The sequence below is a fragment of the Gallinula chloropus genome (assembly GCF_964237585.1).
Source record: "Gallinula chloropus genome assembly, chromosome: 14".
NCBI classification, from domain to species: domain Eukaryota; kingdom Metazoa; phylum Chordata; class Aves; order Gruiformes; family Rallidae; genus Gallinula; species Gallinula chloropus.
In genome coordinates, this window is record NC_140099.1 from 15,745,007 (window position 1) to 15,995,956 (window position 250,950).

General features: G+C 40.4%; 2 protein-coding genes across 2 annotated transcripts; both read left to right on the forward strand.

Annotated features, from left to right (window-relative positions):
- Positions 1 to 92,417: 92,417 nt before the first annotated feature.
- TDP1 (tyrosyl-DNA phosphodiesterase 1) lies at positions 92,418 to 137,665 on the forward strand (the record flags this gene model as incomplete). Its single annotated transcript, XM_084270505.1, has 15 exons — positions 92,418 to 92,961; positions 94,361 to 94,404; positions 94,995 to 95,050; positions 96,065 to 96,161; positions 98,087 to 98,121; positions 98,847 to 98,939; positions 100,219 to 100,389; positions 101,879 to 101,957; positions 103,606 to 103,788; positions 104,554 to 104,602; positions 107,246 to 107,312; positions 112,016 to 112,123; positions 115,339 to 115,441; positions 125,996 to 126,110; positions 137,247 to 137,665. 15 exons carry the CDS (start codon positions 92,418 to 92,420, stop codon positions 137,318 to 137,320), a joined length of 1,818 nt encoding a protein of 605 aa, XP_084126631.1. The 3' UTR covers positions 137,321 to 137,665.
- A 6,334-nt stretch (positions 137,666 to 143,999) lies between these two features.
- Positions 144,000 to 203,166, forward strand: KCNK13 (potassium two pore domain channel subfamily K member 13; the record flags this gene model as incomplete). Its single annotated transcript, XM_084270560.1, has 2 exons — positions 144,000 to 144,336; positions 202,274 to 203,166. The coding sequence occupies 2 exons, from the start codon at positions 144,000 to 144,002 to the stop codon at positions 203,164 to 203,166; spliced, it is 1,230 nt and encodes a 409-aa protein (XP_084126686.1).
- Between the last annotated feature and the right edge of the window lie 47,784 nt (positions 203,167 to 250,950).

Consider the following 250,950-nt stretch of genomic DNA (forward strand, 5'->3'; position numbering starts at 1 on the left):
TTACACCAAGGCTGGACATAATTCACTGCTTCCAGAATGTCACCTGGCTCATCTCTGAGCTGAAAACCTTCTCCTAAAAAGTAAATTAATCCACATTCAGCCCTGGATGCTTATAGTTGTTTACTCCAAAACAACTGTCAGCTCAAGAGCGCATGAGAAACTGGAAACAACATTTGGTGAAAGGAAAAACCAAAACTGGTGAAGAATTAGTTGAGGCTGCTTTCTGATTTTTTCAGCTGATTTTCTTGCTTAGCCAACAGAACAGACATTGCAGGGTTTAAGGGAACTCTTCAGGGCATTTGCTGAATTGGGACTTCAGGCAGAAGTTTTCCAATCTTCTCTGGAAAGGAGACTAATGCATAAGCATAAGGTTTCGTAATTTTCTCCAGCTAAAAGTCTCTTGGCCATCTAGTTCTGGACTAAACAAGCCATGCTGCACTGATATCAATTGAAAACTGGATGCTCCAGCATTTTTTACAAAATTTAAAAACACCAACCCAATCTTCCTGCTATTAATAACCAGCTACACAAACATCTTCATAATAAAAGGGAATAGCAGTAGCTACAGAAGACAGATGACCACTCACTCTGGCTTATTGTTTATTTCACAAAGGGACTACCATGTGCTCTCTCAGCCAAAATGACCCAGATAAGGCAAATCTGCATTTTGTAACCATAACTGACTGAGACGCAAAGCTAGAAATCCCAGCAGGGCTCTTTCAGCTACAGCAGCATTCCTCTTGCTGTTTCTGGTTTTTATCCCTATGCCATTCACATCTTTTCAGCTCCAAAATGCTCCCTATTTTTAGTACACAATTTGAATTAAAAATTGAACAAAATGGGGGAAACAGCAGACTGGAAATCACTGTCCCAGAGCACTATGTGGGACGTGACACCACACATCTCAGCCCCGTTTCTCTTTCCACAGCCCAGTTGAATGCAAGTTAAACAGATCTTCCCCCTCGCTCCTATTCTTGTCTGTTGTGCTTGTTTTGTTCAACGTATACTTGATTCCTTCCTTTGCTTTTGTCTTCTCTTAGTTTCCTATTATGGCCTTTCTCAGGACACACATGCTCTTGGACTAACTCCTAATGTGCTTGCACCAATGAAACTCCCACTGACTAAAATGTTAAGGAGCAGCTGGGGGCAGGAGAGGACTAGGAAGGACTGGAGGGGGACAATGACTTCATATCAATGAAAAATTTAAGTGGCATAAATAAAAAGTAAATCCAAAGCATAAAGCTTTTATCCATCCAGAACTGCTTACAACTGAGTAGAAAATAGTCCTTGTAAGAGGGCATGAGGATAAAAGTCACTGTCTGTTGCTCAATCTTATTTATAAAGCACAGTCGTGTTGCCTGGTGATGCACAGGTGAATAAAAGGAGAAGAGTTTAAAAGGTGGAAATGCACAGTAACTTCCTGGAGCAAGCAGTTATTCCATCAGTATAAATACCTTCAAAACTGGGTCCCTATTCTAAGAGATTAATAGTATTGCAGCCTGCTTCAGAGACCTCTGAAATCAGCAGAGATCTTTCAGTCTATTTTATCTCACTTGATTAGCCTCTTAGCATAGGCTAAAAACATGACAAGGTACAATAGAGCTGAGAAACAAGGAACAGGGAAGGAAAGGTTTGCCAGAATATTACAGACAACCCTCATTAATTCAAGAGAATTATGATGTCAAGTCCCAAATAGCTGCAAAATGTTTGAACTAATATGCTCTTTCTAATCCATACTTTATTTTTAAAGTGGAATAATTATGCAAGTGTCACCTGAAAGATCTTCACTGCTTGAATTTGTTACATTAGCCTTAAAGTTACTGCACTATTAGAATCCACGATTACCCAGACTAATCTGTTAATAGCTCTACCCAGAAACACCACAGGTTACATCCCTCCTGGCTATTAAAATAATCAAAGTTCACACTCAGGTTCACTGGACCACAGGACCCAAGCCAACCACAGCCACAAACTCTGGCAGCTGGTGGGTGTGGTATTTTGGCACATTGGCTCCTATCTCCCTTACTTCAGGGACCATGGTGGACACGAAGCCAGCATGTCTCATGCCCTGAATATCCAGCATGGCCTGACAAGCATCCTGTCCACTTTGGACTCTTAGTATATAGATTGTCCTTTCTGCACAAGCAGGTACCATGTTGCACAGAGATGCCCAACTGAGAGGTCAGCTTAGAGCAACTTTTCTGAATAAGGTTCCGAGGACAAGCCATTCCTGTGCATCAGGACTCTACAGTTGCCCTAGATAACACAGCTACCCTGAACGTGGCAAAATCCAGCCTGGAGAGAAGCAGCCCATCACAACTGCAACAGAGACATTTGAATGTCTGGGATAAATCATTCCACTCTAGGTTTCCAATTGCCAAGCACACAGTGCTTTCACTTAAATGCCTTTGCAGACTACACTAACAGCAATGTACACATACTAGTGACCTGTTGTTACAGTCTACCCAGAGGGGCCAAGTGCTGTGTGCATACAAAAAGAAAGATAAACAAAAAAAATCCTGCTTTGCCCCAGCTCAAAGGGCCTGGGGAACATCCAGGGCACATCACATTCTCTCATACAATCAAGACATTGTGTAACCAACCATACCTCCTAGCCTCTTTGCTGCAAGCCAGCACCTATTCTTGCTACAGATAGCACCATAAACAGGATTCAAGTACCAGACCACAAAGGTACCCACTGTCACCTTAACCAGAGCTCAACCCTGTGTGCCCTACTCCAGCAGCAGTAGATCAGCAGGAACCTTACACCTTCAACACTCACAAACAGGACAAGTGTTCCTAGTTGCCTCTGAAAACACATTTGAAGGTGTGAATGAGCTGAGTCACGGCAGCTGGGTGCTGCGGACACCTGTATCACTCATAGGGCTGGACTTATGCACTGGGCAGCTTTTCCACAGCAGCACAGGTTTAGCTCTTTGCAAACATACTGCAATGAGCCACCAAGCATCCAGAAATGACAAATGCAAGTTGGCTGTGGGGTAAGGGCGGCTTCAACTCCAAGCTCATAAGAAAGTGTAAAGGTAGCCAGAGAAACCGTTCATCTGCTTATCCTTTTCAAGATAAAGCACTTAGTCCACAAATTCCTGCTGGGTTTGGTAATAGTGTGTGAAGATCTTTTTTACTGCTGTTACCATGTGCATATCACTGCATGCACAAAGTGTATGGAATGACCTACTTTGCATGCTCAGTGGTTGTTTTCCAACCCTGAGAATCTTGGCCACATGAATAAAGTCAAGCTATAACAACCTGAGCAAGGTGTTTTGGCTGTGTACTGAGGCTGTGTTTCTTCCCTGCACCTTTCCCTACACTGCACAATCCACAAGTGGGGTTGGAAAGAGGAGCTCATTAAAAGCCTTCCTGGGTCAAGGAGGAGGACCTTTCCTGGAATGCTGGGGAGTTTTTGTGGGGCTCCCAGGCTATGCATCATGCCCTGCTGCTCAGTCCCTACACATGGTTTTCTCCAGGGATGAAATGTGCTCAATGTACCAAGTATCAACCTTGCCCCCAAGGCAAAGACAGGCACAGGACCAAGGGAAAGCAAAAGCACAGGATGCTATGGCCTTGATGAGTGCTGCTTCCCCACAGCATCTTCTGCAGTGCTGGCTGAATTTTAGTGCTGAGCTTTCAAAGGGGTGTAAGTACCAAATCCACTTCTGGCTGTTTAGGTTAAACTGGTCTGGTCTGATTTTCCTGAGTGGAAAGGATCTGGGACTCCCACTGCAACTCAACACATGGGACCATTATTTATAAAAAGATAAATTCTGCGTTTCTGTGCTTTTCAAGATATTCACTACCTCTTCACCTTTTGTTTTATGCTTGAGATGTCATTTGAATAATAAGAGACTACAGCAGCCATTTCTCTATTCTTTAACCCTCTTTAAATAGCGTTCTTTCCTGTTCTTGTAAAAGCAATGTTAAAGGGACAACTCTGGCATACAATTGAGGTAAGAGATGTTTTGTATAACCAAAGATCAACAGGCATGTTTTTAAGGGCTTTGGTTTTTAATTCTTTGCAGTGAAATGTGTTTAAACACAAATAAGTATGCCCTGACAGTAATTCCTAATTAAACACAGAAATATTATTGCATTGAAACATCAAAGCCTAGCAGGAACATTGACAGGAAACATACAGACTGAGGTGCAATGTTACTAAATGTGAAAATGTAAAACGTAAGCAAACTGGTTAAGTAAAAGGGAACTAAGACCTGCTCTCAGCTTTCTGAGCTGCACTGTCACAGGGAAAGGGAGAATAGAAACTCTAAACCGTATTGTCCAAGATGATTATTTCTCATAGCACAGGAATACAGAGAAGCCTCTATTTTAGAATTCATTAGGACAGCAACCCATTTTCGTCCTTTTTTTAATAAATACTTTATCTAGTACCATTGCATAAACTTTAAGGATTTTTTCTTTAAATGTGTTTTATGACAAAATGTTAGAAGTTATTTTTGATACTCACCTGCATGAGCAGTGGCCACATGGCAGGAGCATGCCTTCTCATTAGCCTGATTGGGGGCATGGTCACACATCACTCATTTGAGTTCATCGTCCATATTCAGTTTATGCAGAGAATTACTGTCTGAGGTTCTTTGGCCATTGGTAAAGGCCTTCCTGACATTGTCAGAAGAATAGCCAAGAGAAATAATGTAGCAGAAGTAAGCAGTTTGTCTGCACCAAGGACATATTTGCATGTCTGCAGGTGAAATTACCCGCATGGCTTTTCAGGAGGGTAGAGGGAATCACATCTATTCACTGGCTTGCACTCAGTTCAGAAATAAGAAATATGCCTGCTGGGCTCTCCTAACATACCTTAGCAGAGGTATAATAAAGTGTTATGTGATCAGAGGCTGTTACTGACTGACCTGGAGCACAAGTGCTGTTGAGTTAAGGGAAGCTGGGCCTGCGTGTGCTGAAGGAACTTTTGAAATTCCCACCTATATTTTCTCAGTTGTGCCTAAATCTTGTAATTTGCCCCTGGAATTGAATCAAACCACAGAGAGCAATTTGGGCTCATTGTGGTAATGGACAAATTGACGTTGCCTGAGGACAGCAAATGCTCTAACTGCCCAGAAATTTAGGCAGCATTTCTCACTTGCTGTGAGAAGCTGAAGTGAGGATTTTTAAGCTGTAGAGCTTGGCAAACTTTGAAGAGGCTTGAAAATTAGATTGATTGAGCATCTTACACAAGGCCATTATTCTTATACAGCTCTTTCACTGTTCCCAATAAAAAGATTGTTGTAAGAGCAGAAATGTAAAGTGCTTTGACAAGAAAAAGCAACAGCAAGAAGTAGACACTGGCTGACTTCTGTAAACCTGAAAAGAATTAATCTTTTGAAAATAGGAGTCAGATCCTCAGCTGTGGGATAAAAAAGACTCAATTCCACTGTCTTCAACATAATCGTGCTGTCAGAGCCATCTACCACTGTGTCATAGTCACAAGACATTCTTGTACTATTATCATGGATTCTTCCTCTTTTGGGCAAGGAGACTGCAGCACTATATGTGGTGGGGAGAGAAGTACAAAACAGAGAGGGAAGAACAAACCCCACAGGGAAAGCAATAAATGCAATGAAAGAGCCCAAGCAACTGCAGCGTTAGCCACTGTCTAGATGCAATTGCTTTGGGTACATTGGGTTGTCATGAATTTGAGAGGAGCTACACTGCATACTGAAAGGTCTATCCTCAAATCAGCTTTCTCCAGGGCACCAGGCACATGAAACCATTCTTCCCAGAAACTCATCTAGCACCCCAATGTCAAGTTACACAGAAGGAAGCCAGATAAGCAGAAGACCAGAGATTCCAAGGAAGAGAGAGATGGATGCAGTGTTGCTTGTTTCATGGGGACTATTGGGGATACCAGGCTTGATTCATATCACAATGTAGCAGTCCAGGCTCAAACAGCAGCTGAGCACCACACACCCTGAAGAGAAACTGACAGTCTCCATGGGTTGGGATAAGGACAGTTTGCTGGCAAAAATCACTATGAAAGGGGAACTATAACAGTCCATGGCAAATAACACCCACACCCAGTGATAACACAGAGTACCATACCAACCTGACAATAACAGAGTACTGCAGAACACCCCAGCCACACTCAGACTGCCCTGGAAGGACCAACAGGCACCCCTACCCGACCAGCCCCTTTTATGGGGAGTGATGTCAGGTGGTGAGGAAAACAGCTCAGGATAACTCAGCTCACCTGTGCTGGCTGTTTGAGGGGGTTAACTCTGACCTGGCCAGAACCAGGACACACAAGTGGAAGTTCAGGAATGAATTAGAGGAAAAGAGCTTGACCAAGTGGGGTTTGGGGACTTTCTGCACGAACGGCCAAAGCAAGGGCATAGCATCAGATGGAAGGGCACAAAAGGGGCCCAACTGGATCCTGGCCCTATGCTCAGGTCTGGGACCTCATCAGGACCCTGGGACCCCAGTGGGTTTGTGTGGCATGTTGAGACATCAGCAGAGAGCACCAGGACCAGTTGCAGTCACCACAGTAGAGGCCTTCTCTGTGCTCAGATGTCCCCCACTCAGAATGGACATTTTTCTCCTTCCCCTTTCTTCTCTTCAGCTTGTTCCCTCCCTGACACCAGCAGTCCATATTCAGAGTCTCATCACAGTGCCCATGCCCCCCTCATCCCCAGCCCTGCCTTTCTCTTTGCTGCTTCTTCTCCCATGTCTTTTCCTTTCTAGGCACCCTCATTTAACCACATGCATTAAAGGGAAGATGCCTGGGGCACCCACCTTGACCATGCCATGGGCTTGTCCTGCCAGTTTTGACCGTGGGCTTCTTTGGAGTAGGTGCTATCATCAGCTGGAGTCCCAGGACATTAGCCTAATGACCCATGTTTTGTACAGAGGGCCAGCACCTGGAAGCTGTGATGGGTGTATGGGGGAAAGGATTTTTCACAGTTTCTGTGTGGGAGGAGGAAGAGGAGAAGGCGGCCATGAGATTTGCCACAAGCTTGAAATGGGCAGCAGAGAATTTGTTTGAGAGGCACTGCAGTGTTGTCAGCCCAAGGAAACCAGAGGACCTGTGCTTCGGAGCAAAGCAGTGCTCTCACTGGCTCCTGAGGATCCAACAGATGAACTGATGTGGTTGTTCACCCAAGGAAGACTGGGGACTGCAGCTTGTCGGCCATCTGTGCAGCCAGGCTCCAGCCAAAAGAGCTCCCTGCAGGAACCTGTGCTGATGCTCACTCTCATTTTGCCAGGGGAGGAGGGGGAGAGGAGAGAGGAGTGATACAAAGTTCTATCTTAAGAAGGATTATTAGTGTCAACGAATTTCTGTTTTCCTGTAAGAGCTGTGACTGATTGCACCGAACTCCTCTTGCAGACAAAATCTGAAGAGCTGAAGAGTACAATATAAAAAATGCATGTGTTATGCAGAGCCATACCTGCCTTATCGCTCTCCTACCTGCGGCACATCCTGTGTGCCACTGACTTCATTTAAGCTATATTAGATTGAGGACTTATTTTAAAGAAACACCCACTATCTAACTGAGAAGCATCAATTCATATGGATACCTACACTCAGCATCAAATATTGAACCCCTCATCTACAGAATTCAATGTCTGTGTAAAGGCAAATTTGGATCTGAATAAAAGCCTCTTGCATATTTATCCGAGTCTAACAATCCTCTATGAAATATTAATGTTCCTGTCTAACTATCTACTTGCACATTAAAACTTCACACTAGCTTTCCTAACACATATGGCTGGACTTTAGGAGCAGCAACTTGTGAGAAGTTCTCGGTGCAGCAAGTCATCAAGTGCCTGTGAGCATTTTTACTCCTTGTGTGTAGCATCCTACACTTCTCACAGCCTACATATTGTTATTCACATGCTCCCTTCCCTCTGCCTTAGCCATCTGAGACAAAATGAAGGTGAACAAAGGGGCCTGGGTGAGGGGCATCCAGAAGCACTCTGACTCTCGGCTGTGAAATGCTGCATGTGCTGTGGGTTGTATTTTTGCCAAGACTTCAGATACAGGGAATTTCTCCCATGCTGTGAAGAGTGAAGCCTGATTGCAGGCACTTCTTTCATTCAGGGAAACCCCCTGGCCATTTCAGTGGGAATTTGAGGCTTCCCCAGCTGCAGGTTGTAGTGCCATAGCCATGTGGCATTGCTTGCAGCCATATTTGCCATTTCTGAGTCAGACCAGATGACGTAGTCAGAAGATCACTTTGAATTTGTAGATAATTTTAAAATGAAATTGCATTGAACGGAGCATTAGCTTCATAAAAAGCCAAACTATGCTGTAGTTATCAAACATCACTCAGCTACGAACAAAAACTCTGTTATTCCTTCTCTGTGCTTATTTGCTCTTTTCATGTCCTCTGCTTTAATTTCCCTTGGGTTTCCTACCCCTAAGTACTGTCTGATGAGGAGAATCTTGCATTTGGCCCCTGTTACACGATTTTCCAACTGCTTGGTGACAACAGACATAATTAGCCCGAACAGGAGGGAACAGCAAAGGATAATCCTGCAAAATGACAGCTGCAAACATCCCATTTGATGGTCTTCAGTGTGTGTTAATGACTGTTTTCAACACATGCCAATGAAACACAGTGCAAACATGACTGCAGAGTGGGCACGCATAAGAGCTGAAGAAAGTAATGCAAAATCTTCTACGAAATGATAAATGGACAAAGAATCATTATAGATAATTCCTTGCTGACATATACAAGCAGACAGATCTTGGTCCATTTCTGCCCTCAATTACATGGTGCAGTGACCAGGCAATTTAAGGGGGATGGCACCTATGTTAGTGACGGCACCTTGGATACACCATATATTACAATTACATGAAGCAGGGCAAGTTTTCAAACATGCCTAAGCACAGCTTAGCCAATTAAAACATAGCCTATTAAGCATGCTCCTATTTCATTATTCTAGTTTTAAATTTAATATTTATATCGAATAAAATCAATCTAATAATTATGCTATTATTACTAATAAAGGAAAAACCACTTAGCATTTTGGCACAGAGACGTGTAATTTTTTTGAGTTTCCCATTCCTTAGAGCACTTAGCCTAGTGATTCATGTCATTCATCTCCTCAACCTTTCAGAGGACGTATCAGAATAGAAGAAGCTGTAACTTTTCTTTACTATGGAACCATTGAAGTGACTTGGGCTTCTTTGAGGATCAGTTTGTTCTGCTACTTGTACTAGCCTTGAGAAAGGGAACAGACTTCGGGAACCAGGATGTTCTGCATCTTGGAATACACTTATACACACAGGTATTTAAAAGGTATGCCTTCACTGTCAGATAGGACAGTGTAAGTGAGTGTTAAGTGAAAGCCTGTTGATGATGTTTTCTGCTTGCTATTTTTAATAATACAAAATCAAACTAATTCTAAAAGCCAAAACCAGGTGGAGTGGGAAGATTTGCTGGATTTAATGTGGACGACAAGCAATGAACAAGTTGGACTGTTTGGGAGGGCAGCTCAAGTCAGAGGTCTTGCTATGTGCTGAGGAAAAGGGAATTTGTTATTTGACATGGCAGTGCTTTTATGTTTGTTATGTATATTGACCTACAAAATTTACTGTGAGGCTTGCACAGTCTTTAAGTATTCACTTCCTGGCTTTTAAGTCTTGTTTCGTAAATGCTGTGGTACATAATTATCTATAGTTACTTTACAAAAGTGGCTTTTGTAAATATGTCTATTTTCTGCATTTTCTGTTTCCTAGGATGCATTTTTCAGATTTTACTTTTCTGATAGATAGCTAGACAAAATAACAAAATAAATGGAGTCACCAAGGTCACCAGATAATTAAAAAAGAACGAAGGTAGCTGTGGCTGGAACTGGATATTGATGTCCCATTGTAATTATATCTGGAAAGCATCAAAGAGCAAAAGTGCACTGTCTGCCCAGAAGAAGAGTTGTCAACGTAGTTGCAAAGGTGTGGGGCACTGCAGCTGCTGGGTAGCACACTGGGTACCAGTAGCACCCCTGTCAGGCTCTGTGTCTCATGGACAGTGTGAGCAGCAAGGACACGGCGCCGTGCAGTGCACGCTCTGCTTTGCTTTCAGCTCTGCTATGGAGATGTGCTCCTGTTCTCAACCACAGGCAATTCCTTTCCCATTGTAGTGTTTCTCACCTTGAATACTGTGTGATTCAGTATCAAAAGCCTATCTAACTATTGGCATCTCTAAAGCACTTATCTCCATGGTGTGACACGTTGGAGTTATACATGGAGTAAAATAATTACAGCAAGACTGCCTATGATGGCAATTATTTTCATTTATGCTGCTATTCCTACAGGTAGTTTTAAAATAAACAATGTGTACTTACTTAGCTTCTTATGAAAATGTTTGCTAGATTTTTCCCATTTCCATCTCTGTTTCGCTTGAGTTTCTTCCTTTTTCTCCTCCTGCACTTGAATTTTCTTACTTCCTTCCTTCTTTCACATTGCCCCTAAAAAAGATGAGAACAAAAAAGACAGAACCTTCTATAAGAATGCTCCCAAAATGTCTCCTAAAGAATTTTTTGTGCCATCTAAAAGAATGTCAATTGCATCTCCTGTTGCTTAACTCACCAATTAAACTTGTCTATTTTAATTTGTAGAAACCATAGGACTGGATGATACTAAATATATATGTGAGCTCTTCTGTTGTCTGAGCCCATGTTGTCTAAGGCTTAGTCCCCTCAGCTAAGAAAGAGACCTGGTTTTACTATGTCACTATTTCTGGTGACAAGACCAAACAAACACACGAATACAACTGTGTCTATTTAAAACAATGATTGGAAGATAGACACAGTTACAGTTTCATCCTGAGATGAAATACTAGAGGCCCTGTTGACTGTCCTCAGCTTGGGGGCACCAGACAGAGCGCTGTGGAAGACATCAAGGGGTCGGCAGCAGGGACCAGACCCAGGGAGCAGCACGTTTCCCCAGAAATCTGGGAGAGCTTTCATGGGCTTGGTCAGCCTAAAAAGCCACTGAAAATTATGGGATGAGAAAGCCAAGCATGAGGGAAGGATGTAGCCTGCAGGGAGATGGGGCAGGAGGAAGGCTTGTTTCCAAACCTTGTGCTCCATTTTTGGGATAGAAAGCTGAATTTGAAGCAGGTTATCCTGCTTCACATTAATTACAGCATATGGATAAGACAAGGCTCTAAGGGCTGGACAGCGTTGGTGTCTTTTCATGTGCTCACTTTGAAGAAGGGAGGGACATACCTGGTGCAGGGTTGCATTACAGGTAAGCTCTGGGTCCTAAAATGCTGCTCAGCACAAAGAGGAGCAACTCCGGGTTGTGGTGGAGGAAGAACAGAAATGCAAAGCAGAGACAAATGGAAAAATTTTACTTTTCTTATTTTTTTCTTTATCCTTCACTTTGCTACATTCTTAATGCGTTCAGCATTCTGAAACAAAATTTAAACAGAGGGATATTTCAGATTCTCAGCCATTTATATAAACTAAGGACTTTGATACATTACACAGCAAGCATCATTCTTTTTGTAATCATGACAGATGGTAAAGGATTTCCAGGGATCCAGGGATCAGCTCAGTCTATCAAAGTTCTGCCCTACAAATGAGATAATGCACCATGTGCCACTTCCCAGAGCCCAATAGCTACATACGCTTGTTGCTGGCAGCATCTTGGCAAATTCTGCTCAATGTCTGAGGTGAAAAGGGGGTTGAAGAAAGTTTCTGAATAGAAGGTGCCAAGCTGTGCTTTCGGAAAGCTGGTGGAACAGAGGAGAGCAGTCCATGGGATTCCATCAGGTCAGCAGAGCAGCAAAAAAGAGAAGCATCACTTCCCCCTCACTGCCATTCAGTTTCAGGGAGCATTCGAGCACTATCAAGGCAGTCAGACATCTATCTCCTGCTCTAAGCACCTCACTTGAAATAGTGAGATTGTAAAAATGTTGAGCAGCCACAGCTCCCACTGAGATCATTGAGGGTTGTAGCAACTTAGCATGTGAGAAAGATTGGAGGATTTTAATTTCCACATTTAAATATCAACTTTGGTGTCTAACTTCAGGTGTCCAACACAATGGGAGCCAAAGCAAATAAGCATAACTGCTCCTGACTAATACTTCTTGAAAAGCTGAGCACATCAGAAAATAATCCTGGGAATGAAGGCCTCTTTCAGTAAAATTGCTTTTACATAAAGGTTACCAGAACAAAGCAATATTTTTCTTTATTTAAATATTTCTTAACGTATTTACTCATACAAAATAACAGTCATTTCTAATATAGGACCATATGTGTAGAACAAATAATGGAGTGAACTGGAGTTTTCTCCAAAGCATCTTTTCATATCCTCACTTCTGCTTCTGATTAGGTTGGAAGCACAGTGCTGGAATGGAGTAATGAACAACTACCCAGTAATTTATGTGACAGGAAATTGAACAACCAGCTCCTCAGCCATTATTTCTGTGAATTTCTCAAGCTGTATGTGCATCAAAAAGTAGCAGAAAACCAAAAATTCTGTTAAGCAAAAAGTCACATTTTTCTAGGTGTGTCTAGAGGCTTTATGGGGGAAAAAACATCCCTAGAATTAACCTGTTGTTAAAAAAAACCTATAAGACCAAATGTTTACTCACTTGCTAGTGAATTACCACAGTGGCCTAAATTGTGTGAAAGTTTTAATGAATTTAGATGCCCCTAAAACCTATAAAAACTATGTTGGTTTCAGAAAAAAAAACATGCATTTGCTACCCAAACTTTTACCAAATGATTTAACCTGGGACTCCAAACATCCAAATTAGCTCAGTATTTTTATCCAAATGCTGGCTCTTAGACTAGGAAACATAGAAATGGGGGGTCACCTTGAGGAATATTATTCTGACAAGTCCACAACCAGATGCTAATGTAGCATCTTCCACATGTGCTACAAATACAGGACTTGGTTTTACTTATCCAAAATTAGTACCACTAAGAGCTTATAGAATTAGTTTTGAAAAACTGGAGAGAATGACTAACTTTTTGAACCTGCCAGCCATAAATTTATAATCTGATAAAATATATTTGAACAAGAAAAACTCTGTAGTTCCTTAGCAACCAAAACTTCAGTGAAGTTTAATGCTTAGGTGTGTTTAAATTGTCTGAAATATACTACATCAAAACCCTCAGCAGTAGCAAAGAGCAAGGTGCCTATGTCCACTGAGTAATACATGTATAAAATTCAATTCTATTTTTTCACTTTGACTTCCAATTTTATGGCACTTCATTTAAGCCTGAATCTCCAAAGAATCAATTCAAATTAGCTTTATAATTTTCCCCAAAGAATCTGCTTTAAAATAAATTGAATTGGAACATAAGACTTAGTAAATGAGTATAAAATTCAAGTGAACTTCTCTGAAGGAAAACCTCTTTTAATCAGAAGACAAATAAAGCTCAGGTGCAATAATATATGACAGCTCTAAAAATAGTTTGTCCTTGCTGGTGGTTTAACATCGGACAAACCATACTTTGTATAGTTATGATATCTAAGGGTTGGTTTCAAGGCATGTTACTGGGAATATTATATAAGATTATGTTTTAAGGCAGACATAAGAATCGTTTTTTTTTTTCCCCCAAGAACTGTCATTTCATCAGATCTTAGTGCTGGTGCAGTTGTGGTTCAGAGTGATATTTTATGCTGTTTTCCACCACTGATAGTGGCAATATTTGTTACAACTTTGGGTGTTTTCTGGCATAGGTGTTTATTCTCCTTACACAGCTGATAGCAACTCAGGGGACTACGTAGCTGTGACCAGGTACCTTGTCCATTGGCAGTGGGCACAGAGTACCGGGAACACAGCAAAGAGGTGGAAGAGTTGCAGCAACCATCTACAGCAGCTCAGTTGAGTTGCAGCTCAGCCTTCTCCCGGAGAAGGAGGAGTAGAGCATGTCTGACACCAGGCTGGAAATGAAGGTACAAAAGCATACTTAGCAGCCTGTGGAGTTTTCAGGGAAAAGTTGAGGATGCTCACCTAAGATGATATTAACAGATTTTAACTGGTGATGGGGTGTTCAGCAGAGCACTTTGCCCCGATGTCAACAGCTCTTCTGAGTCCTATCCCCATCATTAATTGCCACTATATCTCCTTGGCAATTCATTTAGTTTTCCTTTACAATTCTGAATAGCAAAAGCTGAGAAAGTGCTAAGTTTAATTATCATATCACATATACATAAAAATCACTTTGCATTCTACTTAAAGGCAGCTATGTTCAAGGTGGAAACTAAAACTGAGATAATTTTAATTCCAGCTGCAGCTTCGTGCTGCAGTGGTGTCAGGCATCCTCAGTAATTTACCTAAAGAATGGTCAGGAGAATGGGATATTCTGTGGATTCCTGTGGCTCTTGCCCCATTGCAGTCTTCAGAAACTTCACCTGAAATCCGGCTGAGGGAGGTGTCTCCTGTAGCCTCAGCACAGCAGCTTGCTCAGTGCTAATCACAAACATGTTAATAAAGTGTTCTAAGGAAAAAAAATAATGTCTTCACTTTGATGCTACAGTTTACAGAGTTACCAAATAGTCATGTTGTCACCTTTTTTCTGTAAAAGCAAATCAAATCAGCAAATCAGATTACTTCAAATATATATGTATTTTTTGAATGCAAGGAACAGATAAACAATTTTTCAGCAATGGCTGAGGCAGGTCTGTGGCCAAACCTGCCCCTTTCTCTGTCTTTTGCTGCTGCATGGACTGTCAGAAGAGATGCCCTTTGTGCCACCAATGTACCAGTGATTTGAACATTTCCTATCACCATCCATTGCAAACTCATCACGTATGGAAGATCGTGTCTACATCCAACATGCTGCAAAGCCTTGGTGTCTCGGGAGGAGCTGATGAGCTGATGATAATGGCAGCATTACCTCAGGAGTCTTAAAAAAGTGAAGAAGGAGGTTTGAGTTTTTCTGCCCCAGAGGAGGCCTGGCATTGTTCCAAGTGGCACAGTGGGACTGTGGGACTGCCCAGCACTGCACATGGTGACCCAGAGAGGAGACCATCTGCATCCGGGAAGTAAACAAAAGCTTGGGGCTGTCCCTGCAGCAACAAAACAAAAATACCCCAAGAATTCACAGAACTCTGTTTTGTGTCAGGACAGACTTTACACAACCTCCAGTGTAGCTTTTCTATGTCTTCTGAGCCTAAAAGAAACCGCCTCACAGCCCGGTGAGGCAGCACGCGCTGGTGGCTCCCTGTGGGCTATGGGAGCTTCGGGGGTCTCAGGCAAGTGCCTGGCAGCCATGGCCTGTGCCCAACAGCAGGCCAGGCTGGGATAGCCTCAGCCCCAGGTTTTGGGCACTTCCCTGTGAGCCAGGACTGGCCGAGACCAGCCGGGACATGGGCCTGTGGGTGATCCCAATGTAGTGGGGCCCATGGCCGGGCAGGGCTGTGGGGAACTGGAGACCAACCCTGCCGCAGCATGACTGGGGCAGAGGCTGATGGCTCCACGGGGCTGATATGGGTCCTGGGCTGTGGGCAGAGTGAGGAAGCCCTGGGGAAGCTCGTCAGGGGCAGTCAGCTGTCAGTGTCCTCAGGGCCCTGACAGAAAGTCTACTATTCTTATGTTTTACCCTCCATAATAGACAGATACAGTTCTGAAGAGCGAAAGTCCCTCTGCTGTATCTGACAACCTTCATTAATATTATTTCTGACTTTTGCTTGAAAAAATATATTGCTAATAAGCATATGGGCAATGAGATGCCCAAGATGCCCAACAGAGAACAAACAACAGGAATACAAACACTCCATAGATACAGTCAGAGAAGTCTTCATTCAGGACACCTCATTATTCACTTAATTATTCATTTTGTTTATTTACAGTAGAGATATTACACATAATATGGTGTAAATCCCTAGCAACCTCAAACACCAGATGCTGGTTTTTCTCTCCATTCCCAAAAGCAAAAACCAAAGCATCACTGTGAGAATTAACAAAAAAGCCCAATTAAATTCCTTGCCAGAATGTTAATTTCCCAAAGATAAAAGCAGCAAACTAATAATAAGCTTCTAGTCACCTCCCTTATCACTTTTGCACACATTTGAAATGACAATAATCTGTGTTTAAAATGGACATCATCAGGTAGACAAGCAAATTTTAAAACTGATTAGAAAAGACCCAAATATATAATGCATCATCATGTTCTTGTCTCAAATACAGGTCATAGGGAAGAACTGCTAAGGGCATTACTCCATTGAATGACAAGTTATGCACAAATGTTGGTATAAAGGCATGGGAGATGAGAAGTCTTCATACAGAATACAGAAGACCACAGCAGGGGCTGGAAGGATCTCAGAGGTCGTTCTTTCATCTCTGTGCCCCATGGCAGGATGGACTATACCTAAGCTTTTCTTGGCAGGTACATGTTCAGCCTGTTCTTAGAGTCCCCCTGTTAATGGGCATTTGACAGCTGCTGCAGGCAATAGATCCTTGCCAGTCACTCCCTGATCATTAAAGAGTTTTTCCTGCTTTAAAGTAAATCTCACTTGCCACAGTTTAATCACATTACTTTTTGTGCTATTAATGGATGTGAAGAAAAGGATGTATTTTTTTTATCATATCTGCAAGTCTTCTGAGCATTTGAATAATGTTACCACGTCCTTTCTCTGTTTTCACTTCTTCCTGGGATTTTTCCCAATAGTTCTGACACCACCCCCTGGGGTGGTCATGTCATACACACTTGTGTCAAAGGGAGTTTTGCCATTTACTGCAGAAGAAACAGGCCTGAGCCCCAGACACCTTTGAACCCTGCTCTTGCCAGCAATTTCCCCTGTGCCAGGGAAACCCTAGCAGTGTGTGATAAAGTGGGCTGAAGGCTTCACACTGCCACTCCACAATCAGAGTTAAAATCAATTTTTTCAAGCCCTAAACAGTCAGGTATCTTTCAGCCACATTTTAATTAAATTCAGAAGAAATTATTATTAAATGCACATTTCTTAAAAGATTTTGACAAGGCATTGCTCAATTTTGTGTCAGGGTCCTACAAAATAACAAAGCCTCACATTAAACACGCTTCTATTTCATGTGTGGGACCAAATCAGCACTTTCATTACCAAAGAGCAACACATCTTAAGATGCAACCAGACGGCACTTGAGCAATTATGCACATATATTATCTGGCTCAGGGAGGAGAAACATCAGACATAGCTTGCCAACCTACTGTTGCCCATGTGATTTTTTATGATAATACCAGAGACTATTTCACAGAGGTGAAATATTTAGGGTTTTCTGTAGATTGATTCAGAAAGGGGCATTAACAGGTTTTGCAAACCATGCAAAAAAATGCAGTATTCACATAGCTGGAGATACGTAAAATTGGTCAGAAGACAGTGGAGTAAGGACATTATCTCAGCAGGTAGAAAGATGAACTGAGTATGTACCCTGCTCTTACTAGCAGATACCCTTTTCTACATGTTTGGGGAGTACTTTTCCCACTGGGATCCTGTGCAAGGACAGATGCTGCTGCAGTAAATATTCCTGAAACAGTAATCAGAGTATTTAAAGGGAAAAAAAGGTGTTACACTAGATTACATGTGGTTTCCAGCATGAGGGCTTTAACAAGTCATAAAAATAAAAAGCTTAAGATAAACCTAGTCCTATATATCAGGTAAGTGAACATCACATGTATTTTGTAATATATAGTAACAGTCTAACTGCAGAGTTAGATTAACTGCTATGCTCTGGAAAGTGACTATAAAACGATATTGTGGTGTTTCTTGTTTATTGGCCACCAATGATTTTTTGAATCAAATAGAAGTTGTAAGTATAAAGATGCTTCGCATAGTTGCAAATCTTCCAATAAAACTTCCAACACAAGTTGACATGTCACTAAATTACTGATTTCATGCACTATCATCAGAATTAAAGATTCTGCCAACAAAATAAAATCTTTACTGACACCTCTGATTCCACTGATGATGTATGGCATATTAAAAAATATCCAGGGGTATTTCTCTGCTGTGGAGCACAATACAGAGACAGCCACAGTTAGCAACAGATGAATCAGCTCACATATTAAAATCACCTTATTTTCAACTACTTTTGTTGACATAAATTAGCTCCTGTGCATCTTTATGTCCCAAGTCAAGCCCTAAACTCACAGAATCACAGAATCACAAGGTTGGAAAAGACCTTTGAAGATCATCAAGTCCAACCATTCCCATCCTATGCTAAACCATATCCCTAAGTACCTCATCTACCCTTTTTTTGAACACATCCAGTATCTGAGATACTCTGTACCAGCTCTCAGAGAAGCCCACAACTTTAAACACGTACGAAGTTCCATAAAAATACACATGCCTATGATTTTCATTTGTTTGTTTTACACCATTTTTGGAATATAAATTTATGTTCAAAACAGTATAAGCTACCTTTACACTCACAGTAACATCCCTTCTCAGTGTGAGAAGGACAAAAAAAGGCTTAAATAAAGAACTGCAGATAATGTCCAATATAACACAATACCAGATCATTAAGAAATAAGAGGATGGTTTTGTTCTTAGGCCAATCAACACATTTAAAAAAATAATATCTTGATAAATAAACTTGATGTGATTTTCCTATGAAATTACAAGTCTGTTTATGATAGGACAGCCCGTGAGGGATTTGACACACTATTAAGAACATTTGAATTTTGAAATTGCTGTATAAAAGCAACACAGCATACACTAGAGGGATTCCAGTATCTGCAAATACTCAGTTTATGAGGTATCTTTTCTGAGTTATTTTCCAGAAGACACATTTTGTCACCTTTCTTTATTAATATGTTATTCTTTAATGATTGTGTTAGTTTGTAGATTAACGAAGACTTGTAAATAGTTAAGCAGACAGCTCATTTTTACCACATGTAAATACTTGATGCAATACACAAACCACAATGGGCACATCTTTGTGAAATACAGGGATATGTCATTGAGAATTTTTTTTTCTAGTCTATGTAGAGATTTTGAAGTAAAATATAACTGAAGGATTCCCCACATCTTCTGCATGCAAGTCTATCTTTGGTTCTTTCTGTCTTTGATACCAAGGTCCCTGTTAAGGGCTATAGCTTTTCTGAAATCACAATAAAAGTAATTTAAAAGAAGGTAGGTGTAAGGGAGAGCAAAGCTGCCACTGAAGAATTTTCTCTGTTGTCAGAAGGCTGTGGAGCACCATTAATTAGCAGTTAAAATCTAATCTCATTTGCATGCTTCTTAGAAAAAAGGAGCGTGCCGTAAAAGAACAGTGAATGCCATATCTATATAAAAGATCATAAATATACTTTGAAAACCTTTGACTATGTACATTTTCTAATGACAGAGTCTAGGCTTTGGTTTTTCAGTGATGATTGGAAGGGGCCAGGCCATTTCAAGTTTAGCTTAGACTGTGTTTAGTGGTTCTTGAAAAGCCTCATAGGTCCTTAAGATTATCAGTGCCCTCCGACTTTCTTAATCCAGTGATTTAAGGATGCTGGGGCGGTATGAGGGGACTGTACCACAGGTACCATCTCAGCTTGTGTGCTCTTCCTAGACAGCGTTCCCCATGGGTACAGTTGGAGATAGGCTATTGAACTAGATGGGCCATGAACCCGACCTTCTGGGGCATTTCTAAAGTTCTTGTGATTTCAGTAGGACAAAGGTGCCTGAACTTCTTTATGTCCCTTGGCCTATCATATACACCATTTCTAAATTTTTTGTTCCATACTATAGTTAGAAAACTGACATAGAGAACAGCAAACTGCAATGATGAATCACTGCAATGAAGAACTGGCACAAATCAGAGCACTACAAATATTTTCTTTATGTTCCCACTGATCTTTTTGCCATGACCAGCTCTCAGCTAGAGATTCAACATGATTTCTCACCCTTGACTCAGAGTCCTCAGTTCTATATGCCTAAGAATTGTTTTTTTCCTGATCTGAATTTTAATACATTGTGCCAACTTGTAGATTGTCACAGTTTTCACAATTAGGAGCAAAATATTATAACCATGGCAACATTGTCAACATCGTTGCTGACCGGTCCTTGTCAAAGGCACCTGGTAAGTTTCATTATTAAATGACTTGTTAAGAAATCTGGATGACTCACTTTTCTTAAGCTCTAGTAAAATTTAGGTGATTTGCTAAGTTTAGAAATCCACAGCTGTTCTGATGGATCACTGTGAGCAGAGAAAATCTCCCTATGAAGCAGTCTCTGTCTGATCATAATACACCTAGGTTGTGGCATGGCATAAAGGTTTGAACACTACTTGCCTAATAAAGCAGATCAAGCACAAGAGAGCATTGCAGAGGGTTCCCAGGAGATGCTGAGGAGGACTGCTCCACCACTCAGAGCAGCACAGCTGGGTCAGCACAGCAGAGCACAGGGCTCAGACCTTCCATCTAGACAGTGTTTTGCATGATACTTCCCTGCAGTGCATAATACAGCAGTGGTCAAGTACTGCTCTGAGGATCAACCTCATGTTCTCCGTGAACTCTGGGATTAGGTGTCTATTACATGTGTCTGATTTTTAAAATTCTTCTTTTCCCTGTATATTAATATGAAGTGTCTTATGTTACAAACCTAAAAATGTAGACTGAATTCTGCAGGATTTTCAAAACGATGTACATAGTGCATGAACTCTAGATTCCATTTAGCTGCCTCAACCATTTTGCTGATGATAAATAGGAAGGGCTATCTTCCTATTTATTTAGGTGCTTAAATATTGAAAAGCATCTGATTTCTAATTTTTATTTCTTATTTATGACAGATGTGTATTTCTGATACTAAGGTTATATAATGCATGAAGAACATGGGAAAAAAAAAAAGAGAAATCAAACTGCTTCCTAACATAATTTCTGAATTAACTGTACATCTATTTCATTACTGAATCTTCAAATTATTATTATGGAAGCTATAGAACATAAAATGGGAAACATTATTTTGCTGTTATATAAAGCTTTGGTTATTTCCACAACTTCTGTAGTTAGCACAGTTATGATCAGCTGAAAAAGCACCGAGAAAGAAGCAAGTGTGATTCAAGACCAAATCACTTGTATAATACGAGATATAATATAAGGGAGTTGTAAACCTCTGGCTGCTGGACACAGTGTGCAAGGGAAGCATCAGTCTTCTACACCCCTACGGCTACATGGTTAATCACTGCTACTGCCAACTGCCAGAGACGGGACATCGGAATATGTGGATCTTAGGTCTTCCCTGCACAAGTTACACTTTTCTGGCATTTAGCTGAATTTTCAGGACACTGCTTTTCATCTTTTATGTGATGAAGCTCTGTCTCTGTCCAGACAGGGCTTTTGAGCTCTATCATCTGGAATTGTCCCCATAGGTGCATCTTCAGGGCAGTATTAAAATCTCCAGAAAAATGTGTTTATTTTATAAAGCTAACTGTGGAATAAACAATCAGGGGAAAAAAAACAACCCCAAAACATATAATTAATCATATCAATTCAGATCAAGAGCAACTATGTTGCTAATATATTTGCTAGCTTACCAGGCAGTCACCTGTCTTCCAAGTGGGGATAAAGTTGGGGTCCTTCTTCAGGGCTGCTCTCTTTGGGCACAGCTTATCAGGTCTAGAACAGGGCTTCCTTCTTCCAGAACAATTCTCCTAGAAGTCAGAATTTAATGTAATTCATCTTCTGAGGCATTTTGAGACAATTACATGTGTCTGTGTGGTGGACCCTCAACAGCGTGTAAGTAGAGCTTCAAATGAGAATCACTAGAATTTCCTTTTACAAACTCTCAACATTGCCCTTAGCCAGTAATAGGACAGCTAACAAATATATGACACAAAATATTTGACTATGACAGGATTCCATAGCATCTGCTACATCTCAGTATGTCACTGAATTATTTCACAATTATTTAACATCTGTAACAGCTTTCTTCCCCAAGAATGATGAAGCATTTCAAAGGGCTTTCCTTTCTAATGTACATACTACTAGGGCTTTCCCAGTAGACCTATCTCAGGTTTTTTAATGCAGCAACTCATCCTAAGATGAGTTTAGTGTCTTATTTTTCATAGGTAGTTTGTAAGCCCTCTTTATTTACATTTTTTAACATTTTGCTGTATTTAGTAAAGTCAGTGTTAAAGGAACAAAAAATTCACCTTGCATATTAAACGTATTTAAATTAGAATGACTCAAATGGAAATATATAACTAAATACCAACTTGACTGAGGTGCACATGCTTCTCCTTGGTGTCAGTGAGATGTTTCATCTGATTAAGGCTGAAATTTTCACCACAGCACAGGTATCAAAGCAATTTTAGAAAAAAGACTCCCTGGCTAATTCTACGTTAGCAAATACTTCAGTGCAAGAGCAGTTTAGTATTATGAGGCCATTGGTGCTGAGTCACTAGATGAAATGTTCTCACCACCCCTTTTCTTCCAAGTTGTCTGAATAGAAACTATGCCACAGACTGCTTTTTTCTTGTTCTCCTCCACCCTAGGAACCTCCATGCCATCCTTTGGTCTGCCTCATGCAGAAGACAGTAGCATGTCATTGCCCTGTTTCTTTAGTGTCAGACAAGCTTTATTTCTGTTCCTACTCATTTCTGGTTGAAACCATAATGCTGGTTGCTGAACTCTGCCCCACTCTAAGGTTGATCAACATCTAAAGGTCTGATTGAAAGGACTAAGAAAGGCCTGGAGCCATGGATATAAATTCAAGAGGACACTGATGGCAGTGACACTGGCTTTTCTTTCAAATGAAAAATCAGCAGCAAGGGATGTCTGACTGCTGTGACGGTTTCACTGATCGTCAGCTGGACTTGGAGAACTTTATGGTGGCACAAATTAGTTATCATTCAGACTCATGTCTCCATTACATATGGAATCACATTCTCTGTGTGCCCAGAGTGGTCTTCTAGCTTACTTTCTTCAAAAATTAATCTTGATTTACACACACCATAATGACTCCGAGAACTGAACCAATACACAGAAAGTGGGGAAAAATCAGGGGATTCACTTTAGAACCACAGTGTTTCGAGCCAAATTCTTAATGCATGTGCAACCTCTGGGTTCTCTTAAAATTCATCACTAATTTTTTATTTCTTGCAAATAAGAGGCTCAGATAAGGATCCTTAAATAATAACTATGATTTAAACCCCCACTTGTTATTCCTGTTTCTTATGGACAGTGGTGCAATGTGTTTTCTCAAACTGCTACTGGCAATCTCTACGCAAAGGGTTGTACGAAGAGGCCTGACTCTTTTTTAAATTTGGGCAATCTTCCCAAAGAACAGTGTTAAGGAATCAAAGCAGGGATGCAGCTGTAATTCATCCTAATTTTAAGACTGCATTTCCTTGCCAGAGAAGTGTAAAGCTGATATGTTATAGTACATGAGAGTCATGCCAAAGCTTTTCTTTGAACTGTGACATTTTGTGTGTCAGCTAGTTACTGGATTTGACTTGTCAGCCACCACCCACCCAACTGATTAAAGATAGAAGACACACTTACACTGCCACAAACCTAATGTACTATCTTTATACTAAGTTTTATTTTAGGATCCTTATAGGGACAAACTGCATCTTCCATGATGTACTGCATGTATTTATTTTTTTATTTTTCTGATTACTGAATTAATGTTTGAAATACTCATTTGATGCACCAGGAATAAAGTAAAGCAAATATTTCATCCAGGACAATCTTGATGTAGGGCTTAATTACCTGAATTCTTCTTCAGTCAAAGCTTTCCCAGATTCCAGTGTGCAGGCTCCTGTGAATGTCATGTTTCCCAAAGACCATAGTTTGATAACTGCTCATTCAATCAATAAAATATTAGACTCATAGAATGGTTTAGTCTCAAAAAGACCTTTAAAAGTTATCTATTGCAATCCCCCTGCCATGGGCAGGGACACCATTCGCTAGACCAGGTTGCCCAAAGCCCCATCCAACCTGGCCTTTAACTCTTCCAATGATGGGGCATCCACAGATTCTTAGTGCTGGAGATTCAGACACAAATCAGTTTCCAGGGGTGTGCCAAAGATGGTAGCCACCAAACAAAAGAGAACTTCTTATCTTGGCTCGTGTCATTCATACCATTGACGTCCTTACACACATGGGAACATTTCAGATAAGAATGTAACCTGCTAACGAGTTTATAGTGCCATTTCATTTCAGTCTGGAGCTGACATGAGCTGTCAGTTTCAGCTTGTAAGCCTAAGCTGATCACAGCTCTTAGCTCTGAGGAGTTTCATGCTGACCTTTCATGTTGAGGTGTTACATCAGCAATAGAAAACATACAAAAATGAAGAGCATTTGGCCTTTTTCATCCAATAGCTTGGTAGCTATTGCTTTTGCTGTTTTCCAAACTGTTACTGAGAATAGGACACCACCTAACCCCACCTAATAAACATCATTCCTAACTTTATCAATTTGTCCTGAGAGCTGAAGTGTTTCTGCACTTCATTAGCCAAAATCCAGATAAACACTAACTAGTGATTAATTTTTATTCAACTGTTTGGTATGAAGAGTGTCACCAAGGCCTACTCAGTTCCACTCAGCTGTGGTCATCTGCAGTTTCTTTCTGTCAGGCCCCATGGGAGGAAAAATGAGAACACTTATGATCCTTTAATACATTTCTGTTCTCTCCTAAAAAAATTTCCAACATGGTAAAATAATCTCATTGGCCTCTTCTAGAGTTTGTGTCCTCAGTAATTCAAGTTCATAACAACTCTTCAAGTCCTTGAGAAAACCAAGATTGAGAGCATATGGAAATAAAGGAGACAGAGAGCACTTTCCTCTCTGCAGTTCTTTGCCATATATACAAGACATACATATTTCTTAAAATGAAAAGCATACAAAGACCTTTCTGTCTGTTCTAATATTTAACAAAAGACTATAATTGTACAATATGACAGATATATTGTCAAATATTTAGACAACAAACCACAGCTGGACTAGAAATATAAACAAGATGCAATAGAATTTTTAACTGATCTTTATGAACTAAATAGTTAATTTTAAAATAAGTAAAATCATGCATAATAATAGTATAATATAATAAAATAATACTACATCAATTCAGTGTTTATGAAGTGCACAGGGTCTGGGCACCATAAAACTGAGGTTTGCTTACTAAAAAAAAAATACAATATAGGTATCACAGCAAACCATCATACATTTTTTCATGAATGTTTCTAGAACTGTAGTGGCTATCCATGTGGGATAATAATTCAATCTCCTACACCTCTGAAGAGGCTGTGATAATATTGCTAATTAACATCCTTGGTGATGTTTCTCTCATGAAAACACTCATCTGTAGGGAAATGGCATTTCTAAGGCAAAACCTCCACTCTATTAACATGTCTTGCTATCACCTTTCAAAGGTAACACCAGTTCGCTCCCACTGATTTGCACATAAACCATGTTATTTGAGTTACAGCTCACTTCATCTAGTAGACACCTGATTCTTATGTACAGAATCACATATATCTGCTGATATGTTCAGTGTTTCCAACTCCCTTCCATAATTTATTTATTATCTGCCCTGGAATTAAAAGAAAGATTTCACTTTGCCTGTACCTAGTGAGATATATACATGGAATAGGAACAGAAACCAGACATAATTTATAAATACTTCACCTATAAATTGTACTCTGCAATGCCTCATTAAAATTTGAAAGAAATTGGAGACTCTCTTGACTTAAACATAGAGTTGATACTTTCTTCCTTTTACTGATCACTATTACTTCTTATTTTCTAGTTATTTGCAGCAGTATTAAGTAGGTGGTACAGTCTGTAAGATCACTTGAGAAGCCAATTGCTTTTGGGCAGTTGAAAAAGAAATCTCTAATCCAACCAATTTAACAACTGAGGTAAACAGAAATGAAGCAATAGAGTGGACCATATGATCAAAGACAGAGCCCATAATGAAATCTCTATTATCTGTAACTATTAATATGAACACACAAAGACAGTGGGAAGTAAGTGATAACAGATAAGATAAATTGAATAAGAAAGATTTATCTCACTATAGCACAGCTTGGATGGATGTATATAAAGTTACAGCAGACAAGAACATCTCCCAGTTACTGGATAAGAGAGAGAGAGAGGAAGATAGCTTTGTAGAGAATGACAGATTCTACCTTATGCTTCCCTTCAACTCTTGGGAAATTCTCTGATCTTGCCAAAGTGTGTATATATATCTCCAAATTCTCCCGTAACGGTCAGCTGAAGGTTTGAATACACAGAATTTTCAGCCTGTGACACTGAGGTCCATAATGGGCAAATTAAGATTTAGTCTTATCTCCATTTAAAAATTTGTTTTAAAAATAAAGTATTAATTCTTACTTTATTTTTTACATACACAGTTCTTGATAATTGTTCAGAACAATATCTGTAAGTGAAACAATAAAGAAAAATATACTACTGATTTTAAAGAGCAGGCATTATCTACCATAAATTTAATCAGTTTCAATAGGTGTGAAATATCTTGGTCTGTCAACAAAGGACTGTTGAAAAAATGAACAAATAAATTTCACAGTAACTGGAAATCAGAGTTGCTCCTTTTTCATCTGTTAAACCAAATAAAAAAAAAAAAGACAGAAAAAAACCAGAGTTGCAGTTCTTAACTAGAGTGATTGGGAATCAATTGAGATCTCAAATATTTTAAGTATTCTACACACACATACACATGTAAATTAATATACCCAACTTGTCAACAGTAAATCTTCAAAGGCTGTTCTTCAGAGCTACACTTACAGTCAAAGTTCTTAAAATGCTGCGGAAACAAATGAAGTTTCATTGATTTTTAAATATCTTGAGATCTGAAGTTTTCACTTTGTCTTTTCACCAGAGAATATTCTTTAGGCAAAGTGCACTGGTGATATTTCATCTTGTCCGTATTTCACTGCGGATTGAAACTCTTTGAAGCTGATGTGGCCATCAGAATTCTGATCGACTTCTTTGTAAGAGAAAAGAGATTTGGTATGTAAAACCCAAAAGACATTATGTAAAACGGATATTCTACTTCGCTGTAGATATACAACAGCAATATTGTTTTTGAAGAGCTCAAGAGTCCTACATCTTGAATTCTATACAAGGAATTAATGAACTAAAAAATGCTTTTTGTGTTGTACGTCTCACATGAGGATCTCAAAGCCTTTTAAAAAGGAGAACAAGTATCATTGTGTATTCAACAGGAGGTAAAAGTTAATTACAAAATTATTTGTGTAAATCTAGCAGTTGTAGCACAAATTTAGTTCTTACACCTCATTCCCAGGTTCACAAATTCAATCCTCCGTAACATGTTCCATAACACAACATGCAGCCCAAGACCTCTAGGTCTTAAGATACTGCACCCCTATATTTAAAATTTACCAAACTGTCCCAATGACCTTCCACATGCTGCAAGCAGCTTATTCTGAAACAAAGATTATGTTAACAGAAGAGCTATTCCTTGTGGCTATAAGGAAAAAAAGCTAATTTCTATGTCTGTATACACTAAAGTGGATATTCCAATAGTCAAAAAAGTCTCTGAAAAGAAAAAGCTGTTTTTATTTCCAGAATATAAGCTGATAGGAAATGGCAATTCAATTAATGCCATTAATATACAGGGGAAAGCTTTATCATACACACTTTGTAAATTATTTGATGCAGTTATAAATTAGGCTGACAATATTCTGTAAAGCATTTATCTTAGGTCTGTCTGGCTTTCTCACTCAAAATATGAGATTTATACAAAAGTTAAAATTAAATAATTAGAAAATCTGATTCACTGATGGTTCAGCATATAGGAACATATCTGATTGGTTTATACCAATGCACAATCCATAATTTTATTCATAGTCTGGAATAAAAGTTGATGTTATTATTACTACTGATAAAATCTACTGATGACACAAAGATTGCTAGAATTATAGTGCTGCAAGCTTTGCCATCACCATTAGTGCTCCATGGTAGTATTCCTACCGTCTTGCAGTATGCAAAATGAGATGTATCTTCTACATAGACAAAATTGAAAATTCCAAACTAATCCATGTTGTTTGTCCTGGACACGTTTTATTATCCTTTCAATGCCCTGGAAATATCAAAGAGATTCTATACCCTGAAAAAGTAGTGCAGTAATTCAGTTTTAAAGAAAGCCTTACACAAAGGAATAGCATGTCCTGTTTGACACTTATTCTAAACACACTCTTGAAAAAAGCAAAAGAAAATTTATTTACCACAGCTTCAAATATGGAAACACAGTTACAAAGGTTACAAAGACTGATAAAAGAAAACAGAAGACTGCTTACATCTAACTGTCCCTACCTCAGTTGCAAGCAGCTTCTCTAGATTATCCAGCTATCAAGACATCAATGACTAGCAAATCATGGGACTAAAGAAAGATTTCTTCTGAAAAAAAATACTACATCTTAAAGTGTGTCTTCACAGAAGAGGGTCTCAGTTTGGAATATGTGCTTCTCCCTTCCCTGAAGGGGTACTATTTGGTTTTAAATGCTATTATTTTCCCTTTCAACAAAAATTATTAATTGTTTTCAAGAACCCTTCAGACTACCGATTTCCCACCTCTTTGGAATTTCTAATGTCATTTAGTAAGATTCCTCTCATCTCTAGGCAATAAAATTATCTGTACCCATGCTTAACTTTACTATACATGAGCTATTCACCTCTTCTGAAGTAGACTTGTTCAGACAAAATTCAAGCCTCATGGTGCAATGATGAATCTTACATGGCCATAGAGATATGAAATGACACCCTCTCATTGTGAAATTATAAGAATGAAATTAATTCCTTCAGCTCCTTGTTGGCTCTAGATGAGAACTGAAGCATGATACTTGCTTTTCAAGTAAGGACAGATTTGAGATGATGATCAGCTCTAAACAAGTCCTCAAGGACAACATGAAAGCTGGAGGTGGACCAGTCAGTTTCTTGGTGAAAGGGATCCTTTCAAACACCATTTATAACAGAAAAAAATGCAAACTTAGGCACCAGTGCAGGTTGAATGCAGGTCATAATACAAAATAGAGATTCTGTCCTGGAAAGCAGTGGCTGAAAACAGCTGAGGATTCATAGAATATAATCAAATTATTATCTCCTACTGTGTTGCTTTACATAAGAGGGTGAATATAATCCTTGAATGTATAAGCAGGATAATATCTAAAACAAATACAGAACTGACTTTTTTCTGGAATATAGGGTTAGGAAAATTAGGAAGAATACACCGTCTCTACTTTCTTGCGGCCCACACTTCAAAAAGGATGCTGCAAATCTTAAAAGAATAGAGAAAATAACTGCAGTAATTGTGTGTGAGTTCTGGAAAACATGCATTATAACAAGACATTAAAATATGCTGTTCAGAAAAAGATTGGAGAACTGATCAAATCAAATCAAATCAAGAACATGAGTATCTCTCTAGGGAAAATATTGTAGATAGCAAAAATATTTTCAGGCTTACAAGAGAAGACATGATAACATGCATTAGTTGAAGCTAAGACTAGAAAAATATGTAACTTAAATAAGGTGCTTTAGTTTCTTTTGGTTTTGTATTTTTTGGGGGGTGTGGGGTGGGTGGGCTTTTTTGGTTTGGTTTTTAAATGAGGTTGATGAGCTATGAGGTAATTTACCCAAACTTACCCAGGGATATGAGAAACAATAATTCCTCAATCTGCCCACCCTCAGTGTACTCTCTGTACGTTCAGGAGTTTCCTAAACCACACCTATATGTCTGCATGTAGTTATTCCTGATGTATGTCTATTGCACGGATTTGTCTAACAGCTTTTGGAATCTCTCTGAAGCCCATGGCTTGAACACCTGCTCTATGATTAAGTACCACCTCTTATTTGTTTTGAACCTGCCAGTCATTTCATGCTCCTCATAATTTAAGTACCCTTCTCAGTGACGATCTGTATCAAAGGGTGCATAAAAGGGATCTGCTTTAAAGATCAACCATTGAAGTATTTTTTAACAAAAAGACTATTTAATGACACTAATTATTATTATAACCTGTGCTATTTGCGGGTAAATTAGTTCACTCAAAGAAAAATTACAGATTTAAATACCTGAGAGATTGTAGAATAATCGAATAGCAAAGTCTATTTTTTTAATAATCTGATGCATTCTCGGAATTTAATTCTGGATGATCACTACATGAGGGGGTTTTAGAAGTTAGTGCTGACAATCTGCCTAAACTGAAGTTAATGAAGTTAACTGAAGTTTTGCCACTAATTTTCAGGAGGCAAGGATTTCACTCAAAAGATCTGAGTTATGGGCATAAATCACATCTTCAATGTTTATATTCACTTGTGTGTCTGCTTGGAAGCTGCTCTTGAAAAATGGACTTCAGCTTTACATGGTGTCTGTTCAACACCCTGAAAGCCACTAAGTGACTCCTTGAATAAGTTCATTTTTCTGAAGAAATTTTTCGCAGAGATTATCAAGATATTTTAGGTGATAAATAAATAACAAAAACTGGTAAGTAGCTAGCTGTGGTAATCTAAAGAAACACTACACTTATTTAAATGCTATGGATTATTGGTACCTTGCCAAAAGTAATTTGCCAGCAAGAATGGCCTTGGAGTGTTAGATTTTCATCTAGCTGAAGCAAATGATATGTTCATCCTTGTGATTATGAAAATACTAAGTCACAGCATATTGATCTTTATTTCACAGGTCACTATTCATTTAACACTCTTAGTAAAATATATATGGAGATTTCAAGGTATGTAGTGCCTGGGGTAGATTGTCTGATCTTGCACTGAAAATTGAGTAATAATCAGCATCACAAGTTACTGACTGTGAGATATAAATTATTCTCTTATACAATTAGGTAATTGAAGACTCCCAAAATCACCTAAGTGTATTTTTATAGGAAACTGGATTAGATAAATGGTACTCTCCTTCTGACAGGAATATTTTAACTGTACATCTGAGTGAATGAATAACTTAAAAAGACTAATGTTTAATATAAGTTGCCTCTTGAAGTTTCATGTTTATTAATTCACTGAAATGAGTGCTTATCAGAAAGGTATCCACATACAAATGCAGCCTAGCATTTTATTTTAGAAATGGCTGTATATATTAATCAGTCATTTCAGCTTTTTTCCCAACTAACCACACAACAATTTACATACAGTTAGATCTTGTAGTTACTGAGATAAAAACACAAATACAGAATTTGGCCATAATAGTTCTTCTTTTTGTATGGAAAGACACTCACATAAGCACTACTTCTTAGATACAGTATATTTCAAATTGTTTGCATACTTTAATTGATGTATAGATCTTTTTTTTTTTCATTAACCCATCATGTCTGACCCAAACATACAAACATAAATACCAAAGATTTTAAGTCTACCCTGTGTTTCTGTAGATAATTCAGTACCTGTCCTAAGTGGTAAATCAGAGAATTAAGCAATCATTTCTGTTACCAAGCAATCATTTGTTACCTAGAAAAAAAGGGAGTAGTGAATGTACTGTAGTGCCATCAAAGACTGCCGTTGAGTTTGCTTTCCACCGGTTAGCTCAGTAGGACAACCCCCATAAGTCAAATAAGAGCCAGGATAAATTAAACTCTGCTCAGATCTCTGATGCCATGGCTATACATCAGATGATATATGCAAGTGAAGAAGGTGGCTTAAAACTAGCTTAAATTCCTCCACTATGTAAATATCCTTAGAGATCACCAATTATACTACCAGAGATGGATGACCCTCACTTTGACTTTGAAAGAACTGAAGTTAACTCTTGGGAAGGAAGTTCTGAGTGAGGAGGAAACACAAGACATACTGCGTAAATGAAATACAAGAAGAGAAATATGGCATATGGGATATACCACTGACAGTGAAGACTTCACAGTTCCCTCTCACAGCATTCTACATGAATACAGGTTCACTTTGGTTGTTGCTCAAGAAAAAAAGAAAAAAGCCTATTTCTTTAAAAGCAATTTTACTTGATGGTTACTTGACTTTCCAAAATAGTTTATTGTCTAATGTGTGAGTTTAAAGCATTGATACATTTAGATTTGGGTAAAACAGCATTAATGTTTACCATGGCTAAATATAAAAGGACTACTTTCTCTTTACAAATAAATATTAATATAGAAATTTGAGGAATTTTAAATACTTGTTTCCAAACACTTTTAGTTTCCAGTTAACTGAGGTATTATAAGAAACAAGTTCAAGAGGCCTCTACTTTCCATACACAGTTGCAATTTATCAAATGCTGACACGTGGAAGCATAATACACGACCTTTCATGCTTTGCTACATAGCAACCATTTTTTCCGAACACATGAAGATATAATGAGATATACCATATGTATAAGTAACTTATTTCTATAACAGTCCACGAACCAGAGTGATTTTCTTAATTCTCCATATTTTTTCTTCCACACAGAAACACTTAGCAATATTATATAGTCATTTTCCTGAATTAGAGCCAAAAGCATGGTAGGCACACAAGGTTGGGTCTTCAAATCCCAATTTCTCTGTGATTTACATTTCATTGGTTTTAAGACATACCGAGGAAAGGGTTTCCCCCTATTTATTGTAGCCATACAAAGGAGATTAGGCATTCATACACATTTCTATCATAAGTCTCCAAAGTCTGTATAAATCCCATTCCCTGCTAACTCATTATCTAGATGCACACTGTGAGTAAAGAAATGTAAAGAAAAGGCACAACTTCATTTCAGAGAAGTGCTAAGGAGTGCAGTTTCCATGCTAGATTACCATCTGAACTGCTTTTAAGTACTGTAACCTCTTCAAGAGTACTGCTTTGCAACTCTCACATATATTGCCTCATTAAATATTTTCTGCATTTCAAATGCTGTATCTGACTTCGACACCAGAGGCCAGCAGGGTTGCCAGCTATGAATGATTTAGGCCTGGCGGCCTTTTTGCAAGTATTTCTCACCATAGTTCTTCTATGCTTAAATTCCTGGCATCATTCAGGTCTAACAATGTCTGCCTTACCTATTAAATATTATTAAAATAATTTTTCTCATGTTATTCTTTCTGAAAATCTAATACAAACTTCATAGGAAGCCAGCCAACCCTGGAAGCCCATGGTGATTTCATAAGGAGAAGGCACCTAAAAACCACGCCGCCTATTTCACTAATATCAAACGATGTCAAATTTTAACCTAGCTAGTATTCTCAAGGAAGCAGAGGTATGGAAAAGATGCAACTTACCTTGTGACCCAGGGATTTTCCTTACTGTCTCTCTACTATTTCTGACACTATCCTTCCCCTGCCTTGGCCAGAATATCTGCATTCTTTCCCAGTAAAACATTGCATGCATCCCAGTGATGAAGTTTTCCATCTTTTGTTTGCCTACTGTATGCAAATGCTATTTTACTCTACTACTGACATCCTTTTCTTCCATGTTCATTTGCTCTGAGGCGCTTGTTACAATGTTCTCCCAATCTTCCTTGATGCACTGAGCTGCAAAGCAGCATGGGTATATGATAGGTGGCTCCCATCCTGTTGGTCCTTGTTTTAGCTTATTCCTTGTGACTTGAACAATGGCAAAAGATCTGCAGGATAACATGTTAACTGACTGCCCTGAGATGGAGAGGGCTACTGCCTTTTTCCTCAGATTAACTGCTAAGGATACGGGGCTCAGAATTTTCTTTTATGTCTTCACAGTCTCACTGAGAACATCAACCCTGACTTCTTTCTTTGGGAATTACAATACCAATAATAATTTTAAAATCCTAAAAATAAGACAATTTTTATCACAGCTTTTTCAATTACTATTGGCTCCAACAGGCAACTATCATAAGCTGAAAAATAAGCCTTTTTTTTTCCCCTATGCAAGTTCCTTACGGAAACACAGATGAAAAGAATAGAACATTTTCTTAGACTTTCCAAAGTACCAGCCTGTGAAACACACAGATTCATAGAAATAAAGAGTAAGCAGAAATATCATTTGAATATGCATTAGACCATACAACAACCGTACAGACCTGTGGGCCTGTAACAGCTGAAATCTTGTATTTCACAGTGTGAATTGCTCCAAGTAGGAAACTCACTACTTGATGATTGTTCAGAAAAAAACTACCCCCTCCAAATAACCTGAAAACAATTGCTAGAAACTGCAGAAATTGGTCACATATATATATATAATCTCAATGGTTATAAGAATAAAGTTTTCACATCCAGAGTTTAAAGTTGATTATATCTTTTACATCCAAATTCTATTGCTATTACACTTATTTTATATTTAAAAATAAAACATCAGGGAATAATTTAAATCAGAGCCAAGACTTTCACTGCATTTAGAATCAAAGCTGTCATACTGATTGAGCGGTGGGAGTAAAAATTACACTTCATGCAAGGAGTCCCTGCTGAGGACAAAATGACCCACCAATTGAAGATTCAAGGATGACAGCTTCTTCAACAAGCTGCCTTCTCTTCTGATTAACCAGCTGGTTCTTTCTACTCATCCTGCTTGCTTCCTTGTTGATGGGATTCCTGCAGAGTTCCACAGCTGTTTTGTTACTAATGTGTGTATTAATTTCACTTCTTTAAAAACCTAAGTGTTGAGAAAAAACATTTGGCTCTTTAGTAAACACAGAAGAATTATGAAGATACCCCTGGTTTTGCTTCCTGAAACAGCACGTGCTATTGGAGCACTGGCAGTCAGACATTAGGTGGGAAAACTGAAGGAAGCAATTAAATTGTCATAGAATTGTAGTAATATTAAGGTAGAAAAGCACTTTACTTTCAGTGCTGTTCAGTTTTTTCAAACTATTTTTAAAAGTAGAGAACAAATGTATTACTGAGGGGAGAACTGCACCAACCATATACTACATTCAGTTGTTTCTTCTCAGGGATAAATACTGCCCATTTTTTTCCTGAGTGCAGTGCCTGACTGCTGCTCTCAAGAACTGTGATGTGTTTTCTTCTTCTTCGTGCCCAGTTTTCTACCTGTAGTATTCCTTATCCACTGATTTATGCTTCCCCTGATTTTCTTCTCTCTGAACAAGAAATAATCTTGGACACCTAGTCCTGCCAGATTTTGTCCCTTCTTTCTTAACCATTTCTGTTTTCTGAAGTCTTTATCATTCATGCCACGCTTGATCCCATTGGGCTGGTAGCAGTACTTGGGTAGAGCAACTCATCATTTCTTAGTGAATAAACTACCCCAGACCCTCTTCTCTCAGTCACTTCTGCCACCTTTTGCTGTCGAGCAGAACCCCACAGAAGAACCTTCGAGCCTCTGTTTCTCTGAGTATGTTTCCTAGCTCATCTTGAATTTTGGGGCATGTGGTTGCCTGCTGTAGCTTGTCTTCTCACATCTCCTCACTCTCTTTCACTTAGGAAAAATAATTTGAGTATAAGTGACCATTTCTCATGTCAATCTTTTTTACTGCTTTTTCAAGTCCCTTGGTGTGTTCAGCCTGGAGAAAAAGAGACTGAGGGGACACCTCATTGTAGTCTATGGCTTCTTGATGGGGGGGACCGAAGGGGCAGGCACGATCTCCTCTTTGGTGACCAGTGATAGAACCAGAGAGAACGGTAGGAAGCTGAGATAGGGAGGTTTAGGCTGGATATTAGGAACAGGTTCTTCATTGAGATGGTGGTCAGGCACTGGAACAGCTCCCCAGGGAAGTGGTCACAGCTTGACTGAGTTCAAGAGCATCTGGACAACGCACTCACAGCTTCACACTTGGCTGGCCCTGTGTGGAGCCAGGAGTGGGACGTGATGATCCTTATGCATCCTTTCCAACTCAGGATATTCTATGATTTCTATTCTTAAGCTTCTGGCCCTTAGAAAAGATCTACTGAAACCTACAAGGGTCTTCAGGTTTTATAATGAATTAAGAAATGCCTTGCAGAGCTCAGGAAAGACCTGACATTTAAAATCACTACAAGACATGCATGCCTCTGGTGCATTAACTTAATGAGCAGTTGTAGGAACAACAACATTAATAAATATTTTCATCCCTGATTTGTGATTAAGTAGTATTTATAATATATGATATGTATTAGAATATCTAATAATCACATATATCACATAATACGTGATGTATAGTACTTAATGGGTATTCTTAATGTGTAATGCAGAACATAAACTCTATATAATGATACACTGTTATATATTTTAATTATAAATAATATATAGTTTATGGATGAATCAGAGAATGATGCAACAGGATGTAATGTGGAAGACATGGTAGTTGGATACAACAGTGTGAATTGTGCATTAAGCTTGCTTGTTCAAACAAAATCACTTTTTGCAGAGTCAAACCCAGAAGCCTAGGAAAAAGAAATGCAGATTGTATCCTCAATGGGAGGTTCATAGAAAGATGATCATAAAGAGCTCTGGAATCTTGGTGGAAAAGCAACCCAGTGTGAGCTTTTAAGGAGCAGTCAAGACATAAAGAGCGGACTCATTTTTAGTTACACCAAAAGGGAGAAGTGTTATTTATGCTGCAGATATGAAATGACATGGCTAACAGCCATACTGGAATACTGTATTCAAGTCTGGTGTCTGGTTTTTGATAAAAACACTTAAAACATCAGTTGATGCAGAAACCTAACCTGACAAAAAGTCATTTGGAAACAGAAATTGCCCAAAGGAGTTAAGTTCCTCCATTCCCATCAGACGCTGTTGATTTGACCATGGTGTACCTCCGTAGAGATAACACAATATCAGAGGGCTAGTGAACAAGAACAAAGGCTAAGAAGCAGCAAAAGGAAAATGAAGCAAAAAATGTTTAGAAAAAATAGTCATATTATATAGCTTGTAATGTACAAATATTCAAGTTAGTATATTTAAAATCACTACTCCTATATAAAAAATTTGGATATCACACACATCTTCCCACTGTAGTAAGTCTATCTGCTTTAAAACCATCATTCTTGCTGAGGTCTAGACACCTAAGTTTAGAGCTACTAATCCTCTCTTTAATTACTCTGTAAAAGCAATGAGGTTGATTCAGAGGTTAACTATTGTCTCCATAGTAAAAAAACTCATCAGCAAAGAAAAAAAGAAGTTTAAAAGATAAATTTTTAGATATATCTCCTGTATTTAATGTTTTCATCCTTTATCTCCTCTGAATAGACTTATTTGAAAACATGAAATACTTACTTCATGGCTAACATATTTAACTATTTTTATCATTAATATTCATCTTCTGCTATTGCCTAAAAGTCCCAATGAGGCTTAAGGTCTTGTTCAGCAAGAAGCTATAAAATACAGAAGACAAAAACTGGACAAAAGAAGAACTTACACCTAAAAATGAAGGTATAAAACCCCTAGTCAAAGTAGATGTGTACTAGTCCATCCAAGCGCTGCTTAATTTGGAATTTAGGCTAAAGCTTCCTTGACCCCTGGGTGGCAAATAGTCACCCTGCTTTCCAGAGCTGCTAAAGCTCTGGGATGGCTAATGAGGCATCACCCTACTTAGCTGAGGATTCTCTGTGGGACAATTGTTTACCTTCAGTCATCTAAGTTTGATAGAAGCAGAGGGGGGCATGTACCCACCTAAAGCTCCAAGTTGAACAGATGCTGACCTGTACTCTGCCCATGTTCCCGGAGAAGTGTGAATAGTTAAACATCATCAAGCAGCCAATGTGACTAGATAATGCTCAATTGCTTTTTCCTTCATATCTTAACATTTTCACTGAACACTGAAAAGAATAGTAGTCTCTAGATAACTTGTAGACTGCGGGAAAAACAAACACACGTATGTATATTTGATGTTTTTTCATATTATTTAAAGCTGCACTCTCAGATCTTGAAAGCCAGGTAGGATCAGATCTGAAAAGTTTCCAGCAAAATGCCTACCAGTGTTCCAGTGCTCATTCCTCAAAGTCATTCTTGAAACAACGTTCTAGTACAGACAAAGTAGGTACTCCGTGACATAGGATGCTTTCTTTCTAAAAAGATTAAAAACTGAGTATTGAACGTCGTGGGTACAAGACTAGGCTGAGAGGTGGTGAGTTAAGCCCTTCTATTTGTCCAAAGCTGCAAACCCATGATGCAGACTTTGAAAAAAGTGGCAAACGTCTGCCTTGATGAACGATGCAATTTTCCTCACTCTCTTAAATGTTTATCTTTCATGACCAGCCTGTTCTTTTTCCTCATGCTTTCATCAAGTGCACATCTGTTCATCTGTGTCCAGCTGCAATGCTGCAGCAAAAGTTCTTCCTTTGAGCTTCACAAGTTAAGACCACAACCTGGCATGGTAGTACCATCAGCATATGTCTGAATCCAGTGTCACATCCAAAAGATATCCTTGATAAATCTTGATTACTGAGTCTACACTTTCCGCTGGGTACTACCACTTGTCATAATCTGAATGTATTGTTGAACATGGGGTAGAAAGAGCATCACTGTCTCTGTCAGAAAATCCACACTATGAACACTGTAGTCATCCCTGCTCCTTTTTTTTTTCCAACCTCTCTACAGCATTTGCCACAGCTAATGAACTATGAACTGTATGTAAAAGAGGCTGACTGCTTTGAAACAGTTTATTTCAAGAGAAACATAACCAGAGAGGAGCAGTAGAAAGATGTACCTCGCAGTTCCATTTTTCTTCAACCTTATTTAAAATACAGACACAGAGGCTGTAAGAGCTGGAAAGGTGTCATGAACTCCAGTGCAAATACTATGTCAGTGTTGCAAAATTCCACCCTTTTATCATATTGTATTGAACACGGTAACAATGTCAGGAAACTGCCTCAGTACTTGAGCTCATGGATAAAAAGCAGAAGGTGGAAGCAGTTACAATCGATGGCAGGAAGAAATGCTTTAAGGAAATGCTTTAAGGAGCTTGTGGCACAGTGAAGTACCTCCTGGCTGACGTTACACAACCTCATTTGGGGACGTCGGTCTATAATTTAGAACTGGACTTCTCTCTCTGAAGGTAACTCTAAAACAGGTACAAGAATTCGTCCTGTCTTTACTGTTGATGATTTAGCCTCTGTAATACATGCCTTTGCCACCTTTCAGCTGGACTACAGCAATGCAATATCCTGGGCACAAAGCCATTAGCCCTCAGGAAACTCAAAATAGTACAGAGCACAGCAGCACATTTCCACTGCAACCCTGGGTACTATAAGCACATCAGATCTGCTTTCATCTTCTACACTATAGCTCCTGTGAAATACTACCCAAGTTGTATGTCTTTTTCATTATCTTTAAGGTGTCCAATAGACTAGGAACAGAATACCTAAAGGCTCAGCTGAGAACCTGCAGCTCTGTCCAGTTAAGGACAAAGCTTATTTTGTGCTGCAGATAGAGCTTTGACAGAGAACAGGCTAAAGCAGTTGAACAAATGCTCATAACATCTAAAGCATCATCACTTGCTATGGACTACAAGATGTACTTTTTGGATCTCCATCTCAATAACCATCTCTATTTTAATAATAATAATACAGTAGTTTGAAATAAATCCACAAAAATCAAACAATTTGTTGCTTGCTGTAATAGGAGACAACAAAGGAAAATGGAATCACACTTAAGTGCAACCCCTATTCTTTCTGGAAATTACTCAGCTAAGAAGATAATAAAGTGCATCAGAATATCTCAGTGGAAGAGCATTTGCCATTTCTTCCAAATGTAGCAGCACCGCGTGTCTTACATGAACCAGGATAGTCCATGTCAGTGATAATTAATCAAATTCTTAAAAAAAACTCAACACTTTGGAACTAAGTGTTTTAGAAACCTCTGGGGAAAACAGCAAAATATTAAGAGGCAATAGAAATATTTCCAAAACACTTAAAAAGTTCGAGGAGTTCAGTGTAATATATTCTCAGTGAGATGGAACTTCAAATGCCTAACGGGCCCAGAAAGTAATGTGTGTGTTAGAGACTTTTAATAATTTCATTTAAATTTTATTAGATGGTAATATATTTAAGGTGATATAAAAACTGAATTTCTCATGCCACATCTCAAATGCAAAGATTTAATTTAAAAAGAGGACTGAAAATCCAGAAATACTCTATTCAGCAAAGGACAAATAGAAATGAAATTTCTTCAGGGACATATTAATTTTAGTGTCTCTGAACAACTTATCAGAATGGATGCCATATAATATTAACTAAATTATTGTTTTTATCAACAAGAACTGTTCTGTAATCAATTTGCCTTAGGAATGCTAACAACTATATAATCACGTAACAAAAGCTTTTGAAAAACTGATGATTATTCAAGTGAAAGATCCTGCCTCCCTTTAAGCCTTCTCTGAGGTATTAAATTCCCAATCTCTACACCTAATTCAGGTACAGAAATATTTCTCAATTGTATTAATTATCATCAATGCAAATAAAAGTGTTTGAAATCTAGCCTATCAGTTCCTATTAGATTTGTACTCTAAATGCCACTCAAGTCTTCAAGTAAGGGCACAGTTGCAAGGAACCATAAATATATTAACATTAACAGAAATAAAACCATCTGTCTTAAACACTGTGATACCGAACAGGAGATCAAATAATTTCTGTTTCAAATATGTAATCACTTCAACTGAGCTATCCAATACCATCTTGAAGTTGATTATAAGATGAAAAAAAATGGGACAGTGATGATAATCATTTAATCCCTTTAGAACAGCTATTCTGAAGGGCTTTTCACTTTGTGCTCAGTCTTCTAGTATGTTATGATCCAGCTAGGAAGGAAGTACAATGATGAAGAAAATTATGTTTCCGGTAACAGAGAGTTTTTGCACTTACAGGAAACCCTACAAAAGAAACAATACAGCAAAACTGACCACTTGAACTGATGGTGACACAGATGAGTGCATTGGTGCAGCCTAAAACAGAGACAAGTTCGTATCATCAGACGTGATGAGGATTTGTAACTTCAGAGCTAATGGAGCTGAGAAATACCTATTTGCCAGTCCTGGATGCTGAGGATATAAGCACATGGGACTAGATGGGGTGAGAGACACCACAGTTCTAACAGAACATTCACTGATATATTTGATTCCCCAAACTGAAGGTGGAGATGGATGACCCAAGCAGCTTCAGAGTGGACTGTGGGAAAAGGAAGTACAGCTGGTTGCTCAAGAAGGAGTATCAAGTACCCCTTGAGGTGGTTTGACCAAGTACAACCTGTCTGACAACATGCTGGAGTTTTTTGCTGCTAACAGAGCCCAGTATAAAGTCATGTCTGGGATGCCCTGAGGTCTGTGGTAACTGTTAAAGTGTTCTTCCCAAGGAGCACTAGCACCACCTTCCTTCAGGGTGAGCAGCAGAACATCACTGCAAAATTAACTCGCTGCAGAGGTGCCTTACTCGGTGCGTTTGAAAGAGCATGAAAATGAGTGTTTAACCTTCCTATCAAGTAATTTTTGCTGAGTCTCCTTTACGTTTCCAACTTCAACTTTGAAGTTGAATTTTGGAGCAGCTTGTCTATTACTAAGAAATGTTTAAAAATGTTTTAACCAGATGCTCCTTAGTGGATGAGTAAACACAGAACTGACATTGAGTTGGGATGTAAATCAAACATGCACGCAGTCTAAAAGAGTAGTTTGAAGAAGAAAACTAGCAAACATATCAGTACAGTGAATAGCACTGCAACGTTTGGTTAAACTTGATTTGTAAGATCTGTTTTGCATACAGGTTACCAAATACTTAGAACTAATATTATTTCTTTTTTATAATATTGTATGGGGTCTAAGGAAGACAACATTCAACATTTGTCATCCTTTTCAAAGCACAACACAATTTTCTTAACGAACAAAATAAAAAATTTGCCCACAATGGAAAATAAAAACTAAGATCAGATATTGTGATACATAAAGGGAACAGTATATGTCATAGAGCTCTGGTTCTTAAAATTGCCATGTGTTAACAGCAACAGGGATTAGTACACACCTCTTGACTTACTGAAGCACAGAGACACAGATATAACAGATTTCTATCAGAACTTCACTTGGAAGACCTATCACACTGCATCTTCTGTCTTCAGATCACTGTAAATGATTTCTTACAAGGTGTTTGAAGTGTAGCATTATTTTAAGGATTCAGCTTTTGAGGTCAGCTTCAGATACACGACTTTTCCATAATGTGTTACAGAAAAAGGAAGAATGTGGCTGTTTTGTTACATGTGCTACTGGAAAAAAGTAAAACGTTAACGAGATGTCTTTCTAAAACATTGGTGTTCACATGATATTTCATAATCCTATGTATTTGGCTTTTAATAACAATGTTTTCTAAAACATTTCTACACTTAGTGAAAAATTAATATCTCTCTATTAATTTTGTTTGCATCAGAAAGTCTCTTTGTGATCACCTTTGATACTACTAATTAACCGTAAGAGACTTCTTGATCTCCTGTGTGCTTTAATAAATATAAGCACTATGGTTTCTCTGACTAGCATTACATGAAAGATAAGTCCCCCGTGAGATAAATAAGAATTACTGAAGCACGCAGCCAACCTTATACCTTTGATTATTACATTCTGCCGACCTAAACAACTCTCTGTAATTGCATACGGTAGGCGGTTCGTATTGATTCCAGCTTGATTCTTGCATTACCATTCCTTGCTGCCACATTTCTCCTCAGAGGTGCCTTTATTCCAGTGATGAATTAATGAGTTTGTATATGTGATTGCAAAATATGGAGTGATGCAAAAACACAAGTTTCTCACTGTATTTGTATTCTGCCCTGCGTACCGTAAATTTTCTTCCTCTACCAATGGGCTAGATTGTGTTGTTTGTTTTGAGGCATAAATCTCAAGGTGCATCAATCAGGAGGGAATACTAAATTCTGAAAATGGTATCAGGAATGTACACATTTCACTGATGCTATCTGCACTCGAGTTAGAATTTGTCACATGATGGACACCTTAAAATAAATACTTTAATTCAAAGACTTGATATTTTAGTGTTCTCTCTTCTCCCACATTTTTCCTATGCACTTTCAATTTGAGAACACAGCAAATCATTTTTTCTAGGTATTAAGTTAGGGCTTAAGAAATTGTTTTAAAAACAAATGAACCTGAAAAAAAGCATTAGCTACAATGAATCTGACATCACTTCTGTGCTTCCTTTTCTCCATCTACTCAACATTGTATAAGAGGTAAAAATAGTATTAAGTCTGTGTCAAACATTTTTCACTTTCAGGTTTTCAGATATTTATGACTTCCGATTAATTCTTCTCATTTTTCTCCCTGCTTAGCAACTGGATTCACCATCTGTTTCAGTATAAAGCATCACATAAGGGTTGCATAGAGCTGGATAACATAAACCGCCTCAAAAGCTGCCTTGGTAAAAACAGATGGAATCATACAAACATAATCTTTAAATATGCAGTTGCCAAAGTGATACATTTTCTTTATAAGAGGAAACTGTTAGTATTTGTTTAAAGAAAAACAGGCCACCTATCTAGACTAAAATATATGTTACTATATACTTCAAACACTGAACTAAACTATCATTAAATTTGCATGCTTCATTAGGTATGCTCCTATACAGCAGTATTGTATTCAACAAGAAGTAAAGGTATGCATCAAAGCGTAAAAACACAAATACATACTAAAAACAGGTTTAAGAAGAAACAGTAGAATAAATCTCTTTTCAGATTTACAGAAGTCCTAGTAATTTACTAAAAACTTATTAATAAATATATATTTTGAATATTCTACACTGGTCAAATAATATTTTCATTAAACCAGATTTATGTTTTAAAAGATTTTATAGATGTATTAAAGAAGAATAACCTGGTTATATCATTATAATATTAAAGTTATTTCAAGATGTGCACAATACTAGTACATACTATGCCTCAGAAAGAGAAGCAACACATTTGTCTTCCAAATTCTTAAAGGAAAAGACGACTATTTACCAGTCTGTGGGGCTGGAGTATTCTGTTTACAAATCCCCATTGCTGGGGATTACAAATCCCCACACTTTCACCATTGAAGGAAGAGGCCGGTGTATATATACACTACAGGAGGGTGGATACAACATGGTGAAAACAGTAGTCTGTACTGAATTTCATTAAAAGCTGTGTGCCTTGCTGTCATAGGGGACATCCACAGAAGAATTCATTTTTTAAAAATCCATAAAGAGGTAAGAGAATCAGAGAATTTACACTGAAATTGTACCACCCACTGGTAAAACTTCTTTCAGGAATCAGTTCTATAGATTCCATAGTTCTATAGCTTTCTCTCTGCTGTTGAGATATGACTGCAATCGATAAGAAAAAATTCCAAAATTTATACTTTTCTACAGCATTCTGTAGGAATCTACTTCACATTTAATGGATAAATGTTCTGTTACAACTGCACCCTCTAACACCATAAGAGGATTTAATGCAAAACCTAATCCATTTGTACAGCATCTGAAATGAACTAGCTTTCCCTGTAGCCTCATGTTTTCATATTAGAAATAAAGAATATAAAGGGAAAAATTGCCACACTACATCAAATCATTTGCTATATCTGGTACTCAGCCTTTGACAGTTATCAATAGGAGATACTTCAGGAAAAAATACTACTGCTTGCCAATAGTCCTGAGTGTTGAAACAGGCATTCGAAGAGGAACGTTGTTCCCACTGCTCAATGATATGTAGCTGCCTAATAATCTAACTGCTCCTATTTTCTCACCTGACAAAAGTCTACTTAATATGACTTTCTGTATTTTTACTCCTCATAGGAGCAAAAGGGTTAAGTGTTCCCTGAATACCAGGATTTCTATAACGTGACCTGCGTTAGTACAAGCTTCATGGCACTTTTTTTTAACTCGGTGTTTGTACTTTTATTGTAATAAAATATAAGTACTAGTTTGGAATTCCTTGTCTTTTTTACCATCCCCTTTTTTGTTTCTTTCAATCACACATGTTCTTGTTCATCTCTTATCCAAGCTAACTGATCCATATCTTTCCAATTTCTTCTCACATGCAAGTTTACCTTTATCCGTAATAATTTGTGCCCATTGCTGGAATTTTTTCATTAGAAACAAAGCCCTTCTGAGTCAGGAGGTAGAATTTATGTGGCCTAACTTGTCATCAAAAAATTCTGTCTAGTTGACACTAGTTATCTTGGTTTCATCTAGACACTGGAGGGAAAGAGCGAGAGAGGAAGGGGTACTTCCTGAGAGGAAGGCATCCCATCCTACCCCAGGTATCTAAGATAGATGGGATGAATCATCTCCTGTAAGTAATCTTTAAAGTAAGAATAGAGATGAGACTATCAGTCATATGGAAAAGAATAACAGCCGTTTACACCATATTACAAATATTCCAATATTGATTATTTTCTTGGTTTTTTTTTTACTTCCCCATGCTGTCCCCATATGCTTTTGGTATGGCTGAATACAGGCAGGGATATAAATTGTCATGGCAATGACAGCATGCAGGTCATCTGCTTGAGTAGCTGCTTGGTTAATTTAGAACTGAGAATGCACATGACACCTGTGAAACATTCCTTCGGCAATCTATAACCTTAATTCTATAGGTAATGGTGTTCATATACTGGGCTACCAATTTACGTGGCATTGATGCTTCCATTAGACATCTTGATCAGCTCACAGAATCTCCACTAACATAATATCTGACAACAGCAAAGAATCTGTCATTCTTTATTAACCAGTACTTTTGTTATTCACCCTCTTTTAGTTAATAAAAAGGTAAGCTGCCATCCCACTACTCGTCTTCTGTTTGTAGTTTACTCTTTATTTTATGCATGCATTTTTTGCTGGTTTTCAGACATAATCCTAATCCTGAAAGTGCCTCAAGCTCTAATCAGCAAGGAAGCTTATATAGAACAAAAGGTAAAATGTCCACAGAGGATCTATTGTGTCTGTGTGGAAATAAACATATTTTTCCCCACCCTAAACTCTCTTTCTTAAAGTCAGAGGTTTTTTTCTCCTGTCAGTGCTACTTAAAACCCAATATAAATTAAATATGTAAAAGCAGTTAGGTACACTGGATCCCCAATGCCAAAGAAATTAATGAGATCCCATTAATTAGCAGTGTAGATTATGTTAAAAGATCATGTAAAGAAGAGGACAGCCAACCTTCAATGCTGAATGTTTTAGAAAATTTACTAAAGCTTCTACCATATGATATTATTAAATTACATCTAAATTTACTTACAATTATCTTTATTTATTAGGATTTGCTTTTCTCAATGACAAAAAATCTCTGTCATCAATGCAACTGTTTATTTTATGCTAAAATACTGCAAACAAGCTGTCAACAGCTCTATAAGCAACATAGAAAAACAAATGAAAGCAGAGTAGCGAGTAATATCTGGTTTACTATTTAGATATAAATACTATATTCTTTCCCATGACAGCTTTTAGTTGCTTTGTAAATAAGCTACATTTCTGTTTCTCAAAGGAAATCGTATCCAATTGTGAAGGCGCTGCATAAACAGTGGAATATGTCATTCCACTTAAAAAACTGATATATGAATTTAATAACCAATCATAGACAGAATCATAAAGGAGACGTGGCTGGCAGACAGATGGCCCAGTCTAGAACTGGAGGCCTGTGTTCAGTTACCGCTGCTTCTATCTGTTCCATGCATGACACCAGCCAAGCCCTTTCATCTCCTCTCAGCTTTAACTTGCCTGTTTACATCACTCAGAGAATGCAATCCTTCACTCCTCCAAAACCTCTTGTTAAACACTTTAAAATGGGCTATAAGATACTAGGTCCTGGTTTGAGGACTCGAAAGTTCCCAAGAATTTTACTACACTCTACTAGGGTAATTCATAACTTTATCATGATATCCAACACGAGACAACCTTTTTCCCCCCAGTTTGTCCAATATATTAGATAAAAACACAGCTGTTCAGTAGTTCAATGGTGAGCTAACCACAGTTAAGGGGTTACTATAGCATATGGTATTGGCATTTTAGTCCTGGAGACAAGAAGACAAGGTCAACTTTCTCTCTTCTGGTAAGAGCTTTAAAGCTTCTTCCCTTGTATTGAGGAAACATCTTTGTAGTTTGAGTTTCAACATGTAAGAGTTGAAAAGTCATTGCTTAAATTTAGGAAGTGCTACCAATACCAATAAGAGTCTTTAACATGAACACTAAACCATCATAACAGAGAACTTTATTGCTGTATAGGAAACATCAACCTGATGGTCTTAAACAGCTCACCTGAGCACATGGACTGCTACAGCAAAGATTAACAGGTTGGAATTGCAGGGAATATCTTCATGAGTTCATGAAGACAGGGATCACTGTCACACAGCCCACATCTTGTAAGACAGCCCACATGTTGCAGCTTTCTATTCACTTGCATATGCCAGCACACACACAAAAACAAAGTGTGGTTTTGCATATTTCTGGCTCACCCAGTAATTCTGTGGATCCTAAAAGAGTATCAATAGCAGTCTGAAAAGGTGACTTGGCAGCTTGAATTACAAGTTCCTCTAATCCACTCTTGAAGGGGAACAAATATTACCAAGTTAAATTACTTCTTCCTATTCATACTACTTGTGTACTCTCTCTTTTTTTTTCCAGAGGTGTTTCAGCCAGATTTAGTTTCATCCCAGCAGATGAAGAATTGGCAGGCAGCACAATCTGTGACAAGTGTAGAGGAGATGTGGAGCTGGATGATGACTGCATAGAGCTTAAGGACCTTTGTATCTCTGTAGCCTATAATAACCTAATTTTAGGTTAACAGAAGAAAAACCTTTTGAATTCCATAAGCAAGTTGTTTGTGATCACAGGAGAAACTGCTCATCATTATTTTCAATGACAATAGGAAAGATATTTATAGAATCAGTTAGTGCAGCATTCATGTATTTTATTTTATTTTTTCTTCATAGTTGATCAATGGCTAAAAAGGTAGAAAATGTAAGCATGGCATGGCCAGACTTCTTAATCCTCTTACTTTGGAAGGTAAAATACATGTTAGGAAGGGAATTTCAGGTTTCTGAATAAGAATACTTCCTCATGAATCTCCAAGTGATTGGGTAGTTCTTTAGTCCGGAAATACAATACCCAGTTTCTGTCAGACAAGTAACTTTTTAAGTTCAGAATATCAGTTATTATAAAATCAGTGTAATGATATCACAACTGAGATAGTCCAAGAATTAAAAAATTTATGGGAAGAGGTAGTATATTTCAATAGACAGATGGATAATTTGAGCAACATTTCAAGCATACAGGTTCTTCAAATCTTGTTTCTTTTAAACTGATTTTTTGAAATACATACATAAACCACTATATTAAATGCAGTATTATAATTTACATGGAAGTAAGATAAAGGGACTTTTACCAAAACCAAGCATTTTTAAAACTAAAACCAGCACAAGCTATTTTAGCACATTTGGGGCCCACCACTGAAAGTTCTTATATGTATGGCATCTAATCAGCTATGGTACACAAAGATCTCAGCTGCAGTGAAAAACCATGAAAAATAATGGTCTAAAGTTAAAAGCTTGACTGTATCTGACTTAACTCTTGCTAGAGCTAGTGAAGATATTAATTCACCGTTTCTTTGAATAAATTACATTGAATTTTTTTCAATATCTGACAACAGTGGTGGGAATTTGGAAGGAAAATGCTTGCTGACCATCAGTCTCCAAACGTCATTTTCTTCATTGCATCTGACCAGCTTTATCCTTTTGCTCAGAACATAGTGCATTTAGTGTCTTAAATTACACTTTCAATCATCATCAGTCCAAAAGAACAAAATATTGACATTAAATGCTGTAAAGTGTATAGCTGTCTCTGAATTCTGGAGGGTAATTATGCAAGATAAACATTATACATTTGTAGTAAGTGCTATTTACCTTCCTTCCATCATTCTCTTGTAGAGGAGAGTCATGCTTTTAATTTTTAGTTCTTCACATACCAATGAAGCAATAAATTTGTTTGTGACGAAGGAATATTTCTGTGTATTGAAATTTTAATGATAGTGGCATCACAATACAGATTTTACTTCATAACTGTGAAAGAGAACAATAAAACCGAACTCCTATACACACTAACATACCTGCAAAGAAAACACAGTTCTGAAAGGTACAAAATAACCCTTAATCCTTACTATAACCTTACCAATTAGTATATTGGTCATAGGTCATAAGTACACCATATTTTCCAATAGATTGCTTATTTAATATTTCTATGCAGATAGAAATTATTCTGTCAATAATCATTTTTGTGTTTGTCTTTTTCATATGAATGGTTTTAGAAAAAGAAAACCGGTGCCAATGAGCCAGAAAGCAGACATGCAGGGTAATAAAAAAGAAATACATTAAATATCTCAACACAGTTTGAATCTATATTCTACCTGCTTCTCCACTAGTAACACAGAGGCATTTACAGCCTAATTCGCCTGTTAATATTCCTGATTTTTCCCTTATCTAAACTGATATCTTGAATATTCATCTTCCCAACCTACCTCACCTTTCCTCCTATTGCTTAAATCTTAAGTGCTATTCAAGAAAACATCCATTCTTCCTTCCTTCCAAGGATTCTATTCAGGAACAGTAGCACCTCTACGTACTTCTCCTTGTCTTACTCCAGTTGAAAACAGATTATAAAAATGATGATATCATTGAATTAGTAACGTGCTGGTTGGAAAATAATTATAGTTAAATGGCCTAAGTCAAATTATGAACATTTTGGACCTAAAGCAACAGTTTTCTTTATCAGATGAAAAATTGCCAAAGTTTGGGTGGATGGTAAGAACACTACTGCAAGTGCTATAGGAGCCAAACAAACTGAGTATTTCCACATGAGAAGATTCTGATGAAGCATATTTTAATAAAGATTTTAATACTGGGAAAATTAGCAGTTTGTAGAAATCATTAAAACACACTGAACACTCACTACACAGTATTATAGGTAGGGCTCAGCAAGAACTGGGGTAGTGCTGTAGTATTTCAGAGTAGGACACAATCTATGCCAGAACCAAGGGCCGTAACGCTCAGAGAGGATTGTCAGACAGATGAAAGGGAAACTAGCAGCAGAACCGTGACTTGCAACCAGAAGGGGTAAGGAATCGTGTATTTAAAAGCTTCATATTGGAAGCTGAGAAGTCATCCAGCCTCTGTACCAAAAGAAATTCCCTAAATTCTAACAGATTCAATATTGAGCCTTTCAGCAAGTGATTTGGTTTCTTTATCTGTCAGCTGTTGCCCTGCCTGCTTACTCTTGTGGATGGGTCGTTTAGGATGTTCATATTAAAACAAACATGTCATTTTGATACAGTGAAATATTCAAGAGAGAAAGAGTGAGAGAGGGTGCAAAGTGATTAATACTTATTATTAAATAATAAAATTCTTCACGTACTTATTGTCTCTCAAAGTAGGATCCACTTCTCGACAGTTCCACTAGTTCGATTACCAGGTATTTAAACACATTTTCACAAGATAATTAAGAGCATTATTTCATACAAGTACAACGATTTACAGGCAGCAAAAGCCTTTTTCTTACTTTATCAAAGTCTTATCTAGTGAAAAGAAAAATATGACTTTTTTTCAAAATACAGAGATTATTCTCCATCTGACAGCAGTGAAATTGTTATTTTACTTTGTGGTGGCTTAAAAAAAGTAAAAATCTAAAATTCAACTGATTGCAGACAGATGATTAATAAATTCATGAGATTAAAACCAAAATGGGTTTCTATAACCATCTAGTCTTCCTTGATGCATAACAGGCTCCAAAATTTCCAACCAATATTGCCTCTAATGAAGTAAATTACTCAGTTCAACTTTACAGCTAGTTAATGTAGGTTTTTAACTTAGATATAGATACAACTTCTTTATTTTCAGCAACCTTTGAAGAAGTAAGAGCTACTTTCTATGGGATAGGTATCTCTACATTCATTAAATGTTTTAATGAGCTGATTTAGATAAATGGATGAAAGGCAACAGCTTTGATCATAAAATACTGTTTTACTCTTGGAAACCATCTCCTTCACTATAACCTTGAATTACATAGCTAAAGAATATCACTTCACAACATTTTATACTGTTAAGTTATAACAGCATCATTTTACACAGTTGATGTCTGAAATATTTACACAACATCAAAATATTGTATGAAATTAAACATTTTAAGAACTAAATTGTGGTTTAGTAGGCTCATTCATTAGAATGCTTTGTGAAAGAGATAAAACATTAGCTTAATGTACAAAAAACCACTCCTGGCACATGTAGTGTGATGTGCAGCATTACCATTCTGTGGGAGAGCCTAAATGACATGTCTCCTATCTCGTGGGATCTCAGTTCTACCAAGGTTTAATTTTTACCTCTCTGAAGATATAAAAACTCTGGTGCTCCTGTCCATGCACTTCAACTATATCATTTAGGAAAGCTTTAATTTTTATGAATATTAGGCCTCCTTGAGACAATGGAAAAACCTCTGATTTTTACCAGAGTCTGAACAAATCATAAAGCAGAATATATTATGTTAGCAAGGGACTTAAACATATAATGAATGCTTTCCATCACTCACAGACCCTGCTATTTGGAGAAAAGCTAGAAGGAATCAGACTAAATTCCGGTTGTATAGAAAACATTGCATATGAAATGAAATGTTTTATTTGACACGTCCCCTCACCAACCTTACATGCCTATAATCACGGAGGCAAAGTCTATGATGGAAAGATGCAAATTTAGTTACTGATTTCATTCAGCATGAAGTGATGCTTCTCACATTTTGTTTCTCATATGGTAAATTGAAGTAAAAGTTCTTTTGCCTGATGAACAAAGAAAATTGAATAAACTACAAATAGAAAAAAGTTCTAAAAAACTGTATCACCAAGATTATCAAAGATTTGGCACAGTCTCATATCATCCTAAGAATGGAACTAAATGTGTACAAAGCCTACACATACAAAGCAAATGATTCCTAGAATAGCAGAAACTCACTAATCAAAAGATTTGCATAATAATCATCCATCTGTATGAAGCACCATATGGCAAACAAGACTGTAATTTCACTAAATATGTTTTCTAGGAGAAACATGTTGCTTGCATTTTCAACTAAGTAAAAAAAACCCAAACCTAGTCATAAATGGTTGATACACCCAAGTGAGGGGAAACTTTTGAAGTAAATATGATGAAGGCATGGAAAGCAGCATGCCACAACGATCACACATCTTATAAAGAGATTTCATGTGTGTAATAGAATATGTAAAAAAAAAAACAAACCAGTTTTAAGAAATACATTTATTCAAGATATTCATGAGTGATCTGGATGAGGGGACAGAGTTGTATCCTCAGCAAATTTCCGATGATCCAAAACTGGGAGGGGCAGCTGATATGCCAGAAGGCTGCACTGTCCATCCAGTGAGATCTGGACAGGCTAGAGAATTGGATGGAGAGGAAACAACTTAAATTCAGTAAGGGAAGTGTAGGGTCCTGCACCTAGGGTGAAATAACCCCAGGTACCAGTATAGGTTAAGGGTTTGCCTGCTGGGAAGCCGCTCTATGGAGAAGACCTGGGAGTCCTGACCAACAAACTCCCCATGAGCCAGCAGTTTGCCCTCTTCTGCCCTCATGGCAAAGAAGGCCAACGGTATCCTGGGGTGCATTAAAAAGACTGAGGCCATCAGGTTCAAGGAAGGTTCTCCTGTCTGTCTACTCTGCCCTGGTGAGGCCTCATCTGGAGTACTGTGTTCAAGTACTGTGTTCTCCAGTTCAAGACAGACACAGAATTACTGGAGACAGCCCAAGGGAGGGTTACAAAGATGGTCAGGGGACTGGAGCATCTCTGGTATGAGAAAAAGCTGAGAGAGCTGGGGCTCTTTAGCCTGGAGAGGACTGAGAGTGTATCCAATTAATGCTTATAAGTAACTGAAAGGTGGGTTTCAAGACGAAGGGGTCAGACTCTTCTCAGTGGTGCCCAGTGACAGGATAAGGTGCAACGGGTGCAAACACACACAGGAAGCTCTGCCTGAATACAAGGAAAAGCTTCTTTACTCTGAAGGTGACAGAGCACAGGAACAGGCTGCCCAGAAAGGTTGGGGAGTCTCCTCCTCTGGAGATATTCAAACCCTGCACAGACCTGTTCCTGCGCGTTGTGCTCTAGGTGGTCCTGCTTTAGCAGACAGGTTGGACTAGGTGATCTCCAGGGGTCCCTTCCAACCCCTACCCTTCTGTGAGGCTGTGAATCTGTGATTCTGCAAAAAGCAGTGGGCTACTGGCAATGAATTACACGTTCTCATCTCTGTCAGATTTTTAACATAAATAACCTAATAAGTTATTATCATATCAAAAACTGAATTCCAGCTCAGCCTTTAAGATTTACATCTGTACAAATAAAATGAACACTTCAATATTATTTTCTCATACATATTTGAAAGAACGGAAAAGATAAGGGAGATTACACGTGCAGGGATGAGATCCAGGACTCTTGTATCTGTTCATGGAGATTCTGCGGAAATTGATGCTGACAGCTTCTTCAGGAGCAGCACCGAATCGTAGCACATCTACATACCCCACGTACCACTCTATCTGCACTGAGATAGCTGTGCTTCTCCACAAGGCTTTTTTCCCCCCATTCTTCATACTAGTAAGTACTTCGAATCCCTGAATATTTGGGGGAACAGGGGTTACTTGGAGGAAATTTATAATTGGCAAGAGGACTCCACCTTCCGTTTACCAGATTGTATCTGACACAAGGTCTTTAAAATTCTTAAAATCATTAAAACCAATGACTACCCAGTGATACCATTTGTCTAATTCCCTACAAACTAGTTCCTCTGCCAAAAACCTACCACTTACAGCAACTTCATTGGCAGTCTCAGCACAGAAGCTGGGGGTTGAAAGCTAGGAAAACACAGCAATCAAGTGGTAAAAGTGGCATGATATAGAATGGTTTCCTCACTGTTACAGTGGGCTCCTCCAGCCAAGGCTTGAAGCACAAGGAGTGGGCAGAACAACATGCAGTGGAACCATGCCTGTAGTGCTGCATTCAGTTAAATCAAACATGATTTAATGTTTTACAATTTTAAATACAATTTGTCTCTGTGTTCATAAAAGCATGGTCTCTATATTTGTTTACACAAAATCTTGAATATCTCAGATAAGGAGATCCCTTGATTTGGATAAAAAATAATTCCATAATCTCAAGTTAATTTAATCACAAAAAAGTAGACCCCGTGAATTATTTTTCCTTAATTTGGAGGACACATTCCTATAATAAAATATTATCCAAGTTAAACTATTATCCAGTAAACTTTTGCATGTTACTACCGTCTAAGGGAAATTATACTACCATAGTGGCTTTGAAACACTGACATTCTTTGGATCATTAATAATATTATGTTTTTAATTTTCAAACCCAGAGATTTTAAAGTCAGTATCAGGGCCCACAGCTTTCATAGAAAATCTTCTTTAACCATTTAAAGATTTCAAATGTAATGCTTCAGGGGAACCTTAACATTCATAGTATTTATTCTACAGAAAAAAAAACCAACCCACAACCATAAATGTAAGTATTAACGGGCTTATGTGGACTACAGACTTCAGATATTAAACTTCAGATCCTTAGTCATATCCAGTAAAGACCTGTTTCAGACCCCATGTCTTTCTTTGGCATCATGCAGAACTGTTACCAGTGTTTACATCTTTTTATTTTTCTTTTCTTTAAGAGAAGTAGGTAAGATAATTAGTATTGGTTGGTAATCATAAAAAATACACATATAGGGCAGGTAGGGGCTCCTATTTAAATAAAGTCTCTTTACTGATGGAGTCTTCCAAACTTCTATGTAGTTGCACATAGCCATTACGCTCTTTTTAATGAGCTCAATGAAAAGGTCACATTTTTGACCTCTGGAGCTCAAAGATCAAGTTATCATGGTTTTATTTCTTGTTAAAAAACTCTGCAATCTATTCATATCGTGGGCATTATAGGAACAGTTGTTTTAAACTTCACTATTTGCCCAATTTTCATTAAGTCAGAGTGATGTGTTGCCTACAGCCCCAGTGTCCGTAATTGATTCATCTTTAAATAATTACCATATCACCTATAACCCTGCAAAAGCATGTTTTAAGGCTTGGGACTCCCTGGAGAGAACTGTGTTTTATTACTAATTGCTGTTGAGAAGAGAAGATGGAAGGAGAGAGAAGCTACCTTCAAGTCTGCTTCTTCAGTGTGAGCACAGTGAGCAGGTAATTATTTCCTTCTGTGCTGGTCTTGGGTGTTTCTATGTTTGGTGCTCACCTATATGTAACTGGGTAGCAGGACAACCAGGCCTCCACTGACAAGAGTGCAAACTTTGCCTAATTTCAGCAGTTATGGTGCAGCAATTTCAGTTTGCACTCTGCTTTCTGAGCAGCATTAATGAAGGTGAGGCACACACAGAACCTGAGGCAATATAAAAATACAGGTAATTATTTCAGAGAGATGGCAGTAGCCATGGAGTACCTCTGAGTTCGTTTTCTTATGCTAAAGCACAGACCATGCACGTTCAGGAACAGAACTATGATACTCAGTGTCTTCTTCACAACATTAGAAAATTGAAGTTAAAAGTGTTGGTAAAACAGTTGCAACATAAATGGGTGAGGGGAAAAAGGAAAAATTCTCCAAGGAAAGGAGAATGACTTTGGGGTCTCTATACTTGCCTATACTCACAAACTCAGTGTTGGGTTTCTGTTTCACCTACAGATTTGGTGTGTTACCTCCTGTACGTCTCACTTCTGTGATTCAGTTTTCGATCCCTCAAATGAGAATTAAACCCTCTATTAATTTCACTTCCCATTTCCCTCAGCTCTGGCATAATTCCATTTGAGAATACAGCAATGTGAAGAGCCTGGATCTATTGTCAGATAGTTCAGACTGCCTCTAAATGGTAGCTGTAAAAAGCGTGGTTGTTACTGTAACTTACAAAGAAATCCTAATAGTACTTGGTAATGGTTTAGAAAGCTCAAGTTGGAGCCAAACAAGAATACCAGACACTTCAGAAACTCGTTAACTAAGCAGCATTATTAAAACTATAATTAAATTTCACTCCTTTTGTCCAAGCTAGATGAGATGTGAACTCTCAGTGGCAATTATGCCTCATTGTTGGTACAGGACCCTGAATTTAAAGCAGATGGTTGGTTTTAACCCAGATCTAGAAATGATACATTTTGCATCTCACTGGACTGACTCACTAGCGTCATTTGCAGTGCTGCTGCTGCTGGTAGAGGTCTTGCCTGTGTGGTCCTGTGAGCCTGCAACGACAGCCTTAGGACTAGCCTGAAGACATTCTCTGAGAATGGTGAGCCATGCATATGGATGTGCTCAGTAGCTGGGTACCTTATTACGCATGCCCACACAGGCTGTCTGAGGCTATCAAAGATTAGTATGCTTATCCAACTCATCACAGCTGTTCCTAAGGCCAGCACAAACAGAATTATTTGTCTTCTGCTACTCTAACAAGCAACATGACAACTGGATATTGAGAGAGTGTTTCACAGATTAGCAACGTTTAATGTTAAAAGTCATCATTGGCAAATCAAGTGCGACTCCTGGTACTGCAATGACTCAATTTTTTGTTAATTGGCTGCTTTTAACCAAATAACTTCTATGTAGTTAAAGTAAACACTATTTATATTAAAGCAGCAGGTAGTCCACTATTTCTTTTGATAATTTCTTCCAGTGGTCACTCTGCCTTTTCGCTATCGCTCTTTGTTATTTTGTCCATCTTAATCTCATTGATACATTCTACCAGTACTGAAAAAAAAAATAAATCACAAAAATATGTAATAAAATGAAGTCTCATATTAATAACCACAAAACCCAAAAGGAAACATATCAACTCATTATCCAATGACTTTCTGAAATTTATCATTTAGGTTGGAAAGCACCCTTAAGATCACTGAGTCCAACTGTTAACCTTAGCACTACCAAGTCCACCACCAAGTCCCTAAGTGCCATATCTACACTTCTAAATCCCTCCAGGGATGGTGACTCAACCACTTCCCTGGGCAGCCTGTTGCAATGCTGGACAGCCCTTTCTACATGAAGAAATTCATTCTGTTATCTGATCTAAACCTCCCCTGGTGCAACTTGAAGTAATTTCCTCCTGTCCTATTGCTTGTTATTTAGGAAAAGAGACCAACACCCAGTTCACTACAACCTCTTTCCAGGTAGAGAATGACCATGCTATCTTTTAAATCAGAAAGTAACATACAACCATCTTTATTACCAAACCTTCTATCTCACAGAAGGAAATCAGGCATTGTCCAAATTCCGCCTTGCTGGTGGCAATAAGGGAAAACTAATGAAGCGTGTGTCATACCTACTCATTTATACTGTCACATGGCACCCTACAAGGCACAGGGAACTCACATAGCTTAGGAAATCACTGCTAACAAAAGTTCTTGAGCTTGTCTGCATGAGCTGTATGAACATTACAGTGAAAGGCGCATTTAATTCTCCCTTAAAAGCAGTATTTCTTACAGATATTGGAATAAAAGACTATTTGATATAAAATACTCAAAAACAGTAGATTCACATATGACAGCATGACTTTCAACATAATAGTATTTTCATAAAGATAATTACAGTAGATCTAGTAACTCTCTGGGACCTTATATAATTCTAAATTCTTTTTTTAGTTACATGTTTTATTAGGAATGAAAGCTACCAGGTCATTTTTCTATTATATTTATGGGATATTATTGAACACTAGGCTTATAAAGACATTTTCCCATTTATACTGTGCATTTTCAACTGCCATCCTTCCACTTCTAAATAATACAGGCACAACATAATTTTAGAAACCAGGAGAGAAAAATACTATTCTGGGTATATTTAAAAAAAAAACAGAGATCTTTTATTCCTTTCTAGAATCCATTCTGCGTGTAGTGGAGGCAGAAAAAGAGACACAGACCACTCAACACTAATGCAAAAAAGTGCTATCGTGAGAAGAGCAATAATGGTAAGCAAGAGAATGATATAAACAGTAAAAAGGCTAGAAATAGTAGTGTAACTGTAAAGCACACCATTGATTTTTGGGGTAGCAAGGGAGATCAGTTAAAACTGGAAGTAATTTCAATGGTAATATTATATTACTGAAGAAGTAATGTGAAATAGTGTGTGAGGATTTGGAAAGTGCTTTAAGTCTAATTTCTTCTCATCTACTCTGTAGCATTAATATCTTACAGAACTTTTACATTAAATCTAAGTGAAAGCATCAGATATTTTATTGTGCACCAGTCTCATGTATGTTTCTTATCTTCCAGTTCAGGGTGGTATTTGTTAACCCATCCATTCTTGTGTATTCACTGAAGTACCAGTATAGATAGCCATTAGAGCCAGCGGAACTCAGTCAGGTCTAAGTGCATCACTGATTTCTCTTTATAAATTCCTATATTTGGAATATGTATTTCTAGAAGATTTAGAGAAATACTGAAGAGTCAAGATCAAAGACCAAACCCAACTCAGACATTCACTGTGGTAGAACAGTTTTCTGCTTGCTATTTTCTCTAGCCAGCAATGTGAGAGTGAGGTGACAAAGGTTTGACTCCTCAGCCCAAACAACTAGATATGCATGTACAACTGCTGAATTCTGGTGTAAATCCAGATAAAAAATTAATTTATACTCGGGACTGATAAAGAAAGGCTTGGCTTTCTGACCTCAATAAAAGCTGGTACATCTGAAAACTTCTTGGTTTTCTAACTGCACCAACTGGTCTCCACAAAATATTACTTTACAGCCTTGTCTCATCTTTGTGAGTGCTGTCATTTGTCCATTACACTACTACCTCCATGGAAGCTGGAAGCCAGGTCCCAACTCAGAAACCTATCACGGCCCTTAAATAATGATCCTGCATAACAATCCATAAGTTAGAAAATTATCTGTCAAATTGACAGGATAGTTACTTTATCTTTCTACAGGTATTAATCTGAGAGAGAAACTTTATTTCAACAGGGAGAGTGTAACTTTTTATACATACCAAAAACTGTAAACAAGCAACCAAGAGAAAAAAAGCAAAGCAAACCAAAAGAGATGTTTTTCATCTAAAGAATATGTAAGAAACTGTACCTTATTCTACCTTGTTTGATTAAAAAAATGCTCTATCTTCAGCCAACGTTCAAAAGCCTTCTGGCCAGTACAAGTGCAGGTATGACAAACATCACCTTACTTTCTATTCATGCTATTTTTTCTTTATGCACATCTCTATCCTTTTTCTTTAATTTCAGTTTTGCTGCTGGTTTTCTCAAAAAAACATCCTCTTCAAAGTCTGGGGGAAATAGTACATGACAGAAGCAGCTTCACAGCCACCAAGTAAGAATTGGAAAAAAAGCAGTTTGAAAAAAAACTTCTAAACTTTAAAAATTTATTCTTTATAACTACATGCAGGATCATTTTCAGCATGAAAGAGGATTTTCAGCCTGCCAAGATGCCTTTTTCTCTATTTCAGCTTCCTGTTTGTAACATGGTGGCTGTAAGAGTCAGCTGTTTTCCAGGAGAACTTGTGTGGTGGTCTTGAATTACGAGTCTTGGCTGAACACTGGTTTAATTTGGTTTCTGTTCCCTTGCAACAGTTATTCCTAGACCATTCAGAGAAAGGTACCAGAAACTGGATTGTAGTAAACCATTAAACAGATAGTTCACAGGTAAATTTCCTTCTTAATCTAATCCATCTGCAGGTGGACACTGACTGTAATGTAACTCTCAACCTAATATAATTAAAAACTCAATTTAACTGCCAATGTAACTGCAAATATCATTATTTATATACCTGTCTCAACTTCTTGAGTACAGCTAAGCTTTAGACTTCATGTTGTATGTCATGGAATGCATTCTTTAGAAAATTATTCTCTGGTCAAGGCCAAAACAAAAGAATATTCTTTCAGCAAAATGAACTTCTCTCATTCTGTTCTATCACTATCCCTTTGCTTTATCACCTTCATCAGCTGAAAAACAGAATTTTATACTTATATCTGGCAACCAGAATAAAATCTGGTACTATGTATCCTAATACTTATCCTCTTTCTAAAGTCCCCAACTTTGCCATGTCCTCTCATGCAGAAGTCTAATAAGGTTTGCTCCTGTTTCCTTAGGTTGCTTTTAAGCTGGAGAAACCTACTCTTCAAAGGCGGAACATACCTTTGATTCACATAATTCCATACTTGTTCATAGTATTTTTCTATCCCAGCCTTACTGGATAGTTTAATTTCACATTCCCAGTGAAAACTCAACATTAGCAATTAATTCGTATTGCTACTTGATTGTTCATGTCCTTTAAAACTGGACTTATATTGGACTCAGTCATTTACTTACAAGTCTTTTGAAAATTAAAAATTGCCTAATTCTTCATACTCCTTCATTTGCACTGACCATTATACAGAAATAAATTTGAACTGATAGCTGACACTGTTGAAGTTGCTCCAAAAGGTTCTTCTAAAAAACCTTCCAAAATCTTGGAATCTTGACTTCAGTTAATATTTATAGAGTACTTTGGCACCATCACCTTTCTTGAAAATAGGTGCACCTATCTTTTCATTCAATGCCACCACAGCATTTTAAGGTTAGAGAGGACCTCTTGAGATCATCTAGTGCAACCCCCATGCCAGCTAGGTTTTCCAGGACTATCTCAAGTTGGTTCTTGAGTATCTCCACAAATGGACACTCCACAAATTCTCTGGATAACCTGTTCCAGTGTTTAACTGCCCTTACAGTAATAAAAGTGTTTTCTTGTCTTTTCACTAACAGTTAAATAACATTTTCACTAAAGGCAAGTTGAATATTGAAAATAATTTTTTAATAAAAAAGAAAAACATGGAGATGTACAAGCTAAGATTAATCTCAGTGTTATCTTGATACAGAATTCAACAAATCTTTGGATTGAAGGTTTTTTGGAACCTACTGGATCTAATTCTTAGATTTTCTAATCATTCTCATCCAGTTATTCTACAATCCTGAGCTGTTTCCTCTGGGAGGCTTACTGTCACTATGCTTGTGTGCAGAGTTCATTGTTTCAAGTGCTCTGCAAGTCAGATTAAAGTATCCGTTTTATTTGTTGCACTGTTGCTGAATCAAGGCAGATCTACATCTTGTAAGAGTACAAGTACTTCACACTTCTACTTTTAGAGCACATTCCACACAAAGTAGTTGATTTTCCTCATAGGGACCAATTATAAAGCATGATGGAAAACAACGCTTATTCACTGATACTGCACCTTTAAAAGGGCCAGCAGAAACAGTATCAGAGGAAACATACTTACTGCTTATTTTTGGCTCTTTGCCTAAGTTGATAATGATAAACATATTCATAATGTTTTTGTTAGAACACTGATAAACATTGGAAAACCTCAGTAAGTCTTAAACATTCATTTAAATCTGTTTCTTTTCTCCCTGTGAACTAGCAGTGAATCATGAGCAGAGAGTATGAAACATTCTTTGGCTTGGTTTTCCATTCTTTTTTGGTTTTGTGGCTCAGAAGAGGAATGATAGCTTTGCTGTTACTGAATTACTCCTGTTCCTGGCAGGCCTAGAAACGGTGCAAAGAGGTAGCAGCAATACCTGCCATAGGATTGCAGGAACTGCCTTTCATCACAGAACTGGAGTCACCAGTGGATATGCAAACACTATCAACACTGAGGAAGGAAAACAAATACTATTACAACTGACAGAGCAGTTTCTTTTGGATTTAGGTAACTTTGTGTTCCAGATAACAGGAATAATTGGGTTTTTTCTTTGATATTTTAGGGACATTCCACCTTACATGGGGTACTTAAAGACCAGTGGTCAACTTCGTTTGCCATAATATTACACAGTTTATCCCTGACTTCAGTGAAAACAGATTTTTGTTGCAGTATTAGTAACACAGCACATTAAGTTATAGATAATAAAATAATAATATAACTACTTAAATAAATGCCATCTTCCCATTTAAATCTGGGACATCCCAACAGGCCTGAGAGCACCTCATATATTGGTACTCTGGAAAACAGCATATACGGCTGCTCACTGTGACCCAGCAATACAGAAGACAGTCAACAAGGCAAAGGCTAGAACACAGAAACCACTGGAACAGCCACCAGAAGCTATCAAATAAATACACTTCACATGCAACCTGGGACTAAGCTTTTAAACAGCCTATTAAAGAACAGAACCATCTTACAAATTTAGACATGAATATTCTTCTATTACACACCTTGAAAGATAAATATAAACCCACCTACCTTTTGTTGTCACAAAGAAGGTTCACCCATGTAGCTGTTTTATCAGTTTTTCTTAAAAAAAGTAAGTTCTCTTCAAGAACCACAGACTGTGACTCTGAAACTCTCCATACTCACTGGTGGTGCAGTACCAGAGGATAAAGTAACATGAAAATGGCTTTACAGCTTGATTAACCACACCTGAATTAACTTTGCAGTGTTTGAATGGCATGCATTAAATTAGGCACAAGGCCATGCACTCAGCAGTAATACTGAGCAGATGCTCATTAGTTGATCTATTTCACCTGATGGTTCTAAATGAAACAATGAAATGGGAATTCTTTCTTTAAAACAGAAAAGAAAACAACATGTAGTCATATAACCACAGATCCTTACAAAATGCATAATCTCCAGGTGGCTCAAATAAAGCCATGCAGCGAGTGCACCTCTGATTGATCCTGCAACCTCAATGTTCTTTTAAAAGACTTTGTAAACAGAGTTTTTCCAGATTTAAAAGGAAACAATAATCAAGCAAAGATATAAGAGTATTCCAATAGCTTATGATTAGCGTTGGAATCTACCCTACAATTGAGATAACTATACATATATATGTGTAGATATATTTTTCTATATTAACTATTATCCCTGTGTGTGGAATTGGAGCACTGCAATGATTTCACTAATTCCTCCTGAGTGCAGTAAAATGGAATCTGAAGAGTGTTGGGATTCCAATTTATCCTATATTTTTTGGGTGCAAATTTTCAAAAGTCTCCTGCAGAGTCCTTCCTAGTGATTTTAGGTTTCAGCTCCTTATTACAACATGGTGTTATTCAAGTCATCAGGCAAATTACTATAGCTATAATGAATATAAAAACCTACAGCTGAACAACAGACTAGAACTTAATTTAGATTGATCTCTATTGTTAAGTAGCCTGGTTTTCAATAATTCTTAGTGATTAGGTAGGTTATGAGAATAAGTTTCATGTAATAGCAGGTATACGTTACAGCAATATTTTGCAGTCCCCTATTACACTGTGATCACAATACAAACAGTGAAACTTTGTTAGAACATTTCTGATTACGATATTAATGTGCTCAGTGTGACTAGTGAGAAATGCCATTTTACAATGAGGAAACAAACAGTACAGCAGTTGGCAGAAGAGTATGCAATAACCTCTGGCAGGTTACACAAACAACCTCTCACTCCTCGAGCAAGACAATCATTTTACACACCTTCAGTGGTCTGTGTAGGTCAGACACACTTAGCACAACTTTATAATTCACTGGCACAGAGAAGAAAGAGCCTAATGCTTATTTATAATACATTTTTATTAAAATTCTCAGATATTCCAACCCATATTTGAAGACAGTTAAGTGGAAAACTGTAAGGAATTTTATCTGAACATTAGCAAATGAATCTTTAAAAGCAGCCACATGAACACACTCTCTCCAGAAGTGATCCAGAGGCAGAAACTGTGGTCAAATTGGATTCTTGCTAAAAGATTACTGTTTACTTCAAATACTTATTTCCCAAGTAATGGAAATAATTTAAAATCTGTGTTAATTATACATTGCAAAATAAATTTGTATTGTATTATGAATGAATTATTGGGGGGGGAGGGGTTACATTTTTCTTTATATCCACATTTTAAAATTTATACTTCCTTAGGGTAAGATCTATTTTATTAAGGCATTATTACAGAGGAAGTTGCAGCCTATTTTTTTCTAGATAAGGTTACAGGGAAAAACATATCAGTTTATACAGAATAAAACTATCAGTATTTCTCTTCACGTTCTTAACCCTCATTTTCCTCCATCTTTGTTTTTCTCTTCTTTTTTGCATTGCTGGTTATTATACCATACCATGCTATGCACATGCCTCTTTCCTTTAATTACTTTTTGTACTTCCTTGTTCATCCACACTTTTACTGCCTGTTGCTAAGCAACATGCATAACATTAGGACATACATTCATTTACCGTCAAACACGTTCCACTTCCTATTTGTGCCATTCTTTTTCAATACTTACCCCATTCCCTGTTGCTGTTGATTTTCACATTGTTTCAAACCTTGTTTAGAGTAACTCACTTATCTACACAAATTTTAAAATAATTCCAAACCAGCCAATATAGTTTTAATATTCAATGTGGACACATTTCTTTCATTTTCATCTCTATTCATTTAAAAGGTCAGTGACACAGAAAATATTCTGTATGAAGAAATGTATCTGTTACCTTGGGCAGAGGTATGAAGTCAAGAAAAGAAGAGAGAAAAATGCTACCAAAAATGGACTTGCAAAAGATTACATGAGTCAGCATCTGAGATAGACAAAATTTCATAAATACAGTGGAGTCTTGGAGGAGGAGAAAAATGTATATTTGGTGTAGTTAAGACACAGGAGCAAATGTAGGATTTAAAATGCAGAATGTCTTGGATGAAGCAATTAGGAAATGGAAGGGTTTGGTCCTTTATGTTTCTTGGGAGCTACAGAGAATAGCAAACCTGTTAACTTTAATATACTTTCCTTGAAACATTTTTAAGACTTAGACATCACAGGAGTCTAATTTTAAAGGTTCATATGAACACTAAAAATTGAAAAAGCTTGGGTATAAACTACTATAGAATATGAAAGAAATTCAACCAACTGCCAACCTTCAGCCTCCCCTAATTCGATTCAGTTTTATTCTACACTCTTTCAGAGTCACAGAATCTTTTAATAAATCCACTTCAAAAATCCAGACAGGGTTATGGCAGGGTAGAAAGGGGTTAATAATGTTCTAAGGAATTAGCCTTGCCAAATAACAGATGCTGTCAGCACCAATCCAATTTTCTCTTTTAGAAAAAAAATTACTTAGAGGAGCAGAAACAAGATGTTTAATGAGTAGAGAAATAATGAATCTAGACTGCTATAGATTTGCTTCATCTACCTACCACAATAACCTGATTCCTCAGTGACTTCTCATTTTACAATACTCTTCATGTACCTCACCCTTTTCCTTTGCTTGTTGTTTGGCTAAGAGCCAGCATATGCCCCAAATGACTCACACTTTATGCATGTTTAAGAGCTACATATATGTACAAAAATGAGTAAATGCAAGCTTAACAGGTAACCTGCTTCTATTTCACAGATTGAATAAATAGCATGTTTTCTGCCTCAGCTGGAAAACCACACATGGTGATAAAACCTTAAGTTCTAGGAAGTTAGGGTGGTTTAGATTTCTGCTTGTCTCCAATTTGGTTGAAATTGGCCAATGTATTGAAACTAATTAAGGCAGGACAGGCATAGTGTATGAATGCATCACTTACTTGCCTAGAAAACCAGAATGGTTTCCAAAAGTTTGTTATGCATGTCTTCACAGGACTTAGAAATATTGAAAGGTGTGAGGAGGAAGGGAGGAGAAATCAACAGTTCCATTTTCTTTAATATGTGAAATCATTCATGCACAAGCATGATGTAGATCCTGTCCATGTTCTACTGATTGCTCTCCTTTCCCCAAAATTTCAATGAATCTCTAGTGTCAACAAACTTTAAATAGAGCATTCTATTTTCCCCATCTTAAATGTTACGCCTCTAGCATGTACTAAAACCCCACAGATGTACCAGGGGCTTTTTACTTCTCTGCAATCTGTTTAAATAGGGATAACTTTGTTCACACTCTTTTTCTTTTTTTTTCCTTTTTTTTTCCTTTTCTCCTTTTTTTCCAATTTGGCTTTTGCTAGTTTCTCTCTTCAGCTGTATTTGAGGATGTCACCTCAAACCAACATAAATGAATACTTTTCTTTATTGTTATTCCCTGCAAAGCAGGCCCTGCATATACTGGCCAACAAACCCGTTCTTGACCATCAGGAAACAATGGCAACACCAGCTCCAGCAATCAAGCTAACCAGATCAGAGACCCCGCATCTTTACCTTACCAAAGGTAAATCACTGTTGTTCCTGGTTGTAGCTGGACATCTGCCACCATGCTGGCTTTTCCTGAATTTGCAGAAGGTTAAACCAGTTTAACCTGAAGGACCCTGAAGACCATCAAAAATGCTTCATTACAGTTGCCGTAGTGGATAATAGCAACTTTAATGTCTGAAAGGTCTCCTACTATCAAGACACAAGACTATGAAAGAATTCACCTTTCCAGTTGATATGGTATCTCCCTACACTGTAAGGTCATGCAGATTTTAAAATGGAACAACTTTCTATGAACTAAATAAGCAGCAAATGTATTTATGTGGCTCTGTAGGTTTCATTATACATTCAGTTCAGAGAGATTGAATCATTTCAATTCACACCTGTGAAAAAAATCTTAATCATGTTTCATAAACAGATTTAAAATTTTCTCTAAATTTTTATGAGATTTTCACCATATTTTTTAATATTATTAATTGGGCTCTGGACTTAAATTAGCCTTTGCTGCTACCAACTGAAGACAGGGAAGACCTTATCTCCAACTTCTGTGTAGGTCCTCAGGTTTTCCACACCTAGAAGTGAAAGGATAAAACAATATAAAAGACAAAATTACCCATACAACTACAAGCCATTACTATGATGAACAGTTAAATGAACAGTGTTTCCAACCCCATTAGATTCTAACTACTGACAATGCTTGGGGGAAATCAATGGTCTCTGAACACAAATATTAATTACTTGACTTCGGAAGCTATAGTTGCTAAAACTCTAATCCTTCTCAGTTATCTTTAGGCATATATGTGAGGTATGATGGCTGTTTACTTTCTTCTAGATGAAGGAGATCAGCAAATGCAAAAGGAAATTCACTGCCAGAAGAGGCCAACTGTGAAAAGCTGCTAGTCCTGAAAAGTCAGGACATAAAAAGTACAAAAAACCAGAGGAATGAATCTGTAAAACAGGATGGCTGTGCTATATACTTACATGCAAATAAGGATAACACACATTTACCAAAATCAAAAATAACAGCATGAAAGTGAGGGCCAAAGAACAAATTAGCTAATTACAGTCTTGTTAATTAAATGCATCTGTGACTCCTAACTGACCTTTTATATTAGATGACTCCAGACAAGGCTCCATTGAAGTGTTTATGAAGCAGTTTGTCAGCATGAAAAAGTTAGGCTGAAGAATTTATTAACCTAACACAAGAAGCCAGAAGGAAAAGAGTAAAAATACAATTATTTCAAATAAAACTTGACATGACTTTTAAAATTGCACAAAAACCTTTTCTTTTTTTCCCAAATTATTATTTTTCACTGTAGAATTAATATAAAGAAAAAAACATATTAAGTCCTTAAATCGGAATAACACTCATGCTCAAAAATTATGACAGCATCTTATGTATGTTTAAGCATAAGCAGAGGACAATGCCACTATTTGTTTATAGTCAGTAACTCAGGTAAAGAATTAACATTGCATTTGGCTTTGTAGTGCATATACACTTTATTAATGTTCTTCCTGGGGGGAAAAAAAGCAGATAAAGAGCAATAAGAGGAAGAGGAGAATTTGCTGCCATGTTTATGATACAGATGTGTAAGACAAACCAGCTTATTATTTACTAGATGAAGCAAGGGACACTGTCAGTTACAGTCCAGAAAACAATGATTGTTCATTCACTCATTTCCTAGTATTAACTGATTCCTAAAGAGATAAACAGTGCTAGAAGGCACAAAGGCACACATAAAACATAGTATACAGACTGACTAGGAGCATGCTAAAAAAGGAAACAAATAATAAATAAATAATACAGGATAGTTATAAAAGAAGCATCATTTTTGCTTTGCTAAATGCACTTACCAGTCAAATTACAGAGATTATTGATCAAGTTCTCAACAGTAAACTGCATTCTAAGTATGGAATTTGGCTTACTTTCAATAACGACTCACAACTAGCTTGGAGAATAACACTTTGAGTCATGGAGAACTTAAATAATTACTTTTCCTCTTTCTGCGAGCTATTTGTTAATACAGAGTGATGGGTTACCTTGATAGGAAGATCCGAATTTGTTTCCCTGTGCTTTTTTGAGTGTTAGAAATATGACCTCAGCACTCTGAGCAAACCCAGATTTGTGCTCTACGGCTTGTAAAGTGAACACCTATTCTGATGCCTTCTACTGACATAACTCTGACAAGAGGTTTTCGATTGAAACATCATAACCCAGAAAAACTTTGGTTATGTTCAAATTGGTTTGCAGTTCCCAACCCAATTCTTTGATAATTCTGGTAAGGTTCAAACTCTGAAAGCACCACAGCCCTATCTAGCTAGTAAGTCTTGGGGAATTCTAGACTGTTAGCAGAAATTTGGAATTGGGGAAGGAAAAAAGGAGGGAAATCTCTGCTTCTGAGCTAACCAACAGTCTGGACTGTGTTTTAAAGCTCTAAAGCCCATTGGTACTTTATTATTAACCTGGAGGAAAAATCATGAAAGAGAAACAACCATGATCCAGTTTGTTGAGTGGATTTCTCAGACATTTAGTTAAACAGCTTTAAGGATTGAGAGTAGATTGAATACACCTACAGTACTTGTACAGCATATACATGGCATTCCCCATATCAAGATAGGAAGATTATGTCATGCCAAGCAGTCCTAACAGAGAACATAGAGCATTGGTGGCACATTGGATTTTGACAAAAGGCTCTTTAACTCACCTTCCTTATTAATATCTGTCTGGAAATAGAAATAATACTTAGAACAGGTTACTTGGATCTCAAATCATGTGATGATAGAATTGCAAAATTAAACCTTCAACAGCCTTGCCTAGGCTGTGAATACACATAAATAAATTATTTAGAAGAGTCAATGTTCAATGCAGAGAATGCAATTACATCTGTTGTACAAGTCTAGGATACAGAACCTGGACATAGTTCCTGGTTGAAATGGAACTATTTTGGAAACTAATAGTTTGAATTATTGAAAAGTTTCCAAAAAGTATGACATGATTCCTAGGAAAAAGAATGTTGCTTTACAGAAATACGGGAATAACAGCATATCTGACAAACAAAAAATTTCCTCCCCCATTATCCCCATTATTATTCCCCCCATTATTATTATTTCCTCCCCCATGATGTCAACTACCATGGTTGAGATGCTCCAAACAAGAATAATTACAGAATATTTTAATCACTAACAAGTTTTTTTTTTTCCTATTCCTAGTTAATAACCAACATAGACAAAGAAAGAAAAACAGGAAAAAAACCAAGGTGTGAATTAATAGGGATGGGGCGGAATGGGATGAAAGAATTAGAAATTAGATTTTAAGAATCTAGAAACCAAAGACCAATGGGGTGAGAAATTGCCATGAAAGATCTTTTTCACAAAGGAAAAGAGAATTTAGTGTGAATCAGTTGCTACAGTACACAACACAGAGCAAAGCCACAATTTCTGGTCATGTCTGAGAAAAGTAAGTCTAGAGTGGGGCAATTAAGGCCTTTTCACAGAAAGCTCTTTTCAAACAAAATAATAACACAAGAGGGAATGTTGCTCTGGAGTATGTGGCAGGTAAGTACTGCAAGCGCTCAAGGATGATATTAACAAAGGACCCTAAATGGCCAGCATTTTATTTGGAATATCTAAAAATTGTTCACAATGACAGGAAATGGAATCCTCTTGACTCCCCTGAATCAATGGATTGAATAGAGCTCTCTCTGTACCAGCTCCCCGGGAATTACACTGAAGTTCTGTGTGAAAGCCACATATCTTCATTCTTACGCTTCGAAGTGCTGTATCTGTGAGGGAAAACGCAAGGCAAGGCGTACAGACCACAAATCCACATAAAGAGCTCATTAGAAGCTTTGTTATGAAGTTAACAAAGTCTGTTGATTCAAATTACCAACAATTCAACACTTTGAAATTTTATCCAGAGCACACCAGTGAAGCACTCTCTTTAGCTGTATTGTTTCATCACCAAAGAGTCACAGCAGACAATCTTTGTGGGAAGAAAAAGAACATCATTTACTGCTATCTTTTTGGCACAGGACACAGTCTTACCTAACACAGCCTCAGGCCTGATGTGGACTACTGACCCACATAATGATAGTAATTCAGCTGTATCTAATGCAGAGCAATCTTTAGCTTTGGCACACTGACTTCTTTTTTACCATTCCAGTTTGTGTTCTATGGCAGATACATTCGTTTCGGAGTCTTAAGATCATTCTTCAAAAACATGTAAGATAGCCAGTTCCACGCCTTTAACTGAGATATATGCCACAGGTCTTAAAGCCTTGGGGGTGTTACACTCTCAAAATATGCCCAGCACCCACAGAAACGTAGCTTATTTCTCTAAGGTGAAGAGAAAAACTCCTGTTCATCTTCTGGTACCGCCTCCTGTAACTGCTGTTATTTGCTCAGTGGAAACTCACAAGATCTTTGGGAAAGAAAGAGTATTTTCCGAAGTATTTGTGTATCACCTGGTACTATGTGTGACCTTAGGTTTCTCAAGTGCTACTGAACATGCTGTGACTTCTGAGTTTCTTGTGCTGCAACAGAAATCACAGCAGCAGAGAATCATCCAGAACTCTGGGTTATATGGAACCTCTGGAGATCATCCAGGATACATAGAAAGTATGGCCTTGCATTGGGTTACCCAGGACACTGTCAAGCTGAGCATTGAATCTTTCCAGGGAGATTCCACCAGTCACTGGGTAACCTATTCCAATGTTAATTCTCAGCAATGAAGAAGTTTTTTCCATATCAAGACAGAACTTCTCCTGACCCTGCACATGCCTAAAGAGATCTGGAAAATGCTTTGCTTTTTTAGAATTCCATGATTAAAAGGGAACCTTACTTTGTCATCAAACATATTTTAAAAGACTTTGCACAATGTGCAAAAGATTTAGTGGAAAAATTCAGTGGATACATTGTAAAAATTCAGAAACCATCTTAGATTATGAAACCTTTCAGGACGTATGGCATTCTGCTTTTCAAACTTCTGAGGGAAATATTGCAAGTAAAGAATACAACCATCAGAAAGCATATTAAACAAATAATTACATGACTAGTTGAGCTAACAATTCCTGATCTGCTGCAGATTTGTCTCTTACGATTGACAACTTTGGAGTTTATGATGAAGTCTGAAGCTTTTCCACAGTTGGGCCTTTATAAGGTCTGGCTTCTGTTTAGACTCTGCGGATGCCTGTTAAGATTCATTAACTCATATAACAGCCCTTTACTCTGTTGGGAGCACTTACAGAATCTTTTCTTTGTTAACCTATTTTTAGGAAATTAGCAGAGATCCAATTATTTATTTGACCTGAGCTCTTTGTGGTATTTTGCTGAACCCAGTCCATAAGTTCCAGAGGTATCGGTGAGAGGAGACCCCTTATCCTACAGCCTTGTAAGAAATCAGTTAAAAAAAACATGGAAATTCTTGTAAAGGTGAAACACAAACACTTTTATAATCCTTGTCCTATTCAGGAATTTAAGGATTGCTAAGATCACATACACCATTTAAATGCTATTAATGTTTTATCCCTAATTTAAACAAGATACTAAAGCTGAAGTAAAGGGACACTGTGAAGCTATGTCACAAACAGGACATGCTGCCAATTAACTTGAGAGCATTTATTAAATAAAGGAATAACCTTGTCATGTTAAAAACAAGTGCTGTGATCAGGTATTTCTTTAAAGTAGCTTTTAATTTAAGGGTTTTTAGCATGTAAGATTACGACATACCCTTTCCAATTGTGTCACTGTTCTGATGCTGATTAGTTTTCTCAAAATGCAGCAGAGATTGTAAGAAAAAAGAATAAAATCTAAACCCAAAGAAAACTGGCTAACAATTTGACAGAAGGCTGTTCCTTTATCATGCCATAGACCTCCTCATTTTTATTTTTGTCAGGTTTTTTTCTCCTATAAAGGGACCCTTGACTGTGCAAACGCTTCTTTGCTACTGCAAAGAGTTATTGCTATTTACGCTATCTGCTACTCATACTATGTTATTCTTCTGTGTTCAGTGCATTTTCTCTCCCTCAGTCTTTAATAATACTGATAGACCTTGGGCTGCCCATTCCCCTGTGTCAGAGGACCATGAGTGTGGGAACAGTGACTTTACATTTGTGGACACTGGAACTGTAGGGAACCAGATGCATCAGCAGAATGTTCACAAGTCCTTGGGGCCTGAGGGGGTTCGTCCCAGAGTTCTGAAGGAGCTCGCAGATTTTATCCCTCTCAATCTGTAGTTTCCAGACGTATTCTAACCTCCATTCCTGAGAAAATTGTGGAGAAGATTATACTGAATACTGTTGAAAAGTGTTTAAAGAATAACAATAGCATCAGGCTCAGTCAACATGGGTTCACAAAAGGAAAGTCTTTTTAACCAATTTGATATCCTTCTGTGATAAGGTCACCCACCTAGTGTGTGAAGGCAAGGCAGTGGATGTAGTTTTTCTGGATTTTAGTAAGACTTTTGATACTGTCCATCATACCAGCTTTCTGGACAAGCTGTCCAGTTATGGGATAAGTGGGTTCATGGTGCACTGGGTGAGGAACTGGCTGAAGGGCAGAGCTCAAAGGGTTGCAGTGAATGGAAAACATGTGGCTGATGACTAGTCATCAGCAGTGTTCCTAAGGGTTGAATTCTAGGGCCAGATTTGTTCAATGTATTTATCAATGATCTGGATCAGGAGTTGAATGCAAGTTTGCTGATGATACCAAACTATGCTGTTGACTCTCTTGAGGGACAAGAGGCCTTGCAGAGGGATCCAAACAGATTGAAGTGTTGGGATATGATTATTGGGATGAAATGTTGAATTCTGCACCTAGGACAAAACAATGCCAGTCACAAGTATAAATTGGAAAAGGAGTCGTTGGAGAATAGCCATGCAGAAAGGGATCTGGGGGTAATGGTTGACTGCAGACCTAATATGAGTCAGCTGCACCAAGGGAGGTTTAGACTGGACATTAGGAAGCATTTCTTTACTGAAAGGGTGATCAGACAGGCTTCCTAGGGAGGTGGTTGTTGCCCCAAGCCTGTCAGTGTTTAAGAGTCATTTGGATAATGCCCTTCACAACATGCTTTCACTTTTGGTCAGCCCTGAATTGGTCCTGCAGTTTGACTAGATGATCATTGCAGGTCCCTTCCAACTGAAATTTTCTGGTTTATTCTGTTCTACTTTATTGATTAAAGTAAAAAAAAGATCCAAACCAATAGACTGGTTTTCAGTCCACCCACATACATCACCAACTACACTTCAAGTGAAAGATGCACCTTATTTTGCAAAAATTATTTTATTCTTAACACTTGATGAAAATATAATTTTAACAGAAAGCATGTTCTGCAAGAGCTTAAGGAACATTTTCCCCTCCAGGGTAGAAGTTCAGCTTTGGATAAAAGTGAACAAGAATTGTTGTCATCTAATGGCTGTTTAATAGTTTGTTTTAAATGGGTTTGGTGGGGTCAGTCTTTTTTCCCAGTTTCTATCATCCAATGCAATTAAAGAATAATCAGCATCTGTGTAGGTAGTCCCTATAAAGAGACACCAAATTGAATAAATATAAGCTACTGCTGCAATTTGAGGCATGTTGGCAGGTAAGAAAAAAAGAGATCTGTGCTGCTATTATCCCCAATGTTATTTGGAATAATAAAAAAAAAAATCTTTGATGTTGTGAATTTGATCTATTTTATAGCTGTCACATTCTAATATTTTTAATTATATGTCACAGTTTTATCCCATCTGAAAGGAACTGTCTTTAAAAGAGAGCCCCGAGGATGTGACCAGCCCAGCACTTATTGTGGTGTTAACATATTTTAATAAGTGGTATTACCATGGCTGCATTATGGTAACTGACCATGTGCATATCCCTGCTCCATGGCAATGCAAAATAAAATGGATTCATGTGAACTGAGAATGGTTTATGCTAAAACACCTTACTCTGCACTGCAGGGACCCATGAAAAATAGTCCTTGTGAACCTCAGGACTGATAACCAAGAGGCATGAGCCAGTGACTGATTTAAATTTGCTGACATAATTGTAAATATTTGTTTGAAAATACCCCCCAAAATAGAAAAAGCACACATTTTTAATTTAAATACAAATTATATTTAAATTACTAACTTAAAAAAAATTAATATTTATTTCATGTAGTCTTTTTTTCCCAAATTAGAAAAAAAGAATGTTGGACTGTTTAGTAGGAATGAGCATGTAAACGTGCAGCATGTTGTATAACACTTGTGTGCTAGGCTCTGCCCTCAAACCTGCAAAAACTTCATGTGTGCACTTATGTCATTTATCAATTCAGATACACAGATACACTAAAAAGTCCAAATTTTTAAATTCATTTTCTGTATGATTGGGAAAATAGACCCAGCTTGAAGAAGAGAAGATCCCGGGGACACCTTTTTTTTGCAGTCTTGCAATATATAAACGGTGCTTATAAGATGGAGAGAGTTTTTTCACTAAAATCTGTAGTGCAAGACAGGGGCAATAGCTTTAAAATGAAAGGGGCTAGATTTAGATTGGCTATAAGAAAGACATTTTCTAAAGTGAGGGCAGTGAGGCCCTGGCACAGGCTGCCCAGTGAAGCTGTGGCTGCCCCCTCCCTGGCAGTGTTCAAGGCCAGGTTGGACGGGGCTTTGGGCAACCTGGGCTTGTGGAGGGTGTCCCTGCCCATGGCAGGGGGTTGAACTAGACAAATTATAAATGTCCCTTCCAAGCCAAAACATTTTATGATTCTATGACATTATGCTCAGCAATAAAAGCTTTGGGAAAGGATGAGGAAGGAGAGGATGCTTGAGATTGTGGTATTTATCTTCCCAAGTAACCATTAGCTGTGCTGCTTTTCAGGAAGCGGCTAAACATCTGCCTGCTGATGAGAGTGGTGAATAAATTCCATATTCTGCTTTGCCTTGCTTGCATGCACAGATTTTCTTCACTCATTAAAGTGTCCTTATCTCAACCAATGAGTTTTTTCACTCTTGCTCTTCTGATTCTCTCCCCTATCCCACTGTGGGGCAGCTCAGCAAGTGACTGGATAGATGTTCAAGCACTGGCCAGAATCAGCCCACCACAAATAGCAAATCATGTTATGTAATTGGATTACAAAAATCGGTGAAAGATTTATAGATAGGAAAACCAAACTAAACCTCATTATTATTACTGCTCAAAAAGATAGCTGTGTCTTTAGGCACTAACTCGGGATTCTCTACAAAATGTTTTTAACCATACATGTTTTCTCACAAACCATACCTGTTTTCTCACAAAGCATCACCCCACTTTGGCAGAACCTGGGACATGTACAGCCTTGTATATAGGTTTGCTGGGGAATGAATCATGAAAGAGGTACTGCTTAGAAAAGGAAGACTTTGTGTTAGAGCACAGATTCCCAATATAAAAATCAATGTTTGATTCCCATCCCTGAATATCCTTGGTAATTTTTAAGATTAATTATGCTTTTTTTTTCCCCAATTCCTCTCATTTCTCATCTCACAAGGGTGAAACAGAGTGGGTATTGTAAGACAGTTGTTAGATTTTTATTCACCTCAGAAATGCCAACTAAGGACAGGTAGAGGGATCTGTTGGATTATTTTTACCTTCTGTCTTCCTGAAGTGAGATGCTGGTTACAAAAAAACACTCTTAATCCAATCCCTGATAGGAGACAGTAAATAAGGATGCTGAGCCAGGTCCTTTTCACTTTGATGTTCAGACTGGTTTACCATACTCTTTTACCAGTTTTAGGGCAATGGTATATTTTTTTGTGGGCATGGAACAAGCTTTTAACCCATGATTCGGGGGGAAAAAAAGTACATACACTGATATGTAAGGGTAGACAAAAATTGGATCTTTTCTATTAGAGATGGGTCTCAAGAGATAAGGAAAAAGACTTGTATAGGTGATGAAGTGTGATAATATGAAAGGCTGCAAGACAGTTGCTTAAGAAACAAGAACAACAAAGGAATAAACTACTGCGGGCATCACCAGAGCTGGAATGACATTGTACTGTGTACTATGTTTCCATGGCAACTAGCCATAGGGAGATGAATGTCTCATATTCACTGTGCTCTGCAGTACATGTCTATAAATCAAACTTGCATAAAAGAGCATAAGATTTCTTCCATGGTGTGGCTCTGAAAACCAGGTTATTTTCTCATTACTAGATAATTACATGAAAGAAATACGAGACAATTAGGTCATTTTTCGTATGGAAAGTACCAATACATACAAAAGTACTGATATACCTCTACTGGGTGATCCTATCAATCTACAGCCACAGCAGCATAAAATGCAGCTCATGAATGCCTTCTTTTCTTCCTTAAGATCTGATTTGTGCTTGCTAGCTTTAAAAACTATGAGACTTTTCTGTCCACTCTTGGTTTGTAAGACATTTTTCATCATTTATAAGTTCACTCACATTCACATGTGATCGGTTCCCAGCTTCCTTCCGTTACTGTTTCCATTATCATGGTCTAAGGATTCAGCATACAAATAACCTATTTTTTCTATAACAAATGGCATGGCTGAGACAAGTATTTTCTCAGCAACAGTAATTAATAATATTGTGTAATTCAAATATGACATATTCACAACAAAAAAGGAGAACAGCACTTCTCAAGAATTTGACCCCCCCCTTGAAAAGACGACATGTTCACTTACAGACAGTCGTGTATCACAGATTATTATCATAGAATCACAGAATCACAGGGGTTGGAAGGGTCCTCCAGAGATCATCAGGTCCAACCCCCCTGCCAAAGCAGCTCCCCAGCTCATATTTCACAGGTCGGTGTCCAGACGGGGCTGGAATCTCTCCAGAGAAGGAGACTCCACACCCCCTGGGCAGCCTGTCCCAGGGCTCCCTCACCCTCACTGTGAAAAAGTTCTTATGGCAAAGGACTCATTGCATTCCATACCCATGTAGCAACATGCAGAACAGCAGCATTATTATAAACAAATTCTTATGTGTGCTACCCATTAAAAAGACCCCCATGATGAAAGCACATCTCATCACATCATTTGCCTTACCAGGTACTTCTACAACTCCCGTGTGAAGCATGTGGAGTTCTCGCGGTAGAACGGCATTCCAACCAGGGGCACGCCAGGTGCAGGATAAGCACTTGAGCGTTTTGTTCAATATAACCACAATATTAGCTCAGAAGCAATAAATGTTGCACTACTGTTCAGGCAAGATGATAGTTGGGGGTTGGACCCGATGATCTCTCGAGGTCCCTTCCAACCCCTATAATTCCACGATTCTATGATAGTTAATACAATCAGACATAAACTGAAAATTCACCCACAATTTGCAAACTTTAGCAATGGCTAAATGCAGTATATTACTGACATTTGTTAGAAAATAATAAGTCAGGAGAAAAAATGCCTAAATTAAATATTATCAGCATGAAATGAAAATATATTGATTTATGATCTTGTTCCCATTGGAATTAAGGAAAAACCTCAAATGCCGACTTACTATACTTAGAAACACTGCTGAATGAGGTGTCTTTTTTCTTTCATAGAACAGAGCACTTAACACCATCTCATCCTGAAGCCCTGCTACCCTGTGGCGGAAGGGTTGGAGCTCTATGATCCTTGGGGTCCCTTCCAACCCATGCCATTCTATGATTCCATGATACTGCCCTGGTTTCAGCTGGGATAGAGTTAATTCTCTTCCAAGCAGCTGGTGCAGTGCTGTGCTTTGGATTTAGGATGAGTACAGTGTCAGTAACACACAATGTTGATATTTTAGTTGTTGCCAAGCAGTCAAGGACTTTTCAGCTTCTCATACTGCCCCACCCATGAGAAGGCAGTGGGTGTCCAAGGAGCTGGGAGGGACAAGCCAGGACAGGTGGCCCAAACCGGCCACAGAGATGTCCTATATCGTATGGTGTCATGCTGAGTGCATAACCGAGGGAGCTGGCTAGGAGGCAGCCCAGCTCAGGACTGACCTGAGCATCAGCTCTGGGTGGTAAGCAATTGTGCTGTGGATCACCTGTATATTTTTTATCATTATTATTATTGTTATTGTCCCCATAAGCATCATCAATATATCTTTTTTGATTCTCTCCCCCACCCCACAGAAGGGGGAGGAGTGACCGATTGGCTGTGTTCTACTTAGTTGCCAGCTAGGGTTAAGCTGTGGCAAATACCAATTCAAATTCATTCACTACATCTTCATACATTTATAAAAGAATAGTCAGTGCTAAAGTAAAGCAGGAATATTAACTATATGGTTTATAGCTCTGTATTCCAGGAAACACAGAACAGCCGTTGCTAGTGACAGGCCACAAACTCTGTGATGAGTTTCTAAGGTCTGAGGCTTGCCAGACTTCATCTGAATTTGCTTGGCCAGCCTGGAGCTTTTACTTGCTTTATCTGTAACAGGAGTTCTTTTAATGACCAGGTGATTATGCCTAGTTTGTATCTTTATACAGTATAAGTAGAGGTTTACACAGACAGTAGTGACAAGAATTTCTTCCGTGTAAAATCTTTCTTCTTCGGAGTTCAAGATAATGATTTAGAGAGACACAGAAGTGGCAGGACAGCAGGTGCCTTCGGGTGGAAAGACATAGCATACAGAATGGAGGAGGACAGACATGGGATGTTAAGATACAGACCACAGGCTGATCCTGGGGGACCACTCACCAGTGGTCAGTTAAAGTAATCAGACACAGGAGGTGGACAGAAGTGGGTTTACAGATAGCAGAGCAATGAACACATATCTGAAATATGTAATAGGTGCTCTCTGTAGTAAATATGGGTGCAACGTGGGCTTGCAGATCAGTGAAGAAAGAGGAAGGTGTAAAGTATGTTGAGAAACATGTAGGAATGACTCAGAGTGGATGCCAGAGGAAGAGAGAAGAAAGCATCAATATGAATATCATACTCCTCCTGGTGAAGAGGTCAGGATAGTGGCAACTCACTGTACCATGACTGCCTTGAACCTGGCAACCTCAGGACCAAGAGGAACTGAGAATAACAGCAAAAAAGGGACAGATGTTAGGAGGCATATAACATTTAACTGCATTGAGACTTTTTGTAGCATGGTTATTTTATTTTGGTTTTTTGTTTTTGTAATTATTAAATCTGTACTACTGATAATTCTTTGACTAGACTATTAATATTTGCAATAAATTTGGGCTTTATGTATCAGATGTGTCTCCTTTGTAGCCACAACAAAATTTTCATCATAAAAGTTGTATAGGTAGGTTAGAAAAATAATCCATTAATCTTTAGCTTTCTACTATGTTAAACATGTAAAGACTATTTTATTATGAATAAAACATATGAATGACAAATACAATCATTCCATTTTCAAGCCTCACAGTTGTTAAAATGAATTCAACGTGTACAGATGCCTCACTTTGAGTATTTTGCACATCTACAAATCAAATCTACTTGGTTTGAAAGATAAATAATTGCAGTGGGCTCCTTCATTCTTAATGTAAATCAATTACTGATATTCTCCCTTCCCTGCATTCTTCATAGCTTTAATATCGGTGGGTTTATTTTTGTGTCTAAGAATATGTTGAGAATTACACTCTACAGCAGAAAATATTTCCCTGCCATCCTCTATGGTAAGCAGAGAAGCTCAATATTACGTATTTTTTTCCTACTTCCCTTTCCTTTCAGCCCTTGTGACATTAACCACAAACTCAGCTTATTCTGCAACATTTTACTTCATTTAAAGTGAAAAAAAAACCAAAAAGAAAACATGCAACCTTCCAAATTAAAGGAGCCCACCAGTACCTGCCCTGGTTTGGAGACAGCATTTCCACCAAAGTGAAAACTTTATAAACGAACATAGAACTTATTTTCATACAACAATTTCACAAAGCTCTGAAATGTACCAATTAAGGTTTCTCCCCCCTTCACACACACACACACACACACACACACACCCCGCCTCAGTATATTGCAATGTTTTACTTGTGATTTGTAATGCTCTTTTGAGCTCAATGTCCCAGTCTTCCCCACTGATTGTGCTGTGGTTGACATCAGAATGATCACAGCTCTGTCAAGATGAAGGAACCTCTGTATTCCTTCCAGATGAAATGAAACTGAAAGCTGTGCTCCCGGCACCCACCCAAATACTCCAACTTCCAACAATCATTCAATATGTTGAACAGAAAAGAATTATTCCCACTAAGTCCCTCGATCAATGCCACACAGATACTGGGTCTCCAGCATCAACTTTTTGCTCTGCAGACCCTGTGAGCTGTATTAATTGCTAATACAGGTATAGTTTTAGAATCAGAGTCATCACACCTGAAGATGCTAAACATCTTATATGTGTATGTACTGTAAACTATTCTAAATAACACAAAAGACATAAGTTAAAACTATGTTCAGTCCCAAAACTTCATTCTGATCTCTGTACTGTAGAGGAAAGAACAAGAAACATATCTACAAATATAAAATTATATACGCTCTGTTTGTTTAGCAATCCATTGTGCTATGGATTTTGTGCCACAAACACATCGAAGCTTCTGACAAATATCTATGTCAGAAATATTCCCTCTGGCTTTATTTTGATACAGTTTTAATCTAATTGTACAGCTCACTTTAGGAAATAAGGCTTATCTATGTTTCTCTTCAAGTTCCACGCTCCGTTCATAAATATGCAATCACAAGTTTCATTTGCAGGACTATGATAATGCATGAGAGCTACTGTTCATCGTGACATATCTTCTTTACTAGATACAGAGTATACCATAATATTTGTTTGAACTTTCCTTAATTTATTAATTCATCATGACTATAAATTCAGAATTAGCAGTTTCACTAACAGAAAGATGGGCCAAAAGTTTTCAGAACTATTTTACAAGATGAAGCTAAGTCTGAATTTGTATGGCTACTTTTTTTTTAAGTGAGAAATATAATGAAAAAAAAATCTGTAAAAATACAAAATAAACCAGTATGAACAGCAACAATATATGTTCTTCTGACCTGTAAAGCATCAATATTGAGGGAAACATTTTTCATCACTGGATGCAAAAATTGGACATTGGGCCTTGTAGAAGCCCTTAAAAGAAAATCTTTTAAATGGATGATACCTCAAGCTATTTTACCTACATTTTCCTCTTTGTTTCTTGGCAATGGACCAAAAAGTGGCTGTAAAAATCACTTGAATATCCAGAAAAATATAGCGCATAAATTTTGAAACCTTCTTAAAATAGTCGTTCACCTCAAAATATATTACAGCTTTGGTGCAAAAACACAAGAGTAACATCTAAGACATTAGGCACTCTGCACTTGAATGCCAATGGCTAAAAAGACATACAGACCAATTCCTGTTCTGCTACACTGCTTTGTACCATGAATCCAGACAGGTGCAACAAAGAAAAACAACCCAAAATCCAACCTCACTTTTTAAAGGTGCTGAACAAGTCATCTGGTGCCATGTCTTCAAAAGTGAAGGACTTCTCTCAGTGACTGAGTTACTTCTAAACAAACCACTCACATCACAAAAAAAGTAGTTTTACACTTTGCAATGCAATGCTTTCCAAAACATTTTAAAAATAATGTTTACTGACATCCCCAGAGATCAGGTTTTTATGATCTGCAAGTTACTCTGGAAATTTCATCCCTTCATGTCTGAGACAGTCTCACCTTCCAAGAAATCCCACCACTACTGCCTTGCAATATGCACTACAGTTTAACTGAATCTTTCAAGAGACAGCTCTTGAATGCAGATTTCCTGATTACAGGAGGAAAATGTAAAAGTAAGTCATTTTAGGCTTCTTAGGAAACAGTGCAGGCAACAAATTAATTTCTGTATCTGGCAATATTTATTATTTTAATTATAGTTATTATTTTAATTATATCTTTACAATTTATATTAGTTATTATATTATTTACACATATTATTTATTTTTAGAATATTTATTATTAAAGGCACTGAAACAGTAATGTGCTGAAGCCTGTATCTTCAGTTGCATGATAGAATTTAATAATTTTGCTTAACTGAAATATATACAACAAAAGACTGTGATCTAGGAATAAGGATCACTTCGTTAATATTACCTGTAGGCTTCAACTATGATTCTTTCAGACAACTTAGGAGAAGCAGAATTGATGGCTTTCTTGAAGTTTTGAAAAGTCAAAATTCCTCTATCATCTTTTAAATCAAGGTTAGGGAAGAGAATAATAGTATCATTTTCTTGGGTTTTTTGTTTTAAAGTTCTTAATATAATTATGTTTGCAGACGAGCTACTCAAACATTTCTGAAACAATTACACACTCTTTAAGTGGACCGTATTTGCAAAATATTTTATGATGGCTACACCACACAGCCAAACAGTCTGAGAAAGTTTTTATACTGACAATTCCTTTTTGCTGCTGTGAACATTGTACTGTGCTCACATCATCTGCAACTCTTATTTAAGTTTTTATTTTAAAAGCAGACATTTTGAAATTATAATTATAAATTTGTAAAACTTTGAAATTATACTCAAGAATGTGCAAAATTACATTTCAAATCTATAATTTTCATTGACAGTTACTCTGAGCATCGTGTTTAAAAAATTTTCTTTCATAAAAAGTTTCTCCTTCAATATGATCCTGCTGCAGATTTAAGATTCTGAATACATTATATCAGCATAATATCAACTAATCAGTCACTTAGGATGTGAATTCACTTCCAGATCCAACTGGAAAATCAAGCATCTCAAACAGGACTATTGCAGATTCTGTGCGTCAGATAGCAAGACAAACAAAAGCACAGTGCAGGAAACAGTCATATCTTTTTAACTCACTAAAAATAACACTTCAAAAGCTACTTTTAGTTCATGGCAAAAAGCTGAGTGGATGCTTATCTGATCATCGCAACATCTGATGTGCCATATGTTTCGCTTTCCCTCTTTTCAAGGACCATAGTCCTATCTCAGGCCAGGAAGAAGAGGGCAAAGGATCATCTGAATGTCCATCAGCTCAGAGGCTCCTCACAAAGTTTTCAGTTTGCGAGTTTGGTGGTGGCAGATCCTCTGCTGTCTAGCAGGAACAAAAAAGAATCACTGCAGCTACTTCCAAGCAAGAGCAAGAAAAAAAATATCCTTGTTGCTAGGGTTGGAAGGGACCTTGAGAGCTCATTGGGTCCAACCCTCCTGCCAAAGCAGCTCCCCAGCTCATATTGCACAGGTCGGCATCCAGACGGGGCTGGAATCTCTCCAGAGATGGAGACTCCACACCCCCTGGGCAGCCTGTCCCAGGGCTCCCTCACTGGGGAAAAGTTCTTCCCCATGTTGGTGCGGAACTTCCTGTGCTCCAACTTGCAGCCATTGCCCCTTGTTCTGTCCCCACAGACACTAAAAAGGGGCTGCCCATTACCCTTTGTCTCCCACACTTCAAATATTTATAAACATTAATTAAATCCCCATCTTCCTCGGTCTGAGAAGTTAAAAAAAAGGTCTACAGCCATTACTAGAGACAGAAACCATATAATATGTGGCATAAATGAGTAGAGATACACGAGTGTGAGTAACAGAAACAATGAGAGGTAGTAACAACAAGTAGGTAGAATGAATGGCTAGAGATTTCTTTTTTCAGATTGGAGGAGCTCAGAGTGCAACAGACAGCTCAAAGCCACCACCTAGAACAATGCAGCCTACTGACCCTGACTTCATCTGCAGCAATATCATCATCTTTGTTACTCTGGTACTGTTTTACTTAACTTGGCAGCATCCAGGACATCCCATCTTACAGTCTTTATTTTTTCATCAGGTATTTTGCTTACTTGCTTTTGAGTTAAATTAATTCTCAAAGTATTTAGGAGAAAAAAATTACCTTGCACATCAAAAGTTGTAAATATTTGCATCAATTTATTACAACTGTGCAGCCTTTCTTGCACTCATGAGATTTTAAAAGTTTTCAAACAATAGATCTAGAAAAAATATAAAATATGAATCTTTCTGCAAAAAATGCAAGTTGTGTTTCTTTCTCATTAGAAATATGTATGTCTGTGAAAATGATGAATAATTCTAATTATATAAACAGTAAAATCAACCTGAAATAATAGTCTTCAAAGTTAGACCACAATCATGTGAACATATCAGTATAGTTTAAAATTTCTCAAAGATTTTATATACTCAAGTATGATGCTTCTGTTTGCTTGTATTTTTTTCCTCTTGTCACCTGCCATGTCATGGCTCTTTGCACTGGAGAGAAACATGGGCTCTTCTAAGTCAATAGCACTTGCACGCTATGGATAAAGATCCATGCTGCATAAACAACCCATCTGGCATCATACCCAGCATCAAGAGAACACTGAAATCATCTATGACCTCAGGTATATATTCCTATGAAATTAATTATAACATTGAATGTAAAACTGGATTGGTTATTCCTCCAGTATACTATATCAAAGTCCTTTCTTGCACACTTATCTTACTCTCTTAATGAATTGAAAATGAAAGAAATTGAAATGCAAACCTAGTTTGTAAGTACTTAATTGACCATTTCTTCTGAAATCAAAGTAAAACATAAAAATTAAGAAACAAACGTGTACCACTCAAAACTTCAGGCCTCCCCATGAAACATGGAAAAATCTGAATATAAAAAAAATTTAGATACATATTTTTCAGTTAAAAAAAATATCAGCTCAATATTTAAATAGGAATATTCCTTTCTCATAACTCTCTGATATATTCTTTATGCTCATTTTAAATAATTTAATTTTCTTTAGAAGGCAACACGGCTGTATCCTGCAGGAATTTTTCTTTATCAAATAACATAACAAAAGCTCTGCCTTTTTCTTTTGATTCATTCATATCCTATTCTTTCTGCAGTGGTTCAAAAGCATAACTCCTTCAGCTCCACCTGCTGTCTCAATTGAGATCTTCAACTCCACACTTACCAGTGTGTCTTTCCTTATTTCTTCTTGAAAAATCCTGTATTATGAGCTGTTAGAGTCTCGGTTTCGGGATTACAAAGACTTGCTGCTTTCAACTGCTAGGTTCTGTACACGCACAATTTCTTTAATAACAGAGGTTGCCTAAACATGCTGAACTTGCCTGCGTGAACAGCTTTCCATTCAATTGGATAACTATGGAAGTGAAACCATAAAAAGCAATATAAGCTTTCCATCCATTTATTTTTTCTCTTTCAGTGTAACATATGAGCCCAGAAAATTATAGTATACAATTTTCCTCTTATAGAATGACTCCTGTAATAGAACGCCACCTATTCATTGATCTTGAGAGTTGGCAATTTGTATGTACTAGAACAGGCTGTAAAGTTATGTCAACCACAAAAAGGTCGTTTTAAAAAATATTCAAGCTAATTAGGTACTAACAAATCCATAATCTATATACTAGTTCACTATTTTTGCTTCACGCATTCACATGTGATGGTTGTCCTGGAAAAAAAAATATCCAAATAAAAGCTTTATTCTCTATTTATAAGTAAGATTAAAGATTCACAAGTAAGGGTGTGGTTTAATGAATGTGGGTTTTGGCATCAATGCCAGAATAAACAAAACCAGCCTCCATAATGCCCTTCAAATGTATTGATACAAATACTTGTGGGGCAGGGTGGTACAAGGGATGAGGGAAGTTATAGAGAAAAGCGAACAAATTTTTTCATCATTTCAGATTTTATATGAATAATTTCTCCAATAAGACTTGTCACATGACCTCACAAATAGACAAATGGGTATAACTGATAAGGTCAAGGATAAGAAAAATAACAAGCAGAACTATACGAATGGAAGGGCTTTTAGAGAAAGAGATATGGTGTTAGACTCCAGTAATTGTGCAGGTAAACAGTGGAACAGCAGCAAAAAACCTGACAGAACCTTTTTCATCACTTACCAACTTGAACACTAAAAAAATTACTAATTACTTTTCTATATCATGAATCTATAAATGTTGCTATTAATAAATGCCACTTTAAGAACCAAGAGTAAGTTCAAGCTAAATCTAACCTACAAGCACTAAAAATGTTACAAAACTGTATTAAATAATATGATCCTGTTAATGGTCATGGTCAGCTCATTTACAGAATCACAGAACTATTCAGGTTGGAAAAAACCTTTAAGATCATCAAGTCCGACCATTAACCTAGCACTGCCAAGTCCACCACTAAACCATGTTCCACAAGCACCACACCTACATCTCTTTTACATACCCCCAGGGATGGTGATGAATCCCTTCCCTGGGCAGCCTGTTGCAATGCCTGACAACCCTTTCAGTGAATAAATTGTTCCTAATATCCCATTTAAACCTCCCAAGGCACAACTTGAGGCCACTTCCTCTTATCACTTGAGAGAAGGGACTAACCCCCACCTCACTACAACCTCCTTTCAGGTAGCTGTAAGAGAACGATAAGGTCTCCCCTTAGCCTCCTCTTCTCCAAGCCAAAGAGTCCCTCAGCTGCTCCTCATAAGACTTGTGGTTTAGACCCTTCACCAGCTCTTTTCTATCCTTCTTTGGATGCTCTCCAGCACCCCATTATCCTTCTTGTAGTGATGGGCCCAAAACTGAACACAGTATTCAAGGTGTGGCCTCACCACTGCAGGGACACAATCATTTCCCTAGTCTTGCTGGCCACACTGTTCTTAATATAAGACAAGATGCTTTTGGCCTTCTTGGCCACCTGGGCACACTGCTGGCTGATATTTAGCTGGCTATTGATCAGATCCTTTTCCACTGGGCAGCTTTCCAGCCACTCCTCTCCAAGCCCGTAGTGTTGCATGGGGTAGTCATGACCCACATGCTGGACCCTGCACTGAGCCTTGTTGAATTTCACACAGTTGCATACGTTATCACTAATCTACATGGGGTTCTTCAAAACTCTTGAGTGTAAGCTTCAGATTTTTAAAACTTATGAATGAAAAGGAGTAGAAATAATTTAATAGGGGTTTGTGGTCTCACAGAAGATGTTTCCTGGAACACAGAAGATATGCCACAGTACTTTTCTGCAGAAGTGATAAATCTGAACTCCTGTATGATGTCCATTTTATATCAATAGTATGTGATTTCAGGAAGTAATGATCTCATAATAATAGCTATTACACAACAGTATCATCTATGGCATTTAAGAAAATACTTTGTTCTGATTAAAATAAAGCCGCCTCTTTTTCATCCAGTAAACTAAGCATATACATAGTCCTAATAGAATAAACAGCCACATCTTAAACTAAGTGTACTTAAACTGTATACAGAGTGGATTTCAACTACACACAAAGGAACTTTACTATTCAAAACATTTTGCATCATCCAGCTTCTACAACTACCCTGAAACCAACCCACTACTGCCTTACTTTATCTATTATGTATCTCCTCTACTGCTTTTCAATAGGATGTTACCTCACAATTTTATCTGTCAGGAACCCAGGAGCAACACCTGTTGATTAGAGCGTTACCAAGATTCACTATTACTCACTAGCATTAGTACATTACCAAGATTCATCAATAGTACAAAAGCAAAAAGCAAAACATGATGAAAACAAAAGAAAATTACTTTTCAGAACTGAATCTGAAGAGATCACTGGAAAAGATCTTTAATCAATGTAAGGAATGAAAAGGGGTGTATATCCAAGAAAGCAGAGAGGTCTATTTTGGGTTATATTTATGTTGCTTTTTAGCATAACTGAGTGCTCACAAGTCCAAACTCTCACATCTGTGTTATTACAATGCAAGACTGCACATAGCTGCAACACTGAGAAAACTCATGTGGGAGGAGATGAGGCATTAGCAGCTTCCAGTGCAACTTAACTTCCATTCTGGAGAACAGACAAGCCAACACACATCATGACCACTTCACCTAAGTCTATATATTCCACCTCACCGGCCACACTTTCCACACAGGCTGTGTTAGGCAAACAAATAGACCCAGGAGTCCTTTTCAGAAAGCTGCCCCCCCCCAGGCACAGTGTAGGGAGTGCTTTTGTTTGGATCTCAATGTCACAGCACCAGAAATGAAACTTCAGCTGGGAAAAAGACAGATTTTTACAGCTACTATTCTTGCAGTGCCCTTTGCATTGGAAACAACACCTGAATGTGCAGTTAGCTAGTTGAATGGTTGTTGAAATATGGCAGCACTTTAGATCAGTTCAAATCATTTTTGGGAAAAGAGGATGACTGAACCAAACTTTCAGAGAAACAAAAGCATAAGTCACACATTATTTTCACAATGCTGCTCAGTCCCACAAATCGTTATTTTTATATGCTAATAAATACATCAAATATACATACAGTATCAGACCAACAATCAGATTAATCTCTATTTTCTTGGTTTTCCCAGTTACTTGTCTCAAAAGGCTTAATTTTAAACAGTGTAAGTTCATAATCTCTATGAATGACCACACGACAATAATATTTTTTTAAAAAATAATATAGAATTACGGAATTATTTCTTACCAAGCTGGGGTAGGAATGCGATTCGAATTCTTAGAGCCCACCTTCTCCAGTAAAGGGTTCGTTCCTGACATCTAGCGGGTAAAATGAGTATTACTATTAATTTATAGATTAAAGGAAAACGTGACCAAAAATGACATCTAACAACAATTTAGCAAAAATGCAGTTGCTTGATTGCAGTTGATGACGCTAAGTAATTGCTATTTCTACTGAAAAAAAAAGTTATTATGCTATGTAGTTGAAGAAATAGTTTCACTTCAAGAAATACCGTGGGTGCACCATTCTGTTTCTTGTAAATGCTTTTAAAAGTACTCTCCTTGCCAGGGCTGTTCTTAATGACTCCCAAAGCAACATAGGGACTGTTGCTGTAGTCTCTGATTTTAATAATTTTTTGGGAAAAAAGGTAAAATTCCCAATTGCATGCTCAAGAACTGGATCCTAACAATAAATGTAATAGGATTGTAACTTCTGTGCTTGGTTCGTATCCAGTACAGAAGGTTGTATTTCTCAGAGCTAGATTTAAAAGTACCAAAATGTTGAAAGAAACACATAAAAGACTTAACCTTTTAAGGTTAAGCAAAACACGTGGCTGTGCCATAAAACATAGTTAATGCACATCAGCAAAAGCCACAAAGAGAAGCACCTGTCCACCCAGGTATCTCTAGAATTTCACAACGAGCAGTCCTTGGGTAAAGAGAAACAGGTGATGGCATTGGACCCACTCAAGGAGCCAGCAAAGCCACTAGACCACAGAAGCACCCCTGTTTTTAATTAATTTTTGTGCAGCTGCACAGAGAACACTGACTACAGCCAGGTGGTCGCAGCACTGCCTAGAGATACGGCAGGTGTGACTTGGCACCTTGTCAGGAAGGAATAACTAAACCTGCACCTCCTTTCTTCCCCAGAGTCCTCCACTTCTATGCTGTTTCCAAGAAGGAGCCATCAGGGACTTATGCACAGAACCTGTTTGAATGCCTTAAGCATGTTTTGAGTACTACTGCACTGGAAGAAACATTCAGAGAATTTAACAGAACAGCTAATTTTTACAGGGAGGTAAAAATAGACAGAGGATAAAGGGAAGCCGAGCATTTTCAGATTCATAATTCAGCAGTTAAGTCTCTAGAAGCCTAACTTATTTTTAGATTTGGCCCTAGCTCATTGAGAAAATGTTTACCCACAGCTGAAATATGTCAGAGATGACTACTTTCACAGCTTAATAAAACATTTCTGTGGTTTTCACTTTGAAGTATCATAGACAAAATTTTGTTTGTGACCTTGTTAAGACTACTTTCCTAAAATACGTATTTAAGTAAAAAAAAATCAGTCACAAGTGGTCCTTGGGGAAGAAGACTGCTCAAACTGGAGAAGAAATATGAATCATAATTTCTATGCTAAATATAATTTACAGTATATTGGTCAAGCTTGTACTGGCATGCTGTGAGAAAGACAAACTCAAAGGATGCACGTATTCACTTTGAAATTTTGCATGTGTTCTTCTTCTGTGACCAATTGCAGTACTAAAGCAGAAACAAAACTTCCAAAACTGGACCAAGCCATACAATTTAGCCTCTATCTTCCTGTAAGTATGCAACACATGGTTTCTCTCAATAAACCTTTCTCTTGTTAAGATTTTCATACACTTATAGATTTATATTAGACAAATCAAGAATAAAAATGCCCGAGTGTTACTTGAAGCCAAAAATAGCTTCATTTCTGAGAATACACATTTATTATTAGGACACGTGGTAGTTTCACATCTACTGAAACCACTGTGTAAAGAAATGGAGTGTAGCACTAATAAAATCCAATAACTGATCAATAACAAGCTGCCACTTCATACATCTTGTATGCATATGAAATACAGTGCATCCTTCTGCTTACCACAGTCTGCAGCAAGAAAGGTAAAGATTTAATTATTTTCTTTTGATATAAATACTCACAGATAAGAAAATTCTGCTTACCAAACCTGCAGTAAACCACTACAATTAGTGAGGACCAGTCAGAGTTCTCAATATTGAGACAACTATATAAGCTGAAACTTCAAAACATAAATGATATATATATATTTATTTGAGGATTTATAACCAAGCAGCATTACTACAGTAACTTTAAAGTCCTGACTGCTTAAGTAGCCTTTGTTATTTTATCACATGCTTCAAAAAAAAAAAAAAAGTACAGAAAGTTATTTACATTAAAAAAAAAAACCTGTTCTTATGTTGGTCACTTATAATAACTGTTACAGGAAGAATAAAATATGAACTTGCTACATAAACCATGTTATACAACAAAAATCAGAACTCTGTTCATCTAGTCTGTTGCAGGAAGTGAAAATGGACTGATTTCTTTTAAGTTTTTGTTTTGTTAAAATAAATTTTCCTGCTTCTACATTTTATGTAGTTATTTCAAAAAAGCTTCTTCCAAACTTAGATTTTATGGTACAGGCTTCTTAGAAACAAAATTACATTGAATTTGTCTCTGCAAGTTCTTCATTTTTTCCTTGAAAAAGGACAAGCACTTTTAATTCTCAGTTAGGCCATCATATGGAAGGGAACAATGAGGAGACTGGAATGCAAGTACGCCAGAAGTAACCAATTTTTCTAAAGTTCTCTAGAAAGCACATACAGCTCTCACAGTCTGTGCATTTAGACAAGAGGCTATGCACCAACCACACAAAACTCCCAAGAGCCTTTCCAAAGGCCTTCAAGCAAGGTTTGATAACAAACCACTTGGTCTGGTAGCGCCGAGGAGTGTATACACATCCACAGCAGGTGGCAGGAGGAAGTGCTCCGTGCGAGCCTGCAGAAAAGCACTAATAAAATCGTGTAAACAAGATAAAATGTCCTTCCCCCTTTCCCCGGGGTGGCCTGCTGATCCCATTGCGAGCTGGCAGAAGACACGCTACCTGCTAACGGCAGCGGCAGGCGTGCAATAACGAGAGCCCCGAGCTGGGAGAGCCGCTTTGGCGGGTAGAGGAAGCTTTGGCGGGTAGAGGAAGCTTTGGTGTGGTCCGTGCTCTCACTGGGATTAATTTTACACCTGTTTTCCTCCCACGCCCTGCGTGAAGCCACCGCGCGGCTCTCTCATTAGCAGGGCACTTCAGCCACAGTAATTAACGCCGAGCCGAACGAATGGTTATGCAAATGCTGCACCTGCCCTAGGCTAACGCTAGGGTCACACGAAGACTTATTAGGTTAATTGGGGCCGTTAAGACGCGACTGTTTTGCCGGTTTAGCCGCTTTGAGAACGGTGCCGGAACCGCTGCGGCGCCCCTCCAGCCGCCACCGGGCACCGAGGGAACGGAGCCGGGGCCGCACAGCTGCGGAAGGGGAAACTCCCCTCAGCGCGCCGGGTGCCGGCGGCGGCAGGCCCCGCGTTGCCTAGCAACCTGCGTGCCGCCGCCGACTCCCGTGGGGCAAGCGTAGCGCCGGCGTCGATTGGCTGAAGTCAGGCGCGCGCCATTGGCTGACGAGGAGGGAGGGGTGGGGCTTGGCCTTCTCTGCGGTGCAGGCGTGCCGGTTGTGCCTAGAGGTAGGTTATAGCTCTTTGGGAGCGGGGAGGGCTGCGCTTTGGCGCCTGGCGTGAGCAGCGGGGCTTGTGAGGAGCCGACGCGGGTGGCAGCCGCTCGGCTGCCCGCAGGGAGCGGCCGCCGGAGCTCTTGGCGCCGCGGAGCAGCGGGGATGCCGCCGCGGTTGCGGGGGCCGCGCGCTGCCCCTGGCCCCGCCCCCGTAGCGTGTCCCGCGGCCGCAGGCGCTGGTCCCGTCCGCGCGGGTTTCGGCGGCAGCGCCCGGGCTTCCCGCTGCCCTCGGCTCCGAGGAGGGGAGCGGGTCAGAGCCGCGGCGGCGGTGGGTGGCGGCTGTGGTTCTGCAGAGGCCTCTGGAAAGAGCGGCCTTGGCTCTGCCCCGCGCCCGCTCGGCAGAGCGCTAGGCCCCGGTGTGAGGGACGCCTGGGGGGTCGCAGCCGGCTCTCGGCTAAGGATGTGCTGTGCTGCGCGCGTCCCCAGCCCCTTTGCTGCGTGCAGGTTTCCGCGTTAGCCGCTCCGCGCTTGGTGGCTGCTCCCGCTGCACGTGGTTCTTTGTGTCCTGGGCGCAGGAACAAGCCTTGTGCGCTGCGAGCCTTCCCCGGGGGGTGGCTCGCGTGGGGATGCTGCTAAGCGCGGAAAGCAGAGCTCCCCAGTAGCGCGCAGGTGGAAGCCAGGAAGGAAAGCCGACTGGAGCACAGCAAGTACGTGCTTTTCTCTTTTTAATCCCTAGGAACATGCTCCAGGAAGGTGCACATGGAAAGTGGACGGTCTCTAGCAGTGATGAAAGTGCTGAGGAAACTTCTGATAGTGAGAAACCATCTACGTCTTCGCTGCTGGGTGCTGTGCGTGGCGGAGCAAGCGGCCCACAGTACCCGTGCTCAGAAGCTAGGAAAGCTGCTCTCAAGAGAAAAGCTTCTCCCTTGAAATTTGATGATAAAAAGTCTTCTGTGGAATTACCTCCGGCAGAAAAACAGAGAACTAGCCAAGAAGGTTCAGGCTGGTCCGTTTCTAGTAGCGATGAGGAGCCTGAGGATCAGGAAAAGCAAGTTCATAAAGAAACAGTAAAAGAAGAAAAGCCTGATGAACCCAAAGTGCAGCCTCTGAATCTTTGCAGGGATGATGAACTCTCAGAGAATCAGAAAAAGGAGGATGATGAAACACCCAGTGAAGCCCAGGATACCTGGGATTTGTTGAATGGAGGAAACCCTTTCAGGTTTTTTCTCACTAAAGTCAAAGGAATTGAACCGAGCCATAATTCTGGAGCCCTGCACATAAAAGGTGAATCAGTGGCTTCTACAGAAGTGGGTTTATAGGACACTTATCTGCAGTAAACTACATATTTTGAGTTTGGGTATTTTTAAACGCATATGTTCTTTGACATAGCTGAGGCTTCATATTCTAAATGTGCAAGTTTAGAAATTGGCTCTGGTGCCATTGTGGTTTGTTTTTTTAGAGGTATAGTTTTTAAAGCTATACTGGTAGCTGGTACTGATTCTGTTGTAACTTCTCAATTGTGCTGCACAAATCTGATGGACGTTTAGCCAAGGCAAATCATATGGTGCTGCTTATTGCTGCTTGCTATGTGAGTTAGTCTGGGGAAAACTGCTTGCCTTCGTGGCTCTTGGAAGGGATCTTTTTCTTGCATGCCTAACCACGTTCCCTGGGTAGTTGTTAGAGCTTGTCTTTATGCTACTGGTTGGTTTGTACCTACGCATTTGCTGTTATTTGATGCAGTACAGGATAGCACTTGTCAAGTGCTGTGGCTGGGGTTTGTGAGCCCGTGTCAGTTCAGTTAGAAGTGAGTGTGTAAGTCAGGATGGAGTGAAGTCTTTGGTGTACAATACTGATTCTTCAGGAATGCTGTGTTGTAGTGTGATGCAAGGGGGAACAGCTCTGTGCATGCATCTGTAAACATTCCCTCACAAAGAAATGAAATCTCTTACATCATAAGGCAAAATCAGGAGCAGGTGTGAGTAAGACATGCATGGAAATACTGTAACATGAGGTACCGCTTTGAGGGAGAACAAATAATCAAAGGCAGTGAATTGGTTGTAAACATTTCCTCAACCTCATGCTCCTCCTAGGAGCATTGATTCCTGGTGGCAGCCTGGTGTCAAGAGACCTTGCTTGCTTTACTGCTGTGTGTCTTTATCTCTTTTGTGAATTCACTGTGACTTTTGGCCTGTCTTCTCAGAAAACTACTTCTTGCTAGGTGATGAGTTGAGCTGATGGAAGGTCTGAGGTTTTTTGTTTCATTAACCTGCAAAACCAGGTTTCTGTGGAGGTAGAGCATACCCTACAACCAGCCTGCAACAGATAACTCTGTATGCATTAACTATGCCCTTATTGCTGCTTCTCTGCCACAGTTCTTCAAGCCCTGTCTGTTGGGGAGAGTGTAGCTTCTTCCTCCATATGATCTTGGTCTTCCTCCTGATGAGCTTTTAAAATCGATTTCCTACTTTCAGAGGATAAATGTTTTTTATAAACACAAGACCATAAGGTTTTCACAGGGGAATGGGTGACTTGAACATTCAAAACAGTAAACTTAACTGTGAATGTCTCTGTTACACCAAGTCTGTAAGCAGTCTGGCACTTGTCATAGTTATCAAACTGTTCAAGATGTGAAATGTCTACTTGAACCTTTTTTTACTCAATTGTGCTTTAATGTTTTTAATAGATATTTTGTCTCCTCTTTTTGGGACTCTCATATCTTCAGCCCAGGTGAGTTTCCTGTTTTCCAAATTGATTTCACTTGCTTATTTCATTTTATTAAACTTGATAATTTATGTTTTGTCATATAGCTGGTTTTAGCAGGGAGGGAACTCTACATACTTTCACCTCCACAACAATTTATTATAACATAAAAATCTTCCTATGTTCTGCTTAGCATTCAGGCAACTGTAAGTCTACTTTCTCACCCCTGTTTTGGGGAAATATGGAGCTCAAAAATGCTGTTACTTTGCATGTCAGTGTTTGTGGTTTTTTAGAAAGAGAAAAGCCCTGCCATCTAGGAAAATCTCTCTTTCTTGCTATCATCCATGGTATATGCACATAGCAAATAGATGGTTCTTGAACCAAACCTTTATCTATGTGTGATTCTTTTTTTTTTTTGCATGTTGAATTGTGTGACCATGCTTTTGAACAACTTAAATTTATTTCCAAGTGACATGAAAGGAAGAATGTAAAATTAGAAAAGTAAGCAAAACTTGCTATAAGTGGTATTGAGTGATTTTTATATATAAAGCTTTTTTGTAGATCATTGTTCTGACAGACTGTGCTTTTTAATGTCTTTTATTTTTCTTATGTGCAAGTTCAACTACTGTATAGATGTGGGATGGCTTGTAAGTCAGTATCCACAGGAATTCAGGTATGTTTACCTTATGAAGATGAAATGATACAGTTTCCAAATGATTCAGTTAGTGCAAACTGCACTTGTAACTGAATGATAAACGCTTGTTTGAAGTCACAGATTATTACCATTTACATATGTGTAGATTCCTGTTTTGCCTTGTACAGGTTTTCCAGCTGTAGTTCTCTTGATTCCCTACCTCTTTTCGAGACTTAAATGGTCAGAATTTGGTATGTCTGGTTTCTGATTTTTGTTAATGCTGAGGAGGTGCAATTGTGACCCATGATGACAATGAAAAAGATGGAACAGGATGTTCCTATAAAGATGGAATGAACAAGAAGCTCTTTGCCATACTGAGCCAAGAACAAGACAATACAAGAGAAGGGAGGAGATGTAGGAAAAGCACAAGACTTGTAAAAATAACCAGGATGATATGTCTTGGGTATGATATGGTTGGAGATGCTGGATATTGTCATGAAAGCAGGTCTTATGTTTGAATGAAATTCTGTTTTGATAGTTCCAGTCTTCTGCAGATATTGTCAATATATTATATATAGTTTTCTCTGGAAATGTGGTAGAACACAGTACTAGGAAGTAAACAGGAAACTATTGCAAGAGTAGACCTAACCCTCTTATTCTCCCTCATTCTACCCATCTTCTCCATGATAAATTCTTAGATTCATAATATGTATGTATGTGGATCAATACTTTTGTGAGCTTTTTATCTGCCTGTTTCCATACAGGCAAGAATCCTTACAAGATCTTGTACTATCAGTTTCTATTTTTGTGTTTGATTTACTTCATGCTTCCTGTTTCCTTTTTTATTAAAGTTTTCTAACATCTTTCTCTTAGAGATTTTACTGTAGTTGCTGCTTTTTTTGAGTTGGTTAATAAAGCATATAGTGTTTAGTGCTACCTTCCTGCTTAGGCTACTGGATTTAGGGGCCAGAAATTTTACCTACGTGAAGTGGTTTACTGATTAGTGCTTACTAATATGTTTGATATTTTAATAGCAATTTCCTTTTCTTTAAGGAAGAAGCCATTGCTGATAGTTCATGGTGAAAAGAGAGAATCCAAAGCTGAACTGCTTGCACAAGGGCGCCCTTATGAGAACATCAGTTTTTGTCAGGTAATTAACATTTGTATCACTTTGGCTGAAATTAAACCACCTGTTGCACTCGTGTCTCTTCACCTGTAAGAAGATCTGAGCTTTACATGGGAAGTCAGGAATTTTTTGTTATGCTTTAAGGAATATATTTACCAGGACCATAGGAACATAGTAACTATACCCTTAGTGTGCTGTGACTAGGGTAGACTGTCAACCACAAGCTGTTCTGGTTTCACAGAACAGCTGCCCATGAAAATGTCATGGGGTTCACTGAAGACCTGCACACCTTCTCTAACATAATTCTTGCAATAACGAAAAGGAAGCATTTTTTCTGTAAAGTACAGAACTCTCATCAAAGAGTTATCATTTGTCTCTGTTTTACACAAGAAAACTCTGTTACAAATAGTCTGTGTAATAGTGTTAAAAGCACACTTCCTGGCACATGCCATTTTCTCATGTTATGCTTGCTCTTTTCCTGCCCCAAAGTCATGAAGCTGTTGGCTTCAGCCTGGGGGAGGGATGTTGTTATGGCAGTTTCTCATTTTTCTTGGGCAGCCTGTTAACCCTGAGCTTCCTGAGATTGTTGTATAGATACCAAACAGATTGAGTTCTCAAAGCCAGGATTTCAGGGCTGTGGTGTGCTGTACTGGTCAGGTGTTTGCACTAAGCTGTGGGGTAGCAGCAATTTCACATTAAAATGTCATGTATGCTAACAAGAAATCAATGGTTCTGCAAATGCTTCCTTTGTACACATAACTAGAATTTGAATGTAATGTCCCATGTGATAAACTTGTTAGAGTGGTTAATAGTAACTAGTAGGGGAAAGTGGTACTCCTGATGATTTTCTTGTTTGGGTATACTGCTTCAGATTCTTCTGGTAGTCTTCATACATAACATTATGTTAGTGCCCCAAAGTGGAAATCTTACCTTTCTATTCCACACCCATGTTAACTAGGATAGATGTTGGAGCCAGCACTGGCTAGAAGTATTCTTAACACCTGTAACTCCTGCTTCATTCTTGCCCTGGAAATTGTTTTGTAAATACTCTTTAACAGCAGAAGCTGATCAAGTGCTTCTGTCCTTTTCCTTGCAAGGTTAGCCATTAAGCTACTTGTAACAGTTGCCATATGCTTCAGAATCACAGAATGTTTGAGGTGGGCAGGATCTCTGGAAACCATGTGGACTGACTCCCCTACTCAAGCAGGGCTGGTTATCCAGCACAGTGTCCAGATAGATTTTGGGCATCTACAAGGATGAAGGCTCCATAACCTCTCTAGGCAACTTGAGAAAAAAAGTGTTTCCTGATGTTCAGAGGGAACCTCCTGTGTTTCAGTCTGTGCCCGTTGCCTCTGGTCCTGTCACTGCTGAAAAGAGCCTGGCTCGCTCACTTTTGCACCCTCCCTTCAGGTGTTTGTACGGTGACCAGATCCCCCCCTGAGCCTTTTCTTCTCCAGGCTAATAGTCCCAGCTCTCAGCCTTTCCTCTTAGGAGACATGTTCCAGTTCCTTGATCATTTCAGTGGCCCTTCATTGTACTCTTGCCAGCAGGTCTGTATTTCCTGTGTGGGGGAGCCCAGAAGTTGACCCAGTGTTGCAGGTGTGGCCTCACCAATGCTGACTAGAGCATTGGAAGGATCATCTCCCTCTGATGCAGCCCAGGACACTTAGGCATCCTTTTGGCAAGGGTGACTGTTTTTGAGAATATTTCTGGTCTCTTACCAGCAATTCTGCTAGAGTGATTTCAGCAGAGTTGCATTGCCATTTAAAGTCTAAATTCTAGAAATCAGTACTTCTAAAGCTGTTGAGGGGAGAACTCATGTATTTTGTGGTGTGACCACTAGAGAGCGGTGACATGAAACAAAATGAAGCAGCACCTCTCCTCCTTTCATGTTGTATATAGGAATGCACAATAGGAGTTTTTAATGATCAACTCTTTAATTTTTACAGGCTAAACTGGATATTGCCTTTGGAACTCACCATACGTAAGTAACATCTATCAAGCAGAAAGATCAGCTTCTAAAGATGACCACAGAGTTGGTACCTGTAGTTGCCATAATTGGACGAGTAACTAGTGTCATAAAGTATTTGTGGGATAGGAAGAGAGATTATGATGTCTTTACCCAACTACTCAACAATTGCATATGAAAGTTTGAGCATTTGTTACTAAAAATCCAGACATTTATTTTTAGCTCAGTTGTAAAAATTCTTTGTCCTGTAGCTTCAGTTTAGATTTATGGTAGACAATTAGCTTTTTTCCATCTGAATAGTTACCTACATCTCTTTTATTGAATGTAAAAGTTATCAGCCTAATAGAAAAGAACTAGGTTTTAATAAAATCAGCTATAAACAAAGGCTTTTTAGTCTTCCTTAAGTGTTTGGGGGTTTTTTGCCTATCTGAAAAGAGTAATTTTCTGAAGAACATGGCAAATACAGAAAGTGTTCTGCAAGTATTCACCTTTTCTTTGGAAAATCAGTTGTGTAAGATGTTAATGTGTACTTGGGAATATATTGTGTGATGCTGCCCGCAAAGTATATGGGGATAGTCTAATGACTGCCATGGGACTTTGGCATGTGTGTGGATTGAAGTTGAAGTGCTTGTACTATGTAGAGCAGATCTTTAGAAGATAATTATTTTGGAGCATTTAAAATTGTTATTTACCTCTTACTCTCATTGTACTTGAAACAGATTATTATTTTTATTTTTAAGGAAAATGATGATACTGCTATATGAAGAAGGTCTTCGAGTTGTGATACACACATCCAACCTTATTGCTGAGGATTGGCATCAGAAAACTCAGGGGTGAGCAGAAATCTCTAGCAGATGAACATTTACTTTATTTTCCTGCTAGGAGCAGAATACTAGGTCAGATGATCCAGTGCTACAAGTCTTACACTAAGGTGGAGCTATCCTGGGGGAAGGAGGAAAACACTGCAAAACCAACCACACTAGAATAGTGGTGGCTGTTTAAACGTGTTGCCTTAATACAGCAGATGACCCAGTATCCAACTAATGTCCTTTTCTTGGAAGGACTTTTTTGTAGAAACTTTTTAACTTGAACAGCTGACAGGACATAGTTTTAGTTAGAGCACAACAAATAGGACTAAGCCCCATAGCCTCTTGTTTTCTTGGGTATTTTAAGATCTCTACAGTAAGTCAAAGTATAAGGTTTCTCCTCAAGCTAATTGAAAATGGCATTTCAGAAGTTGCTGTCATCTTGATGTCTGTTTTGCTGCTATTAAATATGGCAAGGCTTTTGAAGCTGTTCACTTGTCTGAGGCAAGCTCTCATAAGGGTTTTTGAGTGGCAGAAATATAGCTACTGGTTTCTTGCCTTTAAATCTTAGTGGTGGCTTTAGTATCTTGGTGATGAACTCTTCAGAAAGCCAAGAAGGCATGAAAAATCTACTTGGGATGCTTAGCAAGTTGCTGTGCTTGTCAAACATGAAAAACAGTTTTCTCTTTCCTTTTTGTACGCTGCAGTAATACCCAGTATCACCAATATGATGGTTCACTGGCTTCTCTCTTTTATAGGCTACTGAATTAAAAAGGATAGCATCAACATGCTGTAAAGCTGATAATGCAGAACATCTGGTTTCTATGGCAATAATGTGTGACTGGAAAGAAATACTGGATGTCTTCCCTGCATAGTGCCCATCGTATTTTATTCTGATAGAAGTTATGGATAGAGAAGTTGTCATTATGGGCTACTCTTCAAACTCTGCAGAACTTTAAGATGCCCAAACTGATGCTGTTTGATGCTGAACTGATCAGTAGCTTAGCATTGCAGTGTTCAATTCATACAAAAGATCTTGATGAAGGGACTGCTGGTTGGTATGTCTGAGTCTGGCCTGTGTAACAGTGATGAAAGCTGTCAACATATGCATCAATAAATGTGGCTGTCAGTTTTGTGGTATTAATCAGACTTGACAATTCTGTAATTGTATAGTAAAGGCAAGTCACTTTATAGTTGGTGCCACAATATGTGTTTTGTATTCATTTGGGACCTTCAGATGTGCTCTAATCACTAAAACCATATGTTAATGTGTAATGTCCTTTTTTTATGGCTGCTTTGTTTTTAGGATGTGGCTAAGCCCTTTATATCCAAGGCTACCTCAGGGAACAACTGGTTCTGCTGGTGAATCTGAAACTCACTTTAAATCTGACCTAATAAGTTACTTGATGGCTTACAACTCTCCCATGCTTAAGGAGTGGATAGATGCAATTCAGGAGCATGACTTATCAGAGACAAGGTATACGTTATCTTGTATGTGTACAGTAACTTGATGTTCTATTTTTTTGTTGTTTTTTTTAATAAGTATCTCTGTTAACATCTATTAAATCATGGGTTTGTTTAAGTTTACCTTCTTTCAGACTGAAGTTTTCAAACATGAGTGTGACTTTAGGCAATTTTTTAAAGCTATCTTATGCAGTTTATGTTGCATTGACCAACTTCTAGTTTTCCTTCCTTTAAAATCTCTGTTACTAAAGAAGGCACATCAGCAGTAGTCTGACAGAAGGAAAATGGACTCAATGTCATTTAAGTCAGTCTGGTTTAAATATTTGTCATAATGTCTGTGGAAAAAACAGTTCTGTTTGGTTTGTTATGTAACAGGGATCATATCAGGCAAAGTAGAACACAATTTTATTAGGAATAGTCTTCTGTACTTTTAAGGCAAAGTTCAACCCTTATCTATGTGTGGTATGGATTTTGCTTGCTACAGGCATGGATTGTGTCTGGTAGGCAGTGTGATGTTAAGCAACAATATACTTTGTCTTGAAACAGTCTTCTCTAATACTACTTTGCTGATACTTAGAATCAGGCATCCTGAATTATTTTAACTGATACGTCCCTCGTTTCATATGGTATCCAGAAAGTAAATCTCCCTGGCTGCTTAATAGCAGTTTAATGAGCTGGCAAAAAATTGTTGAGGAAAAAAAAGCTGGAAAAATTGTGGTGGAAATAAGACTGAAGCCTTATCTAGTTTAATGTGCTTTTCTTTTTACATGGGGTCTTACTTTTTTCCTCTACAATCCTGTATGTACCTTATAGTCAGGTTGGCTGAGCTGATGTGACTTTATGTGTAGAGAAGGGAAGAGTCACTTCTTAGGGTGAGGATCGGTTCCTTGCTGTATAAAATAACGTAGGGGACATTCATTCATGGATGAAGCTAGGCATGAGATGCAGGATGGAACAGCTGCCTAAACCATCTGTTGTGATTCTGGGCAGGCCTCTTCTCTGTATTCAGGTCTGAAGTCAGCAGGTTACTAAACCAGTGTTAGGAAGGCAGTGGAAAAAGCTGTACTTGGCATCTGAGCTTTTAGGCGCCCAGGTGAAATTTTGTATCTGAATCTGCTGATTTGGATGTAGTAATAGACTGACTGGCTTTACTTAAAATGACATGCCCAATTCTGTGCCATAAAAAGAGCTATTTGCATTTATTGCTAACATCACTTATCTTCTGTGTTCTTGTACACAGAAATAGATGTGGTTTGTCTACACTATAGAGCAGCCCAGTAGTGCATGACAGCCATACAGGATGCTAACAATAAATTATACAGCTGAAAATCCACTTTTATTTGTACTGTAAATCCTCTGTGTGAAAGATTAAGTATTTCTGGTTGCACTTCTGTGGGCAACCTTGCTGCTAGGTTTTATGTAAATACCTTAATACTTTCCAAACCAAAACATTCCAGTACTGTAAATAACTTGATGCTGTGTTGGGTTTTTTCTTTCTGTAGAGTGTATCTTCTTGGTTCTACCCCTGGACGTTACCAAGGTAGTGATAAAGAAAAGTGGGGTCATCTTAGGCTCAGAAAGGTACTAAAACTGTAACTGTTTTTGTTGTTAACCTTTTAAGTGCAAATATAACTTTGGAAAGTGTTCTTTAGCTCCTTTCACTGTTTCCAGCTGTGATCAACAATTTTTTGAATGTATTGTTACAACTTAACAATGATGTAACCTTGTGACTTTAGACAGCCTAGGCTTTGCACACAATGTTCCTGTGCCTTATTACCACAGTCAGGTTGTGGTTTGGGTTGGTATGTGGTTGTGGATTTCTGAGGAGCTGCCATCACTTAAATGACTTCCTGTCTGATGTTGGTGTTTCTAAGAAGTGTGGCAGTAGCAGAATCCATTCTCCTGTGACTGAGAACCAAATACAGCCTTTCTCAAGGTACTGGCTGAGGAAACGTGGTGATACAGACTTGTCTGCACAAAGGAAACAGCCAATTTGATTTACTTAAGGATTATTGCAGGTTTTCCCCCCAATGACCTGGCAAAAAATCAAATTTAAAACCCAGCTTGCACGTAGCTGATGTCATCAATTCAGTCAGCTTTTTAGTTTTGTCCTACTACATTTCTAAGATTTATTTTTTTAATTATTGTTTTAACCAACTGAATAATGAGGAATATGTATTTTATCCCCACTCCCTCCCACATTGTTTAGGTAATCCATGGTGATAAATCTTCATATAAGTTTGCGTATCAAGTCCCGTTCTTTTTCAGTATTTAGAATCAAGTAAGATATTACATGTTAAATGTCTCAGAATTGGGGAATCTTCAACCTGCATCTCCTGCTGAAGTGGCATAACTTCATATTCCATTGTGCATTTTTCACAGAATTCTAATGCTCTCTGTGGCAAGCTCCGGTGGCACACAATGTTTATCACACTGCTTTTCAACACAGTTTACTCTGTTAGACCTCCTCTTGCTTGTAGAGAGCTTGCCCTTTCTGATGTACGTTGTTTATGTGGGTGTTTTGCCTAGTAAGACACTGAGTGAAAACAAAGTAAAAAGGACAAGTCCTGTAAAAGATCAGGATGGCCTCATGGCAAGTGATGTTTTTAGTGACAGTGCAGATAGACCTGGTGACACTACACTGATGACTGAAGCCATTTAGTTGCATGCTCTCTCTAGAGGGGAGAAAGATAGCCACTACAATTTGGTATGTGCCTATATCCATCTGGTTTTAATGTGACTTTAAATTCCATTCACAGCTACAAACTCTAAAAGGATTATTTCCATTTTCTCTTCAATTGTTCTTTTTCCCCCTCTTATTCTGGGCTTCTATTGTAGCTAGGGCTTTAGGGATATGTGTGGAATGTTATGGCCAACAACCACCAAATATAAAAAGATTTAGTTGTTTAATTTATTGTGACTTGTGAAGCTAATGTTTTATGTTTTGAGGAAGAGCTGCTAGCATTCTTTTTACCCACTATTTAATGGTTGGCTTCAATGCTTTTGGATAAAAACTTCTTTTGATCTTCTCTTGAAGGAGCAGTGGCTTTGTTTTTGGAGAGCCTGATGACTTCTTTATCACAAAATTGCATAGATAGTGTGAGTGTTAATCTCTTTGGTTGTCAGAAGTTATTATAGAGGATTTATTATATAAGGAGTGATAGGAAATTGCTAATTAAGGTTTTCTTTGCCTGTTGAAGTCTAACAATGTCTTAATTTTCCTCACTAGCTTTTGAAAAAGCATGCTTCATCAAGACCAGCACAGGAATCTTGGCCTGTTGTTGGACAGTTCTCAAGCATTGGCTCAATGGGAGCTGATGGCTCCAAATGGCTGTGCTCAGAGTTCCAGGACAGCCTGGTGGCTGCAGGCAGCAGTGTGACAAACCTTAAAAGTGATGTTCCAATGCATTTGGTATGTGTTTTAGATGCCAGTGACATTTATTTAACACTTAGTCATTTGTTGTTTAAATCTTAGTCATTGGTTTGCTTTTAACCTTTGGAACCTGTAAATGTTGTTTTCATCCTGAAATCATAAGGATGCCACTTAGTGATGCTTACTTGTGCATGGTATGCTATAAAATGTGCTGTAATTTCCATCTGCATGACACTGGAGTGCATATAACTTAAACAAAATGATGTTCTTCTATAGCGTATCTTCCACTGAGTTTCACAGGTGCAGCTGTTTCTGCTACAGAGATGTAGCAGAACTCTGAGCGAGTATTAAGTAAACCAAAGTATTTTCTAGCCTGTATGTTTTGGTCAGGTTATTAGCACAAATAAGGGGAGGAGCAGTAATAAGTTTGTGTCAGGAGCTTGTTAAATCAAGGGCAAAATGTCAAACCATGTCCTTAACATGTGCTAATTGCCCTTGGATACTTGTCTATGAGATCGGAGTCTAAAATGTTATTAGGTAATGTTAAGAGCTTACTTTGACCACCGTGGAAGTGACTGGAGCAGGTTTGAGTCTTGCTTAATCTTGGGAAATTCTGCAAGAGAGGTAAAAATACCTTTGTTACTGGCACATGACTATTTAAAGCTGCAGTGTGCCTTTATTCATTCGGAAAAATTAAACTTTTAATGTGTTTTTTCAAGTAAGTTTTCTTTAAGGTGATTTTTGCTTGAATGCTTAGAGCTGTGTTACTAAAGTTACTTTGTTTTCCCCCCCTGCTGCATGAAGGTTTATCCTACTGTGAACAATGTGAGGCAGAGCCTAGAAGGTTATCCCGGTAAGTGGGTGAACCCCTGTTTATTTGCTTTTTGTGGTCATAATGTCCTGAAAAATCACTTCAGTGGTTCATGTTGGATGAACCTGAAGTTCTCATCTTGCTGAGAACTTGGTAGAACAGGTGGTGATAGAATCCTTTTGTTACGGTTACTGGAGCTCTGACTCTAGTTACTAAATTGTCCTTGAATAGAAGCAGCCCTGTTGGTATTCATATAAAATGTCTTAAGTCTGTATAGCCATGTTGTTTTGTCCTGTACAGCGACATATCAGCTCTTCTGCACTGTTCTAACTCTACTCATGCTTTAGTTTTGGCAGAAAATTCAGGTTTGAGTGTGCAAGGTTCTCCTTGATTTTTTTATTCAGGTTTCATACTGCACATGAGATACAATGGAGAATGAGATGTTTCTCTACTCAATCATTTAATACTCAGTGTGCAGTTGCTCAGTCTTCCCATGTTTGTATTCACATTATTTGTACAGAAAGCATATGTGTGGCCAACCTGAAAGATAGAGGCACTGTAGTATTCAGATGCAGTGAAACTTGTTTCTCAAAAGCAAGCACGTAGTGGGTTACACCTATACATGCTAAAGAAACTAGCTGATAACTGTGAGGCAGCTGTTAGACTTCAGAAGGTCGAGGCAATTGGAAGAGATTCCTGAGGACTGAAAGAAAGGAATTCTTGTCTTCAGGAAGAGTAAGATCTGGGTAACTATAGGCCTGTCACTCTTGGAAATGTCAAAGAGTTCTGGAAACTATTTCAAACCTATAATCCATAAGAATACAATTGGGAGTAATCAGCATGGATTTATAAAGGAGAAATTATGCTTAACTAACGTGATGTCCTCCTGTGACTGGATGAGTGGCTTGATATGTGAGGAATGCACTGGGTGTTGTTCATCTTTGATAAACCTTTTGACATTGTCTCCTGAAACGTCAGTACAGACAGCTTGATGAAGTCCAGGCTGGATTAGTGGACAGTGAGACAGATTGAAAACTGGCTGAACTGCCACACCTCAGTGATTGTGATCAGTGGCACAGAGGCCAGCTGGAGGCCAGCCACTGGTAGTGGTGTGTGCCAACTGTTGGTTCTGGGGCCATACATCTAGTATTGTCCACAGGCTGAGTGGGGTGACCTGTCCCCTGTAATGCTGGTAGGACCACATCTGGAGCACTGTGCCCAGCACTGGCTTCCTAGTACGAGACAGATATGGACATACTGAGCTAAGTCCCGCAAAGGGCCACGAAGATGAGTAAGGGATCAGAGCCTGTGTCATACAAGGAAAGGCTGGACAAATAATTCTTCAACCTGGAGAAGAGAACTTTTCTGAGAGACTTCATCAATGTGCATAAATATCTGATAGGAGGATGCAAAGTAGGAACAGATTCTTCATGTGATGACCAGTATAGAACAAGAGGCAATATACCTAAATTGGGATACAGGAGGTTCCAGTGTACACTTACAGCAGAAATGTTTTCTGGTTTGTTTGGGTTTTTTTTATATGAAACAGGTTGCTCAGAGAGGTTGTAGAGTCTCGTTTCATGAGGGTACTTGAAATCTCATAGGATGCTGTACTGAGTGATGCTTTGTTACTGCAGATGATCTTCAGAGGGTGCTTCCAATTTTGATTCTGTGATTCTTTGTCCTGTGCACTCGTCCATAAATGTGTACCTGTTCAGAGCTGGATACCTATGCTCCTGTGCAATACAGAGTAGCTTTTGAGCTCTTCTCACAGTTGGTGGAATTTGAACACAGGGCTAGCAGGGCTGCCTTTCCTCCAAACTGACCAGTGTCTACATGTAGGTAGACATGCAGCTAGTGAGTTTATAGGTATCTATGGTTCCCACAAGTAAGTTAGTTCTGAAATGCATCTGTTTGTCTGCAGCATCTGTTTAGCAAAGTTGATACTCTTGAAAGTTGAAGATTCAACCTGCTCAGTGACTCCTGATTGTCTTTTCTTTCACATTGTGAAATAACTTGGTGAAATACATAACTTTGTGCAAATGAACCGCTCTGGACTCCTGCAGTTAGTGCATCCCAAAGAGTATAAAGCTTTTGTAACAGAACCTTATAGTGCCTTCTAGGACAGGTTGAAAGCAGTAGGCTTTGTATCATGTTTTTAATACACAGCAGCAATATAACTCAGTATGCCATGGCTGATTCTCTTTGTTAAATTAATTTCAAGAAATCACAACATGCATTAGCCAAAGACCAAATCAATACAAATACAATTTCATCAGATAATTTTTTGCTCTTTAAAGTAATGTTGTTTGGTCGTTTGTTTTGGCTTTTTTTTCCTCAAAGTTGCTTCTCTTGTTCCCTCTAGCTTGTATAGCTTCTAATCTGATACTGAGTGATATCATGACAAAAACATTATCTCTTAAGAGGACTGAATTCTGTAGCCTGTATACTGTTTCTCTTTTTCCCAGTGTAAATCTGCTATGTAGTGTTAAGGAACTTGCTAAATTAGAAGAATGAGAGAAAAACAAAACAAGCAAACCCCCACCTATATACCACTTCATATTACTGGAGCATCACTGTTTCATGCAGTTATAGGATAGTACAGATAACTTGTTCACCAAAATGCTGCTTTTAGAATATCTTTCTGAAAATAAGTACACTTTCTCTTTTTTTTTCCCCCTTAAGCTGGTGGCTCACTTCCATACAGTATACAGACAGCACAGAAACAGCTGTGGCTGCATTCCTATTTTCAGTAAGTACAACTCAATTCTTTGGGTGTTTTTGTCCTTAGACTGTGTGTTTAAGCTTTTAATTGCTGTCATATTTGAGTGTTAAAAGTAAGTTAAGGGGAAATGGTTACAAGTATGATATTCTTAAACTCCTTAAAATAAAAACCTTTTCTTTATCTGCTGGTCTTATCCCTAAAACATAGGAAAATATGGGTTTTACCTGTAAAAGTTACATGGGATATTGTTGCTGGTGGAGGACACTACCAGATTTTGGATTCTGTAAACTTCTACTTAAGCTTTACTCCTTTGAACTGGAATAGTGTTCCTTCTTTGAGTTGGTGTGGGTTGGTTTTAATTTTTTACAGTTTTATTTCACTTTCACACTTGAAATCTTGTTAATACCAAGGTACAACTGAACCACAGCAGAGTTAGGAAGGCTCTTGGCTTTTTGAGTGCAGCAGTCCTGCTTCCAAAAATTCAGTTCCTTATGGTAAATATCCTTTGTTTAGAGGTGCCTGATGTTTTCCATTAAGAACTTCTATTTTCACGTGCTACTAATGTTGCCAGATTCTAACAGCGTAACACGTTCCATGCCAGATGTCTCCCTCAGGCTGAATCTTAAACTCAGGCATGTTTTGAGAACAATGGGAAAAGTTGTTTTGTGCAGATGAGGAAAAAATAAATCTGGGAACTTCTTACAAGACCACAGGTCCCTGTTCCTTTCACCAGAAACTCTTGCAGGTGGAAGTTGCTTGGGCAAGATAGTTGACTCATATCTACGTGTCAGTTTAGAGTTGTGTATATATTCAGAGGGCTGAGAATACAGCTGCTGATTGTAGGGAGCACCCTCCATTCTGAAGTGAGCATGACTGCTGCTGTGAGCCTTGCTGGTTAATGTCCAAGAATGGAACTGGAACAGAAAGCATGTGAGGCCTTGTCTCTCCTGCTTTTGAAATGTGCCCTCTGAGCACATTCAGCAAAGGAAGAAAGCTACAGACACCTTCAGGAGTGTTCCAGTCATGCTTCAAAAAGTGAGATCATAAAACTGGGGGTGTTTGTGCAGCCTTAATTCAACTTGTATAAGAATATCCTTCATGAGAATCTTATTGGAAGAAAAATACAACATTTGATAATGAGACCATTCCTGGGTTTTATTCATGTTTAATGAAAAAACACTCACATACCTGTCTCATTGGACGTATTATGGTCCTGCTCTGGCAGTGAAAGGGCTGTTGCAAACCCATCTGTCAAATTCATTGCAGATGACAACTGGCCCTATATAATTGCTCTGTAGCTACCTTTGATACCATATCCTTTATGTTTTGTGCAGTTACCTTGTCAAACTTTTTTTTTCAAAGAATGAAGAGACAGCTTTGACAAGAGCTTGCTTGACTTTTGTTAGGTCCATAATCATAGTTGTATTAGAGCTTTGTGTTCTTTAGGCTGGTAGAGTTTTGAAGAATAATCATTTTTCTTCAAAGAACTGCACTGTTGTTTCCCCCAACATCATAAATGGTGAGAGATGGAGCATTTACACAGAGGGCTTACTTTTGTCTTAGGGTTGAGACTAATGGTGTGTGTTCTTTAAATATACTCAAGCTTTGTTGCCAGTATCCTGGGATGGAAAGTCCATTCACTATTTGAAGTAAGAACTAAAGTATGAAAGAGGTGGTGGTGTAGAAAATGAGTTATTCCTGGCTCTGCTCATGGGTTGAGCACATCTGCACAGTTTAATTTTCAGGATGTTAAGATTATCTGGCTTCTCTGTTGCTCCACTTGTAAAGGGGCCTGAGTCTGCTCCTTTACCTCACTTGTGCCAGAAATATCAGACACTGGTGGCAGTTGATACTTGCTGTATGTCTTCCAGCTAAGTGAACTGCAACTGTTGAGTAGTCTCCTTTTCAAGCATTCAGAAGTTCATTGCAGAGTAAAACAAGTATTTATCAAACACTCTAAACCCCAGACTTCTGAAGTGTTACAAGTGGTTAGGTACATAAAAAAACAACAACTAATATGTACTGATGCCTGTAGTGCAGTGCAAGTGAGTGTGAAGTGTTTTCTGTCTTGCAAAAGTTACCTTATTCATTGTGAAGAACACTTTTCCCCCCCTCCTCCTTGCCTCCCCCCCCCCCCCCCCCAAAAAAAAACCCAAACCAAATCACATGAAACTCAGAAAAATAGCTCTTGGAAAAATTGAGAAGTAGACGGGGCAAAAGCTATTGTGTTTTAAGAGTTGAAAAGTAGATTACTACTTTAGTTCAGTGCGCCTCATCATGGCATTAGATGCATTGTCATGAAAAGTAAAAAAGCTGCTGACTGAAATGCCACAAAAGACTGGGAGGGGAGAAGTAGCAGTGAGCTACTAGTAAAAATGTCAGGATTAGTAGTTGAAAGTTAGAGTTAAGTTGTGTTAATGATAAGGAGCTCTAGTCGTAGGAGTGTAAGAGAGTAAAAAGACCTAACAAGAAGGCTTTAATGTATTGCTGTTGAAATTCTGATAGAACTTGTATTACTCCTTTTCCTCACCCCATGCTTGAGCTTTTAGTTTATGTGGTACCACGATCTGTAACTGTCAAATAACTACTCCAAGCTGTGGTTTTGGTCCATAAAGCTTTTCAAAGCTACTTTTAACTTGCTGTATTTATTTCTAATGAAACTAAATATGACAGAAGGGTACTGCAACAGTACACCATCAGTCCTGGGTCCATCCTCTGCCAGATGTATGCTGATGAAAAGTTTACAGCTTAAAATATTTTAAGCCAATTTGACTAGAAATAGCCTGAAGTTGTTAAACTAACATATGCTCTAATTCTTGCAAAACAACTGCGCTTGTATTTTACTTAAAGATTTTTGAAATGCTTTGGCTTTTTTGCCCCCCTAAATATATGCCAGGAAAGTTCTATGGTGAAGTTGAAATTTAACTGTATTAAGAATAGATTCAGTGCCATACTGCTAACAATGCTGATGGTCTTGAGGTCCCTTCCAACCCCTACAATTCTGTGATTCTGTACTAAAGCATCTGAGTGTTTCAGTGAGGCAATTACTGAAAAACAACTAACTGAAGAATATAATCACTTTGTCCTTTTTCTCCTTATGTGTTTGTGCTGTCCTATTAAAGAAAATGCAGCCAAAATGTATGCTCCCCTTTCTGAGTTCAACTTTCTGGAATACCAGTTTCAATCACTTGTAATTGAAGCATACAGCAATTAGATTACTGTACAATTTAAAGTGAAGTGGTAGTACTCTTGCTAAAACACAGTACTTAAATGTATCTGTCAAAGATAAGGAGGCAAAAAGGAGTAGACTGAGATAGTATCTCAAAATTATTGCAGTTAATAGCCGGGGGAGAAATTTGGCCTTGGCTAAGGCAGTGAGATGTAAAGAAAATCTGTGTTCAGTTCTCAACTCTACTGTTTTTCTTGTCTTTAATTTCTACAGAGTTACTGGAGTTACCTAATTATTTTTTTGTCTTCAACTTAATGTTTGCCTAAACTGTCAGTTGTGAGAGAAAAGCTATTAACTAGAATTGCTGAGTTATGATCCATAGCCTTACAATCCTTATCTATGTGAAATGTAGAGTTCTGTAGGTGGACAGAAGTATTAGCTAGTTGTTTCTGTACCATATATATCTGTAGTCAGTTCTTCAAAACCAGACTTCAACATGGCTTGCATCAAGATAAATGTTTAGCTTGCCCCAACCATGCACATGGTGTTTCAGCTCTTGCCCTTCAGGAGTACAGGACTGGTTCTCAGAACAGCTTTTCCTCCTTTGGAGGATAGGGATTGTTAAAGTAGATCCAGGCCACTGAACTGCAAAGCCTTTTGACTTAGCTCTTGTGAAAGCTAGTCCTGAAAGTCAACTAAGGGAGGTAATTCCAGCCCTTCTGCTTCAGTCTCCTCAGTCTTTTAACTGCATACAGCTCACTTGAGAGGATTTTGGAGCTGATCGGTGCTTTTTGATGTGCCTTTTAGAAGAGGATGCTAAACTAAGGAAACAAGGTTGTTTCTGGACTGAGGAAATGAATGTTTCTGAGTGGAGGAAGGTGTATCTGGAAGCCTCCTTCCTCACTGAGTGAGGGCCAACAGCTGTGAATGGAAAGTGCTTCTAAATACCATGATTTCATACCTTCAATTGTGTAGGTATATTTACTACCTGCTTTTCAACTGATGCTGAATTACCCCAGCAATAGTCTGTTGTTTTAAACTACCTTTCCTATTTTTAAGCCCTGAAATTTCTCAGTGTCGTAGTGGCATAGAGGAGGGAAGTAGAAGGGTAATGTCAACAATATCAGTTGCTCTCTGTCCCTACTTTCTCCATAATAAATTGGAATGAGCTTGGGGAATTTTCTGCTGTTTAATTTGGTGCCAAGCTCCTTTGCTTGAAGGCATAACTGTTGATAGTATTCAAAGAATATTGGCTGAAAGTTTGGACTTGAGTTTCTTGAGCTAGTTGCAGTGGAGGAATTGAGCTAGTTATTCTCCTCAGTTTATCAGGCTCTATCTGTCTGGTTTGTTGGTAAAGAACAAAAAATCCTCCCTTTCTGAGTTTAAGATTGGACTTCAGGATCAAAAATTCAGTGAAAGTATGTTCAGTCTGTCAGGGTTAGAGTTTTAAATGTGACAAATGGAGTGGTGTTACTGAAACCACAGCACTATAGTATGATGAGTATGTCTTAAACCTCAAAATAAAATTGTATGTTTAAAGAACTCCTTTTCTTTTTTTTAGCAAATGGTCAGCAGAAATCTCTGGTCGAAGTCAGGCTATACCTCACATCAAGACATACATGAGACCTTCTCCCGACTTCCGGAAGATTGCGTGGTTCTTAGTTACAAGGTAAACAACTAACCATACATCTCTCTAAAAATCAAGTCATATATAAAGCTCTTGTCAGTGGCAGGCCCAGGTGAGTTACTGCTGTAATTCTCACAGTAAGTAGTGATACGAATTTTTGTCCTTTTTTAATATTTCTTCATTGCATTGACCCTTTTGGAGCTGCAAGTTGAAATGGTTGTCAGGAACTGCTGGCAATCACACCAGGATCTTGCCTAGAGCTAATAGCTGCAAATTTCAGGGTTCAGGATCAGCTGAAGTATTTTTAAACCTGCATTGGATTTAACACATGCTGTATGTGAATGTACTGTTTTGTGCAAAATAGATATGTGTTTAAGCCCAAGTGCATTGTTGAACTGAGTTATTGTTACAAAAAATGTAGCTACCTAATCTTTGGAATCTGATCTTTTGTCAGCATGAGTTGTTCAGTCTTCCAGTCCAACTGGAAGTCTAGCCTTCTATTTCAATTCTTTTGGTCTTTAAAGAGTCAAAAGAGGGAGGAAGAAACTTCTTACTATAAGGGGGGCACGTCTTATCTGTATCTTTTATTCACAGTATGTTTCAGTTCTGCCAAGACTGATTTTTGTGCAACCCTATATGCTGTAGATCATGGTATTCCTATCCTTACTCTTAAATACTAAGTTATTTTAATCTTTTTTCCTCTTTAATCAGTTGTCCTGTTGCCTGCAATGTAGTAGTGATGAAGGGCTGCTTCAACTACATTGCAGACAAAAATAATGCTAGAGGCAACGTAGGCCCTGGTAAATGAGGTGGGTGCCCTGGTGACTGAGGATAATAAGAAGGCAGTTACTGAATGCCACCTTTGCCTCTGTCTACACTGCTGGAGACTGTTTGCAGGAGCCCCAGATGGCTGAAGCCCCGGAGGAAGTCAGGATAAATGAGTCTGCCTCTGTTGATGACTGAGTCAGGAATGAATTAAGCCATCTGGACATCTACAAATCTGTGGGTCCTGATAGGATGCACCTGAGGGTGCTGAGGGAGCTGGTGAAAGTCATTGCTAGGCCACTATTCATCATCTTTGCCAAATCCTGGGAAACAAGAGAGGTGCCTGAGGACCAGAGGAGAGCAAATGTTGCTTCAGTCTTCAGAAAGGGCAAGAAGGAGGACCCAGGTAACTACAGACCAGTCAGCCTCACTTCCATCCCTGGAAAGGTGATGGAATGACTTATCCTTGGTGTTGTCTCTAGGCACATCAAGGATAAGAGGGTTGTTAGGAGCATGGTTTTACCAAGGGTTTCATGTTTGACTAACATGATATCCTTTTATGAGGATACAACCAGGTGGATAGATGATGGTAGGGGGCAGTAGGCGTGGTCTACCTCGACCTCAGTAAAGCATTTGACATTGTCTCCTACAGCATCCTCATGGCTGAACTGAGAAAGTGTGGTGTGGAAGGTCGAGTAGCGAGGTAGATTCAGAGCTGGTTGAAGGGAAGAAGCCAGGGAGCTCTGATCAATGGGACAGAGTCTTGCTGGAGGCCTGTATCTAGTGGAGTCCCTCAGGGGTTGGTACCTGGACCTATACTAGTCAATATATTCATTGATGACCTGAATAGAGTGTACAGTCAGCAAGTTTGACAACACAGAACTGGGAGGGGTGACTGACATGCCAGAGGGTGGTGCTGCCATTCAGAGAGACTTAGGCTGGAGAGCTGGGCAGGGAGGGGTTTAATGAGATTTAACAAGGGCAAGTGTAGAGCCTTGCATCTAGGGAAGAACAACCCCAGGTACCAGTGTGGTTTGGGGGCTGGCCTGTTGGAGAACAGTGGAGGTGAGAGTGACTTGGAGGTCCTGGTGGACAGCAGGATAACCACAAGCCAGCAATGTGCCCATGTGGCTAAGAAGGCCAGTGGCATCCTGGGGTGTATTAGAAGGGGTGTGGTTAGTAGGTCAAAAGAGGTCCTTCACCTCTACTCTGCCCTGGTGAGACCACACCTGGAATATTGTGTCAAATTCTGGGCCCCTCAGCTCCTGAAGGACATAGAACTCCTTGAAAGAGTCCGGGCCATCTTGAAGGGCCACCAAGGTGATTAAGGGAGTGGAACACCTTCCTTAGGAGGAAAGGCTGAGGGAGCTGGGCCTCTTCAGCTTGGAGGAGACTGAGGTTGTGACCTTATTCGTTTTTATAAATACATAAAGGATGAGAGTCAGGAGGACAGAGCCAGGCTCTTCTCAGTGATGGCCAGTGACAGGACAAGGGGCAACGGGTACAAGCTGGAGCATAGGAAGTTCCATGTGAATATAAGGAGGAACTTTCTCACTGTGAGGGTGACAAAGCCCTGGACAGGCTGCCCAGAGAGGCTGTGGAGTCTCCTTCTCTGGAGACATTCAAAACCCACCTGAATGTATTCCTGTGTGATTTAGTCTAGGTCATCCTGCTCTGGCAGGGTAGCTGGACCAATGATCTTTGAAGGTCTCTTCCAACTTCTGGCGTTCTATGATTCTGTGATTAAGGTCACTTTAAAATGATTTAAATCATTCAAATGTGATGCTGAGTCACCCCAATACAGAAGTTCATGGTTGATTTTTTATTTTTTCAAATGTTTCTTTTATTCCACCATTTTCTACTATCAAAAAACATCCAGTGTATCTGTCAGTTAAAACATATTTAAGCTTTGTGGTTTCCTGTAGAAGTAGACTTTGACAACAGAATTGCATTTACTTTTTCATTCAACTTGATGTACTTCATAGCAAATACTGCTGAGGGATCAAGTACAACATAGTGCTGAACAGCACATTAAAAAAAACCTCTTTGATAAATACTTGTTTTCATAAATATTGAAGAAAAATATAGGAGCAAAAGATACTGTTTAACAATTGCAAAATTGTTCTGTGCTTAATGTATTATAATGTAACACTCATAATTGAGCCAGCCTTTAATCTTCCCAAGCCATTGAATTGAAGCTATTTGCCAATACCAAGTTGCTTTCTGAAACATGCAGGGAAGATTCAAAAGGATGAATTTGTCTTGTAGATCTGTATGACACAAGTAGGTTTGTATAATTAGCCACATGTATGAATATCCTTCTATATATTGTCTCTGCTACTCCCACTGTGCTGTAAAAATAGCAATAAGGAATGACACCCAAATCACTCTGAAAAGAGTTCTGCTGGAAGTGCATTGCTACAGCTGTGGTACTTAAGTATCTTCTGCTGTGAAGTTTGTGCCTCACTGAAATACTTCATTTCTCTTTCCAGTGCCAATCTATCTAAAGCAGCTTGGGGAGCTCTGGAGAAGAATGGAACACAACTGATGATCCGTTCTTATGAACTTGGAGTCCTTTTCTTGCCTTCAGCATTTGTAAGTTTGTAGTTCAAATCCTGGGATATGCTGAGAAATTGCAAAGGTTGATGAATACAGTGTGACTGAATAATCATAGAATCACAGGGGTTGGAAGGAACCTCCAGAGCTCATCGGGTCCAACCCCCCTGCCAAAGCAGCTCCCCAGCTCACAGTGCACAGATACTTACTAGGTTCTGTGTTTCCAGGTCAGAAAGCAAGTGGAGTTTACATGAGGTAGTTTTTAAAATAGTCTGTTTTCCTACACAGCAAGTATGGATTTGATATTGATGTGACTTTTGTTACAAATGGCAATGATGTTTTAAAATTGTAATATACTCAAAGTGGCTGGGAAACATGATAAAATCTTTTTTTATGCTTTTTAAAGCTAGAGTGTAAGTGCATATCCATAGTGAAGTGATGAGTGAAAACAGTTCCTAAAGTTGCGTTGATTGCTGTTCCTGCTCTTTCCCTCAAATGCATTTGCAAAGCTGTGGGACTCAAATGTTATGCCTTGAGAACAAGTTCTCAGTTTCATCTTCTGAAATCCCTGATACAAATCTGTGAATTTCTTCATAAAGGGCCATTTGAAAGCTGAAGGATTGTATCTTCCAAACCTTTATGACAGCAGTCTCTGTAGGTAGAAGACAAGTTTGACTCCAAATAAGTATTATTCTGGTGTGTGGAGGAGAGGACTGGGAGACAGGAAGTGTTTCCTTAGTAAAAGGTCCATCTAGTTTGTACTCTAATCTTAATGCAGTAGGTACCTGTAGCAGGTGCCACAGGGATTAGCCCAATAAACAGTATGTCATAGCTCTCTAGTATGTTTCCCATGATTGATTTTTAAAGGTTTTCCAGGTTGAGAAACTCCCATTGAACTACTATTGCTGGCTTTCAAGCCCCCTGCAGAACCCTGTGGTAGACACACCTGTAACTGAGTTGTGCATTGTAATTAAGGAAAAAACCCTTCCCTCTTCTGTTTAGGTTGTTTTTTCTTATTTAGATCTGCTGCTTGGTACTGGGGAGATGTCAATGGCTTGTTCCTGTTGTTTTCTCCTTTTCTGGTGAATCTATTAGTACCAAAGTGTTATCAACAGCAATTATTCTATGTTCAGAAGCCATTCAAACTCCTCCTTCCTGTGTGAAATTGCTACTTTTCCAGAGAAGAAATTGCATGTTTCTCTGTAACAGTATTTGTATGCTGAAAGTCCTTAGAAATAGTTTTTGATGAAGAATGTCTTTTCTAAGTAACTTTCATGGATGGTCATGTAACATTTAATTGCTTCTGGTGATTAGTAATGTGTTCCAAAACAAACACTGACTAAGACTACAACACTATAAAAATGCTTACCTACAGCAACTGTTCAATTGCAGTCTCTGAAGATTGTAATATTAAGATTGATGGGTTCTGGCTGTAGGTAAACAGCTGATAATAGAATAATGAAGTGTTTGGCAAGAACTTGTGCAAAAAGATGTGACCACTTAACAGTAGAGGACCTCAAGGGATAAAATAATGTTGTAAGAATTGGGCTATTGTTATCTCCAGGTGCTGCCAAGCCAAGAGTTTACTGATGGTACAGGCATGATTAGGGGATGATTTTGTTGTATGAGCATAACTGGTCACCAGACTGTGCAATCATTTTACATAATTTGAATATTCTTGTTCTGACTCTGGCTTGTTCCTTGCATTGCTAGTTTTGGAAAGCATACTGTAAATGGGCAGAAAATCAGGAATTGAGTTGGTATTTTTGCCAAGACTGGCCATACCTCTTTCAGACCTGAGAAATCTGCAAAATTTTAACTTCAACAAAAAAAAACCCCACAAAACAACAAACAACAACACCCCCTCCCTTTTTTCCTCCAAAAAGTACCCCCCAAATTCTTGTGAGATTGTTTGGCTTGCATTTTACACAGAACTACTTGCACGTGGAGCAGGGGCACCAGAACACTTTGCAGAGGGATGAAACTCGCATGAAAAGATTGGAATTTTCTCCCTCATGCCTAAAATTTGGTTTAGTGCCTTTGATCTTGTGACTTTTTTCTATAACAAACTCAGTTTCACTCTAAAATCAGACTTCATTTTGATGAACAGAATTAATTGTTCAGAATTATTTATCAGAAGTAAGATTGGGAGGGATTCAAACCTTAGAAAGTTTCAGCAATCTGAACTTTACCATCTTTGCAAGCTAGTTAGACCTTCCTGCAATTAATCTTTCATCTTTCTTGGTGTTTTAGACAAAAATTATTCATGTTTTTGTTTCTGCTTGCAGTCCAATCTTAATAGTTGGAATAAAATCCACTTAGCCATTTAAGAGATTGAGACTTTATTAAAAGTGGGAGTGTGTTTTTACTACTTGTGTTGCGTCAAAATAACTGGAATTTAAATGCAGTGTGTGCACACCACTGCTCCTTGCTGTCTTGGTGGTTGTGACTGTCCCATAGAAAAGACTGTGGTAGTGTATTTGTGCTGTCCTATCTAATTTGTGTATAACCTTACAGCACTAACAAAGCTCTAGTTTTCATCTTTAATTTCTACCTTCTCTCAAGAAAAAGCTATAAAAAACAGTTTCTGTTCTGCTTTCATTTCTTCTCAAAGCTGAAAATAAACACAGGCTGTATTTTATATAGTCAGTGTCAAATGCAAAAGGAAGGGGACGGTATTTTCAGCACTGAACTTCCAGTTGTACCTGTAAAATAGAAGGGTAGGCAAGATGGCTGGGGGGGGGGGTGGTGGTTGTTCAGGAACCCAATGGCTTTTCAGAGTGCAGAAATGTACATCAGAAGGATGAGTCACTGCCAACAAGTAAGTACTGCTGAAAAACTTACCTGTAGGCATTAAGGATTTGAATGGCTGATGTTTTCTATTGCAGTGTAAATTTATCCTTATGATGCATGTGTAATCTAATCTTACATCTGAAAACCAAAAATAGCTTAATGCACACAAGATGTTTCTTGAGAATTGCCAGCTGATGGTTGTAGCAGTAGAGTTCAGTTACAAATTAGCAAAACAGTCCAAGAACTGGAGCTAATACAGAGGCATGGTAAATATCATGTTATAATTACTGAGCTATTGGTGTCCACATCAGTTTAAGGCTTCCTCAGGCATATCTGTACAAGTTGCTGCCATTAGTGACATGCCTGTCATTAATTAAATGCATTTCTAATTTTTTAGTAGACACCAATGCTTTTGGCAAAGTTTTTCATTTATTCAGCTTTAGGAGTCAGCATCTCAAGAAGATGGTTCCAAGTATCTTTAAATGAGATTTAATTTAGCATCCATAGCTTGCTCTATGCTCTGTGTTTCAGTCTCATGACACTGCAGTAAATTTTCAAGTGATAGGATCTACTCTTGGATCTCAGCCTGTCAAAAATGATTCGTTTCAAAGATGTCATGAACCTCTAGAGACTGGAATTTTGTCTGTTGGGTCATCCTTTCTCATCGAAGTGTATGGAAATTTTGTGAGTATAGTCAGTAAAAAGGACCCATTGGTAAGAATTAAGATAATTGCTCATTAGAGTAAATCTAATTTCTATACATATAGTGGATCAAACTACTCATGCAAACCTGGCTAAGATCTTGACCTTGGAGTAGTAGTAGGATGAGCTCAGCTTTGCAGAAAGGATGCTGACATTCTTGGCATTGTGCCAATCATTTTTATTTGATGCTTGCAGCCTCTCTTAAACCAAGTGCAGTAGACTTAGGCCCTCAGTCTAGGAAGAGTAATGTGTACATAGTGAAGTCTTTCTGCAACTCAGGCTCATGTCCTGATTATAAGTAGGTTGCTGTTCCTGTCTGACTCAGGAGATCAGTCTATTAAAGAATTAACTGGTAAGTGATATTTCATTGTACCTCAGTCTCAAACATGTCCAAGCAGTAGATAAGCTTAACATGTGGAACTGCATCATCAGTTGGCCCTACTGTGATTGTAGCCTGTTTATGGCTGGTTTTGCTGTTTCCAATTGTACTGGCACTGGTGCTCAGTGGATTCCTCGTGCAACTTGAAGAGAACAGGGAGGCCAGTGTAGGAATCATGTTGAGATAACCTTTTGGCCTGGTTTTGGAACCAGTCTGTGGAGAATGCTGATTGATGGATGAAGTTCTGGATGAGAATAGGTGTGAATGGCTAGGACCTGCCTGAGGAAATTGTGTTGTGCATTTTAAATGGTGAAGCAAAGCCTTCAGATATTTCCCTTTTTTCACACTAGTAACTCTGAAGTAGCCATATTTTAGGGTTGTAGAATGCTTTACGTTCTCATATCAAAAGCACATCTCAAATATCTGAACAGATGTTTGTGGAAAAGTGTAACAGGCAGGCATGTGTGTAGCAGCTTATCCCTGAATCTTTCTTGACTTGGTGGCTATAGTGTCTTCTGTGAACATCTCTTCTTCCCTTACATGCTTATGAGCTTCTAGCATTCACAGCCAGCTCTGGTTCTTGCTCACTGAGTCCATCTTGATCATCTTTGCATATGACACCAAATTGGTTGGGAGTGTGCATCTGCTTGAGGGTAGGAAGGCTCTGCAGAGGGATGTGGACAGGCTGGATTGATATGCTGAGGCCAGTTGTATGATGTTTAACTGAGCCAAGTGCTGGGCCCTGCACTTTGGTCCTAACAACCCCATGCAATGCTATACAGGCTTGGGGAAGAGCAGTGGGAAAGCTTCCCAATGGAAAAGGACCTGGGGGGGTTGGTTGATAAGTCAGCTAAACATGAGACAGTGGTGTGGGCAAGAAGGCATCCTGGCTCATATCAGGAATAGTGTGGCCAGTGGTATGTAATAGGTTAGGCTGTTTGTTTCTCAAGAGAAAGATGCTCATTGAATTGTCAGAAACGTATATGTAGGAGAAACACAATTCTAATAAAGTTTAGTTTGATTTTGTTGAATAGAGTCATTTAAAATGTATGTACTTAAAGACACCGTGTGTGAGTACAAGGCTTTATCTATAGCCCTCACAGCTTTTTTTGTCTTACATAAATTACAGAAACCACACAGATACGTGCCTCTTCACAGGTGGCTGTGCTAAACTCTACCAGTGTGCATGAGAGAATCTGAAACTCAAGACTCAGAACTTCAGAAGCTTCACTGAAGCCTATCTGAAACTGTAAAGGATGTAACACTGTTTTGGAAGTGAATGCCTAGTTCTTTTTCTCCCAGTTTCCTAAATACTAATACTTAGTTGTGAAGACTGGTGACTAGGAAAAGTCACCTGTTGGTACTCCCATGGTATGGTTCATATGGGAGTGAAGCAGAGAGAGGGACTGCAGCTGTCCCTGCTTTCTTGCCTGGAAAGTGCCTGCAGAGGCACATGACAGCAAGGAAGTGGTCAGAGATGCAGATACTGATGCAGTCATCTGACATGCAGGTTGCAGCGTTTAGCTTGTGAATCTCTCCTATATACATGCCCTGCAGTTAACTCTGCATATAAAGTGCTTCTATAATAACTTAGATTTTAAGGACTTCTGTTGGCTCACTGGTTTTAACACATCATGTGGCAGAATAGCCTTAGGTGAACATAACAATGCTGGGAACTGGCTTCACCTTTTCAGAAAGGTAAGGTAAAGTTTGTTTGCATCTAGAAACATACAGAATACAAACTACATGAAGCACTTTGAAACATAACTGAGCATTCCTGGGCATTGAGAGACTGTACACTTGGGCTGTTGGAATGCCAGTTTAATGCTGCCAGTTTCTCAAAGTTCTGTATCTTCAGTTTTTTTCATGCAGTTTGATCACAAAGTTAATGACACTTATTCTGGTAGAAGTTAAGACTTTCAAAGCATGCTTTTAATATTCCCAATCTTAAAACCTCCACTAGCTCTGTGGTTTGTGCCTTCTATTTTCTGCTGGATACAAATTTGGAAGTGGATCGTCCCTCACTTGCCATCTGTTGACTGCCAATTTTTGTCTGGTTCTTAAAATGTTTCCAGAACTTACGCTTTGAGGTTGGGGTTTGGCCTGGTGTGCTAATGCAGACTCTCAAATATGTTGAATGGTTGTTCTCAACATAGCAGCAGCTGTCATCATTTACAGTTTTAGTGTTTAGGGAAAAAAATCAGCTGATTCTGACATTAGATCACAAGCTTGTCTTGATTAAAAAATGTTTAGAAAAATGATAGTGTCCTGTGTTTGAACTGTGCCTTCCTTTCTATCTCCAGTTCTATTTCTCACCTCCTACATCTTCACTATCACTCGTGTTCAGCTTGCTCTTTCAGCTGCTGGGGATTCCTTTGCAGAGGCTGAAATAAATCACATCTTTAACATGTAACACATCCTGAGAAAACCCCATCACCTAACAGTGTGGAGTTTGGATTGCAGTAATTATTTCCTTGGGAGAAAATTCCTGGAACAGTCTAATGGAAAGCTTTCTGAATAGTTCTTCCTCACAGTTTCTCTGATAAGGTTGTAAGATAAACTGAACTTGACCTGTGAAACAGCATGAAAGTTTGGAATGCCTGCATCTTGTTGAAGAATAAGGTGCTAGCCAGTCAGTGTTTGGGAATATAAAACTCAAATATAGTAGTTGCAGATTTACCGGTTGTTGCCCACCTAGTGCTGTCAGACCCAGGATCAGCTAGTGGAATCATCTGCTGTCTCCTATGGGAGTGACTTCAGTAGTATCAAAATTCTCTAGTGCTATCAGTGTTAATTCTCACTCAGGTAGGGATAGCAATTCTTACCTCTCTGTCTGTGGCTTTTATAGTCTGTAATCTGCCTTGTGCTTGGGGCAAAAAAGGCTGGAAAGGGGGAGTTTAAAGGCTGTTCCTCTTTCCCTGTTCTTCTTACCGCTGCCTACTTTTACGATGTATGATGAGAAGGTGTTAATAGTGTCCACAACAGCATCTCAAGTTTTGTAAGTACAAAAAAAAAAAAGAAATCCCACCTGAGAAATGTATCTTAACATTTCAAAATGCATTGCTGTGAGCAGCCATCAAAGAACAAAATGTAGCTGCAGAGGGGAAAATGATGGAAGGCTAGAATATGGCTGAGGAAAAGTTAGAAGGCAGGCAGAATTGTTTTTAGGCAAGATCATGCTGGTTTGTTTTTGGAAACAGCAACGAGAGCTGTCAACATCCAGGAAATGTTCAAAACAGACAAAATCTGTGACTTATTTCAATTTCTATGTGATCTTCTGTGTGAAGATAGACACATGAGAGTTGTTTTTAAAAGCATGTCAATCTCCTCAGAGAACCTTGTTAAAGAATGTATTCTGTAACCTAGACACTTACTCAGGGATGTTTTGAGGAAAGCTAAATGTCTTGTCTTAGATGAGCTTTTCCTGAATGGGAGATGTCTACAGGTTAAATTGATAGACAAATAAAACAATGTTGGGATCAACTGGAGCCCTCTAGCAGGGTTTGAGGACAGCATTAGGGAAGAAATAATATTCTTAAGAGGAGTGTAAAATATATCTGGTGACTACTGAGAACAAGGCAGAGGAATGCAAAGGTGTAGAATGAGAAGGAAGCAAAATGCCTGGAAAGAAACACCTGAGCAGTAGTAGGCCGCGGAGAGTAGAAGAAATTAAGCAGTAGCAAAGACATTGCTGCGTTGGGGGGGAGAAAGCTGGCTAACAGGAAAGAAAATGTGATTAATTTCTGACAAGTGCTTTTTTTTTGTGAATATTGTGTGAAAAGCAGCTACTGCAATGGACCTTGAGGTGGCATGGTTCTTGGTACTTGTCTTAAACTGTGATTACTGTGTAGGTATGCGGAGGCCCAGGAAGGTGGTGATCTGTGCTACCTGGTTTGATAGCAGTGCTTACACCCATACCCAGCTGGGATGGAGGCAGGCAACAGCTGTGTAGCTTTGTTGCTTTAGATCAGGCATGTGTCAAGTTCACTGTAGCATAAAAACCAACTCTCCATACAGCAGAGGAGTCTTCTCTCCCATTTTGCATTTCTCTCCTAGCTGCATGTAGCACTCAGAGAAAAGCTCAGAGGCACTCAGGCAATCAAACATCATAAAAGCCGTTTGAGTTTGCAGTCTAGGACTGCATACCACCCAGACCCTCCACCAACTGAAACCTGGCTACTCCGAATTGTGAAGAAAGCTCTTGCCACCACTTACACAGTTCCTTTTCTTTGTAAGCTGTAGCATCCTTGCTTTATTTCATGTTCTTTCCACTACAGACATAAGTATGGCTATTTGCATTTTTACATGAAATTTCCCTGTCCTTGTGATTTACTGGAAGTAAAGCTGTACAACTTGATTGTTGCATTTTTTCTAATAATCTGAATTTTGTCTTTTTATATTCAGCCAGTTTCAAACCCTTAGATATTTATGAGCTTCCTGTCTTTGCATTGGTTGGTTTTGAATATATTGCTTGTTACTTAAAGGCTGAGCTCTACAGAAGCTGTGGCCTGGTTTTAATGAAGTCTTATCAAAATTCCACTGACTTAATGGTATAAGAAGGGGAAATTTAAAATGGATTTTCATTCACACAGTCCTTTAGCATGGACTTTGTTTGTTTCCTCTGTTTCTTCATGTAAAAGGCAGTGGCTTTTATCTTGAAATAGCACGCTGTTTCAGACATCATAACTAAGAGTTTCTGGTTTGAGCTCTGAGACAAAAATCTATATTCTGAATGAATTTCTTGAACTGACTTGCTAAGACTACTGTAACACAACTCAACGTTCTCTTTGGCATCTCTCCCTTTTCCCTGTTATGCTAACAAAGGAAAATGTGTAATGCTGCTTTGTATCCCATGCTTTGGGATGTTATTTCCTTCAACTTTCTCGAAGGTAAAACTGCAGTAAAGAACAACTTATGTATTGTAAAAGTGCTATATGTAAATGGGACTGTCAGTTTAGCTCATGTTGGGATTATTTAGTGGTAATTAAGACATGTGGTTGCATTGTCATGAAACAGCAATCCCATAAAACCAGATGGATTCCACAGCTTGGACAGAGTATAGGTTAATATTTGGGCATGAAACAGCACTTCATACTTGCAGCTGAGAAAGAAGACTATATCCTGGGTTGCATAAAAAGCCGTGTTGCCTGCGGGTCCACAGAGGGGATTCTCACCCCCTACTTACTCTTTTCTGGTGAGACCCCACTGGGAGCACTACATCCAGCTCTGAAGCCCTCAGTACAGGAAAGCTCAGTTGGAGCGAGCCTGAAGGGGGGCCCTCAAGATGATCAGAGGGCTGGAGCACCTCTGCTATGAATACAAGTTGAGAGAGTTGGGCCTGTTCAGCCTGGAGAACAGAAGGCTCCAGGGAGACCTTATTGCAGCCTTTCAATATGTAAAAGGGGCTCATATGAAAGATGGAGATAGACATAACTACAGCCTATAGTGACAGGACAAGGCCTAATGGTTTTAAACTAAGAAAGGGTGGGTTCAGGCTAGATATAGGGAATGAATTTTTTACAGTGAGGGTGGTGACACACTGGCAGAGGTTGCCCAGAGAGGCAACAGATTTACCATCCCTGGAAGCATTCAAGGTTGGGTTGAACTAGGCTCCTGATCTAGTTGGAGGTGTCCCTGCTCTTCGGAGGGGGGTTGGACTAGATGACCTTTAAGCTTCCCTTCAGACCAAAACTATTCCATGATTCTACAGTTTTACTTTATAAAACCATAAGTTTTATAAAGAAAAGTATCATTGTTCAGTACTGTTTTAGAAATAAATAATAGAAGTTTTACAGCTTTTAAACTTTTAGTCTATTCTAATTAAATTGTACTTAATTGACAATAGGCTATTAGAAATCTCAGTATTGGAGATCTGCTTTTGTATAACTCATTACAGTTGATGAATGGGATCCAATTTCTCTGGAGAAGTGGCTAAGCAATATTATCTGCCAAAGCTACTTGAATTGCTTTAAATCTCTCTGCCTTGTGTTGCATTATAGCTTTTTTTTTAGTAGTCCTTAACCTTGTTTGGAATAGGCTGTCATTCTAATACAAGTGTAGTCTCTGAAACTTTTATGCAAACAGTTCCGGGTCTTCATTAAATTTATTAAGCATCCATGGATGGTGTTACCCAAGATAGCTGAAAAGCATAGGTTTGAAGACTTGTTTCTGTATCATAAGTTGAATTTTAGTTCAGTTCATGCAGCAGCAAACAGCTAACATGGTTAGCATGAAAATGAACAGAGAAAACTTGTAAAGCTTTTTCCTAGTAGTTAAGTATTTTACACATTAGAAGTGAATGTTTTGTTCAATAATTAAAATTCTATTCCAATATCCACATGCTTTTATGCAAAAGAAACAACATCCTGTATTGAGATATGCTGCTCATATGGTACTAGCAAAGACCTAGCAGTTTGGATAGAATTGCTCACACAAGCAAGGCCACAAGTGTGTTTACCTGTGAACATGGAAATACAGTGACATATCTGTCCAGGACTGAGAAGGCAGAGTACATCAGATGTGGACCTACCAGTGGGGCCAAGCCAATGGATGCAAAACATAGAGAAGAGCCCGATGAAGAGTTCTGAGCTACTTCCTAAAGCAACTTTCCAATCAGTAGTAGAGCCAAAGCATTTTATTTATTAATAAGTCTTGCTGAGAAAAATCATAAGGTTTGTCTGTTTCCAGAACTAATTTGCTCTGTATGTTTCCCTTCACAGGGATTGGACAAAGGCTACTTCCCTGTGAGAGGCAGAATGCTTTCAGAAAGCAGTGATTCAGCAACACATTTTCCTGTCCCTTATGACCTGCCACCAGAACAATACGGGAGCAAAGGTAAGGCGTGAGTGCAGAAGAGAAGCACATCTGTTACGTATGGAGCAAACTGATCTGAGTAACTCTGAGTCATTTCAACACTGGTATGTTCTAAAGCATTGTTTTAACATTTCTGTGGCATGACTGTATTTGAGATGGTACCAGTCCCATGTTCTGCTTAAACTATGGAGACTTTTAGTTCTGATTCCAAACTTCATTGTTTAAGTTTTGGATCGACAACCTCAGTATTTTTTTTATTCCTCTTCTGAGATTCTTGCATGCCTAAGTGAAATAGATATTCTTTATGGAAGCAAGATGGTTTTCTGCAGAACTAATGAAGGAAGGAGTGTTGAAAGATGAATTTTTGGAAGCGACCAACTGTGAGGAAAAAAAAAAATCCTCTGGACATGAGGTGTGAATGAAATACCATAGAGCAAACGTGAAAAAATGCTGCACGTGGGAAGAGATGCTTTTGATCCATTCTGTATTTCATAGTTACAGGCATCATTTTCTTGAAAATCAGTGTTAAAATTCTCCTTGGAGGGGAAGAGGGGATATATTTCATAACACTTGAAGAGGTTTACAAAATCTCAACCTTCTCTGCATCTGCTACTATCTCTAGAACATGCAGATCAGGAAAGTGATAACTAAGTGCTACTAAAAATGAACTAAAGCTGAAAATGAACTGAGGATAACGGTGGTGATGTGCAGCCCATGGTTGGAAAGAGTAAATTTTTATACTTTTGTTCTTAAAACTAATGCAGAAAGACTAATTATTTTTTTGAGAAGTCATGATCTGAAAAAAACACCACCACTATCAACAGCTGGACTTGAAATGATAGAGAGTAACAAAGCATTCAGGGAAGACAGTGTTTATAGCAACTCAAAACTTGCCGTAGATTTCTTTTTTTAAACTAAAAAATGATGTGGGCAGATAGTATGTTTAAAAGCTAAGAATTAAATAGGCTTAGTCTTACACAGTAAATAAAAATGGACATCATTTCAGGGTGACTGAAGTCCCCCAGCAGTGTCAGAGCCTGTGAACACAATGCTTTCTGTAGTTGAAATAAGACTTTTGGCAATATCCTCTTGATGGAGCAGCCTGTGGTAAGCACCAGCCACGAGGTCTCCTTTGTTGGCTTGACCTCTGAGTTTTCATCCTTAAGCTCTCCAACCTGTTGCTCACTGTTTTTCAAACACAGTTCTGTGCAGTCAGTCCAGGTTTCCTTAACATAAAGGGCAACCCTCACCCACCTCTCTTCCTTGCCTGTCCCTTCTGAGCAGTTGATGGCTGTCGATTGCAGTGCTTCAGTCATGTGATTCATCCCACCAAGGTTCAGGGATATTGATCAGATCACAGCTTTCTACCTGCACAGTGGCTTCCAACTCCTTGTTACCTATGCTGTGTGCATTGGTATAGTGGCAGTTCAGTTGGTCTGGTCACCATGTCACCTAATTCCTTGGCAGCATTTCACTTGTGTTTCTCAAAACTCCCATCTCCTTCCTCCGCTGAGTCTAGGTGAAAGCCCTACTTGTGTGTCTGGTCACCTTGTTGGCAAAGAGACTCTTGCCTTGCTTGGCCAGGTGAATCCCATCAGCTCCCAACAAACCTGGCTTCTCATAGGTAGATTCACAATTGCAGAAGCCAAAATCCTTGAGTATGGTACCCGCCAGGCACTCCTGTTTGATTGGATGCTTGTAACTTGTAAAAATCATTTGTCTGCTTTAAGAACTTGCTGCTTACCTGAAAGAATTCTTAAATGGCATTTCATTTTTTCCCAGGGAAAAATACTGGCTCAATGTAGAAATAATCATAGGATCCATTACACTGTTTTATTTAGTACAACACATGCTTTTCATTTCAGTACAGTTAATGGGGAGGAGCAGCAGGGTTTGTGCCGGAGTTACTAGCTAAGGGGGAAGGATGTATTACATGCTGTCATTATTATTGACCTGGCTTTCAACTCCTCTTACAAGTGTCAGTGGTCAAATATTAGTTGATGTTCTAGTAAGTGCACCTGGTGGATGAATTATCATGTACAACCAGTTGTAACTGTTGTTCTCTGGGACACACAAGCACTGTCTGCTTGGCTGCTGATGCTCAAACTGATGTTTTTTGGAAGATCTTTCTAAAAGGTGGTACAAATAATTTTTTATTTTAAAACAAAAGATTAAAAATTAGAATTTGTGTATATTTGCAGTGTGTTATACTAATACCTTCATATGAAAATGCAGTTGGATAATGAATAATGTTCTTTTAATTTCTTGGCCTGCTGTGTCAGTCAATTTTATACATGTTTCAGGTAAATGTAAAGATTTTTTCCAAATAACTTTTTTTACTTTGTTGTATGGAAGGCTTATTTCTTTAGAGAAGCCATTTGTCTGTAGATCAGCTTTCTCCTGAGAGATCAACAAACGTCCAAATTCAAGTTGTCTAAGCTTTGGCAGTAGAAGCCAAGTCAGCTGCCTGTGCCTTTTCATATCTCTTTCCTGAATATTCTGTCTCAGTTCCTCAGTCTCTGGCAGGAAAGATGTTTAAAGAATTCCCATGTTATAGGATGGACTCAGAAGATAATCTGTCCTTAATAATACAGTTATCAACTCCCAAAGTCTTTGGAGAGTCATATAAATAGATTTTTCTTAATAAAGTCTTGAGAAGCAGAAATGCAAGTAATTATCCTTTCCCTAAAGAAACCATATTGACTGATCCCTGTAATTGAAGGAGAAAAGGCTCCCAGGGATTTTCCATGAACTCAGATTCTCTAATCATGGGAAAACAAAAGTGCACATCGCTTTCATATAACGAAAAAAATCCTAGCAGCAGCAGCAGGGAGAATAAGCAGGCAGAACAGTGAACTGATAGTCAGGAGCACGGCCATATATTTGTTATGTAAAGTTCTAAGTAGAAGAAAATACCTGTATTGATGGCAGTTCGAATCTTGGATCGTGTTGCAGAATTACACTCTTACATAATATAAGAAAGTGAAAGAAAAGCAGTTCCTTAGTTTGTGGAAATAATTTAATTGCAGAGGTTCCTTGTCATTCTGTCACAATGGCTTTCTGTTGTATTAATTAGCGTTTGTCAGATGGGACCAGACTTCCAGTGTGAAAACTATTACCATGAAATAAATGCATCTTGAACTTGAAAAGCAATAAAATACATCTCAGGATGTACAATGATAAACTCCTCAGTAAATTTTATAAATAATCTGTCTAGTTTCAGCTATAATAATTCATGAGGTTGATTCACGATCTTTTAGAGTCCATTAAGTTCAATAATAATGAAATAACATGGTTCCTGTTCCCTCACCCCACATAACAAGGAGGAAAAAAGCATTCAGAAGACTTGTTCAACTTTTCCTGGATTGTGTCATTAGTCAGTGGGTTTCATTCTAAAATTTAAATTTCGGCAAAGCAGAAAAATGGGATCTCTTGGAGAAACAATCTTGAAGATTTTCTTCTTGTTGTTCCGAAGGTTTCTGTATATTATAAGCTGAGGGTGAATTATCCTGCACTGAAATGTAATCACAGGCTGAGCTGTAGATCACTGAAGGATGTATTGATGTGCTTTAAGGTAGGGTAATTGACTAGTATGGTAATTATGATGTATGACCTCTGTGACACAGAACTGATTTAAAATTTTCCTTCTGCTTTCCTTTAGTTTTCACTTGTATTTCAGACTGGTACAGAGCTGCACTTACAATACATGGACAGCCAGAGTCCCTCCATTTGAACGGAACACAGAATAAAATTTAACTAAGTCTCAAACTGGTTTGTTCCTAGTGAGTTGCACTTAACTTTCTAGGTACATTTAAATGTGATTAGATTTCTGCATAATTGGCTGTTTGCTGCCTCTTTAAGGAGACCTCAGCAGATGAAACATTTCTGTAAGATTTCTCTACATTATTATTCTGCCAGATTTCAGATTTAGTGATGTCACACACTTGTTACAGCACTCTCTTACTGTGCTACTTAAAAGGGCATGGGCTAGCAATATATTTGTGAGCAGTTACTTTAATTGTGACTGGGTTGCAGGTAATTTTTTTAAGCTTTTTCTGAGTCGTAGTTCAAAATGCTCTGGAATTTCTTACACACCCTGGAAGAAAAACCTATGAAGAAGGGAGAGTAAGTGATTTCTGATAAACAACGTATTTCTTATGTAGTTTTGTCTTCAGCATATACATCAAGGAAAGAAACTGGCTGTTCAGGTGACTAATAGCTGTTAGTTGATTAATAAGTAGTATGTGTATGGAAGAATATATGTATATACAAGAAAACAAGGCTGGTTCCAGCTCAGTTTTAATCTAAAATTAGAGTGAAGCTATATATTATTCAATATATATATGCTAATTATATGAATTGCATTAAACTTTATTTTCCTCTTTGGTAAAGACTTATTTCCTGAACCATTCTAACAATTTGTATTACGATGTATTTCATTATTTTCCAGTGGGGAAATCTATTTTAGCTTTTGTAACTGGGGGTTAAAGCTGTCGAATCTCATGCTTCAGGAGATTGGAAGGATGATGGGCAAATAAGATGGAAATCTGCTTTAATGCAAGCTGAAGCATTGTGGAGAAATGAACAGTCCACTTAACAGTTCATTAGTTCTCTAGCTGAAGTTTGCAGCCTCTGACAGCTGTGATTTCATTTCCTTATGGATGCACAAAAGGATCTGTGACATGTCTCACAAGAACAGCGCTCTCCATGTGAAACACTGAGCTCTCTGTTCAATATTCCATTGCAATGCTTACATGGAAGAGCAAATTAACCTTCAACTTGTAACTTCAGATCTTTAGTGCTTGATATTTTGCCCAGTTTTTAATAAGTGGCAATTGGGAGTATGGTGAAATCACATTTGGTAAATATTTGTAGTGATTTCAGGAAATCAGTAACACTCAGTCCTGTTTATTGCACATCAGCTGCTGTTCTGTTGAATAAAACGAGACAAACTTCATGGCATACTTGGCTCCAGCCCTGGTAGGTTTAGATATTTGTGTTTATCCTATTATTTAAAGAGTAAGGATAACTTTCACTTATCCTGCCTTGTGCCAATGACAGAGTGTGTCAGAGTGTGACAGAAGAGATAAGTGCTTTGTCTAGGTAAGCCAGAAGAATCCTTTATTACTGGGAGCTCCCTTACAGGGACCTGCTTGTACCCTCAGGAGGTCAGATGAGTTGTGGGAAAATGTCACTGTATGTGGTCTCTGCCTTTCTCCCATGTTTGTTTTTTCTTGGAGGTTCTAAAGTTCTCCACTTTCTCTGTCAAGTAATTAAAATATTTTTGAAGAAATTAAAATTAAGATGACTTCTGGGGAAGTAATTCACATTTTCCAATAATCTTTTTTTCTGATTAATACTGCAAAGCTACATGGAACCTGTGTACTTTACAGAGTTCTAAAGAATTTGATTGGCAGAATCCTAAACCAATTTTTGGAGAACTTGAGGTCTTGTCAGTGTGCTTAAAATGGTACAAACACTAAGAGAATACCCTTTCTTCTGAGATGACGGCTGGAAGCTAGTCCTATTTCTAGTGATATTCCTAAACTGAATATAGGATATTTCACTTATTAAACACTGGTTGCAATGGTAAATGTACATCTGAGTGTGTTTGGAAGCTTAGTGTCCATTTTTTTTTTTTCCAAGCAGCACGTATACATTGTCATTGTAGCTCATATACCAGGGCAGGGAGCGAGGGTTGGAACCAGTCTCAGTCTGTGTTGGCATCCAGTCCCTTCCTAGGTGGAATCAAAAGCATTGTTACTGACTGGTAAACCTGCAGTTGGAGATTGAAACTCTTAAGACAGTTTGACACCAGACACTTTCTGAGGTGGCCTCCCAGAGTCCGAGCATAATATTTGGGTGCACAGCAAAACCTGCTTATCCACAGGGTTTCTATAACGACCAGGTGAAAAATAACACTTCATATGTGAGGCAGCTTGAGTTAGAGAGGCACTGTTTGGTTTGACCACTCCTTTGTACTATTTTCATGGGGACTTGAAGACCATGAAGGGCCAATCGATCTGATCTCATTTGCCACATTCCTACCACCAGTTTCTTTGGGCTCAAAGCTTGCGTTTTGCGAAGAGGGGTCTTCCAAAAGATGCTTCAGATCATTAGTTGAGGGCCTCATTGTGAGAGGGCAGATTCATCAGATGGTTGATATTTTGCTTCAATAGTTAATCAACCCCAGATTTTTTTAAAAGCACTTAATTTTGGTTATTCTTTTTCAGGATAGATGTGTGATGCCCAGTCTAGTTGTTGAACATATGTGATTTGATCCATCTTGTGTAGATTGCAAGATCTGTAGTTGGAGTCTGAGGAAATGTAACAGCATGTCATCCTAACAGATCAAAGTTAAGGGTGCACAGAGAACTTTCACTTGGGCATTTTTCCTTTATACTATTTCTTCCCAGCTGCTTGAAATTACCAGCACAAACCAGTTTTATTGTGCAGTATATACATAGCTTGCATCTTTCTCTTGCTGCAGGGAATAAAATGCACGTTTTACATCTGGTAGTTTTAAAATAAAGATTAAAATCATTCCTATTCTGAGGTGACAAAAGACCTCATTAATTTTTAGCAGATAACATTTGTTGTGTGCAACATGCATGTTACTAACTCTTTGCAAATTGCTGCTTTGGGTGATTGCAGTTGTTTGCCTCCTACTGTCAGCTGAAGAGCAGAAGGCCTTTTGTGGGGAGCAGTTGTATCTTCAGGGCAAAACTTCTAAAGAGTTTAAATAATAATAATTTTGTTGCTGATAATACTGCTAAATATGTTGACAGATAAGCTATATAAAATCAACGTTCTCCTGAACTCTTCTGTTGTTAACCAGCAGGCTCAGGCTGTGGTAACAAAAAAGGCTGTGGCAGAGCTCAATGTATTGATGATGCTAAGGTAACAAAACCTGCAGACCAGGAATACAACTTGAGAGTTCCCTGGAAGGAGAATAGAAAATGATCCAGTCTGGTGTTTGCAGACAACAGCTAGTCTTAATTAGCAAGATATCTTTATAAATAATATTTCTTTGAGCCTTCAGTAATATTTAAGATTTTTATTTCCTTCTCCATTGAGCTCCATTGACACATCTCAGCTGCAATAATGCTGTTACCTCTCTTACTGATACCAGTTGGGTTGATCCTCTCACAGAAGCACAGCATTTTGTTTAGGGTGCTTGAGGACTGATGCCTCTATCACATTTGTTTCCCCCCATTGAGAAATTTCTTACAACTGGCTTGTGTTTCAGAAAGGGATATATCCTTTTGTACCTTTTGCCTGGGAAGAGGTACAAGCTGCTTGTGTTAGTGAAGAAATACCACTTAATGTGTCACTTAAGTATTACACAGTTTACTGACTGAGGAACATGGAACTTTTTTAACACCTAAGTATATCAAGGAGATATTTTTTAGAATAACTTGGGAAGTGCCTCAGAAAAGTGCAAAAGACTTTTTTTTCTCATCAACACTTTGACAAACAAAGCAAATCCTGATTTTTAAACTGCACTATTGGGTTTTCTTCTTATTTTTCCCCAAGGAGTGGTCACAGTCCTAGCCTTCAGGAATTATTGCAGTTTTTGCCAATAATATTATTGATTCCACATCTATATCCAGTCTGCCTTTGTCCCTTCTTGAGAGCTTTCAGGTATGATTTTCTTGAATTGAGAGAAACAAGATGCATTCCTTTTTAAATGCTATGCTCATCCAAAGGGAGGGGAGAAAAGGGGCTGAGGTGTTACTTTCCAATCTTGTGCAGCAGGGAGTAAATTGCTGTGTTTAGAAGATGTATGTAGAATGACTAGAAGAACTAGCTATTTGTGAGTAACCTTTCTGTGTATGTGTGCACTTACTACTTCAAAGCTACATTTTTTCAGTTGGAAGATGTGAAATATGCAAGAATCCAGCCTGCATTTAGAAATCAAAAAGGAGTAGCTATCACCCAGATCTCCACTCACACTTGTATTTGAAATTTTAGGAAGAGGATAACAAAGATGCTGTAATTGTATTTTATGCTTGACTATTCGATTGCATGTTCCTGTAATTCAGTGACTCTTCTGGTTTTGGCTGTACATCCTGTCCTGCCATCTGTCATACTTAGAATGTGAAGTTTTAAGATGGCTTGCTGGCATGTGTTTGACCTACGTAGTATACTAGTATACTGCACTTGTTTCACAAGTTTTAACAGTAGTAATTTACAACCTTGCTGTACCTTTGTCAGGTCATGCTTTCATAGTCTGTAACACGATCTGAAAACGTGGGGGATTCTTTGAGTGGTTAATCCGGTGTTCTTGAGAAAATTCATCGTGTTCTCTAGGGCACCTCTGTCTTGCAGTGAAATGTGATGTCTCCAGGAGCCTGCCATGGCGCTGGCTTTGTCAGAGATTTCAGATAACCTTGAAGTAGCGGTGGGGTAGCAGCAGCCTCATTCATTTTACTGTGTGCCAGCTCTAGTGCTGGGGCTCTGATGCTTACAGTGGGGCGAGGGGCTGGCAGCCATACTAGGCCGCTACAGACCAATTCCTGTAAGGTGCAGTTGAGACAAAATTAGCGTGTCAGAAACAAAGAACTGTGCTTGAAAGGTGTGGAAGGTAGGTAGATTGAGCACACTTCAAATATATCTGGCTGGGCTATAAGTAGGGCATGGTTAGCTTGGTGTTTTAACCCCAGAAGATCATAGGGTTTCACTTTCCAGAGGTCGTTTCAGTGCTCAGTGCGAAGCAGCTGCGGTCACACAGTGTTGGTACACAGTCACTGTAGCTCCTGTTAAAAGATACTGCCCTGGCTTCACCTGAGAGTTAACTTTCTTCATGGTAGCTAGTATGAGGTGCTGCTTTGGATTTGTACTGAAAACAGTGTTTGTAATACAGAGATGTTTTTGTATACATGGAGGTGTTTTGTTACAGGCCTCTTCTGCCTCTTACACTGTAACAGTGAGAAACAATTTAAATTGGATCTGACATTCTGAAAATAACTGAATGATTTGATTCAGTGATAAATTTAAGAGTATCAGGTGGTTTATCAAAGCAATGCCATCCTATTAATAGAATGAAGTATGTTAATAGGTACCTTAAAGTTTAATTAAGATAGCCACAATTAAAAAGAACTAAATTAGGTATTGACGCCTCTGAGTGCTCCAAGGGGTGACTGAAGTTGTTTCTGTACATCTGAGTCTTCCTCTGGCTATATGTTTTGCTGAACTAAACAGTGTAACTGCAGATGGTATTGAAGATGGATAGGTCCAAGCTGCATCATGTGACAGATTCCATTCTGTTCTGATGTCATAGAGGACAATGACCAAATTTCAGTGCTTTTTCCAACATTTGCTTTATTCTGTAGCCATTCTTATAACTATTAATGTTTACTACACGGTAAGGTATTCACCTAAAATACAAAAGGTATGCATGGCTCTCAGTCAGGACACTGATAGAAGTAGCTTAGGGAAATAATAGTGCTCCTTTTTTTGTTTTGGGTTGTTTAAGAGATGACTCAAAACCTAGATATCCTGCAGTTGACCCAGTAACTTAAAGACCTTTTTTGGCAGTGCACTCTGAGTTAAGTGTTATAGTTTCTTTCAGTTTCTAATGCCTTTTATTTTTTTGTGCTTGGAAATCACCTGTCCACCTTACCCAAAAGCTAACCAACTTCTTCCATCCAGAAGCTGTATTTTGATTTTTAGATCAGGGCAGGACATGGCTGTTTGCCTTTATTTTCCTCACAGTAATATTGTAACAGCACAGGCTGTTCTTTCTCTGGTGATCACATTCCTGTGACTTGAAGCATCCCTATCAGTCTTCCTAAATTCTAAATGTAGAGTCTTTCCAAGTCAAGCAGATTCAATTTCATTGTAAATTCAAGCATTTTCCTATTGCTCTCTTACTATTGTAAGCAGACAGTTTTGTAAGGCATTTACATAGGGAGGGATATGTTTCACTGCAAAATACTGGAACTACAGTAGTAGAATTAAACACGCTGTAGTAGCAAGTAGTGATGAGTGCTTGGTTAGGAGTGTTCTCCCTGCCCCGTGTTTAATTGGTGTGGTACTCGTCACTGTGCTGTTGTGCAATTTCTACATCCCTTCATTATTGCTTCTGGCATTTTCTTACTCTCCTCTTCATATATTGTGAAAGCTGGCACTGGGTCCTATAAACTTAAAATTGGGCAGTAATCATAATCTATAGCTTACCTAAAATTTCAGTAGACAAGTACGTAGCAAATGTTCTTTATCAAGCATACAGATATATCATGTAGGTGAGCAGCTTGGGTTTGATGAATTAACTACTCCTGTAATTCTCAGTACGATTTGGTTTAATCTCTGTGTTGCACAGATTAATGTCACTGTTCTCCTTCAGGGCTCATTTTGTAGGAGAAAAGAAGCAGGCGAGACTTACATAAACTTCTTACTTGAAGAATCCCTGAAAGGATTGAAGGCATTCTCTCTGTATTTCAGTAGGAGTAGCCTGAGAGGAGTAGCATAGTAACTCAGCTTCACAGACCAGCTGCTTTTCTGCAACATGTATGTGGTAGGAGGAAGAGCCTAGAGCAGGTTGCAGAGCTAGCAGTTGGCTCCTGCTGCGTTGCCTTTTCTCCTTCCCAGGAGTGGGAATAGCTTCTGTATTCTGAGAGGTGGAGGGAGGGAACTGTCTGCTGGACACCTGTTTCTCATCTAAACATGTTTGAAGAAATGAGATTTGAATGTGAACGTTTTGGAGCGCGGCAGCGTGGTTCTTAGATGCTGAATTCTTGCTGTCTGTGTGAAAAATACAAATATCCTACAGCCTTTACTTACAGTTCTGTTGGTTAAGAGATGTGCAGAACCAAACTTGCTGCCAGGGGGCCAGGCCAAATTTGGCTGGCTGTGTTACTGTTCTTGTCTACCGTATACAATATAGTTACTTTACAGCTGGTGGGGAGTATGTTGGGTTATGATGATTGCATTTAAAGCAATATTTTGAGGAAAGCAAATCATTTTGAAAACTAAACCTTACCATTCTAAAAAATAGCTGAATTCTAGTAACCTGAAACTGCACATGGGGGTTTGTGGAAATCAGCGGGAACTTTTACTTCCTCCTTCCTCCAGAAGAAAGGGGGGAAAAGAGGATCAAAATTTTATGTGAAACAACTGAATTTGTAATGAGCGTGTTTCTGTTTTGGTTTACAGATCAACCATGGATTTGGAACATTCCTTACACTAACGCCCCTGATACACACGGAAATATGTGGGTTCCGTCGTGAATGTTTCCAGTTGTCTCTGACATTTCACTTGCTGACACTGAGCCTGCCACGCTACTTGGAAAACTTCTTATTTCTGTTTTTTAAGCTGTAGTGCCTGCTGTAATGGGTAACTGGTAGTTGAAAGAAACATTGAAGTGTTGGTAACCGGGAGGTTCTTGGTGAATCTATAACCATAGTCTTACAAATGAGCCTGGATTTTTAGTACCTTTTTATATTCTTTTTCCTTACTGTTGTTCTTAATACACTTTTCAAGATTAAAACAAGTGTAGACTACTCTCAGATATTCTCTCTGCATTGTTAGCTGTAACGAGTTTAATATTTACTGTTCTAAAAGACTGTCAGTTTGCCCCAGTAGCTGGACTAAAAGTTATTGTATGTAAAACTTATATAAAAATAAAGTGAATCTTGTTTCTATAACCTTTGTTCTATCTTCTAAGAGTGTACATCTCAAACTGGATTGAAACTTTGCTTTGTAATTAGCACTTCTGATGCAAGCTTTATTATTTGCTGGTTTGGCTTCTTACCATATTCATCTTCTAAGTTGTTTCCTAATCCCCTTCCCAACCACCCTTTTCCCTTGCAGACACCCAGTTACTGTCCAAAACACCAAACTGAAGTGGATGGGCTTGGGTGCTGTGCGTTGTGTGAGCAGCCCGGAAGTCTCGTAGTACAGTGTGGTTGTTCAGAATTCCCTCTGGATTGCAAATACTCTGACTGCATAGCTGTTCCACTGCCACCTCATTCTTTTGGTAGTGTTGCATGATTTAACTTCAGCTCCCCAAGGTTCAGGTAACTGCAGTGTTCCAAGATCCTTCTGAAGCCCATCGGTGGGAAGAAAATAAACCAAGCGATGAGTTCTGCTAGGAAAACTCAGGAAAAGCTGTGACCCAAAGCAGCTTGGACTGTGGTGTGAGCACAGAAGCCAGGCAGTGCTGGGTGGCAGAGGTGGGAGCTTCCAAAAAAGGTTGAGCTAGGGCGAAACAGACATGCATATAGTCCCTGTTAACTGTTTAAACAGTGCTCTTCCTGAAAGGTGAGAAACTCTCTGAAGAGAACTAAAACTACAGGGTGGCAACAGTCTTGCAGTCAGGTCTGTGCAACCCAAACCCAGCTGGGCTTCATGACACGCTGCAGCTGTACAGAAGGCTCTTGACAAAACTTGTGGCAATTTTCTAGGTGTGTAGCCCCTCTCAGATGCCAGGACAGACTTAAGAACACTTCTTAACTGTCAGAATAAAATCGTAACATTTTTCTTGTGCTGAATATTTTGAAATTCTGTTTTTCATACCACCCTAATAATTTTTTTTTTCACATCAAGGCCCTAACATTTGCAAAGTGGAGCTATGAATAACGAGGAAAAAACAAATTACAGTAACCACAGCAGGATGTCTGACGTATGTAACTGGATTTGATTCTGGGATCTAGTTAAAGTGCTATTTAGGTCTGACTCGTGTGCTTCTACTTTATTCTTAAAATGTAGTTCAAATTTAAAAATGAGAAAAAAAAACAGCAATGCTATCTGTAGAAGTACTGGTTAGTTGGCACAGTATCTTTTTACTCAATAAATTGTTGATTAATTTCTCTTGCTACTGCTGAGAATGAATCTGTTCTGGTCCCTCTTTGAAATTAAGTGCTTTCTATTATGATATTGGTGTAAGATTTTATAGTATCAATATTTATCAGTTTATCTATCAGTACTTGTGCAAATAATGTGCATACACTTCTGCAGCATAGAGTTGCAAAGAAGGAAGTGGTGTGTTTTTCTGTGTTGAAATGGCTAAAACACTTTGATCAAGCCCTGGCCCATTCTAATGGCTAACGGGATCGGTTGTGTTTTGTAGAAGCTCAGCTGACTCGGGACCCTCAGCTGCAGAGGGTCCCATACTGGTGTTACAAACCGCCCATCAGGGAGGTCACAGGGTGGAAAGGAAGGAAGCTCTGCAGAGGTGCAGGAGGATGTGGCACCCCACAGAAGGAGACATCAAGGTGGACAACTGAAAATTTGGTTTCACAGTGGCACTTCAATATTGGACTGCATTGCTACAGTCATTAATGTAATGAGATTTTCTCTCTCCTGGGACAAGGAAGGAAACTTAGTGGTTGCTTGTGGTTCTGAAAAGGTTAAATTTTCTGTCAAGGACAGTGTAGCACTGCAGTTTCTTACTGGAGTCAATGATCTGATTTTGGTTTGTTGCAGACTGTGATGCAGGGATTTATCTAGAGTCCTTTCATTGCATTTGGAATTAAATCCAGCATCACAAAAGGTAAAAAAGGTGTGAAGGGTACCGTGTGTTTTGTTCTACACTAGGTGTGCAAGCATGCATCAGTACTACAGACGTCTCATTTGGTGACTTTCCTAAATGCATCAGCGTTCTTTCTTCAGGAATTAATTCCTTGTCCTTCCTGCTGTTAAGGCTTTCTATGGTTTTGGTATTGTAACTATGCAAGCAAAGTATTGGAAATAACTGCACACAAAAGTCCAGGTAAATGAAAATTAATAAAGATGGATACCAAGAACTAGATATTGAGATCAATAATGTAGGGCATCGCTACTCACTGTGACATGCTCTGGCTACTCAGTGTGTGTATTTGAAAAAGCTAGAATGGAGATGTAATGTTCTTTATAATTCAGGATGTTGCCTAATCCTATAGACCTTTTACTGCTGTGGAATTAATCCCTGTGACACAGGATATCAGAGTGTTAACTGGACGCTGACATCAGTTCGTAGTAGTTCTGTCATACCTCAGCGTTTCTTTGAGCAACTTCAGTGGGCACCCAGAAGGGCAAAAGAAAAATAGCAAAAAGTACAGTAGGGTGAGAGGAGCTGTGTAAGTTGTTCAGAGGAGTAAGTTCCTATGTTTATCTGCAGTCTTTATGTTTGGCTTTTTTCTTTTTGTAATATACCAGCTTTTCTGCTTCTCTGTGCATCAAAATTCTCTACTCAAACAAATGCCTGGTTACTGCTTTCTAATGTTGCTGCAGTGCTTTCAAGGTATTGCAACCCTGTTGTATTAATCAGAATAAGTTGTTCACCCTTTAGCTGACAGTATTTTCCCTTGCTTAGAATGGAGGAACAGGAGGGGACTCCTTGATTCTCCTGCTCTTTTCCTGACTCCGTTCTGACTTTACACAAGGTGATTTGTGTGTCTCATTTTCTCCCTTAAATCACTGCTATACACACGTCTAGACCCAGTGTAGATAAGCATGAACAAGCAAAACAATTTTGCTCTGAATTGTGCTCGTTGGTAACGTAGTTTGGAAAGCTAAGTCTTCAACCCGAGTGTTTTCCTCACCTGTTGAAATGCTAGAAGTTAAAGAGCATGTAACTGGAATGTGCTTCCAGAAGTCTAAGCTGTTTGTGAGGACAGCTCTTGTGGAGTCCCTTGCAGAGACTTAAGCCTGGTCTATCTGCTTTCCTTTCCCAACTGCAAAATTTAATTCCCAGACATCTTCAGATAAAAATATCCCTATAGGAGGGTAGTCTGTAAGTATAAATGAAATATTGTCTTCCCCAAGAATATGATGATCTTTACCAGCCATGCTTTAGCATCTGACACAAAAGAGATGGAGAAAGTTTTCACATTTCTCATTTCTGAAAATCTCTTCTATACAGCCAGGTTCAGTCATCTTTACTGCTAAGCATCTTCTCCTTTGTGAGGGATGAGTACACTAGATAAAAGCAAGAAGCAACATATTTTCCCACTCAGTCTATCTCCCCCAGAGGTGTGCAATTTCTTGGAAACTCAACAAGGCAACAGGGATGCTGAAAAGTTTTGTCTGTTCTAGATGCCCCAAGTGTCACATGTTCATCAAGGTCTGGGATTTTTTTTTCAAATTAGTTTAACATCGAGGTTTTTAAGTTCCATAAGAAGTTTTGTTCGGCGTCAAAGGTAACAGGTGGATTCTTTGCTCTTTTATCAAGATGTTTTATGATGTATAAAATTTGCTCAGGGTAAATTGCAGCTCTCCCATAGCTTCTCCAAATTAAGCATTACTTTTTAGTTAAGTGTGCCAGCTTATCACTTCCAAATGAGATGTTTAATTTAAAAGTACTGGCACTATCACTGAGAGTAACTACATCTCTGTGTGAGTCTTTAATTTGCTGATGCATTAATAATAGCTCTGTTCTGTCTGCACGTGTTGGTAACCATTACTAGTGTACTAGGTGACTAGCTTTTTTAATTACAGGGTTCAATTCAATTCAACGTTATCAAGAGAACTAGTAAACACACTGGGTTTCTTTCATTATTCACGGTGGTGCTAAGCTTCACCACCAACCGTCTGTTTGTCACTGAATACCTGTACACACAGACACAAAGGAGCTGCCTGCCCATGGTGCTGAGGTGTAGGCAACCGTCACAGGTTTCCTGGCAGTGCCACAAGTGGCTGTGCTGAGGTTAACAGCAATACATTCAGTGCTCGGGCTCACAAGATGTTAACTTGGGGTTCATTTAAATGTTTAACCATTTTTTTAACCAGAAATTAAAAGACAGGTTTTTGTGTTTTCCTTACACCAATGAACACATTGTGTTTCTTTATTCAGCCTTCCTTAAATGCTCTGACTGGGCAACTGCATCATTTTTTCCAGCTATCTACCCAAGAGTAATGGGAATAGTGGCCTTTTCGACAAGAAAGTGTTCTTTAGAATAAGCATGTTAACTAAAACAGCAGAAGTGAAGGAAGAAAAGAAGTTTAAAACAATAAAAGGTGCCACACCTGCAGTACTTGTCAGCCATCTTCTCATTTTCTGATTCCAGTCAACACCAACTCGCAGTTGCTCTATCCCTGAACTGGGAGCATGTCTTTTGAAAGATGCTTTCCCAAGAGATCACTGCACATCTTTTACAGTGTTTCAGTGTGGTGATGATCAGATTTTAAGAATGAAGATGTCCTTGCCTACAGTAACGTAATGGTCCCTCTACACCCAAGACCAACACAAAAGCAACTGTTTCTCACTAACAAAATAGTACATAGTGGTAGGAGGAACTCAACATCCTTGGATAATTCTTTGGATAATGTGACTATTCTTCACGTTCCTTTGGGCAATCACATCGGTGTCATGGGTGCAAGCAGTTAAAGGCTCCTGTTCCGCTGTGCTAATCTATGCCACCCAAGAACAATTCAGATGGACAGAGACTTCAGCGGATGGCAAGGGTGTTCCATCTGCCTCAGTTGACTGGGAGAGCACTGATTAGACCCATCTTTCTGTCTGGCAAAGAGTGGCAAAGCTGGGATATATAGGGTTATATATATTTCTCTGTAGTAGGAGCTACCAATAAAGATACACCAGAGATCTCGAATTGCTAAGGCCTTAGTGTTCATTCCCATTGCATGTTAACTGCAATGTATGTCATGCAAAATGAGGAAGGGGGCAGATGTAGTAACACCTCATTAACCTGCTTTTAAGATAAAATATATGTAGGTTGCCTTTCACTGGAAAGAAGGAGTGTTTATATACTAATATGTTTTACAGACCTGAATTCTAGACCCCGATTATTTTAGAGTTCAGCACTGTAGTAATTGCTAGATACTGCTGAGTTTAGCTTTTTCTTTTTATAGAAACAATTATTTTTCCAGAAGGTTTGGATCGAGAGCTCTTTGGCCCTGGAAATAATGCATTTTTAAACTACACTGCAATTGGAGAGCTGGCCCTGTCTTCGCACACCATTTCCCTTCGCCTGCCCAGTGTTGGGAGGACGGAGATTGAAGAACTTCCCGAGAGGGGAACCGGTAACCAGACCTGTAGAGAAAGAGAGGTGCCCTCTTTTGGCAAGAGGGAGTAATTTTTGCTGCTTTGATAGTAGGGGTGTTATCTTTAGCTGTGGATTTGTACTCCTGGCCTGTGCAAGAGGGCCCGTCAGCCTGGGCGGCACAGGGCTCGCCAGTCCCACGGTCCGGGGTAGGCCGCGGCGGGCGGGAAAACCGCGGGCGCTGGGAAGGGGACGGGCGACGGGGCGGGACGGGACCCCCGCCCCTCTGAGGGGTGGTGGCCGCGGGGCAGCCGCCCTCCGGCAGCCCGCCCTTCCAGGTACCGGCCCGTCCCACCCTGCGCTGCCCAGAGAGCCCTGAAACCCTCGGGGCGGCCGCGCCGCTGCTGACGAGAGGTTCCCTCGGGCGCCCGGCCCGGCGGCCATGGCGCGGGCAGTCCGCAGTCGGAGCAGCCGCCCTCCGCGGACCAGGGCGCAGGTGCCCCGCGGCGGCGGGGGAGGGCGGCGGGGCGAGCTGCCGCCGGTCCCGCCTCACCCTCCTCCCCCGCCAGGCAGGAGGCGCCTGGCGGTGCCTGTCCCTGCGCCCCGCTCCGACGTGCTCGAGGCGGGGGAAGGAGGGGGATATGAAACCGGCCGAGACGGGAGCCCGGAGCGGGGCGCGGCGAGGCTGAGGGTTTCTGTGGGACGGGACGGGGCGGTTCCCTCGCCCGCAGGATGCGCCGCTGCCCGAAGCCAGTCCGCCGCGGGGCCGTGCCGGGCGCGGTGGGGCAGCGCCCTGCCCCCGGGACGGAGGTGCCGACCGGCTCCCAGGAGCGCAGCTCGCCGCCGCCGGGCCCCGCGGCACCTTGATCTCTGCGGCCGCGGCTCCGCGCACGCCTGGCAGGCGGCGCCGTGATGCCCGGCGGCGGCGGCGGCGGGAGGGCCCCGACGTAGCGTGGCGGCGCGGCAGCCCGGTCCCGCGGGGCGGAGGATGGCGTGTCGCGGCGGCTGCTGCTCCAGCGCGGGTCGCCTGAACGCGGACAACGCGCGGTTCCTCCTGCTGGCGGTGCTGATCGTGCTGTACATGCTGTGCGGTGCCGCCGTCTTCTCGGCCATCGAGCTGCCCACGGAGCGGGAGGCCAAGGAGCGCTGGGAGGAGCGGCTGGAGAACTTCACCCGGCGCCACAACCTCAGCCGCGCCGAGCTCCGGCACTTCCTCCGGGAGTACGAGGAGGCCAGCGTGGCCGGCATCCGCGTCGACGACATCCGGCCCCGATGGGATTTCACCGGCGCTTTCTACTTCGTGGGCACCGTCGTTTCCACTATCGGTGAGCGGCGGGACCGGCGGGCGGCCGCGGAGGGACGGGCGAGGGTCGGGGCGCTGGGGCGAGGGAGGGAGGGCGGGCGGGCGGGGACGCGCAGCCCCTTCTCGCCTTCCCAGCTCCCGGGGCGCGGTGCCTTTCGGCAGGTTCCGTGCCGGTCCGTTCTCCTTGCTGCCACTTTCTCTCCCCTCCTCCTGTGGAAGAGGCGCTGCCGCGGGAAGCACCGCGCTGGCGGGACGCGCTCAGCTCTCCCGAGGTGGGCTCGGCAGCCCGCGGGCCGGCAGGTCGCTCTCCGGGCGCGGTGCTCGGGGCGGGCAGCGCCGCGGCTGCCAGACTTTCCCCGGGAGTTTCTCTTGCCTGGGCAGAGGAACTTGGTGAGACAACAGTCGCACCCCAAGCCTTTCGAAAGCCTGAAACAAAAGCTGCGTGTCTTTTACATTCTGGGAAGCCTTATTGTGGCAGATGTCCGGTGGGGAGGCAGGTGGTTTCATAGGCTGTAAGCTCAGGCGGGACCTTTCTGCGGATCTAGTGTGGTCTCAACAGCTAGAACACAGATTGAGTGGTGTCCGGCTGCGGAGCGCGGGGCTCGGGGAGGCTGGGGAGCTTCAAACCACTCAGCTCTTTGCTCTTCTGGCTTCCTGCGGCAGGACCAACAAGTGGGTGGGCACCGCTTATTTCGTTTGTGAGCAAACCCAGGTTTGTTCAGGTTGAAGGAGCCTTCGGGGGAAGGTGATATTGGATAGACATTCCGGAGGGGCTGACAGGAGTACATGAAGACGAAAAGGGACAGCACCAGGAGCTGACATAAGCACCGCAGGGAGCCCCTGGGTGTCAACAGAAAGTCGTCGTTCAGGCGGCTGCGGACAGCTAGAAAGCCCCGGAGAAACGGAGTCAGAGACAGGCAATCTTGTGTGCATTTACCGCCGTGACAAATGGGGTCACCACATCTTAGTAATGGTGCCTGCCATTCACATCAGTCTCCCTCCGCGTGTGACATGCACACAGAGGAATGACTGCTTAATTACAAAGAATTCTTCGGGAAATCTCCGTTAACCCTTGCCCCCTGAGCAGGAGTTTCGAGATGCTTTGCTTTCTGCGGGACGTGCAGGAGTTTGTGCTGTCAGTCCTGCAGTTCGTACAACACCTGGATCTCTACAGCAGTTCTGCTCAGCCTCTCCCCAACACGGAGTTTCTTAGGGCTGGAGTTCATTTTGTTGTGAGAGATGTCATTGGGCTGTTTTTTTCCTCGGGGCATCAAGGTTTGGGTGTTTTGTGTCCCTAGACCCAAGGACTATGCTATTACCTAGAAGACTGGTAATTTAAAGTAACTTACAACATAGCTAAGCCCAGATATGCAAACTGCTGTTGTTCATTTGCCATTGTGACATCTCCCTTAAGCGTTCATCCTAACCTTTGCTAACAGCCATAAAATCATGGGAAAGAGATCTCCAGAGTCCACATGGTCTGCTTCTGTCAATTATATGCAGCTTTCCCCCAGCCCCCCCTCCTCGATAGACTTCTGTCCAGTCTGCCATTTGAAACCTGCATTGTTGGAGATCCCACAACTTCCACAAGGAATCCAGCCTTGTGCATGTTGGAGATTAACATCCAGACCCTTCTTTTGACCTGGAGTTGCTCTTTCTCAGTCTTATCTATGGTGTCACTTTCTCAGTGTGTTTTATCAATGGCATCACCCTTTCTTAATCTTCTGGGTGGCATTGCTGTTTTGTGAGGCTGATTGTGTGTTCCAGCTCTTTATCTCAGCTGCGTGCTGGGCTGTCCGGATGTTCACAAGACTGTTGTGCTTTGGCCAGATGCCCTCAGCTGCTCCAGGCAGGAGCACAGTCCTGCAGGCTCTGCAGCCACACATTCATTTTTATCAACTGTGTTGGGGTCCTAACAACAGATTTTGTTTTACACATCTCAGATCAGTATTTTGCTCTCTTCATAGCCTTTTTCTAATGGTCCATGTATTCTTTCACGCCCCAGTGCAGTGCCCCACAGTTAATGTATAACTCCAGCTGTGACCTTGCTAGTTCTGAGAAAAGCAAAGGATTATTCTATGTGGTTTTCAGTCTGTAATCTGGGGACAGTGTACATTTCTACAGGTGAAAACAACCTGGTGCCTTCAGTTAAAAGCACTTTTTCAGAATAGGTATTTTTATGGTGTGTTCCTAATATCAGCTAACCTTCTCCACTCAGTACTTTGTGTTGGTATAGAAGCTTTTCATTTAGCAGGTAAATTGTTGCAGAAGCAGTTGTCTTCTACTTCCTTGATAAAATTTGTGTATTTTTTTCTCTTTTGCATAGTGGAAAATTATTTTCTACTCCACCAGTGTAAGTGTATTTCTTCTTCAGTATATAAGGCAAACCTAACCTTACCTGTAGCATCATCCCTACCTGAACTTTAACTGGAAAGAAATGCCATCATATGTTTTTGGCTTTTAGAGGAAAGAAAAGAGTTTTGCAATATCTAAGGGAATAATGCTGTCCTTTTAATTAAGATTCATATAAAATATTTGTCATGTAGATATTGGAGCATGCTATCAGTGCATCAAGAGGTCAAAACTAAATATAACCACCCTATGTTCCTTTGTCAAGAAAATTCAAAGCTAAACAGAGCTGAACTAACAATAAATAAATAAATAGTCCTTTCTCAGTTTAGTAATATAGTTCCATAAAAGGGTTTATTCCTTCGTGTCTTTTGCTTAGTGGGAGCCAGCACTAAGGTTACACATACAGTAAGTGGAAGCATGAGAAACGTAAGAAGGTCACCACAAGTACCTCCCCAGCTGGGACACTGCCTAGACTACCCAGGAGGTGATGCAAGGAAGAAGATGGGTGCAAAGTCTCTCCATTCCATGAAGGCAGGTGCCTAACTCCGACCCAGAGGGAAGAAGTCATGTGTGTTTAGTAGGCTCCTCCATAAGCCCACTTCTGTTTCCGATCAGCCCTTTGTCCCATAATGTGATGCCCCCTTTGCCCAGACATTGTGTGGTAGTAGTACTGTCACAGGATGTGAGAGACCAAAGTGACTTCTTTTTCAGCAGTGCCTTGAAGCAACATCCTGGTCTCTCAGCAGAGTGCCCCAACCACCAGAGGAACAATTTTTACCCAGGGCTCCCAGTGTTTTCCATTGAAACTCTTCTACTTTGCATAGACTAATAAAATACTCTGCAGACCAAAGAGTAAAACAAGGTCTAAGGCCCAGTTTGCTCCTCAGTGAATGTTTATGCCAGCACAGAATTTGGTAGGCTCCAGACACTCAGCAGCATGAGACTGTAAGGTTGCAACCATCAGCAGGCATCCTTACGTATCAGGATCTCTGATGTACCTTGGGACAGTAGTGTCTCCAAGAGGTAGGGAGCTGCTGCCCAGGTGGTTGAACATCTACATGTTGCATCACTGCTTGTCTTTCATGACAGACACCTGGGCACCCTCAATTCCACTGAAAATAGGTGGGCACTACTACCCTTAAGCAATGCAGAGGGTTAGCATACTAGGATATTGGTAGCATCTAGAGTCTCCTCTCCTCTTTGAATCCATTGGATAATAACAGTTGTTGATCTCATCAAGTGAAGAATTTATCAGTACATCACCTTTACCAATTTATCACTACATCAGACACCCTTATCTCAGGTGCAGCTGTTTTTCTTTGAATAACTTAACAAAACTGAAAGGACTTTGTTTCCTTTTTTAATACGGTACCAGTGCCCACTTCAGCCCATATAATAACCTTGATTAAAAGCTGTTTCTTTTAACTGTAAATGGAATAAAATGTGTCTTCTCATAAAAGGTGTAGCCTAAAGGAAGCAACTCCTCAAACTGACGTATGATATGGCTGCCCTTTTCACAGGCCAGTGGAGGTTGGAGGGTATCTCTGGAGACCATCTACTCAACTGCCGTGCTCGATGCAGGGTCAGCTACAACCAGCTGCTCAGGGCTGTGTCTTGTCAGGGTTTAGATATCTCCGTGGATGGAGACTCCATAAGCTATCAGGGCAACCTGTGTGACCACCCTCACAGTAAAAGAGGGTTTTTTTCTCCTGTTCAAATGGAACTGCCTCTATTTTAATTCATGCCCATTGCCTCTTGTCTTTTCTGTGTGAGGCGCAGAGGAAAAGGAGGAAATTTTATCATCTTTACAAAGTGAGTTACATTTTCTAGAGAAGTGGTCAAACTTTGCGTCTCTCCTGTCCACAGGAAGCTGCTGCGTGTTGGGCTGGCGGTGTAAAGTCTTGGTGCAAGGTGAGAAGAGAGCTTTGCCCACCAATGCACCAGTGCCCAGAGCCCAGGAGGTGAAATTTCTTGGAGCGATGGGTGAGGTTTTTACAGTAGAGAGTGATGAGCAACTACACAGTGTGTTGTACAGAGGAGTCACAGCACCTTCTCTAAGCAGCCTAGAGAGGGCTGCTGATGGGAGCATCACTTGCTGATGGGTAAATCTGCACGGGGTGAGGCAGCTGCCCTGTCTGTGTTACAGCTGTCTGTCGTGGAGCGAAGGAGGGAGTGCTGACCCATGTCAGGGAACGTGCTGGCTTCCTCATTTTCACCTGTGTAAATCACCTGAGTGACTATGGCTGTGCAAAGAAAAGAACACATGTGTGTGATAATGCCCATCAAACCACCAAGGTTGTTAAAACCAGAGAGCAGGGCTACTGCTTGTAGCCTTCAGAGCACCCAGTCTTTACCATATGTAGGGAGAGCAAAGGGTGGCCGTTGCACCGAATGCTCCACCTGGGGCCAAAGGCCAAGCTTGGTCCTGGTGTCATGGAGACCGAAGGATGTGCCATTACCTAACCATACCATACCTGAACTATTTGAACTTGTACAATACAAGATGTGTTGTTCTCCTAGGTAACATTTTTCTTCTTTAAATATTGTTTATGCTGCTCAGATGACCTGCTTTAACCGCTCAGCTATGACTAGGACTTCGTAATCCCAGGTGGGACAATGAGATAAGCTCACAGGAGCTAGCATTTTCTTTCTCATAGATTCATTCAATTTCTAGATTTTTCTAATCATAGATTCTGGTCTTCTCTATCCTCTTGGTGAGGTGACATTTCAAGAAAATTGTGCATATGCAGTGTGTGTCCTGCCATTTAGCAGCAAGTAATACAAGTCGGTGCTTTTATTTATGTTCCTAGCTGTGCCCCTCATTCTCTGGGAAAGTGCATAATCTCTCTGCTTCCTGTTAGCCATCCCTAACAGTGAGAATAAAACTATTCTTTGACCCAGAGAGGCTAAGCTCATTCTTATGACCATAAGGTGTATTGTCCTTGTTGTCCCTGAATGTCAGTTGCCTAATTGTGAACTTCAGAAGATGCCATCAGATGCTGAATACTGTCCTGAATGCAACCTGCTATACATTTTATTTTAAAGATATCTCTCTCTTTCATTTACAAACAGTGATGTGCAGCTGTTGAATAAAAGCACAGTAATTAAAGAATTGCCACAAGAAAGAGAGCCTGGGTTTCAGTTCCCTGCTCTGAGCACAGCCCTTACATTCTGGCTATTCTTGATGAAGGCTATATTTAGTGGAGGGGTGATGTGTACATAATTTTCAGTTTTGTAGCTCCTTTACTGATTACAAGATGCTTTTCACCAAAGCTGCTCGCAGTGATGGAGACATTCCTATGAAGAACATATTGTTTGGCATGGGGGCTGTTTCAGATACCCTTCTGAGTGAGGGTATGTGGACATTGCACCTTCTCCCTGGTACGATGTACAGGGTCAGAGCACACAAGGACTAGATTACATTCCTGGAGCCACTAAGCCTCAGTCCCTTCCAGGTTATAACGTACTTTTTGTCATCTTGACATACTCATCAACAGAATTGCAGAGATTCTACTAGCCTGGTCAGATTCTCTTTCAGATAACCAGCTGAAAATAACAGGTGTAGTTCTAGCCAGCTCTGTTGAAGGTAACAGACTGATGGATTCCCTGCTTTCTTCTAGAGTGACTGGTAGGATTGGAGTACCCCAAATGTCAATGCAGGTCGTAACTGCTTGAGTTAGTGTGTCACCCATTCTCTCATTCTCTTTGAGTGTACCACGTTGTGCAGTCTCTGCTGTGACAACCATATTCCACTTGTACCCTGCCAAGGTGACACAGGTTACTGAATGTCATGTCTGCTGTATTTCCCTTTTGGTGTACTTTTAAAATGCTAATTAGATTTCACAGTGACAAAATAGTCAAAGTTTCAGTGCAGAAACTAGGAATACTGATGTGCAGAAGTAATATGCAAGAAGCAGCTTCTCAAAAATAGAACAGGAGTTTGGAGTTGGTTTTTTTGTTTGGAGGTTTTTTTGTGTGGGTTTGGTTTTGTTGTTTTTTTATTTTTTCCAATGTAGCATTTGCATTAAGAGGACTGCAAAGTAGAATTTAATTAAAGATAAAAATATCTTGCTCAATAGATAGATGTCTTAAAAGTGAAGCTACAAAATAAAGAGGAACAACAAGGCTTGTGCTGTGCCAACAAGAGGAAACAGTAGCCAGGCAGTGTAAAATGAGAAGCAGCAAAGTGCAAGGAGTTTTATTTGACACGCGAGGAGCTGGCAGAGTGGGAGGGGAGTAAAAAGGGAAGAATGTTTCCTCTCTGATTTTGGTACTTTGAGAAGAAATTTTTGTCTACCGTATATAAAAGGTTTCTCATTAATTATAAGTCATCTTTAAAAATGGGTTGTGATACATTCTGCATTCATAGCCCTGGCAGCCTAAGAGCCACATGTGCTCTGAGAGCGAGGATGGAACTGGTTCCTGTCCTTTGGGTTTGGGTGGGTGTTTCAGGAAAGGCATCTCTAGAGCAAAAGGCTCTTTGCTCTACATTCCCATCCTTCATGTTTTCTGTCCCCCCATTCTGTTCTGTGTTACCCAGTATGGGGGGAGCTGAAGGGAACTTGCAGGTAAAGTGAGGCCATGTACTTGCTTTACAGAGACCACCAGGTAGTTGTCAACTCAATGCTTAATTGCCACTAGCCAAGGACTGCTTCTGTTAACAAAACTAGAACATTGCCCACCTTTGGAAGACTTACATGCTTGGGTGAATAGTTTGCTATAACTTTTACTGAAAGCTCTCTGTAATACATGACTGATCAGTATAACGCCAAGTTGTAGGAAATAACACGAAAAGAATGGTGATTACAGTGACAGGATGGCCACCAGTCTCTGCTGTGTGCAGAACAAAGTAGAAATCTTCAAACAAAGAAGACCATGTAGTAGGAAGTATGGAATTAAATCAAGCTGGAAATCCTTTTACAAGCAAGATCTAAAAAAGGTACAGGAGTGATAGCCTGGCATATTGTCTCTTGGACACTGATTGAAACACAAGGTTAAACCATGTAGTTGTAAAGCACAAGGTATGGGGAAAAGCCTGGTCACTTCTCCTGTGCAAATTTTATTTCTGCTGTTAGTGCCAGAGTCTTCAACTGATAGTCAAGTCATCCAGTTTTACAGATGATACCTAAAATAGGTCAGATAAGTTAATACGTCCTAATGTGTCTGTTCCTCTTCACTGACTGGAAAAAAAACCCAAACCAGCTGAGGTACCAAGTGCAAAGGGAGATATTTTTATACTGTTGGTGTTGAAATTCAGGTGAAATAAATCCTCCCACTCTAGCAGTCTGAAGATGGGCACCCAGGCAGTAGCATGCCACTGCTGGCAACACTGACTATAACTTCTCAGCCACAGGTTCTCACTCTCTTAAACGAGATGAGTGTGTAGTTAAAAGCACTCAGAAGTCTGTAGAGGAAACAAATGTATCAGTTACATCCTCTCAAGAAGATTTGGATTAGGTTTTTTGTGAGGAACTGGCAGGATTCTCCAGGGTATGACTGGGAAGATGAGCACAAGTTCTCTAGAAAGTTTTTGAAACATCTGAGCAACTTTAGGAGGAAACCTTTCTAGTTTCAATGGAAGTGAAATTGAATTTTAATGGAAGTTCATTATTCTTTAGAAGAGAAGGAGGAAAACCATAAAAGCAGGGGATTTCAAGAGCAAAATGTGTAATAAACTCAGATATCTGCAGTGTGCAATCTCAGAGAAAACAAAACTGAAGAAAAAATTAGTTAAGGCAGGCTAGCAGTTTCTCAGACAAAAGATATGAATGATGCTGGCTCAAGTGATTTAAATGTAGAAGGACAGGAACTGTCATAAAAGACCCAACATGTCTAAATTTCAGGTTAGTTATTGATTGCAGTCACAGGAAGGAAACATATAGAAAATTGATAGAAAATGAGATCAGTAAAGACAAAAGTGATAATATGGAAATAGAGGAAGATAATTAAAAGGTCTCAAAAATGATGCGATTGCAAGGGGTATCAAGGGTGATATGAACCCATGCATCAGCAAAATACTGATGAGAAGGACTAAAAAAACCTGGTCTGCTTTATAGAAAAGAGGAAGAGCTCTCAGCAAATAATTCTGAGAAGAGTGAAACGTATGATGCCTTTTCTGCATCAGTCTCCTGAAAAGGTCAACTCTGAACTGACGTGTGGTACAATTAACACTTGTGATAAAGGAGAAAGTAAAAGAACCCCATAATCTGACAAATCTCTTCCAATCATTTAAGCCAACTCAACTGCTTTGTAGAATATTCAAAGAAATTACTAAAGCCACAAAGAGCCCTTTGGCACCTCATGGACAAGGCTGGAATTCCAGGCAACTTATAATGGCAACCATTTTGCCAGTCTGAGAAAGGGATGATGACAGGAAGGAATTAAAATTACAGCCCAAAGAAATTAAGCTTAATTCACTGAAAATGACTTGACTGGCTAACCAGATCAACTATTTGTAAACATCAAAATGGATAAAAAAAGAAGTCAAGTAATGATCAGCATGAAATCACCAATTACTCTGTGAATAAGAAATAAGCAACTGATATCAGATACCTTGACTTCAGCATGATATTTGACATTGCCTCACATTTGAGGAAGCAACTTGTGGAAATGTTGTGATGAATCAGCAAAGAAAACAAGCTGGACACTCTATTCATTGATTAGTTCTCACTGGGTCACTGGTCACTGTCAAATCGAGTTCTGCAGAGCCTTGCTATCTGTCTCTGGTCCAGAACTGTTGCTATGCCTTTGTAAAAAAAATACTTAAAAATTGCATTTAAACATCTGAGGAAGATTGCTGCATAATATCCCAACTATAAATTGTACTGGAGACGTTGTCTAGAATGGTTTTCAGATTTGGGCTGCTTCACTTCTAAGAATAGGGTCTAGAAGGAAATGATCTGTATGATCAAACATCTAGAAAACAGAATTTGTGCAAAAAATTAGAAGAAATCAAGGAACTTGCACAGCTGAAAGAAGGGAATTAATGAGGGAGAACATAATATATGAAAATAGGATGCAAGAGGGATTGAACGCTATTCCCTAAGTGCGTGACAGCTACCGTGTAAATTAATGTGCTCAAATTGCAGCAAAGAAGGTTCAGATTATGGATTGAAAAGAGTTTCCTAACACTAAGTAGAAGAAAGCAGTTGTGCAGACTCCCTAGGAAAGCTGTAGAGACTTTATCAGCAAAGTTGGAATATTTAATTCCATCACTGGGAGGGGAATGGATGAGATGACCTTTTTGCCTCAGCCAGAGATTTCCCCCCAGGTTTTATGATCACATGTATATATATATTACCACTGTTACCCTCTGAAAAAAAAGCAAAGCAAGGTGTTCAGCATATAGGATCTTGTTATCTGGTAATTTTTCACTTGTATTTTTAGAATGCAGATAAAAAGAATTTTGTGGAAAAAAATTACATGGAACTTCACAGATTTATTTTTTTAAACCTTCAGGAAATCACAGCAACATTTTATTATTAGGATGAGGCAAGCCTTGCAACATGTGCAGTTATGTTGCCCTTCTTAATATACATCTCAAATAAACTTTAAACCAGCCTAAAATAGAACCGATCGTGCACTGAGAAGTACTTAATTAAAGCAGTGAAATCAGATATAACAATATCTTCACTGCTGGTGGAATAGAAAAAAAAAAAAACTTGGATGGAAAAATATTCATTGAAGACACAGCTAAAAATAAGCTGATCTTTACTTTGAAGAACTTGGTCCTGTAAGGAGCAAAGGACTATGGGTCCATACTCCAGACAGGCAACTCTCCAGTCTACTCACCTTGTGAAAAGATCTTCTCCCTGCTGTAATTCTACCACTTCTGTCTCATGCTTACTCCTAGGGCATCTATAATTTCCTGAGGAGCACGCTGCAGGCTGAGCTGAATATTATTTCTATGTACTGTAGCACACAGTAAATGAGGGGTTTCTGACTGGAGTGGTGACACATGCAGTACTAAGTTTTCCTATTTCCTGGAGAGAAAATTACTTTTTTTAATTGAAAGTAAAAGCCTAATCACAGCTGAGAACATTAGACATGCCATGAAGTGGAATAAGTTGGATGAAACAAAGAAAAATGCTAATTGAAACAAATTGCTGGCTATGGGAGCAGGTTAATTTGACCAGTGAGCAAATGCTAGGAGTAAAGAAGGTCTAGGTATTCCATGTAGGGAAATTGTTCCAAAAACATAAGAGAGAGACTAGTCAGTTCAAATGATTTATGTTCTGGTTAGCAATATAAAATAATTGTTTTAACTTTGATTAGCCAATTTATGTAAAAAGAATATGAAAGTTGTGCTAATTAAATCATAAATGCTGGGGAGGATGGTTGCAAACTTAAATCCCAATATTAGCTGACTGTCTCAACTGAGCTTTAGAATAGTGTAGCCAAGAAACAAAATATTGAAAATAAAGGCTTTGATTATGGTTTATATTTACTTATATGGATGGTATTGTTTGTTCAGTGAAATTATTTTGGCTGTTAAAGTGAAGCATTTGTGCAGTGATTGATGCACCAGCAGTTAACTTGTTAAAGTTTTCTCAGTGCAGTAAAAATACTTTAAAACAGAGTTGTTTCAATATTAAAAATGATAAAGAAGGTGTTATTTTAAATATTACTATATGATTTAAATTGCTAGGAAAAATATAGGACTATAAGGTTGAGATCTGTATAGCACCCGCATAGCTTCAGTGTTCCCTTGATTTCACACTGCCATTCCTGAAGGAAGAATACAGCTTGTGGAAGACTTTCTGTCTTCCTGACTTGTGAAGATTCAATATATCAGAAGGTGCTGCTGGTTGCAAATAGAGCCCAGACTTCTTGCAACTGCAGATTCTGAGTTTGAGGTGCTTTTGTTCTCACAGTAAGAATGTTAATAAGACCCTAACTGTGATTCTGTTCACACAGAAATGATGAGCATTTTGAGCACAACACACTTTAATAGAAAGCAATTCTGTTGAAAATCTGAGTCTTCAGTTATTAGAAAACTAAAGAAGTGGAAAGTATTTATTGCTTCAGTGTAAAACTGTAGCTGTATTTAGAAAAAGCAAAACAAGTAGCAAAACATTGAATTTAAATGTACTGAAGGTGCAGACTAAAACCCGTTTTCTATTTTAAGCATGTATTTGCATCCACTTTGTACTTCTCTGCAGCCTCTCTTGCAGTAATTAGAACTTCAGGGCAACAGCTGTCCAACCTTCCTGCTGAAATAGACTGTTCCTGGCATACATCTGTACTCCCAACTCCCTTAGTCATGCCAACAGTGTATGTGGAGCCTGTACGAGCGGCAGCTGAGCTTTGGTGATGCTGTCTGGTAGAGGATAATACCTACCAAACAGGCATGACACTGAATTCTGGGTGCTTCAGCACACACATCAAGTTATTTATGTAGGTAGTCCAGCTCCAAAATCTAAAGCTCGTTAGAGAAAAAGTGGCATGTTCCATGAACTGCCTTGAAAATAAGGATATGTTATGGTTCAATTAGAAGCAGAAACCAAAATGTTATTTCTACAAAACTAAACGGGATAGTACTGTTTGGGTAGAACCTTCTCTTTTAATGCAACTTTTCTTTCATATTCCAGATTAACTCCTCTGTTTTATTCCTTCCTTTTCCATTCTCCCTACTTCACATCTCTTTTCCATTCCCTGTATGCTCTGCATTGGTATTGTGGTGCTGTTTGTTGTAAAAAAATACATATTTTGTAATGGCCATTTTCTCTTTTTTTCCAAATAGGAGTTAATTTTGTTATTCAGACTGCCCTTCCTCCTTTCATCTTTTATTGTCTAATGCTTTAAACAGGAGTTTTCATCTGCCAAAAGAACTAGACTGCATTGTCCATCCGAGGCTGTAACAGTCCTGGTTTTTAGGGTAAGCAGGTCCAAGCCTGGTCTGCAGGTTGATGAGAAGGTTCTGGAGACTCTTACATGCTCCAGGGAGCAGCGCTGCCCATTCCTTCCTCTGAAGTGCTACTTCACCACAAAATCAAACAACCTTGTGCTGAAGGAGACACTGCCTTCCAGGTGAGCTGTAAAACAAACCCTGCGTCATTAGAACTGCCCTGGCACCCTCTGTAAAAGTAAGACTTTAGTCTTGCCCGTGTGTTAATCTGGATACTCCCAGTACAGGTGCATCAAAGGATGCTTCCCCACATTTTCAGCTGGATGTTGTATTCTGGTTGCTCTCTGATACCTCATGGGGGTTTGTTTGTGATGTTTTTTCTCTGTTGCTCCACAAGAAAGAATTATCTCCTGCTTAAGTGTCTGATTCAGGATGGTACTGGGAAAAGAAATTAACTGGATGAAGTTTTATTGCAGAAACTTTGGAACTGTTTTCCTGATGTGTTTGAAGTTAAGCATGTAAATAACAAGGTGGGTGAGTTTGCAATCTGTTTAAAAGCCATCTCTTGCAGTGTATACTGACTTCTATGCAGACTCTAAAGGATAAAACACTGTCTTTTCAAATAACATTTTATTTAGTCTACAAGTCTATGCCATATCCTGAGAGACCATTCCACCAAAGGGCAGATAATGTGAAGATTTTTTATCTTACCCCTATTAAAAGGGCTAAATTAAATGTTATATACAGCCTGTCTGCAGAGCCTTCTTACCCTAAAGAAAACATTGGCATGACTCAAAATACACACAGAACAGCTCTGCTTTGTTTACTAGCTGATTTTACAGTCATGTTTCAGAGCAGACTTGCACTTTAAAAATAAATTTTTGCTCCCATCTAATAAAAACCATCAAATATCATCTATTAATACTAGTTTATGTATTTGCTCTTCCTAAAGGTCTTTTCCATTACTTCCAAGGCTCATTAACCTAAACAGCCCACCAGAAAAGATGTAAATCTTATGTCTGTGCTCAAAGGCAGAGCTGCAGTCAGCTGGGCATCACCCCTCTTTTTAAAGCAGGTGCCTGGGCAGTGAGCAGACAGAAACGAGGAGGAGGTGGCCAGCAGTAGTGATCAGGGAAGCTGCAGAGAAAAAAGGACCTCCCAGTAAAGGGGCAGTGGGCAGACAAGTGCTGAGGATGAGGATCACAAGCCTGGAGTTTCAGCAGCACAGATAGTTGCTACCCCTTGCTCAAACTGAAGTGATCCAGCTGGCTTTTAGTGCCACTGAGTATTATCCAAGAGAAGTGCCTTTGTCCCTCATGTGCAGAGATCACAGATGTTTTGATGACATAGGTCTAAAGAACATGTTGAATATAGACACTTGCCTTTCAACACAGATGCTGTGCTCCAAAAGCTCTTGGCTTGCATGTTCCTGGACTGCTTGCTTTAATGAGCCCTAAGATAGGTTTTGTCCCTTACACATGGCAGGCACAGCATCACACAGGTGTTTGCTCCTACAATATTTCATTTCTTCATTGTGGACTTAGAGTTGGAGGCTTTGTGGGTGACTGGCATTTGTGTAGTTCCTGAAGACAGAAGAGCTTTAAGATAATGCAGAGACCCATTTGTTAATGGTGTCTGTCCATTTATAACACACAGGAGATGCCTGTTTTTCTTCTTCCCACTTCAGTGGGAAGCATTCTGACCACTTCGAGCACCTGTAGAAAATGCAGTCATTTGGAGAGGTTACAGTTGGTGGTTTCTTTACCTGTGGCAAAGGCTTAAAATTTGGGTAATCTCATCCTCATCAGGAGCACAGAAGTTAAAACTTTGTTTATATGTATGCATAGGCAATGGACCCATCCTATGACCATTGTAAGATTTTCCTGAGCAAGGAACTAATGTGAACCAGGAACCTAATTTGAGTAAAATCAACCTTGGTCTGTACATCTCTTCCCTCTGTCTCAGATTCAGCCTGACAGTCCTGCACAGATCCTTCTCCCATGCTGGCCCAGCGTGCTGGGAACCTTCCTAAGGATTTAACAAAGATTTCTGTATGATCATTGCTGCAGAGGTTTAGATCACACCACGATAGTTGCACCCTGAGTGCTGCTGACAGGACCTACCTTGACGGCGAAAATTTCTCCTGTAGCACAGGGAGTCACCAGTCAGGCTGGTCTTCAAGCAGTCACCAAGGTTGACTGAGGAAAGGATGGGAGAAGCATGTTAACTGTCCCTGATTCTGCATAGTTTTGGGGCGTCCTTTCCCAGAGTGTCTTGTGCAATCCTAGCTGGAATTCAGAACTGCTCTGATTCATTGGGGTCGCAGGGGTGAGCCCGCGCACACGTACACGCACCCACACAGAGATTTCTTTGCAGTAGGGCAATCTACTAAGGGTGTATCTCCATCCATACTAGCAAGTGCTGGCTAGAGTAAATGAATTCAAATAGTGTTTCTTCATCCATGCTGGTCTGGGTTCTTTCTTAGAGCGATGCATTATATCAGCACCACTTTCAATTGCAAACAGATCATTTTTTCCATGACAGAACATGTTGCACAAGAAGGAAGTAATAGGGAGTAGCCCAAATCTAGCATGAAAAATGAGCAGCTCAGAAGCATACAAAAATATCTGCTCAATTTCTGATGTGTTTATTTGCTGCTAGAGCTGTGAGATACAACAGTCTCATACCTAGAATTGCCTCCCTGGCAGATTAAAGCAGGAGCATTGGCAAGTGTTTCCAATCCTGACAAAACTGTGTCAACTACTGACATAATGAGTAATAAGTTAAAAATAAAAAGAAAAAGCGTGAAACACATTTAAGTATTAGTTTTAGGCATCTTAGGGTTTACAAGAGAATCATCACCTGATCAGCACAGAAAAAATCAGAGCAAGAAATAGGGGTGAGAAGCAGCGCTGCCCTGTCTTCATAAGCACGTTCCAGCAAGTGCTCCCAGTGCAGGCCAGTGGTCCGAGGCACAGCTGCCTGCAGGCAGGACACTGCTGCGCCAGAAGCAGCCTTTCCCTTGCTGTGATATTAGGAAGGAATGAATTTATGGGTAAACAGTAAGTATCCACAGCAGGAGAGACTTTTCTGATTGGGCTGAAATGCTAAAGTATCATAATTTATTTCCCTTTCATCTTAAATAGTGTCTTGGTTGCAAATACAGTCCTCTTTTCTCTCACTGTGTTGCTTTGTCTGTTATCCTATCTATTAACTGGAGCTATGCCCAAATGATTTGACTGGAAAAACTGAACCCTTATGCCTTGATTGATGCCCGCTGTTGGTGGGAAGGAAGATGCCCTCAGCAAAGCAGCACGTAGAAATGTTTGTGTCTAATGCTGGCTGCTGCGAGAGTCTCTTGTGAGCAGGGATGTGGGATCTGTCTTACTGTCCCACCATTCCCTCGCTGCTGGGGGATTATGCCTCTTGAAGCTGAGGGAGGGCTTGTTTTCAGCAAGAATATTTCCTTCCTCATACTTCTGTCCTGTTCCACAAGTCTTATTTTCTGTGTAACACCCAGTGGGCACTGGCCCTGTATTCTGCTGTAATGCTAAAATCAGAGCAGGTAACCATCCACACAGAGGTGGATATTAAGCAGACAATCTCCTCCCGACTCCAGATGAATTTCAGCTTCTGACCAGGAGTGATGTAAATTCAAACAGTTGTTCATAGTTTTAAATACCCTTCAGTCAGGCTGCAGAGTGTCTGTGTCTTTGTGTCTGCAGCGCTACTGAATAATTCAGCATTACAGACCGAGTTATAAAATGAAAACGTGTTTCTTAGCACAGCTGTTCACAACACAGACACTCAGAAGGAGCTGGCTAGGTACTGGTAACCAGCCCACTAAACCTCAGAGCTCTGGAATTGTCCCGGGACACAGCGTTAGTGCTCAAGTCGAGTGCCAGAGGACACCCTGCAATAGCGCCGTGTTCAAAGGAGAAAGGGGGAGCAGATGGCCTGGGGAGCCAGCTCAGACCCAAGATACCATCTGCACGGACACTCCAAAACTTTCTACTGATCAGGTACAAAAAGCTGTCTGCAAGAAGATTTTTTTTTGCTCACTATTCCAAGCAACAGGGAGCAGCCAGGTCTGTAATGTGAGGGATTCTGCACGCTGCCAAGGGCACCAAGGACTGCACTTGCTGAATCTGAAAAGGAGAGTGGTCTCTGGGAAGTTCCTGGTGTCAGGACAGTTACAGCCCTTTTCCTGAAATAGGGAAAGGGAGCCCAAGGAGCCCTGTGCATCTAAGAGCCACCAGCACAGCTGGGCTGTCATGAACCTCTGGCTCTGCGACTGGTTGTTTTGGGGTTATGAATTCTCATCACTGGACCCCCAGAGCAGGGCTGTCTGACAGCCACGTGCAAGGAAACTGGGGCTTTTGAGCAGACCACAAAGGGAGATGGCATCTCAAATGTCAGAATCCTGTTTCTGTTTTGGGAAAAATATGTCAAAACCAAAATGTTTCTGTGAACCACTTGGGTTTGATGCTTTGTTATTTCCCCATGAAAAAAAAATGTTTTGTTAGAAAATTCCTAGTTAATTCCACTATGCAGGAACAATTAGGATATAAGTAATTTTCTTTATTTGTTCCCTTATTGTTTTTCATTTTTTAAAAGATACTCTATTTTTAAAATTAGAAGTGAATCAAGCATCTGGCAACATGGGCTTTTCTTCACATCAAGTAATTACAGAACTTGGTAAGAAGTCAGTTTGTTCTGCCCAGAGAAGTTCATCTGTGGTGGCCAACAGAATTTTACTTGAATCCACAGAAAACAAACAAACTTTTTTTTGTTCCACAGAGCATGTCAGAAACCTCTGCCTTAACCACAGAGCCAGATTCAAGTTCTTCTTGGCAAAAACCCTGACAGTACTGATGGACGTGAACATAAGAAATTGAAGTGGGTTTTCTCCAGCAGTTCTGAGACTTGTGCTCTTGCAGGGCTCTGACTCAGAGAACAGATAGCTCAAATCAGTGATAAAACATGGATTTAGCCCTGCAGAGAGATGTGTGGCTCCCTTTTGTGGTTTTAATGAGGCTTTATCCATAACAAAACAACAAAATCCTAATGCATTTTAAGTTTTTTTGTAGAGAAGTATCTTGAGAGATATGAGTTATCAGACATTTCAGCTCTTCATATTTAATTGGCACTTAATTAAAATGTTAAAATGGAATAACTTTACTGATTAATGCTCCCAGCAGCAGTGATGCAGAAAGGCAGAAAATGCTAAGGTTACAACTTTGTTCTAGCACAGGAGAAAGGCAAGTTAAGTGGGCATGACAAACGTCAACAATATGCTTTGTGTTAGATGTAAATATAATTGGTTGTCATTACTTCATTAATTAGGGGGTGATCAAAAGACCTATAGATAGAAATAAAAGCCTTAATTACATCAAGTACAACTTCTAAGTCCTTAGAATAACAGCTTTAAAAGAATGAGCGAAGACTTTTGAACCACCTGACTACTGATTTTCTAGCAAATTTTTCTAGTGTGTCTTTAGCACCTGCTCTTTCAGAGGACACCCAGAAAAGTAAAACCATGCAAGTTCTCACAAAACTAAGCAACGTTAAAAAAACCAACAGAGTATCTGACTAATTAAAGACAGCGCAGTTGGTGCTGTGTCAGACCCTGACATGTCATGAGCTGGAAAGGTTTTGTTTTCTAAAATCATTAACTCAGTTTTGGTCAAATAGAAGCAGTAGCAGGAGGGGGTTTAATTTCGGAAGTTTATTTCTAAAATGGAGACTGTAGCCCAGTCAGAGGAGTATATCCCTCTCAGAGCCTCTCTGGGTCTTGTTTCTTGTTTCAGGACTCAGTAAAGCCGTGGAGTCCCACAGACACTGCTATGGATGGTTTCATTTGGATGCTTTTCCCACTTCATATAAAACTGCTTTCAACAACCACAGACTTTACAGCTGATTTTCCTTCCCCCCTCCTTATTTACTTATTGTCCACTTGTTCATTTATTCCTGACCATTACCTTATCCCTTATGACACCACCGACACCAGTGATGTGACTGAGGCTTTCAGTCTGTGTTGGACTGGATCTTCTCTTTTCTGAAGTGTGTTCTTCTAGGGTAGAGCTCTGGATAAGCCCCCAGGGGCCTTTACCTCAGCCAGCTGTCTGGTGTGATAAGCTCAGAGCTGGCAGGAGAGGTTTTTCCAGGAGCAGATTCCTCTGAAGACTCTCGTTGTCCTAGGGCAGGGATGAAAGATGACCCTCTACCAGCATTTAGAAGTGGTGACAATCAGTGTCAGGACTTTGCAACATTGGTAACATAACAAAGTAGAGGTGACACAGTCATCTTCCCTGGCAGCTGTATGTACAGAAGAGGCTCTGTCCCACCTTTATGGTCAAGTTGGTGATTTAGATACTGCTCTGGGGAATGAGAGCAATGCTGGAAACCTCCCCATAGCCAAGTAGGACTTAAGAGTTGAAGCTTCTGGCTTCCCAGATGGTTGGTTGCTCCTGTTGTTGCCCACTATATTCAATAAAACTAGGCACTGCCACCAGTGATTTTGAGCAGAGTTCATAATTGCCAGTCTCTAGTCAACAAATGTAAGTCAAGAGATGTAAAGAGAGTTTAGACATGACTTAGTGTGCCTCCTGGAATGCAAGGTTTGGATAGTCAGGCTGAGTTGCTGCAGAGTATTCATGGCAACTCGTATTTAGATGCTTTGTGTACTTTGTGGAGGAATGATGAGGCTCTAGGAATCTTCTAAAAGTCGAGCATCTGCAAAGGGGAGAGAGTCTGAATAGCACTCTTAAATTTCTGTGTTGAAAATGTGCCTAAAATAGATGGTGCTATAGCCAGAGTCTGAAATACAATCCAGATTTATGCAGATGCTCACACATTCTCTGTAATCACCCTGTAGTAACAGAACTGCTTACTTTCTTATTCTAGGCAAGTAATACATTTAAACACGTCTCTGCAGAAATGAATTCTAAATTCTCCTTCTGCAATTACACATAAAACATAGAATTAAGGCAGTTGAAATTTCATTTTTGCCTTTTCTTCTCCCATTTATTTGTTCACATGACAGTGAAGCATAGTTACTTCTCTTCGTATTGGCATTTCTTACAACAAGGTGAAACAGAAGAGCAAGTGAAGTCTTCTGTAAAAGCACAATCAATCTCATAAGGACAAAAAGGTAGCTATTTCTTAGATCAATTAGATCTCGAGTTTTTAGTATCCATTTAATTTTACATTTTGAATTTTCTTTTTAAAGTATTATGATAAAAACATGCAGGCTTGAGGCTCTGATCTGTGTAATAGAAGAATAAACCAAATACTTGCTGGTGAATAAATCCTCCTGCTGTTGATCTGAGGGCTACAGAATCTGCCAAAACTTTTCAGAGCAGCACCATGGGAACCTCTGGAAGCATCAAAGGGTTCAGTGATTACTGTCAAAACATGCACAAATTAGCAATAAGAGACAACAACTCTTCAGCATTTGAGAGACTGTTATCTCCTCTGAACTTTTCTAGATCGTAATTGATACCAGTTTAGTTTCACTAAATTAAGAGTGTTTTGTTAGAAAAACAGTGGTCCTCCCCTTTGACAGAACATAATGGACCATGGCAGTAACAGTTTCACAGGCATTAGTCAACTGCATGCACAAAGTGGGAAGCCCAGACTGGCTTTCTGCCCTCCAATCATGAGGTGTCGGCAGAAGATGCCCATCGCCAAGGACTGCCTTGACGTGCCGCCAGCAGCCCGGCACCGTGCCCATGAAGCCTGCTAATCTGCAAGTGCAAGGCTGTGATATTAACTGAGACTGGGGGGAGAAATAATGTTTTTCAGTGCATCAGCACTTAGAAATGAAGATTTGTAATCTTGCAGGATGTGTCCTTGCAGAACCTACAGCGAAGGGCTGCCCAGGCTGCTGGGGCAGCTCTGTGAATGCCTATCTGACACGTGCTGTGCCACCAAAGACCTGCATTCATTCACACACCAACACACAAGTGAAGTAACAAACAGAAGTGAACCCAAGCCACAACATTCTCCTTAAATTTATCAGCATTTGAGATAGCACTTCCCTGTTTTCAGAAAGCATATTTTCATGTAGAAACCATGTATATCATTTAGCTGATGTCTCTGTTTGGTAGGCAATTGGAATGCAGGAGTAATGCTCCTGTATTGAACACCAAAATGTGTGTAGCTGGTCAAAGTCAAAGAGAGACTTGTGATGACTGTGAAGTTTATGTAGAGGAACTGAGTTTAGGGATGGTTTGGGAGCTGTAGCTGATAATAACCTTAGGAAACAAAGCTGAGGTTTCTACTCAACTGTGAGTGTGTGACATCCCAGCTGGCCTAGGTGTTTTGGATGTGTTGAATCCTGAGATTGGATCGATTCTAACCGGTTTGGGCTTTCCCTTTTTTTTTTTTTCTTCAACTTGGTTTCCTTTAAGTTGTTCCTTTTATTCCCTCAGCCAACCCACTCTGCAGTAACCATTCAATGGCTTCTGATCCCCTTCATTTCACAGAATTCAGTGCATGCTATATCTTACCAAGATCTACATTGCTAAATTCTCAGCAATGAGTATATGCTGATGGCTGTCAATCAAAATATATTGACTTTCTTCAGACTGCTCTTGTTTAGAATAACACAAATTAGTATCTCTGTTACCCAGACTCTTACTGTCACAAAATCTGTAGGATTATCTTGCAGACTTCTAGGCCTGTTTCAAATTTGGCAGAGACTGATCAGCAGCTCCAAAAATTACTCAAGGAGAATATGACTGACAGTCAGAGAGATGGGCAGGTGGGCACATAAGCTCCATTTTATTGCAGAGCCCAACTAAAACTATATATATGCTTGTTTTTTTCAGCTGCTGTCACTGCTGGACTTTGCTATGCCAAGCTTTCCTTTAGCTTTCTCAAAGCTTTGAGCTTCACAATTTACCTGTGGGTGCAATTTTTTTGTTGTTAATTACTTGCCAGGCATGGTGAGGATGTTTTTTTCATTTACATGGTTTATCTGTACATTCATGCACAGGTTCAACAGAGGTAGAGAGTGCTCCTTATAGCACAGTTAGGCAGGGAACCAATGAGATCTAGATCTTTATGAAGTAACATAATCTTTGCCTAAAAAAGTTTTTGCTTTGTAAATAATCTCTAAGTAAACTGAGTGTGGACTATGAGCAGGAAGGATACAGACTGTGGACGTTCACACACACTTGGATCAAAAGTTGAGCAACTTCCGAGCAGGAATTTAGGACAAAACTAAAATCTTTTACGAAAATGAGTAAGACAAAACTATACTTTCATCTTTAAGATGCTGTCATCTGAGATCATTATTGTTACCTCCACCATCTTTTCTGCTGAAAAATTCCATCTCTCCTCAGTGCTAAGGGACTATGAAAAAAATCTGCTGGGTAAAAATGGAACAGCTGTGGTTCCCCCTACACCCCATAAAACCCAGTGAATCATCTTTGACTCTTACACATTGCTCATGATCACATTTAATTAAAAGCAAGAGCACGATGGATCTTCTTCAGTGGCCATAAGAAAAGAATTACTGGAGAAAGCAGCCCTTGAGTCAGTTGAGGAAAATTATGCGGGGGAGATGTTCACTCTTCCATCCCCCAGTATAATCCTGGAGCTCATAAATTATCAGAGATCTCAGTACCCAGTAGGGAAAACCCAAGACAAATAATCAGCCTTCAAATGTAAAAAACACAAACCATTCACTTATTCACCCAGGTATTTATAAAGTTAAAAATATGGAGACGTTGTTTACAGCCAACATATAGTGCCACATAGAAAGAATAGTATTGCAGGCAGAGACAAGAAAGCCTGTTGTCCTGATAATGTTTGTTAGTTGCTAGGAAAATATCACTGCTAATGCAGTCCTGTACCCATGGCAATATGAGTTTATGAAGCTGAGTTTGCAGCTCTCAGGTTCTTCTGGTTTCTATACTGAGATGCAAATCAGTCTAAGACTTCCGTCCTCACTTCAGGAGCCATATAGAATGAAATTAGTAGCTCTGCCATTAGGAAAACGTACTGGTGATTGCACATTTTACACTGCTAATGTTCTTGCTTAGCATATTGGGATATGAAACTCAGAGTTAATGGCAATTTTAGTTCCTCACTGATAGGGGCAGTGCCACTGATTATTGCTTTGAGCCACAGGTCTGCTGCCTGATGATCTTAGTCCAGAAAGTCCTGGATTTGGAAACTCAACACCACTTTTATTTCTTAGTAGTCAGTTAACAATAAGGAAGGAAGAAAGGAAAAGGAAATACCACAGTTTCTCACTGACACAAGTTTGGATTATATTATATTCCAAACTCTGTATTACTGGGTATATACTTTGTTCTCCAAAGTAAATGGGTGATCTGGAAGGAAAGAAAAGTCTTTAAGGAATGGGTAAGTTCATGGTTTCACAGTGATGTGCCCAGATGTGTTATTTGCAGTGATTTGTATTTAGTCTTGGAATATCATAAGGTTAGCTCAGGGCTTTGGAATGGGAAATGTGCCAAAAAATCAGCAAGCAACACTTGCCAGGTAGTGCTTAAAGGTATGGCTTGACCGTGATCTTTGAGCTAACTGCAAACAGTGTCATCTTGCAAAGGTGCCTCTCTTGACAAGGTGTTCTAAGTAGAAAATTAGAATAAAATTGCCCTGTTGAATTACATGGGCTTGGTTATCTAAGTGCAAGAGACTAGACCCTGAAATTAGTTTTCACACTTGGGCAGATGTGGCAGCCAAGGTGTTGCTGTCAATTTGTTACAGATGGGCTTGAACATTAGAACTGAAGTGGCCTGTGCTGTGATCAGATACCTCAGAGTTCTGTTTATAGATAGTGAGGGAGGATTTGCAAGGTACTGAAAGTTAGTGTTTTGTTAGCTCTGAAAGGACGTTTTCCTGCAGGTCTTTCTGGTTTTTGTACTACAGTGGTATTTGGGGCTTCCCCTTCTCAGAGTGAAAGGGATCTGTGCCTTGGCAGATGGGAAGATGGAATACGATTGGGACCGCAGGACTTCCCCACAGTTTTTAAATGCCGTGGTTTTCTTTACACCCCACCTCCACAGCAACCGTGCATGAAGAAAAGACACATTGGCATGATGTCTGAGCATGAGCAGAAGTGTTTGTCGCCTTTTGGCCTTACATAAGCACTGTTCATCTTTCCTGGCAGAAGTAATTCAAAATAGAAACAGAGGCAGACTGACTTCACTGGAAGGGCATTGTTGTTTGCCTGAAGATTTCTTTGCAAAGAACTGAGACCTGTGTATACCTGTGTTTCATTGGGGAAGCTGTGCTACTGCCACTCAAACCCCAGATTTCCTGACATCATTTTCTTCCTATACATCAGCTGAGCAGCACAGTTAAATCTTGCAAGAGAAACTTGTGCTCACTGTGACAGATACCACACTACACCACACTTTGCCTTGCTACTTTATTTAAAGCTTCACAGGCTATACCATCAAGAGTAAGAGTATGTGTATTTGGTGTTATTTAAATAGGAAGTAGTTGTTATCTGTACTGCACAAAAGGGAGAGCCTGTCATATGGTTCCAGCTCAGAAACTGCAAATTGCTGGCTTTGCTACTGTGTAATGTCAACTGGCCATACCATAGAGATCTTGCATGATGCACTATGTGATCTGTTCCTACTTACATGAGCAGGAAAAGGAAAGAAAATTGAGTTTGTTCCATGCAATAACATCGTTGAAAAGGGCTAAGTGTAGCTCATATTTTGTAGGCTGACATGCAGCTAAATAAATCTGAGTTTATTAGCAGAACAATCCTTCAATTACAAGTCATGGCAGAGCCAAAATATTCACTAATTATATCCTGTTAATACTGCCAAACAATGCAAAATTTGCCTAGAACAGGGTCCCAAAGGGTTAAACAAACTAAGGAGAAGAAAGTACAAAGTCCACTGTCAGTGGGAGGTAAAGATCAGTATGCAAAAGAAGACACCATGGAAATTTAAGCTGACATAACAGGATGTTTTGCTACAAGTGAAAAACTGGAACCATTCTCAGATATTTATGTTTTCCTCTATCTGTTAGTTTGTTTATTTTTATTGTTTGTTTGTTTGTTTGTTTTTGCCCCTTACCTCTGCTGCAAATTAAGACAATAGTTACCTTTATGGTCTGGATATGGCCCCTGTCAGGACGGTACTGCCATGGCTGGCTGTTCGGGGAGGGTTGCGTTAGTGTCCCGCTAGACAGGGCGCTGTGGCTGAACTACGTGCCAGGCAGCGACTCCCACTCGCGGGGCCAGGTCCAGCCTCTCACTGTGGCAAGACCAGAGCAGAGCTGAGATCTTACTCCAAACAGTCAGAGGTAGCCAGACAATGTATTTTCTTAACCAGCCAAGCACATCATGCCAATACAAAGCAAAAATGCTTATGTACTTTTCAGGTGCTACATATGCGTGTCTGTATATTCTAGGAGATACATATGGACACAAACTGGTATTTAGGAAGTATTTGTGAGGGTGAGCGCGAGGTGTGGTGCACATGGGCAACCACATCAGTGAGCAACATGCATAAACGCTATTGCTTTGTGCCTCCAGGCCTTCACCGCAGTGGGAGGATGGCCCTGCTGGTGCTGGCTTTCCCTGCTTCCACAAGAAGCTCTCCAACCAGAATGAAATCATTTGCGATAAAAAGCAATCAGGAAAAAATTGTCACCTTCATGAGGCTGTCATCACATGCAGTGCTGAAGCGTTTTGCTTCAGAGTGTACCCTTAAACAGGAGGCAACCACAAAAAAACAGAGCATTTGAAGGTTTGGGAGTTAACAATATTTATTACCTCCTGTAATGCCTTTGCCACTTGCTTTGTATGAAATGACCACTCATTCACTTGCATCCTAAAGACAATAAAAGAGCGTGAAGGTACCCACTGACAACAAACAGGGAGCATTTTAGAAGACCAGGAAACTATGGGGAGAATATTTTGCCATTGCTTTCCTGAAGTTTGACTTTAGAAATTGGCAGGGAGCAGCTGGGAAGAGTTCGCAGAAGAAATATTAGCTGATTAAGAGACATAGAATAAGCAGCTTAGGTAAATACACAGTGGGAGTTATAAAGAAAGAAAATGCCAAAATATTAGTTAAGGGCTTCAAAGATAGATTTGAAGTGGACCAGTGACTTGCAGTGACAGACAGACAGACAGCTGGAGAGTTACTCATACCCAGGCACTGAAATAGAGCAAGCAGTTAGAGATCAGAAGGTAACTTCACAGAAAAGGATGATAGCAGAAACAATTATGTGATATTTTGACATGTTAAGCTGTGAAAAATACAAGTGAATGTCAAATGACTGACTTCTATTTATAAAAACAAAATTTTCTTAGATTATGATAGTTTTATAGAATAAAAAGAAACAAATACAGTAAAAAGTACATTTTCTACTTAACAGTTGAAATATTTAAAAATAAGCTATTCAATTAAACCCCCCTTACATTTTCAGGAACAGTTTTTTAATTGTAAAGATACCAGGAATAAATTGGAGGATGTTCATCATTCAAATGGTGTGGTCACAGCCATTTAACAATCTAGAGATGTTTACTAGTGGCATTAACCTTTTTTTCCAGGAAAATGTTCCATTGAGGTAGTTATAAAATGCACATTTAGAAAATAAGCTCTTTTGTACAAAAAAGATCCAGGTTTTTTTTTAATGACCAGTGAATCTCAGGTAGGATGAAGAAAAAACAGGCCTAAGAATCAGGTCAGGTGAGCATACAAGTTTACAATTCATGTAGGTAACCATTTTTGGGAGTCGCTTGTTGATTTCTGTGAATAACCATATCTTGCTTCTCTGAAACTTCCGCCCCCCCTCCCCTTCAAGTTCCTGCCTGGTCATACTTTAGTATTTTAATTTTAGGTAAGTCCTGTTTTAGAGAATTTAAAGAAAAAAACAGGTTTACTGAGGTATATTGCTGGTTCCTAGTCCACTGTGATTATGAAGCCTGAAGCCCTGCAGGGGCTGCAGCTGCAGCCAGAATCTGTCTTCTATGAACTGGACATTTTCTTTCTTCCTCTCTTTTTGTACTATGGATTACAGAGCAGCAGAAACACATTTCAGGCTAAATATATATAAATATATGCTGATATGCTGAGAGCAAATGGAAAAGAAAGAAAAATAATTTTCATTCCTATAAAACGAGAACATTTGAGTAGGAAGGAAATGAGGGGGCAAAAATATGAGAGCTGGTGTATGAGGGATGGCCCGTGTGAATGACGAGGTAATGGGCCTTTTCAGTGGGAAAACAGATGCCAGAGGACACCATTTTTAGCATAAATTTTGCTACTGCCTCACATGGCTGTTCATGCACATCCTGCATAAACATGGTCTAGATTCAATTACTGTAAAGCTGGTATAAGCTGTTTGCAAAACTCTGTTCAGACAGAAGTCAATCAAATCAGGTGGTGCTCCTAAGGCAGGGCCATGAAGTCCCAGTGCGGGATTTTTGCTTGAAGTTCTTTCTATGAAGGAGAGAATGAACTTAATGAACTCAGAGCTGCTGGTGGGAGGGGGGCAAGCCTTTCAAACTGCAGGATAGACACTCAGATTGGGGGAAAGTTCTACAGCAGTGAAGTGAAATCTAATACACATGAATGCAAAATCGTGCAGTGTAGAACAACCAGGTGTGCGAGTCCAGAAGCTGGACAACAGGGCAGATAGATAGAAATTCTTCAATAGCAACACCTGGGCATTACAGAGGATCCTGAACTGAACATGAGAACTTGTCTTGCTGGACTCCCTCTGTGGTGTATAAGCATGAAGATTGCTTGTAAGGTGTGCAGAGCAACCCCTGCCATCTGTTTGGACCCTTTTTGCAGCTATGGGAGTACTCCATAAGAAGGAAGTGGAACTAAGTTGGAGAGAGCCCAGAGAAGATGACTGAGAACTTACCGAGCCTTACAACTTGATCTGTTAGCAGAAACTAAAGATTTAACATTGTGCTGAAGGAAGAAAGAGGCAGGAAAATGGGATAAGAGTCTTCCTCTGCATGAAAGGAACCTGCAAAGGACGAGGGAGCAGTCAGCTCCCTATCTGCTGAGCAGGGCAAGATGTCCTCGGGGGACTGAGAAAGATCCAGGTGAGTTGTTGGCAGGAATGGATTGCAGTACCCTTTAGATCTTACAAAGCAATGACACAACCTTACTTAGCCTTGCTCTGGGTGGAGTCATAGAGATGACCTTTCCAGTCCTATTTTCTCTTCCTCAGTGGGTCTCTGATTTTGCTTGTGCCTCAAAGCACTGATACTTATAAATGCTTTATATTTTTTACCAACATTTTCCTAAGGAGATATTTTTTTCCTGTAGAAGTATAATTCTTGGATTCTTGCTCACTTCAGGTTACCGTAAAGCAGTGAGTCCTCCAGCTGTGTTACTGAGTGACTGTCATTTATTTTAAGAATATTGTTCTGTGATATATCATTGCTCTTACTGCTGACAAGGTTTATTCATATTTAAATTGCAGTAGTGTGTATAGTTGCACTTTGGGTAAGTGCAACCCCTATCTGCAGTGATCTGTATGATGTGAAAACATTTTCTCTTCTTCATCAGTATTTGTATTGAAACAAAACCCCTCATGTTTGTGGGTTAGAAAACACAAGCAAGAATGCTTTGCTTTTTTTTTTTACTCTATTAAGTATCCTTTTTCTATTTTTGCCATTTTTATCTTCCCTTCATAGTTAACACTCAGACCCTTTTCAGTCTCTCCTCATTCAGCAGCTTTCCCATGCTTCTTGTCATTATTGTTATGAGCCTGAATCCTCTTGCTCCTACACTGAGGGAAGCCCACAGCTCACAATAGGAGCCATGATGAGATCACATCAGTGATGTGGACTGGGGCCTTGTGGTGCTGCACACCCTGTCACATCCTGCTGCCCCGCTCCAGAGTTTATATAAGTGTTAACTTCGTTTCATTTATAGTACCTCAGCCTGTACCCTATTTCAGATGTGTCTTATCTCCTGTTCTTTATGTTCTAGCATTTGTTAGCTATTTTGATTCTTACTCAGCTCTACATCTTGTTAATGATAAAACAGTTTGGTGTGGCAAATCAGCATCTCTTTCTATTGTGGAAATCTGTGCCCTTTCTCACCATTCTTTCTGCTGGTGTCTATTTGATTAGTGCAGACGGGTTCATATCAGACTAATTTAGATCATTAACCATTCTTTTCTTACTTTATTCCTGTTCTTCCATATTTTTGTTCATTTGTTTCTCCCCCTCCCCCCCCCCCCCCCATCTGATGACATTTTCTTGGGGGGAAGTCTTTACTGAACTGCTCCGTTGGCAAAATTCAAGGCCCAATCGTGGTCTCTGTGGCCGAGGATGAAATAAGGACAGCCAGTGCACGTACACTGTTTCAGACAACATCAGATCTAGATGCTGTGTTGATGCTGTCATGAAAGCCTCAGAGCTGCGACCGACGTGTGAGGACATGGGCTGGCAATGTTCTTCCATGTGGGAAAAAACAGAAGTGGATGTAGAAGTGACTCATCTATGAAAGGGGGTTTAAGTATCCCTGGGATTGTGTGTTGCGAGGATAATAGGGGGAGGACTCTCACAGCACTGCAAAATCCTGCTTTAAATAACAGGAATGCTTTCACACTTGCCATAGTAACAGCAAAACTGCTAGTGGTAAAATTATCTTAGCCTATGTATATTTCTTATCATCACTATTTTAGCACTTTATATGCCTTTTAACATTGCCCATGGACAGGGTATATAATGAAAACAGAAAGGCTATTAAAGTAGCCCTTGATAGTGTTTGTAGTGCATGCATGTGAATGGTGGTTTAAAATCAATGCTGGGAAATAAAGTTTTAATTCAGAGCCTGTCTTCATTAGAGAAAAAACTGACATGTAATCTAAAGCACAGGCACCCTGAGGGATAAATTCACAGCTAACTGTGTATTTTGTCACTGAGGCTGTGACAGGATTTTGGAGAGTCACCACAAGCTTTAACAGAGACCTACAAGCAGACTTTCCTCCTAAGTGCTCATTAGAGCTGCCCTGAGTTAATTCTGCTAACAGATCATTGTTCAGAATATGAACATCAGTGGAAATTGAGTTTTAGAGCAAACAACGGCATTAGGCTGCAGACAGCATGAGTTTCCTAACACACACATTCATACCATTGCTGTGGGTATGAATATATCACACATTTCAGTAATTCTGAAAGAACTGGGAGGAATCTGAGTGGCTTCTACAGACTTTTAAAAATAAATAATCCCTTTTCTAAGAAAGAAATCCAGCATATATTTTCTTTAAAAAACAACCCAACTGTTCCCTTCCCTCTTGAAGCCTCCAAGAAACTTCTTTGGGCATCGGTGGGCTGCATGGGGTTTGGCAGCAGAGCAAACGGGACATCTGCCACTGTCCTTGCCCACTGCCAAGCAGAGGAGAGGCAAATGGCGCACAGGGGTGGGCACCAAGCTGGGGCAGCTCCTCACCTGAACCAGTCCCTCCCCACGCCAGCCCAATGTGGAGGAGGCTTTTGGGGTCCCTGAAGTGCTTATTCACAACTCCGTCTGGGTAAACAATGAAGATTTTTTGAGCTTTTTCATAACGTTTTTCCTATTTTGAGAATTTTTTTTTCAAAATTAAGGAAGTCTAGGGGAGAATCAGACAGATTTCCAGCAGGTCGAGGTGCAGATAGATGAGAGAGGAGTAAAAAATACTAATTGCATGATAAGAGGCAGGTCAGTAGCCTGTAAATATATGATAGTGTTGGATAAACTGGTGACAATATATAAATATTTGAAAATGTAAACGTATGGGAGGAGTGGATTTACTTAGCATGAAAAAAATATGTTTAATAGCAATGGGCTAAAATTATGCATGAAAAAGTTTAATATCAGGAAAAAGAGTCAGTAATTTTATTGACTGTTAACTGGCAGATTGTGGTTTTGCATCAGCAGTGACCTAGAAGATACTTGCTGTTAAGTGTTCTAGCTGCTTTATCTCTTAAGATGTGTTCAAGGCAGTTAAAAGTCTTGTGAATCTTTTCTTACTATTTCCTTCCAAGTTTGCAGTTAAGCCAAGCTGGGCATGGGGACTGCAAATGCTGAGAGAGCTGATGTCCTCAGTCACAAGAAGAGGCACCTATGAAATATCTCTTCTAGTAACATGCAGCTCTTGCACAGGAAAACATTTTCAAATATGTTATGAGCCAATGAGGAATATTTTATTAGAAGTTAGGCATTTCCTACTACATGATATATTTTAGCAAATTTAATAACTTCAGTGGGTTAGAAGCCTTGATTTAATAAGGATCCCACTTTAAATTCTGCAATACCATGTAACTTTATTTTAATGGAAAAGCTATACCCTACAACTACTAAATCCTTTCAGATTTTTTTCTATGTAACATAATATTAGTGTAGCTGAAGTATTATGTAGCTTATTACTCAACTAGGATATTAAAATGATTTTGGGGTTTTGATGTTCCCCTTCTCCCCCGATTTTGTCATCCCTATCAGAAAATATTTTGTTTGCTGGATACTGAGTCATTTGTGCAAAATTTTTACATCTGTTGTTTACAGCAGATTTATATGTCACTAAGTTTGCTGTCTTGTTGTCTGACTCATCACTGTGTTTCCCCAGTGTAAACTACTTTTTTGTAATGGAGTTACAATGGGATAAGAAAGCAGTAATTTAGTACTAGACCAGAATCATCAGCTAGTGTGTAAAAGGTTTTCTCTGTGAGTATCTGTGCATGGCTAATGAGAATATACAGACACAGAAATGATTTTTTCAGGTTTTTTGGGATTTCTTTGTAAGCTTTGGATTCTAAATTGCTCTCTGACATAGACAGAAGGAAACTTTGCATCACCAATTTGTCTTCTAGCCAACCAGCAGCAGCTCTTCCCTTTCTGAAAGGTATTTCCAGAGGTGGGATGCGCTGTGTTGGGCATGCAGACACCGTAATGCTGTACCTGTATTCCTTGGGAAACCAAACAGTAGCACCAGAGCGGTGAAGCAACTGCAACTTTAAAATCATGCTCTCATCTTTAATGCCATTTACAACCTTTTCCAGCTTGTGACCCAGGGCTGGGCTCCCATGCCAAGCCTTCTGCCTCACACTGTGTGCCAGGCAGAACATTGGAATGTCAATGTCTGGGTCTCTCTTAAAAGCTCAGATGTCATTAAGTGATGCTAACTTGGGGAATGGCACACAAGGGCAGACACTGGACCTGGTCTCCAAGCCCAGATGGGCAGGAATCTTAAGGTTTAGCAGTGAAAGTGTACATGGAGTCAAATGCAGGATAAGTTGTCCATGGGACATTAGTTAGAGGTCAGCCGTGCACTGCCGTGCTGTGCTGTATGTCAGTGGGAGTAATCTGATGGATGATGTGAGTTGCAGAGTCTTTTTGCTGCATTTAGCACATTAGTGTCTCTCTGTAAGCATTTGTTTCATACTCATTGCACAGCTCTGTGGTCAAGGAGTTAGTGCTCTAAGTTGTTTAAAAGAAATGGGAGTCCAAAACTTTCAGCATCTATTTGAGGTTTTGTCACTAAGTGATAGACAGGCTTTGCCTCTCCTGTGCCTCAGTTTAAACATCTGCCACATCAGGCAAAAATGCTTAATTATCTAATAGAACTGCAGCAAGTTGCAGTGTAATCACATACATACTGGAATATAATATTGGAGATACCAGTGTTAAAGCCTCGATAATCAGTGTCTTTGTTAGCTGTGTCAGTTCGCTTTGCCACCAGTTTCAGCCAAGCCAAGATTTTACTCCAAGCACAGGGGTTTTTCATACATTTGACCCAAATAGAATGGTTTCTTTAGCTTACCCCATGCAAGCTGGCAATTACAGAGAAACATTTTGTAAATTCTGTGCCTGTTGCCTCACCTGGTTTGAGATGTCGGGGCACTGATAGTCATTTGTTATGAAAAACTCTCTTTAATATCCTGCTTTGTTGCTTGGGGGTTTTCACTTTATTTTCTTTAATGGGACACATGAGATACAGTAGTAAACTCTTTTCCAGGTTTCTGTCCCTTGGTCAAGTCTATGCCTTGTCTTTCTTGCTCCAAACTGCATAGAAAGAGTAGGAAGAGATGGTAAAGTTTTAGGTAAGAGTCATAGGAACAGTAGAGAACCATGAGATTTTATTTTCTAAGTCTTGATTTCGGTCTAATTTATGAAATGTGACGCTTCTGTGACCACATGAGGAACAGAAAACCGATTTTAGAGTTAGTCAATCTGGCAGATTGGTTTGTATGGTTTGGCCAGATCAGGCTTTCCGTGTTTCGTTTTTAGCTGTTGGGGTTAAGGCAGAATTTGTCCATCAGCAGTTACAGTTAGGGATTCTTTCATTCAGAATTCACGAAGAAGGATTTTTTTTGCCTGTTTTTGCCTGTTTTTTTGCCTGTTAAAGATTTCATTAGCTTCCCATGTCAAGAAAGAATTGCCAACAAGAGTATTGATATAAGTGAAAGCAAACAATTATGTATTATTTTTCTCATATAAATAATTTTATTAATTTAAGCATAATAGTGAATCTTACATAATATGGTCCCTTTCAGACATGAGCAGTTTTGGGTTTTTTTTATTTGCCATGTTTTCTGAACTTCATGTGATACATGGGGGGAAATGGGACTCCTCCATATTTCTCTGCATTCTAGGCATTGAAACACATGAAAAGGTGCACCGTGGAAGGTATTTGTCTCCAGGGACACTCTAAATCTAAGAAAAAAAAAGCTAATTTGATGTTTTCTTCTAGCCTTTAATTACCATTCTATATGCTGATGCACACATTATTGTGGCAGGCATGGTGATTATTTAATGGAAATGTTTTTACATCATCGTTTGTCTGTAGTGTTTTCAGCCAAAATATTACGGCATTTTATATTGTTGCCTAAGAATCTGCCCAGATACAAAAGCAGAACTCATACCTGTTTTCACAAACTGCAGAATGGCTCAAACCCCCCCCCCCCAAGAAGGGCACAGATGACAGTTACTGAAATTCTTTGTGGTTGCTGTTGTTTTTCTTACTTTCATTAGTCTATAACTGTGTTATTAACATTGAAGAAGAGGAAAAAAAATATTTTTGAGTTGGTTTTGACTGGAATTGTAGACAAAATTTCTCTCTGGATCAACCAATCATGATTTTGTCAGGATCAACTTAAGCCATTAACAAAAAAAAATCCAACCACACAAACAAAAGCTCTGGGCATCAGATAGATTTCTGTATCACTGAAAGAAAAAAAATCATCCCCATCCATTGTAACTGAAACTGCACTCAAAGTCATCAGTGGGATTGAACAGCCATCCATCATTTATTCATGTCCTTGAGCAATATACCCATGAACTTCAGTTTGTTCTGGCTTCAAGACAGTAATTTCCCACCACAGGATAAACTAAGTAAATGTGTAAGTTTTTGACATATTTTCAGTCATTGACCTTTTGGTGAGAAGCTCCAGGGGAAGTCTGTGTGTTGTGAAACTCAGCCTCACTGCACAGATTGCACACTCACTTCTTATCCACATGTGCCATCAACAACTGCTTTTCTTTTTAAAAGACTTGAAGTTCCTGTTTCCTGTCACCACTTCACTTTTTTCAAGGCATAAGCCCCACACCATCTGCGTACGTTTCATTGCAGGGCTCTAATTTCTATCTGTCAAGCTAAAAGGAAGCTTCTTTTCATAGCAGTTTAATATCTCTCATTGACATTCAGTGGCATGCAGCCTGGAAGACAGGAAAAAATTTTGTCAGAAAAAGAGAAGTTTGAAAGTGTGGGAATAGGACAGGGAATGGAGTGTCCATCACCCATGGAGATATGCTTGACTTTCCATGAAGAATAAATGTGGCAGTTTCCTGTATCCTGTGACTGTAAATTGGCAAGATGCAGCTCATATTAATTGAATTGTTCATTTCTATACTGGGAAATGTTAGAAATTACTTAATTACTGTTATCAACAAGGGTATCTTACCCAGTGAGCTGAAGCACGGCACTTCATCTGTGGCTGTACGTCTGCTTATCGTGAAATCGTGTCCTGTTGTGTGTTTGCTGTATAAAGTTATAATTCTGTCTTGCAATGGTCTGGTTGGTTTACGTGCCCATAATAGCAGGGAAGAGAAGCGCTTGAGATCTTAAGAAAACAAAACTGTTCATTTCTAGCAGACTATGCCTGCATCAAATGTGAGAAGAAAACAGTGTCAGGAAAGCTGGGTGTTGTCTTCAGGTCGATTCACACCTAATTAGAAGATGTCTCAGGTTTTTACATAAGGTGCCAGCAGACCTCTTACTTCTTTAATGATGCAAGAAAATAAGTGGAGACCTGAAGATGTGACAGTTCCTGAGATGATTTAGCTCAATTCATTAAAATTGGGCTTGGACAGACTCATCCTGCACTGAAAGAAATGGCAGTGACATATAAACTGGCAATGACTCTTTCACCATGACTTCTTCATAAAGCTCGCTTCTATCCTCTGGGAAATACAGGACTGAAAGAAATGATACGAAATTTAAAAGCTGCTTGAAAATTTCAGAATAAGTTCTTTTATATCTTTGCAATTGATTTCTTGCCTTGGAAACAAATGTCATAACGTGTGAAACTCAGAGCTGTGCATGAATAACGTTTGGCTGAATGAGATCTCAGGAGACTTTAGTCTTTGGGTTTGTGTTAAAAAGTAATTTGCCATATTTTAAAAAAAAAAAAAGAGGTTCATTTAGCTGAACTGCCTTTGGGCAAACTGGAGGATGCAGAAGAAAACCAGCTCTGCCGTGGGTTTGACATAGCTGGTGTCTTCCTTTCACAGCGCTTTCTGGTTCGGCGCTCTACACTCACGGGAAGGTTACCACAGCTGAGGCCTAGTGACATCCATGGAGCTGTCCATCTCCAACTCCTAAATGCAATTGCAAAGCAACGGGAGGAGACAGCTTTTAAACTAGTTGTTTCTGTGTCAGTGGAAAGAATTAACGTTTTTCTTCAGTGGAGGATTGCTCCAAAGTCACCCACTCTCTTCTTGGACAGGCTGAAGTGCCTCGTGTAAGCACCTGCCTGTCAGGCACCCTGCAAGGGCTGAGAAACTAAACATGAGGGGTCCAAAAAAATCAAATAAATCATAATGGTACCCAAGTAGATATGAGGATGGTAGCAAGTTGATAGTGATGGACAGCTCTCCCTCAGCACATCAGCTCCTCCTTTCACGAGGGAAGACAGGACAGTGGGGAGCTGACTGCTTTGCCGAGTCTCTGCACCATTCCATCTGCTCCCTGTCCTCAGAGGAGCAGGCACCTCCTCACCCTCATTTTTGGAAGCATGAAAACTCGCATTAGCTGCCAGGAGCAGTCACTTCTAGCCCACTGGTGTATCGACTGTGCCTTTTTGCACTTGCTGTCAGACTGCCCGAGCCGCCGTTATATCAGCATTTATACCCACTCTGAGAGCTGTTCCTGCTGGGCTGTTGTTTCTACTTCATCCCCCTGGCTTTCTCTGCCTCCCATCTCCTACCTACAGTTGCCCATAGCAACGCCCATTTGAAGAGGCCCCGGAGGCTGTCTCCCTGGTCCTCTGGAGCCGAGCTCTGCCTGAGCCTGCAGCAGCTCTGGAAGAGCTCAGCTCTCCCAGCCTCCCCTGGTGAGCAGGGACCAAAGGAAACATACCTCCAGAAAACGACGGTTTCCAGGAATGAGAGGACAGCATACCCAAAGCCAAACGCTTTTGATGAATCACTCACCAGGAGCTGGTCTGGTGGAAACACCACGTCCTTAAGTCTACATACTAGTCCTGAGAGGCAGTGCTGCAGCCCATAACCAGAATCCCTTCTGCATCCAACACCCAGCACCACCTCCTCTCTCCCACTACGTGCTTCTTGTGGGGCTCTGCAGTTAGCTGGATAAAGGAACTCATCTGGTTAACAATACTGTGGCTATAAGGTTATTTTTAACCTCTCCTCTGGGTCAGTGTTTGGCCACAGACAATTGTACTGACAAGATAAAAAAGCCAACATCAGGGTTAAGTGGGTAAAAGGTCCCATTGCCAGTGAGATAAACGCTTGTCAAATTTCACTGTAAATTGGGAAAGGGTTTTTTTTGGTCAGCACAGCTGACAACTTCTGCATTTCTGCTGGCAATGCTGCTCGAACCACAGCAGCAGGGCTCAGACAGAACCCACCTGCCCTGGAGTCCTGCTCCCAAATTTGCTATCACCTGGAAGCAGAAAGGATTTGATAAAAGATGCCCAGTGCTGATACAGATCCAGCATCTGTCAAGTCTGTGGTCCTGGAGATCCAAGTCACAGACTCTTTCAACCTTCATGCTGGGCTGTTTGGATTTAGCTCTCAGCTCTCTACACCAGGTCATTTGAGATCACACCAAGCTACTTCTGCATCAGCTTCCTTTTCTGTGTCACCAACATAGGCCACCATCTGCTAGTTGTGTGAAACCATGGATTTGTGGCTTTTAACCCATTAGATTACATAAATTCCATTTACTTAAAGAGCAAAACTGCAACAGCATTTAGCAAGGCTCCACACAGAGAGCTCTCTGAGCAAGAACTGCTGAAGCTGGCATGTTGTAACGCAGAGTCATTGTGCAGCCCAAAACTGGGCACTGAAACTTCAAGATTCTCAAGGCTGTGTCTCACCAATGCTAATTATGCCTTCATTTTCTTATTTGGGGTGTGTTACGTTGAATTTCTCTTAATAAGTAATGATTTCCTGAAGGAGTTTATGATTTCTGTTCCCACAGATGTGGCTGTTCACACGTCCAAATAAAAATTAGAAAATAAGTGTATGTGGCAAACCTCCCATGAACATGGTGAAACAGCAGTGTATCACAGCTTCTCACACTGAAAGTGAAATTCTCTTTGTTATGTAAAGCACGTGTTGTAGAGACACTTGGAAAATACATAGTAGGAGTGAAAATCCTGGAGGAGAATCTTACGGAGATGGTAGTGGGAACCCAGATTTTCCTTAGCCAGTGCAGTGGGTAGAAAAGCTGAAATGCTCACAGCTGCCTTCCTACTCGAAGCAGTCAGCCCATGCTTTAAGTTTCTTTATTAGTTCAGCCTGCAAAACTGTTTGCAGGCCTGATGCAGCGCTGTATGCTTTGCCTCATGCCAAAGGGCTGCTGCTGCAGCAGAGGGTGGCATAAAATAGGGAATCTAGAAGTTTTTACAAGCCAAAGTAATAAAGGACGTTTCATTTTAAAGGCACCTATACGCTACCAGTCGGCGTTGTTACATGATGGAAGACCTGATCCTTGAGCAGGCTGCTTCAGCATATGCCTACTTGTACAGCACTGGAACAAATCTGTCATTTCCCCCACCCTGCTCATATCATGAAGTTATGATCATGCTGAATTACTGCCCTCACACTGCTGGGCTTAAAAACAGTCACTTCAACCCATTTAAAATAGAATTAATTAGAGGATGCCATAATAAAGACTCACAAATTACTAATCTGAGTAGAAAAATTAAAGCAATGTTTATTTGTAAATAAGAAACATAATTGCAGTCTCCTTTAGAGGATGGACTCAGATTTTTGTAACTTGCTTTTTATTGGCATAAATAAAAGGTGGCAGTGTTTGCAGGTTTTTATATAAACTTCATGTACCAAAGTAAGAGGATACCATAGGCACTGACACTTTTCAATAAACCTGCAGTGAGCAAAACCCCTAAAAAAGCAGTTCCTCATGTTGGATGGGCTGCAAAGCACATGGGGTCTTTGCCTGAATCATCAGAGATCTCCTCAGACTGAATTGTTCCAAGGTAAAAATAGTAAAGTCTGTGCCTGAAATTGTGAATGCTCTGTGGAGACATGAGAAGGCAAGAACTGCACATCCTTTTCCTCACAGGCTCCACGGCCTCGGCTGTGGCAAGAGGTGTAGGAGGTCTTCTTCATAGCACTGTGGTTTTGTAACTGACTGAACAAAACCTGAAGAGGATGTAGTCATGATTAATTTGTGTTGAGGGGAAATATGTGCATTAATCATTTATGGAGGCACTCCAGTGATTCGCAGTTCAAACTATGTATTTTTTAGCCAAGGAATCTTGTACTCAAGTTTAAGTTAACAAGTAGTAGAGTAAACCTGATTTGCTAATATCCTTTAATAATTTTATGAAAACAGATTAGTTCCCTTAATCGCTTTACTCATCCTTCTTAGTATCTTCTTTAACTCCTGTGTCTCCTTCCTGAGATGCAGAGACCAGAACTTTTATTTCTGAGTGCTGCTGCACATTGAGGCAGTAACTCCAGGGAAATGCCAGTGGTGACTCTGAGATCTTCCCATGGGGACATGGCCGGTCAGAGTTCAGCAATGTATAGGCATGGTTTAGGCTATTTTTCCTTTGTTACATTACCCTACTTTTCTACACTGAAGTTCATCTGCTGCCTTTCTGCAAACTCACTCCATCCTAAGAAATCCTTCCCCGCTATCAGCGGCCTTTGATTACCTAAAGAAACATCATTTGTCATCCACAGCCCTGGGGATCTCACAGTGTGCTCTCTTCTCCCAGTCATTGACAAAGATGCAAAATAAAACTGATCCTGGTACTGCTTCCTGGGGAATGGGCACATTCAGAAGATCTCCTGTCTTTATCAACACACAGAATCTCCCTTTACATTTTTGCTGAGACTGACAAATGAACTAATGACAAAAAATGAACTAAGCCAGCTTCACTTTGAAGGTTCAGGTGGACTCACTGATACCTAGTAAAGAAGGAATATAGGCAGAATATCTGGATGTGAAGTGACTCTTAGAATAGAGTCACTATTGTGACTTATTTCTTTCCCTATTCTTGCTCTAAAGTCCATGGAAACTCCTGGCATGACACTCTTCATGACGGTGTCTAGTTGGTGTGCATCTGATGACACTTTATATTCAGGGTGCCTGACACATTTCTCATAGCACTGTAAGGGTCGGTTTCACTGTGTAGCTAAATTCATGCAGAGAAGCCTCCACTGCCAGCACTCACTCACCAGCAAAATGTAAGGAGTTTGATTCCTGGGTGCTGGCAGGTCCAGGAGAAGCATCTGTGTTTGACCCCAGCAGCCACTCCATAAATTCTTTTGAGCATCATAAGCAGGGGCTTTGTGAGCTCTGAGACGATGTGGGGATTGCAACACTCACTGCTTTGGCTTCAAAGTGCTAAGGAGCTGTGTTGGAGCAGGGAGCACTGAAGAGCAGCTGGAGTGGGATGTTGTGCCTTCTGACAGCAGCTTCACTCCTCCTGCATGGAGAGGAATCCCATCCCACGCTTTACACAAGGTCCATGTGCGGTGCTTCACCCCAGCGCTCTGCACGAGGGAGCAATGACAAGAGGGCTGAATCCAGATGTCAAACTTCCCATAACAGGCAGAAGTCACCAGATGAGTTTTTAAGTGGGAGCAGCAATAGCTGTTGTGTTTCCTGCTAAATGCAGCCCTGCTGCTCTGCATTAGCCATGGTCAGGGTACAGCCAGTGATTCAGGCACTGCAGGGACCTCGGCAGAGAGCTGTCTTACCTGTGCATCCCAAAGTGCTCAGGCCAGTGGAGGTACCCGCATCTGTAGGTGCACATGGGTACAACTAAGCATCTAGAGAAGCGTCAGGAGGGAGGACAGACATAATCACCCACAGACTTTTCAATGCTCAAAGAAAAGTTGGGGTTTAGTGCATCTCTGTCTTAGACTGTCACCTAAGATTTTCATGAAGCAAACTTTCAGTGCTGATGGGCTGGTTTTGCTTAGCTCCTTGATCAGTAATCAAAGATTTACTTTACAGTCAATATATCCTCTTATCTTCCACCAGTACTTTTGATGTGCATCCAACTGCTAGGTGCTTTGCACAGCACAGGACTTTTTACTTCAGCAAGTAAATTCCCAGCTGTGTTTATCTCCAGAGAGTAATAATATAAAGGTTATGTGCCTCTTTATACCCTTCTTGGTGTCTTCATCAGCTACTCAGAAGTAATTATTGAAGTCAAGTTACTTGTTTTATAATGTTTATTTATTTACTCTAGAAAGGAGGTTTGTTTGTGTCTGCCCTAAGCTGAGTTGCTACATATTAAGACAGAGAGTTTTACACAACTGCAAACTTAGCTTTGAACTTGTTTAACTTGCTTTACACAGAGACCAATGTCACCATCAGATGTCATGTAGCGTTTTCATTCATTCCTCAGAATCAGCTGTCAGGTTTTAAGAAGCTGACTGATCTTGGGCAAGGTTATAAGAACATAGGCAAAGTCCAGAGTAGCACACAACACCAGTGGTTCTCGGTCTCCACCATTCCTTTGCTTTCCAGTGATACGCTACCTGCTCTCATCACAAAGATTAATGGCAAAACTTCATTTCCTGAGATGTGAGTAGCAATTTCCAGGAATTTCACATCAATAGCAGCAGGCAGAACCCCAATTTCTAGACAAGATAAAATGCTGTTAAAAATAAGCATTCTATTTTTAGCATTTATGCTTCTATCTGCTATGATGCTTTTATTATAAGTAGGTACTTCTCAATGAATCCCAGGGCTGTGGTTCAAATCTTACCTCACATTAATGGCTGCAAAACCAATATAATTCCATTTATCATAATAGATTTACATCTAGTTTGTAGGATATAGTTTGTATCAAAGCCAAAATCTGATTCTCCAGTAAATTTCTCTGATGCACTGTCACGTACAAAGGGTACAGAAATCTGGCTAAAACTAGTGCAATTACTGCTCGGTCAACTGGATTTTCCTGCCTACTGGAAATAAAAGTAATGAGCAATTAAATTCAAGCATTTAACATGAGCTTCAGAAGCGTCTTTTCAGCCTCAACTGATGAGATCCATTTTGATTAACTCCCTCTGACTTTTATCCTATTGAAATGGAAGGGTGTTTATTGCAAGGACGGGAAGGAGACTGCAAGGACAATGTAGATGGAAGTGGTTCAGCAAGAAAGGACCCACCAATAACTCAAAATTCTCCCTGGTATTCAGATTAACAGAGTAAATACTTGCTAATGCCAAAACCTCTTGCTGAATTGAAAGGTTTAACTATCTGCTTCTCCTACTGCCAATAAATTTTTGGGGAAGGCTTTGGCACATGCACATAGTCATATCGACCCATGCTCTGTCTTTCTATTTAATTAATTTATCTTTCCCTTGACATTGACGTTTCTATTAAATTAAATCTATCACATTGTGTTCTTAATCTGGAATATAAAAACTCTTTGGGTGTGAGACCTTATGTGCAGTGCTAAGAAACGAGGCAGGAATGCCAAGTGTGGGGTTCTGCCTTTATACAGTCTTTTAGGTAGGAATAAGCTGAGGCTTACAAGAGATGAGGGAATGTGGTTTTGTAAGTTGTGGTAAAGAACATTAACATTTTGCAGTTGGCAAACTTTTCCTTCCTTCCTTGTGTGGTCACTTGGAAAAGAAAGCAGCAAAGGGCTGATCAGGCTGGGGCTGTACTCAAAAGCAGCAGTTTTCAAACAGAAGGACAAACTATTCTCCCCAGGAGCTGGTATGTGATGTAGAAACCTGGATGTCTAGAAAGCAGCTCCTAGAAACAATTCAGTTTCATAGATCAGTGATGACTACCAAGGCAGCAAGGGGAAAGACCACTCTTGGTCTGAACTCGTGTTGAAGACATGTTTCAGTGAATCCATATAATGGTTTGGACCAAGGAACAAACTTGCACAGGGAAATAGATAACAAACAGCAGAAGGGGGTAAAAGTAAAAGGCATCTTGCAGCCAGGAGAGCAATTGATCAACCACGTGAAGACAAGCAGCTTTGATTTATTGTTGTTTCTTCTCTTCATTCTCAGTAGCTGGGTGATGACTTCTAAAGCCTTTCAGAGCCACATGCTGGCAGTTCAATATATTTGGCCTTCATCACTGGTCATGCCTGGCAGGGGTGTTTAAAAGGACACTTAGGATATGAAATAAATTATATGAAAATCATATAAAAAAACATATTAACACAGTTTGGAAGGGAGTCACTTTTATCAAACTGCTGTAAAACACTGTATAGTATCACCTCATTGAATAACTTTTGTTTGCAGCTATTTAATATTTTTATAATCTATGTAACCAGTATGTCTTCCCTAGTCAACATTTCAGATCCAGATATCTTTTTTTACAGAAAGTGTTTTTAAAGATAATGTGTCATTCCACAGATGAAGTGGGAATTCTGAAGTAGTGAAAGTTTCTTTTTACAAGCAGCCAAAAAGTACTTACTAAAATGGTAGGCAGATAACAACATGGTTTCCAAGCCAGGAGGCTCCCACTGTAACCACCAGCACAAACACACTTCAAAGAAGTGTTTCAGACAAGGAGGCTCAGTGATAGGGAGGAGTGGTGGCAGGCCACAGTTTGAAATTTTAGATGTTTTCTCTTAGTAACTCACCCTTGAGGTCTGAAAGGCAGAGTTGTTGAGGAACCTGAGTCTTCAAAGACTTTTCAGAAGATGACACATATACCAAAAATTGTAAACAGAGAGGGAACATTTTAAATAATGTTCTGAGAGCTTGGAAAGGCTCTGTGAGGACAGCTTGACCTGTCTGTAGCCCATTTTCAAGGGCAGATCATAGAACCATAGAATGGTTTTGGTTGGAAGGGACTTCAACAATCATGTAGTTCCAAACCCCTGCCACAGGCAGGGACACCCTCCACTAGCCCAGGCTGCCCAAAGCCCCATCCAACCTGGCCTTGAGCACTGCCAGGGCGGGGGCTTCCACAGCCTCTCTGGGTAACCTGTTCCAGTGCCTCACCAGTGCCTCGTTAGAGGCTTCTTCCTGTAATCAAAGGCGTCTTTGAAAGGGTTGTGACCAGATGTTTATTGTTGAACTGCTCACCATGAATGATATCTTAACTAAGAGACTGACACCTGAATACAGATATAATGCTTATAAAACAGTTCTTTTTTTCTGACTGAAAAATTACTTAGCCCCTCCCAAAAAACAGGGATTAAAATGTTCCAGCTGAGAAGAAAAGGCCATCTAAAAGTACTTCTTAATTAATTACTTTGCTGGTAAGTCTTTCAACTCTGCATTATTATAGATATGTAAAAGAAACCCCAGAGATCATAAGGTTAGATTTCAGTCCTGTGATACTTCTTATACAGAGGATTTTGGCTAATAGTTTAGTATTATCCATTGATTTTATTCACTGGGATTATCTAACGACTTCAGTAGAAATGAATACAGATTTAAACTGGTTGCTTCTGTACATAATCAAGTAACAACCACTTACAGAGGATTTTTTTTTTAATATTCTACTGCACTGCCTCCCCATCTAAATATAATGCATGCATGAGAACTCTTGTAGCAAACTGCCTCACATCTGTGAGTAAACACAACCCTGACTTGATCATCATTCGGAAAAGAGCAGAACAGACACATCTCTGTTGGCTTGAGCAAAGTTGCTGCAGTGCACTAGGATTGTGGTTGGTGTTCAAGCAACTGGATCAGTTCCCAGCACTACAGTTCTGGAGGTCGTTGTCTAAGCTCGGTGTCGGGATGTTTGAACGTTGTGTCTTCAGTAGAAAGTCTGCTAAAGCATCTTCAGCTTTAAACATTGTGCTGTCAGTTGTGAGGCTTGTAAGTGGGTGTTGAAAAGATCCAGATATTCAAACAACGATATGATGTCAGAAGATACAGGGGAGAGAAAATGAATCAGCCATAATATGCATATGAAAGAGCTGCCATTGCTAGCCAATGGTTATCTGAATGTATTCAGTTCTTATGTCTGATGACACCGTACCATCGCTGTTACATGTGCAATTAACAGATCTTACACCCAAGAAAACCTCTTTGGGGTGGCAGGGTGCCTTAATGTCCCTGGTTCCATCCATCAACACACATTCACAGAGATGGATAATGTCCAGTTTGCTGTTCCCTCATCAGGACATCTTCATTCCTCTTTTCCTGAACCATATATATGATCCCAGAATAGTCATTAAATGTTCAAGTAGGAGTGGATTTTATGTTATATATTGCACCAGATACTTAAAAGGCCTCATTCATGGACAGCATTGGATGCTTTTTTTCTTATCTCAGCCAGAAGGATTTATCATTTGAATATATATAAAGCTTGTTATTCCAGTGCTTCTGTTGAAGGGGACTTTCAGTGGTTTATTTTGCAAAATCATGAAGCCATAACCATGCCAGGGTTATCTGCAACCATGTTTTAGCAAACCCAGACATGCATCTGGTAAAGAATGTCTTTGTCATCTTTCTAAGTAAAACATCGCTCTTCATTTTTTGTTTTGCCTTAACCACTTACAAGAAAACACTCGTTTTAACATTTTTAAAGCAAATTTTTATTTGAAGTCTAACTTTAAAATCACATCTTTAAATTATTAAAAAAATATACACTGAGCAGAAAGTATTTTAGCCACTTGGCTAGGGAAGGAGGCCAGGGAAGAAGGGGCAGTGGTGGGTTTTGGTCAGATCCAGTGTGTGTTACACAGATTTTCAGGTATTTCCAGAGATCCTGGAAGGCAGCAACACACCACAGACAGCAAAATGTGGCATCGTTAGGTCAGCCATAGTTTTCATTAAAGCATCAGCACCCCAGGAGCTCTAACAGCCTGGGTGAAGCTGAGTGCATTGGAATAATTATTAACCAATTTTTGGTCTACAGCTCCCTTTTGTTACTTCACAAAATATTTTTGTACTAGACCAGCTAATTGGGTCATTCAGCATTTAAATGCATATTCAGATCATGATCATACTACATTCCTGTTGTATATACAACAGCCTGGTGTGGTTTAGGGTTTTTTTCCCCTTCATTTTGCACTTGTAGGAGTTTGGCAGGAATGGTCTGCCTATTCTGTTGAAACAGGGTTAATTTTTCTCTGTCTGCATCATTGTGCATCATATGTGTTGAGAATTCTTTGAAAACACGACAACACAAAAGCTCAATCTTTTCCCATTCATTTAAAACTGTCCTTTGAGAACGTCACTTATTTCTCTACCTGTTAAGAAAGTTTCTGTGACTTTGAAACCATTAATTTGCTCAGCTTCTAGCTGGATGAAAAAGAAAGGGAGGGGGGGAGAGGAGAGGAGGAAAGAGGCTTTGGGTTGTTTTTTTTAAAATTTAGTTCACAAGCCTTGTTTTCAGAAGAAAACGAGCCTCTAATGGAAGTCTGGTAAACTCCCTCTCTTCAACTACTTCACTGACAAGACTTTTTCTTTTAGAAGACATTCCTTTGTGACACAGGCTTTTGCACCTATTTTTCAGCATGTGCATTAGATGCTGTATCAAAGCCTTATTCCCTTTTCATGTATGGCAAACTGGTTTGGACATGGCTTCCAGGAAACCATTCTAGAGAGACAAAAGATTGCACAGAGCCCTTTCAGTGCAGAAAGGACTTACTAAATTGCCTCAAAACTTTCAGATTTATTTTCACACAGTTGGCCACCACACTGGTCACTTACAGTCCTGAGAAATCCTGTCATTTAATTGTGTGATGCTTTTCCAAGGTAAAACCTGCTGTGCTGCTGGGGAATAAGCACTGAATGATGAGCTTAGAAGGATTTAAACCTATTACCAGTACAGGTAACATCTTTGAAACTTCCAGAAAGAGACTTTGTCATTTTTTCAGGGGTCTTAAAATGAAGCAAGAATATTGTATTTGGAGTTACTTGTACATTTCTTCTTCCCCCAGTAGAATACACTATGAACTAAATGGGTGATGCTTCAGTTCCTGGGATAAACATACATAGTAAAAGCTGTCTCAGCTTCACCATTTTCATAAGCAGAATGTGAAAAATAACTTTCATTAAGCAAAGTTATTTAACTGATATGCATTAAGAGTACCAAGTAAGCTACAACAGATCAGTGAAAAAGGTATTTACAAAGCAGGGTGTTGCACACAGCCTGCCAACAGCCGAACCTCTATGCTTCCTGGCTTAACCACTTCTGAAAGACTGGGAAAAGCTATCTTCCAAAATAATCTGAAACCACTAGGGTGATACTTCTGATAAATTTCTCTTTGTGCTTTTAAAAATGTCTTTCCTCCATTTAACACCAACGTTTTAAATGCCCATTTCTTAGCTTAAAGTCCGGGGTGTAACCCTTGGTTAGATCTTTCCAGCTTTATGGGAGAGAGTTCCTATGCTCCACAGCCCATGTACTCTCATTGTTGGGCTAAGTAGCTGCAAGTACCTGTGGGCAGGGGCGAGAGCCCCTCTGAAACAGCTTACATTGCCAACAGCCCTGCACGCAAACACAAGCTGTTCATTCAGTTCACAAACTTGCAGGGAGAAACCTCATAAAGCAGAGAGAAAGGAAATTAAATTTCTTTGGGTCTCTCAAAGGCTGTTGGGGTTTCACTGTTAATCAAAAGGTTTTCAGAAATAGTTTCACAATTCTACTCCTGATAGGATTCACTTCAGTTTTATCTTTGCATATATGAATGTCTCTGTTTCCAGACATCATTAAAGAATTATTTTATTTCCACAAAACTATACATATCTGAAAGCTTGGCATCCCTTTTATCCTGTACATGAACTCCTATCCAACAGGATACCTGCTGTGCATGGGAGAACCGGCTCTGAGCAGGGGGCCTGGACCAGCTTGTCTCTAGCAGCTCCTTCCAGCCTCAGCCATCCTCTGGTTTTGGGCTTTCCTTGGTACATCACTCATCCAGTTCTATCAGAAAATGCCCATCTCTGTCAATGGGCATGTAGAATTGACTGCCCATCCAATTCTACCCTCCTCTGCATGCTTGTCTGGTTGCTTGTATGGGTAAGGCAGCTGATACCAAGGTTCTCAGCATGCCTGAGCAGGACTGGTCACCATCCAGGTGTAGAAGAAGAGAACCTGTCCTTGCAGCAGGTATTGTGTTGTGGGTTTGGGTCTCTTTAAACATTCGGAGTGGCACAATACTTTGGCAGCAAGTCAGAGCTGATTTGGAGTAGTGCAGTGTGAACCTCCCTGTCCTGTTTTATATACAGGTCCTTTTCTACATGAATGTTGTAAAATCACGAGTAGGCTGTGTCACTGGACTTAGGCTTGTCCTACAGACAGACGCCACTAGACCTGTCACTGCAAGAACACCTCAGCTACACTGGGACACGTGCATTACACTTAGGACATCTGTGGGCCAGGGACTTAGCATGTTGTTGCCTTTTAAAAAAGCCAGACATATTGAAAATAAAGCTACACACCTTGTCATGTGGCTAGAAACCAGCACGCTGGTTTGGCAATGACTTTTTTCTCCAAGCCAAAATTCACTGTGTTGTCTATTGCTATCACATTATTTTGTTTCTTCTCTATGGTGTCCTAAGTTTGTCTTGGCATTTTTACACCTGATGGCAATAACCCTTCTTTTGTAGGTGATGTATTCTTTGGAATAGCCTGACTTTATTCAGATTGAGCAACCAGATCTAGAGACAGATGCATCTACCCATGGCAGAGGGATTGGACAAGATGACTTGGGTTTTATTCCTTCATGTCTATCTGTCAGTGCCCCCCCATAAGATTTTGCTTTCAAAATCCCAAAAAGGGTGAGAAATATCCTTTTCTTCTTTCATAACTCCTAGTTTTTGAGACAGAGATTAATGGAGAATAAATTCAAAGTTGATAAAACAGACGTTCCAGTTTATCATCATAGGCTTATCACAAGCACTCTCAGAATTATCAGTTCTGTCATGCGTTCTCCAGTGAGGAATAGTCACTGAAATCTCTGATACTGTTTGTCATCAGGATTCTCTACCAGTTTTTGTACTTTTAATCACAATATTAATATCTGCTTCTGCTTTTACACATAATATTGCAAAAACCTTACTTCATACCACACCAACAGCCTTTTCTTGAGCTCCTGTTCCTTGCTGTACATTTGCAGGTCCTTCAGCACCAGCTTGGAAACTGTGAATTTTTTGTCTTTACCATTAGCTTTTTGGGGCTGTCAGTCTCCAGGGAACTAAAGCAGTGTTTGTGCTGTCTTTTATGCTATGCTCCTTTGATCTGTCCTTCAGTTTGATGCATCCAAGCATCAGGCTAACCTAATTTTCTGGGTGAGGTTTTATGTTCCTTGGAGGTAGCAATGCTGAGGCCCTTGGCACATGGTGGTTCTGGTAGTGACAGCTCCCAACCCTACTGTTCATTGTTAGTGAGGTAGACTATTCAACAGGGAAAAAAAAGTGTTATGTACATGTATATGTATTCATCATATCCACATGTGCTTATCTGACAGAGGTAGAATTATATATATTTTTCAGCTTGTCATACATATGAACCCATTCACATTCTCTCAGGTTCCTTCTGCTGTAAGGAACTGAGACAAATATTTTTTAAGCCCCGTTTCAGTCAAACTTCAAGATCTTTAGGTCTGATACTGATTCTTTGACACATCACAGACACTTCAGGTACATTCTGAACATACTTTTCTGGGATTCGTAAGAGAAAACCAATATTTTAAGGCTTTTTTCCCATAAATATGTCTTTATGGGGACTTTTTTTGCTGCTTAATGGTAATCAAACATAGATTGCAAATCAGACTGTTACTGCCCTTCTCAATGACCTTAAATCCAAAAGCATAAGCCTGTGTCTTTCAAACTGAAAACATTTCTGTTGTGATTAAAATTTTGATTTTGTTTTTTTAATTGGCTATGGTGATGGGTTTTATTGTATGACATAAACTGCCTCCTCTGCCGTGGCATTTTTAACTGTGGAAAGGATGAGTTTGTTCTACCATATTTCCTTATTGTTCTTTCGACAAATTTGTGTATAGCTTGGAGTTTAGGACATCACAGCTATCATAGACTCACAGAATATCCTGAGCTGGAAGGGACCCATAAGGCTCATCAGGTCCAACTCCTGGCTCCACACAGGGCCAGCCAAGTCAGAGCATGGGACTGAGTGCATCATCCAGACTCTTCCTGAACTCAGCCAAGCTTGATGCTGTGACCACTTCCCTGGGGAGCCTGTTCCAGTGCCCGACCACCCCCTCAGTAAAGAACCTCTTAGTAATACCCAGTCTAAACCTCCCCTGTCATAGCTATGGTAATGTTGAGGAAGAACAGTGAGTGAAAGTAATCTGCCATCCCTCTGGGGGGGCAAATCCAACACTTTGCTGTAGCTTAAGCTCAAGTCACTCACCACAGTTTTGCCAACCTCTGCAAGGCAGACCCTCTCCCCAGGGAGAGCACTGCTGTGATGCGCCCGGGTCAGATGAGTCCCACAGTTCTGCTGCGGTTGGGCTGGACAAACAGGCACACCCATCCCTCCAGCACATAGCCATCTAATTATTTTTAATTTATTTATTTAGAACAAAAGAAACACTGCTATTTTAGCATCCTTCTTTCATTGAGGCATCAAAAAACCCTTTTTTTAATTGTAAAATGTAGGGCTTTCATTTATCCAAAAATAAATAGCACAAACCTGGTCCCCAGCAGGCTCAGACAGTGGCTTTAGGGCTGCAGCCTCTGCAAGAGGCCTGAGAGGCAAGAATGGGAGCACTAGCAGCTTCACTGATGAATTGGAGGCGACGCTACTGGGCTGTTACTGCTGTGAGCACCGCACGCAGAACGGCCATTCGCCATTACCACGGTACTCATTGCAGGGTACCATCTGCTAAGCACACTGCAGCACAGAGGGTTTCAGATCATCTTGGGGCTGCGTGTGTGCATGTTGGTACCCAAAGTGAGCTCTGAGACCCCCACTGCTAGGCTTGATGCCACCATCAGGCCAGTCTTTTCGATGAGGGTGTGTTGCAGGGTAGCTGGCATCCGCAGCACATTTGTGAACAGCTGTGGGCACTGAACCCTTCCTGCCTTCCCAGAGGCTGAGAACCAGGATTATAGGTGCAATCAAGCACTCAAACACTCTTATAACCCCAGCAGAGTTACTGGCATTATTCTGCCTTCTAGACTCTGCCAAACTATTGATGGCTGATTTGGTGGGTGGTCAGGCTGGACCAGATGCAGTGTTGCACCCATATATAGAGCTCAAGTGCCTTTTGATATGATATATTAATATTTAATTAAATATTAACTACAAGGAACAGACTGCTGAGAGAGGTTGGGGAGTCTCCTACTCTGGAGACACTCAAAACCTGCCTGGATGTGGTCCTGTGTCACCTCATCTAGGTGATCCTGCTCTGGCAGGGAGGTTGGACTAGAGGTCCCTTCCAATCCCTCCCTAACATTCTGTGATTCTGTGTGATTCTGTGAAATGTGTTAATAGAAATTAGGTTATTGAGTTAAAGATAAAAGTTTCCATGATTTAAGAATACATAAAAACTACACAAACCTTTAAATGACTGTTCAACGAGTCACAAAAAAGTTTGAAAATAGCAATAATGTGTCTTCAAAGCTGAGCCCTGTTCTATCCCTAGAGCAACACAAAAGGTGCACAGACTTAGAAATCTATGTAAGGATGATGGAAAGGCACTGAGCGTAGCACCTCTGGCTTCCAAAACTACATAAAAATTATAAAGGGAAACCAGAAGCTATGTGTAAAATATTTATAGGTTGAATTTATGATAGCACAGGAGCTGTAAGAAGGCTGTGTACCCTTCTTAACACCTTGAATGTGCCTTAAATAAAATATAACTTTAATTATATAAAGCAGAATGGCAGGGTTCCCATATACTATCTTATACAAAAAACTTACAATAATGAAAATTACAGAGATTGTGTCCCCCCAAAAGTTACGTATTATTTAAGAGCTATGCATACTTTATAACATGTATCAACAGGCCCATAAATATGTTGTCTATTAAAATTGAATTTTTATTATATTTTTCACCCAATTTTGTCCCTTTAGCACTTTTTTATTTAAACCTTTTATATTTCTTGGGAGTTTTTCTTAAGCTATGTTTCTGTTCAAGGCAGAACATGTGGTTTATATACTTGAAGCAAGAGCAGAAGGGCAATAACAGGTATCCAGCACTCCAGACTGGTTTTAACCATGACTCGCTATAAGCTTTTCATACGCTCTCCAAAAACAAATCAGTGAAAGCTCCAAAATTTTGCTATTTCTACCCAAAAAGTCCCATTCGTATGTTCATCATGACACTGGGTTACAAGTCTGGGTTCTCAGAAGGGTTTTCTCAGAGGTGGGGGAATGCCACATCTCTCACACACTGCTCTTCTATCCCTACAGTCTGAGAATGGGACTCACCTGGTCCTCAAAGCAGCATCACCCTCCCTCCTGTCCTGCAGCCCCAGTGACACGGTGGTGAGAGAGCTGCTGCCAGGTGTGAGAACTCTCCAGACAAGTTGGGGTGGGGGGGAAAATTGCAATATGAGGAAATGTGACTTGGGTAACTATTGTTTCATCAAAACATCTTCCACCATTAGTTTCAACATCAATATTGCCCTTTAGGAATGGACTTAATGCTGCTGGGAGCTCTGCAGAAGGTTACGCCTCTCTCAGGCTGCCTGAGCACGACATCGCGTGTGCAGACCAGCGCAGGAGGAGGCAGCAGTGACGGCACTCATGGCAGGGTCCCAGGTCACCAGCGCCTGGTCACTCAGTGCAGCGGTGTATCTGCAGATATGACTCAGCTCTAGTAGCCCTGGAAACATTTCCAGCTTTTACAGCTCCAGAGAGAGCCCAGGATGTCCGGGCACGAGGCACACAGCCTGCTTGGGTGGGCAGATCTGGAAACAGAAGAGCAGGTAGCACCAAGGAGCGCTGGTAGAGCCACATGTGCCCTGCCTTCCTCAGCAGGCTGAGCCCTTCTCAGCCGTGTATCCGTCTGCACGAGACAGTAACATTGTCAGTGAAGTAAATGCTACCACGTACCAGGCTGTTGCCAATATATTATTTTGTCAAATAACTGTTGCAGTAAAGGAGAGTTTCAGGACATAGAATCACAGAATCACAGAATCACAGGGGTTGGAAGGGACCTCGAGAGCCCATCGGGTCCAACCCCCTGCCAGAGCAGCTCCCCAGCTCATATTGCACAGGGAGGCATCCAGACAGGTCTGGAATCTCTCCAGAGAAGGACACTCCACCACTTTCCCTGGGCAAATTGACATGACTATTTCATTCTCTCCTTGTAGTCAGGATGTTGAAAGGAATGGCCCTGGCAACGTGTACAGATGCAAGCGTGCCTGACCAGGCAGCCCCAGAGATGCTGAGTATCCACTGACAGGAAATCGCACGGGGCAGGGTGTGCACGTTTGTTTGCTGTTCTCTGCATACAGTGAACCACACTAGACCTTTTTTATTTGGTTGGTTTTGTTATATCAGAAATTAGACCCAAGTCCAAGTTTGCTGGGGCCAGGTAGCTGTGACGGCGCTGTGTCTGCTTCCATCACATCTCTCGCACCGTGCGGGTCTTCGCAGAAATGTGTCTTCTCTTCCTGTTCTCTTCCTGAGAATGACGATTTCCCCGTTCCTCTCCACAGCAGGGCTCTGATACAAGCTTGCTATGGCCTGTGTCATAAGGGGAGTGATGTGACACGATTTGAGAGTGCTTTAGCTCTTTTTTTACAAGAGTTCCTATGGGTGACAGACAGTTACTGTGGCAGAACTAGAGTTTTCCTAGGACTTCTTACTGTGCTTCGACAGCACCAGAATAGGCTATCATGGCAGAAGTGAGTGCTACCAAATTACTAGTGTCTGCACACTGCAAGAACAGTATTCAGTACAGGACATTTTCTCAGTCTTCTCTTTGAAGTACAGAGTTGTTTCTTCGGCATGTCTTTTAGAAGCACAAAATGTCCTTACCTAGACAGCTCAGTGCAGAATGTCTCTGAGGGGAGGAGGGTCAGCGTCTTTGCAGCTATCTGCAGAGACTTCCAGTATTTCTCTTTCCTAATTACTATTCTCTTTATGATCTTTTCACTGCAGTTGGAAGTCCTGGTCCAATTTATCTTGGTTCACACCTGTTGCAATCCTCAGTGACCATTCCACTGGTGAAATTCATCATTTCCCCAGGGACTCATGACCCAAGTAAAGCTGATAAACAAGGAGAATGCTTTAGGAATACAGCCGCAATATCGCAGATAAAAAGCTCCCATTGCAGGTTAAACTGGAAAGCTGCTTGAGATGTTATTTATATTTGTAGCATCACAATGATCATTGTTGCTATAGTGTTCCCCCCCTCCCCTTCTACCCACTTCCTCTTTGCAAGAAAGGCAGGAGAAGCGAACTGCACAGTCAAAAAGGAAATGAAACCTCTCAGAGAAGAGGGGTGTTTTGTGGAGAAAGACCTAATCTTAGATCCAAAATTAGCTGTAAAACATATATATCTGTCCCAGTCTTCCTACACACACGTTATATGCAATGCTCATTCAGGAGAGATTAGGATTGACCAAGTTTCTCACACTCATGGTCAATGTCAGGCCATCCAGAATTAAAACACAACCAAACTGCAGAGCACCGTGAGGAGGGAGATGAGGGTGGGTAGTGATGCAGGAGAAATGCTTGCAGCAAATATAGCACTGGAGTGAGTAATTTACAAGAGAAAAGATGAAATGACCTGATACTGGCCTGGAGCAGGCAGCTGGATTCCACGAGGGTGTGTGTTATCTGTGGGACACGCCAGGACATGGGCTGTGTGGGGAATGGGTGCGACAGCTGCACAGCCTCATCCTGCAGGGTCTGGCTTTTGGAGGCTGGTGCTTGTTTTAATTCTACTTTTCTAGATTTTCAGAGGCTGATAATCATTAGGTATTGAGGAGAGAAAATAAACTAGATGATTTTTTTTTTTGGAGTTGATTAATTATAGAAAGTTGGTCCCTGTTTCCTGTTAGATTTCAATATGTTACTCTTAGATTGAGATCAATATTTGCTTAATATTAGTCAATATATGCCTTCTGTTGGAGGATTCTGCTTTAGGATAACTTCCTGTTGGACCTCAGTTCTTATCAAACTGACTGTTGATAATAATTACAGCTGCTTGCTTTTCTTTGGGTATTGCCAGTACTTGCTTCAGGAAATCATGAAGCATAGTTATACTATCGATGTGTTTACACCTTTTAGTTGTTCTTTAATATCAGTAACCCGTATCCTCTTGTGATATGTAGCTGAACACACAGGTGGATTTCAGAAGACTTTGTCGTAATAATTTCCATAATAGAAGTTTTTCTGCCAAGACAAAATCTGCAAAATTATTTTGTGTAGGAGGTGTGCAGTGCTTAAGGGAACTCTTACTGACTCTACTTGGGGTTTAAATTCCTTCCAGCTTCTGCAAATGCAGCTTTGCTGCAGACAAATTCAGAGTTAGTATGAGTATTCAGCAAAAAAAAAATCTGAATTCTTGCTTAAGCAATATGTGAAAAAAACAAACCACAAGAAGTTGAAGGAAGCCTGAAGCTACAGGGAATGTATTTGCTCAGTTCAGCCAAATATGAGGAGAGGTGGCAGTCAATGGATCATGGGACACGGGCAAATCAATGTCATACTGATCTCAGAACAGGAATCTGAAACTTTTACCAAGAAGGCTTTCTTCATCACTGGGCTGGTAAAGGCTTTGTCATGCCTGTCTATCGATGGCAACAGTATCTGCAGAAATAATGGGCATGAGGCCAGCGTGCAGACAGCAGGCTGATTTTGGCATCTTTAGGTTAGAGGGGATTTTGGGGTGAGACTTTTCACTGACCACTGACCACATGACCACATGGCTTATCCACAGATCTTCTGTGTTTGAACAGCACAAGATCTACAGTAATTTTGCTAAAACAAGCAATCCCATTAATGTACCCTTCTTTCCATGGTTTTCCTTACAGGAATGTGGGAGAGAAAAAAAGAGGCAGACACCTCCAAGGGTAACAGTTTACTTCCAGCTGGTGTTTGCAAGGCTGCTGAATGGAAAGAATTCACCTTTTAGTAGAGATTAAGGAACAGTGAATTTCAGGAAAAACTAGGAAAAAAACTTAACCTGAAGGTGTATTGGGACAAATTTTTTAGGGTCTTTTTGAAGGATAAAAATATAATGAAATTTTTTTTGAAATAGGTTTGATTTGATCATTAGTGAATGTTGTGTTGCATTTTAAGATTATGAAGCTTTTAAAAATTTGAAAGATTTTTTGAAGTATTTTTTCCATTCTTTTTACTTCCAACTAAACTTTTTTGAAAGCAAAAGGTGACTGATATTTTGCAGTGAAAAGTTTTATGGCAAAAAATGCCAGAAGAGAACATTTAGTTTAATTTCAACTGTTTCAGCCTTTTACAATTTTTCCCTCCTGCATTTAGGAGCTGAAACAATTCACCAAATTGACTTGGAGCTACAAAGATTTCAAACAGCACAAGACTCCATTTGGAGAAAAATAATACTTACTGCCCAACAAGTCCCAGTCTATAATACAGCATCCTAAATTATCCCAACTGTAGTACTGCAGTGGCCAAAGTTAACCAGGTACAGGGTGGCCCAATAAATGGAAACAGAATGCCTTTCAAAAATCGAACTTCCTTCGGGGACTAAAAGCTTAAAGCTCATTTTGGACAAATGATCTTTGAAAGAAAATACTTGGTGAATTAGTATGTTTATCCTGCTTTCAGGTTTTCCATTTTAGTGCTTCTCTGGAAACATCTATATTGATTGCTAGGTATTGAGATTTGTAAATAGAAAAATGAAACAAACCCCCACATTTAGTCCAGGAGGTAAGAAGAGTGCCCCTGCCAAAGAGGAGGAGCAGGCAAAGGGCAGATCGCACTCAGAGCCTCACTGCCTTTATGGATCAATGTTCTGCACCTGTTGGTATTTACAGCTGACTGTGTGTTTCCCATCATGCTGGCTTGGGTGCCTTTGTAAAGCCTTTGCTGGTGGGTTTTGACCCATGCAGATCTGAGCTTGGAGACAAAGCCTGAGGGGGTCAGGCTCTGGCTGTGATGCCAGCCCCCGCATCCCAAGAGGGGCCAGAGGGAAGCAGCCCAGCAGCATCATGCCACACAGGACGTGCAAGCCTGAACTCCATTTCCCTTCTGATTCCAGCTTTCCGAGGCATCACTTCCCAGGGCATTTGCTTTACACTGTGAGAGATGCCTGCTGCTCCCCACTGCCCTGTGCCAGAGGTCCCACTTCTCTGCCTCTGCTCCACCTGCAGCCGCTTCTTTTCTCCAAAGAGCAGGGTGAGCCAGGAATGCAGGAGACCCCACCTCCCTGCCCACCGACTGCTTTGGGCAGATCCCATCACCTGCAGAGAGGTTCCCCTCATCCATCGGTCTTTACGTGTCTGTCCACAGGGTGGAGGTCATGACTTGCATATAAGCCAGGCTGCACAGAAAATAGGCATCAAAACTGGGGTTATAGGGGGATCAGGCCATGGAGCAGAAGGGGAAGGTAGAAAGCAAGTGGAAATCTTTGCACCCCAAGGGGAACAGTGGCAAAAATGTCTTGTCATGAAGAACATTTTGCCTGTGTTTTGCCTTGTCTTGTCGTGCAGTTCCCCACAGCACAGAGCTACAGTCCAGCCCTCTCCAGCACAGAAATCTGAGGAGGAGACTTGAGCCTCCTATAGGTCTTCTGGCCACAGCTGTTTGGCTGGGGATGCAGGCGAAGGCACGGTGACACCCAGGAGCCCACAGCTGGGGCTGTGGTTTGGGGCAGCTGCTGCTCAGCCAGGAGAGACTCTCCCCATGGGGGTAGAGGCGAGGGCTGGGGTGTAACCGTGCCGGGCAGGAGCAGCGCTGGAGATGAGTCTGTGCTGGTGGCAGGTTTTCAGTGAAGGGCTGATGAGTGCAGTTCAGCACATGGTCTCTTCACACTGCAGTTGTCTGTCTTCCAAGCATGAACATAACACTCTGAGTATGATTTCCTTTATTTCCCAGAACCTACTGTCTTTATTTCATAATTAGTGTCTCACAGTTGCAAAGAGAGGGAAACAAATAGCAGGATTTCTTGTCCAACAAGATTTTTCTGTCCTTTCAGTAAGATTGTTTTCACTTAATTGATTAGTTATGTAATTCCTTATTAATCCTAATAAAACAGCAACAAAGTTATTTATTGTGGATAGTACTCCAATTTGCTCAGTGATGTTCTGGACATGCTTTTTGTTCTTTAGTAATATCTTATTAAAGCAAGAATGTCTTATCAATAGTTTTAACCACAAGAAAATTAATCCTTGTGGGCTTTAGGAAGGGAAGGATTTGTAGGAAGACTGAAGCACTTCTGGCCTGAGGAATCCCACAGCAGGGAATGAGAGAGACCTAAGGACAATTTCTTTAGGGCACACACATAGGTTTGAGCTGTGGAGTGGGATGCAGGGAAATGCAGATTTAATTGCCTCAGCAATTCGGATTTAAAGAGGGTTGATAATAGGCAACTGCCACCAGGGTCAGACACAGGGCTGCTCGAATGTGCTCTGCCTGACGGGGATGCCCATGACGGGCTGCTGCCCTTGTCAGGGGCTGCCTCATCTGGTCTGTGGAGCCTGGCCAGGCTGCAGTGGATACTCAGTGCTGGCTGATGTGCCATCCATGCTCACAGCAGGGACTAAGTAAGGCTCAAAAAGTTTTCACCTTGGGTTACAAAGATCTGGTGGGGATGGACCCCCGCAAGGTAAGACACTCACCTGGACCAGTGGTGCAGAACAGCATAAGAAAGGAAGGGGGTGTGATGACCTTGAAACCTGGAAAGGATCCAAGGCACAAGGGGGATGGAGCAAGCCTAGCAGCAACCGGGCAAAAATTCAGACATTTATGAAACTCTCTCTTCTTTCCAGTGTGTTTCCTTTGGCTTTTTGTTTCGTTTTGATTCTGGAGGACATGTTGGCCTGAGTTTCCTTCCCCTTAATTGCTGTGACATGATCAAGCACAAGTGGGTACAGTTGGGGAGAGTGCCCTCGCTTTTTTCTAGAGCTGAGCTGCACCATGGGGCTTTGCTGCCAGTTCTGTCTTGCATGTGACAAAACTCCTGACACAATAACTACAGGTTTGTTTTTTTCAACTGTTCTGTTTTGCCTTCCAGGGTTTGGCATGACCACCCCAGCCACCGTTGGAGGGAAAATTTTCCTGATATTTTATGGCCTTATAGGATGTGCAGGGACCATTTTGTTCTTTAACCTGTTCCTGGAGCGCTTGATCACTGTCATAGCCTATGTCATGAAGTCCTGCCATGAAAGACAGCTGAGGAGGAAAGGGGTCCTCCCCCACAATGGCCGCCGGGGCTCGGGGACCTCTGAGGTGGACAGCCTGGCAGGCTGGAAGCCCTCCGTGTACTACGTCATGCTGATTTTATGTGTAGCATCGCTCATCATTTCCTGCTGTGCCTCTGCAATGTACACACCGATTGAAGGGTGGAGTTACTTTGACTCACTTTACTTCTGCTTCGTGGCCTTCAGTACCATCGGTTTTGGCGATCTGGTCAGCAGCCAGAACATCAAATACGAGAGCCAAGGCCTTTACCGCTTTGGCAATTTTGTCTTCATACTCATGGGGGTGTGCTGCATCTATTCCTTATTTAATGTGATCTCTATTGTCATCAAACAATCCATAAACTGGATATTAAAGAAGCTGGACTGCAGGTGCTGCCACAGATGCCAAAGAAAAATCTTCCGTTCCCGGAGGAACGTGGTAATGCCAGGGAACATCCGCAGCCGGAGGAACATCTCCATCGAGACTGACGCTGTCAACGAGAGCGACACAGACGGACGCCGTCTGTCGGGCGAGATGATCTCCATGAAAGACTTCCTGGCCTCCAACAAAGTCTCGCTGGCCATCATGCAGAAACAGCTGTCAGAAACTGCTAATGGCTACCCGAGGCAAATGAGCTCTAGTTCAAAGCAAAATGGGTTCTCTGGTGGGGTCGGAGCCCTGGCAATTATGAATAACAGGCTGGCAGAGACAAGTGTGGATAGGTAAAATATTAACAGTATTAACAGTGAAACAGTGGGAACCATTTCAACAAGTATGGAAACCCCATGAATCAAGTGGAAGCATCTAGGGAGAGTGGCCAGAGGGTGGGATGGATGTGAACGGCATATCTCCTTTTGGAAGGCCTCTGACACTCTTTTGGGGCTGTCAATGTCTTTGCTCTTTGAAGTGCACCAGTCTCAGCCTTCCTCCTTCCCCTTCCTTCTGTTCCTCAAGCAGGTCACTGCTGGAGAAATTTCATTTAGCTTTCAGACCAGTTTTCCATGTCCTGTATTCCATTTATGTGAAATACAGATTTCAGGGTAAGAAATCTGTGGTAGGGGAAGAAATCAAGTTTGTCTACTGAACACATTCCTAATTCAAAGATTGTTCTGCGCTTTCTGTCTTACTCTTGTCATACATGTTTTCTGAAAGTAGCTCACTGAGACCAAAAAAGGGAATAAGCCTTGCTCTGTGATGTTGCAGATCTAATTTAATGGAATAAAAAAAAAAAAACCTATTTTCTTTTATATATCACTTCCTAAAATGTATTCCTATTGTGAAACAGCTCGGCTCAAAAAGCCAGCTTCTGCTGCCACTAACATTTGTGTAAATCTGAAGTAACGCTATGAAACTTGGTAGGACTACTCTGGAGCTATTGTGATGTGAATGAGAAGAGAATTTGGCCTTTAGAATTTAATTTAGTCTTCCCCTTAAAAGGATACTGTCAAAAGTGATAGAATAAAAATTCATCCTACTTCAGTTTTCCTTTCTCCATTTGCAAAACACATGATTTTTTTCATTGTGACCTTCTGTTTCAAAAATATCAAATTAAATTGAAAACTGTCAGGCAAACGAGTTGTCTGAATTGTTCCACAATAAAAATCAGAGACTTTTCTGAATTTCTATTCCTATTTTCCTCAGTTGTGATGGATGCAATTGAGGATCAGCACTATGTAATGCAACTAGTAACTGAGTGTACACAACAGACTTTAATGTGCAATCAGATTGCCGTGCCAACACTTGGAGTGTTATACTAAGGGACCCTGATCACAAAATCACTTTGGCAGTGTCCTTTTTACCTTTCGTGTAATTCTGTCACTCTTCACCTGTTTTTCTGACTTTCAGTGATGATAATGACAGGGTCTTGATTAGGGAAATAGAAAATGTTTAACTCCTCTTTTTCTCAATGAACTGCTCCAAGTGTTCATTATGGCTAGACAGGAGATTTCAATGGGAAGAAGAATAATAACAGTGAGAAAAATAGGAAAACAGGAAACAAGGTGATCTTAATGACAATGAAACCATGCTTTGTATTAGGTAACTGGAGAAATAAGGGATTAGGTTAACATAAAGTCTAGCAAGAATTTAAGGAAGATTGGGCTGAATTCCTGATTCAGAGAGTGTAAATAAGAAGAATTGGTCATAAAGGACCTCTTTCGATTTTCCCTGGAGAGAATAGTACATACATCAGATTCAGCATTTCCTCACCTTGCAGAATGCTACAATTTTAGGGAACTTAAAACAACAGTATGCAAGACAATTTCTCTTACTCAGAACAATGCAGATATAGCCTCTTCAGTTTAGCTTCTATTAGGAATTGATTGTATTATTTATCTTCATTCTGGCCAAAGTTCTTTTATTTAGGTTCCTAGTACTGTAGGATAACATTTTAATACTCATTTTAAGCAATATTTGACTTTGAAAACAAAAACATACCTCTTGGAAGCCTTTCATATAATGACGTAAAACCAGATTAAACAACTGTACTTAACTAGTGAAAAATATTGCAAGCTCTTTTGGGCATATTGCAGCTGAAATGTCCTGATTAAAAGTCAAATCCTGCTGTCCTTAGACAAGGAGAGCTTCAAGTTGAAGCCATTAATCTAAATTCTAATACCAACTCAGCTGTGCAGCAGTAGAATATGCCTAATGATGTCCCTTCATATTTGCATCTCTGTGAAGTCCGAATCAGCTCCGAAACTCTAACTTTGGTGAGAAATGCAGCCTGACTTCTTTCTTGGTGGGCTATGCATTAGCAAGAAGTCACCACTGAATTATTTTAGATGATATCACAGTACCCAAGATACAGGACAATGTTGTACTTTTTTTTTTCCTTCCCCCAAGACCTTCTTTGTCTGAACCTCACTAAATAAAAATACTTGGATATAAAAAGAGAAAACTTCTGTTCTGAAGCCTTCTTTCCAAATTCATTCGGCTATGCTTCTGTTCGTTTCCTGTAACCCCAAGATCTGATTGTTACTGAAGTGTTCCTCACCTTGCCAGGTAGCAGAAAGAGTTTAAGACTTGGCTCATTGCTTAAGCAGGGCTCTCATTCTGGGCAGAACAGCCGCAGTCTTGAAAACTGCAGCTGAGTTCTCCATTTGTGACAGTTCGTATCTCTTACTTGCTAATGCCAGATTTTTCTGAGCACTGAACACAGGTGGAGTAACTCAACACTACTCCCTTTTCCAGATGCTTGAAGCAATGCACATTATCATCTTGGACAAATAACCGAAGCATGAAAGTTTCTTCAGTTCATTTATTATGTAGTTCTGTGTGATAATTAGTGAAGGATCTGGCTTCCATGTAGGATTTTCACTCAAATCCTTCTGTACCTAATTAACTTTCAAAATTTGGTTCTGGAAGTCTCAACACAGCAATATTCATAGCAAACTGGTGAGAAAGCAAATTGAAGGGGAGAAAATCTTACATACACTGGTGTAAATAGATAAAACATTACAATCTGTATAATCAATTAAACAGAAACTATTTAACTGTTAGCACGTGACACATCCTAGAAGCTGATCATTAAGGTGGTCTTCAGATGGTTTTAACTTCTCCCAAGACAGGAGACAAATACGTTGCTCCTTTCCATTCTTGGTGATACCAAGCCTCCATTACCCATCACCACAGAGGAACCTTTACCAGCTATTTTTAATCAATCAAAAACCATCTGTCATTATGAAAGCAAGGGGGTAATATGTGGTCTTGATCAAACAGGTTGGGCAAGGCTGTATGAGATCTTTGGTGTACGCTAGCTGTGCCTTTGTTGATCAGCTCTGACCTACTCTCTGAAGCACTGGCTCCCTCATGACCCCAGCCTGCCAGTTACAAGGCTCTCTGCAGCTGTTTTGTGGTCTGATTTCATGTCCACTGAAGATAAAGAGGGAATAAGTGCACTAATTTTGTCTAATCATCTCTGTTCAGATGGGAATTGCCCTTTCAGAGATGAAGAACCAGTGAATACTGTGACCATGACATCTTGTATCATGATGTCATCCTGTCCCCAGAAGGCCCCTGACATTGTCATTGAGTTCCCCCTCCAGAAGCCACGCTGCACATTGAATGAGGTAGCTTTACCTAGGAGACCAGTAGAATTCTTAGAGAATATTTGGGGATAAACAAGAAGACTTTTAAGGTTGGAAAGGGAAATTTCTGACCCCAGGCCAACAGTATTACTATGGCTTTTTTTTTTTTTCTAAAGCCATTGATTGGACAGAGAAATCCCAAAAATCTCAGTTAATAATGTAGCATCAGGTTGTTAAGTCATAAAACATGTGGAGATGTAAACATGGATGTGCCAATCAAAGCAGTATTTAGCATAGGACTGACAAATGCCCATCCTGTGTGAAAAATAGGATACAATAAAAATATAGACAACACTGCGTTTCTTGAATTACTTTTTAAAGTAGTCATGAGGAATTAAAGGAAATGGTGTCAAATAGCCAGGGCTCTATTTTCAGAGCTGTGTAAACTAAATTGTAATGCCATACTGCTTAGCATTAAAATATCAGTCAACAGGGCAGAAACTTGCTTTCATGAGATCGCATTTCCCCATTGCCTGCTACGAACTTACGTGCTGGCTAATGAGATACAGTTTGGGGTTTTTCATGCAAAAATGTATTGGGGAAAACCCTGGATGTACTGAGGCTCTGAATCTGCACTCAGCAGGCCAGGAGTACCACTGAAATCAATGGGTTAAACTGCAAGTTACAGCCTGGCAGTCTGAAACTAAAAGTCCTTAATGGGCTGGAAATTGGACTTATAGTTACACCATCCCTTAATAATATCATTATTGTGCCATATAATTATTGCATGCTGAATGGAAATATTTAGGGCTATCCAAAGTGCAACCAAGTAAGCAAAAGTGGCCTTAGGAGTTGGGTTTTTTTTGGCTTGCCTTAAGGTTTGTAATATTTGTGTACAGATATGTACATGTCAAAGGACTTACATTAATTTATCTCCATGAAGGACATGGACCTCTGTTTACAAGGACATAAGCAGGCTTTTCAAAGGCATCTAATTCCTGATGAAAGTCAATTCACTTCCCACCATACACTGACTTTCAGTAGAAGTCAGGTACCTAATTCCCTTCGGCAATTTCAAAATCCCAGCCATGTTTTAGTCTTTGAATCTAAGCTGACCTGACAGCTTCCCTGAAAAGTTCAAACACTGGGAGCAAGGTTTCAGTGCTGCAGCACAGTAAGAGCTGAATTCATTTATTTAAAAGCCTTTTCTAGTGAAAGCTTTGCGTCAACCAAATAGCACAAGCAATGTTTGCAGTTTGTTTGATTTAATCTTGGCCTGTGCCAGTTTTAATTATATTTGACACATTTATAAATTGAATAACAAAGAGAAGGTTGGACCGGGCATGAAAAACAAACCAGCTCCATTTCTCAGACTGAATTAATCAAGGGAAAGAGGTCAAGTTGGGGAAGGAGCTTTCTGATTAACATTATATTTGAATAAAGTTCCTTTGGAGGTGGAGGGTATTAAGTTGTTTGGATGACTCCTCTCCAACAGCTGTGGAAGTGGAGCTGTTTGCTATGACCTGCCAACGTCCCTGCTCCGGGAACAGCAGCTCTGTGAGCCTTAGCTGAGAGAAGGGTCAGCATTTCAATCAATGCAGTTTGCATTGGCTGTTCTTCTGAGTTAGGTTATTAGCATTTGGCTAGTATTGTAATTCCTTTGACTCTTCAAGAAGTAGTAAAGTTCTTTTGTACAATTTCATGTGCAATCTGTAGAGAATCACCATGTGTTGTCTTTCCCCCTACACTATAAACACTGCCAAATACACCAACACCATCTGTATTCAGAACTTTCTCAGTAGTGTGTTTCACTTAACCCAGGAAATAATCATACAATCCCTTCCCTCTTCCTTATTTTCTAAACATCTCTTGTCAACAGTCCCCATACCATCCTCTGTGCTTATTGCTTAAAATATCACATTTAAAGCCATTGCTCATCTAAGTGGACCAACACAGTCCTATTCTTTACCATAACCAAGAGAAAAACAGTGTAAACACAAATCACTTCAGGTCCAAGTAGTCAGGAGCTTTTTGACACGGTCCATGTTTATAGAGCTGCTTCACATCAAACCAGAGAAAAACCCTGTCACTGCAGGCTTTTAAAAGCCTTAATAAAGGTACGATCATACTTGTAAAATAGATACTTATAGTTTGTTTCTCTACAGTTTCACTCTAATATTTGCCTACAGTTTTCATCATTTGCAATAACAGAATAAAGTATAAATTTCCAAAGATTCTGAAAGGCATAGTAGTGGGGTTTGTTTAAAATGAAATATCCTTTTCTTCAGGCTGCCTAGCTTTTGATAAAGGGGAAGTTTGATTAAAATTAGAATTAATGGGTTGACTTCCCAAGCAAGTGGGCAGTTTCTGTATTCCAGATGGATTTCCTACTAGGTGTCCATACAGAAGCTCCCAGAGAGAGGCAGGACAGCTTGGTTTTCAAACTATCTTTTGAAATCTTTCAAAGCTATTCCCCCTTTCAAGGCAATAGAACACTGTGTTTTCTGATTGTGGTTGTACCGGGGAAAATGTAACCTTGCTTTTTGGTATCTTTAGAAGAAAAAGATGCACATGAAGAAAGCTGAGAATAACCCTACAAACCTTTACATGTACTGCTTGCAGCTGCTAAGATCCTCCTTTTTTGCTAACTCGACATCATGGTTTAATTTCTTCAGCTCACTGAAGAGCTTTGGTCTTCTGAGTGAATAGTCACATTTCCAATCACTCTAAAGTTGTATTTGTGCATCTTTTCTAAATGCCTTAAACGAGCTGACCATCTGGTAGTGAGTGCTGTGTTAAATCTGTTAAAAAGGCTGGAATCACCATTGCAGTGGTCAGAGAGACACTCTGTCACCAGTAGAGCCTGTACTGCTGCAGTAGCAGCAATTGCTGGCACTTCACCCCTGGATGTCATGTTGTCTTCATCAAGAGTACAGGGCAGAAGTAAACAGAGACAATGCTGTCCAGAACCACCAGTTAGGAAATTCACAGGATAATTTAATCTGGAGGAGGCCTCTGGGTGCCATCTAGTCTCCAAACACTTTTCCAAAGCAGGTCCAGCCAGTTGCTGCCCATCTCAGTGCTGCTGCTTCTGAGCTGGTGATGCTGCTTCTGCATGTAGCACTCTGTTCACAGTGGGCTGAACGTGCTCTTCTTGTGAAATACTGACCTCCACCCCACACCAAGAGGAGGTCACAACCCTCCTCTGCAGCTATTGCATTTGGGCAAACACTAAAGCTCCAAGGTAAACACATGTCTTTGTAAATAGCAGCTAGGCAGCTGCTTTTCTCAGCCTAATACATAGCAGATGGATATTTTGATCCCTAGGTATCATTACTGTTGGCTGTCTTATTAGGGATGGCAAGGACTGAAAAGGTCAGTCAGCCTGTTAGCCCTCGGCTCCTAGGCAGGGGTATTACCCCTTTGGCAAGCAACTCATGCCTTCTTGGCTTGGCTCTGCACATGGGATTTGCCTGGGTTTTTGGCTCAGGAACTGATTCTGCTCCACTGAAGTCAATGGAGACTTTGCTACTGGGCTCTTTATCTGTCATTTTTTCACAAGAATTAATTGGACTTTACAAAATAATCCAAAGAAATGTTGACTAGCCTTTTGCTACAAAATAATAATCTACTTATAAGGAAGAGTTATGTACAATCAAAAGCATCCAGATTGTTATCTCTGAGATTGTTTTTGGTAGTCACTCATTTCCTCAGCTGGAAAACTCTGACAAATATCACATTTTCCCTGAAACTTCCCACAGATCTGCAAGAGCAGTTTTTGCTTTGTTCTGACTGCCTGTGCTTCAATTTCTTTCCTCAGATGCTCTTCCCCCCTTCTTTTTTTTGCTTCCATTCATCTTTGTCTTGGTTCACCACATCCTTCTCCCCTTCTCCTAGACAAATATACCAAGAGGTTTGCCTCTGTTGAATATTGCACTTGGAAGTGGACTTACTCTCAAAACAAAATTTTTAAAAGGATTATTGTAGAAAAACCACTTCTTTACTCAGTATGGATTCAGAGCCATTAAATGTAACATCCATTAAACATCACAATCGATTGGATATTAGGATCAATGTCTTCACTGAAAGGGTTGTCAAGCATTGAAACAGGCTGCAGGGAGGTGGTTGAGTCACCATGCCTGAAGGTGTTTAAAATACACATAGATGTGGTGCTGAGGGACATGGGTTAGTGGTGGACTTGGCAGTGCTAGGTTAACAGTTGGACTTGATCTTAAAGTTCTTTTCCAATCTAAACATTTCTATTCTTTTTACACATCATCCTTTTCATTTAGGTTCTAGGCTGGTGTTTGCTATTTTAAAACACTGTTGATGCATGTTCAGTTTGTCAGGTGCTATTGCTGCACAATTATTCTTTGCAAAACTGTTACCTACACTAGAGGCTCCAGTCTATGCAGGTGGTTATACCTATGTACCATTTCACATGTATTGTGGCTGAATCGCTTCTGGTTTTCAGGCGCCTTTCCCATATCCATTTTGTTTTGAATCCCAGTCCCTCAGCACCTTTGCCACCCCTGATTTCCTGAGATCTTCAGACCTAAAAACTGTGTTCTCTATTCCATCACCCAAATCATTAATAAAAATATTGACTCAGAGCAAGTCTTGCAGAACCGAGTAGTTACCTTCTTCCAGTCTGAAACGTAACTATCCCTTTGTACATCCTGCTGTCAGAATACAGTTGCCCAATCAATTTTGTACTCATCTTGTGTCAGTTTTATCAAGTGTAAATGACAGTAAGCTGCAATTACTATATTTTCATTCCAGGTTGTGAGAAAAGAGCCAGAAAAAAATTTTCAGATCTGAATGAATTTACACAACTGATTAGCAGGGTGAAATGTAGTTTAAAATTTAAAATCAAACAAAAGGAAATGCAGTATAAAACTCTACTCTGTCATTTTATGGTTACATCTTACAAAATAATTGTGCCCCAGAGCTAAATTAAACTATTTTAAAGATTACCTGGAAGAATTCAATCTGAAAAATACAAAAGTACTTTAGCAATATGCAGTAGGATTTCAGTTTGGTTTTTCCTCCACACCATATGTTTCTGTTCTAATGATTAAAATCAATTTTTAAAAGTCTAACATGGAATATTTTTCTATAAATATGAGTTAAATTTTAATTTAAGTGGGTACATCAAATCTTATATTGTTAGATTATGGTAGACACACTTAACCTGATCAGCTAAAAGTACTGGAAAAACAGAACAACTTTGTGTGTGTGTGTGTGACAAAAAGGTTTTCCAAGAATGATTTTCCCTTGATGTGTCAGGCTGTTGATTGTCTTGTTGAAACATTGATCTCCATGAGGACAGCAGGAATAGAGCTGTGTGACCATCAGATTATAGAAACTTCCTTGTTTCTATCCCCAAACAAACCTCATGGTTTTGTAATGCTGAATGTGACGGAGTTCATTATTTATTTGTCTAAGGCATTTCAGCTCCTGGTCCACTAGCAAATGCTTATCTAACTGGGGAAAAACACCCAAAACACTCAACATATAAAATGTAGTTTGCCTTCCCATCAGATACCCATCATAGGTAAATATTTCTTTCAGGGAAGTTGGATTTAAGGCTTGCTTGAGGGAAATCATGGTGTTCCCTCTTGTAACCTGAAGAGTTATATGTTAAATATACAAAATCTGCTCTGTAGGAAGTAGGTCAATACAGTGAAGCCATCACTCTCTTGAATTTGATAATCTTGGAATGGGCTTGTGAGAGGAGCTGTGTCACAGAGGTAGGGCAACAGTAATAACTGCAGTAAGTGGTTTCCAGCACAGAACAGCACATTCATGAATAGGCCTCTGGAAGCAAATATAAGTTAATAACAATAGCAAACAACAGAACAGGGCCACAGAGAGGAAAGTGATGAAAAATCACAAACTACTCATCTCCCTACCATTAGGTATTGACACAGGGTGTTGCTAAGAACGTGGAGGTTGGGACATTTAGAAGGGAAGCACCAGTCTCCTCTCAGATGCATTGTAAAGTGGGAAGCTTTTAGGGTTGCTTTTTCAAGAAGTTGCCTATCAGTGTGTAAGCGAATGAGTCTGTTGCATGCAGCATCCTGGCTCCCCTATTGCCATGGTGAGCTGCAGCAGAGGAATACATGATAATAAAAGCATGTTCACATTTCCATTACAGGAACAGAGTATTCTTCCAAAGGGATGAGAAGGACGTAAGTATCTTAACAGACCAGATTACTCCCCAAAAATACAATTTCCAAAAGACTTAGATGAGTGAGGCACTTTAAAACAGCAGCTAGTTTCCAACACCAGCCTGCTTTGACAGTCCCCTTATACCACAGCTTCACAGAAAGGGCACAATGTGGTCCTGTGACCCCAAAAGCCTTCTTTGGCATGAACACAGCCACAGCAGCTCTGCACACTGAACTAGGGGCCCTCCGTACCTGGAGGACTCACAGGCACGTGTGGCCCCATCCCACAAGGGCTCATGTGTTTGCAGTAGCAAAACATTCCCTGGCTCCTGCAGCTCTGATTTCCCCAGGGAATAGGCTGGCCAGCCAGGTAGCCACAAGTGCTGGGGGCTTCCCAGGCACCATGTCCAAGGGTGCCCATCCACAGCCCCATGCCCAGGCACCACAGCAGCAGCAAAGACTGTGTCTTAAGCTGTCTGCCCGGCCTCTCATGGAGGTTTCATTGTCCAGACAACAGTCAGTGCCTGGACACACTGCAAGTTCTGGGACAGATGCTCACAGGGACAGGCATTTTTGGAAGAGATTTAAGATGAAATTATAAGACCACTCAGATGATCCTTTACTTAAAAAGGCTCTCTACTAACACAGCTAGCAAAAATCACCACAAGCAATACAAACAATGCCTGTTTGCATACATACATCTGATGCCCCCTATACTTGTTTCCTGCAACAACTGTAACATCCACATATATGACCATCAAAGCAATCCAGCCCCTTTCTTTCTATTCCAAATGACACCCCAATCCAATACCCCTACTGGGTATCCAATACCCAATATTCACACGGTCTCGGCTCCTTCCTGTAGCCATAGCAAGTCCACTATGATATCCTAATTATTTTCCACAATTTTAATATCCCTGTCTCCTTCATTACTCCCTGCCCCAGAGCCAGCACATCATAAGCTGGCAGTGGCTGGGCAGGCTGCTAACAAGCCACGTTAACAGGTTGCCCTGCCCTTTCCTCAGGCACACTTCTCTCCTAGATTCTTCACAAAATCTATAGAAATTTAATCTCTTTCATATTTCTACCCCTGCAACAAACGTGGCTGAAAAGAACCAAGAAGTTCAAATGCTTTCAAGGAGTCAAAATATTTCCCAGCTTGTTACCAACAAAAAGTGTGAGCAGGAGGCTGTCACCATGGCACACCTCTTAATACTAAACAGCCATTCTGATGGGGGAAAGGAATCCTCATCTGAACTAGTCCAATGCCAGTACAGTTATTCTAATAACTAATCATAATTAGAGTATTCCAGGAAAGAATATGCCTGGGTCAGAGGAAGACCTGTACAAAGAACAGTATTTCACATTCACAGAGATAGAGGTAACTCAGGCACTCCAAAAAAAGTGTATTATTAGCAGATGTAGTACCATAAACCATTTAGTATATTCTTTTTTAAAGGGAAAGCATTAAACTGCATGAGATGGATTCTGAATCACATTTACCAGGGAAAGTAGAAAAGCTACTGCCTGTATCTTGAAAGGCAGCTGAATGATGACATCTGCTCAAGGTGCAAAGCAAGTGAAAAAGAAGTAGCATGTTAAACTGTACTAAGAAGATGTGTTATTGTGCTGTACAGATCAGATATATGTCCTCATCCTGGTTCTTATTGTAACAGCTTGACAAAAAGATGATTATGAAAGTAAAAAAATAAAGCCTAAGGAGAGCAATGAAAATTACAGAGGTCCCTAAATGCTTACTTCCAAAGCACACACATAGGAAAACAAAAAGTCGGGACTATTTGAAGATCTGAGTCATGAAATAAGTGTGAGCCTTGCTTATAGTGTGACTGGAAAGAAGATGAAAAACAAGGGGCATGACTGAGAAAAGCCTGTGCGTCAGCACGAGTGCTGCTGGGGTGCTCCAAGGGCAGCTGTTTCCTCCTCTGCAACAGGAGCAAGGCTCACATGTCTCTCCAGACCCAGGGTACCCAGCAAAATGACCAACTGCAGAATAAAACAAACAGAACAAATAAATATTGGGACCCATTCTGTTATGGTGCTTAGTTAAAGCAGAATAGTAATCATGCAAAAATGCAGTAGAAGTTAAAAAATGGATGTCTACAAAAAAATTGTGCTACCTGATCTAAAACAATGCTTCTGATTTGTCATTCTTCCAGGCAGATAATGATAAGAAAGAATTTCCTTTCCTGCAAAATAATAATATAAAAAGTGCATCTGGGGGTTTTCTCTTTAGCAGTTGGCATTAAAGACTTGTAACCAGGCCAATAGCCTCTACAATTCTGAACACTCTTTCCCATATTATTGAAGTGCTCAGAAAGCACCTGAGCCAGTTTGCTTCGGAAATGTATCTGTGCTAAAAGCAATATAGATCCCATAGCAGAATATTTCTTGAAAAAGCAAAATGTATGGTTATATACTGCAAGCATATCGTACATGTAAAGATTCTCTTCTCCATACACAAATGTTCAGAAATGCAACAGGTTTGTTAACAAACAGATGCAAACTACCAAGTTCCTTTCCAGCTTTGGTAAACGCTGTGAACTGTTTAAGGCCGAAACAGTTCCATGAACAGATTTTTCAGGTGGGTGTAAACTGACAGATTTATACCAAAGAAGGATTTGACATTCAGCACTGTGGAGCCTAAATATTAAGCCAGCTCTTTCCCATTAAAATAATGTACTGCTCTCTCCAAAACCTCCCGGAGTGCCCACATTTCTGATTCTTGCAGCAGTTAGATATTAGAATAACAGCAGGGGTACGGTACTGATGCACATTTATGTTAAAAGACCTGTGAGGAAATGAATACTAGTGTGGCTAATATATGTATCTGTATGAATCTTTTAGATTGCATTTTAAATGTTGCATTCCATCATCATATTCTACTTTAGCAGGAATTTGCTTTTCGCAGAGGTTAGGAATTGGCATATAAATTTAGCATCACGGATTAGGCTAATGTTCAGTGAAGATAGGCAGCTGTGATAATGTATCATTCAAAACTCACATTTTATGATGCAAATTATGATGAAAGTTATTTTTCCACTATTTCTTGAATTAGCTATTCTCATTTGGACATGTGCAGTTATTGACCAGCTATTAGAAAGACTGGTGCAGCATGCTGAAAGCAGTAAGTAAGTATAAAATCTGACCCTGTAAAAGCACTGATTTTAGCTCCTGCAATCAAGAAGCTATGACAGTCTTAATAGCATGCAATCCATTTATTTTCATGCACAGAAATGGTTTGTAAGTTATTAAAGAAATGAAGATACTGATATTTTTCTATTCAATAAATGATAGCAATGTTCTCATATGTGCACAGGTTAATTTTTTTCAGGTGACACTGACCAAAATGTCTACTACCTTAATACTGTAAGACCAGCAGACATTAGGAAACACATTGTTTTTTTTCTAAACACTGTTTCAGAGTGTGCTTAAGGGCAGGCTGGGTGGCACTGCTACAAAACACGGACACTTATGGCTAGTGACTTGGGGTGAAATTGGAATTTGACACTGCAACACAAAGTGTAAAAAAAACAAGAGAAAAGTGTATGCACAGGTTAAAAAGCTGCAGAGATTACAAGGCTCTCAAGCTAGAGGGTTTTTTGTTGCTCCTGCCCACAGCTGTCCCAAGCAGGGGGCTGCTCTCAGCACACAGGCCCCATTTTCCTCTCACAGCTGCCAGGCTTTTCAGGAAGACACAGGTGATTCCCTGACACTCAGGATGAAAGGGCCCTCCAGGCAGCAGCATACCTTGGCCTATGTCCACAGGCAGTGGAGAGGGCTGGGGAGAAAACCAAGCTTGTGGAGTATGTTAACAGACCCGTGCCTGAGACCTGCCGAGGGTGAGGTGAGTCTGGATGGCAGCCTGCTGAGGCGAACCAGGGTTGCATAACACCCTGGCATGGCTGGGTAGGGCCACAAGGCCGGGCCAGGACATGGGTACACGGCTGGGCAGGACAGGGCTGTGAGGAGATGGAGACTGACCTTGCTGCACTGCTGGAGACATGGGGGACAGCCCTGCAGGGCTAACATGGGGTCCTGGCCTTGGGCACAGTGGGAGAGGCTGATGAGGAAAAGTGAGGCCCTTGGTGCCCTGACTCCTGCAGGGTTTGCCCTGGTGAGGGTGAGGACTTCAGCTAAGAGTTCCAGGGCGGCCCCTAGGCACAGATCTCTCAGAGAGATCCCACCAGTGATGCCCCAGACCCCCACCAGCCATTTGCCTGGCATGGTGCAGCAGGGCATGGCTGCTCCCTCATGGTGCTGTTAGGCCCCACCATGTCCTGTGGCAGGGGATAGTGCTCACAGCTGAAATGAGAGCCTGTCAGTGAAATGCTCTCTAATTTAATTTTCCTGTCAGGAGTTGGGCCATTTTGTGCAAGAGTGTCTCTAACCCTATCTGTTAGTACGTTAGCACAGCTTGTCAGAACGCTCTCATGGTCTCAGCAAACAGCTAAATGAGACACTTGTCCCTTCTAATGCAATGTATCACACCCATGCATACAGCTCCTGTGCATACTGTTTGCCAAAAGGCAGGTGTTTCTGTTCATTGAAACTCACTCACTATAATGAAGACAATTTTTATGTCTTCAGTTCTATTTTTTCAGAATCTATTATTGTAACTCCTGACAAATAAAGCATCAGTAGTGAGTGAAGGAAGAACTCAGTTGCCACATGAGAAGTAAATGATGAAGTAGTTCTCAGACCATAACCTGGGGTTTGTGTTTTACAGGTTCCTGAAGGCCTCTCCTCCTGCTTTGCTCAGCATAAGATAACAAATGCTGCACGAAAAAGCATTGGATTTGTGTAAGTAGAGAATAAATATTAAGTTTTAAATCCCCATTGGAAACAAATGATCAGACCTGGGTTTTGTTCTAAAGAGCAGACCCAGTCATGGGATCATGGACTGCTTTCTATGGCTTATATATGTCTTAGAAAAATGTTACTATGGGCCTCAAAAGTTGTCAAATTAGTAAGGGACCAAAAAAAAAATCAAATGAAGATTAGTCAACCTGGTGGGGAAAAGTTCTGTTAAAGGTGCTTCCAAGTGCTTAATTGAAAACTAACTTCTGTGGTACTGCTGTGATCATTGTTAAGACTGAGTCTACATGGTGGCACAAGAGCTCTCCCACAGTTCAGCTTTGCTGGAGAGTTGGGGAAGATCACTCCCTTCACTTGTTCCACCACTTCCTTCTGAAGGAAACCCAGAGGTTAAGTGTAGGTCTCAAGCCCAGTCTCTGGATGTGCTGCTGATGCATGGCCAGGGAATGCTGGGGGACCAGAGCTGCAGGACTGATCATGGAGGAGCTCATTCCTGTAGCCTCCCCTCAGCATGTGTCACATCTTTAATATCTTTAAAAAGATTTTTCTCATCTTTAATGTCTTTATCTTCCTAGTAAAATTATACAGAGGAAAGGCAATAACTAATGTCACAGTCATTCCACTGCTTTTTTTTTTTCCTTTTTGACCAAGAGAAGATTTGTTCTAAGGCATAAAATTCTATATGATCTATTTTAGTGAATAGCTGGGGTGGTGGAGGACTCTGCTGTTCTAGCAGGGAAAAAAAGAAAAAAAAGCACCATTTTCATCTTGCCTGTAGCACACTGTCTGTGGCATGATGGAGCAGGTGGATGGCAGGATGGTGGTGGAGCAGGCTTGATAGGTACTTACCAAGCTGAGACAGACAAATACCTGTAAATGTTGATGTGAATCTGGTTGTTCTTTATTTGTTGGCTGTCAATACCTTTGAACATAGTATTGTTTTCATTTTGTCTCCCTGTTCCTCATTTCCAGTGCAATCGATATCAACCAACAAGTACTCTGTTAGGAATGTGTTGTGCTTTACATTGAGCAGCAGGCTTGTTTGATGTTCATAGCTTTGTGTACATGATGCTAGCTTGCCATTCCCTGACATTACCTTTCCTTCATATCCATGCCAACAAGACTAGAGGAGCTTCTGGGAAGCTGTAGGTATTGAAGGTTCACGCTCTGTCCCTTTACTAGTTTTGGTATATTCAAATCCTAGTTTTAGGACCCTGCTTTCACTGAATCTTCATCAATTCCAGTGAACTTATAGAGTCAGAATTAAAAGCCAATCTAAAAGATTAGATCTCTGGACAATGCTAGTGCACTAGCATGATAATGGAAGCTAATAGAAGAGGCTATGCAATATTTTTTGTACTCTTCATTTGTTTCCATTCTAATTTAGCTTCCTTTAGTAAGTAATATCAATTGCTGTGTCAATTTTTATTTGCTGTTGGAGTTCTAGGAATCTCCATCTCCAGATGAAATAGCCACAAGTTCTGCCTTTTTTTTTTTCCAATTAGAAGTGTTACTTGTGCCATTTATTGGGTGACTGTTTTCTCTTGGTGCTTATTAGTATATTCCTAATGAAGCAGTGATGAAGATTTGGAGTGGTGGGGGGTTTTTTCAGTTTGTATGTTTTCTACTTTGGTAGAAAGGGTCTGAAAGCCTTGTTCATACTCTAAGGGGTAGCCAGGTACATTAACTTTTGTCAATGCATTTGTTTTTACCAATGCTGTAAGCAACTGAGGGAAGGATTGTCCTTCATGTCAAACTTCATGGATCTTCCTGATAAACTTTTTTACTTCTAAGACTCCCACAACTTACTGATTACTTCCTGTTGCTTCTTGATTGACTCAGAGGTTTTCATAGCATGCCAGTGACACTGTGATAATTTAAACCCACTTGTTGCTGATGAATATAAATGTAAATGATCTCATTTACCTCTCTTGACCATTATTTTTGATCTAAATGTCAGAAGCTGTGCTCAGAGGAAGTCTACATATGCAGATTGATAGAAATCTGTGGACACTCGCAGAGATTCGCTACTTAATACGCTGTCAGTTTCCTCTACATTTATGGCACTCCCTTTCCCCTGCATATAGCAGATGTAGCACCCTTATGAATTAATTATCTGATATACAGGAGCAGAATGAGTTTCCATATCTTCCTGTACTGCAGTCTTCTGCTTCTAAATTAAAATGTTTGATTGAAAAGGAGATGATTGAAGGTTCCATTTCCTCCTGATTGTTACACCAGGGTTCTTGTAGCCTGTTTAAATAGAATTTGTGATGGGACAGATGACCTTAATAAGAACAAGGAAACATTTTTCTCCTTTCCATTCTCTATTCGCAGAAAATACAGAATACTTCATTCTTTATACTCCAGGAACAGCTACAGAAGAAAAAAATAAAATTATATTGATTCATGTGCTTTTACCTCAAGTCTTCTTGCCTTAGAGAAAAGTTTAGTATTTTAATTCCATACTGATAGTGTTACAGCTGGGGGTGTCCATGGATTTTTGGAGTGCACATCTCTGTAAGTCCGTTAGTGCACAGCTCTAAACCATCATTATTTGTCCTTACCCTCCAAGAGGAAGTAACTGCAAAAGTCACAACACTGAGAAGATCTGGAGTGTGTTCAAATAGGGAGTTTCAGGCATGGTTGCAGTAAGGAAAACATCAGAGTAAAGATCTGGCAGTCGGGGTTTTATTGTGAGCTGAGAACCAGAGCACAAAGTGCCTGGAATTCTGCCCATGCAATTGCCATATGTATAGGCAATCTACTAATGTGCTTAAGGGTTGTGTCTTAATTGCCCTTGTTGTCCAGATAGCTAATTTGAAAACTAGCAGTGGACTTATTTGCACATGCTACTGTCATATCTGAAGACATCAACTTGTTAAAGTTGTTTGATTTAATATATTTTCTAAGATTCCTGCAGAAAAAAAAAAAACCTTTTAGTTTATTTCAATTAACTCTTCTCCTTTATTTTGAAAATATTTCCCTTATCTATGTGCTTTTCCTGAGATGGTAGCCAAATGTTAAGAGAATAATAATACTGAATAAATTAAATGGCAGCATTATGTAAGGCAGTGCTTTTTTTTCATGTTGTAACAGTCTAGGAAATGAGGCTGAACTGAAATCCCCGGTATAAGCTCATAGCCCAGATTTGAAGAGGAATGATTGAGACAAATCCCAGAGACATATTCAGGAAAACTTCCTTTGAAAAACGCCTTATTTATGTCCTGAATATATGTGTGTACCTTGTATTAACTCTAAACAAATCTTAATATGCTCACCTTGCATAATCCTTTTTCATGCATTCACTGTTTTTATTGCTGTGTAGCTCTCCTCCCAACTTTCAGGATTGTTTGCCTCCTCATGAATTGGCAGCAGACAAGTTTTATGGTAAAAATACACAAAATTATTTACTCTGCCATTTCATGTCCTGGAGGTAGAAATAACAGAAGCATCTGTAGGAGGAAAAAGGATGACTATTTCATTTAACTGTAAGTCTTTTAATAAACCCACATCTAACTAGCACTTTGTGGTTATCACCATGCAACATGTCATGGTCATTTGAAATTTCTCAGTGACACTGGCCAAAAATCTGATCATCCCATTTCAAAAACACTTTTGCTCAAGCAACAGCAGGTAACTTTGCTCCAGGTTTAGCAATATAGCACAAAGTTGAGTAATTCCATTTGCAGCAAAAATCTAAAAGCAAGCCAAATACACTTTCCAGTATTAAAAGAATCATAGAATCACTAAGGTTGGGAAAGACCTCCAAGATCACGTAGTCTAACTGTCCCCTTACCACCTGTTTTACTTACTAAACCATGTCCTGAAGTACCTCAACCAACCTTTCCTTAAACACTCTGAGGGACAGTGACTCCACCACCTCCCTGGACAACCCATTCCAATGAATGACCACTCTTTCTGAGAAGAAATTTCTCCTAATTTCTAACTTGAACCTCTCCTGGTGTAACTTGCAGCCATTCCATCTCATCCTACAGACAGTTAGCTGTGAGAAGAGGCAGACCCCCAGCTCACCACAGCTTTCTTTCAGGTAGAGAGCAATAAGGTCTCCCCTGAGCCTCCTCTTCTCCAAACTAAACAGTTCCAGTACCCTCAGCGGCTCCTCTTAAGACTTGTGCTCTAGATTCTTCACCAGCTTTGCTGCCCTTCTCTCTAGGGCCCCAATGTCCTCCTTATAGTGAGGGACCCAAAACTGAACACAGTGTTCAAGGTGTGGCCTCAGATATCGGTATCTGACCATTAAGTGTATAATCAGACACTTGCTGAACTTGCACAATTACCCCCAAAGCAGCACTACTTTAAACACATGTTTTGTTAAAATAGCTTTGATCTATAATAGCTCTGATATTCTGAGAATATGTCACAAAGCTGCAAGGTAATTTGCATGTATTCTGCTTCTTGACAAGTTGGTTTAGACATCTCACTAGCACTTGCTTTAATAAAGCTCCACACTGCAGGGGGTTCCCTGGTGTGTTTAAGACGTTTCTCTTTTGTTGCCACTCGCGATTATCTTGATTAATCTCTTCTGAGAACATTGGCTTCCAGTCCACTTTGCTGAACTCTTCTCAGGGAGTAGAATTAAATTTAACCATGTGTAGTAGCAGGTTACATCTGTACTTGGATAAAGTGCATTAAGCGTTTTGCATTTACATCTTACTTCCCGGTGTTCCTCTGGAGGGGCCGGTGCTCCTATTCATTTAGTAAGGAATCATTCAAGGCAACAAACAGAACCTGAGAGAAATGAGATCAAACTCCAGTTCTAGCAGACATCCTGAATGTGGGCTATGGGTAGGGACACTAGACAAGGTTCTGCATATTGAGAGGGAAGAGGAAAATCCTCCTAAGGCAGTAAAAGTAAAGGTCATGTCTGCAAGGATCAGACCTTGCAAGAGCCAAGTAGCTCTGTGCTAATTGTTACGCTAGTGCACACGCTGTGGTAAAGACAGGGACTGGTTAAACATCCTTGCCAGGCCATCTGTTCTGAATGTGAAACAAGTGAAATTCAAAACTGTATTTATTAATAAAGCATTTTGAAGCCAATGAGCTATAGAAATTATTTTTTTCCCCAGTAGCCTGGACTGTCTTTGCTTATCAAAGTAAGACCCTGCAATTTCTGTTCACCAAGTACAGCAGCTACCTCTCTTTCTGACAAGACTCAGCAATCTCATCAATCTGAAGTGGCTCAACTGAAATTTTCTTGGCAAAAATTATACAAGTCTACAGAACAAGACACAATGGTACTTTGAGCCTTCAAAGAGCAGCTTGGCGCTGACAATTACAAAATGGGACCCATAAGAAGAAGGAGGTAATTCCATCTCTTACTGAATCACTCATTTGTGTTCTCAGATAAACACTTTGGAAGGAAACTGCTGCTTTGCTCTTCCTCTAGCTTACAGATATCCCATTTTCTAACTGGACTTTTTAAACATGCCTTCATATAGTGGCAGCTGAAGTGTGGTGGCAAGTGCTATGCTGCCTATGGTCAACACAGGCTACTTGGAACTGAGAGTTTGAAAATCTTTTACTGATCAGCACTATTTCTTCTCTGATGTCACCTTGCAGGCACCTTTTTCTAACTGTGATGAAACAGTAGCAGCTGTCTTTCAGTTCCATTTTGGTTGAATGGATAGATGTGTAAGTGCCTTACACTTGTGCCAACATTTCATAATAGATGTGGAAACACTTCTGCAATGTTTGGGCTTAATGAGACATTTTTAAGCTAGGGAATATGCAGAACTAAACAAACCTCCCCTAGCCTTGCCAGCTACAGACTAGATCTGCAACAGCCCTTTAGTCCAGCTTTGTTCTCACCATCTAACTTCCAATGCTTTCTCTATCCCTCTCTCTATGGATTAGGAAGTCACCAAGCCAGACTTAAGTGCCATGTTCCTAGCATTACACTGCCCTCATATGCAGCCTTCAGCCCCACCAGCTGCATTGCCCATGTGCATGCTTGTGCAGCTGTGTTTGTGCTCTCCCTGCACATCTCCATATGCCACCAATTCTGTCATTTCAGTCACAGTAGTGACCCCCTTTCTCCTTCAGCCAGTGAGTCTGAATAACAATTTCAGTGTAAGCATCATGGCACACCCTAGATGCAAGAGTTAATATCAGAGCTTTCTGGCAGGCTTGTGCAAGTTAGTGCTGGTGCCTGTCATAGCTTTGTTTCTGTTGTGACTCAAATTAAGCTGTATAAAGACATCCTGGGCATGATGATCCCATCCAACTCCAACGCACATGTGTCTGGCTCCAAAATCTGTTGTCATTTCAGTCTCTTTTAAAATAATGCCTTTCAGAATCAGTATTTTTAAAAATGTCAAGACTCATGTAGGGAAAATATTACCACTATGTAATAATTTTTCTTTATTTTGCTATACCCTAATTCCAAATTCCAACACCTTCAATGACAGAAATACTTTGGATTTGGTGGTAATTTTCTTTTTTTTCTCTGAACTGCAGTTACACTAGTTCTATTTGAAATGTAATCATTTGAAGTTAAAAAGTGGTAGGGAGCAGCCCAGAGAATAAACTTCAAAGCCATAAATCCTCCAACTCCTTGTCTCATTCCACACGCACACACCCTGAAAAAAATCTCAGAATAAACTATTAGGATTTTAATTTATCTTTATGGGGAGAAAAGAATGCAATATTGGATCAGTAGAATGGTGTATTCAAATCCGTGCCTGGCAGCAACCAGTGCAAGATGCCTTAGAAAAGGCTGCCTGAATTCTGTTAATGGGTAACTAGGAAATAATCTACTTATCTGGGAAATTTCTCTTTAATGTCTTTCACTTAGAATGTAGCTTATGTCCAGAAACAGTACAGTTTATATTGCTTAGAAAATTGTCATGTCTAATCTTGAAAGGTCTTGTTCAGATGGACATAACTGTCTTACTTTGTCCTGTGTCCTGTGGGTTGAGTGTAACATTTTAAATATCTACACAAAGTGTACAACAGAAAAGCAGTGCAGGTGTGTTTCTGAAGGAAAGGTTCCTGTTTAAAACTCTCCAAGACCCAAGACCTTAAGCACTGAACCATCTCCATCATCTTCACTCTCATCATATGATACTCTAGCTGGCCCAGAGAAGACTCTCCCATTTGCCTCTTCACCCATCCTTCCAGATTTACAGGGAAAACACGTTTTTCATTTCTAATAAATTATTTTCTATTACATGTATATAAGCACCTTTATCACTTTCAGCTACACACTTCACAAAGTTGGTGGGAAAGTACTTTTTTTCTTCTAAGGCAAGATGACACAGGATACTACTCCAACAAGATGATAAAAGCAGTGGTAAAAACAACAGAGATATTTCATCATCTTTGATAAAACATCCTTCATATGAAAAACTCCACACATTTTATGAACTCTAAATTACTAATTCACATTTCATATTAAGGTGTCTGACTGTACTGTGGATTTCAGTTATTGCTTTCCAGTTTCTCATAGTGCACTAGATGAACATCCCTCATCCAAAGGATAGTTTTATTGCTTTGAAACAGCCATTTCTGCATATTCCCATTCTGCCCCAGCTCAGCTGACAGCAGTGCTGGCAGGCCCAGAATTAATAGTATGGTGAGCATGAAAACCACTCGTTTCACATGTAAGGGAAAGCAGAAATATACTGATTTATGCAATCTTGCAGGTGGCTAGGGAAAGCTGGAACTTGATTTTGACATTTGCACATTTCGCCCTGGTTTGGTTTCGTGGTGACAGCTGCCACCACACTGTGTGAGAGGGGAAAGAAGGGTCCTTCTCTATGGCTGTGAACATGGCCTCTGTCACCCCAGTGAGCCGTCCAGGGTCACACACAATTTGAGGCTATCGGGACTTGAACCTGCAAAATTTTCAGCTTAAAAACTGTTTTTTACATTACAAAGCTGTATGGCAAAGTCATACATTGAGCAGCAGTAGGACATTACTCTGTACATAGGGAAATGGTGCAGGTGGCACTTTCAGAGGAACATGAATCTGTCTACTGTTCCTGGTGGAACCCATATGTAACCTGCCACAGAAGAAAAGCCAAGGTCTGTTGTCATCCCCAGTGTTATCCTGGAGTAGTACAAAAACCCACATAGGTAGCTTCTAAGCATTGTCAAGAAGTACAGAAATGTGTACACATATATACTTAATTTAGGGTCTGAAAGGCTGACACTGTAGTATGAGACACTCCAAGGCCACAAAAGATTGCTGTGGAAATTGTGTCTGGCACAGGCACTCACACTGCTGGTGTGCTCCAGTCAGTCTGCCATCAGTACTTGGTTTCAAGAAAGTTTTCTCAGCTTTGGATCTTGTTCTAAAATGTTCTTGGTAAAAATACTTGTAGTTCAATGCTGCATTACTTGTTCTGTGCTATGAAGTCTCCTTATATTACAACCCCAACTACACACAGAATTCCAAGTTTTGCTCATGGGTAATGAAATTGGCAGATGACTAATGTTAAGTCAAACAAGGAGAATTTAATCTCATGTGACAGTCCCTGGGAAAGACATACTGTTCTATATCTCCCCTGAGCCCCAGCAACTATATAGTCAGTGCTTACCATTTCAGCTTTCTTGTTTTCATATGTGGGAAGGGGGAGGTTTTGGCACTTGCTCGCTAAAAATTAATCCCATATTTGCAGTATGTCATAGTTTACTGTAGGCAAAATGATGAGTGAGAAGTGTTAATGAGCATCATTAGTGTTACAAGCTGTTTCTCTGGACTTCAACTCCTTAATTTTACACCAGGGCTTCCCAAACTGATTTTGCAACGTAACATCACAAACAGGAGCTCTGTGGTGCAGGGCAACCTGTAAAACCTTCTGCAGACTATCAATGTTACATGCACAGCCCCTTGTGCAGTATAAATTTGGCACTCCAAAACCATACTAGGATACTGTTAGATAATCTAATATAATTTTAATATGTTTGGCTAGATTCCAACCCCCTAAGTTTATGGAGTTTAGTTACATAAAATATTAGCTGTGTTTTTTGAAGCTGGATGGAGGAAAATTATATTGAAAAATTATTTCATTTGATCAGTAAACTGCTGTGAGGCTTTGCAACCATTGATCTGCCCTAATAATTCATCTCATTACTGTAGTCAGTCCTGACATCTGATGCACACATTTTCTTGCATTCAAAGAAAAGTATAAAAGTCTTAGAATTACTGATATTTGAAAAGCCCTGGCAGTCAGGTTTAGTCCCCGGTAACTGAAAGAAAATTACACCCATTTTTAAAAACAAAGTGAGTCCTTTGACACATGGTCCCAAAGAATATCCTTCTCTCAAAGTTGAAGGAATGTGGATTTGATGGGTGGACTGCCCAGTGGATAAGGAAGTGGCTGGATGGTTGCATCCAGAGGGTAGTAGTCAATGGCTCAGTGTCCAGATGGAGATACTGGAACCTGTGTTATTTAATATCTTCATCAATGACATGAACAGTGGGATCAAGAGCACCCTCAGCAAGTTTGTAGATGACACCGAACTGAGTGGTGCAGTCAACATGCCAGAAGGATGGGATGCCATCCAGAGGGACCTGGACAAGCTAGAGAGGTTGGCTCATGCAAACCTCATGAATTTCATCAAAGACAAGGGTAAGGTCCTGCACTTGGGTCAGGACAATCCTTGATACTAATACAGGCTGGGGGCTGGTGTAATAGAGAGCAGCCCTGCGGAAGAGGACTTGGGGGCACTGCTGGAACTTGCCTTAGACATTGCCCTTTATAAGCATTAGCATATCAAGTCAAAATGGGACTGCCCACTTGTACATACCAAAGCAGGTGTGTTTTACAAACTGAATTCACAGTGAAGAATGTGGGAGTTCAATCTTCTGTTGACACTTCATATCTATCTTTACCAGTGAAGTAGCTTGACAGAGAGCTTATAAAGACTGTCTTAAAGTGAATACAGTAGAGATTAGCTGGAAAATTAATGCTTTGTGTGGTTACAAGAAATGTTTTGGATTTTTTAGGGCTTAATTTTAGAGCCAATGCTCTTCTTTAATGTTTTTATAAATAATCTGGATGCAGTAATCAAAGGTTTGGTGATGATTCTAAACTAGGAGGAGCTGTGGGCTCCCTCAAAAGTAGAGAGGCCTTACAGAGAGATCTGGATAAACTAGAGAGCTGGACATATGAACTACATAAAATTTAATAAGAGCAAGTGCTGGATTCTGCATCTAGGCTGGGGTAATCCTGTTATACATACAAACTGGGGAACAAGAGGTTGGAGAACAGCCCTGCAGAAAGAGACCTGGGGGGTTGGACTGATGACCAGTTGAATATGAATCAACAGTGTGCCCTGGCATCCAAAAGGGCCAATTGTGTCTTGGGGTGCATCAAATACAGGACAGCTACCTTGTTGAGGGAGGAGATTTCCCTACCCTGCGCCACACTGGTGCAGCCTCACCTCAAGTTTTGTGTGCAGTTCTGGGTGCCTCAATGCAAGAAGGACATCAGACTGTTAGACTGTGTCCAGAGGAGGGCAACTAGAATGGTGAAGGGCCTCAAGGGCAAGATTTGTGAGGAGCTACTGAGGTCACTTGGTTTGTTCAGCTTGGAGAAGAGATCAGGTGCCCTCATCGCAGTCTACAACTTCCTCAAGGTGGGCAGTGGAGGGAGAGGTGCTGATCTCCTCTATCTGGTGGCCAGCAACAGGACATGAGCAAAGGGAATAAAGCTGCATCAGGGCAAGTTCAGATTGGAAATAAGGAAATGCTTCTTCACTGAGAGGGTTGTTGGTCACTGGAACAGACTCCCCAAGGAAGGGGTTATGGGACCAAGTCTGTCAGAGTTCAAGGAGACTCTAGATGTGGCTTTTAGCTACATGGTTTAGTTTTAGGTAGTCCTGCAAGGAGCAGGGAGGTGGACTTGGTGATCCCTGTGGGTCCCTTCCAACTCGAGATATTCTATCAATCCATGATTTTGCTTGTATGTAAGGAGACCTGGGTCCTGCTCTGGAGCAAGGTCTCTCTTCTCCTAACTCCTGACAAGCAGCTGTCCCTCCTGTTCCCCTTTACTAGGTTTTCCTTATAATTCATACTTTAGGTTTGGAAAGAGAAGAGGCTTGGAAGAAAACAGTAAGGAGAACCATGGTGCAGAGAAAACTCTTACACTGAGTGCTGCCCTTCTCTGTGCTGTAGGCTGAGAAGTTTGGAATTGTTCAGATGAACAGCCTTTAGGGGATATTGAAAGCTATCCCCAGTCTCACTTTGTGAGCTAGTGCTTGGTTTGTGAACACCTTCAAGAGGTGGAAAGGCCTTCTCCAGCTCTGGAAGATAAAGCAAACCTGTTGTTCTGCTCTGTGGCTTCAGGAAGGGACCCTTGCTCATTCTCCTGCACCCAGAAAGACAGAAGCAGGAAAGACTTTCAGAGAACCCTGGGACAACCTTTGTCCAGATGCAGATGACGCTTACAACGATTTGCTTTTGAGCCTACTAAGTGAACTATTCACCCTGCTAGGTGTGAATAAACAGGATGGGTGGTTTTTACACTAGGAAGTATTTTGATTTCAGTTGAGAAACTGTTAATTTAAGGAAAGCAAGTAGGCAGCTTCAGAGGCTTCAGAAAATCGCTTTAGTTGTTTGTTGGAATAAAATTATTTCACTTGTGCTAACTTAATATCCTCAACTAGGACTTAAAACCAGAAATAAATATATATATACTGCTGCCCTAGTATAAGTCGTGAAAGAACTAAATTTTAAACAAAGCACACCCTTCCCATGCAGCCCAGCTATACCAGCCCCACCCAGGAGGGGGCTGAAAAATGGATTTTCAATTTTAGCTAGCAATAGTCTGGCTTCTATGGGGGTTGTGTGCCTGGATGTAGCAGAGGTTGAATTGCATGTTTGAATAAAACACTACAAAAGGGTGTAGAACAGAAAAAAAAATGGTTCTTTCCCTCCCTAACAAAAGATGGTGTTAGGAAATGAATTTATCTAAAATGAGGGTTACTTCCTGCGCTATTTCATTATCCTGCACAAATTTAATATTAATTATGTTTCAAATAGTAATGTGAACAGTTTTAAAGCATCTTCTTCCTATGCATTTGAAATACAACAATGAAACAAAATTTTAAAAGTGCAAGAAAGAAGCTCCCAGTGTATGACAAGCAAATCTTCTGACACGAGGCAGCCAACTGGGGGCCAAATCCTTTAAAATATTTAAGCAGGGAGTCAAAGCAGCTGTTTACATCAGTAGTCACTTGTGTTATAAAATTTATTAAATTGTTGGGACCCAGATCCTATTATTCACTCATCCTCTTCATTTTTTTTTCTTCTGTGACATTGACTCTTGAGGCTGAAATGCCCCGTGCACAGGGAACAGCCTCATGCCTGGATTCTTGCAGGTATTTGGGCAGGCGCAGATGCAAATAGCAGCTTGCGAATTCCGCTTGGCATCCACAGCCCTAATGCCTGTTTGTCAGCATTGTCTTAAAGTTAGATCTGGTGGGGTCAGGAGGCTGTGCTGAAGCAGCCCCAAGTTCAGATTGTGGCTGACACTTGGGCATGGCCATCGAAGCAGCTGGTGAGAAGAGCTGGAATCACCAGAAAGAGCAGGCAGTGCCGTAAGAGTGTTTCTCAGTTTTGGTGCTGATGTTCCTGTAAGCTTTATAGTTTGTGTTAAGCACACCCTTCATAGGATGTAGCAGACCTTCAGTGGAAACTGCCCTAAGCACTGCCCAAAAAGGACAGCACCAGCTTTTCCCAGATGTGTGCTGTTGTGATACTGTCACGCTCTTAACTTGTTGGAGGAGGGTTGTGGAAGTGTGTGGGTCAGAGAGCGCCCCATGTACCATCAGTTTGTAGGCTTGAAGAAGCTGGATGCTACTCAGACCTCTGTTGTTGTCTATGTGGCCACAGGCTGTGTGTTTACTGGATCTGATATATATAACCTCAAGGGCTGGGTAGTAACAGAACATTCATTCTGAGAATCTTTTTATTTTTTTTCTGTATTTGTATAAAACTAACATTAACTGTGCTCTGGGAATCCACTCTGAAGTCCCTAATTCGATTCTGCAGTTCTTTTTAATGGTTCTGAGGCTTTCTAAGGATAACTTTAAAAAAATACCCTAATTTTGGAAAATCTCACTTATTCATTATCTGGCAATGTTTGTAAGTACTAAACCAACTTCACTGCTAACACACAATGTGTCATAAATCTTGTATGGTGTTCATGCATTTTAAAGTCTAGTGAAACGATTCTGCCTCTCATCAACACTGTTTGGGGAGTAGATAGTCATCAGGATAATTAGAAATCAATCCCAGGATCTCCCACAATAGACTCACTGATTTTGGGTCTCTGAGCCCATAAGGAAAGAATCACAGAATCACAGGGGTTGGAAGGGACCTCGAGAGCTCATCGGGTCCAACCCCCCTGCCAAAGCAGGGTCCCTAGGACAGGTCACGCAGGTCGGTGTCCAGACAGGTCTGGAATCTCTCCAGAGAAGGAGACTCCACACGCCCTGGGCAGCCTGTCCCAGGGCTCCCTCACCCTCACTGGGGAAAAGTTCTTCCCCATGTTGCTGCGGAACTTCCTGTGCTCCAACTTGCAGCCATTGCCCCTTGTCCTGTCCCCACAGACACTGAGAAGGGGCTGCCCATTCCCCCTGCATCCCATAATTCGATATTTATAAACATTAATTAGTCTTCTTTTCTCCAGGCTGAACAGTTCCAGCTCACTCAGCCTTTCCTCTCAGGGGAGATGCTCCAGGCCCTTCATCATCTCCATAGCCTCCTCTGGACTCTCTCCAGGAGATCCCTGTCTTTTTTATCCCAGGGAGCCCAGAACTGGACACAACACTCCAGGTGGGGCCTGAATAGGGCAGAGTACAGGGGGAGGATCACCTCCTGTGACCTGCTGGCCACACTCCTCCTGATACCCCCAGGATCCCATTGGCTCTCTCAGCCCCCAGGGCACACTGCTGGCTCATGGCCAACCTGTCATCAACCAGGACCCCCAGGTCCTTCTCCACAGAGCTCTTCTCCAGCAGGTCATTCCCCATGAACGCTCCTCCTTGTAGCTCCTAGCCATGCTGCTTCATTTCCAGATGCCTCACACTCAATCTTGATTCATAATCTTGACACTGTGGATGAAGAAAATTACAGAGACATGCCTCTGCCTCTGCTCCATTTTCACTGACATCAAGGGCTGTCAGTGGCACTAGAAAGAGTACATAGTCTTTGTGATACAACCAATAAAAACTGGGAGGCTCTTTTTGCCTCAGTGATCAGCTAGTTTAGACATCATCTCTTCTTACTGCATGAAATGGCCAAGACTAGCTGAGACATTTGTGCTGTCAATACAGAGGACTAAACTTCCCAATATCAGCAGCTGGAGGTTGTCAACTAAAAGATGAATCACCTCTTGTAAAATCTGGACCAGTCTCTCAGGATTTGGGGCTTGTCTGTCTGCTGATTTTTAGACTAGTGATGAGGTGCTCAGATGCCTTGGCAGTGGGCAACCTGCCATACAAGCAACTGAAGCAGCCAAATAAATGATGAGTCAAAGATTCTCAATAAAAATGAAACATAATGGCTTAAATCTAATTTAACATCCAAATACTTCCTGCAAACTGGGGCAATTGAAGCATGACATCAAAACAGGAATAACTTTGCCAGAAATGGGATATGAAATGGTTCTGAAACAACACAGACTGGATTGTAGGAATTTGTGTGCTTGGCAAGAAGCAGGTCTTCCCCTTCTGAGTAAAGCCTCCAAATCCTCTTGTTTTATGCAGGCAATTTGTTCTATGGCAATTTGAAAAGGGGGAAGCCTTCTGAGCAGGCAAATGCACCAAAATGCCCTCCACAGGTGACAGCAGTGACCCCTTTCCCTTCAGTGAGATGCTTTAACCAGTTCCTCTGAGGCCTGCAGGTCTCTTTGTTTGCCATACATTCCCACTCAGGTCCTCCCTGCAGCAGCCCTGCTGCTGCTCTGGCTGCACCCCGCAGAGCACAGCTTTCTCAGGGGGGCACAGCAAAAGCTGGGTTTGCTTTGCCTCTTCTCTCTTTCCTTAGTGTCCGGAGAGGTGAAAGATAGACAGCAGCAGCAGCATGATGACCTCTTCTGCTGTGGTCTTTGTGTTGAGATGTCAGCAGGGTGACCTGCACTGAAAGGTGCAGTGAGGGAAGGAAAAATACATCACTCTTCCAGGTTCTTCCCAGCACAGCCAGTTCCTCAGGGAAGCCCATGTGTGCCACAGGCTCTCCATCAAGAGCAGGTGCCGCAGTCTCCTTTGGCCCCAAGCTAGAAAGACCTCTCCTAAAATGTATGATCAGAATAAAAGTGAGGCTAATGGTCTAAAACATGCACAAACTGCTGTGTTGTGTGAGATGGGCAATGGAGGCAGTCTGAGACATGGAGGCAGAAGAAACGTGCAAGGAGGGGACAGCAAGAGCAGGTTCCAAACTGCACGAGTTGGATGGTAGAGTGCTGGGGAGGGTGCGAGAGCCACAGCTCCTTATGGGGGTTGGAGGAGAGGCCGTGATGCAACAGCTGTGTTCTGCTTGTGCACAAAACTTGATGCAAAAAGCAAGGGTACTTGAGCTTGTGAGAAATGGGACAATAAGGCTTGCTGGCAGCATGTACAGTAGGAGAAGGGAGACTTTGAAGGACTCGTTGCATGCAGCTAACTTTGATCAGGGCGATGGGGTGGGAGGGGTGGAACTCGAGCCATTGTTTAAATATAGAATAATTACAGAACGTACCCAGTGATATAATGGCTGTTGCATTGATCCAGACCACTGGGCCTGTCTGGGCAATTATTTCCTACAATACCGATAATACTGGATGTTCTTTCAACAGAAATGTTCAATTTTTTCTAACAAATACACAAATGAGTCACCTGTTGGGTTCTATTTTATAAGCCTTAGAATCCTCTTCTCAGAGTCTATATTTGGGCATATTTGTGACTAAATCAAGGTTTTATTGTGACTGACAGAGTTAATCTTCAATCGTAAAAACAAGTGTTGCCCAACAAGATGACTCTAATCAAGCCAATATCCTTGGAAGTGACATCTTACTTGTGTAGCCAAAACATATTTATCCCATTAAGTCTCTCTGTACCTCCATCTTCCAAATGTACCACAGGGGGAAGCAGAAGAGTGCACGGGCAGTGGGTGGCTGTCTGGCCATAAGCACACATACCAGCTGCACAGAGAGTGATTGTTTGGTTGCTTGGTTGGTTGCCTGCGCAGGCAATCACTGTCACTTTGTGCAATGGTTTGCTGTAACTGAGGGATTCTTGACCCACCATGATCAGAGAAACATTCAGAAGCAAAAATTCCTGCCATCTGTTCAAGAGTGAACCATATGCAGAAAATTAATTTGAACGAACACAGAAATGATAATACTAAATACCCAAATATATCACTGAATTTCAATATCTTAAGATCACAGCTAATATTTCCCTTCAGCAATTTAAAGCTCCCATGGTTTGTTTGAAAAACAAAAATAATATAATAATTTAATTCCCAATTACTCCCCATAGAATCATAAAATCATATAGGTTGGAAAGGATCTTTGAGATCATTGTGTCCCACCATTAACTTAGCACTGCCAAGTCCACCACATACCCATGTCCCTAAACACCACATCTACACCTCTTTTAAATACCTCCAGAGATGGTGACTCAACCATCTCCGTGGGCAGCCTGTTCCAATGTTTGAAAATGCCCTCAGTGAAGAAACTGTTCCTAATATCCAGTCTAAACCTCCCCTGGCACAACTTGAGGCCATTTCCACTTGTCCAATTGCTTGTTACTTGGGAGATGAGACCAACACCCACCTGGCTACAACCTCCTTTAAGGTAGCTGTAGAGAGCAATAAGGTCTTGTTTAGATATGTATTCCAGTTTGAAATAGCTCTTAATAAAACCAGAGAATATGATCATGACTAGTTATAGCTCTGCTGACTGACAGTGGCCATTACACTTTTATTGAAGTACACTTACTGTTTTTTGAGTCTATGGCTTGCTATGAGCTGTGAATAGACTTTTAATGAGGCTTCTTGTACTTTAGGTATAAAGGCAAATGAGTGTTTATCTTCCCACTGTTCCATGAATGAAACTCCTAGTTTAACAGGTTAGCTGCTGAATCCTTTACTGAGCAGCTGGAAGAAACTGAAGAACGTATTCTTGTGATCAGACAGTCATGTTCTGTGATTGTTAACAGCAGATCCAGATACCACACAATACTACTTCAGCCCTGGAGTGACCAACACATACTTTTTATTTTTAATTAGCCAGAGCATAGAATAAGGATTTTACATCAACTTTGTGATTTCATGGAGATGAAAATACAAGGTGCCTGTCAGTGAAAATATTGTGAAGGAACTCCAGCTTCTTGAGTGAATTCTTTCCAGATCAGTAATCTGCTTCATGCTTGATTCTGAATTATGAGACAATGGATCCAGCTCTAGAGATCCTCAAATCAGTCAAAGCTGTCTCAGGACACATCTCTACAAGGCCACCCAGATTGGAACAACAGATTGCTACCAAAGGAAGGGAGGGCTCTTGTCCATGTTCCAATCGTTGAGGAAAAGAAAGGCCTGATCACTTGAGCAGCAGCAATCTCAGTTGGCCCTCACCAGAAGGTCCTGTGGGAGCCAGAGCCTTGGTGAAGGAGGGAGGAGTAGGGGAGATGCAAAATCACACCCTTAGATTCATCTCCTGTTCCCAGCTCAACTTCAGTCCAAATGAATCTTGCATCCTATAGGTGTTTTAGATGATAATTTCTAGATATGCTGACCCAAATCGGGACTCAGACTACCTGTTTCATTCTCATTTTCCCTTGAACCTTGGAGAATGCACTCAAGCTGCACTGTATTTTGCATTCAGTGGCCTATAGGGAACTTCCAGCACACCTGCTCACACAAAGACACCAATACACCTGAGGCTTGGGAAATGGGGAGGCTGGGCTCCAGAGACATGAAATCTGTCTGCTGGGGCACAACTCCACTGCTTTTCTATGATTACTACTTCATGCACTATGGAGCATCAGTTAACGGAATTACGAAGCCTGGACTTTGCCTGGATGCTGTTGATTCAGAGCAGAGGTTTGGAAAGGCAACTTAAGCTCTCTGTAATTTAGTTTCCCCAGCTGCAGCAGCAGCTTACTTTTGCAGGATTCATTGAGAGCTGGAGAAGAAAAGCACTGGTAATAAACAGCAGTTGTGCACTGCAGTTGTGCATTAAGTGTTTCTGATTTATCTTTGTGGACCTGAAAGCAATTACAAATTGTCTTCACAAATAAGTATAATTGTTGAGACAGTATATTAAGACTCCATTCCAGTGTGCTCTTGTGCTTCTGCCTGATAATTTAAGTGACTCAAGACTAATAAATACAAAAAGCACACTGACCTGTTGACTGTAACCAAGCAGAAGTCAGAGCATTTTGCTCCAAACTAGTTATTCCCACATACATCTCGCTGCTTTGCCAGTAGCACTGTGCCAGGACTCCTCTGCTTATGAAGGTAAATCAGACCAAAGAAATCAAGACCTGCAGAAGCCTCACAGTGGACTCCAAGTGCCAAGACTTTTTTTTTTTTTTTCTAAATTTGCAGCTGTCATCTGGTTCCATTGAGAGTTTTACAATAGAAGAATGTCAGCAAGCTGTGGGAGCACATGGTGTCCTTGCAGGATCTAGCTCAGGGTACAGTATGTTAAATGAGTATTTTCTGCATCTGACTGTAATCTTTAAGGCACAAGTGCACCTCATGGGAGCAAAAAGCTCCCAAGCAAAGCACATTATGATCCTTGGGGCTGACAGAATTTTACCAGAAAGGTCAAGCTGAGATTCAGCCACTAACTGGCCCATGTCTTAATACAGATTAAATGTTTAACTAGGTCTTCATGCCACTGAGTGGCCTGGTTTTATACTTATGGTAAGTCACAGCACTAACAAATAAGTGAAGGGAAAAAAAGTACTGTTTCTTGATAGAACTTGAAGAACTGGAGACATCTTATCAAATACAAGCTGATTCCATAATGCTACACTGATGCAGTACCTTCTGGCAAGGTTGAGTGAGGAGTTCCCTGGGGAAAGAAAGTTAGAACTTTGTACTACCAACAGACAAACCCCACAAACAAAGTGAAAAACATTTTCTCATCCTTTCAGAAGAACACTTTTTATGTCTGCCCTCTTTGATCCACAGGAGAGAGTTACAGGGTTGGGTAGGAGATGGTAGTCTGTTCACAGCTTTGCAGTAACTTGTCCACACTGTAGAAAAGGAATTTGGGGATTTTATTTCAACATTTTAGTCTACTAACTCCAAGGTACTAAGTTCCAAGGATTATAATTGTTAATAAAACAGTGAGTTAATTTGGGCCACATCCTTTGAATCTTTTACAGGTTGCCACAGTCAGATGTGGGTTTTGAGTGGCATTTGGTATGTTTTGGCACAGATGAGTTTCACAAGCTTTGCCAGTCCTCAGCAGATCTCCTGCACCCCGAGATCACATTGGTGGTTGCCATGGTGCACCTCACATGGATAAAACTGTGCTGTGGAGGGTACACACAGAGCAGCTTTTAATGGCTCTCACTTCTTCCTTTGAAGAGAAGCCAGCAAAGAAACAAATATTTTTCTGGAAAAAAAAAGGCAGTGTAAAGATTGTCAGCCTTATAGCAGGAGTGAGCCACTACAGCCTTCCAGTGGCTCCCACTGAAGTGTTCAGAAGAGCAAGCACACAGCCCTGAGGATTGCAGTGGGAGGCAGCAACACCAACCAGTGTTTACCTTCAGGTCTGCACGGATTTCAGCCCAGTTACCTGCAGTGGGGTTATAGCACGAATTCTTGCTATACTGATCTGGGGCCAAAACTCCCAGAAACATGAATCAGATGAAAAAAAGTGCTGCTAACTCTACTGGCATCCCCAACTCCTGCAGAGAGCACCTGTGTGATACTTGTAAGATAAGCAGCCTTGCTGGAGGTGCATCGCAGCTCTCTTGTGTGGCATGTACTATCACAGAATCACAGGGGTTGGAATGGACCGCGAGAGCTCATCGGGTCCAACCCCCCTGCCAAAGCAGCTCCCCAGCTCATATTGCACAGGGCGGCATCCAGACGGGGCTGGAGTCTCTCCAGAGAAGGAGACTCCACACCCCCTGGGCAGCCTGTCCCAGGGCTCCCTCACCCTCACTGGGGAAAAGTTCTTCCCCATGTTGGTGCAGAACTTGCTGTGCTCCAACTTGCAGCCATTGCCCCTTGTCCTGTCCCCACAGACACTGAAAAGGGGCTGGCCATTTCCCCCTGCATCCCATGCTTAGGATATTTATAAACATTCATAAGGTCCCCCCTTAGTCTTCTTCTCTCCAGGCTGAACAGTCCCAGCTCACTGTATAAGGAGCAGATACACTGCTTACGTACAGCTGAGCTCTTTCAGACCCCTCCCCGACATCGCACTGCATCACTCATTCGCTGAAACACACGCCAAGTCCTGGTGACCCCCTACCTCATCAGCATGGGCTTAGAGGCTCTGTTGAACTGGGACCAAAATGATGTCATTTAAATACACAATGCTTTCTTTTCCTTCTGGTTATTGAAATGATTGAGCCTAAAGTGGTAGATGCAACAGAGAGATGTGGAGCCGATCTATAATCATCAGACCTTATGGGAATTCTGTACTGTAAAACTAATCGAGTGCTTTGCCACCCTGATAAATGGAGAAATTGAAAATGTGATTTGTAATTCAGAAGATAATGGGATTAATTAAATAGTCATGTAAAACCAAAGATTCCTTAAGTAATAAGGAACTGAACAGAGACTCATAATTATAGCAGAAGGAGAGGAGAAAAAGCTGACTGGCAGTCACATTATCATCTATTGTTCCAAAATTTACTTGAACGGTACAGTGAAAAAATGCACTGAGGAAAGAGTGATTGCAGTCAGCTATGCTGCAAAGCCAGATGGTAGCTACATTATTTCCTCTGAAAATGGTGCAACTTGTGTAGTTTGATTCAAGTTTCCCAAGTCTGAAGGATGCCCAGAGGCTAATACCTATTTTGCATTTAGTTTGGGGTGTTTCCTGCCCTGTACCATCGCTACTGATCTGCCCATGTACGTAGCACTAGAAGTGTGGTCACAATTGCTAACAGGGCTATGAATGGGACTTTGATCTAGAGGAGTAGATGTGTTTCCACAATGTACAGACCATAAACACTAGGATTTTGGGTAACTTTTATGAAAGGCTGGTTTTAGCTGTTCCTATTCTGCCATCTCCTCTATGAGTGAATATTTGTCTATGCTTTTGGGGGGAAGAGGAAAAAGAGCATGTCTGTTTGACATCCAAGGCAAATCTGTGTTAACAGCATGTGTGCAAAGTGCTGTAGCCACTGCCACATTTAGAGGAAGGGTAACTGGGAGGTCTTGTTGCTCCCAGGTCCACTCTGTCCCAACCCTGACCAAGTATACTCCAAAACCACCTGCAGACAAGATAGCTGGAGCAGCATCTAAATGCCCCACAGTGTAAGCCAGGTGCTCAGCCAAGATGCAGCTGCTTATGGACCCACTTTGAGAAAATAACAGTGGAAGTGACTCCAGGTGCCTCCAAGGCTGAGCAGCAACTGTGTTTAGAGTTTAGCATCTCAGACTTTCTGCATTGTCATGGTGTGGCCATTTGTGTGAATTTGGGCACATGAATCCTTTGTGGATCTGTTAGTCATGCTAGCAAGTCTTGCCCCATAGAGAAGGGCTGAGAGAAAAATTGGGACCAGAGGAACAGTATTTGCTAGATATACTTTGGTGGGGAAAAGTTAAGAGTCAAACCTTACTCTCCAGTTGAATCCTGTGTGAGGCCAGAGAGTGAGACTCTGACCATGTGCTAACAGGGAGAAGGGGCATTTCTCCCTGACTCCAGTTTTCCACTGTGAATTAGTCCAATGTAGGCTGTGCATTGGAATGCAAAAGGAAAATTCATACTTACCCCTCTGACCAGAGAATCCAAACAGCAATTTATTAATCTATGCATTTTAAAATTCTGACATTTTAGGAGAGAGGCTGTTTTGCTGGGGAGGTTAATTTTACCAAGGCCATGTGGTAAGGGTTCTGCAGAGGCATGACACTGGAAGTAAAGAGAAATCACAAAGGAGAGAAGAGGGAGCCAGAGGCACATGTGCCTGTTGGGCCATGCTGGCAGAGAAGCACTCTGTCTCTGTGCAGCTCTCTCAGGGGGTTTATGTAAGTATCAATCCCATGCTCACTTTTGCAATGCACAAAATCAGCCACAGTTCTATGATGAAGCTCACAGCATCTATAGCCTTGTTCTCCTTCCCATGAGGCTGATACAATGTAAAATGTGTGTCTCTCCTCCCACTGCTGGAAGACTATTTTATTTCAGCAGAAATCACACATTCAGCTCCATTAAACATAATAGCATCAGATTGACATAAATGTTCTTTTTAGTTATCTGAGTGCTTTTGACTTCGAGCAGGGAAATCCTCTCTCTAAAAGCCTCTTTGCTCCACACTGTGCCAATGGATGGCACCATTAGCTACCAATTGCAATGTATCTCCACTTTGGGAGGGTTCTTGCGCCCTGCTCATACCTTTTTGGCATTCTTGTCTGTACCCTTGCTCCAGAGCCCTGCACCAGTATGTAAAATTTCCTCCAATGTTAAAAAAGAATATCTACAGTCTTGTTAAAATGATAAAAACCAGAAGTGTCTTTCTAGCATCAGTCACCTCTTCGAGCTGTTTATTCCTGTGAAAACAAAGCAATAAAAATCAACACCATAGCGTGTTGTGAGAATTAACAGCTGTCGCAGAGCGGCTGGGGACCTGGGGTGCAAGATGTTCACAGCAATGCTGTCCCAGTTTTGTGAGGCAGCTCAGCCCTTCCTAGACATTTCAAATCCAAATGCTCTCCCCAGCTGGTATCACAAGGACTAGTGGCATATGCCTGCTAGGATAACACTTGTGCTAACTTCTCATATTGAGAAGCTCAACATGGCCCAGCAATGTGCACTTGCAGCCCAGAAAGCCAACCATATCCCTGGCCGCATCATGAACAAGCATGACAGGCAGGTCAAGGGAAGGGATTCTGCCCCTCTTCTCTTGTGAAACTCCACCTGGAGTACTGCATCCAGCACTAGGGTCCTCAGGACAAGAAAGACATGGAGCTGTTGGAGTCAGTCCAGGGGAGGGTCACGGAGATGATCAGAGAACTAGAATACCTCTCCTATGAATACAGGCTGAGAGAGTTGGGCTTTTTCAGCCTGGAGAAGAGAAGGTTCCAGGGAGACCTTTTTGCAGCCTTCCTGAAGGGGCCTATGAGAAAGATGGAGAGGGACTCTATCAGAGAGTGTAGTGACAGAACAAGGGGTAGTGGCTTTAGACTGTAAGAGAGTAGGTTTAGATTAGATATAAGGAAGAAATTTTTTACAATGATGGTGTTGTGGCAGTGGGACAGGTTGCCCAGAGAAACCCCTCCCTGGCAGTGATCAAGGCCAGGTTGGATGGGGCTTTGGGCAACCTAGTCTAGTGGAGGGTGCCCCTGCCCATGGCAGGGGGTTGGAACTGGGTGATTGTTGAGGTCCCTTCCAAGCCAAACTATTTTATGATTCTATCATTTCTAGAGGTATGAAAAAGACACAAGGTTGTTCTCTGCAGCATCTTGCTTATCCTACAAGATGCAGGGAGCTGCTCTCATGCGGCATGTGCCTTTCTTCGTGCCTCACTTCACACTGAAGGGTTGAAGGTTGTTCCTATGGGAATGAGTTATTCCTTCAGCTTGCCTCTCTAGCTCTAACTATACACCTCAGTGGTAGGACACCTAGCACCTAGCTGCTGGAAAGTCGGGTCAACAAAATTGAAAAGCCCTTCTCATCCTAATGAGAAGACAATGAATCACTGCAGGGAGAGAGAGGTGGCCACCCTGACCTAAACTGTTGGAAAAAGTGTGCAACCTGGGGAGCTCAGGCTGATCTCTGTGGGGCTGACACATAAAGCAAAAAGGTGAAAAGGTTCAGAGTGTCAGCACCACCCTTGTACTTCATCATTGCCTTAGAGCTTCCGCCGGGTGGGCATTTGTACAGACACTTCTGCTCATGACAGGCTCTCTGCAGTGTGCCTTCTAGCACAGCCCCTGCCAAAAGACCAGCATTGGCTGCCTGGGTGATGGATGCCCCTGTGGTGTGCTTGCAGCTCTGGGAGACATGGGGTTTGATGCTCATCTGCCCATCATTTTATCCTTCCACAGACCCTCCAGATTCACTCTGTGTTGTGGCTTAGACATGCTTCAGGCACTCTAGATGAATCAATAGGGATAATATATTGTTAAGTGCAACAAAGGGCCTTGGAGCATCTTTGACATTTGCTTTAATTTTAGTTTTCCCTTTTTTTGAGGAAGAACCACTGTAATTTCCATTTGATCTCTTGGGCAAATGTAGAGCAGAGTGCAACATGTGGCCACTTGTGCTGGGAGCTTAGGCTTGGTAACATATGATAAATTGGCAGGGCACTAATTAGCGACACAGCCCTGTTCTGCCATTTGTGGATGTGGTTTCTGGCTGTGGCTTTGTGTGAGAAACCAAATCAAGTGCAAGTAAACACTCTGGAATTTGCAGTCGGAAGTGCTTGGGTGTTTGAGCTGTTTGACAGCTTCTAACCTGAGCCACAAAGATGGCAACAGGCACATTAGTAAAACCATCCATGTGGTTTACAGGAAGAAAACAGTTACTGAAATTTCTTGTACCTAAGTAACAAAAGGAAGAATCTGTAGATTAAAGCCCAAACTGAAGGGTAGATGAGTTACCATCAGTTTCTAGATCAGATGGGCATGTTCACCCAATAAAGTCCCGCTGCTGAAGGGAGTCTCTTTGTACCTCCTGTGCCTTTTTACCACAGCATGTTACAGTCCTGCAGACTTTTGGTAGTGTGTACTAAAGAGGTTACACCTTTCAGACGATATGGGGAAGTATGTCCAGCCCAGAGCTATGGCACAGAGGGGATGCTCTGGAGAATGCAGTGGGTGAAATGCGTATCGTGTGGTTGCCTGGGCTCATAGGGACTGGGGTTCATGGCCCAAACAGCCCCTTCCAGCTTTTTGAACTTGTTGGAATGTGATATGTGGTTGCTAGCTCTCTGATTCTGATGCACAAGTTTTGCTTGACTCTAGAATTAAATTTCCTGAGGACAGAGGCAAGGTTTGGTCGTTCCTTCCCTAGAGAAGTGCTACTCAAACATGGATCTCTTGCAGCCTTCCTAAAACAAAGTTGTTAATGGAGTAAAAGGCCTTTTTCAGTGCATAGGGCTATGCTTTGTGTGGCTAGGAATGAGCTTTTATTCCTCATGAATCACAGAAGAACAGATGGGAGTGCCTTTATGGTAGGAGTGTATGCTCATTTCAACATTTTCCTATACACAAACCAGCCTCTATATTACAGTGCACTACAAGCCAAGAAAACCCACTTGTGGAAGGTACCTTAATAAAGCTATGCCAGATCAGCTCAGGTCAAAGGTCTTGTCATGTTTTCAACACCAGTCAGTAGCAGAAGTCCAGGGGAGTTGATGCATAGAGCCTTTCAGCCTCCAGGGATTTTCCTACTAAAGGATTTCCCACACAGTTTGTGACAGAACAGAAATCACAAGAAGACACCTGGTGTCCCTGTAATTTGGAAAAGGAGCAAAGGGTCCAACAGTGCAATTTAGAGAGAGAGTGAGCAGTACAGCATGTCAAATGGTATCTGCTGTCTTGCAGATTGACATCAGTCTTGTGAATCCTCCCATAGTTCCCAAACACTGTCAGGAGAAACACCGGTATTGATGCTACACGACTCCAGTCTGAAAGCTAACTGGGTGTTTCCCTTATCTGGAGAGCAGGCTGCTTATGAAGACACTCACCGTGCTGGTGCTTGCCAGGTGGCACCGGGCTGCCTGCAGTGAAAGCAGGGCTGTGTGCCAGAAAGGAGCATCTAGCACCACCTGAGATGGGGTCACCAGTGTTTGCACGCACCTGCACTCTCAGCTGCAGAGAAGTGTGTAGGCAAGCCAAGCAAGGAAATTAATGAGCTTTGCTTAACAAACTCCCCAAGTGAATTCCTGAAGCAATTTAGATGTTAGGTATATGGCAGTAGGGATGTAAAAATTAAGACTAATTCTTTAAAAGGAATAAATAGCAGGGGATTTGTAACAAAGAGGAAATATGACTTGGTAATGAGAAAGGAAATGAATAAGTGACCTAAAGGCAGAGTTCAGACAATGAACTGAAATATGCTTTCAAGAGGGTTTTTCTATTAAGACTAATTGCAACAATAGCTGTTCAGTAACATAATCCACAAGCAGCATGAAACTGCTTGAGGTCCCATGCACCTGAACTTAACTGAAAGAATCTACAGACCTGTAATAGACTTCCATTTTTAATGAGAAAACTTCCAGTATTTGTATTAGTGCTGCTTCTGGACTTTGACCTGAGCTCTCAGCTCCAGCCACTGCTTGCTGCAAGCAGACTCTTACAGTCAGTCCTGGTATAAACTTAGTTTCAGCAGGCTGAAACTAGCCTAATGACCAAAATCAGTTCTGGTCATAGAATCACAGAATCACAGGGGTTGGAAGGGACCTTGAGAGCTCATCGGGTCCAACCCCCCTGCCAAAGCAGCTCCCCAGCTCATATTGCACAGGGAGGCGTCCAGACGGGGCTGGAATCTCTCCAGAGAAGGAGACTCCACACCCCCTGGGCAGCCTGTCCCAGGGCTCCCTCACCCTCACTGGGGAAAAGTTCTTCCCCAGATTGGTGTGGAACTTTCTGTGCAGCAACTTGCAGCCATTGCCCCTTGTCCTGTCCCCACAGACACTGAGAAGGGGCTGCCCATTCCCCCTGCATCCCATACTTCAGATATTTATAAACATTAATAAGGTCCCCCCTTAGTCTTCTCTTCTCCAGGTTGAACAGTCCCAGCTCACTCAGCCTTTCCTCACAGGGGAGATGCTCCAGGCACTTCATCATCTCTGTCCCTCCTCTGGACTCTCTCCAGGAGATCCCTGTCTTTTTTATCCCAGGGAGCCCAGAACTGGACACAACACTCCAGGTGGGGCCTGACCAGGGCAGAGCAGAGGGGGAGGATCACCTCCTGTGACCTGCTGGCCACACTCCTCTTGATGCCCCCCAGGATCCCATTGGCTCTCTCAGCCCCCAGGGCACACTGCTGGCTAATGGCCACCCTGTCATCAACCAGGACCCCTCAGGTCCTTTTCCACTGAGCTCTTCTCCAGCAGGTCATCCCCCAGCCTGTACTGAAACGAACAGTTGTTCCTTCCCAGGTGCCAGACTCTCCACTTGCTTTTGTTGAACCTCATCTGGTTTCTCCCTGCCCAGCTCTCCAGCCTGTCCAGGTCTCTCTGGATGGCAGCGCAGTGTCCTGCGTGTCAGCCACTCCTCCCAGCTCTGTATCATCGGGTACTTGCTGAGGGTCCTGAGTGTTGTATTTATGCCTAGACAGTGGTGGCTTTTTCTCAATTAGGTGTGCACACAAAGAGCTTGAGAGCTTCTCTGCAGTGCCAGAGATAACACAGAGGTAGCCAAAAAGGCCACAGACAGCTCACATGCTCCAAACAGGTGGTGTGTTCAAATACAAAAAGTTGTTAACCCTGCACTTCTCATGGCCTCAGTGAGTCACTACAGTGTCTGTTGCAACAAGCCACAGGGGAGGAGTCCCCTGTCTTCTCTTTCTTAACAGCACACCTATTGAAAAGGAAATCAGTGATCTAGTGCCTCAGTACAGTAAGAGGCCCAACTGCATGTGTGCCTGTGGTCAGACAGCACATGCAGGGAGTTTCCTGACACGCTCTAGGTGATACTGTGTATGGTTCCACTCCTCCTTGTGCTTGTCAGCTCTGGAGGGCACAAAGGTAGCAGTCAGGCCCCTTTGGGCCTGTCAGATGTTTCCAGGTGGCTGCTGGGCTTGGATGGTTGTTCCTCAGCAGCTGTTCTGGGCAGAGAGTTGTCTATGCCTAGTTCTTCTGGGGCTGATTATACCTCAGGGTATTTTGCACCTGGGATGCCTGGATCTCATATGAACTGAGGGGAAAGGATGAAAAGAGATAGGGTCATGAAAACTGAACCCCTGCATATTTGGAAGTGTTTGCCTCCCCCCAGGTGGCACAAGGAGGGATGAAATCCAGGCTGTCTCAGTCACCAGTCAGTGATTATGTTCAGCCATGATGCATAGAGAATGGAAAGGAGAAGGAAAAAAGAAGCTTTTCTGGTCCTTCTAAGCACTTGGCCGCTTACATTTCTGTGTGACGCTGCCTTTCAGCTGGCAGCAGCCAGTGCAGGAGCTCTCCAGTAGCCCCGTCTCTGAGAAGCCTGGCTAGGCTGGCTCCAGAGCACGTGTAGCACTTTCAGGATATCTCACCCCAGAATTGAAAGTCGTGGGTTTGTTTTCTCCCTTGCATCTCCTTTACCAGGAGAGGAATAGAATTATTTACAAACTCAGGACATTAGAATGAGAGTTAAAGGGTAAAGGTTTCCCCAGCAATTTTTGCTGCCTCCTAGGAGTCTGACAGCACAGCCAGAGACATCATATTCTTGCTGGTTTTGCTGAGGACATGTCAGATTTCTGCCTGCCCAACATTCCTTTTTTATTGGGGGTGTATGTAATCAGCGACTTTCCATTGTTCCTACCACAAGCAAATGATGAAACAGAAACTATGGTACTTTTTTTTTCCTATTCACTATTACACATCTCCTCCAGACTCTCACTTTCCTCAAAATACCTTCTCTGGCTATAGGTGACAGGAATCAGCTGAAACTGCTTCATACTTCAGCCAGCAGCCAGGCAGCACACCCCTATAAAGCTCCGCTCCCTTGCCTCTCCTTTCTTCACTCCAGCTCTTGTTGCCCTCCATCTAGCCAGCCAGGTCCTATTGTTTTATCACTGCCTTGCCAAGGTCTCCACTTTGCTCCTGGAGTGATCAGCAATAAGCATGGGTTACTGTCAGCACCATTGATTTTATTGGTGTATTGAGGATATTCAATTCTTCCCTTGCAATCCCAGCCCCTGTGTTACTGTGACCCAGAAGCATCTTTTACAAAAGGAAGTGCCCTCTCATGGTCACAAATAAAAAAGCTTGAACACAAGGTTCTGGTGTACTCTGTAAGGTCATAAAGCTGAGGGCAGAGGCACCATTAAAACATGTTTATAAAAATCACAGAAAAATTAATGATTCTCATTTTGGTGTTTACAGGGTGGCTTTGGGATTTGGGGTTGGCAGTGCTGTCAGTGTTACACACAAGCAGTGCAGCCAACAGGGGCTAGGTTGTCAGCATCCTCCACAGAAAAAATATCAGGAGGAGATAACAGAAAGCTCTTAGAAGAGCATCTTACAAGGGATTTAGCATCTATGAGTGGGAGAGTGTTTGTACCCTGCTAACCACCAGGAACAGAAGATGCCCAGTGCTATGAACATGGCAAGGCTCAAGCGAATGGTGCTGGCTGCCTCCCCAGGGGCTGCACCGCCTTTGGCTGGAATCTTGGCCCACTTGGTATGCACACTGGTGACACTGCAATTCAAACCTGGCTGCTGCCCCAAACAGCCCATGTACCAGCTGCCCACTGCTTGTTCATTACCTGCATTAGTTTCCGTGCTCTACATTCAGATGAGATACCTCACCTAGTAGTGATCCAGATCTGCTACTAGCCTGCCAGCTCTGGATCAACCCTGGCTCCCATCGCATGCTGCATGAGTAGTCTATGGAACAAACTGACAGGGGAACATCAGACATTGACCTATTCAGAAAAATAATAACAGATTGAAATGATAGCTTTCTTGGAGCTGCTATTTCAGGATGTCTTGTGGCCTTTTCGTTCAACAAGCTTAATAAAGAATGCTTATGTCGTGCAGGAAATCTGGTTAGTCTCCACGAGAGGACTTCTCAATTGTTAATCTCATTTCTGCCAGAGACTAAAATCTGGCTACCATGATTATTGTCAGCCTGTTGATCTAATATTCGTAATCATATCCGTAATTACATAGCCAATCACTTTTTAACTGGCAGTAGGACCTCTGAAAGATACATCTGCTTGGGGTAGTGAATCCACCCGCTCTAGAGATTCCTCCTTCTATTTTTTCCTTGCTTAAGGTATCAAACTATTTTCAGGCTTCAGTGAAGTCCACACAAGCCATAACTGGGAGGGCTGCCATTCACTATACAAATGCATCATTTGTGTACCATTTATTTTTGTACCATTTATGCTGTTGTGATCTAACCCATAACTCAGTCATGAGGTGAAAGACAAATCAGCCGCTCCGAATACCTCGCAGAGACATAGATTGCCGTTAGTTATTAAAAAGAGAGACATTTGCTTTACAAGGCAGTAAGTCAGATTCTTTTAAAATTTCCTTGTATTTTACAGACTGCACATGAATAGTTTGGGATCTAGCCTACGTGGAAAGCACTGTGGCTATACAGGCTACAGATTTTTCTGGATTAAATAACAGATTTTTTTCTTAAGAGTTTTAGCTAGGTATCGTAATTCTTACAGTAACATGCCAACTTCTCCTCTGCTTGGGTATGATTTATACTTAGTACAGGGCAACTTGTAGTTACTAGAGAGATAAAGGCCATCAATCTAGATCCCCAGTTTCCAACAACCAACTAAAGGCAGAAAAGTGGGGAGAAGTCTGGGACTGTATAACATAAACTGTGCAGTATTCCCAGCTGTTGGAAGCTGAAATGAATTTATTTCTTTGCAGCAGTGCTGTATTCAGTCTAAATCAATAGTGCTCAAGAGATCCATTTTCAAAAGTTATTTATACTGTATGACCAACTCTTCATTTTCAAAGGGAACATCCTGAGCTAAAAAGACCTCAAAGTGAGGAATTCCTGTTGACTGCAAGCTTCAGCCGAAGGAAACAACAGTCCCTGCCCCATACCTGGAGCCACACATGGCCAGGGCATGACATTGCCAGCAGTGTGTGCCCAAACATTTGGCTTACTGTCCATTTAAATGTCTTTATTCCAATACTCTGTTCAGAAGAATACTCCACAGACTCATTTCTGGGCAACTTTTGATGTGTGGTAACATTATGTTCTGCTTCTTCATCCCAGTATTCCCATTTAACTCACTTCCTAGTGGTTATATTCTTCTATTATTCTGTTGTTCCCAACACTTTCTGTGTATATAGCCTGACATATATTTGGATACTGCTCAGATCTTTTTTTAATTTCTAGTTATTTCTCATTTTGCAATGTTAAATGTTTCCTCCTTGGTGATTCGTACTATCACACCCCGTTCTGTCATTGTTTAGTCTCCCACATTATTATGTATCTAGGATTGAGCTAAACTGGCCTACAAGTGTCTCACTTATTTTTCTCTGCAGCTGTGACCTTTCTTTGTGGGGAGACAGTTTACTTAGATTGTATGACCACTGCCTAGATGTGCACTGCCAATAAGAGCAACAGCAAACAATAAATGAGCAACAATGGGGAAAAACATGGTAACCTAAAGCAAAAAGTGCATCTCCTCATGAAGACATACATGTACACATGCTGACAAGCTCTATCTGAGAATCACTGAAAGTAGGATGCAAGTCTAAAAATGTTAAACCATTTTTTACATTTTTTTTACTTCTAACCATATCACTTGTGTATTTGTGGAGGAATATTGTCGTGTTGCCATGGCAGTCTTTCTTTTCTTACAGTTCATTATTTATTCTTTCTTAATGTGCATTTTCTACCAAATATACTACCAATGTAGTCTGAAAGGTCCACGCAGTTGTTTTCCACTGTCTCCCTTGCAATACAGAGCCTAGACACTGCTGTCTTTCCTCCCCACCTTGTCCTACCACGTGCTCCTTTTCGACCTCCACCCCTGGACTCAGAGTTCGGGAGCTGCCTTGTCCTTCGCACATACCTGCACACCGAGAGGAACGGAGTTATTCATCTTTCCTCAAATCAATTTTGCTGCTCTGGTCTTTAGTAAGTTAAATTTACATAACATAACATTGTTGCTTTCTTCTAGTGAAAATCCTTCCAGACCAACCCTGTCTCTGATAATTCCAAACCTGTTATTTTTTGGTGCTTTTTTTGTCTACAGCATAAACACAAGACCTATGCTGGGTCAGCGAAGGCTTCTGTGACAGTCTGGGTTTGGGAGAGAAGGAAAGAAACATGCTACTTACTTTACTATTAGCCCTAAACTGAGTTTGTAGCCAGACTTCCAGGAAATTAATCAGAAACAACTTAAATCAGACACTTAGCACCAGACAGTTTTTGAAATTGCAAGTGCTTTTCCACTCGGGGCTAACACCATGTTCTCTCTAAGGCCGATCGCAGAGAAGCACAGGTGGATGGAGCACGTACACTCACAGAGACAGATGCTGATAATAAAAGTACAATCAGTCATTGGATGACATTAATTTCTCTAAATTAAATTTTACTCTTAGGTCCAATGATAGATACAGTCCCATATAATTATTGCCAAATGTGCACTGTGTTTAACATGCCATTTCAGCTGGAATTCTTTTTGTTTTGCAAAAACATTGTTTCCCTGAGTGGGTATCTGCCTTTCCCACCCTCAGGCTCGGGGCAATTTGGTTTACCATGAGCTAAAGGGTTCTCCTTTTAAAAGCTGACAAGCAGAGTATGTTGACATTATTGTAACTACTGTCCCTTTTCCATATTTAATTAACTGGAACACTTCCAGGAGGAACCTGAAGCCACAATGATGCCATTGTGAAATCACATTTCGTGTATAAACACGAGTGGGCTGGATCATTATTTGGATATGAGACCTGCCAGCAATATACTGCTGCTGCAGAAAGTTATCTTTAGGTGTTAAGAGTGATGAAGGCAGGATAATGGATTAGAGAACTTTGCACCTTCTTGTTGATTCACAGGTAGCCTGTTTCAGACAGGTCACTTCAGACTCAGCTTGGGGATACTCTCCCAGGGTTACATCATTGCTTTCTGCAGATTTAGGAACATAGTCTGCAAAAGAATTACAATGTCTCTTCTTCCTCTAACTTGCATAATTATGTGTATCTCTGGGTAAAGTCTTTCCCTTGTGTCAGAGGGGATAAAAATCCTGCAAAATGAACACTGCACAGCCTGTTGCAGCCCTTGTGCTGATGCAGTGTAGTATTTCTGACATGGAGAACTGTGCACGTCAGCTTGACACCACCATGTTACCTCTTCCTGTTGCCATTCAGGAAATCGATATGACAACAGGTGATTTGACATTTCAGATGCAGTTACAAGTAAATAGCATACCTGCTAAACCAGAAAATTATGAAAGAAGTGGTGTCACCCAAAATGTCATAGTGTCACCCCAGTGCAGTTTAATGCTACTGAAATACACTATAATCCTAGAAATCAAACTTATATGGTCTCTAAGCACTTGACACTAGAATATGGAGTGTATTATCCTGATAGATGCAACATTTGAGTAATAAAGTATGAAAGAAACTGCTGTGAATAAAAAGGAAGGGAGCTGAAGTAAAGAGCTATTTTTACAGTAGGGAATATGGACAAATTC